Source organism: Lucilia sericata, unplaced genomic scaffold (genome assembly GCF_015586225.1).
Source record: "Lucilia sericata isolate MDLA Ls3-8-SP2 unplaced genomic scaffold, ASM1558622v1 Contig000069F_arrow, whole genome shotgun sequence".
In the NCBI taxonomy this organism is placed as follows: domain Eukaryota; kingdom Metazoa; phylum Arthropoda; class Insecta; order Diptera; family Calliphoridae; genus Lucilia; species Lucilia sericata.
Window position 1 is genome coordinate 334,650 of NW_023994103.1, and position 260,491 is coordinate 595,140.

General features: G+C 32.2%; 3 protein-coding genes across 9 annotated transcripts; all 3 read left to right on the top strand.

Moving 5' to 3' along the window:
* The first annotated feature begins 32,921 nt into the window (after positions 1 to 32,921).
* Positions 32,922 to 145,162, top strand: LOC119616373 (band 4.1-like protein 4). Of its 7 annotated transcripts, XM_037972732.1 has the most exons (18): positions 32,922 to 33,271; positions 73,760 to 73,864; positions 76,339 to 76,463; positions 84,091 to 84,188; positions 87,745 to 87,953; positions 94,085 to 94,237; positions 94,498 to 94,673; positions 98,974 to 99,144; positions 104,720 to 105,193; positions 106,499 to 106,897; positions 106,966 to 107,244; positions 107,374 to 107,487; positions 107,617 to 107,763; positions 107,950 to 108,469; positions 110,995 to 111,232; positions 111,341 to 112,086; positions 134,204 to 135,273; positions 144,849 to 145,162. In XM_037972732.1, exons 1-18 carry the CDS (start codon positions 33,188 to 33,190, stop codon positions 144,859 to 144,861), a joined length of 5,121 nt encoding a protein of 1,706 aa, XP_037828660.1. In that variant the 5' UTR covers positions 32,922 to 33,187; the 3' UTR covers positions 144,862 to 145,162. The 7 variants fall into 7 exon arrangements, with proteins under 7 accessions (XP_037828660.1, XP_037828658.1, XP_037828661.1 ...); XM_037972730.1 differs by having other exon boundaries at positions 110,995 to 112,086; XM_037972733.1 differs by having other exon boundaries at positions 107,950 to 108,118; positions 110,995 to 112,086.
* A 16,415-nt stretch (positions 145,163 to 161,577) lies between these two features.
* LOC119616369 lies at positions 161,578 to 163,485 on the top strand. Its single transcript, XM_037972726.1, has one exon. It carries the CDS (start codon positions 161,578 to 161,580, stop codon positions 163,483 to 163,485), a length of 1,908 nt encoding a protein of 635 aa, XP_037828654.1.
* A 3,245-nt stretch (positions 163,486 to 166,730) lies between these two features.
* LOC119616370 lies at positions 166,731 to 168,792 on the top strand. The gene is made up of 5 exons (XM_037972727.1): positions 166,731 to 166,802; positions 167,069 to 167,332; positions 167,699 to 167,792; positions 167,973 to 168,675; positions 168,753 to 168,792. Exons 1-5 carry the CDS (start codon positions 166,731 to 166,733, stop codon positions 168,790 to 168,792), a joined length of 1,173 nt encoding a protein of 390 aa, XP_037828655.1.
* Positions 168,793 to 260,491: the final 91,699 nt, after the last annotated feature.

A 260,491-nucleotide genomic window follows, 5' to 3' on the forward strand; every position in this document is an offset into this window, starting at 1 on the left:
TACTCTCCCCGCGAATTTCGGTTTAAACCACAGCCACTACGTGGATCCCGAAGGAACCTCAACCAACTGACCAGCCAGGACATAGTCCTGCGGGCAACTGGCCACCCGTAGTACCAGATTATGCGGTGCTCTGGTCTGACCTCTGGCAATCTATGCAAGGACTAAGCCAGGCAGTAGACTGTAACCAATTTTTCAGTCCCGGTCAGACTGGAGGTATTGGCCACCTCTTTATACCCCGGGATTGTAATAACACCAAGGCGGAGGTCTCGCCAAGGTAACATGCCCCCGGGGGGTCCTCAGTGCGACAGAAACACATGATATAATCGACCCAGAAAATGATCAGGACTCTGGGTGAAGAACTTTTTCAATTCAGTGCTACAAACCTATGAACGGCCACGTAATACCCTCCCAACTATATTCGTGTAGGTTATTAAATAGTTCTTTATTTACAGTACTATACCTCTGCAATGCTAAAGGCACTTTGTGTCTTATTTTGTTAAATTTTTTTAAAGAAAATTGATTTTAATAATTTATGACAAACGAAAAAGTACAAAGACATCAACAGCGGAATCGAAGACGCCATAAAGAAATCTATATAGAAACTCAACTAAAATCTTTAATATTATTTATAAGAAAAAAAATACACAAAAAAGCATAGATATGTATAAATATGGTAAAAAATAAGCAACAAAAAAAAACTATTATTTCAATGTCATCATAACTATTAATGCATTATGACTTTGTTTTTTATTTTGTTTATATTTTGCGCCGATTTATGTGCAATATCTGCACATGACTAAAAAGCCAACGAATTTTTGTAAATTTATTTGCTAGTATGTCTATATGCAACTTGATACGGTTGCATGATTTGCAAACATTTTGCAATGTCATAATGTGTTTTTTTTTTCGCTGTTGTTTTTGTGTTCAGCAACAGAAAATAATGATTGATTATGACTAATGTGGCCACATAGATTTACCGCATAATGGTCAAATTTGTTTAGAGACCAAACAAAAAATTGCTTCATAGAAAATTATTAAAAGAAAAACTGTTTTCGTAATTACTATTTGTTGTTGCTTTTAAGCAATATATTGTTTAACATGATTTCAACAAATTTGAATGATTTATTAGACATTTATAGAGATAATTGAATTATAATTTTAACATTATATAGAGTTAATGACATGGAATTAACTTACATCGGAAGTGACAGGGAAGAACTTTGCTTAAGAATGACTATGGACTAGACTATAGACTAGACTATAGACTAGACTATAGACTAGACTATAGACTAGACTACAGACTAGACTATAGACTAGACTATAGACTAGACTATAGACCAGACTATAGACTAGACTATAGACTAGACTATAGACTAGACTATAGACAGACTATAGACTAGACTATAGACTAGACTATAGACTAGACTATAGACTAGAGACTAATAGACTAGACTATAGACTAGACTATAGACTAGACTATAGACTAGACTATAGACTAGACTAGACTAGAATAAGACTATAGACTAGACTATAGACTAGACTATAGACTAGACTATAGACTAGACTATAGACTAGACTATAGACTAGACTATAGACTAGACTAGACTATAGACGAGACTATAGACTAGGCTATAGACTAGACTATAGACTAAACTATAGACTAGACTATAGACTACAGACTAGACTATAGACTAGACTATAGACTGACTATAGACTAGACTATAGACTAGACTATAGACTAGACTATAGGCTAGACTATAGACTAGACTATAGACTAGACTATAGGCTAGACTATAGAGCTAGACTATAGACTAGACTATGACTAGACTATAGGCTAGACTATAGACTAGACTATAGACTAGACTATAGGCTAGACTATAGACTAGACTAGACTATAGATAAGACTATAGACTAGACTATAGACTAGACTATAGACTAGACTATGGACTAGACTATAGACTAGACTATAGACTAGACTATAGACTAGACTATAGACTAGACTATAGACTAGACTATAGACTAGACTATAGACCAGACTATAGACTAGACTATAGACTAGACTATAGACTAGACTATAGACTAGACTATAGACTAGACTATAGACTAGACTATAGACTAGACTATAGACTAGACTATAGACCAGACTATAGACTAGACTATAGACTAGACTATAGACTAGACTATAGACTAGACTATAGACTAGACTATAGACTAGACTATAGACTAGACTATAGACTAGACTATAGACTAGACTATAGACTAGACTATAGACTAGACTATAGACTAGACTATAGACTAGACTATAGACTAGACTAGACTATAGACTAGACTATAGACTAGGCTATAGACTAGACTATAGACTAAACTATAGACTAGACTATAGACTACAGACTAGACTATAGACTAGACTATAGACTGACTATAGACTAGACTATAGACTAGACTATAGACTAGACTATAGGCTAGACTATAGACTAGACTATAGACTAGACTATAGGCTAGACTATAGACTAGACTATAGACTAGACTATAGACTAGACTATAGGCTAGACTATAGACTAGACTATAGGCTAGACTATAGACTAGACTATAGACTAGACTATAGGCTAGACTATAGACTAGACTATAGACTAGACTATAGACTAGAGTATAGACTAGACTATAGACTAGACTATAGACTAGACTATAGACTAGAGTATAGACTAGACTATAGACTAGAGTATAGACTAGACTATAGACTAGACTATAGACTAGACTATAGACTAGACTATAGACTAGACTATAGACTAGACTATAGACTACAGTATAGACTAGACTATAGACTAGACTATAGACTAGACTATAGACTAGACTATAGACTAGACTATAGACTAGACTATAGACTAGACTATAGACTAGACTATAGACTAGACTATATACTAGACTATAGACTAGACTATAGACTAGACTATAGACTAGACTATAGACTAGACTATAGACTAGACTATAGACTAGACTATAGACTAGACTATAGACTAGACTATAGACTAGACTATAGACTAGACTATAGACTAGACTATAGACTAGACTATAGACTAGACTATAGACTAGACTATAGACTAGACTATAGACTAGACTATAGACTGGACTATAGACTAGACTATAGACTAGACTATATACTAGACTATAGACTAGACTATAGACTAGACTATAGACTAAACTATAGACTAGACTATAGACTAGACTATAGACTAGACTATGGACTAGACTATGGACTAGACTATAGACTAGACTATAGACTAGACTATAGACTAGACTATAGACTGGACTATAGACTAGACTATAGACTAGACTATAGACTAGACTATAGACTAGACTATAGACTAGACTATAGACTAGACTATAGACTAGACTATAGACTAGACTATAGACTAGACTATAGACTAGACTATAGACTAGACTATAGACTAGACTATAGACTAGACTATAGACTAGACTATAGACTAGACTATAGACTAGACTATAGACTAGACTATAGACTAGACTATAGACTAGACTATAGACTAGACTATAGACTAGACTATAGACTAGACTATAGACTAGACTATGGACTAGACTATAGACTAGACTATAGACTAGACTATGGACTAGACTATAGACTAGACTATGGACTAGACTATAGACTAGACTATAGACTAGACTATAGACTAGACTATAGACTAGACTATAGACTAGACTATAGACTAGACTATAGACTAGACTATAGACTAGACTATAGACTAGACTATAGACTAGACTATAGACTAGACTATAGACTAGACTATAGACTAGACTATAGACTAGACTATAGACTAGACTATAGACTAGACTATAGACTGGACTATAGACTAGACTATAGACTAGACTATATACTAGACTATAGACTAGACTATAGACTAGACTAGACTATAGACTAGACTATAGACTAGACTATAGACTAGACTATAGACTAGACTATGGACTAGACTATGGACTAGACTATAGACTAGACTATAGACTAGACTATAGACTAGACTATAGACTGGACTATAGACTAGACTATAGACTAGACTATAGACTAGACTATATACTAGACTATAGACTAGACTATAGGCTAGACTATAGACTAGACTAGATTATAGACTAGATTATAGACTAGACTATAGACTAGATTATAGACTAGACTATAGACTAGACTATGGACTAGACTATAGACTAGACTATACACTAGACTATAGACTAGACTATAGACTAGACTATAGACTAGACTATGGACTAGACTATAGACTAGACTATAGACCCGACTATAAACTAGACTATACTATAGACCAGACTTAAGACTAGACTAAAGACTGGACTATAGACAAGACACACTAGACAGACTAGACTGTAGACTGGAACTTCGCCCTCTAATATAAAATAGACACCGAAGAATTCTACAAGTTTTTGAAAAATTCAGTTAAATGAGACAGCTGGCAGAAGATATGTTTATCCATAATTTGTTTTAAATCTAAAATCTATTTCGACAGAATTTACCTTTAATTGAAAATTTTTTTGTAAAAGTTTTTACTAATAATTATGCATTAGACATTCCGTTTATGTATGTGTGTGCATATATTTCTCAAACTTCTCAATAAATTTTCCAAAAAAAAAAAACATAATAATTTCAGGAAAAACTAACAAAATTTCTTGTGTAATTTTAAATTCCAATATTTTTTCAATTTTTTGTAAATTCTATTGTATTAAACTATGTCTGGCCGCCATTCAAGTCAGCGTATGTTTAATGTTTGTGTAAGTATTTATTTGTTGTGTTGTGTTACATCTTTACAACGACTTTTGTTTACATTTCATTTCAGTCATTAAAATCAACCAGCCCCATACCACCCATCAGCAGTCGCAGCATCATCATCATCATCTTCTGTAACATCAACAATTTTTGTGTTTTTATTTTCTTTCTCCTTGTTTTTAGTTGATTTGTTTTCTTTTCATTTGTTGGGTTTGGTTTGCATCTTGTTTCCATTGTTTTATTTTCATATTTCTATAGAAAAAAACAACATAATAACAACAACAGCATTAAAATAAACAAAAGAAAAACCTTTACAAATGTAGGAATAAAAAACAATATTCCGAAAAACCTCTTGAGACTTTTTTCTTTCAACTTCATCGTCATTAAGTATTTTTGTTGTAGTAGTCGAGAGAAAAGTGTGAAATGCAACATTTAAACTTTTGTTGTTATTGCAGTTATCGTTTGCTTTTTATATGCAGCTCAATTCGTTCAATCATTGATTAAAAGAGAGGAAAAAAATTGGTTCATTTTGGTACTTTTTTTCGGGCACATGGAATACAGTTAGTACTTATTTGCTACCAGCAATGTTATTCGACTTATTGTTCTGATCAGAACAGTGAGATACCTATGTATGAGACATTTCTGGAGGGATGGTAAATCCCTAAGTTTGGTTGAACTATATTTTGATCAGGCCTGAATAGTAAAAGTGCCACTTTAGCCTAAAAAGGAACTTTTTTTTTAAAATATTTCTCAAAACTGATACAATATCTGTTTGGTGCTCATACTAAATGCTCAACCGGGCAACATTGTTTACAGTTAACTTTAGTTCTGTTGCAGTGGCTCCTGCTACAACTTTGACTTCGAAGCATGATGTCGAGGATGCTTTGACTATTGCTACTGCTGTAGTTGCTGTTTGAAATTCATTGTATTGATTACACTTTGTTCAATTGTAAATACAAACAGAAACAACTACAACAACAATAATACACATGATGATGATGATGGTGATACTGTTGCAATTCAATTCAAAACGCTGAAAAAGGAACAGCAACATTCAACAAACAACAGTTAAAGTAAGCAACGAAATAAAAAAAATAATAAATAAAAAAATTGTTACTGTTGATTTAAAAGAGAAATATATAAAAAGGAAACAAATAAATAAAATACTTGCTGCACAAAAAAAAGTGTCAATGAAATACTACTTGAAATGTTGTTGCTATTTTTGTTTTTCATTCTTCTCCAGTCCTTTCATACCTCCTTCGATGTGGCATCTTACAATAAAGTTGTGTAGAAAGAAGTGTTAAGTTGTTATTTTTATTTTATTTGAAGGTTCTTTTCTTTTTTCAATCTTGCCTCATTGTTGCCGGCATTGTTGGTTGGTTATTTGCAACTACTATTGTGGCATTGTTTGATTTATTTTTGTATGCGATATTGTTGAGCCTGGGTAATTGATACATTTAAGGAAAAAAATGTAGAAAAAAAATATACAAGAATATAATGTCCAAGTACCGTTGGCTGATGTATGACTATAATAAAGTTTTTTGTAGCTTTTTATTTGTTAAAGAAATTTAAAGAACATAAGAAAGAAAGGAAAAAGGCGGGCAACAAGAGGGAAGAGAGGGAGGGGGGGCGGGGGGGGAAGGACGGGGCAAGGGGAAAGGGAGACGGCGGGGAAAGAAAGGAAGGGGAGGGAGGGCGGAGGCGGGAAGGACCACAGAGGGCACGAAGGGGAGGGGACCGGAAAGGCGCCGGGGCAACGAACGAACGAAACGAACGAACGAAACGAAACGAACGAACGAACGAACGAAACGAACGAACAACGAACGAACGAAAAAAGAACGAACGAACGAACGAACGAACGAACGACGAACGAACGAACGAACGAACGAACGAACGAACGAACGAACAAACGAACGAACGAAACGAACGAACGAACGAACTAACGAACGAACGAACGAACGAACGAACGAACGAACGAAACGAACGAAAGAACGAACGAACGAACGAACGAACGAACGAACGAACGAAGAACGAACGAACGAAAACGAACGAACGAACGAACGAAAACGAACGAACGAACGAACGAACGAACGACGAACGAACGAACGAACGAACGAACAACGAACGAACGAACGAAACGAACGAACGAACGAACGAACGAACGAACGAACGAACGAAAGAACGAACGAACGAACGAACGAACTAACGAACGAACGAACGAACGAAACTAACGAACGAACGAACGAAAACGAAAACGAACGAACGAACGAACGAACGAACGAACGAAAGAACGAAACGAACGAACGAACGAACGAACGAACGAACGAACGAACGAACGACGAAACGAACGAACGAACGAACGAAACGAACGAACGAACGAACGAACGAACGAACGAACTAACGAACGAACGAAGAACGAACGAACGAACGAACGAACGAAAAAACGAAAAAACGAAAAAAAAACGAACGAAAAAAAGAACGAACGAACGAACGAAACGAACAACGAACGAACGAACGAACGAACGAACGAACGAACGAACGAAAGAACGAACGAACGAACGAACGAAAACGAACGAAAACGAACGAACTAACTAACGAACTAACTAACTAACTAACTAACTAACCTAACTAACTAACTAACGAACTAACTAACTAACTAACTAACTAACGAACTAACTAACTAACTAACTAACTAACTAACTAACTAACTAACTAACTAACTAACTAAACTAACTAACTAACTAACTAACTAACTAACTAACTAACTACTAACTTACTAACCTAACTAACTAAGTAACTAACTAACTCACTATCTATCTAACACACAAATAAGTAATAAGTATTGCATACTACATACAGTTGCAATACAAGTATAAAGTATTGCATACTTTTAGTCTTTTAAATAAACTAAAAACTATAGCATAACTTTAAGCTTTCTTTTGAGTTGCTGTTATTCACAGCCTTTCGTAATTTATTAAGCATTATTTAAATTAGTTTTATTCTTTAAGCATTAAGAACACAAGTAAATAAAATACAATAAAAAGAAGAACAAAGAAGAAAATAAAACCTCAACTGGGTCATGTTTTTCTTTTCATTTGTTGTCTTCTCTAAACAATAAATGGAACATTTACACTAAACTAAACACAAGAAAAATCAATATTTAATGAATAGACCACAATAGCTTAGTAGCAACTTTAAGATTTTGCTAGATTTGGAAAAAAAAGTTTTTTTTTTAATTTTTCCCTTTAAGCGAAAACTTAAGCAGCAGTTCTAGCGAAACATTCCAGTACCACGCATTTCGTTGCTTTTATTTTCGAAACATAACAGTCTTTTCATTAGATGTTGAGTAACACAATACATTTTTCATTACTTTATGACTTTTAGTCTTGATAAAATTTTCCAAAGAATTTTTTTTTCTATTCAATATTTAAAGTTTGCCAAAGCAATAAAAAATGTAAAAAGAAAAACTTCTTCTTGTGTTAGCAGCATAAAACTGTCAGTGACAACATCAGTAACACTGCTATATAATGACACGTACATTAATAAATAAGTCTTTGCAAAAAATACTAACAGAATCGCACAAATCACATAATCTTTAGATACAACATGTAGGGAATCATCAGGTCATAAAGATGCCAAATCATGTTTATCTATATTCTTTAGGTTCGAGTAGAAATGCTGCATTGCACTTTTTAGTATTAGTTAATGGTGTTCTTAAGTTTATTTTTGTTTTCATTGATTACTTTAATAGACTTTTACCACCATTTGACTTTTATAGTGTTTAGGTAATAGATTAATAGATTTGTGTGGTTAAAATTGAGCATTCTTTTAATGATTGCATACCCAGCAAAACAAAATAGAATTGTTACTTTTGAAGGGAAGTGCCACACCCACTATATGTTCCTCCTACTTTTATTCCAATTACTGAAAAAGAAGCTGGAGATGTTGAATATTATTGAAATCGTCTTTATTCAACATTCTAACATTATAAAATATTCGATAATAACTATTTATTTTTGTAGAAGGTACCACGCCCACTATTTTAGTTCAGCCCATTTTTAGATAAATTACGCCAAATTAAAATGAACTTATGTACTAGTGCACAGTTTTGGGACACAATTTATTCTAGATATTATTTTAAAATATTAATTTTATTAAATGTCACACCCACTATTAGCATTTCGCCCATTTTTATTACTACTTAATGAGGTATTAATAAATTAATTTATGCAATGTTTTTGTAGTGTCAGTTAATTATGTATCAAAGTATTCGATAATGACAAGCAACGCCCACTTTTTATACCGCCCATTTTAATTCCAACTGCGCATAACGGTAATAGAATAATAAACGCAACATATTTAGTATTTTCATCATTTATTTCAATTACTGAAAAAGTAGCTGGAAGTGTGGAATATTATTGAAATCGTCTTTATTCAACACTTAAACATTTTTAAGTATTTGATAATAACTATTTATTTTTGTAGAAGGTACCACGGCCACTATTTTAGTTCAGCCCATATTGATATAAATTACGCCAAATTAAAATAGACTTATGTACTAGTAGTGCACAGTTTTGGGACACAATTTATTCTAGATATTATTTTAAAATATAAATTTTAATAAATGCCACACCCACTATTAGGATTTAGCCCACATAATAATTCATGCAATGTTTTTATAGTGTCAGTTAATTATGTATCAAAGTATTCGATAATGGCAAGCAACGACCACTTTTTATCCCGCCCATTTTAATTCCAACTATGCATAATGGTAATAGAATAATAAACGCAACATATTTGGTATTTTCATCATTATGGAAGATCATGTGACAATTTTAAGACAATCTTTTCGGATTTGTATGACAGAGACAAAAGCAAAAAAAGCATAAAGAATATCGATCTCTAAATATTATAACAACTTATTTAAGTTTTCTCCCACACCGCCCTTTTGTCCTAATTGCATGAAATTTTACCCTAATCCTTAACATACTACAAAAAAAAACTATTTTCGTTCACAGTCAGTAATTTGCGAAAATGAAATCCCTTCATTATTAACCACTCTATTTATTGCCATACACATTTCACATTTCTAAACACACTTAAGAGACTTATACCATTTGCGCAACCAGGATAAATTGTATTTAAAGCCATAATTCTTACGTTTCTGCTTGAGTTGAGTAAAGGTCGTAAAAATCTTTATTTGCTTTATTAGCAACAAAATGAAGCAACATTAAATTAATATTTTAGACAGTCTGTTCATTTTAAGTTTAAGTTATTTTTTTTTTTTTTCCTTAAAATTTAAGTAGGTTTATTGTACCTTCAAAAACTCAGCAAAATGAGGTAAAATAATAAAACATTTGTTCTAGCAAATGTCTCTACTAGAGTCTTGTATGTGGAAAAAATAGTTGTAACAAGAACAAACATTCAATTTCAAGCCTTGTAAAATGTGAAAATTTATGTGTTTCTGTTGTATTTCGACTTCTTCATTTCTTAATGTTCATCATTTGAAATAGAGGCAGGCAGCAGGAGCAACTAACATCTAGCATCTAGTAGTAGTAGTAATAGAAATACAAACGCAACCAGTGAAGAAGATTAATGAGGCTTTTTAAAAGGCTTGAGGTAGTTTATCATTTTCTCGCTTAAGCACTTTTTCTACACAAATCTTGGAAAATGACAACCAAGAACAAAAAAACATATAGTCAGCCACCACCAGCAACCACATCCTTATAACGACAACAACTATGAACATTTTGCCACAAGGTCTGACTGACTGAATGTATGTCTGACAAGGGGCTGTGGTTTTTATGCCACAACTACTAAAACTACTACTATACTTACTAAAGCCTTGTACGATAACTACTGTCAGTCTTTGGTAAATGGCTAAAATACTTACATACATTTTATACATAAATACATATATAAGTATTTTTGTGTTTTACACGTAGTTTTTACACTTGTATGTAGTACATCACGGTCGTAGATGTAGACAAACGACCACAAAAAAAAGATCGTATTTAATCTATAAAGATGTTGATGAGTTCTAGGAAGTTTAATAAAGACAACAGCAACAACATAATATGTATTTATATATGTAAGTTGTAGGTATTTATGACGATTATATTGTATCTAGTATGTAGTTGTCTTATCTCTTTAATGTAGTTTTTTTTTTCTTCATTTATTTAATGTGTGAGGATAAATTTTGTTGAATTTTGTGGGTTGTAATTAGGGTTTTCAATTAACCAATACGTGTTCTGTTTAATCGATTTGGAAATTTCTTTGAAAAGTTTTGAAAGAAATTGATTTTACCTCATTATATTGAGTGTAAAATAGAGATAACCAGGAGCATAAAATTAAAGGTTTACCAAACAAATCGGTACAATTAAGGGCAAAGCATCCTTAATCTGTGGAGTAATTTAGGAATTAGCACAAGTTAATACGCTAGACACAATTTTCCAGGACTCGAGCACACAAATCCGAAAACCAGGAATTTAACTTTCGATTTTTGTTAGTTTAAAGGGGTTAAATGGATTGTCTTTTCGTCAATCCGTCGTGTTAGGGGGTTTCGACGAATATTGCCGTAAGCACATGCAACGTAGATCGTAACATTGGATTACATAGTTATAAATTTCATACGTATCAGTACTTAGGCACACTTGCGACCACAGCTGTCGGTACGAACAGCAAGCCAATGTGACCCTGAACACTTTAGGTGGAAACTTGTTTAAGCGTAAAGGAATTTGGATAACAAAATTATCAATTTCAAATGTTCATACAGTCTTATCGATACGAACCGAACAACGATAGTATTGGAGCGCTTGAGGTAAGAGCATTATTTCGGCACACCACTGCAGACACGTACCTGTCAGTACGAACAGTACGTCGACGGGACCCTGAACACTCAAGATGGGAACTTCTTTAAGCGTAAAGCGATTCCAATTGGACAATAAACTGATTTATTAACAATAAACTCATTCTCTACAAGAGTGGTTATATGAGGGTTAGGGACAATTATGGATCGATTCGAATGAAATTTAGTAGATTCTAAATTCTTATTAAATTTTAAGACGATGTAGCCATATCCGACCGTCTGTCTGTTGAAATCACGATAGGGATCACACAGGAGGAGCTAGACAATTGAAATTTTGCATAAATATTCTCCATTGCTAAGGTTTGTTTGCTATTGAAAATGGGCAATATTGATCCACTTTTTTGTTTAGCCCCTATACAAATGAACCTCGAAAAAACAGCATTAACGGGCATAACTGCTTTAGAAGTACGAGTATGGCAATTAAATTCGCCATAAACAAGTTTCATATGAGCCAAAGTCATTCTACCAAATTTTTTGAGGATCGGTCTATAATTGACCCTACACACCACCCCCCATATAAGGTCCCCTTCTGAAAATGGCTTTAACACTCATTAGTGGCCCAAAAAAGCGAGTACGAACCAAAACCTCTCTACCAATTTTTTTAGGATCGGCCCATAACAGACCCTACCCCCCATATAAGGTGCTCTTCAGAAAATGACACTCATTACTGGCCTAAAAATTCGAGTATAGCGATGAAATTTGGTATAAGTATGTAAGTTTCTTACGAACCAAAACCTCGTTATTAATTTTTTTTAGGATCGGCCCATAAATGACCCTACCCCCCATATAAGGTCCTCTTCTGAAAATGACACTCATTACTGCCTAAAAAATACGAATATAACAATAAAATTTTACACAATTAAGTCCCTCACGAGCCACAATCTCTTTACCAACTTTTATTTGGATAGGTCCATAATTGACCCTACCCCCTATTGGGTCCCCTCCAGGAAATGGTTCTAACGCTCATTACTTTTTTTCTCTATCAACCACAATATATTTACGTTTAAGGGTTAATTTCAATTTTTTCGATGTCATCATAAATACGTGTCTTCATTATACATTTTTCCTAAGTTTCATTTAAATCGGTTGCAAATAAAATACTATTTCACTATGGTTTCAAGAGAATTTCCTATTATCTTGAAATATATATTCTTTAAAAGTTTATAATTTTTAAAAATTTTTGGTATTATTTTCAATAATTTGTATACACAGTTTTATGCTACAATAAATTATAAGCTAATATCAAATTTTCCATTTTAAAACATACATATGTACATATAATGAGATGTTTTAATTATGTTTGACCATAATTACTCTTATTACATTTTTGTTGGATACAAAAATATACTTTAATATTAGGGTAATACATAAAAGTTTTAAAATTTACAAAGTATTATTACCATATTATTTATTTGCCTTAAAAAAGCCATAAAAATCAATTGTAACATTTTTTGAAACAAAAAATGTTTTTGTAATACTTCAGCACCGCCCTAATCTTTAATTTTGTGCAATGCAAATCGTATTAACACTATAAAACAAAATCCTCTATATACTCAATTTGTTTAAATGAAATTTTGTGGTCCAAAATATTTTTCAGGGTAAATATTTTTTTTTTTTTTGTAAATATTTAGCAAATAATTATGGATGGTGGTATACATATTTTTCACTATTTTAATATATTTAGCATATACAGGCTTTTAAATAAATTATGATATATTTGCGTAATTAAAACGCAACTCCTAGTTGTATGCTAAAAATATATTGAAATATGTAGATGTGAAATTATTTTGCATTTTAATCCCTAAAGTAAATTATATAGTTAATATATGTTGGCAGAGATGTCAGTAATATTAACATAAACAATATTTTAATGGGCAATTAGATGATAGACGTACGGACTATATGCCAATGGAAATAGCTTATAATTTTATAAAATTAAAATACAGTAGTTTTCCGATTTAACGACCATTCAATTCTACGAACATCGCATTTAACGAACAAGCTAATTTTTCCTATTGACTACCTTAAATAACGAACAAAACTTGTTTTTTGTACTCTGTTTAACGAACTAATAAAAATATTATTATTTAAATGAAGATAAAATGACATTTATCAAAAATAACAAATAACCTAAGTTGTAGCAAAAAACTATACAGTTGTTTTAAGCGGTGCTTTTATACCCAAAACTGTAACACATTCTGGGTTCTTATTAAATTTTAGTTCGATGTAGCTATGTCCGTCCGTCCTTCAGATAATGACTTTAACGCTCAATACTCGCTTAACAATACGAGTACGCCGATGAAATTCTATATAAACATGTTCTATACTAACCGAAATCTCTAACAAATTTTATGGGAATCGGTCCATAATTGACCTTACCCCCCATATCAGGCCCCCTTAAGAAAATTACGTCAACGCTCATTACTCGCTTAAAAATACGAGTATAGCGATGAACTTCGAGAAATAACTTTAAAGCTCATGACTGAATTAAAAATACAGCGATTAAATTCGACACAAATATGGTTTGAAGGTGGGTATATAAGATTCGGAATTTTGTGTTTTGTGCTATTTTTATAAAAAAAAAAGAATTTTTATAAAATACATTTAAAAAATATTTTATGTACCTATTTTTAATTATTTTCCTACCAAAAACCCACATTTTAGTTAGTACTGCATATAACGAACTTTTCAATTTTACGAACAGGCCTGACAACATATGGGTTCGTTAAATCGGAAAACTACTGTACATCATACTAATTTCTAATTCATTTATGAAGTCTAGACGGTTTACAATATATTAGAAATTCATAATTGATTTTTATTTAAATGTAAATAGTTTAGAGCTAACAAAGCATTTATAGGCATTATGGATGGAGAATATGGTTCTTCGGTTTATTCATTTCAAAGTTAACTCAACTGTTAATGCTTGTTCAATCAAAACTTACAGATCAATGTGTCGCTACCTTTATACCCAAATAGCGCCAACTTTTAAAAGTTTTTATTCCCTGATCGCATACATAGACACAGAATATGTCGGAAACTTTGAAACGCTGATCCCTGATAGAATGTCTTGGTCAAAACTAGAGCAAATACCAGTATGAATCCGTTGTTATACGGATGGCTCTAAATTGGGGGATAAAGTGGGCCTGGGGTTCTATATTGAAGACCCAGAAACAGAAATATACCACCGTTTACCTAATCATAACACAAGCTTCCAGGCCGAAGTCTGATTAATAACGGAATGTGTAAATTGGATTAGAATAAATATGGCGCCCACGACAGCCAGAAGGCAATTAGGGCGATATCAGGTGATAGAATTAAATCTAAGACCGTATTGGATTGTAAAAAAGCTTTAATTGAATACTCTCCCAGAGGTAAGGTTTACATCATATGGTTACCAGGACACTCGGGAGTAGTCGGCAGCGAAAGGGCGAATGTAATAGCTTTAGAGGGAAGGGAGCTCGAGGTAGTTAACCTGACGAATGCAAAACCTTTCGGCGCAACAAAAGCTGAATTAAAAATATGGGTGAAAGAATCCCATAAGGCCCCTTGGAATATTGAAACGGTGGGTAGAACCACAAAGATCCTATGGCGTGACCCTGATGAGAACTGAAGTTAGTATGATGGTACGTATTCTGAGTGGACACACAAGATTACGAGCACAACTATACAAAATTGGACGTGCGGATTCAGACGAATGTAGAGCATGTAGAGTGGAGAGTGAAACTCTGGAGCACTGTCAAGCGACAGTGGCAAGGAAGTTAGATCCAAGTATCTTGGAAGTGATGTTATTTCGGAAACATTCCTGACTAACACTGATTGGAAAATTCTTAGGAATTAAGTCCAGGGAACTTAGTTTCTGAAATTGATTCTTTAACTCAATATATTCAGTGATTTTTTTTTTTTTCATTAAAAGGAGCGCACAACAGGCCCGATAGTGGCCCAAGTGTATTTCTTCGGATTTGATGTATAGAATCATCCTTCTATCAACCTAACCTATTCCCACAAACTTTTAATACTTTGTATAAAATAATTTAATTTAAGATTGAAATATTAATAACTTTTAATCTGAAAATATTTAGAAAACTTGTAGTAATGATAAAGGTTTAAATTGTTAAATTTTATTTCATTATATTTTTACAAGTTTTTTTGCCTAAATAATTTTGAATATTTTACAATATTTCCATAATTTCTTTATTAATTTAAATAAATCCATCAAAAAACTGCCAACTCATTTTTGCTCATTTTTTTTTACATCAAATTTCTTAAAATAATAATTTTTATTGTTTTCATTTCCTTTCTTTTATTTTAAAAATTTGTATAGAATAATGCTTAAGAATAAAAATCAATATATCTTATACGTAAGCAAATATTCTTTATCTCAACTCTTTCATAATACAATTTTTTTTATATTATTTATTATTTAAAATTTAATTTATTCCAACGTAAGTATTTAAAATTTAAATTCGTACTATTGTTGTTTACAGTTCAGTGACTTTGAAATTTTGGTGAATTTTTGAATGTGGGTTCTTTTTTTATGCAATAATTCTGTGTTTAGTGTTATGTCACCTGCTTTAGTTCTCAGGCTTTTATTTTTTATTTATTTCATAAAATAAATATAAATTTGCATAAATTATTTGAATATGTTTAATTTAAAACGGTAGATTGTTGAAATAAAATTTCTTTAAAAAATAGGGGCTATCAATAAACCGGAATTTATTTATAAGTGGGTCAAACATTTAAGCCTATAATAAATAAGTTATAAAAGCTTATTGTTTGATTAATTGAAAAGTTTATTTGTTATTAAAAAGAATAAAGTTTAAGCTCTGTGGGTGTGTTACAAAACTCTGAGATTTTGGGAAAAACACACAAATTTGTTTAAAATTGATGAATAGTCCATTTTATTTTATTACTGCTTAGTTTCAATAGAATTAAGTTTGTGTATTCAATCCAGAATGAATAAAAGCTTAATCGGACAACCTTAATCTAGCTTTGACCTTTTGACATGTTTTTAAACCACCAATGAAGGGAGCTATATGGTTGAGACCTTCATCCTGTATTGAACTCTAGTCTCAAGAGTCAAAGGTTTAAATTTTACGAATGATAAAGGTATTTTTTGCGGCTTCCGTTACTATCCAAGAACATAACCCTCAAAAAATCTCTTTCAATATCGTCGTTCTATAACAGATATGCCATAACAATTTGCATAAAAGGAATATCACACTGGCATACAACTTGCATACTTGTGGCAAAAGTCTAAAGATCTCGAGGCTTCTGTTTGTAGTGCGATCACAAGAACTCCAATTCCCCGAGTCTTCCGATTACAGTTCGATCGCAAGAAATCCAGTTTTTGTAGCCTATGAGATTTGAACAAAGGTCGACGTTGACATTCTGTCGTTCTATAACTAATATAAAAACTAGATCGGTATCCATATTCCATACTCCAGAAAGTTCATAGTTGATCAAACAAAGGTATGTTGTCGTTCTATAACTGATATAAAAACCAGATCGGCATTCATCTTCCATACTATCAGCGAATGTCTATAATATATTTCGAGGCTTACGATTATAGTTCAATCGCAAAAGATTCAATTTATTGCTACCAGCGAAAATCAACACAATATCCGATTACAGTTCGATTGCAATAACTTAAATTTTGGCAACCTATTATAAGAAAAAGCATACGTTAAAAGTTTGCTAAATCAGTTAACAACTTCGAACAGGGACTCTTTTTCGTAAATTTTAACTTTATGATTATTAAGTCGAGATTTGAACCTGCATTCGCTCAAAGTCCAATTGGCACACGTTAGGTCTAAAATGTATTAGTTCTATATTAATCGAGAGAAAGATGATGATGTTTAAAAGCCAAATGGTGCAGATTTTCAGTAAGGAAAGTTTGCGAGTCCTTTGTCATCAATAGAGGACTGTACCCTATCACTCTCAGAAAATATCTGAAGGGTCATTATTTATATATAATTGGCAACTACACTGCAAAAATTATAGGAGTACATAATCCATTTTGGTAATCCAAAAACTACTCCCCTGTAAATATTGTTGGAGTACGTAATCCGTTTTTTAGTCCTATGTAATGCAGGCATAGATCAAGACTAGACTAGACTATAGACTAGACTATAGACTAGACTATAGACTAGACTATAGACTAGACTATAGACTAGACTATAGACTAGACTAGACTAGACTAGACTAGACTATAGACTAGACTATAGACTAGACTATAGACTAGACTATAGACTAGACTATAGACTAGACTAGACTAGACTAGACTATAGACTAGACTATAGACTAGACTACAGACTAGACTATAGACTAGACTATAGACTAGACTATAGACTAGACTATAGATTAGACTATAGATTAGACTATAGACTAGACTATAGACTAGACTATAGACTAGACTATAGACTAGACTATAGACTAGACTATAGACTAGACTATAGACTAGACTATAGACTAGACTATAGACTAGACTATAGACTAGACTATAGACTAGACTATAGACTAGACTATAGACTAGACTATAGACTAGACTATAGACTAGACTATAGACTAGACTATAGACTAGACTATAGACTAGACTATAGACTAGACTATAGACTAGACTATAGACTAGACTATAGACTAGACTGGACTATAGACTAGACTATAGACTGGACTATAGACTAGACTATAGACTGGACTATAGTTTATAGACTAGACTACAGACTAGTCTATACTAGACTATAGACTAGTCTATAGTCTAGACTATAGTCTATAAATTAGACTACAGACTAGTCCATAGACTAGATTGCAGACTAGTCTATAGACTAGATTATAGACTAGTCTATACTAGACTATAGTCTATTTTATAGTCTACACGCAAAAGCGTGTAGTCCTCTTTACACGCCTTTGCGGGGTAGTCTCATTTTTGACAGGATAAGATTATGATACTCTTTTCTGTTTAACTGATTGTAAAATTTTACAACATTTGTGATATGTTGTAACTTACAACTTTAATAGATCGGTATTGACTGATGTTTTGATGTGTTATGAACAGAATGACAAAATTTCTGGTTGGGTGAAATAAAAGCCAGGAAAGCATAAGTCCCATGACTATTGGATCCATACCAAAATACATATATGTATATCGATGAATGATCGTGTTTTCTCAGAAAATAACTATGTATCTAATTATGTTTTTCATTATAGCATAACTCTAGATATTTACGTACCATTACGCAGTTCTTTAGATTATATTAAAGTATTAAAAAATCTCTCTTCACTCAGACCTCTTAAAACTGTATGCTGCGTGCCTGGGCTTTTTAAAATAACATATTTATATGATCATTGTTATTATTTTCCCGCACAAAAACATAAGAGAAAAAAATATTGACTGAATTCAGCACGTGAACAACCTAAAAACAAAAGTCGTTCGTAGTATTAATTCACATGCATACTTCAGCTATTGTGGCAATAGAAATAAACTTTATGGTTTAGGGAGTAAGAAGTGAGATGCTTTTGACGACAACAATTAAACAGCCAACAGCAGCCACCAAAACAAATGCAGCAACTTCAACATCAGCAACAAACAACATGAAGAAAAGCACGTAATTCCGGTACTTAAAAGCGAATAGCTGTAGATGATGCCAAACAACACACACACATACATATCAAAATTGTGTTAGAAATATTCTGCCCTATTCGGGATATGCTGCCTTGTCAACCTATACACAATGGAACTCCTAATAAAAGTTTCACGATATCGATATCTGTATAAAAAGTTAAATTTTTAAAAATTTCTTCTTTCTCATATAAATTTCCAAATCCCTAATATTTAACACAATGTAAGAATATTATAACTGTTAACATAGGAATAACCCATTTTATGTTCTTGCTGCAGAATACTTAAAGTAGTGGATTTCATATGGCGATTGTTGCAGGAACGAGTAGATTTTATAGCCATCTAAATATTGCTCAGATGGAAGAAAATATTTTTTTAAAGGTTTTTCATTTCAAAACAAACGAGTATGTTTTTAATATAGCAAAACACCTATTTGTAAATTACAAAAAAAAGTATACTAACAGGCAACAAAATATAAAACATTTTGTTTAGAAAACTACTTCAGAATATATTTTTTTTATATTCATAAAAACGCAGCTTGCAAGTGCAACAGCACTCACACGCAGCAATGATTTACAAACTGTTTCAAAGAGTCAATAAACTATAAGGTGGCAGAAAAAAAAAAGAGAAAAAATTTGCTTTAAATAGTGAAACGGAAAATTAAATTGTAAAAAAATCCTTTTTTCGAAAAAAGTCCATGTGTATAAATAAGCAGAGAAATACTATAGCACACAGAAAAAATCTCTTATCGTTATTATCATTTCACCTGAAAACCAAAATCTTTATAATTTATGGACATTTACTCTAGATTTACATGTTCAGCGTGAGCTATAGTTTTGGCTCATTATAGTGGAGGCTTTATGATATGTAACCCATTATGAAGGCGGCGTTTGAAATAATACTAAGGGACAATATCTCAACCTCCGGTTATTTTTGTATGAAAACTGTCAATTTATCGTTAGGATTAAAAATAATCACACATTGAGAAAATGAGGGTAAGTCTTTTTTTGTGGTTACAATAAGGGACCAAGAAAACGAACTCACTCTGAAGCTTTGAAACCCGCATAGTAGAACTAAAAAGATTTCCCTTTTATTTTCCACCAAAACGTTTTGTGAAAAATTGAAGGTTCATTTTCTGGTGAAACTAGAAACTTGTTTGGATAAAAATCTGTGATCACTTTTATTTAGAGGAAGAAGGAATTCGTTAGTTATTTATTTAGTTAGTTAGTTAGTTAGTTAGTTTTAGTTAGTTAGTTTAGTTAGTTAGTTAGTTAGTTTAGTTAGTTAGTTAGTTAGTTAGTTTAGTTAGTTAGTTAGTTAGTTAGTTAGTTAGTTAGTTAGTTCTTAGTTCGTTAGTTAGTTCGTTAGTTATTAGTTAGTTAGTTAGTTAGTTCGTAGTTCGTTAGTTTAGTTAGTTAGTTTTTAGTTAGTTAGTTTTTTCGTTCGTTCGTTCGTTCGTTAGTTCTTTCGTTCGTTCGTTCGTTGTTCGTTCGTTCGTTGTAGTCGTTCGTTCGTTCGTTCGTTCGTTTGTTCGTTCGTTCGTTCGTTAGTTAGTTCGTTCGTTCGTTCGTTTCGTTCGTTCGTTCGTTCGTTCGTTCGTTCGTTCGTTCGTTCGTTCGTTCGTTCGTTCGTTCGTTTCGTTCGTTCGTTCGTTCGTTCGTTTCGTTCGTTCGTTCGTTCGTTTTCGTTTCGTTCGTTCGTTTTCGTTCGTTCGTTCGTTTCGTTCGTTCGTTCGTTCGTTCGTTGTTTGTTCGTTCTTTCGTTCGTTCGTTCGTTCGTTCGTTCGTTCGTTCGTTAGTTCGTTCGTTTCTTCGTTCGTTCGTTCGTTCGTTCGTTTCGTTCGTTCGTTCGTTCGTTCGTTTCGTTCGTTTCGTTTGTTCGTTTCGTTCGTTCGTTCGTTCGTTCGTTCGTTCGTTTCGTTCGTTCGTTCGTTCGTTCGTTCGTTTCGTTCGTTCGTTCGTTCGTTCGTTCGTTCGTTCGTTCGTTTTCGTTCGTTCGTTTCGTTTTCGTTCGTTTCGTTCGTTCGTTCGTTCGTTTTTTCGTTCGTTCGTTCGTTCGTTTTCGTTCGTTCGTTTCGTTTTTTCGTTCGTTCGTTCGTTCGTTCGTTCGTTCGTTCGTTGTTCGTTCGTTCGTTCGTTCGGTTAGTTAGTTAGTTAGTTAGTTAGTTAGTTAGTTAGTAGTAGTTAGTTAGTAGTTAGTTAGTTAGTTAGTTAGTTAGTTAGTTAGTTAGTTAGTAGTAGTTAGTTAGTTAGTACAGCATTGCGAGTGAAAATTTCTCTCCGACCCTTTAGCCTAAAACATTTAAAAAAATAATTCTTTAAGTGAATATCTCAACTCAAGTATGCATTTGTAAGATCACTTTGTCCTAATAAGTTTCCAAGTTATTTCTTAGAAAGGTGGTCTAGTTGTTATCGAAACTAGCGTTCAAAGTACAATCACTTGATCACCCAATTAAGTATGTTTAAACTCCAATTCAAAAACCCAATAACCTGCAGTTATGCAAACTACATCCCTTATTATAGTGTAAATTACAGCTAAAATAAGAATTCTTGATAACTCCTCCAAAATGTGTTGAAATCTTTGCCTTTAATTTGATTTAATACCCACCTTAACTAGCACTTTTAGTGATCAGGGTATAACCATAAAGAGAGCCTTAATTATATATTTATACGATTATAACCAACACCTTTGTGGCAAAATGGGTTAAGACGAACGAACTAACGCACAAAAATGAAATATATCTTATCTTGCTAGTGTTGTATGAGTTTTATTTTTATTTTGCCCTCATGTCTCTTTATATGCATGTAATCATCACCATATTTTATGTCGTTTTTATGTTGATGTGTTTCTTTTCTACTAAATAAAGCCCAAAGCCTTTATTTCAACGAAATGAAACGTGTTTTATACAAAAAAAAAAAAAGACAAAAATAAGATATGACTGAATGACTGTCATCAATAAGTCGAGATACATTTGTATGTACATGTGATGACTGGGTGTTGTAGTTGGTATACATATGTAAGAAATAGCAAATGTGTCTATAAATTTCAGGACTTTAAAGGATTTAAGTCAATTGTTCGAAATTTTAATTATGAATCAAACCTTGATATTATTAAACCAGTAATAAGCATTTAGTATAGCATAAATGATATGAATTAGATTAATGAGAACCTTTCACTAAAATTTCCTAGAAATTGATCGTACTTCCCAACAACCTTATATAATCCATTTGTATTCCTGTAAATAGTCTTCGGATTATATTATCATTCATAATAGCTATTTCAATTAACAATTAAAATCATTGTAGTAAACAAAATAAATAGTTCTCTGGAAATAATGCATTGTAAAATGAACACACTTCCATAATTTCATCTGTCTATAGAGGAATCCCATGAGTTTCCAATTACGTCTATCATAATGCAGTTATGTAGGTCATAAGACAATAGGGTTCGTTATCCAATGAGTATTGTCAAGAGGAAGTATCTAGTGACAGGTATTTAATTAACAGTATGGCACATTTTCCCCCAACAAACTGTTATTGTAATTAGTCTTACAATACAACTGAGTCTAGCCACCTAAGCACACATACATTAAAAAAGTATAATAAGATGCTTTTGAAATGCATTTTTAATTCATTATACTTATACAGGATATACAGCTACAATTACTGCATTAATGAGTTATATTAATTAGATTAATTGAAAATTCTATATGTTTATTAAACACTCCTTTAAATCACTGTTGCATAAATTCTATAGAATCAAATAGCGAGCGTGCAAGCAAAACCTCAACAAAAATAAAACAGAACTGTGTCAAAATAATAAATATGGTTTCAGTAATATTTTGTGTCATATTTGCTATATTTTTATTTACTTTTACATGTTGTGACAAGGAAGTCACAAAACTTATAAATAAATTCGTGCTAGTGTTGTGTTAAATCAAATACTATACACGCAGTTGTTAGCCTAGAAACATACAACACTTTTAAATCAAATCGAATGCCTTAAAGTATGCTTTACAAAATGTTTTAAATTCTTAAAGGAAAAAGGAATTTGAAAGTAAAATAAATCAATAATTACGTTAAGATTTGTAGAAAATGCATTTCAATCTACTATTTAATATTTCTTCTAAGTATTTCTATGCTTCTTTACTTCTTTGGAAGTGCTTTTTCCACTATATGTATTTGAATATTTATCTCATTTTCTTTTTTCATTAACCTTTTAAGTTTTCCTTTTCATATCATTAGCCTAGATAAATAAGTGTGTAAAATGTTCATGTAAATTACTTTACTACTCTAATTCAGCAAACACCTTCATGCTATATGGACATAATAACTATGTATATTCCCTTCTTGTATTTGATTAACTAACTCTATAGAGAAGGAAAAATCTTTCAAAGAAGATTCATGTTGATATTTGTATCACAAGCATGTACATATATTTCTTTAAAAGAACAGCCACAGACATACCATGACCACATTCAATTAACGTAACATAATAGTATGCATACACTTGCAGAAATGGGACTTTTAAAATTAAATTTATTTTCTTGTTTGTTTAATTTTTTAGATTTTATTTTAATTTTTAAAGATTTTTAATCCCGCAGATATCTAGGATGTTAAGATAATTAATTCTGAATCGAAATCCTAACGTGCAGTTATCAATCAACTAAGGAAATACCTTGTACTAATACCACAGTCGAAACCATTAGTTGCCGAACGAGAGCCGACTTATTTGTATATCCACCATCAAAAAAGATGGGGGGTATATTGATTTTGTCGAAATATTGATCATAGATCCACAAAAGTATATGTGCTGGGTGCTTATTAAATTCTAAGCCGATCTAGCCATGTCTGTCCGTCTGTATGTCTGTCTGATAAAAGCTCGATAGAGCTATAGATGTGAAAATAGGCAATATCGGTTCACGTTTTCGCATAGCCCCCATGCAAATGGCCCCCGAAAAATAGCTTTTGCAATAACATCCGTTGTCAAAGTATATACATACGTACGACAACACTATGTTATGTTGGCATTGCAACAATTCGTTGTCGAAATCTAAATTTTATACACATCCGTTGTCTAAATGTTAACAAATGTGGTAAGCTCACTATTGACAAACAATCCGTTGCCAATAGTGAGCTTACCACGTTTGTTAATATTTAGACAACGGATGTGTATAAAATTTAGATTTCGACAACGAATTGTTGCAATGTTGACAACGTTGCATTGTGTTCATGTTCTGGTTTCGTGGGGGTTACCACATAGGAGTTTGATGGTCCTACCTACAGTTCCATTATTCAAATTGGCCTTAAGGGATTCTCTTGCTCGAACATTTTTCAGGATACTTCCTCTTGTTACCTACCTTTAATAGCTGAAAATATATCTTTAAGAGTATTTAGTTATGGCTCTCTTACTGTCCACCATGATCTTAGATTTAACCTTATCATCCCTGATATCGCAGTAAATGGGCTCTAAAGGAATTAGAAACCCGCACAATACAGTTTTCACCAATTTATTCAAGTGTATTCTCGAGCATTCTTAGATTCTTGTATCTGTAAACTGTTGAGTGTGCATCATACAAGTAATACTTGAAGATTGAATTTATATGCAATTCACCTACTACCACAGAGACCCCACATAAGTGGGTGAATGAAAAATAATTGCAAAAAAAAAACTAGAAAAAAACAATTACACTCTCATAAAACTATAAATAATATCGCCCCTTACACTTGTTGTTTGGGTTTTCTTTTGAACAATAGCCCAAACCTGTAAGAGAAAAGAAAGTTTTACCACAACACAAATTACACTGGCTGTAGTAGCAACACCAACAATTACAACAACAATTTTAATATAAGAAAATTATGAATTTTTAATGAGAAATATGTGAATAATAGTGTGAACACATTTATTTTCAAACAAAACATTTTTTAAGGCACATTAAGGCAAGTAAATGTGAACAAATACAGTGATAGTTAAAAGTATAACAACAAAATATTTCAAGCTTAAAATAGTTAGTTATACAAAGTCCTTTTAAAAGTTATATTTTATATTTGTATGACCGGTTATAGCCTTAAGTCAAATTTTCTTAATTTCAAAATTTAAGCAAATGTGTTGCAGTTAATGCGTCAACCTATCATATCCCTTACCAAAGTCAATGCCCTCAAAATTATTAAAATGTTTAATTGTTTTCATGCGAATGTTTTAAGGCATTTTATTTTCATCATCTCTAGAATGTGCTAAATATTACAAATAAAAAAAAAACAATTTCTATTGTTTCCCTCTGGAAAATTATTAAAAAATGCCCCTTTAATTTATGTTCAATTTAATTCGAAATTTGTTTCCCGTGCCTTAATCCCCTACTATTTGGAGGAATTATTACTGCTTGAAATATAAAAATCAAAAAGAAAAGTCCCCATCAACAATCATGTGCTTTAAAAAATGCGTGCGATTTTTTTTTTTTTTTTTGCCATATTCACCATTTCCTCCTTTTAGCCATTTAGTAATTATGGCCATTACTGCTAAAGTGAAAATGCAAAAAAAGCTCCAGAGTACTTATTTTTGCGCTTTTGTTTTATTCGTTATAAATATTTAAAAAGATAAATGATGATTGTTATAATGCAATTTTTTTCTTTTATTACTTTCTTTACCATCAACCCAACCAATTTTGTTACTACCTCCACCTCTACTTGTTTCCATTTATGTATTTATTTTTCGGAATTTTTTTATGCATTTTATTATGGGTCAATGCTCTGGGTCTGTGTGTATTTTTATCATTTTTTTTAGTTTTTCTTTAAATTGTAAATTAAATCTTACATTAAATTTTTACACGCTTATTTATTTTCAAGTCTAGACATTTAGAAATTTTAAAGTTATTTTATTTACTCTAAATTAAATTAAGTTAATTAATATGCTAACAATATTATTTAAGAAAAAAAATTGTATTTTTTACACTCCAATGAATTGTAATTGAAAAAGAAAATATTTATCATACCTGTATTTCTCAAATATATCATTATGTCGGAGTTTTACAATCAATAGACGATTTTTATTAGTATCATTACTTCACTTCTACTTTTTTAAGTCTGCGCAAAATACTGCCCACAAAAAAATTGAAGCAACATTGCTGTTAAGAGCTCAGCATTTTCTCATTTTCTCCTAAAATATTTGTATTAATGTACAAAATTTGAGGACTCTAGCTCTCACAGCTTTCAAAATATATACATATATTGTGTGCAAATGCCACGCCCATTTTTTTCTTGTAAAACAATCTGTTCTAAGTTTAGTTTTCAAGATATACACATTTTAGTATTATATGGAACGACCTAAGGCTACAAATGTTTGCAGGTCCGTTTTAAATACAAATGTTAATAAATATATAACACAGAGATTTTTCTAATGCATAGTTTCTACGCCTACTTTTCTGATCAAATAGTTTTACATACATTTGTCAGAACTTCTAGTGCGAAATTTGGGGACTCTTGCTATTCTTTGATATTTTCATCCTTTCTGGTATACAGTGAAAAGGTACAATTAACGCATTCCTTGAGGTCTTTCAATATGGTAATATGAATCAGATGCGTCACCAGTTAGTTTATTCAAGCCTTGAGGAAGTGTAGGGAACTATTTTGTTTAAGAAACAGACTATCGAATATCTTCAGTACTTCGATTATTTCATAAGAGGCTCAAAAGATCACACAGCAGATCAGCAGCTATTAAATGCTACTCTGTTCATAACTTAGGAAGCTAAGAGAAAGCTTCACAGTTGCCGATAAATGATTACTGTACTTAAAAACCTTGCGGCATTTTTTGGGAGATCAATGAATGCTTTTTAGGGGAACAGATTGATTGGTGATCACACCTTATATAAAATTAATTAATTCAGCTCCCAACAAATCGACTTTCCCAATTGACTCCTTATTTTCCAGCAGCTTTCACTTTTTACATTAGCGATAATTAGAACATTTACCAATCAACTTTATTACTTTCTGATACAGTCAAACTTTTAAGAAATAGGCTGAAAGACCTATTCACTGGGTCCTAGTAGATTGAACACCCCACTAGAATCCGTTATTTTCGACAACTTTGGACAATGAAAACCGCAATACAAATATCTGCATATTTAAAGACGATTAGTACAGTCTGAAACTGTGGCTAGAACCAATGATACGGTGGGTAGAACCACTAAAATTCCTATGGAGTGATCCTGATGAGAGCAAAACGAGAAATCTCCTCAAAATGAGCAAGTCTGAGGTTAATATGATGGAAAGTATTCTGAGTGGACACACAGGATTACGAGGACATTTATACAAAATTGTACGTGCGGATTCAGACAAATGTAGAGCATGTGGGGAGGACAGTGAAACTCTGGAGCACTTTCTTTGCCACTGTGAGGCATTCGTCGAAATTAGATCCAAGTATCTCGGAAGTGATATTATTCCGGAAATAACATTCCCGACTAACATTGATTGAAAAATTCTTAGGAATTACGTCCAGGGTACTGAGTTTCTGAAATTGAATTGAAGAATAATACATTCAATGAAATTTTAAATCATTAAAAGGAGTTCATAACAGGCCCGATAGTGGCCTAGGTGTATTTCTTCGGATTTGAAGAGTACAATCTAAAAAACTTTCACATAGTGGAAGTGTTGCCGTGTTTAAGTTTTGATTTTGTACTTCATAGTCCGAACAGGGGAATGATCAGGGGTCCCCAAAGTAGGATACCTCGGTTATATACAATTTTTAAAACGATCTTAGTTTTAGCCTTGTGTACAATCGGTTAGTCGAGTACTACGAGAAATCTCTAGGTATCAATTTTCTCTTATAGTTTAGTAGATATGCGTATAAAATTAAAATTTAAGACAATTTGAATACTTAAGATAGTCAATAACCCCATCCAGTCATGGCATGGTTACTTTAGTTCAAAAAAATCCATTTAAAAGACTTTCAAAACTATCATATAGTTATGTACTTGCTTTACTCATCTTCATCATCTTGTTCCCCGACATACACGGCAACGTCTCATAGGAGACTCAACATTATGTGGAACTGCTACAATACCATGCGCTTTATATCCCTCTATTGGATCATCGGCATACGATTGCTTTGAAAATTGTTAAAATTACTAACGATATAAATGGTGTCACAATGTCCATTGCCAAAATGTCATAATATCCATGGACATTGTGGTACAGCGGTTTTAAATTCTGGGGTATTTAAAATACCTTCTTTTTCTTGATAAATGAACTATTTGTAATCCATTGACTTTATGCCAATTTGCTCATGGACATTATGAAACTTTCGAAAGTATCATAACGTCAATGGACACTGACACTGTTTGATGAGTGGCGTGTCATAATGTCCATGACACACCATAAAGCGACATAATGTCCATGGCCATAGTGACACTTTTTAAACAGAAATGTATTGGAAAATTTGTTTAGAATTTAGTGTGTGTTGCATTTTGGATTCCTTTTAAAAAGTGTCCTGGATAGGTGGCGTGTCATAATGTCCAGTGTCATGTCCATGGACATTATGTCACTTTTTTAAAATGTCATAATGTAAAACAGAAATGTATTGGAAAATTTGTTTAGAATTTAAGAAAGGGACACACTTATCCCGAAAAGATTTGTTCCTAAATTTGGTGTACGTTGCATTTTGGATTCCTTTAAAAAAATGTCCTGGATAGCAGGCCTTCGGCCGGGCGCAGGGATTACAAACTCTGGGGAATTTCGAATACCGGCTTCGCTAGAATAAGCCTTTTTTTGTTAAATGGACTCTTTGAAATCCATGGACTTTCTGTCGCATTGCTCTTGGACATTGTGACACTTTTGAAATTGTCATTATGTCCATGGACATTATGACTCAATTTAGTGTGTCTATGGACATTATGACACACCACCGACCAGAGATACAAGCCGAGACGGCTCAAATCGGCGGCGGCCGGTAATATTTTGCAAACCGCGCCGCCGCCGACTTCTTTCGGCTCAAAAGCTAAGCCGGCTTAAACGTAGCCGCTGATAAATATTAGAATCGCACATGTATTTCAGAAAATAATTTCACCAATTTGAATAGAGTTGCCACTATTTTAAATTCTTATGGCAAATTGAAAAAAGTTGCCACACAAGATTGTGCTAATATTAAAAGAGTGAAAAAAACCTTATATAGAGATAGGTTTCTATATAACAGACTATTATACAGAGATTTTTCAATATAATAAACGCTTATAAGGTCAATTTCTGAAGAAAAACTTAAATTGAGCCGACAATTTAGCCGCCGCCGATATTTTCTATAATAAGCCGCCGACCTAAAATGGTTGCGCCGCCGCCGCCGATCATTTTGCATCGGCTAGTATCTCTGCCACCGACATGCTACAATATAAATTACATTGTCACAGATAAATTATATTGATGAAAATCGGTAATTTCATCGGTAAATGTCAAAGAAAATAATTTTCTTCCATTTTATTAAAAAAAAACTTATTGAATTTTTGTTTCTAATTTTTTTAAAAAATCCCCGCTTCTCTCGTAGTCTACGTCAAGAGTTTAATAATTTGCTGTAATTATTTAGAAATAAAATCAACAAAAATATATAAAATTTTCAACATAAACATTTAAATTCCTCTTGATAGTAGTGATCCAGTTTATTTAGCTTAACGTTTTTTTTCTTAAGATATTTTTTCAATTTTTTTCTCTATAAAAGGTGCGGTGGGAAAATATTTTTTAATTCTCCACTTAATTTTATACAATTGTATCTAGTATCTGCCTGAGCTGTTGCTTTGCTGCTAAACTATTGTTCTAAAGTTCTATGGACTAATCAAGTTTTGTGTTTTAGTTTTGTTTGGGGAATTGTGTTTTTATATTTTTTGCAACTAGTATTTTAGTGCCTGAGTTGTATCATTGTTTTATAATCTTTGTTTTCATTTTATAAAATTTAATTTAACATTTTCGTTTAAAATGAGGTGGGTGTAGTTTTTGATTCGCTGGTTATTTGAGTGTTTCGTTTTTCCTATGATTTAATGTTGGTTTATGATTTTTCATGAGGTTTTTTTCTTTGCTTCTCCTTCTTAGTTATTTGGTGGCTTGGTCAAGCCTGTTGGTTGGGGGGATTTGTTTGCTTGTTTAGAGTTCAAGTGTCATTATGCTGGAATTAATATAAAGTTTATTTTTTCTTGTCTGTTTTATTATGAAAATTGTGGCTGGCGTGTTCACCAGCCATGACAATCATAACATGAAAGAAAATCAAGAGCAAATATTTGTATTTTTAGATTATCTTGTGAGAATACGGTTTTATATATTGTTTATATTGTGGTCTTTGAAGAAAAATATTTAAACAAAATTCTTTATTCAAGTTACTTTGTGAAAAAAATGCTAGAAATAATTTATGGCAATTTAATTGCTATTTTTGTATTTTAATTTTTTTTACTTGATCTGCCACAAAGACATTTTTGTATTCTATTGAAATTGGCTAAAGTTTCAAACATGCAATAGATTTGACAAGCTGCGACTATAAAAAAAATAGTCTCACAGTAATTGTAGTTTTTAAAATTTATGCAATGAATTAGAATTGTCATTGTTTTGAAAATACTGAAAGGGGAACTATAAACAATTGATTTAGTAGGCCACAATAATAGAAATATCCGTTGTATGTCAGCGACTATAGCAGATTTAAAAAGGGTTTTAGAGTCCCCTTATATTTAAAATATTTAGATCTTGGTATTATACGAACTGAATTCTTGATTCTTGATGTTTCTACGCCTTCATGTGCTTATGAAGCAAAAGAGAAAGTGATTATTATCATCTTTGCTTTAAAGATATTACCATGGTTGTTCAAGAGAGAAGAGATGATCTTATCTCTAAACCTCGAGCTTCCTATCGCGACCCAAGATCAGAGATACAAGCCGTCTCGGCTCAGTGGCTGGTCGTCGGCTAAGTTTTGACAAGCCGCGCCGCCCCCTTTTTTTTGAATTATTTAGTTTGGTGGCTGAGCTCTTAAGCAAAACGCCAGGGTATCCCAGTAAAGTTGAAGAGTTTCAATGGTCTCCACCAGGGTATAAACGTTTGAGTATTCTATGGTCTCCACCAATAAAACATAACCTCACTTGAGGTGATACAAAAGCACGAAATTAATGTAGACAACATATAACTATGAACAGTATATAAAGTAATACACTACACCAGTGCAGAGATACAAGCCGAATCAAAATGATCGGCGGCTTATTATAGAAAAGAACAGCGGCGGCTAAATTGTCGGCTCAATTTAACTTTTTCTTCAGAAATTGACCTTATAAACGTTTATTATAATGAAAAATCTCTGTATAATAGTCTGTTATATAGAAACCTGTCTCTATATATTTTTCTGCAGAAAATGGACATTTATTTCACTACATATTTTAATATTAGCACAATATTGTGTGGCAACTCTTTTCAATTTGCCATAAGAATTTAAAATAGTGGCAATGCCGTTCAAATTGGTGAAATTATTTTCTGAAATACATGTGCAATTCCAATTTTTATCAGCGGCTACTTTTAAGTCGGCTTAGCTTTTGAGCCGAAAGAATTCGGCGGCGGCGCGGCTTGAAAAATATTACCGGCGGCCAGCTGCCGCCGTTTTGAGCCGTCTCGGCTTGTATCTTTGCACCAGTGCGACCAAAACTGTCGAAAGCCAGGCAACAAACACAAGCCTGAACTCAGACTAAGCTGCCACTTTTTTCAGACAAATTGAAAAGAGTTGACACATTTTTTTGTCTTCATGTATAAAAAACTGTTAGAGACAATTTTTCATAAAAATAACTGTAATAATGACAATTTTCTATAGAAAATAATTATAAAGAGATACTTTTCTATCTAACAAACCAAAATAAACACATTTTTCTATATAAAAAACGCATATATAGAAAATTTTCTGAAAAGAACAAAATTTTCTGAAAAGAACAGCATAGATTTAGCTGATATTTTAGCCGCCGCCGATATATTTTATAACAAGCCGCCGGCGCCGACCAAAAATGGCCAAGCCGCCGCTGACGATCGTTTTGCATCGGCTTGTATCTCTGCCCAAGATCACATTCGTTCGTCAATTACTGCTGAACTGCGCACTTTAAATTATATAGAAAATTCTTACGTTTAACGATCTTGCTTCCAGCGTCTTTCCAGTGTTATATAATATTCCTCAATTTAAACTGTTATACATATAATTGTAGTTTCTCTGGTATATCCTATAGACGGTTTTTCCTAATCAAAGTTTTATATATAGATTTTTTTAATATTATTAATAAACTAATATATTCTATCCATTACTTAATTAAAATTAATATTTAATACTACTACTTTTTTCCCGTTTCAGATTCATCTCAACTTCAGCAAAACTTTCCACTTCAATCAAATTACCCACAAAAAATTCTAAAATTTGCAACAGTTACCAAATTTTCTAATAAATTATTGAATATTGCACAAAATTTTATAAAACACCAACAAACAATAATAATAAATTAAAAAAAAAAACTATATAAATTAAACAAACAAAAAAATTCCCTTAAAAAAACGAAATTTCTAAATTAAATAATGTAGCAGCAAAATACATAAAATAAAATTATTTGCCAAACTAAATAAATTTGTTATTTCTTTTTAAATAAATAAAAGAGCGGGAAAAATTGCAATATTAATATTTGAAATCACTAGTTTAAACATAAATAAAAAAATTTAATATTTTTCATTTAAACAAATTGTGCAAGTGTGTTTGTACATGCAAGAGTTCAATTAAATTGTTAGTGATTGAAAAATATTTGTAAATAAATTGTGGAAATAGTGCTAATAAAAAATTAATAAATTGTTATTACTTATATGCAAGAAATTGCTTTGAAAATTATTTCGCAAAATTTTTTTTATTATTATTAACAAGAAAGCAAAAATATTTTCAAAATAAAATCATGCATTGCCTGTGTAGACCATCACGGATTATGTCCGTTCGTATAAATCTATTGGATGAAACGGATTTTATACATGAAATCAAGGTAAGTGGAAATTTATTGTTTAAAATTTTTAGATGTAATTGATAGTTAGTTGTTGAAAATAACTAGCGATGAAATGAATCAGAAACATTTAAGATTCTTTAATAATATGCTGATAACTAGTTAATAGTTAGTTTGAATTATTTAAACATTATTAAATCAGAGCAATACATTACTTTGAGAAGGAAGAGAGTAGCCAAAAACTAAATAATCAAGCGATCAAAACCTGACCTGAGTATTGAGCCTCTGAAAATGAACAATTACTAATTATGTATTGTACTATTAAGTATTTAACTTTAAGGACCTTAATCTTTCTAATAAAGTAACATGCATATGCGTGTATGCACCACACGACGACATACCGACCTCGCGATAACTTTCAAATTTGACTACAACGGTCAAAATTTATTTTCAACGGAGAACAAACAGTTCATTGCTTTGACTTTGAAAATTATTTTTTCTAGTGTTAGTAAGACGTTCCCCTGGAGGCATGTTACTTTGATTATAGACCCCATCTTGGTGAGATTGCAATCCCGGGAAAAAGGGAGCTACCAGTACCTCTAGTCTGCCGGGACTACTGGCGATGATCAAATGTATCATCGGCCTTTCCTTGATATGATTTGACATGGGGTCGAACCTAGAGAACCACATAATTTGCTATTACGGTAACTGGTTGCTCGCAGGGCAGAGTATCGGATTTAGTTTTGTCCCGGTTATTGGTCCCTTCGGGGTGCACGTTTTTTAAACCCAAATTCCCGGGAAGAGAATGTCGGTTAAAAGACTGATGCACGGTTATAAGTATGGAAATGTTGCCGAGGCAAAAGAAACCTCACAGAGGAGTGACAGTGATACTAAGGGGTAGGGGTATTCGGAATTTACCCCGCCCGTATGTGTGAGTGTGTCGGATGTTTTTCCCTATGAGTGTGTTGAATAAGAAGTTGAATGGTAATGAATGAAAGGTATCTTATGCAAACATTGAATTTTCCTTCCTTGTCCAGGTATGTTTCGGGTTTATTCTGTTCATACCAGATTTACCACAGTGTGTTCTATGTGAGTAAAAACAAAGTCCTCGGCTTACTTGATAGATTCGCGTTTCGGTCTATCGAATACGCCTCTAGGTACTGTGGCCGACTCAACAGAGGGCGCCATCCCATATGCGTGGTTGTAAACGGAAGTGATATTTTTGCACCTCGGAAGTCAAGCAACGGGACAGCAATGGTCAGAGATTAGATAGCTCGAGAACTTGAGCGAAGTGCTTGTACATGGACCGGCAGAACCATGTCACCGGTGTGTAAGAAGCACAAAGGACGGAGGTGTGTTGTCGAATCAGCCTGTGGTTGAAAAAGTACCTTAATCTGTCTGAAAAACCGTTACAGGTACTGGATCTTGAAACTTTGGGGATAAGCATGGTCTCATGGTCTCCATTAGATTACCAAATACCTGCACCATTCTTAACGCTGAAATTTACGTCATGAGAAACATCCGAGACATCAATGTAGACAATCTGGTATTCTCAGTTGCATATAAATGAAACTCTGTCGAACTGACTCGGGTTACAGGACATTGTATTTCCAGGGAAATACCTTGACACTCTTGGCCTTTGAAAGCATATTACGGAGGAATGTTATATTTTTAGGATAACACAAAGAGCCAAATAGCCTCCGAGTAATCGCTCTAAATTTAGAGCTACATATGTATGTCGAACAGGTCTGTATAATTTTGTAGTTAAGAAGGCTCAAATATCTGATGATTGAAAGTTCAGGAAGTAATATCCTGTTCAGATAATAGAATTATGTGAAATATTTGACAAATATTATTGGCCGATATTTAAAAAAAAATCTTCTACTAGGTTGTATATTTGTACAACTGTTCCGTTTCCCACCTCGAAAATCTTTTTGTCTACAAGTGTAAATGTGAACTACTGTAATACACATTTATTCAAGTATTTAACAAACTAGCAACTGAAGTGTCATATTGTTGGTGTCAAAGAAGCGTTCTAAATGTAACATGAGCCTGTGGCACCAATAATAACAATTGAGTACGTTCTTTCTAGTATTAAATATTTTCGCAAACGTATGCAACTTAGAATGTCACACACAAATAAAATACTCTATTCATTGTTACTGTTCACATATTACAACGCAATACGTGTTGCACAGATGTTGTTGCAGCAGTTAGAATGTTGAAACTATTATTCTATTTTAAATAGTTAAAACTACAACACTTTAACACTTCTTTCTATTTACTGGCTGTCTGTCCATCCTTATGTCTGTCTGTCTGTTTGTCATAGTTGTAGTTTAACATGTTTTAAATGTTCTAAATATTTTAGTAAACATGTGTTTTGTGGGTGTATAGGCGAACTGTGAGGGGGAGGAATGAAAGAATAACAAACTAACAACACATTTACTATTTGTTAGTATCATTGTTGTTGTTATTGTTTTTATTGTGATGCTAATGTGTGATGATGATGACGATGATGATGCTGCTACTAACATTATATCACTTGAACATGTATCTAGTGTACAAGTTTAGGTATTACGTGTTTTAACTGGGTTTGTATGTATATGAAGTGTTTGTTGTGTGAATGATGACACTTTCTCACCAATATTTGTCATTTTATTGTGTATTTAGGACTGATTGTTGTTGTTGTTGTATGTACAAATGTGGTAGAATTGTTGATAAATATTTTTGTTTTTTTTTTGTATTTAAAACTTGTTAGTTCACCTTATTTTACTAAATACAAAAAAATTACTTTTTTTCGATGAACTAACTAAATTTGATGACTCAAGATTAAATTAAAACAATAAATTACCCGGAGTTAAATGAGTTTTTAAAATTGGCTAAGTATAATAAAACTGCAGTAACAACGATATGTTTATATGGATTTTTTTTCTTAATTTCCGTTGGTGTTCTATATGGAATGACCAATTTACACTCCCGACAAGACTAGAGGTATTGGTAGCGCATCAATACCCCCGGAGAGCAATAACACCAATTTGAGGTGTTACAAGGTTACATGCCCCGGGGAAGGAAAATGGGGTTTTTGAAATATTAAAATTTCTTTAATTGCATGGACTGCAGTAATAAAATGAAAGGAAAAATACTTTCGATTTGTCAAAAGACTCTCCACAAGAAAACTTGGGACATGCTACAAGTTCTGTATCAAATATACTTGGGAATTTCCAGGACTAATTCATAATCTACTCAATAAACGTATGAGCTAAGTGCAAAAATACTCGATAAGACTGTTTGGGGCTCTATCACTTATCTGATACCTAGGGCGATCCGTTTATTTTGTATTCTCTGGAAATTTTCCTAACGAATTGAAACCCATTGAGAGAATTTCGATCTTATTAATTACGATTTGAGAGACTCATAGTTCACTTCTAAGATTTTTCTCACGACAGAATCGATGATGTAAATTTTGGCCCCGAAATCTGTTCAGTCATTAGGAAATGTAATATAGCATGGGATCATATCGTGAAGTACAATAGGTATTTGATGCGCAGTATTCTCTTGTTAGCATTCTGATTCGATAGGTAGTTTGGTACCTTTAAAATGTAACCCTATACTTATTTCGGTTTAGACAATATTAAGAGTACTTCATACATTTAGATTGAATCTGTCTGCAAAATTGTGAAAGTCCAGTTTGTTTCCGATAAGTTCGAATATTGTTTTATTCGGTCGAATATTTGGTTTGATTTCTGCCAAACTCCTAAGATTGGAATTGTTTTCTCTATATAATGTTATTGTTATATTATTTGACGTTTAAATAGCGGAGATTTGAAAAAAATTGATGTCATAAAGATCATTCTGTTTCCCAACTCCCAATCCCCCTCCAAAAAAAAAAAAACATTATTTTATGTTTTCTAACGAACAATAAATCAATAAATATTTATGTTATTTATGTTCAATATAAATTCGTAAATTACAAATTACATCTGTCATTTGGGGTCATAAACGTTTAAGTAAAAATATTTCAACTACAAAACATACATACAATTTGTTCAGTCATTGGTTCATTCATACAAACGAACAAAGAGTCATTTTACTTCCCAACAGTGTGCGAAGGTGGCCCTAGACTCGGTAATTTAAGCTCTTACTTAGGGTTACTCCTGGTTACAGATTTGGCAAGGTTATTGGCTATGTAAACATACTTATACGTATCATTGGATGAACTCAATAGACTGTACTCAGCTTATTATCAAATTATATGTATTAGAAATGATCATTTGATTCCACAGTAAATTACTTCTAGTAACTACTTTTAAAAATACTTTTCACTAGATTATTTTAGTCAGTAAATTAAAGACTAGCTACCCGCTAAATTACTTAAGGTCACTAAAGTGACACATGACTTACACTCCGTATTAAAAAGATTAAATGAACCAAAAGTATGCCAACCAAATAGTTAGAAATATTACCTAAATGGGGATATATGGACTCCATATAAAAATACTGGGCTATTTGTATGTACAATCAAATTTTGAACAATGAACAATAACAAAACAACAACACAGCAACAACACACAAGTCTAAATGAATGAACGAATGAATAAATGAAATTGAACACATTATTTTTGCCAACTGTCACTTTACTCCATTTATTGATGAGACTTTTGCCATTTTAGTACTTTTTTTTTTTTGTTTGTTGTTGATATTTTTTCACATTTTTTATATTTTTTTGCTAAATCAGCAATAAGTCCATTATTATATTATTAAGGGTGAAAAAATGAAATGAAACAAATGTAATGAATAAAAATAGGAAGCTTAATTTATTTTCTAGGAGGTTGAGTGCTGAACAATTGAAATGTTAAAATAAAGGAAAGCACTTTTTTCTTAGTAGGGTAATGAAATATTGTGTATAAATATTGATAAATATTTAATAAAATGAAATTATTTAAGAGAAACAAACAACAAATGGGACTTAAAAAGGAATATTTAATGGATTGCAAAAAATCAGTAGAGTTTTTAAGAGTACAAGGTAGGTTAGGCTGATAGGAGGATGTATACTATATCAAATCCGAAGAAATACAACTAGGCCACTATCGGGCCTGTTTTGTGCTCCTTATCATGAAAAAAAATTAACTGCATGTATTATTTTTTAGTGTTCAGAAACTCAGTTTCCTGAAGGTAATTCCTAAGAATCTTCCAATCAGTGTTAGTCAGGAATGTTATTTCCGGAATAACATCACTTCCAAGATATTTGGATCTAACTTCGACGAATGTCTGGCAGTGGCAAAGAAAGTGCTCCAGAGTTTCACTGTCCTCTCCACATGCTCTACATTCGTCTGAATCCGCACGTCCAATTTTGCATAGATCTGCTCGTAATCCGTACGTACCATCATACTAACTTCAGACTTGCTCATTTTGAGGAGATTTTTCGTCTTGCTCTCATCAGGGTCACCCCATAATATCTTCGTGGTTCTACCCACTGTTTCATTATTCCAAGAGTCCTTATGGGATTCTCTCACCCATATTTTTAGTTCAGCTTTTGTTGCGTCGAATGTTTTTGTCAGGTTAACTGCCTCGAGCTCCCTTCCCCTTAAAGCTATTACATTCGCCTTTTCGTTGTCGATTACTCCCGAGTGGCCTGGTACCCATATGATGTAAACCTTACCTCTGGGAGAGTATTCAGTTAAAGCTTTCTTACAGTCCAATATGGTCTTAGATTTAGTTCTATCACCTGATATCGTCCTAATTGCCTTCTGGCTGTCGGTAAATATATTAAGCGCTGTGGGCGCCATATTTATTCTAATCCAATTTACGCATTCCGTTATTGCTCATACTTCTGCCTGGAAGCTTGTGTTATGATTTGGTAAACGGTGCTATATTTCTGTTTCTGGGTCTTCAATATAGAATTCCAGCCCCATCCGTGTAACAACGGGTTCCTACTGGTATTTGCTCCAATGTTCCGCTTGACCAAGATATTCTATCTGGGATCAGCGTTTCAAAGTTTCCGACATATTCTGTGTCTGGTATACGATCCGGCACGTCCAATGATTGTGTATAACGTTCCAATGTGTCTAGTATACATTGATGACGTGTCCTATAACCGCTTTTGGCCAGTTCGCCTAAAGTAAAGAGCCGTTCGGCTGTAAGCGCCGCTTCATATCTTAAATATGTTTCAATGGGTGGAATATCTAGCAACGTTTCCAGACCTTTGGTTGAAGTAGTACACATGGCACCACTTATACCCAAGCAGCATGTACGCTGAACTCCCTGTAGTAGTTTGATATTGCACTTTTTGTCTAAAGCAGTCCACCAGATTATTGAAGCATAAGCTAGAATTGGTCTAATTACACTTTTATAAAGCCCAGCACCGATGTCAGTACAAGGTAAGGTTCAAAAAAAACTTTTTTTAATACTGTTTAATAATAAGATCACCCTTTTAACATTTAACTAGTCTAGTTATGAAATCAAGTTTTCACTAGTTAGTTATTAGCCAGAAAATGCTAACGAGCAAATCAACATTTGATTTGTATTAAATGAATATGTAATTCTTTAAGATTTCATAACACACTACCTCCGTTTAAATTACAACAGCAGCCGCAGCAATTAATAATACATACTTGTATTTTCAATAAAAAAGAAACAAGTACAAAAATGAAAATTTACCCGATACTTAATCAAATTGACTTATCAAGTGTTATATAAAGTTGAAACATGTTTGACAAGTTCAAATACCTGTCTTTAAGTACAAGTACAACAATGATAGCAGCAACAATAACAACAACGCACCAATGACAACATTACAATAAAGTATATTTAAATTGCGTACATATGTATGTAAGTACCAAAGTACGAGTACATACTCGTACATATAATAAGTACAATATAAATGTATTAGAATTCGATTCAATCCCTACCACATTGTGGTAATAACTAGCAAAAGGGAAATTAAAGGAGCGAAATCATTAATAAATGCATGATGATTAATATAATGTTGTTGTCATAATGGACTTATCGGCTATATTCTTTGGATATCACTGATCTGCTTAAGGATTTTATAATTTGAATATCCGTATACATATATACATATGTATATGTATACTAGCAATAGCCCTTTACGATTTTTGAATATTCTAGCTCAAACAGTTTCCCACATATAGGCATTTTTTTATTTAATTCATATGGTAGTTGCCACGCCCCCAAAACTAGCCCGCCCATTTTAAACATTCCTGTCGATACTAAAGTGGCTTCGAAAAAATTTGAGGACTCTAGCTGTTATATTTTCTCTGATATACAAGGTTGGTTAACGTAGTAGTTCACTGCGCGCGAACAGTCAAGTTGAGTCGAAGAGTCTCCGTTTTGAAGTGACCACTCCAATCGTCAGATGTATTATTGTATAGTGTTAGATCAAGCCTGTAGCCGTGAAAAATCTCAGTATTTCATTAAGCTTAAATCCAGATATCTCTCCAAGTTTAGATATTAAGTACCTACCATGAAAGCGTTTTCTCTTAACAGCTATAGCAGGACATTCGCAGAGAAGATGGGAGACCGTTTCTTCCTTTTCCATGTCTTTACAACTGCGTCAGTGTTCATTGAAGGGGTGCCCAAGCCGACTTGCATACTGCTCTTGATAAAACCTAACGGTGTTGCTACTGAAACGGCTTTGGAGCAGGATCATCTGCCTGTTCATTACCATAATAGTCCCTATGAGCAGGGACCCAAGCATGGTCAGACAGGCGACCCAGCCTTGACAGATCCTTCTTGCATTGTCTGACTAATAGGGAAGTGGTAGTATAAAAATTTAGTGAGAGAAGTGCAGCTTGGCTATCGACAAAAATTCCTATGTTGCCGCAAATATTGAGCCTGAAAGACACTATAGTTGTAGTGATATATTCGCTCGGTGGGTTACCCCTACACTACTCGCTACTGGAAGGAACTATGATTTTGAAAACTCTATCAAAGTCCGTGTGTGGGGTAATATAGTCGGATGGTTGGTTCAAGATTGGAGGTAATAGGCTTAAAAACTTAGCGTGTCCATATGTTCTTGATCTCCGATAAGGGGATTTCGCAGTTCTTTAACCGCAGCAAGTTGAAGCTTGGTATCTTGGTCTTTGTTGTGAATAGTACCAGTTATATCTTGGTTGGGTTTACGTCTAATTACTTCCCAGACGTGATGCCAGTATCACAACATCATCCGCATAAGCAGCGACTTTTATTTCTTTGTTGTCCATTTCAATAATAATCGAGTTAACAACGATGAGCCAAAGTAGTGGAGAGATTACGCCACCTGTGGTGTGCCTCGTTCCACTTCCTTGGACTTAACTCTGTACCCAAGACTTTCAATAACTATTCTAAATTTTTACATAGTTACTAACCAGTTACAGATATACTCTTCAACATCTAGATTAGCAAGAGTTTGTTGAATTGCAGAAGTATCTACGTTATTGAAGGTACCTTCTATGTATAAGAAGGCTCCCATTTAAATTCGAGGGATCTTTCTATAACTCTGACAACCTCATGTAGAGCTGTCTCTGTAGATCGTCGTTCAACATGTTGACTGGTTGAAAGCCGCGGTGAGCTACACATCTAGGCGTTGCCTAATATGTGATTCAATGAGTCTTTCCAGCGTTCTAAATTGAAAAGATGAAAGACTAATTGGACTAAAGTCTTTCGCATTCTCATGACTTCTTTTCCAGCTTTGGGAATAAAAACGACCTTAAACTTTCTCCAATTTACCGGATCATGGTTGAGAGAGAGGCTGAACGTAAATATTCTATAAAGCCTGGGGATGTATATTCTTTTGCACTTTGTAACATCATTGGCTAAATACCATCTGGCCCGGGTGATTTGAATGGGGAAAAACTATCAATCGCCAATGAGATTCTGTCGTAGGAGATGATATTAATATTGATTCCCGATATAGTCTTACTTCCAATGGCGATTTCATTGACGGCATCTTTACAACCGGGGAATTGAGTAGGTTATCGAGAGATTCTGCTGATGATTTCGACCAAGTGTCGACCTCCCTTTTAATATAGGTTAGATTTGATTGGCCTAGGTATAGAAGGAATTTTGCTGACTCTAGCAGAGTCCTTTGTGTTGTCAATAGAATCGTAGAAGCTCCTCCATGAGGATCTTTTAGTGACCCTTATAGCTTCCTAATACGCTCTTAATTTGTCACTGTATGGCTGCCATAATTTATTATTGAAGCATGTATTAAAGGCTCTACATGTTTCTTTACATAGTTTAGATAGCTCCGAGTTCCACCAGGGATGGATGCTTTTCTTTGGCTTAGAAAGCTATACTTACCACTTTGTTAAACTTTTCCCCTAATCTTTCAAGACCAGCGATTGAATCTTCAACACCTGCCACATCCACTGTAGCTAAACTGCCCGCTTTATCCCCATCGATAAAGATGGTAGCGGCTTGAAAGCTCGATCAACATTTTTTTATGAGATGTGAAATATTTCCTCCTTAATTTTACATAAGAAAAGGACAAGATCCGATGAAACAATCGAAAACTAGTTTCCAACTTTAGCTGGATGTTTGGAGACAAGTATTCTACCCCTTTCAATAAAAATTCCCAATTATTGTAAAATCTTTCTTATATTTTGAAGAAGAGATAAATTGAACATTTAAACTAGTGCGGTCATGAATAAATCAAAATTGAATGCAAATATTCGTTTAAAACTCTGTTCCGCAGATTCTCCAAATCTGAGTGAATTATGTAAATTTTGTATGTGTATTCATTTAAGTATATGTGAGAATATTTACACGCTTATTTCCCAACAGTTTTGCAAAGGAATGAAGGTAGTATTTTTTATACAAATATCTAAATAATTCATACCCGAGAAGCAGTTATAAAATTCACTAGAAATAATCAATTTTATAGATTTCATTGTCCACTTGTAATCGAAGTTAATTAACAAATATCTAAATAATTCATACCCGGGAAGTAGTTATAAAATTCACTAGAAATAAACTATTTTATAGATTTCATTGTCCACTTGTAATCGAAGTTAATTGACAAATATTTAAATAATTCATACCTGGGAAGTAGTTATAAAATTCACTAGAAATAATCTATTTTATAGATTTCATTGTCCACTTGTAATCCAAGTTAACTGATCTAATTCTAGAACAGGCGTAAAAACATTAGATCAAGACAGGCATCCCGAACTGCAGGGTTTTATATAAATATAAATTTAACGCGAATGAGTTAGTACATTCAATGTGTTCGTATAAAAAGATGACGTGATTTGAATAATGTTACTGAAGAACATGTTTAGAATTCACATACACTTACAATTTGACAAATACTTCAAAATATTCATACACGTACGTATATGTAAAATTATAGAAAACGAAAGACTGGGTACACGCATAATTGTTTATTAAGAAGATCCCTGATAGATTTGACAAATATGTACAAAATCATCATCCAAACAATTCCCAATAGAAAATCAGAATACATTTAAATTTACCCACATACTCTGTCAATATTTAACAAATACTTAAAAAAGGGTTTTATAAACATAAAATAAATAATTTAAAAAAAAAAAAAACAATATAAAAAAACAATATATTTAAAATTATTTCAGTGAACTTTAAGTGTAATACTTTAAGCAAAATTTTTTTCTAAGTGTGATAAAAAAAATTCTCAAAAATATTTTTGTAAAAATCTATAGAAAATAAATCTTTATAGAAATAGGCATTTTAATGACTGCAGCATAATTTGGAAAAGATTTTGAAAAAAAAAAATATATATATATATTCAAAAAATATCTATCTTTAAGTTTACTTTTCAAGAGTTTCAAGTAGCTGACAAGTACTTTGCTGATACACTAGCAGTTTTTAATAAATATGAAATCGTAAAAAATCCTATTCAAGAGGCTCAGCAGTTTCAATGTCAATTCCATGTACTGGTTCTTTTATAAGTACATGAATATTTATTTCTTAATATTTTTCTAGCTTTAGATAATAATTTCAAAATAAATTTATTTTTATATTTTTATTTCCTAAATCTCAAGTTTAATAGAGAAATTCAACTTTATTATTATTTTATTTTCTAAGTTTAAAAATGACGCTATAGGTATGTTAGTTTGATATAATGAATAAATTGTCGTAGGCGTTTGTTATGTTAGATTTAAATAATTAATTTTTAGTAGAAAATTTTCAAGGTAAACTTACTTTTGTTTTCGTTAATGAACATTGGCGGCATATAGATCTGTAAAGAAATAAAGCAAATAAATTTAAACTAATTAATGTATGTAATGTTTTTTTGAAAGCTTAATAAATTGTTAAGGCTAAATTTGGTTAATGAGTGCTAATGGACTTTTTAATTGTTATTTGAAAACAAACAATATATATAACATATATTAAACAAAAATTGTATTGTATACAGCTATGCTGAAACGTATTCCTAAATTTAAAGTATATTTTGGAAGGTGGTCCTATATATGAAGTGAGTTCTAGTTGTCAATCTCCTCAATTAAGGGTTTTCTATGCCTTACGAGATATAATATTCTTCTGCTCTCTTCACTCCTGACACCTTATTAGATGAAGACATATGTATCTGTCTTTTTTGAGAAGATACTACTCATCTGTCAGAGATTTCCGGTGCCAATGTTGGTCCTTTCTTATTTCGTTATTTAAAGGATGGGTAATTGTAGAGACCTACGATCTTTTTTATTGGTTTCTCTTGGCCTCATAATAAGGAGGGAATGAATGTCGAAGTGCTTAACGTGAACACCTGCCGCATTGGCCTATTCCACAGTGGTCTTTTTCATCTACTGGGTGAGCTTCTTTGACGACTCACCACTGCCCCTTTGTGTATCTTATACGCAGGTGGCAATTTGGTTCTGTCGGTCCATGTACAAGTACTTCAGCTATCTAATCTCTTGCCATAGTAGTCCCGTTGAGGAATGAGAGGTATCATAAATCAAGATAGATCTTACCTCGACAAGGAAAAAGCTATTATTAGTTTAGAGTCAATAGAGAACATTAATGTCGAAGTGCTTAACGTGAACACCTGCCGTGTTGGCCTATTTCACGGTGATCTTTTTCAAGTACTGGGCGAGCTTCTGTGACGACTCACTTCCGCCCTTAATGTGCTTCTTACAAGCATGTGGCAATTTACGTATATGAAATTTCCGGTCCAGTATACGTGCACTTTGCTCAAGTACTTGAGCTATATAATCTCTGACCATTGCTGCCCCGTTGCTGAACTTTCGAGATGCAAAAACCTCACTTCCGTTTAAAACCACACAGATGGGATGGCCTCTGTTGAGTCGGCAACAGCACCTAAAGACGTAACCGGTTGACCGAAGTACGAATCCATCAAATAAGCTGAGTGTTTTTTCTTACTCACAGTGACACACTGTGGTAATTCTGGTATGAACAGAGTCACTATTCAACCAGCACACTTTTCATTTATCCGAAACACTCATAAGAGAACAACATACGACAAACTCACTCTAGGTATATGGGCGGGTAAGTTCCTACATTCATCCTGTATCGTATACAATTAACACCAGCTCATCTCCAACGCTTAGTCCCACAGTCACTCCTCTGTGGGGTATCTGTTGTCAATCGGCAACATCACCGACTTATCCCGAAATATAGATTTCACCATGTATCAGTCTTCTATTCCCGCGAATTTCGGTTTAAATCACAGACACTATGTGGATCCCGAAGGAACCTCAAACTGTCATGCGGGCAACTGGCCATCCGTAGTACCAGATTATGTGGTTCTCTGGTTAGACTCCATGTCAAATCATTCCAAGGACTAGCCGAGGAGAGAAGTGACATCACCAGTTTGTAGTCCCGGCAGACTAGAGGTACTAGTAGCACCTGTTTACCGCGGGATTTCAATACACCAGGATGAGGATCTTTCATCAAGGAAACATGCCCCGGGAGAGTCAATAGAGAACGTAACATCAAACCCGATTGATTTTATGACGAATACTCACATCCCTAGAGCATTCTCATCATCTGAAGACTCATGCCAACATGCATACACTAGGGACGTAATTGGTGGTTCGAAAACACAGATATACATTTAATTAATCAGACTTATTTCAGTGGCCACAAGGACCCACTGTGATAAGTTGAACATATTTTAGAGTAAATTCCAACACACTCAACCATGAAGGAAAATTGGAAACAAAATTAAGATGAAGGTATTAACAACTTTGCCAACGTCTCAACCAACTCTTCCGCCACTTCAACCGTCACTCCATCAGTCATTCCGACATTTCTACAGATACAACTCAGAATCCCTCTCATCCAACAGATACAAGTATCAGATGGTACATCGCACACCAACGTATACCCAATCTTTGAATTATCAGCTCAAATCCAACATTTTATTAATCCACAGCACCCATTCCTGCGAATTTGGGTTTAAACCACAGCCATTACGTGGATCCCAAAGGAACCTCGACCAACTGACCAGCAAGCTCAAACTACTGTGGGCAACTGGCCATCCATAGTACCAGATTATGTGGTCACCAGTTTATAATCCCAGTATTGGTAGCAGGACTTGCTTAGCGAAAAGATTGTTCAATTATGCAAGGTTTTGTCCTTTGATGAGCGCTTAGGTCAGTAATAGAGCGGAAGAATTAATCAATGTCTTAAAATTTTTTTTTCATATTTTATCCATTTTTAAACAATGTATTTACAATAAAGTGATGTACTGGGTAAGACTTCCTTAATAACCTGACGAATAAGATTGGAGTTCTAAACGCCTTGTGGGCGACTTTCTTCCAATATGATGTACATTCTGACTGTCATTCAGATGTCAGAGAGAAGTGCCATCTCTTCGAATTCGGAGCAACTTGGGACTGACTTGTAACTATGTATGTATGTGCATTTGGCCGAATAACCTTTAAATGCACTCTTTCAAAATCAAGACCCCTTCTGTACTTAAGTTCTCTCATAGCGACAAGTTTGTTAACCGGATTTAGATTTATGCTGAATTGTATTAACATACATCAACATTATAATAATCATTAGAGGCTTTTTCGGATTACAGTGTTTTCATCAGACTGACTGATGGGACAACTTCGAAATTGTGTAAAGATTGCATATTTTGGGATTTAGAGCAGATATACATACATACTTGGAATCTGTTTATACATCACACTTATATCTTTATTTCTTCAAATTACAAATCTTTAAAATTTCTACACATATTTAAAAATATTTCCTAATATAAATCAATGTCATTTATAAGATAATTTATATTTTTTCTAAGAATTATAAAATAATACAAATTTGTTAAAAACCAAACATCATGTACCCAATTGCTTAAATGAAACCACAAGATAAAACTCTTAAAATGTCGGTTGCTCTAACAGTGTTAAGTTGTGAAATCATAAAACGTGACCCAAGTGTTTCAGAAAAATTTTCAAAAAATGTGAGTTTGAATAAAAATAAAAGCAAATAGAAACCCCTTAAATAAATTGTTTTAAGCTTATACAAATAAAAGCATATAAAATTGTCATACAGAACAAAACTCTAAAAAAATCCAAAAAAATGAATCTAGTTAAAGGAAGTTTTGAATCAACACAAGAATTTCTACAGCAACAATATGGCATGATGTCAACAAACAGAAAACGGCATCTACAAACAACATTTAGAGTGCGACAAATAAAAACCTTATGGAAAAAAGACCTTAAAGGCAAAAATAAAGTTCCTTTTATTTTTTGTTTTAAACAATTTGTATTTCATGGTTTATTTTGTATAATTTTAACCATGTTCTGCTGTTAAAAAAAAAAGTTTAAAAACACAGTCGTCATAACATACTAGAAAACACTTTTAGCAACAGAAAAGGCTTTTTGTATTGGTTTTTTGTTTTATTTTGTTTTTTTACAATTTGTTGTTTTTATTTACCAAGTTATTGTGCTGTAGTTGCTGTTATTAAGCCACACAAGTTATTAAAATATAAAGTTAAAAGAGATTTTTTTATATAATTTTTTTTGCAGAAAAAAATTTATATAAATGAAAAAACAAATGCCGGTGTAGATAAAAATAAACACAAGCAACACAATGATTATTTGCACGTTTGTCTACCAGCATGTCTGGACGACAATATCAACAAAAGCAACAATAACAGCAAACATTCATACCTACTCGTTTGTAGTCAACAACTAAAAATGTTGACAACATTACAAAAAGTTTTTGTGTTTTTAATTCATCTAGATACAACATATTTTTTTCTTAATTTTTAGAGTAAATTTTTGGCTGCATGTACTCTAGAGTACATCTACAACATTTGATTTTGTTATACCATTTGTAACACATCGCACACTCTTTAAGTAGAAGTATTTAAAATATTTTTTGAAAAATGTACTTTTTCAAAAATTCAAGTCCTTTAAAAAGGACGCAGGATCACGAAATGAAAAACTGAAAACGCAGTTTTTCTCCATTAAATTTATAGTTTCAGAAGTATATCATCCGGTTCGTGTCTAACGAAATTTTTCTGTTTATGTCGTACGGTGTTATGGGCTATTAGACCTATTAGACTCTAAACTATTATAAGTTTATCCGTCTGTCTGACTATCACCTTTGGGAGGTTCATATTCAAAACTTAAACTCGAATACTCCTCGGCAACGCTCACATCAAATTTAATCCCGATTTATTTAGATTTATTTTGAGGGTAATATTATTGTTAGATGCAGGCATGGAAAATTAAAACTTTGAAATAGTACTAACATAGACAAGACTATAGACCAGACTATAGACTAGACTATAGACTAGACTATAGGCTAGATTATAGACTAGCCTATAGACTAGATAATAGATTAGACTATAGACTAGACTATAGACTAGACTATAGACTAGACTATAGACTAGGCTATAGACTAGACTATAGACTAGACTATAGACTAGACTATAGACTAGACTATAGACTAGACTATAGACTAGACTATAGACTAGACTATAGACTAGACTATAGACTAGACTATAGACTAGACTATAGACTAGACTATAGACTAGAGTATAGACTAGACTATAGACTAGACTATAGACTAGACTATAGACTAGACTATAGACTAGACTATAGACTAGACTATAGACTAGACTATAGACTAGACTATAGACTAGACTATAGACTAGACTATAGACTAGACTATAGACTAGACTATAGACTAGACTATAGACTAGACTATAGACTAGACTATAGACTAGACTATAGACTAGACTATAGACTAGACTATAGACTAGACTATAGACTAGACTATAGACTAGACTATAAACTAGACTATAGACTAGACTATAGACTAGACTATAGACTAGACTATAGACTAGACTATAGACTAGACTATAAACTAGACTATAGACTAGACTATAGACTAGACTATAGACTAGACTATAGACTAGACTATAGACTAGACTATAGACTAGACTATAGACTAGACTATAGACTAGACTATAGACTAGACTATAGACTAGACTATAGACTAGACTATAGACTAGACTATAGACTAGACTATAGACTAGACTATAGACTGGACTATAGACTAGACTATAGACTAGACTATAGACTAGACTATAGACTAGACTATAGACTAGACTATAGACTAGACTATAGACTAGACTATAGACTAGACTATAGACTAGACTATACTAGACTATAGACTAGACTATAGACTAGACTATAGACTAGACTATAGACTAGACTATAGACTAGACTATAGACTAGACTATAGACTAGACTATAGACTAGACTATAGACTAGACTATAGACTAGACTATAGACTAGACTATAGACTAGACTATAGACTAGACTATAGACTAGACTATAGACTAGACTATAGACTAGACTATAGACTAGACTATAGACTAGACTATAGACTAGACTATAGACTAGACTATAGACTAGACTATAGACTAGACTATAGACTAGACTATAGACTAGACTATAGACTAGACTATAGACTAGACTAGAGACTAGACTATAGACTAGACTATAGACTAGACTATAGACTAGACTATAGACTAGACTATAGACTAGACTATAGACTAGACTATAGACTAGACTATAGACTAGACTATAGACTAGACTATAGACTAAACTATAGACTAGACTATAGACTAGACATAGACTAGACTATAGACTGACTATAGACTAGACTATAGACTAGACTAGACTATAGACTAGACTATAGACTAGACTATAGACTAGACTATAGACCTAGACTATAGACTAGACTATAGACTAGACTATAGACTAGACTATAGACTAGACTATAGACTAGACTATAGACTAGACTATAGACTAGACTATAGACTAGACTATAGACTAGACTATAGACTAGACTATAGACTAGACTATAGACTAGACTATAGACTAGACTATAGACTAGACTATAGACTAGACTATAGACTAGACTATAGACTAGACTATAGACTAGACTATAGACTAGACTATAGACTAGACTATAGACTAGACTATAGACTAGACTATAGACTGACTATAGACTAGACTATAGACTAGACTATAGACTAGACTATAGACTAGACTATAGCTAGACTATAGACTAGACTATAGACTAGACTATAGACTAGACTATAGACTAGACTATAGACTAGACTAGACTAGATACTAGACTAGACTATAGACAGACTAGACTTACCTAGACTAGACCTATAGACTAGACTATAGGACTAGACTATAGACTAGACTATAGACTAGACTATAGACAGACTATAGACTAGACTATAGACTAGACTATAGACTAGACTATAGACTAGACTATAGACTAGACTATAGACTAGACTATAGACTAGACTATAGACTAGACTATAGACTAGACTATAGACTAGACTATAGACTAGACTATAGACTAGACTATAGACTAGACTATAGACTAGACTATAGACTAGACTATAGACTAGACTATAGACTAGACTATAGACTAGACTATAGACTAGACTATAGACTAGACTATAGACTAGACTATAGACTAGACTATAGACTAGACTATAGACTAGACTATAGACTAGACTATAGACTAGACTATAGACTAGACTATAGACTAGACTATAGACTAGACTATAGACTAGACTATAGACTAGACTATAGACTAGACTATAGACTAGACTATAGACTAGACTATAGACTAGACTAGACTAGACTAGACTATACTAGAGACTAGATTATAGACTAGACTAGACTATACTAGACTAGACTATAACTAGACTATAGACTAGACTATAGACTAGACTATAGACTAGACTAGACTAGACTAGACTATAGACTATACTATAGACTAGACTATAGACTAGACTATAGACTAGACTATAGACTAGACTATAGACTAGACTATAGACTAGACTATAGACTAGACTATAGACTAGACTATAGACTAGACTATAGACTAGACTATAGACTAGACTATAGACTAGACTATAGACTAGACTATAGACTAGACTATAGACTAGACTATAGACTAGACTATAGACTAGACTATAGACTAGACTATAGACTAGACTATAGACTAGACTATAGACTAGACTATAGACTAGACTATAGACTAGACTATAGACTAGACTATAGACTAGACTATAGACTAGACTATAGACTAGACTATAGACTAGACTATAGACTAGACTATAGACTAGACTATAGACTAGACTATAGACTAGACTATAGACTAGACTATAGACTAGACTATAGACTAGACTATAGACTAGACTATAGACTAGACTATAGACTAGACTATAGACTAGACTATAGACTAGACTATAGACTAGACTATAGACTAGACTATAGACTAGACTATAGACTAGACTATAGACTAGACTATAGACTAGACTATAGACTAGACTATAGACTAGACTATAGACTAGACTATAGACTAGACTATAGACTAGACTATAGACTAGACTATGACTAGACTATAGACTAGACTATAGGACTAGGATATAGACTAGACTATAGACTAGACTATAGACTATACTATAGACTAGACTATAAGACTAGACTATAGACTAGACTATAGACTAGACTATAGACTATAGACTAGACTATAGGACTAGACTATAGGACTAGACTATAGACCTAGACTTATAGACTAGACATAGACTAGACTACTAGACTAGGACTATAGACTAGACTATAGACTAGACTATAGACGAGACTAGTCACTATAGACAGACTATAGACTAGACTATAGACTAGACTATAGACTAGACTATAGACTAGACTATAGACTAGACTATAGACTAGACTATAGACTAGACTATAGACTAGACTATAGACTAGACTATAGACTAGACTATAGACTAGACTATAGACTAGACTATAGACTAGACTATAGACTAGACTATAGACTAGACTATAGACTAGACTATAGACTAGACTATAGACTAGACTATAGACTAGACTATAGACTAGACTATAGACTAGACTATAGACTAGACTATAGACTAGACTATAGACTAGACTATAGACTAGACTATAGACTAGACTATAGACTAGACTATAGACTAGACTATAGACTAGACTATAGACTAGACTATAGACTAGACTATAGACTAGACTATAGACTAGACTATAGACTAGACTATAGACTAGACTATAGACAGACTATAGACTAGACTATAGACTAGACTATAGACTAGACTATAGACTAGACTATAGACTAGACTATAGACTAGACTATAGACTAGACTATAGACTAGACTATAGACTAGACTATAGACTAGACTATAGACTAGACTATAGACTAGACTATAGACTAGACTATAGACTAGACTATAGACTAGACTATAGACTAGACTATAGACTAGACTATAGACTAGACTATAGACTAGACTATAGACTAGACTATAGACTAGACTATAGACTAGACTATAGACTAGACTATAGACTAGACTATAGACTAGACTATAGACTAGACTATAGACTAGACTATAGACTAGACTATAGACTAGACTATAGACTAGACTATAGACTAGACTATAGACTAGACTATAGACTAGACTATAGACTAGACTATAGACTAGACTATAGACTAGACTATAGACTAGACTATAGACTAGACTCTTATCAACATAACAACAAAATCGAACAAATCTTCGAATTTGATAAGAAACGGGGTTATAAGTATATATATACGCCTGTCGGTCCATATATTTGAATATAATGGCAAAATCAAAACACGCTCAGATATCCTTGCAAAAACTTAACGCGTAGTTTTGTAACAAGTCCTTTGAACAACTAACATTGCTCAAAATTTTTCTAACAAACATTTTTTTCAAACTTCTATTTTTGTCTCACAGCTGCTGTTAAGTATTTTTGGGAAACTTTTCTTTATTTTTGTGTTTTTTTTTTTTTTTTTTTTTTTTGTTGCAAATTTTTCATATTTAAACTTTATATTTTTATTTGTTTTAATCTAGTTTTTTATTTGAGTTTCATTTAAATATTTTTTATTTTTGTCTTGGTCCTCTACCGACCAAATCAACAACCCCCAAAAAAGTGCAAACACAGAAGGCATTTAAAACTGCCTTCCAGGCATTTAGTTAGTTAAATTGTGCTGTTTTGTTTTTTTTTTGTCTTCTGGTTCGTGTTAAAAATGTTTCTCTCAAGGCTTAAAAACTTAAGCAATCAGTTGGCAGCTTTTAATGTTTTTTTTGCGGCTGTTTCCTTGGATACCAGTAACACCTTCGCAAAAGTTTATTTATGTCTTTTAAATTGTAATAAAAATGTTTATTTAGTTTTTAGTTAGTATTTAAATATTATAGTTTAGTATTTTGGTTTTATGGTATTTTTGTCTACTATTTAAATGAACATATAGTTTTTATAATTTTTTAGTCATAAAATTAAATTTATATAAAAGAATTTTTGATATTTTGAAAATTTATAAGAATTTCGAAACATTTGCCCACTTCTAAATGGGCGTGTTAGATTAAACGTCTTGTTGGAGCCTATAGTTTTGTTATTGTATGTTCTTTTAAAATTGCAAATCTATTTAAAAATTCTTTATCACTTCTTTACTCCTTTTACCAACTTAATTACATTAAAAAAACAGGAAGGTACGAGAAAAAAAATCCAAATATTTTCACACTATTCTTTAACGTAATTAACATTCAACACAAATATGTATTCACCGTTGCCACAAGATAAATATTTACATGAATTTACATAGATTTCTTCTTATTTAACACAATGTGGACAGAAAAACTATTAAAAAGAAATATACAAGAAATTTCTAACAAATTGTATAACGTTAAAATAGAAGACATATTTTCAAGCTAGACCTGACCAGGCAGGCAGGCAGTGAGGCCGGCTAGAAATTTCCCTGTAACCAAACCAAATACGACCAACAATACAACAAACTCATAGACTCATAAACCAGGCAACGGTCATCTTGACCGCAAATGCAAATTTAATTATCTTCCGCATTGTTGAAGCAAAAAAAAGCAGAATGAATAAAATTTCTCAACAAGAAGAGTTGTATGGGAGACTTGTAACTGGTAACTGGATGTAGGAATAAACAGGAGTAAGAAGAAGGGAAAAAGGAATATTAAGTAAATTTAAACGTGGGCGCAATATAAAAATAAGAATATAAATTTTATTTAAAAGGTAATCGAGGTGGCAGTAAAGAATCTCTAAGAGCCCCTTTAAATGGAATGCTTTTTATTCTTTTTATAAAGCTTTATTATGATAACAACTTCTGCTTGAATTCTCTTCAAATATAATAACGGACATCCATAAAATTTCTGACAGACAATTAAAGGAAATGACAATTTGTCTTAGAAGTAACCCACTACAAAATACCTATCTGAATGGCCGGTATATATAACGTGTATTCGTGGTGCGAAACAACGAAACATTCGTACAATGTATGAAATTTTTCGTATATATTAGACATGAATTATATTCAGTGTAGACTCATTGTGATTGTGAAATTTCCCTTTAATAAGAAGCAAAGACTTCATTGAACTCATCATGACCTCAGTTAAGAAAAAAAGTTTTACCAATTTGAATTAAATTATCACTGAGAGTTTTTCCCGTATGTTGTCAGAGTAGTAATCTCTATAGCAAACCCAGTTTACCGCCCCTTTTCAGTAGCTCCCACCTAAAAACGCCACACTATTAAAAAACAGGAAAATTGTATATTTTTACTTATTTAACATGAAAAACCAAACGGTAGAAGTAGTACATCCTACTAAAATCCATTAAAAAATTTTAGTTTCTGTCAGAATAAACTATAGAAAATTCATAAGATAAAAATTTATAGTGACATTTTCTTTTATTGTCTCCTCCTTTTAGCTTTCTTATAAAACGCACGAAAATATCAGAGAATTATAGAAAAAAAAGGAACACCATAAGATGATTAAATTTAATTTAACCTAATAAGGAATTTCAACAGCAGTTGTTGCTAAATAAAAGGATTTTCCATTTTATTTATTAGACTTTATGTAAAATAAAATGAGTTGCTATAAAAAAAAATACTAAATCTGCATAAAAAAGTTCATCAATTTTAAGCTAAAGTTTAGTATGGTTTGAAAATAGTGGAAATAATAATAAAATAGAAAGTAGTAAAGTAAATTTTAGTTTTTAATAAAATTTTTATTGCAAATAGTTTTTTCTATAGTTTTCGTTGCTTTAAATCAAAGTGGCTCATAAAAAGGGAGCCATTTGATATTTATGACTTTACATAGTCTTTATTAAGTTTGAATATAGAGTTTTGTTTAGTAAGTAGAAGATAAACTTTAGGTAAATATTCAGATATTAATAAAGTTATTATTAAGTTTTTAATTTAATATTTAAATAATTTTCATTAAAGTAAATACTTTTAGTAGCAGGTAAACTTTTTTGAAACTGTGAATAGGAAAGAGTTTATTTGAAATCACTACTTCACATCAGTTTAGCTTTGTGATGTTTTGTTTTGTAATTATTTAGTATATGAGAGATCATGCAGAAGGCATGTATCGACAACAGTACCTATGGGCGTTTTTGGTGGACCGAAATACTAACTTCATTAATAAGCCAAGAAATCGCTTTCTTACACATAATTTGTCAAGTTCAGTTCTAGTTCAGTTCAGTTCTAGTTCAAGTTCAGTTCTAGTTCAGTTCTAGTTCAGTTCTAGTTCAGTTCTAGTTCAGTTCTAGTTCAGTTCTAGTTCAGTTCTAGTTCAGTTCTAGTTCAGTTCTAGTTCAGTTCTAGTTCAGTTCTAGGTCAGTTCTAGTTCAGTTCTAGTTCAGTTCTAGTCAGTTCTAGTTCAGTTCTAGTTCAGTTCTAGTTCAGTTCTAGTTCAGTTCTAGTTCAGTTCTAGTTCAGTTCTAGTTCAGTTCTAGTTCAGTTCTAGTTCAGTTCTAGTTCAGTTCTAGTTCAGTTCTAGTTCAGTTCTAGTTCAGTTCTAGTTCAGTTCTAGTTCAGTTCTAGTTCAGTTCTAGTTCAGTTCTAGTTCAGTTCTAGTTCAGTTCTAGTTCAGTTCTAGTTCAGTTCTAGTTCAGTTCTAGTTCAGTTCTAGTTCAGTTCTAGTTCAGTTCTAGTTCAGTTCTAGTTCAGTTCTAGTTCAGTTCTAGTTCAGTTCTAGTTCAGTTCTAGTTCAGTTCTAGTTCAGTTCTAGTTCAGTTCTAGTTCAGTTCTAGTTCAGTTCTAGTTCAGTTCTAGTTCAGTTCTAGTTCAGTTCTAGTTCAGTTCTAGTTCAGTTCTAGTTCAGTTCTAGTTCAGTTCTAGTTCAGTTCTAGTTCTAGTTCAGTTCTAGTTCAGTTCTAGTTCAGTTCTAGTTCAGTTCTAGTTCAGTTCTAGTTCTAGTTCAGTTCTAGTTCAGTTCTAGTTCAGTTCTAGTTCAGTTCTAGTTCAGTTCTAGTTCAGTTCTAGTTCAGTTCTAGTTCAGTTCTAGTTCAGTTCTAGTTCAGTTCAGTTCTAGTTCTAGTTCTAGTTCAGTTCTAGTTCAGTTCAGTTCTAGTTCAGTTCTAGTTCAGTTCCAGTTCAGTTCTAGTTCAGTTCTAGTTCAGTTCTAGTTCAGTTTTAGTTCAGTTCTAGTTCAGTTCTAGTTCAGTTCTAGTTCAGTTCTAGTCAGTTCTAGTTCAGTTCTAGTTCAGTTCTAGTTCAGTTCTAGTTCAGTTCTAGTTCAGTTCTAGTTCAGTTCTAGTTCAGTTCTAGTTCAGTTCTAGTTCAGTTCTAGTTCAGTTCTAGTTCAGTTCTAGTTCAGTTCTAGTTCAGTTCTAGTTCAGTTCTAGTTCAGTTCTAGTTCAGTTCTAGTTCAGTTCTAGTTCAGTTCTAGTTCAGTTCTAGTTCAGTTCTAGTTCAGTTCTAGAGTTCTAGTTCAGTTCTAGTTCAGTTCCAGTTCAGTTCTAGTTCAGTTCTAGTTCAGTTCTAGTTTATAGTTCAGTTCTAGTTCAGTTCTAGTTCAGTTCTAGTTAATTTTTAGTTCATAAAATGTTCCAAACTACATACTTCTTATTTAAATGTTTTAAAACCCAAATGTTTAAATTATGTCATTTTCACTTTTAATAAATATCTAAACCAACACTTTCATTTATTTCACACTTTACCTTATATTTTACGAAAAAAATAAAATTCCCAAAACCAACAACTTTACTTTCGTCATCCATTAGATAATATTAAGTGAACTTGGACAAGGTGACATAATATTTTCCATTTTATATTTTTTGAACAAAACAGCCGGAAACTTTAATGACTACAGTAAATGACACTTTTGTTGCAATGGCCACCAACTAAGTTAAGAAGGTCTATTTCTAAAGAATTTTCAAATTAAACAACATATATGTATCCATGAGAAATGCCGGTGCACTCGACTCTATGGTAGTTGATTACAAATATGTATTTGCATGCCAGTTATGTTAAGATTTTTCTTTCTTTAGGTCCATTCAACTACAATACAATAACAACATGTTGGATCACTCTATTTTAGTCATTCAGATCATTGTTAACCCCCTGGGGTCACTCATTAATATCTTTCTATAAATTGTTTTAGTTGTTGGTTCTACGAATATTTACTCTTCTTAGCATATATGTATACTTGTTTTTGGTGATTATGGCAAAGGTGATAATTAAAAGAATGAATTCTTTAAAATATGTTCACATTTTGAAGTTTCTAAGAAGCTTGTAGAGACACTTATAGGTTCTCCGTTGTGTTGGTTTAGATTCAAGAACTTTACAGTTCTGTCTTTCACAAAACGTATACTTTGATTAGAGTTCTAGTCACAGGCACACATCAACCAACCAGCATATTGTGCTCAAAAGTGTGTGTGTTCCTTGTCTTATGAACAGAAGCATTTTATAAAACATCAACGCAAAAAAAGAAAGAATTAAAAATTCAAAGAAGCCCATGACTGGAAGGCTTATTGCCATTACAATTATCGCATCGTCGTAGTCTCTATTTTGTTTAGCTTAATGTTCTGTGTCTTGTGTCTTGAGGTACTTAAGACAAACCGCTTATTAAAATTAACGACAATAACAATAAAAACAACTACCACCAAAGCACCAACAGTATCAACAATAACAACCGCAAAGATCACCCTGTAGTTCGGCGTAATTGTATCGAGCTCTGATAGCTCGAGTACTTGAATATGGACCGCTGTTATGATGGAGTTATCCATGTACTTATTAAATTTATCACTGATGTGTTCTTTATAAAGCCAGAAGGCCGATCGTGAGGTAAGACCAACACGTAGAAACTCCGACACTGCAATATTGTATTCTTCCTCACTGCAAAATAAATATGACAAAACTATATACATTCGAATTAATCAATTAATTATGTATTTGAGAAAAACTATTTATAAAAGTGGTACAGTGACTACTTAAAAAACTGTCGGGTCAACACTAAGCATCATTATGAACTGAAGAATAGAAAAACAAAAACCGAATGAAGGAATAAAATCAAAACAACTTGTTAAAAGTTACGCATGCGCTCATGCGTATGAGTATCTCTATTTTTTATCGGTTTTGTACGTTTATTAAATAAATAACATTTGCATTTTCTTGCTAATGACCAATAAAAGATAGAAAGTAATAAAAAGACTGAAGACGCTTGTTAAATTATTAATAAATTTATATAGAATAAGGAAATATATATATTATGTTTGCGGTTGGATATAAATTGAGTTCTTCAACCGATTATTTGGGAACTAATTGAAATTAATGTTAATTGAATAGTTGCCCTATAGTACGAAAAGTGATAATTTGCACTTTACTGTCTAGTGTATAGTCTAGTATATAGTCTAATGTATAGTCTGGTGTATAGTCTGGTGTATAGTCTAGTCTAGTCTAGTCTATAGTCTAGTCTATAGTCTAGTCTATAGTCTAGTCTATAGTCTAGTCTATAGTCTAGTCTATAGTCTAGTCTATAGTCTAGTCTATAGTCTAGTCTATAGTCTAGTCTATAGTCTAGTCTATAGTCTAGTCTATAGTCTAGTCTATAGTCTAGTCTATAGTCTAGTCTATAGTCTAGTCTATAGTCTAGTCTATAGTCTAGTCTATAGTCTAGTCTATAGTCTAGTCTATAGTCTAGTCTATAGTCTAGTCTATAGTCTAGTCTATAGTCTAGTCTATAGTCTAGTCTATAGTCTAGTCTATAGTCTAGTCTATAGTCTAGTCTATAGTCTAGTCTATAGTCTAGTCTATAGTCTAGTCTATAGTCTAGTCTATAGTCTAGTCTATAGTCTAGTCTATAGTCTAGTCTATAGTCTAGTCTATAGTCTAGTCTATAGTCTAGTCTATAGTCTAGTCTATAGTCTAGTCTATAGTCTAGTCTATAGTCTAGTCTATAGTCTAGTCTATAGTCTAGTCTATAGTCTAGTCTATAGTCTAGGTCGTATAGTCTAGTCTATAGTCTAGTCTATAGTCTAGTCTATAGTCTAGTGTATAGTCTAGTGTATAGTCTGGTGTATAGTCTAGTCTATAGTCTAGTCTATAGTCTAGTGTATAGTCTAGTGTATAGTCTAGTATATAGTCTAGTCTATAGTCTAGTCTATAGTCTAGTCTATAGTCTAGTCTATAGTCTAGTCTATAGTCTAGTCTATAGTCTAGTCTATAGTCTAATCTATAGTCTAGTCTAGTCTATAGTCTAGTCTATAGTCTAGTCTATAGTCTAGTCTATAGTCTAGTCTATAGTCTAGTCTATAGTCTAGTCTATAGTCTAGTCTATAGTCTAGTCTATAGTCTAGTCTATAGTCTAGTCTATAGTCTAGTCTATAGTCTAGTCTATAGTCTAGTCTATAGTCTAGTCTATGTCTAGTCTATAGTCTAGTCTATAGTCTAGTCTAGTCTAGTCTATAGTCTAGTCTATAGTCTAGTCTATAGTCTAGTCTATAGTCTAGTCTAGTCTATAGTCTAGTCTATAGTCTAGTCTATAGTCTAGTCTATAGTCTAGTCTATAGTCTAGTCTATAGTCTAGTCTATAGTCTAGTCTATAGTCTAGTCTATAGTCTAGTCTATAGTCTAGTCTATAGTCTAGTCTATAGTCTAGTCTATAGTCTAGTCTATAGTCTAGTCTATAGTCTAGTCTATAGTCTAGTCTATAGTCTAGTCTATAGTCTAGTCTATAGTCTAGTCTATAGTCTAGTCTATAGTCTAGTCTATAGTCTAGTCTATAGTCTAGTCTAGTCTATAGTCTAGTCTAGTCTAGTCTATAGTCTAGTCTAGTCTATAGTCTAGTCTATAGTCTAGTCTATAGTCTAGTCTATAGTGTAGTCTATAGTCTAGTCTATAGTCTAGTCTATAGTCTAGTCTATAGTCTAGTCTATAGTCTAGTCTATAGTCTAGTCTATAGTCTAGTCTATAGTCTAGTCTATAGTCTAGTCTATAGTTAGTTTATAGTCTAGTCTATAGTCTAGTCTATAGTCTAGTCTATAGTCTAGTCTATAGTCTAGTCTATTGTCTAGTCTAGTCTATAGTCTAGTCTATAGTCTAGTCTATAGTCTAGTCTATAGTCTAGTCTATAGTCTAGTCTATAGTCTAGTCCATAGTCTAGTCCATAGTCTAGTCTATAGTCTAGTCCATAGTCTAGTCTATAGTCTAGTCTATAGTCTTGTCTATAGTCTAGTCTATAGTCTTGTCTATAGTCTAGTCTATAGTCTTGTCTATAGTCTAGTCTATAGTCTAGTCTATAGTCTAGTCTATAGTCTAGTCTATAGTCTAGTCTATAGTCTAGTCTATAGTCTAGTCTATAGTCTAGTCTATAGTCTAGTCTATAGTCTAGTCTATAGTCTAGTCTATAGTCTAGTCTATAGTCTAGTCTATAGTCTAGTCTATAGTCTAGTCTATAGTCTAGTCCATAGTCTAGTCCATAGTCTAGTCTATAGTCTAGTCTATAGTCTTGTCTATAGTCTAGTCTATAGTCTTGTCTATAGTCTAGTCTATAGTCTTGTCTTTAGTCTAGTCTATAGTCTAGTCTATAGTCTAGTCTATAGTCTAGTCTATAGTCTAGTCTATAGTCTAGTCTATAGTCTAGTCTATAGTCTAGTCTATAGTCTAGTCTATAGTCTAGTCTATAGTCTAGTCTATAGTCTAGTCTATAGTCTAGTCTATAGTCTAGTCTATAGTCTAGTCTATAGTCTAGTTTATAGTCTAGTCTATAGTCTAGTCTTTAGTCTAGTCTATAGTCTAGTCTATAGTCTAGTCTATAGTCTAGTCTATAGTCTAGTCTATAGTCTAGTCTATAGTCTAGTCTATAGTCTAGTCTATAGTCTAGTCTATAGTTTAGTCTATAGTCTAGTCTATAGTCTAGTCTATAGTCTAGTCTACAGTCTAGTCTATAGTCTATTCCAGCCCATGCTTAGTGACAATTAGTCACCTAACTTTTAACTAGTCAGGTGACTATTTCCGGATTACCACCCAACACTGTGGGGTTTCTGGTCATTGGCTTTTATGCCAAATGCTTATGGGCACAATAAGATTTGGCATAAAAGATTCTATTATTAGATTGTTAGCTGTTTTAACTATAACACTTTCATTTTGACAATGACAATTTAGAATTTTTCTTTACATACAAGTTCGCTTTAGTAACTACTCGTACCTCATTATTTGGACTCAAACCAATTTTTAATTTTTCACTTCAAAAATTACTTCCTTGAACATTACTCTTGTTTTACAATTTTTATTAATTAGAAACTCCACTATTGGTAGTTCTTTATTATATGTTTGTTTTAGCTGCCCCGACCAATAATACAAATTATAATGAAATATTTCTGGAGCTGGGTTTGGCTGTAGGTATTGAAAATTCAATATTTATAACTGCAGGGCCAACAACTAATAATTGCTGTTATTTTTCAATTGTTTTATTTACAAGGAAAATTGTAGAGGATTTTTTTACTAAACTTGTAAATTAAATTGTAGATGTATTCATGTAAGTTAAAAGTAAATTACACAGTAGAAAAGTAAATACACGATATAGTGGTGGTGATACGGTTAAATTAACAAACAATATTGTAGCCTTAAGGTCATATTTCTAAAAAAAATATATTGAAAAAGAGTAATAATTATGTTGTAACTTCTATATACAGCATACAACTAACTGACCATTATCACGACGCTGTAACTTATTATTCCCCTACACATACTCTTACTACTGTCTCGTTATATTTACGGGTATTATAAATAAACCGGAAAATATTATAATTGTAATAAATGAGAGAAAAAAAATTAATCCTTTGTCAAGATAGTTAAGAATAATTGTAAAATTCTATTGTAAAATTATGCTTTTGCTCTTGTTAATTATGGACAAATTAAGTTCAAAATGAATGTTGATGAAATAATTTTTGTTGGCAGTATATTTATTTTTTTTTTTTTTTTGTATTTATTTACACATTCGCATCGTTTTTCAAGTTTATGTGCCCAGTATTAAGGTTCTTTGAACTTTGACATCTACCACAGTCATTCAGACGTGTACATGGGCTCTTTTGTTTGTTAACTGTATTTATTTATAACGACTTTTTTTTGATTTTTTGCTTCATTTTATATTTTTTATATTACACTGAGAAAGATGCAATGAACAGAGGGTAATTATAATTATTAAACGATCAGCTTGCAAATTGCGGTTTCAGTTCCAAAATTTTGTCCAGGATTGGCGTCTGGATCATCTTTCGTCAGATCACATTTCCGTTGGGAATTTAGGTTGAATGACTCCAAATCGAATGACTTTCGCAGCATCTCTGTATGATGGTTGAGAGTGCAATTGTGGCTTATTTGCGATTATATTCGTAGGTTTGGCTTAGTGTGTGCCAGCTGCGTTGTAATTTGCTGCCCGTTTCGGAGGGATGGGCTGACCTGCCTATCTTTCTGTGGATTTTCAAGTCACGCTGTACATTGCAAACCTCCTTCACCGATTTTTGGTATACTTTACTTTCCTCCTCAATGTCCATACCGCGCTCGATGTAGACTTTTATGTAGACATCTACGTGCTGCGCCACTTTGGTTCTATGACGTCCGATTTGCCGGAAGTAGAGGATTCCGTATTAGGAACAGATTACAGGTACGATTCTTCTTCATTCGTTGGGATAGGTACCTCGATAGAATTAGGACCTGAGTCAATCAACGTCAAGGTATCAGCCAATGTAGCATGAGCATTTAGATCTGTAGATCCGAGCTAGGTCATTGGGGAGCTGTCCTGACTCATTCTAATTTTTTATTAAATGAGAGAATATTATTGGGCAACACAGAGCCTTGCTGCAGACGGGCGAAAGAGACAACCGGACAGTACCCTGGCCGGAGGCCTCCGTATTAAAACACACGAATGTAGTACCATTCATCTCATGGTCACGGTACGAATAACAACCGGTATTTGCATGTTTTCTCCGTCATGTTTTACTTTGAGTCGGCAGAGATAGCTCGCTACACCTGATTAGCTATATTTCATACCCCTGTAGTACTCGCTACTTCATCTCCAAATTCCTCGAAGAACGATTTTGCATGTCCGAAATGCTGCTTGAACGCTTAAAAATTAAGTCATGTTTGCTCCGAATCATTACTGAATTCAGACGATAATCCGAAGCGTTAGAGATTGTATATGAAGTCAGCCGAATTAACACCAAAGACAAATATCTTTTTGGTGGGATTAACATTATTAGCTGCTAAAATCTGGCCAGATCATTACAGGGAACCTCTACCGAATATAACCGATTCGTTTGAAGCGAACATGTTAATAACATGCTACCAGATATGAGAACGAAATATTTCATAATGACAACGCTCGGCCATATGTTACAATACCCGCTAAAACTATTTAGAAAGAAATGGTTGGGAAATTTTGCCAACCAGTCGAATCGACACCAAAGCCAAATATTTGGTAAGAACAACAACCCAACCCTTTCACAGGGAACAACTGATTTGATTGAGGTGAGCCTTGTCCGACCAATGTTTAGAACATGCGTTAGGTGTTAGGAAAGCTAGATCAGAAACATAAGGGGTTTAAAAATATTCCTGATTTCGAATGTACAGGGATCACTTGAGTCTGGAATTGCAATGTTATGTTTCTGTCAAAAGTATGGTTCCTGGGTTTAATAAGGGTTTGTTTTGCTTTGGGCAGCCACATCAGAATTTAGACAGTTTTGTGCAATTTTATATGGAGATTAAGTACCCAACATGTGGGGGATGCTTCTATATCATCTTAACTTTTGTCACAGTAATTTTCTCCCTGTATACTTGCAGTAATACAGCTATACTTATATAGACATTTAAACTGCACTTTTTTCTGCTAGTATTTAGATTGGTTTGCATTTTATTTTTATTTTGTAAAACATATTTTCGTAATAGCATCAGAATCATCACCATCATAGCAATAGCAGCAGCGGCATAATCCTCATACTATTATGACTATAATGCTAGTCTATGACTGAGTAGTGTCTCTGTGTAGTGGCTGTAGTAACAGCAACAGAGGACAGAATAAAAAGCAAATACAAAATATGTAAAAGAAAAAAATGCAAATAAAAACGACATTTGTAAGGCCATCATGCGACACAAATGCTTTTTCTACTGCCTTTATTTACCCAGTAATGTTCTTTTCATTTTTTTTGTTTTCCCCAGTTTTTTCTTTCTTTTTTTCCTAGATTCTAGTAGAGAATTTGCATCAAGGTTTAGTTTAGCTTTAAACAAGATTCCCATCATGCCACCACTCGTTGTGGCAGTTAAACATACTCATGCCCGCATCTATGTAGGAGATGTAGGAATCATGGCAAAAACGGAACACTAGAAGCTTGGGCTATTACTAGAATATATATTTATAACGGATTTTTGTTTTTCGTTTTGCATATACTAAGTAGTATATTTTATTTAGCATAAAAATCTTGTCAACAATGTATGCATCACATTCTATTTATATTCATTTTATTTTTTTTTTTTCGTTTGGAGCAACAGTGGTCCGTTGTGCGCTGGTGGTGAGAGTTAGATAAATTCCTTTTATGGAAGTAATTAAAATATAAATTGATATTTATATTAGACTAGAATAACCTTATTGCAAAAGTGTTAAATTAGCTAGCTGCTTGGTATCAAACGACGAGTTGCAGAAAATGTTAAAAAGACTGTAAAAGGATAATATGAGGAAATAGTTATATCAACGCAATTTGACTTTGTGGTTCTTAGGTGTAATTTTATCGAAAATTTTTATTTTTATGAATTATTATTTACTATAGGTTTTTCTTTAAAGAGAAATGTTTACGAAAAAATCGTGCGTACAGTTTGTATATAAAATTTATATACTGCTTCTTCATTAATTTGCCGTTTTGATTAAAATAAATTTGCAAATTTAAACCTTAAAACCAAAACGTTTCTCTCTTTTCTCTCTCTCAATGTTACCTGAACTAAGAAACTTCCTAAATTTATTGACTATATGATTTATATCAAATCTAATAGTTTAAGGTTTGGTCCTTCGAACCTAAGGTTTAATAACTTTATATATGCAAATTTCTTTTAATCAAAACAGCAAATTAATAAAGAAGCAGTATATAAATTTATATACAAACTGTACGCACGATTTTTTCGAAAACATTTCCCTCTTTTCTCTCTCTCCAATGTAACCTGTACTAAGAAACTTCATGCATTTATCGACAACATGCTTTAGTTAGTTAGTTAGTTAGGTAGTTAGTTAGTTAATTAGTTAGTTAGTTAGTTAGTTAGTTAGTTAGTTCGTTCGTTCGTTAGGTAGTTAGTTAGTTAGTTAGTTAGTTAGTTAGTTAGTTAGTTAGTTAGTTAGTTAGTTAGTTAGTTAGTTAGTTAGTAGTTAGTTAGTTAGTTAGTTAGTTAGTTAGTTAGTTAGTTAGTTAGTTAGTTAGTTAGTTAGTTAGTTAGTTAGTTAGTTAGTTAGTTAGTTAGTTAGTTAGTTAGTTAGTTAGTTAGTTAGTTAGTTAGTTAGTTAGTTAGTTAGTTAGTTAGTTAGTTAGTTAGTTAGTTAGTTAGTTAGTTAGTTAGTTAGTTAGTTAGTTAGTTAGTTAGTTAGTTAGTTAGTTAGTTAGTTAGTAGTTAGTTAGTTAGTTAGTTAGTTAGTTAGTTAGTTAGTTAGTTAGTTAGTAGTTAGTTAGTTAGTTAGTTAGTTAGTTAGTTAGTTAGTTAGTTAGTTAGTTAGTTAGTTAGTTAGTTAGTTAGTTAGTTAGTTAGTTAGTTAGTTAGTTAGTTAGTTAGTTAGTTAGTTAGTTAGTTAGTTAGTTAGTTTGTTAGTTAGTTAGTTAGTTAGTTAGTTAGTTAGTAGTTAGTTAGTTAGTTAGTTAGTTAGTTAGTTAGTTAGTTAGTTAGTTAGTTAGTTAGTTAGTTAGTTAGTTAGTTAGTTAGTTAGTTAGTTAGTTAGTTAGTTAGTTAGTAGTTAGTTAGTTAGTTAGTTAGTTAGTTAGTTAGTTAGTTAGTTAGTTAGTTAGTTAGTTAGTTAGTTAGTTAGTTAGTTAGTTAGTTAGTTAGTTAGTTAGTTAGTTAGTTAGTTAGTTAGTTAGTAGTTAGTTAGTTAGTTAGTTAGTTAGTTAGTTAGTTAGTTAGTTAGTTAGTTAGTTAGTTAGTTAGTTAGTAGTTAGTTAGTAGTTAGTTAGTTAGTTAGTTAGTTAGTTAGTTAGTTAGTTAGTTAGTTAGTTAGTTAGTTAGTTAGTTAGTTAGTAGTTAGTTAGTTAGTTAGTTAGTTAGTTAGTTAGTTAGTAGTTAGTTAGTTAGTTAGTTAGTTAGTTAGTTAGTAGTTAGTTAGTTAGTTAGTTAGTTAGTTAGTTAGTTAGTTAGTTAGTTAGTTAGTTAGTTAGTAGTTAGTTAGTTAGTTAGTAGTTAGTTAGTTAGTTAGTTAGTTAGTTAGTTAGTTAGTTAGTTAGTTAGTTAGTTAGTTAGTTAGTTAGTTAGTTAGTTAGTTAGTAGTTAGGTTAGTTAGTAGTTAGTTAGTTAGTTAGTTAGTTAGTAGTTAGTTAGTTAGTTAGTTAGTTAGTTAGTTAGTTAGTTAGTTAGTTAGTTAGTTAGTTAGTTAGTTAGTTAGTTAGTTAGTTAGTTAGTTAGTTAGTTAGTTAGTTAGTTAGTTAGTTAGTTAGTTAGTTAGTTAGTTAGTTGAAAGGAGGATGTATATATATCAAATCCGAAGAAATATACCTAGACCTTTATCGGGCCTGTTGTGCGCTCCTTCGCCAGTACCTCAGATTAGTATCGAACCCACTACCTCCGGTCTACCAGACTAGAACTCTAACTACTAACCTAATGGAGGTCACAAGTAAGTGATTAATTATCCATAACTGAAATGACTTTTGTAACAAATACTATGTATTCCGATATATACTATTCATTCCGGTTTTTACCCATTTTTAATTACTTCTTGCCTTCTAGATTCTTTGTTTGAAAAAATTAATATGTGTCTCTTTTATTACCCACTGTCTATTTCATACATCATCATATGTATGTATGCACTTCTATAAAAAAAAAATATTCCGTATTTAAAAGACGAAAACTCATTCAGAATTATTGCCTTATTGTTACACAAGATCTCAAACAACAATGTCTTATTCAAATTTGAAGTTATGAATTCGTCGTTCACAGTCTCAATGTCACTTTAATGGGCTTTTGTTTCTGTGTGTGTGTGTGTGTAAGCATTCCATTTCAACCAATTTTGTGACATGTTATCATATGAATGTTTTCTTTAAATCAACAACTCAGATTCATATTCGTTCATTCATTCATACATTCGTTCAGTCAGTTAGTCAACTCATTCATACGAATGTGATGTGTATGATTTTAGAGGAGCAGCAGCAGCAGCAAAAAAAAGTTTTAAATAAATAAATCTAAATGAATTCTAGTGCATTTGCAAAATAGACTAAAGTAAATGACTTTTAGAGAGGAGTTGGTATACAAAACGCGTTTATTGTTTGTTATACATATATTTTTTTTTAACAAAATATAAGAAAATAAAAACATATTGTTGAAGTTGTAAAGAATTTAATAAATATGACATTAAGTATACGTTTGTAGATTTTTTTAGTAGACTCTATTATTTGGAAGTGTCTTTAAGAGTTTTAAGGAAATTTTAAATAAAAACCAGGATTTAATATTAAAAATATGGTAAAAATTTTTATTATGTAATAAGAGAATTTATCTTTATTAGAGAAAACAAATAATAATTCTTTATTTATGTAAAGTGGAGTGTTATAATGTCCATAAACTTTATGACACACTTAAAAGTGTCACATGTCACATAAAAGATGTGACTGTATATGGTGTCGTATCCATCACAGTCTTAAAATTAAAATTTATTGATAGTAACCGGGAAAAGTGACGTGTCATAACGTCCATGAACTTTACAACAAATCAAAGGCATCATGATGTCAAGAAAAGCTAAATTTCGTGATTTCTGAGTTTAAAAACTTTGCGTCTGGCTGAAGGCCTTCTGTACATGAAAAATTCATCATACATTATAATTAGAATAAATCATAAAGTCTTTACGAAATATTTGAGTGCAGTTCCGTATTAAATGCCGCACAGTATCCATGTATTATAATGTCCACCGGCCCGCTATATATATATAAGACAATTCTATTGGGAAAAAAGTACCTCTTTCTGAAATCCTAATCAAATTTTGCAATACGTTTCTGTATTGAAAGTGTATGACATGCCATCTATGATACTTTTATGTAGACAGTGGACTTTAAGAGTACCGAAAGCTCGCTCTTCTTTGCCAGTCCCAGCTTAGAGCCGTCCCAAGGAGAAGGAATACTTTACACTAAGTTTTTTAGGGTGCTAACACATTGGTGAGATGCCAACCTCATCAACATCACGCCCATGCTGAACTCGCAGCTTACGATCTCTATTGGTTGTTTGCCCTTTGAAGCGATTGCGTGGTCCACTATCTTATTGTTGACCAGGTCTTCTATTTTACTCTGTTGGTCTATTGGAATTTTGTCTGTCGGATTACCGGCATCGTAAACTGCATAGCAGAGATCGTCCTGGTGTCTTCTTCTGGCAACTTTGGCGTAAGATGGCGGCTCTTTTCCTTTTCAACTGTCTAGCCTCCCCTTCCTCGCTTTTTAGGGTTTTTTTGAGATACCCTTACCTTCGAGGTTGATTTCGCCGACGTGGTCGTCTTCGGAATATCTATCTTGGCGTTGTCTGACTTGAGGTTTCTTTGAGTGAAGTATGGCTTGGCTTCGACTGTGTATTATAAGACGGGGAGCTCTTTTTCATCTTAGGTTTATTCTCAGTTGTCAACTCCTCGGGAGACCTGATCCTCTTTGCTTTAGATCTTGTGAGAGAGTACCATTTTTCCTTTTGAGTATCGTTGGATTGACTAACTACGATTTCCTGAAGCATCTTTTTCAACTTCCTTCTCTGTGCTAAAGATAGTCTTTTCTTAGTAATAGGTAGTTTAACTATGCTATCAATCACCTGTTTCACCATTTGCTCTACTTCATACTTTTTGGGATTTGCTATAATAGTGTTGTTATTATCATCTTAGGATTCAGAGTCGGAGTCCTCACCTATATTTAAAGATCAACACTCGCCGCCGGTACTGGGTTATTTAGGCCCTGCACCGTAACTTTTGTCTTTTTATTTTACAGTTTTTTGGTCCGTGAGGAATATAATATTACCAGGTGGTGGACAATCTGCCCTCCCTCAGCTTAAGTGACTCTAAAGCTGGGAAAGGACAAATAGTCCATAACCACCCCCGACAACCGGGGACGCGCTCGGTATACAAAACTGGAATGTTTTATAAAAATTTAAAACATTTTAGCTCCAAATCTATTCACAATATTTACTGTTGCTGAAGTTTCTTACATTTAGCCTTCCAAACTTGGTATCTTTTTATTCATTATTTACACACAACAAACTTGCAATAACTCTATCAAAACTTCCAAAATTTTGTAATTTATAACACTGAAAGCTCATAAAACTGTTCTCCTTAACATTTCACAAAAAGAAAATCCTTTTTTTTCACTACTTCTTAAAACAATAAGAAAATCAAAATTGCTGTCTAATAAACAAGTTTGCAACAATTCAATCAAAACTATAAATACATCAAATTCTTTAGTATTTTCTTTTTTTTATTATTATGTTTTGCTCTTTCCTAACAGATGTCAGGATTTATATTTATTTAACCAACAAACATTCTAGCGCTCTTTCAAAGTGCAAAACCACACTTCTTTTTAAAGGGAATATAAAATAAAAATGCTAGAACCAAGTTTTAAACGATAGACAGACGGACGGACAGACAGACAAACAGAAAACAAATTCAAACAAAACCAACTGACAACAAGACAAACCAGCCACACACAAATAAACCCAGAATAGACGTCGACAAGATAAAATGTGGATTTTTTCATATATATTTTCCTTTTTCCAAATAAAATATAAAAACTGAAAAGTAATACAATCAGTATAAACTCTGGCAGGCAGGCTGGCTGTTTGGCAGACAGCTTAAGAATTTATATTTAAAGTGGAAACAAAAAACTTCTTTCTCCTTTCTGCGCCATACAAACATGAAGTTTTAAAGTTTATTTTCTGCGTGTCGAGGATGTTTGTATGATGGTCATGTTTGTTTAGTCAAATGGAAAGTTGAGAATTTATGTAAAAGGATTTTGAAAAAGTTTTTTTCTTCTTTTAAATACAACTTAAAGTATATTCAAGGTAAAATAAATACTTTTGTTATTTTCCTTATTACGATTACATATGTTTGTAAATATTTCATTTTGTTTGTATGAGAATGTTTATATGATAAAAGAAAATAATATATTTTTTAATAGAAAAAAGGAATTTATGATTTCCACAGTTTAATGGAAAAGAAAACATTAAAATGTTTATGTTTAAAAAATATATATTTACAAATGAACAGAAAAACTTTATAAAGTTTATGTTTTGTTTGGAATTAAAGTTTCTTTTAAATGGTTGTTGTTTGAAATAAAGCTGAACCTGAGTTGAGATTGTAGTTTAGGATAAACTTTATTCTGAGATATTAAAATTAAACTTATACTAAGATTTGCAGAGTTAATTTACAGAGTTTAACTTAAATACTATGTAGTCTTATGGGTTCGAAATCTTAGTTTCGCGAAGCCTGTATTTGAAATAACCTAGAGTGCAAAGTTATATATATATCCGAAATACATCCAAGTTAAGAGCAATTTCATCGGAAAACTAAATCTGTGAATCTACAGGGTTACTCTAATCAATAGAATCAATAGAGTTGGATATCCAATAAACGTTGACTCCATCTTCTGTACGCGGTTGGGTGGCTCCAAAATAGACTTTGATGATAGATAGGGCGACTATTTAACGTGACTCGAGGATGGCATGTCAGCAGGAACTGTTTAGTCAACGACAGGTTATATTGTCCTGATCTCTCTATTCGATTTCCTAACGCATTCGGTTGTGATTCGGATTGCATTATTTTAGGCCGTTTGTAGATCTCACCTAGTGGGTTCGCTGAGGAAAGAGGTCCATACAAATCGTCAACTTTGCTACAATTGTCTCTTTGTTCATGTCCTTACAGGTGCAAGCTAGAGCTTTAGGAATCTTGTACCTTTTACGTAGGTTATGAAGTGTGAAGGCTGTCGAAGATTACAGTTAAAAAATGTTGAATCGTTGGAATAATACGACCTGTCGTCTATATTCCCTTGATCCAAGTGGTGAAAATAGACACAAAGGATTTCAAAGCAGATAACGTTCCTCGAAAAAGTCCGTTATGAAAATGTACACAGAAGATTTCAAAGCAGCTGACGTTCCTAGAAAAAGTCTGTTATGGTAGCCTGATGACATAACGGTGCAATCAGCCACATACCACACCATAGAAACATCTGGGGCAGCTTTTAAGGAGACTACCAATATATAGATTGAAAAGTATTAGTGAGAGTACTCCTCCTATGATACGACTATTTTAGTCTTGCGAAATACGGATGCTTGACTTCTGTACTCCACAAACTCTTGTCTGTCACACATATCTGCCGCATGTCTAACACATAAACGCATGGCAGATAGTGTTGTTCCATCTATATTCATGGGTGGTGTAAATATTTATAAATCGGAAACTCTTGATATTTTGGGCATGAAAATACAGTCCAATGTCTGCTGGACTAAACACATTTTTTAAGTCTCGGTTTTTTAAATTGGTGTACATCACCTAAATTCGTCCGAAAATGGAATACAACTCTCATATATAGTTCGGAACTTCGAAGCCTATTTTGGAGCTACTCGACCGCGTACAGGAGAACATCCATTTCAAGAACACATCCATTTGTGGTAAATTGGCCAGTGGACCGCACGACACATTACATGGAAAATTTATTAATTAGCCGCACAGTTCGTATGTGGAACAAACTTCCTGCAGAAGTATTCCCTGCCACTTTCGATGTAAAAAGATTTAAATCAAATGCCCACAAACACTTCTCCCTCTTTACTCCCTCCTACAGCCTATTTCCTACACAGAGGGAAAAGGAAATATACACGCCTGGTAGCAAGTTTACACCAAAGAGTTTATAATTTTTCAATAACATCCGTTGTCAAAGTATATACATACGTACGACAACACTATGTAACTATTCGTTGTCGAAATCTAAATTTTATACAGATCCGTTGTCTAAATGTTAACAAACGTGGTAAGCTAAATATTGGCAACCGATTGTTTGTCAATAGTGAGCTTACCACGTTTGTTAACATTTCGACAACGGATGTGTATAAAATTCAGATTTCGACAATGAATTGTTGCAATGTTGTCAACATTACATAGTGTTGTCGTACGTAGGTATATACTTTGACAACGGATGGTATTGAAAAATTATAAACCGTTTGGTGTCAATTTGGTAACAGGCGTGAACTTTATTAATTAATTGCGACTCCCTAGATCTATAACATACTTACAAAACTATTAGATTTTTTAAATAAAATTTCCATGTCATATGTTACATAAACCCTTATTAAAGCATTTCATATTAATTCTCATCAAATATATTTTATCTTTCATTGAGTTCACTTTATTATGTCAAGTTTATATCTTGTAACTACAACTATTTCTCTATTAATTCCAAAAATTAAGTCAATCAATATTGATCTAGTTTCTTATACAAACTATATTCAATTTTAATTAAAAATTCTTTTTAAAATTAATTTTATATCTATTTTCAGGATGATTTACCTGGTCAAGCATTGCTAGATGTTGTTTTTGCCAGACTGAATTTAATTGAAACATCATACTTTGGTATACGTTATATCGATGAGGAAAATCAAACGGTAAGTTTATATAATACACAGAAATAAAATGTAATCATTTATAGCAAAAATTACAAGGATTGTGTGCCAAAGGGTATTGCCATATTCCAAACTTTAATTTATAAATTAAAGCTTACCACACATACATTTATCTATATACCAATTCAACCATAGAAAGGTAACCAAGGACATAAACTTCTAAAACTACAACGTATAACATTTTTATACCCTACACCACTCTAGTGGGGAGGGTATATTGGATTTGTGCTGATGTTTGTAACGCACAATAATATTGGTCCTATACCCACCTTAAAGTATACCAATCGGCTTAGAATCATTTTCTGAGTCGATTTAGCTATGTCCGTCCGTCTGTCCGTCCATGTAAACCTTGTAATCAAACTACTGGTCGCAATTTTGAAGATAATTCAATGAAATTTGGCACATGATCTTCTATTGTCCCAGGGACGAAGCCTATTGAAAATTGTTAACATCGGTCCATTATTTCACCTAGCCCCCATACAACTGAACCCCCGAATAGGGCTTGTAAACCTTGTAATCAAACTACAGGTCGCAATTTTGAAGATAATTCAATGAAATTTGGCACATGATCTTCTATTGTCCCAGGGACGAAGCCTATAGAAAATTGTTAATATCGGTCCATTATTTCACCTAGCCCCCATATAACTGAACCCCCGAATAGGGCTTGTAAACTTTGTAATCAAACAACAGGTCGCAATTTTGAAAATAATTCAATAAAATTTGGCAGATGATCTTCTATGGTACCGGAGACGAAGCCTACTGAAAATGGTTAACATCGGTCCATTTTCTCACCTAGCCCCCATACAACTGAACCCCCGAATGGGGCTTGTAAACCTTTTAATCAAACTACAGATCGCAATTTTGAAGATAATTCAATGAAATTTGGCAGATGATCTTCTATGGTACCGGAGACGAAGCCTACTGAAAATGGTTAACATCGGTACATTATTTCACCTAGACCCCATACAACTGAACCCGACAAATAGAGATTTTAAGTTTATAATTATGTTTAATGTACTCGCATCTCGACAAAAAGCTGCAAAACCAAGTTCTTTACTAGCCTTGATGACTCTCATGAATTTTATAATTGTAGGGTCTCATTTGACCTTAGCCCCTATACAAATCCCCCTTCAAAATTTGACTTAAATTTTATTCAACAATAAATGGCTTAAATTCAAGACAAGGTGCAATTCAACTTAAGTGCTTTATTATGAACACTAAATCACATTTTATTTTTGTAACAGGTGTAGGGTATTATATGGTCGGCCTCGCCCGACTATAATTTCTTACTTGTTTTTTATTTTGCTTTATTTGAACTTCATCGAAACATTAAAAGATTTTCTTTCTATGATTTCGAATACATTTACAACCAATACTCTTTAAATAAATACATAGAAATGAAACCAGAAACTGTTTACCACCAGACATTCATCCATCCATCCATTCATCATCCTTCAGTTTATTTATTTTATTTTTAAATAATTCCAATATCAAGTAAATCCTTTGATGACTGGGCTAATTGGGAATGTGATCAGGCGTAATTAATGAAAATGAAAAGTAAACGAAAAGTTTTTCTTGTTTTTTAGACCAACATTATCAAAAGTTTTTGTATTGATAACGAGGTTTTAAGGACACAGAAGAGTAGTAGAAGTTCTGGTAATGAAAATATTTGTTTTCCAAACATATTAAAGAACATTTAACAAGACAAGCAGACATGCCAGAAGTAATACTACCTTCATAAACTTTCCCTTTTTTTGTTCCCAGCTTAACTGTGTTGATGGTGCTGCTGTGAAATTTAAACCTAAAATCACTTTAGCAGCCACCAAAGCAATTTTTGTAGGAAAACAAAGTTTTTCCACTAGAAGGAAAAGGAAAATGTTTAAATTGTCTTTCTACAACTGTGGTTGTTTATACGGTTTAGTAGTTGTTGTTGCTGCTGCCGGCACCATTAGAGCCTTAAATACTTTTGTTTTAAAATGTCCTAAACACGTTGTTGAAGGTCATAACGCAAATAACCATTTTAACCCGCACCGCTCTTTGTATACACTCCTCTAGCCTTGAGTCAAAGGACTCTCGAGGAAATGTCTGGGTGTGTTGCCTTTATTTTTATTGTATTTTAGTTTCAATTTATTTGGCTGTTGTTTATACTTTTTAAATTTTCGGATGTTGGCAATTTATTGCTGTGTTTTTTATTTTTTGCACCACAACTTTTGGAATTTTAAACAGTCCTTGGCTGTAACGACGACGACGACTGTTATCTAAGATAAAAATAAAATCCTACAATAAATAAGTATTTGAAATTTATTCAATTTATATTCAATTTTCTGTGTTGTTTTTCTTTTTATTATTATTTTTTTCTTTTACTTTAAACCATTTTATGTCTGTGTTTTTTTGTAGATTTTCTTATCGATGGTTTATTGTTGTATTTAATTTGTTTGTTTTTTTTTTTTTTTCAGCATTGGTTGGATCCAGCCTCACGCATTTCCCGCCAATTAAAACCCAAAGCAGATCCTTATGATTTATATTTTGGTGTTAAATTTTATGCTGCTGATCCCTGTAAGCTGGTAGAGGAAATTACTAGGTAAGTGTAAAGGCTGTAAAATAAGAGTTTTCTAAAAGTAGGCTTCAATGGTTTTTATTGATATTTGAAAGCTCTTGCCCTTCAAGAAATCTTTAGGAAGCATAAAACCTTTGTGTCAATGGAAATTCCATCTTTAGTTGTGTCAGAATTCCACTGTTATTTGCTATATCTATTATGGGTTCCTGCTTAAATATCTCAGGAGGCATTCTAACGTTCCGAAGTTGGGATAAATACTCCAATGAAATCCTATGAAGTTAGCATTAGGTTTAATTTTATGACAGGAAGTATCTTAAATTCTTAATAATAGGAAAGATTCCCATGTAATGAGTCAGTGACTGTCCTAAACAACCTTCGACTTAAATACACCGAATTTGTAAAGAAAATCGCCGATGAGCGATAAATAAACTCGATTGTTTATAGTACAAGACTTCGAAAACCTTAAAGCCATAATAACCTACTGAAATATAAAATGAATATTAATGGACATAGACCGATTGTCCACTTATGGGGCTTTAAAGAACCCTAATTTGAACATGTTTATCGCCTATAACACTTTTTGAAAACGATTTTGAACTGGCCAATGAGATCGCTGATTTATTTTACGATGGAGAACATATGATAGTTTCAGCCAGACTCGGACTGCAATCAGACAAGATCAAACTGACTTAAAAGATTACAGTAAATGTCCATAACCAAATCCGTTTATTCGTTTACTGTATTCCTAGACTTTTGGAAAAGGATTCCATATATGTATGTATATAAACTGTATTTGTGATGAACTTTAGCTTTACTATCGAGAAGCTATTGTGATCGGTCTTGATCTTGTCCTAAAAATAATGATTTTTTGCATGAAATCATTAATGGCTTTAAAGATGGATCTATTTTATATAGTTTCAGTTGAAATACAAGATTTAACGGATCTAAAAGATCAAAGTTAATATCCAAAGTCAAAGCTGTTTATTCGATGAACCTTTTGCCGAGAAGCTCGGTCACGATCTCAACAGTGATTTTTCAATTAAATCATTACTGACAGTGAGAATGGATCCATTCCGAACGGATCCAAACTCAATACTCACAAAATCTTATGTGAAACCTGTACATCCAACAGATTCAATTCAAAAGTCGAATACCCATTGCGCTAATAGGACCAAAAAGATTCCAACGATTGTGAACTGCTAATATCACTAGACGATCATAGAGGACCTAACACAATTGATTCGTTTGAAGCGGGAATTGGATGAATTGACCTTCACGTCAGAAATTGGCTTGATTCCTTTTTAGTCTCAAATAATGGGCTGACCGTTAGATGCGGCATCCAGAGATGTATATGTTACCAGAAAAATAAGAAAAGTTCATAACAAAAGATGACCAATACTACAGTTAAACAATGTTTCACTATAAACGACCAACAATTGCATTTAAACGTATCCAACAGGCTCTAAACACGCAGAGAATGAACATGGCTCGTCATGGTTACTACAACTAATATGTAACAACGAACTAATATGTGAAAACCAGTCCATCCAGCAGATTCAATTCCAAAGCCGAATATCCATGGTGCTAATACAACCAGAAATATTCCATATACATATTTTGAATTGCAAAAAGCATTAGACGATCACAGAGGACCTCTACCGAATATAATTGATTCGTGACGTCAGAACGGGTTATTCCTATTTAGTCTCAAATAATGAGTAGAACTTTTGAGAAACATGAAAGAAAAGTTCATAAACAATGTCTCACTATAAACGGCCAATATTTGTAGGGTCGTATCCCACCAGAGCGTCTGGTAAAGGACATAAAACAGGCTCGATACATGCAGAGGAAAAACATGGTTCGACGTGGTTACTACAACTATACTATGTTCACTGTAACAACGAATTCATATGTGAAACCTGTCCATCCAGCATCCATCCATTCCAAAACCGAATATCTATAGCGCTAATAGAACCAGAAAGGTTTTTAACTGCGGAAAATGCTGGACGATCACAAGGACCTCTACCGAACATAATTGATTCGTTAAAAGCAGGAATTGACTTCACGTCAGAACAGGGTATTCGAAATTGGCTTGATTCATTTTAAGTCTTAAATAATGAGCAGAACTTTTGAGAAACTTGGGAGAAAAGGCACTCGTAAAAGAGCATACTCAATAGAGGATTTTGTTAATTTCTTTGCATCTGATGTTACATACATCCTTCTCTCAAACACTTTGATGAATTTATATATATATTTAGCTCTGATATTGTTCTAATATGTAAATAAGCACTCACATTATATTCACTATTTTTAACACTTCCTAATTGTGTGGACGGACTAACACCATTCATTTGCTTAATTAAATTTCAAAAATTCTTGATTATTTAATCATTCACTCGGCGCATTCTTCTCCCCTGTTTTGTATAGACGACATGTGAAAAATTTTCCACTCCATAAAGCAATTATAAAAGTACAAACAAACATTTATCAATAATAAATATTTACCAGCGACAGATGTTTAATAAAATATAATGTTGAAAAAGAAAAAGAGAAATAAATCGCAATGAAATGCAATCGCATAAATGCAGCCAAATATTAGAACACAAAAATGAATAAATGAAAGTTTTGAAAATAAATCAACCAAAACAAATAAAAACTTAAAACAACCAGACTAAAATTGCATTTGACACGTATTTATAGTTAAAAACTAAAACAACCAAAATCGAGAGCGAAACAAAAAAAAAAAAGAAAAGAAATCAAATTAAATACCATAAAATGTTCCATTCATTTCATATAGATAAATGTATGGTTTTTATGCCATGCAATCAATGGATAAGGCACAAAAAAAAAAATATACAATATGTAAGCGATTTGGGAATGCTCATCATCATCATCAGCAGCGTCGGCATCAACAGTGATAACATGGTCATCACACACTATTAAATATTTGTATCATTTCTCTCTTCTATACTACATATACATAGAGTTTTGTTTCATTTTTTTAGAAAACTTTTATTATTTTTACTTGTTCAAAGTCTGCGGCCATTGACAACACCAACCAGTCTGTATGTGAATCAACCAACAAGAACTCTATCTATATTTTAGTACAATTCGGTTTGTTGGATTTGTTAAATGTAAAAAAAAAAAACTATTTTGAAAATGGCATTAAAGCCTATAAGTGAATCAATAATGGCTAAAATGTTTTTGTTGCTTCTGTTACTGCTGCTGCAGACGAACATTAACATTTCATTTAGTTTGTGTATAAAAGCGTTATTAGAGTTTATCAGTGGTTGGACACCCAAACACCCACAAGAAATGTTTACCATATAAACTCGGTTTAAAAGAGTCATTAACGTTGCTGTTGTTGTAATTTTTGTATATCTCTGTTATCTAAATATTGACAGAAATAAAAACCTATATTTACAGATTTTATATGTGAACGATTTGGATATTCTCTATATGCAGCGCCATTTTGCGGGATTTAGTCCAAGATCACAAAAAGTCCATAAGTATGGGTGAATGGTTAAAATGCTTCGAAAAGTAATTTATCTTCACGACCGTAGACATCCTGCTTAATATCGACATCAGTTGTGAACTGATCTTGTTAACGAAATATGTTAAGGGTCTCTGCTTCCAACTTTGCGAAGTTGTGACAAATACAATTAAATTCTAAGAACAACATTTGCAAGGTCGTAGGTTCGTATCCCATCTGAGGCTCTGCTAAAAGAGCATACAACAGTCTCGATACACACAGAGAAAAAACATGGTTCAACATGGTTATACTGTCTTCACTGTAATAACGAATTCATATGTGAAACCTGTCCATCCAGCATTCATACAATCCAAAGCAGAATATCCATGTCACTAAAAGATTTCATCTATTTCAAACTTCGGAAAAGCTCGCTTCGTTTGAAGCCTTAATTGACTTCACGTCAGAACAGGGTATTCGAAATTGTCTTCATTCCTTTTAGGTCTCAACTAATGAGCAGAACTTTTGAGAAACTTGAGAGTATACAACAAAAAGTCCATAAGTATGGGTGAATGGTTAAAATGATAGAATACTTTATCTTCGTGACCGTAGACATTAATCCGCTTAATATCGACATCAGTTGTGAAGGAACTGATCTTGTTTTCTAAATATATTAAGGGTCTCTGCTTCCAACTTTGCGAAGTTGTGATAAATACAATGAAATTTCAAGAAAGAAACCTTGATGTTGTAGTCCTTGTGCGGGGGGATTTCAGTGTGCATTTCATGATTAAGTAGCATTTGGCAATTTGTAATATTTCTTCACTGCATATAGTCCATCTGAATTATAAAATCAACACTAATGCCCATAGACTACACCGATTGTTCAGCTATTGAGATTAAGAAGTTCTATATGCAGTAACTTCCTGCTGGAAGCAAAGAATTTCAATTTTATATCTTCCATTTCTGGTACAGAATAAACATTTATTGGAAGTAAATCTGCCGCGTCCAAACGAGATTAAAATTCATTAACATGGGCGTAGCCAAGAAGTATTCGAGTTTATGTTTTAAATTAAAGTTTTATACTCTGAAACTGATCGTCTAACTTTCGAACACGTTTCATATGATTTGGACCCTAAGGCCATTTTTTTGGTATTTTTGTTTAAAATTTTAAGAATTACAGGATTCATCTTGACATTTTTTCACATCCGTTTTCAAAAATTGATTTCCATAAATCTATAATATATACGCTCAACGGTGAGCATTTTCAAAATCCACACCAAACTATCGCTCTCTATGAATATATGGATTCTCGACAATGTAAATCATTGTCGGTTTTTTCGATTCACAAACGGGAATATATTGTTTTTTATATAGTCGAAAATCAAAAAGCTTGTTTTTCAGAAAAGATGATATAATACCACTTTCGATGTCCATTCCTAAAATTGTTCAAGTGGATATAGACTACCTATTAGTAGCAATTGACAGATGTGTAAAATGTTAAAATGATATCTTTAAATCCTGAAGAGTTATCATGAAATATGTTAGGACTTTCCTCTATTTTTATTTCCATTACAATTTCTTTTTTTACCTGCTATACTTCCTGCATAAATATATGTCGAATAAAACAAAATTTTACTTATAAAATGCCTAAAGTTAGTATCTGCCTTTGACATCTCTTAAATTAAGTTCTTTTAAAGATCTACCAAATAAACTTATACTTTCAAATATAACACAAATAGTAAAAGTATAATTCTTATCTACAAAAATATTTTTACTTAGTTTTACGACCTGTCATACGCAATTAAAGGGTGTTACCATTAACACACACAACAACACACATTATAGACTACTTCTCCATTATATTTGTGTGTTGATAACAAAAATAATGATTACATTGCTACAAATTTTATATATGAAACCAAAAAAAAATTATATAACCAGGATATAATAAAATAAACAATATTCTTTATATAATACTTCCATTAGATTATATTGTACTCGTATGAAAATATGTTGTATGTATTTCAGAAAAGGAATGAAAACAAACAACAACACCAACAAAAACAGTGACAATATTGGACATAAAAAAGGAGTAGTTACTCGTAGTTGATGGTGCGTGTTTTGAATATCATACCAACACATACGTGATGATAAACCATTTGTCATCATCACCATTATCAAGAACATCATCATTATTATCCACAACGTTCTCGTCATACTCATCATAATCCTCATGCCCAACATATTTCATACGAGTACAAGTACATCATTGAATATATCAAGTACTCAAGATATACAATTTGTTTGAAAATATATAAATACTTGTAGTGGGTTGGTAAAAAAGTAAAATCAATATTAATATAAATTTTGCTAAAGTTAAAGGTTGCAATTTCAAAGAACTAAACTAGAACAGCAATATAACAGAACTTAAATTGAACTAGAACTGAACTAGAACTAGAACTGAACTAGAACTGAACTAGAACTGAACTAGAACTGAACTAGAACTGAACTAGAACTGAACTAGAACTGAACTAGAACTGAACTAGAACTGAACTAGAACTGAACTAGAACTGAACTAGAACTGAACTAGGACTGAACTAGAACTAAACTAGAACTGAACTAGAACTGAACTTGAACTGAACTAGAACTGAACTAGAACTGAACTGAACTAGAACTAGAACTAGAACTGAACTAGAACTGAACTAGAACTGAACTAGAACTGAACTAGAACTGAACTAGAACTGAACTAGAACTGAACTAGAACTGAACTAGAACTGAACTAGAACTGAACTAGAACTGAACTAGAACTGAACTAGAACTGAACTAGAACTGAACTAGAACTAGAACTGAACTAGGACTGAACTAGGACTGAACTAGAACTGAACTAGAACTGAACTAGAACTGAACTAGAACTGAACTAGAACTGAACTAGAACTGAGCTAGAACTGAACTAGAACTGAACTAGAACTGAACTAGAACTGAACTAGAACTGAACTAGAACTGAACTAGAACTGAACTAGAACTGAACTAGAACTGAACTAGAACTGAACTAGAACTGAACTAGAACTGAACTAGAAACTGAACTAGAACTGAACTAGAACTGAACTAGAACTGAACTAGAACTGAACTCTAGAACTGAACTAGAACTGAACTAGAACTGAACTAGAACTGAACTAGAACTGAACTAGAATTGAACTAGAACTAAATAAGAACTAACCCATTGTAAGTTCTGAAGTGGCTTCATCTAAAAAAACAACAGTTTGAATCCAGGATTCCAGTTCAGCTGAAATAAGCTGTGATCAAATATTCCGGTTCCTCCCATATGAAACATTTGGAAAAGACTCCATTAATATTAGTCTTCTCATTAAAAAAATATTTAGAGATGTTCGATAGAATTTACTGAAACAAGACCTGAATATCGAAACAGCTTCTGCTCTCATCCAAGTTTTATGGCAGATTTGTGGCACTTTTTGTTGTTGTTCGTTTTGTGAATCTGTCTGTATCTGTCACTGTTTATGATTTGTTATATTTGTCAAGTGTACTGTTCTGTAACGTAGTCCTCACAGAACATACATACATATCGTATGTATTTACAATTCACTAGTATTTATGCATGTGCAAAATCAAGTAAGAGTTTGGGTACGAGTACAAATCTAAAGTAATAATATTCGTAAATATTAACTTTTTATCATAAAACTAAACAAATAACTCTTATTTGTCAGTCTATTCATATAGAAAAGGACATTATTTGGATATTTTACACACAAACAGTCTAACACACAAACATACAATGACAATCAGATAGTCAGACAAACTTTTACCAACAATAATTATAAATTTGAAGCTTTTAGGAAAATAAATGGACAGTATATGGAAAATACATGAATGCATACAATATGTATATTAAATGTGTTTCCTTAAATACTTGTTACACTGTTTGTATATTTAAACTTGCAAAAGGAGTACTTGTCACTTATTCAGCTTTTAATTGTAGTTTTAAGTATGTTTGTTTTTGGTTAAAGGGTTATGAATATGTATTTATTTATTATGTTATTTTTGTTGTATTTCCATATGAAGATTTAACAATATTTGTTTTTGCTATTTAAGTATTTGTTTGTTAAATTTGTATCTTTGTTTGTCTGTTCAAAATTGACAAATATTTACGAAATGTCTCAATTGCAGGTATCAATTGTTTCTACAAGTTAAACAGGATGTTTTGCAAGGAAGACTGCCGGTTGCATTTGAACTTGCTGCTGAATTGGGTGCTTTCGTTGTGCAATGTAAGTAAAATTTGTAATTATACATTAATGCAATTTTTGTATGTATATTGAAATATTTATGCAAATTATATACATATCTACGTATTTAGTTAAAAACATCGGATACATTTTGGGATATAACTTTGAGGAAATGCTTTCTAATTAAAGAGATAAATTAAGCTAAAATCTACCTTTACTTCACTAGTGTCATCTTATTCACACACGTTCAGAGTTTTTATTGAATATTAAATACTAGCTATACCCAGTGTGCTTTGCTACTCTAAAAGGAATATGTATAAATAAATACCAGATTTATTATATGTAACATATGAAAGATGTCAAGCAAATTATTGCAAGTTCGCCAGTTTCTATCTATCGCCAATTTCTATCTATCTATAAAAAATTTGAATAATATAAGAGTTTCCAATATGCACGAAATTTTGTATTTAATTCATATATGTTGTGCCAAGCCACCCATTGAAAGTCCGCCCGTTATGCTCTAAATGTTCACATGAATTTCAAAGTTCTCCATGTAAAATTTGAAGATTCTAGCTCTAATAGTTTCTCAGATATACGAATTTTTCTATTTGATTCATGTGGGGGCTTCAAGACCCCCCAGATGAAAGACCGCTTTTTTCCTCCAAAATGTTCAAATGAATATTTAAGTTCTTCGTGCAAAATTTGAAGAATTTAGTTCCATTAGTTTTCCAGATAAACGAATTTTTGTCTTTAATTAATATAGGAGGTGCCGCTCCCCTCATGGGTAGTCCGCCAATTTATTACCCAAATTGTTTAGATGGAGGTTAAAGTTTTTCGTGCAAAATTTGAAGATTCTAACTGTAATAGTTTCCAAGATAAACGTATTTTTGTATTTAATTTATATGGGAGGTGCCACGTGCAAAGTTTTAAGAATTTAGTTCTATTAGTTTCCCAGATCAACGAATTTTTCTTTTTAATTAATACGGGAGGTGCCGCTCCCCTCATGGGTAGTCCGCCAATTTATTACCCAAAATGTTTACATGGATGTTAAAGTTCTTCGTGCAAAGTTTTAAGAATTTAGTTCTATTAGTTTCCCAGATCAACGAATTTTTGTTTTTAATTAATATGGGAGGTGCCGCTCCCCTCATGGGTAGTCCGCCAATTTATTACCCAAAATGTTTACATGGATGTTAAAGTTTTTCGTGCTAAATTTTAAGAATTTAGTTCTATTAGTTTCCCAGATAAACGAATTTTTGTGTCTAATTTATATGGGAGGTGCCACGCCCCCTAATGCTAGTCCGCCTACTTTTTGTCCTAAATGATCATATTGACACTAAAGTGGCTCCGAAAAAATTTGAGGACTCTAACTGTTATATTATCTCAAATATACGGATTTTATATTTTCTTAATGTGGGCGTGGCTCATCGCCCACTTCAATTTTCGAAATAAAAAGTAGCCTATTACCTATTCCAGACATGCCGGAATACGCTGTGAGAATTTCAAGAAAATCTGTTCAGCCGTTTAGTAGTCTATAACGTTCAAACATACAAACATACAAACAAACACACATTCATTTTTATATATATAGATATAATTTTTAAGAGCCAATTGCGTAGGAAATTAGATATAAATACATTCCAGAAAATATAAAGTAGTTTATAAAATCCGATCAGAAATATGCATTGCTCTGTGCACAACATAAATTTAATCAAAGTTTTTATCTGGCCAAAATCAAGAATCTAGAGAATCAAATCCTTTTCCTTAATTGAAGGGTCAGATCATTTCCGATATTATGCCATTGACAGTAGAGCACCACCCGAATTTGTTGTCGCAAGAAGAGAGTGAATGTAATTGAGAATACATGTAATTGAGAATACAAACACTTTCGACGTTAGAGTCTATATAAAAGTTGTTGAGTCGGCAGTGTAGATCGGCGTGTGGTTGTACTCCTTGAATACTTCTTCAGTTCTAGTTCAGTTTAGTTCTTCTTTAGTTCTAGTTCTAGTTCAGTTCTAGTTAAGTTCTAGTTCAGTTCTAGTTCAGTTCTAGTTCAGTTCTAGTTCAGTTCTAGTTCAGTTTCTAGTTCAGTTCTAGTTCAGTTCTAGTTCAGTTCTAGTTCAGTTCTAGTTCAGTTCTAGTTCAGTTCTAGTTCAGTTCTAGTTCAGTTCTAGTTCAGTTCTAGTTCAGTTCTAGTTCAGTTCTAGTTCAGTTCTAGTTCTAGTTCAGTTCTAGTTCTAGTTCAGTTCTAGTTCAGTTCTAGTTCAGTTCTAGTTCAGTTCTAGTTCAGTTCTAGTTCAGTTCTAGTTCAGTTCTAGTTCAGTTCTAGTTCAGTTCTAGTTCAGTTCTAGTTCAGTTCTAGTTCAGTTCTAGTTCAGTTCTAGTTCAGTTCTAGTTCAGTTCTAGTTCAGTTCTAGTTCAGTTCTAGTTCAGTTCTAGTTCAGTTCTAGTTCAGTTCTAGTTCAGTTCTAGTTCAGTTCTAGTTCTAGTTCAGTCTAGTTCTAGTCAGTTCTAGTTCAGTTCTAGTTCAGTTCTAGTTCAGTTCTAGTTCAGTTCTAGTTCAAGTTCTAGTTCAGTTCTAGTTCAGTTCTAGTTCAGTTCTAGTTCAGTTCTAGTTCAGTTCTAGTTCAGTTCTAGTTCAGTTCTAGTTCAGTTCTAGTTTCAGTTCTAGTTCAGTTCTAGTTCAGTTCTAGTTCAGTTCTAGTTCAGTTCTAGTTCAGTTCTAGTTCAGTCTAGTTCAGTTCTAGTTCAGTTCTAGTTCAGTTCTAGTTCAGTTCTAGTTCAGTTCTAGTTCAGTTCTAGTTCAGTTCTAGTTCAGTTCTAGTTCAGTTCTAGTTCAGTTCTAGTTCAGTTCTAGTTCAGTTCTAGTTCAGTCTAGTTCAGTTCTAGTTCATTTTCTAGTTCAGTTCTAGTTCAGTTCTAGTTCAGTTCTAGTTCAGTTCTAGTTCAGTTCTAGTTCAGTTCTAGTTCAGTTCTAGTTCAGTTCTAGTTCAGTTCTAGTAAGTTCTAGTTCAGTTCTAGTCAGTTCTAGTTCAGTTTGTCTAGTTCAGTTCTAGTTCAGTCTAGTTCAAGTTCTAGTTAGTCTAGTTCATTAGATTCAGTTCTAGTTCAAGTTCTAGTTCAGTTCTAGTTCTAGTTCTAGTGCAGTTAAGTTTCCTAGTTCAGTTCTAGTTCAGTTCTAGTTCAGTCTTGTTCAGTTCTAGTTCAGTTCTTGTTCAGTTCTAGTTCAGATTCTAGTTCAGTTCTAGTTCAGTTCTGAGTTCATTTCTAGTTCAGTTCTAGTTCAGTTCAAGTTCAGTTCTAGTTCAGTTCTAGTTCACTTCATAGTTCAGTTCTAGTTCAGTTCCAGTTCAGTTCTGTTCAGTCTAGTTCAGTTCTACTTCAGTTCTAGTTCAGTTCTAGTTTAGAGTTCTAGTTCAGTTCTAGTTCAATTCTAGTTCAGGTTCCAGTTCAGTTCAGTTCTAGTTTCACATTGTAACATCTGACAGCCGCGTATCATGCATTAATGGTTATTTAAAATACTTAGTTATACCGACTTGCAATTTTACATATACGTTTATTAAATTTTCACAATTCTTTTCTCTTCATTTCCCCTTTCCAGCTGAACTGGGTGATTATGACCAAAGACGCCACTCCAAAGGTTATGTATCTGAATTTCGTTTGCTACCAAATCAGAGTAGTGAACTAGAAACACGGGTCGCTGAATTACATCAGCAATTAAAAGGAATGTCACCGGCAGCAGCTGAATTAAATTACTTGGATAAAGTGAAATGGCATGATATGTACGGTGTGGATTTACATCCAGTGCTGGTAAGTTTAGCTTGTGTTTTTTCCACTCTCATTAAACTGTTAAGTACAAAAAGGCAGTAGAATAGCCAAAACAACCCTAATTTAATTTTATAATGCAAAACCATGCTCGTGTCTCATGGAGGCAAAAGGTTTGGTTCCAACGAATAATTTTATTACCCAAAAAAAAAAAAAAACACAAGGCCAGCCATACACACTCTCAGTCATATAAAATGTTATGATGTGAGTTTAATGGCAGAAATTTTGTAACTAATGTTTGGTTTAGAATGTGATGATAAAAAGCACACACGCTTGTCCCATTCCAACTCCTGTGTATTTCACTAGACATTTTGGTATTTAACACTTTTTGCCAAGAGGACTCGTTGCTATTTAAAAGTATGTATTTTAAAAGATTTTCTTTGTTGTTGTACAATAATTTGTAAAGAAAAGTAAATGAATGAATTGATATATTTGGTTTGGTTTCATTTTGTTCGTTTGGTTCATTTACATTTTTATGGCAGTCTTGATAGAGCATTAGACCATGTCGCATAAATCACCTTGTTTTAAAGGTTTGTTGGTCTTTACCCCATTGGCCCCTTCTACTTTTACCCCCTTTTGACTAACATTTGTATAATGTGTATTTGATGGTTGTTGTTTGTTTATGTTTTGTTGCCATTTTAGTGGTTCCCAGTTCCATTTTATTTATTTTTTTTTGAAAAATTCTTGATAAGAATTTTGTTTCTGGTGTTGTTACACATAATAAAAAGTAAATAAACTAATACACATAAATAAACCCTTACATACATACACCCACATATTTAAATTCACATTCCGGCAGTATAGGGAGGCTGTCCTCGCAAAACACGGAAGCAATGTAACTAGCATTTGAAGTAAGTGTTAACTGATCCAGATAATTATAAAGCATCACTTTAGCTATATGTGCTTCCTATAAGCAGATGCGAAATATCAGATTAATCCTTTAATACCACTCCGGTTCTTAAAGATTAAGTACGATAACAAATATCATCTCGGCACTAATATCAACACCAAAAAGTATTGATCAAGTTATTGTTTCCGATATTTTCAACTAGAATCTTAGACATTTGGAACAAACACTACCTGAAAGGGATACATTAGCCACTTAACAAACTTCTGGGCTGCAATCACATAATCATATTTTATCATGGTGTTGTCGCTGTTGCCATCAAAATTTATTAGTTTTAGAATTTTCATAAATTAGTATCATGAGTGCGAACAAAATGAACCAACAACATTTTTTTTTTTTAAATCATACCCAACTAAAATGTTTAAAAGGACATTGTTGGAATTTATGTTAATTTTTCTCTTTTATTATTCTTTCCGACTTCTTTTATTCAGTAACCAACAGAGTGCTATGGTATGAGGTTGTGCGATTTAAGTCCACATATTTTTATGCGATTAAGTTCATGTAATAAAATATAAATTATGTTTTACATAAATACATCCATCCATCCAACCATTCGCATACACATAAACTAGCAAATTGTAATAAAACATGAATTAAATTCTAGTTTTATTGATATTAAATAAGAATTGTAGACTTTTAGATCTTAACAGCAAAATGTTAATGAATTACGAATCTGTGTAGAAAAATTTATTGCCACCATTAAGAAAAACAATTATAGTTGGGGGTGGGTCAAGTTGGGTCATGCAGTTATAGTGGGGGAATTAAGTTTTAAGGTTTTTTTTTGGAACAAATATCTTTGTGAGTGTGAAAAAGTTGTATATGGGAGTTTAATAGCAATAGAATGAAAGAATATGTATGTCTAAAGTTGTTAAGATTTTGTTTGATTTTGGAATAGATTTTATGGCTGGTATTTGGCCCATTTTGATAACCTGAACTACCCAATTTGGGAATTATTGTGAATCATGTGCTTTCCGAGAACTAAATTTTAAATTTTGACTAGTTTACATGTCATTAAGGTAGTCTAGATCACGAAAAAGCTACGATCTGTAAAACTGGCAATCATATAGAAGGTTTTATAACTATGTTTCTTCTTCGTCTAAACAACTTTTGCTGTAACATCTAAATTGCATCCATGATCCAATTCATATAAAGGGCTAAGGCGTCAAGATCATTTTCTATGAACGATAGGACCACCTGAATTCCATTTTTCTGTCAGATAGTTCTGTCTAAGGAAGATCCATTTATTGCGGAGCCTCTCGCATTTCATCAACTTCCCTGCAGTTCGACAAAGAGTCAATGCATCCGAAAAAGGCAGTGACTCTAATTCGCCTTTCGTCACAGATGTACTCTTTGTAAACGAGGCTGAAGTTAATGGTCACTTTAGTGTTCCCTTTGTAAGCGAGAGAGGGGACACTTAAAACACAAATTTAAGCCTTATGTCTTCGTAATCTATAGGGTGACGATTGGCTTTCTTTTGTTGGATTATTTGAATTGTTGGCTTATAAACAAAACGCCGAATTATCCCACGTTGTTTTAAAGGAAATCCTTCAAATCGATCTATATCTTCATATATGAAGCTGGAAACCTTTAAACACTTTAGTAAAATTTGAGTTTTTAATGGTACACCACCAGTAAAGTTAAAGAGTTTTAATGGTCTCTACCAGGGTTTGAACAGTTGAGGTTTAATGGTCTCCACCAGGTTATAGACGTTTGAGTATTCTATGGTCTCCACCAATAAAACATAACCTCACTTAAGGTGATACTAAAAAACGAGGATAATGTAGACAATATATAACTTTGAGCAGTTATATGAAGTAATACACTACACCAGTGCGAGCGAGACGCAAAACTGTCGAAAGCCAGGCAACAAACACAAGCCTGAACGCGTTTAAAAAATAATCGCGATGACGCAAGAGTTGTTCCCCAACTCAGACTTGAATTACGACTGGATTGACTTCCTTGTAGGACAAGCACATGTTAAAATAGCTAGTCACCTGGACAGTCGGTGGCTAGAGGTAACCTTAAGTGGTATGATAAATAGGTAGTTCGGGACTGTCCGACCTATGTAACTATTACATAGGAACTTATAAGATGTTAAAAAGATTTTCTATAAATGACAGTGCTATTCTGTAGCCTATTCTTCGATTATGTTCGATACTTCGACCAGGGGAATATGAACTAGAACTGCTTTTGTGAAACAGTTTTGTCAAAAGAAGATCCGTTAATTTCGTGACCGTTGACAATTCATAGATATCGAAATTGTTACAGGCAGGATAGAAAGTGAATTCATTTGTTTAGATATCTCTATCTCGAATTCGTTCGATATTGTGATAAGAAAATTCAGGTTGAAACAGATTGCATCACAGCCTTTGGAAAATCATATCATGCCTTGGAACCCATATTATCACGATAAAATATCGTCTAAAATTTGATAGGGATTGAATGTGCATTGTGGAGGAGATATTTTGTCTTTATTTAAATTGAGACTTTTAATGAATGCAAGATATGTCCGCGTAGATATTAGTGGTCGACGTCTGGAGTTTTAAATAACTTATTCTTTTGAGGGAGTTTTAAGATTTATAACTTTGATTCCCGGACCAGTGCTGCTAAAATGTTAGAGTGGATTGATAATGATAAAAATGGTTCTGAAAATATTTTAATAAACTAGTGATACCAATAGTTTTGATCATTTTGGGATTTTGTTATTGTCACGCTAACACAACCTTAAAATAGCCGAGTATAACAGCTCAAATTTAGCTAGAGAAAACTGACTTGGAGATCGTATCGTTCCAAAGTACAGAGTCTCTAGCCTAGTCTTCATTTGTTTATATTCTGCTAAGAAGTTCAAGAGTCAGAGCTTTTTGGAAAGATTTCCCGGTCCAGTGTTGCTAAAATGTTAGAGTAGATTGTGACCATATCGTCCTAAAGGAGCGTGTTTGTAGTCCAGTTTTTCAGATACGAAAGATTCAGTAAATAGCATATGGACTTTTAAAATGGTACCAAACCGATAATAAACTAATGATACCAATGTTTCTGAAAACATTTTAATAAACAAGTGATACCAATAGTTCTGATCATTTTGGGATTTTGTTATTGTCACACTAACATAACCTTAAAACAGCCGAGTATTACAGATCAAATTCAGCTGGAGAAAACTGACTTGGAGATCGCATCTGACCGAAAATAGTGTATCTAGTCCAATCATTTCATTTGTTGATATTCTGCTAAGAAAAGTCCTCTTGGTAGTTGAGGGAATTTGCATAAATGATAATAAACAAATGATACGAATGGTTCTGATTATTTTGCTATCTTTCCGTTGCCATAGATCAAAATGAGTTTCACACAAACTCACGCCTTTGTTTCACAGCCCAAAGTCAGTTCCATAATAAGAGCTATAATACTGGTGGTAGACAACTGACTTGTTTACTTCCCATTGTAGTACTTATTATTATAATTTTATTAACCTACCTTGATCTTCAGAATCAAAACAAACACCATTTTTCTTCTAGTTGTTCTTCATAACACGCATCATAGACGAAATTTAGATAATTGTGTAGAATTCAGATTCAGAATTAATGAACAATAAAAAATTTTCTAATTTTATGGTTTCAATGGGTATAATTTTTATATGCCAAAGGTTAATGAGACTATAATAGCAAACAGGACATAACAGGACATTCGGTAACCAAAAATTGTGAATTAATATAGGCCTAAGCTATGTACATCTTTCGAATGCAAAGATCTGCATAGTCTACTCTAATCAAAACAAGTAAGAAATTATAGTCGGGCGTGGCCGACCATATGATACCCTACACCAGTTATGAATATTAAATGTGATTTATTTTTCATAATAAAGCATTTATCTTCAATATTCCCTTATTCCGATACATTTAAGCAATTTATGGATGAAAAACTAATTTTCTGAAAGAGGCTTTATATGGGGGCTAGAGGCAAATATGGACCAAGCCCGATAAAATTTTGTGAATATATTTATATTGACATAATATTTTATTGTGCTGAATTTCATCGCGATATTTGTGTTTATAAGTTAATTTGGGACATTCATGTAATTTTCTGAAGGGGACTTTGTATGGGAGCTAGGGTCAAATGTGGCCCGATCTTTATGAAATTTGGTAGGGTCATCAAGACTTCTATAAAACTTAGTTGTGCCGTATTTTATCGATATATCTGTATATTTAACATAATTATGAGCTCAGAAGCCCTTTTCGGGGGGTTCTGTTGTATGGGGGCTAGGTGAAATAATGGACCGATTTTAACCATTTTCAATAGGCTTCGTCCTTGCGTGCCAAATTTCATCCAATTATCTTGAAAATTGCGACCTGTACCTTGCGCACAAGGTTTACATGGACAGCCAGCCAGCCAGCCAGACGGACGGACGGACGGACGGACATAGCTTAATCGACTCAGAAAACGATTCTAAGCCGATTGGTATACTTAGGACGAATATTTTTGTATGTTACAAACATCAGCACAAATCCAATATACCCTCCCCACTAAAGTGGTGTAGGGTATAAAAATTATCGAAGATCAAAAAAGGTAGACTTTTCTCTCTCTCTCTCTCTCTCTCTCTCTCTCTCTCTCATCCGATAAAGTGTAATGTTCAAAATATTTTTAATTAAATGAGTTTAAATAATCCTTGAAAAGTCCTTGAAACAAAACGATAAACCCTTTTTACAAAAATTAAATATTAAATTACCATTAAATACTATAGGGTAACGTACATACCACTTTCAACGTTCAAATATATATAAAAAAAAGTTCAAAAGAATTTCCCTTTAACAACGCTTTTTAAAGACAATTAACTGTTATTTATTTCACACTTTCAACAGAAGCAGTAACAGCAACAAAAACTTAACAAACACCACTATTTTATAAGGATAACTAACAAAGTCCTTAGAAAATTCTTTAGAGCTCTTTTACTGGGAAAACTTATACAAATTTATCAACTTTTCATTAACTTAATTACAAACACTATTTAAACAAAAAAGAAACATAATAAAAAAAAAATTCTTTGGAAAAATAACCAAACAACTACTAAACTTGGTAACAGTTTGACAATCACTTTTTTTTCTCTAATAAAGAAAAATTTCTTAGAATATATTTTTGTAATATAAGAATAAAGAGTTTTTTTACATAAATTGTAAATTACAAAAAAATTATAATGCATTTTTTTCTGTTCATTTTCCAGGGTGAAGATAGTGTCGAATATTTTCTTGGTCTAACGCCAAGTGGTATCGTGGTGCTGCGTAACAAGACAACAGTAGCTCATTATTATTGGCCTCGTATAGCCAAAGTTTATTATAAAGGACGTTATTTTATGCTAAGGATAAGTGATAAAAATGTAAGTATGTAAATTACTGTTAACGCATTTATTGCAAAGAAAATATATTGTAGTTTATTATCAAAGGCGTTAAGTTGTAAGTTGTAGCATAACTAACTAGTTGCAAGACATTTTTATCATAATTTGTTGGCAAAAGTTTGTCAAGTTGAAAGAGAAAAAAACGCTGTTGTTAACATACAATAGATAAATGGTTTATTTTAGTTTTTCTTTAACACTTTTGTTGCTTATATTTTCTTTTCATTCTTTTTTTTTTACTTTAGAACGAGTTAAGTACTTATGGCTTTGAAACACCTCGCAAATCAGCCTGTAAACATTTATGGCGCTGCTGTGTGGAGCATCATGCATTTTTTCGTTTAATGCGTGTGCCACCAACGTTACCAAATTCTCCCACAAATACTTCAGATATTTTTCAATTGGGTAGCAGACTGAAATGCAGGTAAGTTCTATATTTTTTTTTTTTCGCCAAAAATTTGTCAACTTTTTAAACATTCCTTTTTCTTGTCATTGTCATATACGTTGAAGATGATGGCAACGATGAAGATGATGTTTTTTTTAAAGGATTTGCAAAGTGATAAATTATGGGAATAATTTAAGTGAATAACTTAAAAGAAAATGGAAACGCATGTAAATTGTTTGTTGGAATTTTGCTTAAATGAGCATAAGGAAAGCAGGCAGCAAATATGTATATGAAAGTTTTTTTTAGTTCGAAAAGTTGAAAAATATTTATGTTGGTTAAAAGTTGTTATTTGTTGAATATTTTTTAACTTCGTTTAACAAGTTGCATAAGGGTTTCCAAATGGGGGTCTGCGGATACTCCTAGATTCCCATAGGAACATAATGCATGTTATCTTGGTGGTGAACCACATCTAGGTGTTATTGCAAATCCAATGTATAGATTTGTTCCAGTACCGTGATCTGCAGTAGTCGTCGGCTTACTATCCGATGAGTAAACCTAATGGTACCACCGAAACTAGCATGCCAGCAGGATTTGTTCTGTACTGGTTATTGGTGAGATGCCTTCTTGGTGTACCTTCATACGTGGTTTCTTGGTTGAAACCCAAATCTTGAGTTGATAATGTTCATTAAAGGTGCTGTTACCGTCGCAACAGATATCATAGCTTCACGATCACGTGAGTGATATACATTGCAACAGTCTTCTGAGATCGGGAATTTGTGTGGTTAATACTTAATTATTGCCTGCGTGATCTCTAGAAATATGGAACTCATACTTCCTTGTTATGGTTTCGGAAAATTCTCTTTGATGACCGACAAGCTTGGGTATGTCGAGGAAGTTCTCGGTGCTGTTTCCATTTCAACAATTGTCATATTTGTGATGTGTTGCGCGACTGTGTGTTGAGGTAATCTTCCGGTCGGACATTATTGGTTGCGATTATCAAAAAGATGTTTTAATGTCATGGCGTTATACGTTGTGTATTTCGGGAAAGTCTTTGACACTTATTTTTGATGTTCTGCACGACTGGGTTTAGAGGTAATCTTCACAGATATTAGATGGCTCTAGCTCATCCAGTGTTTGAACTGGAGGTCAATTATCAAAGCGGAAAGAAAATACTAAAAAGAAATAGTAGAGGGACAGGGTAAATACCTTTTAGACTTTCATAGTTTGTGTTGTCATCAAGTAATAAAACTTGTTAATAGTATCTCCAAGATAGCTGCCTATTTACAGTGGGCGGGGCAAATTCAGGTAATAAAAGTCATAGCATTTTGAAGGGTACAATATCTGTCATTTATTCTCATTAAGTTATGGAACATTATGAAAGTTTTTCTTTACTCAACTTTACCGTTGAAGCAGACCGATTGCTCATCGAAGATTGAGCGAAGCATTTGAGATGTTCCTCCTTAAAGATTGTCATCAAACTCAACAAGAGATTGCAAAATTATTCGAGTACAAATCTAACCAGACCAGATATGAGAAAACCTGAATGCCACTCAACTTTACCGTTGAAGCAGATCGTTTACTCATCGAAGCTTGTAGTGAATATGTTCCACTGAGTGAAGCATTTGAGATATTGTCATCAAAGTCAACAAGAGATTGCAAAATTATTCGAGTAAAAATCTAACCAGACCAGATATCAGAGAAGCAGACCGATTGCTCATCGAAGCTGCTAGTGAATATGTTCCATTGAGCGAAGCATTTGAGATAATCCTCCTTGAAGATTGTTATCAAACTCAACAAAAGATTGCAAAATTATTCGAGTACAAATCTAACGAGACCAGATATCAGAGAACTTGAATGCTACTCATTTGTTCTAAATGACCATTGGCCGGAAATATCCCAGAATATGCGGCCAGACATAAAAACATAATATTTCATTATGACAACGGTCGACCCTTCCTCATAGTCTAGACCTTTCCCCAACAGACTACTATTTAGTTTGATCGATACCGAACGCACTTTTTGGGATTAGCATCACTTTAAAACAGGGTGTTCCAAATTGGCTTGACTAATTCTTTGCTTCTAAAGATAGGCAATTCCATGTTGCCAGAAAGATGGGAAGAGGTCACATCTAATGGCCAATGATCAGTCAGAAGTATTGTAATGACTTAGTAGGATTAATACCTTTCACCAAATTTGTGATGAGTGAAAAAAAAACATCAAGAAATTCTGTTTAAATTATAAAACTATTCTAACTAACTACCAACTTTAAACAATTATTTTTTAATAGCTAATTATCTTAATGGTTTATTAAGAGAGAGAAATGCTATGAAATTATTTTTCCATTACAACCGATCACAAACACACTTAAACGTACAACTAAATACCAAAGGCAAAGTCAAAACAAAAGTTTTCACATTTAATTTGTTTAAGAAAACTTTTAGTTCTAGCAACAAATTCCTTTTTAGAGAAAAACTAACTTAACATTTTGCCAGACGTAACGTATAATAAGAACATGAAACATGTTAATCTACAAAAAAGTCAAATGAAAAACACATTTCCTAATTAAATTACTTAAAAAACAAACTTTTGCAAAAAAGAAGAAAAAAGAAAAAAATTATTTCTATATTGCACTTTTTTCCTACAAGATGCATGTGCTGGCAGTGTCTATGAAAGTTTTCACAACATTTTCATGGTCATTACCATGTAAGGTTATGATTTACGTTTTGGTGACAGACACATTATTAAATTGAAAAATAGAGTTTTTTTGTCGCTTCAACTATATTATTAAATAAATTTAAAACATGATGAAGTAATGAGTTTTTTTTTTGGGTAATAAGAAAATAACATTATCTACACTGAAAATAAAATTTATTTAATTATAATGTAATTAACATTATTATGTTTAATTTGGCTTAAATTTACGAAAAAGATAATATAAAAGATCTTAGTACTTTTGTAAAAATAGAAAAGGTTTTGATTAAGTAATATTTCATATTATTCACGAAATTTTCGTAATTGTTACGAAATTTTGTTTCGTTAAGTTAAGCATGGATTATCTTCAGTGTATATACTTTTAATCATCAGAAAATCCAGAAAAACTGTCTTTAATGCATCTCAATTGTTTGCAGTTAAATTATAAAAACTTTAAACCTGAAGTTAAATTTTTTAACAAATATCATATAAAATAGGTTAATTATCCCATCAGTTTAAAAAAAAACACAAATCTCAAACCCCACAATAAAAACAAATAAGAGTGCTATATTCGGCTATGCCGAATCTATTATACCCACCATCAAACCGTATGCCGTAAAAGGAATGCTCTCCTATAAATATCAGGGTGACATTACTCATCAATTTTACTGAAGAGGACCTTATATGAGAGGTAGGGTGAATTGTTGACTATTTTTATAAAATTTTGCATAATTTTTTAGCCCGGGACTTACTTATGTCAAATTTCATTGCTATACTCGTATCATTAAGCCAATAATGAGCGTTAAAGTCATTTTTCGAAGTGAACCTAATATGGGGGGTAGGGTCAATTATGGACCGATCCATATACAATTTGATAGGCAGATTTCGGCTCGGATGGAACTCATGTGTGTCGAATTTAATCGCGATACTCGTATTTTTAAGCCAGTAATAATAATTAGTCATTTTTTGAAGGGAACCTTATATGGGGGGTAGGGTCAATTATGGACCGATCCATATAAAATTTGGTAGAGAGATTTTGACTCACATGGAAATTATGTGTGTCGAATTTCATCGCTATATTCTTCTTTTAAAGCCAGTAATGAGCGTTATAGTGATTTTTCGAAGGGAGCCTTATATGGGGGGTAGGGTCAATTATGGACCGATACTCATAAAATTTGGTAGGAAGATTTCAGCTCATATGAAACTTATTTCTGTCGAATTTCATCGCTATACTCGTACTTTTAAAATAGATATGCCCGTAAAAGCTGTTTTTCGGGGGTCCACTTGTATGGGGGCTATCCCAAAATGTGAACCGATATTGTTCATTTTCTTCTGCTTTCAACAGACATACAGTCAGACGGACGGACATGGCTAGATCGTCTTAGAATTTAATAAGGACCCAGAATATATATAATTTTGTGACTAATATTTCGATGTGTTACAAACGGAATAACAAAATCAATATACCCCCCATCTTTTTTGAAGGTGGGTATAAAAAGGTCGATAACGTTTAAACATTTCTTCGAAAACATAAAAAATAAACCACAGCAATTATTCCGCATATTTATGTAAATAAATTATCTACAAAAACTTATTTTTTTACATAAAAAACCTCAACTTTTCTTTTATTTTCTATTTCTTCTTATAGCAAAGAAAAATCATCAAAAGATTCTTTATTTATTAATCGTTCACCTCCTGCCTTTGTGCGTGTTCCCTCGAAACGTCAGCCACGACGTATAATGGATGATTTTTTAAATGGCTGTAAAAAATCAGAGCAATTTGGTGGCAGTTCAGCATTTTTAAATGCCAAAAATGCGAGGTGAGTTAAATGATTTAGAAAGTATAAGAAAAAACTCAAAAGCAATTGTGTAACAGTGATGATGTTGACAAAATTTTAAATTATAAATTTGTTTATTATTTTTTATAGCTTTAAGTCAGGCCTTTGAGTTTATTTTTGTTTAAATCAAAAGGATTTTTTTATTATAATTTTCTTTTATTTCCACTAAATTCATGCCACAAAGTGATTTTGTCGAATTGAATTGTTTTGTTTGTCTTTACTGCAACTTGTGTGCTGTAGATTTAAGTTAACGTAATCGCAACATACAAAACAATTGTTTTCTATGTTTTTTTTGTAATTTTTTTGTGTCTAGACTTTACAAGAATCAATTTTATGCCTCAAAGTAAAAAAAAAAGAATATCTTTCCAAGAAATTAAGTAATAAAATAAATTGTTAAATTCTTGTTCAAAGTTGCCAGCCAGCCAACCATGTTTTCATACGTGGGTTGTTTGTTAGATTACGGGAGACAATCATATTATTATTTATTTTTACATTTTCTTTTTGATTTTGTGCAGAAAGTTGGTGCGGAAATTTTAGTAGTAAATAGTTATTGATGGCAAACAAAATGTGTTGTGTCATTTTTTTATACTTTAACTGCTAAAGAAAAATTTCATGAAAATCGATTTAAGGAACTGTTAATTCCAATGAAAAATCAATTTTAAAGTTTACTTTAGATATCAAAGGATTTTATATGAATCAGTTATAAAATAAGTAAGTGGGATATAATCTATCCGGGGACTTAATACATTTTGTTGGAGATTTTTCAATTTACGGACATTTCGTCCCCCAAAAGTAAACTCGAACCATTTTGTGGGATGCCTTGAGGTAATTTTCAATTTCCTAGAATGATTCATGGAATTAAAAAAATGATTGATTTGGATTATTGTCTTCTTTTTACACCCACCATCAAAAAAGATGGTCCTTATTAAATTCTAAGACGATCTAGCCATGTCTGTCTGTCTGTTGAAAACACGAGAGAGTCCGGAACGAGCCAGAGGATTGAAATTTTCCACAAACATTCTCTATAGGTAAGGTTTGTTTGGGATTGAAAATGGGCAATATCGGTCCGCGTTTTTGGATAGCCGTCATACAAGTGGACCCTAGAAGAGCAGCTCTACCGGGATATATGTGTTTCATAAGTACGAGTATAGCGATGAAATACGACATAAATAAGTTTCATATGATCCAAAATCTTCCTACCAAATTTAATGAGGATCGGTTCATAATTGACCCTACCCACCATATAAGGTCCCTTTCAGAAAATGACTTTAACGCTCATTACTGACTTAAATATACGAAATTCGACATACACATAAGTTTCAATGAAGCCCAAATCTCTCTATCAAGCTTTATGTGGATCGGTCCATAGTTGATAAGGTCCCCTTCAGAAAATGAGTTTAACGCTCATTACTGGCTTAAAAATACTAGTATAACAATGAAATTTGACATAAGTAAGTCTGTTATGATCCAAAACCTCGCTAACAAATTTTATGTTGATCGGTCCATAACTGACCCCATCCCCCATATAAGGTCCCCTTCAGAAAATTACTTTAACGCTAATTACTGGCTTAAAAATACCAGAAAAGCGATGAAATTCGATACACATATTTTTTATACAAGTTAAAATCTCTCTACCAAATGTATTGAGGATAGGTCCATAAGAAAATTACTTTAACGATCTTTGCTGACTTAAAAATACGTAAACAGTTATGAAATTTTATATAAGAAACATTTATAGGAACGTAAATCTTCCTACCGAATTTCACGCGGAAAGCGTCGAAAAGTGATATTCGATGTAAAGATGTTTTATACGAACCAAAATTAGTCTAAAAAAAATTTATGAAAAACTGTCAATAATTAACCCTATCTCTCATATAAGGTCCTCTTCAGTTAATTTGATGAGTAATATCACCCTGATGTTTATAGGAAAGCATTCGTTTTAAGGCATGTATGCCTTATCCGAAAATTTCAATTTTCTGTCCGTTTTGACATGGATTCTCCCATACGGTTTGATGGTGGGTATATGAGATTGGGCACAGCCGAATATAACACTCTCACTTGTTAAACCTGACCTACATACATCAAAAATTATTTTTTTTAATGTTCATCAGCCGGATCATACTGAAAGGAGATTCTTAAGGACACCGTTTTAATGAGACCATATCAATCGTTTGATGTATCGTTATATATTAATGTTGTATTAGATGCAGCCGCTTCCAAATTTTGATCTAGATAGTTCATCAAGGTTGGGTAAATTCTTCCTAGAGCAGGATATTATAAGAGAAAGTAGAAAACTGTTTTCTCTTTATGCCTGCCCAGCAAGCATTGTCCATAGTGTGTTTCTCATTGAAAGAAGGCCACATAATCATGGCTCATTTAGATGTGTATGGATAAATCCATATATTTTTTAGAACCTTTTGAAGAAACTGACAAAAAACTACTTTTGATAAATCCCAGCGCAGTTGCTACTGAAACGGCATATGATATATAAAGAGCAGATTCCATTCTGGTTAGCACATCTGCCAGTTCATTTCCATAGTAGTGTCTAGGCGTAGGGACACAAACTGGGGTTATATCAAACAGGCGACCCAGCCTTAACAGATATTTTTTTTAATTGTCAGACCAAAAGGAAAGTGGTAGTGTAAGAATATAATAAATGAAATGCCGCTTGGCTGTCGGCCAAAAATCCCTATATTGATACGAAAACTGAGATGAGGCTACCACTGCCGTAAATATTTCAGGCTTAATAACACAACAGCTGTTGGCAAGAAGGTGAGCCAGAACCAAAGCTGCAGTTCATTTCTGTGTAAATCCATTCATACCTGGAGACAACTCTGATTTGAAAACTATGTTAAATTTTATGTGTGGGGTAAAAAAAAGTCGGATATCACAGCACGGATGTGATGATCAAACTAGGATAATAAGTTATGGGAGGGAGGATAAAAGAAATAGTGTTTGTAAACATTCGATTTGCTCACTTCACAAGTTAATGGAAATATCACTGTTGTGAGTTTAATCCATATACGGACAGTACAGATAAAGAACAAGATCAATCGAAAACAAATTGCTTTGTTCCAGAAGAAATACAAGTAGGGACAAGATCGCTAATTCCAAAAGAAACAAATTCCAGTAAAAGACATTCCACATTACAACGTTGCTCTAGAAAATGCAAGAATTTGGATACCTTACTATCATAAGTATATGCACGCGATAATTTGAGGTACCGGTGAATACATGAGAGTTGTATATTATGTTTGGGCTGATATAAATGGTGTAGAAGATCAGATGAAGTGAGCATTTCTAAAAACAATTTGAAAACCCGAGGCACTTGAAAAATATGATTAATACTGCGGTCCACCCACTATATCTATGTCCAGAGCATTATGAACTTTCGGAATGCTGTGTTAAAGTCGAGTCTATTGACACGCCCCCATTCAGAGACTGATTATTCCCTGATTAAGCAAATCTCTCATGGTTCGCCTCACAGCCCTAATCACAGGAAGTTTTGACCTATTATAGTATGAATAGTTGTCATCTGTAAAAGAGTAGATAAGCTTGGAAGATATAGAATAGGTGATCGGAGAACGGAGCCTTGCGGTACCCCTGAATTAATATTAAACTCATTTAATGAGATCGATTGATGTTAATAACGAGCAATCTCTGAGAAAGTTCGATATAAATTAAAGGAGTTACTGATATCAAAGATTTGATAAAAGAGAATGATATGACTATAGATATAAACGGTTCTTAAACATCATAGAACTATTTAAAGACTAACGGTTTCTATGTTGGACCTTTAATATTGCCTCCAGATAAAATATGATTCACAGAAAGATTTTAAGATGTTTTCAGATATCAGTTTATTGGTATTTAATGACACTTGTGAAGAATGCTAGTCAAATGAGGATAAGCGGTCAAATTTAGTTAGTCGGCCTCAGACAGGTTAATGAAAGTTTCTTCTATAGTATCGAACAAGTACATATTTGTGATTTGAATTATAAATTTGCACGACTAACTAACGTCACCGCTTAAGCTAGAGGCTGGCTCCTAAAGCTTGCTTCCGTATTCCGTATTTGTTTATAACGAACTTTAAAGAACAGTTAAAACTCTTCCTATTAAGAACTTTCCCCTAACGATTTCCTTAAATCGTCAACTTCTTTCACTGCAATACATACATATATTCCAATTAATCACGTATTCTTCAATGCAAAATTAACTTTTATTCACTAAGATAGCGCAACAAAAAACACAACACTCGTTAATCACATCCGATAATTTCCAGACACAATCAAACCATTTGTATAGCGCTCCTTTAACAACATTTATCTCGGAACACATCTTAGATTGTGTACAGGAATTTGTTATTAAATTCAAATTATTATCTCTTTTCCGCAATCTTTATTTAAAATCTACAACATTGATACTCGTACAAAACAATCTGATGTTAGTTGTAAGAGTATGTATGTATGTATTCCCTTTGGAAATACAGCAATTTCATGTTTTAGTACGTGGTACATGCTACATTGGAACGTACATATGTCCATACATAACTCTCCTTTCAACAAAATTATTTACACAGAATATACAACAACTACATGACTGACTGACTGACTGCCCACATTCCAATGTAACAACTATAATGATGCAAAAAATTTAAATTGTCCATAACTTAAAAACCAATAACATTAAATCACACGAAGAAGACGAAATGAGATGAAGAGAAAAAAAAACACACATTCACCTAATGGAACATTAACTTTTTTTCTCTAGCAGAACTAACTTCCTCATACCCGTAACTGGCATGGTCTGCTGCTAGGTTTGAAAGGCTTTTTAGTCTGTTACCAGCAAACATATTTTTCTATATAAAAAAAAGAATAGTCGTAAAAAATAAAACTGGTAAACAAATTTACTTTAAATGGCAATACATAAATCATATAAAAGAATGGAATATAGTCTGTCCGTCTATCTCTATGTTTGGCTGTGTGTAATAAGTACAAACGTCCACTACACTTTTCAACAACATGCCAAACAGTGAAAAATAACAAATATTTAACATCAGCCACAGCTACAAATAAATCCCAGGACAAAGCACACTTTAGTACCCAGGAAAGATGTTTGGTCACCACACATCCATTATGAATAAGTGCCGTAGAAGCCAAACAAATAATTCACTTGCTAGTCCAAGTAACAGAAACAAATGTTTCGTTTGGTAACATGGTTACAACTAGGCAAATCGCGCCTATAATTACTCAATTACAAATACACATCTTGCTCTCTAGTTCTATTTTAAATGTCCATGTAAGGAGTTAAAGATGTTAGTTGGCTCATCAAGTTGGAGTTTAAGTTTAGCTTAAAGCAGTTCAGTACAATGTAAGAAAGGGAATATACAGAAATAAATAGCTACATAACTGCCTTTAATTTAGATTTATGATTAAACAATTTATATTTAAGACTTTATAATTGGTCAATTTTTATTTATTTTATAGATTTAGTACCAACAAAACTCACTAAAACTTTTACAATTATTTTTCATTGAAATTGTTTTTCCTTTATATAGCAACTATGAGAGTCCCTATCGTTCAACGTATAGTATACCCACTAGTCTTGGCATTAATCCCTATCATCAGCAGTCACAACATACAATGCCGCATAGTCAAAGTAATTACAATAATAGCAATGGTGTTGGTGGCAGTCATATACAGACACCTGATTCCCCCCGTAGTACACGTAGCGCTCCATGGCCTAGGTCACAGCAACGTTCCCTCTTTGGCAATAAACCGTCCAGTCCACGATCTGTACGTTCAGCTAGCACAACAGGTGGCGGTGGTGGTGGTGCTAACGGTGTTGATGGCAGAGGCGGCAGCAGTAATAATCATCATCACCATCATCATTCGCAGCACAATACGCATTCGCGTTCTTCACAGCGTGATCACGTAACATCAGCCAATGGCACCACGAACAGTCAACAGCAACGTTATCGATCTAGTTCGGTGGAGAGTCATTCCTCAAATGATTCACGTTCCACACGCAGGTAATTGAATTTGTCAGTATGATGATCATCAACATTGAAAACTTTAAAATGTGTTGTAGTTTTTCTTTTTTGAAGGTTACGAAAATTATTTATGTATATTTTGCAGAGTTGTATAGGTTTGGGCACAGGCATTTTGTGATTCCTTTCCAAATAATGTTGAGCAGCTTAGCATTGTATTGATCACTTTGCGTTATCTGCGAGGAGAAACTGGATTTTAACGACCTCAACATTCAAAAGCTTCAAAATGTTTAATATATGTTTCGCATATTGGGTCAGATGAGCTAGTGACGATAGATATCAAATAGGAATACTTCTACATAAATCTTTATACATAGTCTTCTAAAGACCTATTTTCTTTGGTTTTAGGCATTAGGATTTTGTAGGATTTCCAGCAGTGCAAAAGAACATTGCTCCAGAGTTTCACTGTCCTCTTCACATGCTCTGTATTCGTCTGAATCCGCACGTCCAATTTTGTATAGATGTGCTCGTAATCCTGTCTGTCCACTCAGAATACATTCCATTATACTTCAGACTTGCTTATTTTTCTCATCTTGCTCTCATCAGGGTCACCCCATAGGATCTTTGTGGTATTACCAACCGTTTTATTATTCCAAAAGGCCTTATGGGATCCTCTCACCCTCATTTTTTAATTCAGTTTTTGTTGCGTCGAATGATTTTGCGTTTGTCAGGTTAACTACCTCGAGCTCCCTTTCCTTTAAAGCTATTATATTCGCCCTTTTGTTGTCGAATACTCCCGAATGGCGTGGTACCTATATGGTGTAAACCTTACTTCTGGGAGAGAATTCAGTTAAAGCTTTCTTACAATCCAATACGGTCTTAAATTTAGATTAGATATCAATCTTAAATTTAACATAGAGATTGGATGAAATACTGTGTATTCGTTTTTCTAATCCAAATAAATTTTAAACAAATCTTTTCATAGCAAGGAATATTTATGTTCCTTCGAAGTGTACCAAACTTTGGACAACTCCTCATAAAAAAACAAGTCAACCAGCCAACTTGTTTCTCAATTGAAAACACAGTTTTCAACATCTTGTCTACAGAAACCAAATAGTTATTGAGTTAAAAGATTTATTACACATTGTTAAATATAAAACAGAAATCAAAACCAAACTGCATGATTACCTCTAGAAGTAGCAATTTTTCAATCAATAAAACATCTCAGACAAGCATACTTGATAGGTAGTAATTTTTCAACAGCAAAGAAAAAAATATTATTGATTTCCTAGCATTTCAAATTAATAAGCATCATTATAATGTTGCTATTCTTTTTTACGCATTCAGGCATAAACATCGTCATCGTCGTACTTCAGATAATGAGAGTGAATTATCACGTGGCTCTGGACGATCAGCACGTTCGCATCATCGCAAACATAGACGTTCACGTCATCGACGTGATTCCGGCGGTTCGGAACATGAGAGTACACGTGGTCGCAGCTATTCTGGACATCGTTCATCGACGGCACGTAGTGCCAGTGCGGTGGGTTCACATTCGGAATTAATTGATTCCAGTTCGCAGTGGCGTGAAGCTCAACGAAGGCAACAAGAAGCTAGTTTGGGTCAGAGTTCAGTACAGCAGGCATCTGTTTCCAAAAGCAGTATGGTGGCACGTAGTTTGCATAGCAACGATTCGCACTCTGATACTCACTCGCATCACAAATCAAGAAGGCACAAAAAGAATAAGCAAGTTTATTTATATTATTTTTTATGTGAAAAAAAAAAACTTTATTGAGTTGATTTTTACCTCACAGATCCCCCTCCGATCGCAATCGTTTATGGAATAGTGAACTGGCTAAACATTTACAATTTGGTTTGGTAGACACGGCTGGCATGACGGAAGATCAATTACGTGAAATCCCTTATACCGTCGTGGAAACCAATTCAAAGCGTTCCAATTCAAATATACGCATACACAAGAGCAATAGCAAAAATAGTGTTGGCGGCAAAAGTACCGGCTCTGGTAATACCCTGACCAATGGTAGTGGCTCTATCAGTGGTCATGGTAAAAATCGTGTCGATCGCATAAGAGGGTAAGTATTTTGCGATGATAGCCGCTCTTAAAGCATTAAACACTAAACGCAAAAGAACAACAAAAACAAGCAATTGCTATTGTTACTTATATATATTATATATCTATAAATATATTTGCCACTCACTAGCTTATGTTACCAAAATTCTAATCCCAATGATAGTAATGGTGCCAAAAATGGTTCAATACGCTCGGCTAGTACAGTTTCGTCGAGGGAATGTGATCGTAATAGTGGTTTGGTGCGGTAAGTTCTTTTCGATTACTAAGAGTAACATGGTTGTGGTTTATTTTACTAAAAACAATTTTTGGTCTTATGTAATAATGTATCTTTTTGATTTTTGTAATAAAAACTTTAAACACTTTTAATCTATAGTATGATGTCTAGTATGAGTATGGGAGATTTTATATCCCCTACTGGATCAAATTTAAGTCCTATGGAAAATTCTGCTTTAAGAGTCTCACATGAACACACCGATTCTGGTTTGGGTGCCGATCAAGATTATGCTTACTCCTCTGAAAGGTAAGTAGTAAAATTTACATTAAATTAAACGATAGTATTGCTAAAGTCATAAAAACACCTCTCGAAACCATTAACTAATACTAATAAACACTTTCCTGCTTGACTTTCTTTTTTTTCAAACAATGTTACTCCTACACACCCGCAAAACCTACAACATTTACAAATAAAACTTCTCCCTTAATGTAGATCCAGTGACAGTACACGTTATGGTACTAACAAATCTTCAGGTGCTTCTAGTGGTAGTCATCGTAAATCCTCAATTACCCATAGTAACATTATGAATGGGGTAGGTGGCGGCGGCAATGGAGGTGGAGTTGGTAATACCTCGGCTTACAATAGCCTAATGCAACAGACTGTGAGTAATCAAAATAAACAACACCAAATACATCATCATAATCAACAACAACAACAGCATCATCATCAAAATAATCTTCATCATCCTCAACAGCATTCATTTCATGGCCAACGACGTCATGATAGTACTAATAGCAACTCCTCCTCACAACCAAAGCATAATTATAAATACTCTACTAACCTGCTACAGCAACAACATTCCCATCTAAACAATATACACAATCAACATCATTACCATCACAATAATAACAATAATAATCATCATCATCATCAGCTACAGCAACAAACATCATCGTCATCATCATCCCAGCCTTCCTCATGTGCTGCAGCAGTTAACAATCACACAATTACGGTATTGAATCTCATTTTATAGTCTTTTCTTTATTTTACAACAATAATCGAAATAATATCACTAAACACAAAAATAATTATAAGTACACTGTAGTTTATTTGGAAATGGAAGTGTGGAGGAATTTCATGTTTAAAATAAATTTTCAGAAGAGAATTATAAATGTTTGAGTTGTTGGTATTTTCAAAATATTGAAAATGTTGAAAACTTGATTGGGTTAGGTTAAGAGGATGATCCATTATACACAGATCCGTAGAAATATACATAGGGCATGTTGTGCCCTCATGGAAATTATTGTTGGGAATAACCTTACATATTGCATTATGAATGCTGTTATCATACGATGTTCAGAAATTCAGTTTCCGGGACGTAGATGCTAAAAATTTTCCAATTAGTGTTCGAGAATTAGTGATCCAAGATTCCGTATGGGACTCTCAGCCCTCGTTGCGTTAAACGGTTTTGCATTCGAAGGGATAACTTACTCGACATCCCTTTCCTTTACAGCAAGTATATTCGTTCCTTAATTTCTATTATTCCCGAGTGGCCAGTTACCCATATGTTGAAATAACCTTACATATTGCATTATGAATGCTGTTATCATACGATGTTCAGAAATTCAGTTTCCTGGACGTAGATGCTTAAAATTTTCCAATTAGTGTTCGAGAAGGATGTTATATCTAGAATAGTATCGCTCCCTAGATATTTGGGGGTAATTTCGACTAAATCCTGACAATGACAAAGAAAATGTTCAGGGGTTTCATTGTCATCTCCGTATGTTCTGAAACCACTTAAATTACGTACACTAACTTAATTTTGAGGAAGCTTTTTGTCCTCTTCTTATTCGAATTTTTGTGGTTCAACCAACTGTTTTATTATTCCAAGTTTCCGTATGGGATTCTCAGTCCTCATTGCGTAAAACGGTTTTGCATTCGATGGGATAACTTACTCGACATCCCTTTCCTTTACAGTAAGTATATTCGTTCCTTAATTTCTATTATTCCCGAGTGGCCAGTTACCCATATGATTTAAAGCTTTACACTGGAAGTGTATTCGGTTAAGACTGTTTCTGGCTTTTAAATATAGAATTTTAGAACTCAAATGCTCCTCTTGACCAAGATTTTATATCTGATGTTAATGGCTCAAAGTTTCCGACAAATAGCTTTGTAAAGCTTTGCAAAGTATCCAGAATATGTATATTGATGATGTGTTCTATAACCTCATTTGTTTTTGCCTAAAGTTCGGCTGCATATACTCATGAATACCCATATTGGTTTTAAGTATATTGTACTTTTGGTTCAAAGAATTGCAAAATATTATTTATACATAAGTTAGGTTTGGTTAACCTCACTTTCATAAAGGCGGTATGTGAGAGTGGAATCCATTTCACTAGCATTCTAGTCAGTCAATACGCAGGGTTCGATTTATATCAGAAACATTGGTAAAGGTGTATTTCTTCTAATGTGAGAAAACATACTTCTTCTACGGGGTTCTATGTGCTCAGGAAATTTCGTATATCTACACAAGCAATTTGGATCATTTCCTCTTGGAAGTATTACAACATCGTAGGCATACCTTCTCGGTAAGGGACTTAGAATTCTATTAGTCCTGGTTTCCTGATCCTGCAGCTTTGAAAACTTTATTCAAATGATAGTTTTTTGATGCAAAGGATCATATACATATAAGAATTATACAACTATTTGCGTAACTTCCAGACTTCGTTTGTGTCTCGATGCTCTTCACAACATGAGGAACGTCAACTAATAGATAAATTGAAACGTTCGGATAACTTCGACATTACCAATTAGTAAACTGTTAAGCGTTTACAACTGTCGTGAAAACATTTCTTTCCAAAATCAAGTAAAACTTAAGATTAATTAAATTAATGATAAGTTTTGAATCAAACGAAATTTGAAAATTGTTCAAACTTACTTCGTTTGGTTATATTGTTAAAGCACAACCTACTCAGATCTTTCTCCAAAAACTCAAGTTTTTACATAACAGAATAAATTAAAACTAAATATAAATTCAATTAAAATAAATATTTATACAAATTTTAATCTAATTCAAAACAGCAACAATATTCATAGGATTGTTTAATAATTAACATTCATTCAAAATAAGTACCATTATAAATAAGTACTCTTGAGTAAAAATTTCAGCTTTTAATTTACAACAACTTCAGAGAATATATTACATTTCAAACGCCCTTGGGAAAAAATATCACTTTGAAATACTACACAACAGGTAAATAATAAAATATAATTAAAATTCCATCTCTAAGGATAATACAAAATGAAAAATTATTATGTCACATGAAATTCCTCCTTGTGTAAATTGAAAATACTCACGCAGCCATATCAATTAGCATAGCTTGAAAATAGCACACGTAGTATTTACTCATTTTTATAACAACTTTAAATTTAAACACCATAAATTAACAATATTTTCTAATCCAATGTTTAAACATTGTTAAGTATTTACTAACAACAATAATAATCATCCATAAATAAACACATCCTCCACTACAGCCCATGCAACAACAGCAGCAGCATCATCAGCAACAGCCACAACAATCAGCACAAACTCAACAGCAACAACAGCTTTTGGATAAGGGTGCTGCAGATAAATCAAAACCTAGTCATCGTTTATTAAATTACACAACATTTGAAAATAATCAATATAAGTTTAGTCTAAATAATGTTTTCGGTACGAAAAGCGGAAATGCTACGCAAACACGTCCTTTGGCAGCTGGTGGGGGCAGCAATGGTAGTACAATTAATATAAGTAATAATAGTACTATTGGTGGTGGTAACGGTATTGGTAGTTTAAATGGTAGTGGTAGTTTTACTAATAATCAAATGGATCATTTTCCAGAATGGCCAAATACCCCAGCTGCCCCTTACTATTATCAAGGACCCTCTACAGTAGCCATGCAGGCCAAAAAACGGGATGCTAAATCGGATTTAGGTTTTCCCACTAGACGTCTATCGGGTCAGTGTATAACAAAGACCCAGTTGTTAACGGGTGGCGGCCATTTGGCGCCTCTCAGCGGCATGGGTTATTCTATGTCGGGTTCGCAATATCCGGGCTACGGGTCACGTTTACATCCAGCCAAATCAGATTTATTTTTAGCCTATCCCACAACTAATGAATATGAGCCACCCTTTATATATAACTATAAAATGCCACAAATGCCCGAATTTTTAAGATCCACTCAACAGCCGACGCAACAGCAGCAACAACAACAGCCTACAGCTTATCATATTTCTGGTTCACAGACAGCTGATCCCTCCTTACCGCCAAATGTTTATAAAACTACTAATAGCAGTACTCCAGCTGCCTATGGTGGTGCCACCCCTGCCACCGATGTCATGTATTATCAATTCGATAATACAGCTTGTTCAACCAAAGCCCCACAACCTATTGTTCAACAACCCAAATCTTTATACAATGCTAAAACAACATCGCAAACAGGACCCACAACGACGGCCTCACCTTCACATAACATGGGCCCTCTGGTCTTTTTACAGCATCAACAGAACGTTAATGGTTCTACGGCAACAAATGCAAATATTTCGTCAAACGTTGCCACAACATCAAATAATTCCATGCAACAGACTGTGAGTACAAGTTGAAAAAGTTTCATAAGCACCGATTATTAGAAAAACTGTTCACGAATGTTGCAGTGCATATGTATAACATCAGTAAATGTGTGTGTTTTTTGTTTACAGTCTGCTTGCAACTAAATGTTTCCGTTTTATTTATGTTTTTCTCTGTTGTTTTTATGTTTGACTTACATGTGTTTGTGGTAAATTATGATCGTTTTTAATACACTTGTTTTAAATGTTGTATGTTAATTTTTTTTTGTTGTTGTTTGTTGCATTACAAAATACTCTACATACATAAGTTGGCATGTCTTTATTGTGTTGTTGTTATTTTTTTTTTTTAAATTAGTGTTTGATTTTGTGTTTTTTTATTTAAGTTATTTAGGAAATTTAATTTTAAATTTGTGTAACTATATATTTCCGTTTTAATACTTGTGTACTAAATATTTAATGAAAATAACTGTGTATTTTTAAATTTTTTTAGATGATTGCATTCGTTATAATACATTATAACAAACTTGTTTAAATTAAATTTTAATTAAAATTATTTGCATGATTTTGTTTTTTTTATAATTTGCGGTATACATTTGAAGTACCTACTTACTTATATCATAGATTATGTTACTGTTTTAAACAAATGTATTCATACATATATACATACCTACTTCATGAATATCATCAAATTGAACGATTTTTAGAATTAACATGATCTTATAACAACTAGTAATATCTAAACTCCTTATGGAAGTCCGAAAGTGCTCACAAAATCGTGATGTTACTTCCTACAAAGAGCATGCATAGATTTATATAAAGATTTATAGCAGATGTTGCCAAAGCTGCGCTGAATCAGTCTATGATCGTAGAATTTTCAAATAACATTAGTAACTTCGCGCTGTTATAAGGTCTCAAATATGACTAAAAACTTTGGATTAATATATTTTGAAAACCGATAGAGAAATTCAGATGCGGATTCAGCGCAGCAGAAAAATATACTCCAGTTTCGATTTCACATTCCAAATATTGGATTCTATACACGATCTTATCTTGTTATTCCCTTAGGTTAGGTTAATAGGAGGCTGTATCTACATCAAATGCGAAGAAATACACCTCGGCTACTATCGGTCCTGTTGTGCGCTCCTTTTCGTGAAAAATGTTTGTTGGTAAAACAAAAGCCTTATATAGTATTCACTAAATGTATTATCGTCCGATGTTCAGAGACTCAGTTTCCTGGACGTAATTTCTAAGAATTTTCCAATCAGTGTTCTTGAGGGATATTATATCCGAAATAATATCACTTCCAAGATATTTGGATCTATTTTCGGCGAAAGCCTGACAATAGCAAAGAAAGTGTTCCAGTGTTTCACTGTCCTCTCTACATGCTTAGACTTAGACTTGTTCATTTTGATGAGGCTTCTCGTCCTGCTCTCGTTAGGGTCACCCTATAGGATATTTGTGGTTCTACCCACGGTTTCATTATTCCGAAAGGCCTTATGGGTTTCTCTCATCCATTATTTTAATTCTGCCCTCGTTGCGTCAAATGGTTTTGCGTTCGTCAGGTTAACTACTTTTAGTTCCCTTCCCTTTAAAGCTATTACATTCGCTCTTTCATTGCCGACTACTCCCGAGTGGCCTGATACCCATATGATGCGAACCTTACCTCTGGGTGCTTTTTTACAATCCAATACGGTTTTAGATTTAACTTTATCACATGATATCGCCCTAATTGCCTTCTGTCGATAAATTTGTGGAAATTTGTGTAAATTCTAATCAAATTTACGCAATCCGTTATTGCTCGGACTTCTGGAATATCTCGCATTTCTTTCAGAGTCTTGGTTGACGTAGTGCTCATGGCTCCACTTATACTCAATCAGCATGTACGCTGAACTACCTGTAGTAGTTTGATATTACACTCTTTTTTCAAAGAAATCCACCAGATTATTTAAGCATAACTTAGGATTGATCTAATTACACTTTTATAGAGCATATGTGTCATAGTAGGACTAAGGCCCCATTTCATGTCTATGGTTCTTCTACATAGCGCCCAGCACCGATGTTAATATTAATCCTTTCCTCAATGTGGTACCTCCATCTTAATTTCCGGTCAAGTATTACACCTAAGTACACTTACTCCCTTAAAACTTCAGTAAATCTCGTTTTCCATTAATCGCTTTGAAAGTCCATAGAAATTTATTCGTACTTGGATGTCACTTACCACATGCCACAATAAATCACAATAATAAACAGACTCTGAATAAACGTCGGATTATTTATGTAATGTGCTAAAGCTCCAATGCAATGATCATTATCGCTCATTGATCTATATGGCCTACTCCTCAGATAAGAGTGAGTAAAAGAAGAGAGTATTCAGTCTCAACCAGTCAGAAACCGCAACGAATCACAATAATAAACAAAGTCGGAATATAAAGAACCTCGTAATCGCTCATTAACTAAAAACTTAATTTGAAACTATCTAGGATTCCTTGCCTGCTCCCGTTCCGATCAGTTTCTCTGACCTCCACAACAGTATTACTCAGTGTATTCTCACACTTCCGAATGTTAAAAGTATGTTTGCGCCTTAAGCAGTTACCACTCGTTGTCGTGGACGCTAAATAACTTATGATTGATGATCCAATACACTGAAGATAGAGTTTTATATTCGCTCTCGTTCGCTACACATGAGATATTCTTTCTCAAAAGTCTCGTAAAGGATTTATCCATTAATAGCGAATATAACAGCTAGAGTCATCTAGGTTACTATAATAGCTAAAGTCACGAATGAATAAAAATATTTAGTACATGGAGGTATCAAAAATGTTGGGAGTGGCATATCCCATATAAATCAGATACTTAAATTTGTTTATCTGTGAATTTCTAACATCTATAGTTACCACATCTATAATATCAATAGCATCCACTGTGCGTCACTCCATGCACAAGCACTTTCTTCAATAACGTGCTTCCTGTTCAGCAATCTTCAGTCCATACTGATAGATTAGGCAATAGCACCAAGAGACGTCTTTGGTACACCAAAATCTTCAATAAGCCAAGGCTTCGTTTTCACTTTCCGTAAGAAATCTATTCCCTGACCATTACTGTTCAGTTGCTTACTGTCCGGCCATCTCAGATTATATTTGAAGCATTTCTCGATAACATTCCACACTGATAGAATAGGCAACAGAATCAAAGACGTATTTGGTAGACAGAAATAAGATCCTCATCAATAAGCCAATACTTCGTTCTCACTCACAGTGAGAATAGAAATACTGTACATCAATTTATCCATTAATAGCGGGGAGTTAGTAGGAGTGATCGTGCCAATACAAGAGGTCTTCTATAGCCCATGTGCCTACTCCAGCGATAACCTAGGGTATCCATTTGATTAGACGTAGTATACTTCCAGTGGCACTCATATACCATCCGGCTGGGTGACATTATTATCCTTAGGGATTTCAGGACCAAGAACATAGGACTTGTTTTACATTTTCCATAAAAGAAGGGAGTTTTTTCAGTGTATACTTCTGCATTAGGTAAGAAACAATACCACCGGCGCGACCCTCAATCAGACGCAGTCCAATAAATTAGAAATAACAATCCAGCTGCTTTTAACTTTTAGGAAGAGACACTGGGGTTTATGTTTATAGAGGCAGAGTAACTCTTGTAGATGAGATCTAAATTGTGGAAATAATCCCCACATGGCAAGTTTAAAAATTTCAACATATGAATGAAGGAAAGTTATAATATAAGCATTTTCCATCACTGTCTAAAACTACAGTTAACTAGCAATTTCTAAAAATTTTATGAGTCAAATAAAATAAATTCTAATTATCTTAAATGTTTATTAGAATAAAACCCATAAACATGTAACCATTAAACACAAGAAAGTGTTCAATGATTGTCTTAATTTGCTAGTGCTTTAAAAACCCCATTAAGATTTCCTTTGCGGTCAAGCACTGCTAGCATTAAAGCAGTTAAAAACAAAGAGTCTTTGGAGCAAAGTAAAGTGTTCCACAAAAAACAAAACAAAACTAAGCTGCTCTTGTTAAGATAATTTGTTTTGTCTGACTTTTGGTCTCATACATATTTTTCTTTTGGACTTTAATGCATGTTTATTGACTTGTCTTGTTTTTTTCTTTGGTTGTTATATGGTTTTTGTTGTATTTAATATTTGTAACAATAAGATTGACCAAAGTATCTAAAAACTTAAGATTTCTTTTGTGTGTGTTTTTTTTTTTTGTTGGTTTCCTTTAAATATGATATTTTCTTGAACTGAATTCTAAATCTTTATTTCTGTGATTTGCACGTTTTATTGTGTGGAAATAAATAAATTTATTTTTAGTTGTTTGGTTTATTTTATTTTTTCTCTGTCTTATTTTCATTTGTTAATGATTATTTATGTTTATTACTATTATTATGCCAATTTTTTTTTTTGGTACAATTTGTACAACTGATAAAATTTTTGCAAAATTTTACGTTGCTGTTTTGTATTTATTACAAGAGTAATTTGTTTGAAATATGAAGACCTAAGTTTATTATGCGCTACACCATTATAGTGGGGAGGGTTTTGTGTGTTTGTGCTGGTACTTGTAACACAAACATATTGGACCAAAATCAATAATCTCCAAATCATCGATTTAGTATCTCCAGCTATAGTATTAGCAGTAATTTTGATACACATTCCTTTTCAGCCATCCAATCCTCTAACGGGTTCTTGTTAACCTTTTTTATTTGTTAGTGTCGCACCTCAGATAATGTGGATAATGTGGCTCTTGTAAATCGAAACAAGAAGTTCGAGTGCTTTACATGAGTACCTGGCGTGTATTTTCAACTTTGACACCATATAAACATTTGAAAAAAATAGGCAGACTAGCATTAGTGGGCGTGGCTTCTCCCATATTAATAAAATACTAAAATTCCTATATCTGGAAAACTAAAGTAACCAAATTTTTTACAAGTAACTCAAGTTTCAATATAAATTCTTAGAAAAAAATGGGCACAAAAATCAGTGGGCGTGGCATCTCTTATTATATTAAAATACTAAAATGTGTATATCTGGAAAATTAGAACAACTATTGTCCACAAATTTGACATGGTCAACTTTGACATAGATATGAACAGTCAGAAAATAAATGTCCGAATTATCAATAGTGGGCGTGGCATTACTCATATAAATTAAATAGCAAAATTCATATATCTAGAATACTATAACAGCTAGATTAACCAAATTTTGTGAGGAAATACGTATGAATAAAAATATTTAGGACATGAAAGTATCAAACATGGTAGGCGTGGCATATTCCATATGAATGAAATACTTAAATTCGTTTATCTGGGAAATTATATCATCTACAGTTACCAAATTTTATACAAGTAACTATAATATCAATAGCTTCCACTGTGATGTATTTGGTAGACCGAAATACAATTTACAATAAGCCAAGGCTTCGTTTTCACTTACCGTGAGCTATATATTCCCTGACCATCACTGTTCAACTGCTTCCTGTCCAGCCATCTCAGATTATATTTGAAGCATTCCTCGATAACAATCCACACTGATAGGCAACAGAATCAAAAGACGTAGACCGAAAATACGATCCTCATGAATAAGCCAAGACATTGTTCCCACTTGCAGTGACAATAGAAATACCGTACATCCCTCGGCATGCAACACATCATACAAAAATTCCGAAACCATTAGGGTTCTCTGGTCAGACTTCGAGTCAAAAGACTCCAAGGAATAACCGGGGAGTCTAATGGCTTTCCTGTTTGTAATTCAAACAAAACTAGAGGATTTGATAGCACTTCTCTTCCCCAGGATTGCAATAAAACATCGAGTTTAGGGCAGGTCACCAAGGTAAAATATACCGGGGAATGTAAAGCGGGTCAGAAACATAAACGTATCTTCTATATATATAAAAATGAATGTGTGTTTGTTTGTATGTTTATATGTTTGTATGTTTGAACGTTATAGACTACTAAACGGCTGAACCGATTTTATTCAAATTTTCACAGCGTATTCCTGTATGTCTGGAATAGGTAATAGGCTACTTTTTATTTTGAAATTCCAGTGGGCGAGGAGCCACGCCTATATTAAGAAAATATTAAATCCGTATATTTATTTTAGATAATATAACAAATTTTATCGGAGCAACTTTAGTGTCAATATAATTATTAAGGACAAAAAGTAGGCGGACTATCATTAGGGGGCGTGGCACCATATAAATTAAATACAAAAATACGTTTATCTTGGAAACTATTACAGTTAGAATCTTAAACTTTAACATCCATCTAAACATAATAAATAAATTGGCGGACTTCCCATGAGGGGAGCGGCACCTCCCATATTAATTAAAGACAAAAATTCGTTTATCTGAAAAAGTAATAGAACTAAATTCTTCAAATTTCGAACGTAGAACTTTAATATTCATCTGAACATTTTGGAGGAAAAAAAGCGGACTTTCATCTGGGGGGTCTTGAAGCCCCCACATTAATCAAATGGAAAAATTCGTATACCTGAGAAACTATTAGATCTATAATCTTCAAATTTTACATGGAGAACTTTGAAATTCATGTGAACATTTAAAGCATAACGGGCGGACTTTCAATGGGTGGCTTGGCACAACATACATGAATTAAATATAAAATTTCGTGCATTTTGGAAACTCTTATATCATTCAAATTTTTTATAGATAGATAGAAATTGGCGAATTAGTCTCAGTTGTAGCTCTACCTCCATCCCCATGATAAGCTTCATATGTAGGGTATTATTTGATCGGTTATGTTGGTCCACAATTCCGTACTTTTTTTATTCGAATGTGTTTTAAGCATAATAATATAATGAATGATATATGGCACAATAATGAGGATATTTCATTTTGGTCTTTATTAATATTATTTCGAATTTTTTTTTGTTTTTTGTTTCATTTGTAATTTATTGTCATGTGTATTAATAAAAGAAAATTTGCTGGTAATTGACCTACATTTTGAAGCAAAATGTTAACGATTGTGACTTGAAATGTGGCATACCCTACACTCACATGTGAACTTTGAACTTATAAGAGTATGAAAATTTTGTTATACCATAAATTTTGTGTTTTTTTTAAAGAAAGCCTAAACATTAGTACCCAGGAATAAAGACAAATGTTTGTAGAAATTTCGTATATATGTACATATTTGCAAATAAATTTATTAAAGCTCTTCCTTTCATTGCTTTTTTTTGTGCTGTTGTTTTTGTCATAATTTGTTTACTTTCAGCCATTAACAATCTAATTTAGTAGTTTGAATTCTTTATTTCCTTGATATTTTTATTCTGTTTCCTCATTTTGTTTTTTGGCTTGACTCAATGAACCTTCATTTATGCTGTTTCTATTTGCGTCAATTGATATTCCAAATGCTCTCTCTAGTTACTGGGTTACCCAATGAAAGTATCGGCAAAAGTTTAGTGAAGGAGAAGGAGGAGGCGTAAAGCAAAAAATACCAAAAAGAACATTAAATAATATTTTGTTACAATTTATTTTTATGGCAATATTATGCCAATGATTTGTAAGCACTTTAGATATGAAAACCATAAAGAAGATATTAAATATTCTATTTTCAAACAATGTACTACTACGTTTGTTAGTCAGACGACATTGGGTGTTGCGTTTCCGAATTAAAGAGAAAAATAAACTAGGAAAAATTAAAATGAAATGAAGGAAGTAAAAACTTTAGTTATTAAGAATTTGCTATATTTTGTTACAGATTTTAAAAAACAATTATTTTATAAAAAGTTATTGAAGAAAACTTTATGTACTTAATATAATAAAATGTTTGATATCGGAGAATCAAGTTTCGTAATGTAAATTTTGATAGATTTCTTAACAAGTCTGAATGGATTGGTATATCTGACCATGAAGGCCACTACTGAATAATCAGCCTTACTTGTCAAATGAGAACCTTTGTTTCACACCTACCATGCACGTACTTGAGTCTGAGATTGTTCACAACTCGGTAGTAATATTTATCAAAGCAAACATTTCAAAAGCTGTTTGTCGCTTAAGGAACACATTTCGATAGGTTGTAATAGGAAAGGGGTATAAATAAACTATTTTCCCAATTCTAAGTAATACTCATCTCTTTATAAAATTAGCAATTGTCGAAGCAGTTTGTGTACTCATGTTCGATGTATAAACATTCATTCATTCCAGTCATGCAAAATGGATTCGAAAGAATCCAGTTTGAAACTTCTTTGATTGTCGGAATCTGAAACGTTTATCATCGCAGAGGTGAACTTCCTAAAACCGCTCAGCAACACAACTGAGATGGCTTCCCTGCAACAGACCTATTTAGTACCCTTCATATAAAAAGGGTTATATGGAGGGTAGAGTCAATTATGGACCTATCCTCATCGATTTAGACAACAATTATTTGTTTCGAATTTCATCGCGATACTCGTATCTTAAATTTAGTTATGAGGTTTAAAGTAATTTTCTGAAGCAAACCTATATTGGGGGGTTGGATTAGTTATCGACCGATCCACATCAAATTCAGTTGAAAAATTTCAGTTCCTATAAAACTACCGCAATTTGTACGAACATTTGAGCGTTAAACTCATTTTCTGAAGTGGACCTTATTAGATCGATCTTCATAAACTTTTTGTGTTTCGTAAAGAAATAGTTTATTTCAAATTGCATCGCCTAAGTCGTATTTTTAAGTAACTTATGAGAGGTTAAAGTCATTTTCTTAAGTAATCCTCAAATGGAGGTCAGAATCAGTTATCGATACATCTTCATCAGAGTTGGTAGGAAATTTTCAGTCCCCACAAAACTTGTTTATGTCGAATTTCATAGATCTACTGGTATTTTTATGACAGTTAATGTCGAATCTTACCGCTGTACTCGCATTTTTAAGCCAGTAATGAGCGTTAAAGTCATTTTCTAAAGAGGCCTTATATGGGGGGTAGGGTCAATTATGGGACGATTCTCATAAAAGTCTGTAGAGAGTTGTTGGCTTGTAAGAAACTTCCTTGTGTCAAATTTAATCGATGTAATCGTATTGAGCGTTAAAATCATTTTCTGGAGGAGCCCTTATATGGGGGTAGGGTTGTTAATTTATGGGTCGATCCTCAAAAAAATTGGTAGAGAGATTTTGTCTCGCACGAAATTTATGCGTTTCGAATTTTAGCGCTATATTCGTATTTAAAAGCCAGTAATGATCGTTATAGTGATTTTCTGAACGGGACCTTGGGAGGGTAGGGTCAATTATGAACCGATCCTCATAATATTTGGTAGAGAGATTTTGGCTTATATGAAACTTATTTATGTCGAATTTCATCGTTAATTTTTAAAACAGTAATGCCAGTTAAAGCTGTTTTTTCGAGGGTCCACTTGTATCAGGGCTATCCGAAAACGTGAACCAATATTGAATGCCTAATAATCCGTTCGCTTCTATCGTGCTTTCAACGGACAAACAGACGGATGGACAGACAGACGGAATGGCATGGATAGATCGTCTTAGAATTTAATAAGGATCCAGAATATATATGACCAATGTGTTACAGACGACAAAACTCAATATACCCCCATCTTTTTTGCTGGTGGGTATTAAAGGTTGCATATATCACACCTTTACGTAACATTCTGTTTCCGTGAAAATTTCGGAAACCACCAAAATTTACTTGAAATATGCCATAGAATAGATTTGAAATAAATTGTCAATCAAACTGTTAAATTAAATAATATTTATTTACTACTTTGTTTTCAACAAAACTGCCTCCCAATGAACAATATAAAACTTTAATGAAAACAATTGAACAAATTCATTCTGTTCATTTTTTACACTTTCAAATAAATTATTTAGGCAGACATTTACAATAAAATCAACAACTATATAAATAACATATAATTTTGAATATATTTAAGGGTTTTATAGTAATTTTTAACAATTTATTTTACTGCAACAAAAACCACTTTAAGTTCAATAATCTCAATATACGGTTATCGTTTAACCGGAGAATATTCTACCGGTTTAAACAATTTTTATGTGAAAGCGGTCAATATATTGTTGTGATAAAAAAAATAACAAGATATTACAAAATGGAGGTAATTTTATTATTTACATCCGATTTTATATCCGTTGTGTGATTGTCATGTTAACTTTGTCATGCATTACTTTGCACACGTACTCTTTACTCTCTGCATTACCTGCCATTAAAGCTAATATGAAACTCTTGTAATTTTTATAGTAATAAAGCTTTAAGGGAGTTCTGTTAACAAATATGAAGATTTTACTCTATATTAAAAATAAATAATTATATAAACAAATGTACATAAATTTAAATATTCGTACATATTTAAATTTTATATAAAAATTCTATAAAAAAAATCTTCCTTTTTTTCATTAAAAAATTTCAAATCAATTTACTAAGGTCTTCTTTATTTTTAATTGAATAAAAATAATAATAAATTTATTTATGTATTCATGTTTTAAATTTTGTATAAAACTAGTAAAATGAAATATTATATAAATAGATTTTTAATTTAAATAAATTAAATTCTTCAATGGTTTTTGGCAGTCTATTGAATGTGCTTTTTCAGCACAAAAAAACACAATAAAATGTGGTAAAGAATTTTGCATGAAACCCTAAACCATTTGTACAACAATTTAATGAAATAAAATAAAATTTGCTCAAAAAAATAACTTTGTATACAATACTGCAATAATAATGATAATAAATTTTAGATTATTGAAAAATTTGTTTTAAAACAATACAAAATAAAGGTAAATGTTTAGTTTTCTGATTTTAACTAAAATATAAATATATTTTAATACATTTAGGAATATTAGTGATGGTCTTAGGGGGAAAATTGTACAATGTATATTTTATAATATGTGTAACTTCAATTAAAAATTTTATATAGAAAAAAAATATTATAATCATTGAAAGATATTTTTGAGGGAAAAATAATTTCCTTAAAACATTTTCCAACTAAATTTGTCTAAAGAAATATTTTTCTTATAAAATTACAAAACTCAAATTAATTTGTTAAAAATGTTATGTGTTTACATAGTTTTGTTGCTATATACATTTTTTTTAATAATTTGATTCTTTAATTTATTAAGTAAATATATTTTTTAAGTAAATATTTTTTGTACAGAAACATGTACATATTTTATGAAAGTTAAGGTTGCATTAAAATAAGAATATACATTATATTATTCTTCAGGATTTTTCATTTCCCCCTACCCCCTGATATATTTGATAAAGTATTTTCAGAGCAGGTACTGGTAGTGCATGGATTTGAGTAAAAATTGAGAAATTTATTCTAATTTTACAGGCAACAGATGACTCCAGAAATGGATGTAGAAATGCGAAATCATGATTTGTATATTCTACCAATTGAAAATATGACTTCTTCTGGTTTATATACTAGCTCATCATACAAGCGACCCATAGCTAAGGGTCCACTAAGTATTGCCTGGGTATTGTGTAGATTTAAGTTCATATCCGAAACTTGTACTTTGATATCTCTCCATTTTTTAAATCACAAAAGGTATTATTTAATAAAAGTGGTACTTTTCATAAAAAACTAGATGTACCTAGTCCACATTACTGGACCTAAATTTGTACTATAGACTTTTCCACTATATCAGATCCTAAAAAATAAATCTTGGCTGATATAGGGGCTATTGTGCGCTTCTTTTTACGAAAAACATTGGTGGAAAAAAACTTATATTGAGCTCAATGATAATCCCAAGTTCACGAACTTACTTTTCTTGACGAAATTATTTCGAGTTTTTCAATCAGTCTTCCTGAGTTATGTAATATCTGGAATAACATTTCTCCCAAGTTATTTGAATCTTATTTCGACGAAAGTCTAGCAATAACAAATGAAATGTTACAAACTTTTACAGTTTTCTCCACATCTCCACTCTCCGAACAATCTTGTATACTATACAAGATTGATCGGAGAGTACAATGTATAGTTTTGCCAGGCTATTCAGAATATATACTAACATACTAATCTAGGGCATACTCATTCTGAGAAGACTTCTTGTCCCCCTTTTGTTAGGGTTACATCATTAAAATCTTTATGGTTCTACCCCTCTTTTCATTATTCCATAAAACCATAAAGTAGTCTCACGCTAAAGTTTTTACTTCAGCCATCGGCATGCTAACATCCTCAAGTTCTAATCCCTTTGTCGTTGGTGATTATTCTCGAGTGACTCGAGTACCCATATGATGCACAGCTTGCAACTGAAAGAGTATGCTGTTGGGGCTCTCTTACAGACCAAATGGACTTTGATCTTTTCACTTTGTTAATCTCTATTGAAGCCATATTTATTCCAATCCAGTTTACGGATTCAGTCTTAAATTGTGCCTGTCAGTTGATGTCGTGGTTTTGTAGACAATTTCTCGGTTTTAGGATAATTTTCATTCCAGTGTAATTTCTACAGTTATTTGCTCTAATGTTCCGCTTGATCTGGGAACAATGCATCAAACTTCTCGATGAATTCTATCTCTGGTATGCGATCGGTCGTCCTATGTTTATGTATAGTATTACTATTTGCCCTGATGACGTATTCTCTAGCCACATTTGATCGATTCGTTTAAGGATAAGAGTAGTTCGGATGTAAGTAATATAACGTTTTCAGAGCTTTTATTAACATAGTGCTCCTAGTTCCAATTATACTCAAGCTGATATACGCAGTGGCTTTATATTAAACTTTATTTACAAAGAAGTCCACCAGGTTATTGAAGCATCCAAGCAAAAACTAGGTAATGGCTTTCAATTGTAATTACTTACCTAACAACATACTTTTCAATGATTACTACATATCATCTGGATTACAAAGAAGTAGCCTAATAAGGTCTAAGGTCATTTTAAATAATAATGAAAGTTTTTGCCGGGATAATTTAGAATTAATCTAATCACGCTTTTATAAAGCCTTTCAGTCATAGTGGGATTAAGGTCCCAGTTCATATCTATGTTTTTCCTACATAGCGCTCAGAGTTCTTGTGTTTCGACAAATTGATTTTTTAATATTTTGCTTCCTTAACCACAAAATGTTGCTTTTTAAGCTTTCATAAAATATCAAAACAAATATTTTACTAGGACATAATTGCAAATAATTGTAATTATACAAATACCCATTTTGACTATATGTTTCTATCATACCCACTTACTTATTCAATGCTAGAAAAGAAATATTTATATACACAAAGGCCAAATAAAACCGCAAATGTAAATTTTCATCAAAACCACCAAATTTTATATTTTCATTTGCCATATACCACTTCCCCTCATTACTACTCCCCCTATGCTTTTGTTATTTGTTTGCCAAAGTTGTAAATATTTTGCAAGAATTTCGTATGGCCCAGCCACATTAGTATAAAAAGCTTAAAAACCTGCAAAAAAAAAAAAGATAGAAATCCATAGGATCTAAACTGTAATACAAATAATATTCACACAACCATCCAGCCAATCATTTGTTCGTATATTGGTTTTTGTAACGCACATAACGAAGGAAATGAACATTATACACCAGCTTTTATGCTGATTTAGTAATTTTAGATTTAAACACATTACTCACACTTTTACACAGATATTTAGACTTATACACTTAACAGACACATGTAGATGTAAATACACGTACATACGTACTTACTTAAGTATTCAGTCATTCAGACACATAGACTTAGCTTTCTATTTTTTTGCTTGTGAGGACTAAGATCAGTTAGATCAAACTTGAAGAGAGTTTAAATGAATTGTTTTTGTTTTATAAACTTCAAGTTTATATAAATTTATTTAAATTTAGTCATTACAATCTTTATTACCTAAAGATGTTAATGCGGTTTATGATTACCTGATAGATTACCAGGGTCATGGGAAGTAATCAGTTCACTTATGATTTTGTATTTACAGTAAAACTGCTAGAATATATTAAAATGAAAGAAATTTTTTGGAAGTTGTAGTAAATAACTTATTTAATATGATTAAGCTCCACTTTCCCTGTTATCAGTCCTTATAATTCACAATTTATTTTCCCAAATATGCGATTACAAATAAGTGCACATGTAAGCGCTTATGTATGTGGTAAAAATAGACTTTGTAGTCTATTATCTGTATACTCTAGTTCAAAGTGAAATTTCTCATAGAATCGAGTGTAAAAGTGTTTGCATGAGTGTGTTGGTTTCCATGGGTATCTATGGCCCTTTGAAATGTTACTTTAGTTAAATGTATGTTTATTGCCTTTTTTATAAATATTTACTTATAACTCATACTCCAGAAAATACATATTTACATATATTCCTATAAGTAGTGATACACACACACACTCTCACTCACTTGAGAATTACACTGTAAGTACAACAGCTACTTTGGTAAATTTTTATTTATACTCTCAGACATACTCTCGTACATCATCTGAAAAATACATACACATATAAGTAAAGGGGTTTCCAAAAGAAGGACTCGTTGGTGTTGACAGCAACTCTAAAGACCTGACCGGTTTACTTAAAACAAAGTAGCTTTCAGACTAGATGCTTAATTGATCGTACTTTAACGGAGACATAAAGCGATTACTAGTAATCTGTTTTACATTATCTTTTAATAAGCAGCAAATTCCAAATCTTTTAAAAGTGACGATTGACTTCCGTCCAGTTTACCTGGGATATATAAGGTAACTAATAGACATTGCATTGTATTACAAACAATAAATATGCGTCAATGGGCACCCATATTTTTCCTATAATAAGCAATCGATCGATTTCCGCATGAACAACATAACTCATAACAATCATCTCGCTCTTTTTGGCAAACCCTTTAAACTAAATAACAGACTCCTTGCGCTAGTATAGACAAGAATTTAATTAACTTTAATTTATTTTCCTTTTTTTAACAAACAAACATTAATTTTTCTCGTTGTTGTTGCTGTTGTTTTCAGTTTATATACATTATATTTCTTTTTGGATAACAAACAATGTTTATGTTAAAAATGAAAGATAGAAAAACAACAACAAACAATTTAAATGAAAACATTAATAAACAAATGCGAGTATGTAGAGTCGTAGTTGATATACACGACTTTATGTCTGCAAATATTCTCCTTTTTTGCTTCTCGATTTTTATTTTTTGTTGGCAAAGTTTTCGGGTTAAAAAAAGGGAAATTTTGGTTAAGAAAAAACAAAAATAAAACAACAAAATTGTTAGACAATAAAAATAAATACAATATATTGGCACAATACAATTTTAAAAGTTTGCTGTTAGAAGAATTTCTCTGGAATGGTGATTTCGTTGGACTAGAATTTAAATATTAAAGTAGTTTATTACCCAGTCTGGCAATGTGGTTATAAAGAAAAATTTTAATTTGTGAAAAATTTAAGGAGAAACTAAAAATGTTTCTACTTTTGAAGGTTACAATGTAAAAGAAATTTTTTTAGAACAGATTCTATGGATGATTGCTCATTGCTATTATTCAATTAAAACTCCTAATTCTACTATTTGGGGAGACCACACACTTCTGATGATTTCCGAGCGATATTGAACAATATCCTTGTGTTTTCTCTTCCATCATAAATTCTATTGCATTGTTGGTTCAAAGAGATATATAAATATCTTTCCATCTATACTACATTATAGAAAATACTTACAGAAATACTTGCTCAGAAATTGAAAAGGTTGCACTGGAAATAATCCATACTAAACTTTACGGAAAAAAATCGTAATTACATGTTTCGTAATATTTACGAAAATTTCGTGTATATTACGAAATATTATAATATATTAAATATTATATTATTTACACAATCACTGGACGTGTCTGATCGCATACCAGACACAGAATATGTCGGAAATTTTGAAACGCTGATCCAAGATAGAATGTCTTGGCCAAGCGGAACACTAGAACAAATACCAGTAGGAATTCGTTGTTACACGGATGGCTCTAAATTGGGGTACAAAGTGGGCCTGGGGTTCTAAGTATATTGAAGACCCAGAAACAGAAATATAGCATCGTTTACCTAATCATAACACAAGCTTCCAGACAGAAGTCCGAGCTATAACGGAATGTGTAAATTGGATTAGAATAAATATGGCACACACAGGGCTTAATATATTTACCGACAGCCAGAAGACAATTCAGGCGATATCAAGTGATAAAATTGAATCTAAGACCGTATTGGATCGTAAGAAAGCTTAAACTTAATATACTCTCCTAGAAGTAACGTTTACATCATATGGGTAACAGGCCACTCGGGAGTAGTCGACAACGAAAGGGCGAATGCAATAGCTTTAAAGGAAAGAGAGCTCAAGATAGCTAACCTGACAAACGCAAAACCATTCTGAATTTAAAATATGGGTGAGAGAGTCCCATAAGGCCTCTTGGAATAATGAAACGGTGGGTGGAATAACAAAGATCCTATGGGGTAACCCTGATAAAAACTAGATGAGAAATCTGCTCAAAATGAACAAGTCTAAAGTTAGTATGATGGTACGTATTCTGATTGGACATACAGGATTACGAGCACATCTACATATACAACATTGGACGTGGGGATTCAGACGAATGTAGAGCATATGGAGAGAACAGTGAAACTCTGGAGCACTTTCTTTGACAATGTCAGGCTTTCATCGAAGTTAGATCGAAGTATCTTGGAATTGGTTTTATTCCAGAAATAACATTCCCGACTAACACTGATTGGAAAATTCTTAGGAATTACGTCCAAGAAACTGAGTTTCTGAACATTGAAAAATAATACACTCAGTCAACAAATTTGTTTTCATGAAAAGGAGCGCACAACTGACCCTATAGTATCCTAGATGTATTTCTTCGGATTTCATGTAGTATACATCCTTCTATCAACCTAACCTCAGTCTGTGAAATAGTCTACAAATAGACTGAATTGCGAATCCGTAGACTAGTTTATAAACTAGTCTGTAAAGTAGCCTATAGACTAGTATGTGAAATAGTCTGTGGACTAGTGTAGGATCTAGGCCATAAACTAGTCGAATGTCTTTATGAAGTAGTGTATTGACCATGGTATAGTGTATGAACGATTGTGCTATTGTCTGTGACTATTCTTTGAGCTAGTCTGTGGATTAACTTTGTGCTTTGTCTGTTTATGTGCTTATGCAGTAGTTTATAGACTAGTCTGTGGATTATTCTATAGTTCAGTCTGAGGACTAATCTATAGTCTAGTCTAAGAATTAGTCTTTGACTTGTACGTGTGCTTGTCTGTGGACTTACTAAGTACAGGTTTATGAACTTCTTAGTCCGTGGATTAGTCTAATGACAAGTCTGGGGTCTATCGAGTATATGGACTAGTCCGTGTACAGTTAATAGACTAGTTCCTTAGATCCCTTTTCAGTTTCTTTTAAGATTGGCCCAACTGTGTGAATATGATATCAAGGACATTTTTGTCAATGTTTACACAATTTTTACACTATTTTACTTAGGTTATATAGAATCTCCGAATTGAATAGGAAAAAAACAACAAAAAATAAACTAAGTCAAGATAGCCTTTATATAAATTTATTTGTATAAATATTAAACATACGTGTTCAACATGAATGCAGTTTTAATTAAAAGAAAAATCAAAGTCAAATTACTTAACAAAATACTGAAAAGAACTTTATTATTTTATATATATTATTTTAAGCGTAATACTTTTCAATTCTATCTAACTATATAGATACGGTTTATCCTTATATGCAGTTGAAAGTGAAACATACAAGTGCTGATGTTTCTACTTAGTTCAATTTATTTGATGAAAGTAATGAAATGATTGAAAGAATGAAGCCTTAACAATGAACATCATTATCTTTATCATGTGTATGAAATACATGAGTATTCATAAGATGTTTTTAGTTTTAATTTGATATTCATGCTATGATCTCTTTACTTCAATATATGTGTATGTATGAAGATATTAACTTAATTTTCAAAAAGGCAGGTTCTTACAAATGTTTGTTAAGAGAGGTAAGGGAAAAGCTAATTTCGTAAATACTTGAAAGATTTAGAACTAGGGGATTAAGACATTATTTTCCAAGTATTTTAGACATTTGATAAAATATTTTTTTGTTTGGTTCTTTGTAGTAAAAACCTGAAGAAAACTAAATATATAGAAATTTTGGCTACAAAAACGATTTGCAAATTTGGCATGTTTTATAACAAATCAGAAAGCTACATTTTCCCCTACTCATCACAATTTCATAACATGCTCATGTATGTTTACATACACATTCTAACATATTTCCAAACGTATCTTATTTTAACATTATATTAGTTTTATCATATTCATGTTCATTTATACTTAAGTAAACTACAAACACTACTACTAAATAGAAACAACAACAACAACAATTTAGTTTGAATGGAACTATTACTTCCATTAACTCTTTGCAATGTATTCGAAACGTATAAAGAACTACTATTAGTTTGAGAAACAAACAAAAGAAAAGTTAAAGAAAAAAAAATACAATTCAACTCAATCGATTTTCATTCATTTCAAATCATTTATTCAACAAAAGTACGTGACATTGTTTGTTTGTTCTGCTTTCAGTGTAGTTTTCGTTTGTTTTTTCATTAATTTAACTAAAAACAAAATCAAATTGTTTACAGTGATACAAACTTATAAGTATGTTAAAGGGGATTCTTTCAAAAGTTTTGTAATTATATACATAGTATACGTTTGATTAGATTAATTAATATATATGTATTTTTTTGGCTGAAGATGTACTTACATTGATTACATTGAATTGATTAAAATCAGCATAACTGAAAAAGAAAAATAAATGTTAGTTTTTATTAATATAATGAATAAATTTCAATATTGAATAAAAATAGAGTATGAGTAATATTAATTAATTTATTTTATTAAATATTACGTATACGTATACGTATTAGTTTAAGAAAGTGCAATTGATATCCATGAAACAACAAAAAAGTAATAGAGTTTATTTTAATATTTAAAGCTAATATAAGTTTTTGTTGGTAAGCGTATGAGTAATGTTAATTACATTGTATTATTCCATATTACTCATACGTATTACTATAGAAAAGTGCAATTGTGATTAATAATATAGCTAAAAGAGTGATAGTGTTTATTTTAATATTCAAATCTAATAGTATTATATGTTGATGGGCGTATGAGTAATATTATTTAAATGGTTTTATTAAATATTACTCATACGTATTAGTTTCAAAAAGGTGAAATTGAAATCAATAAAATGAAAGCAAAACAAGGTCATTGTTTATGCTTATTATGTTAATTTTATGGAAAATTAAGTTTTATTGAAGAAGTTAATTAAATCTTTTTACAAGGACACTGGGTTTTGTATCTTATCCATCATTATTAACTATTTTCGATTAAAACTTTTAGGCCCATTATTACAACTTGACAATAACTAAATGTAGACTTTTATAATGCATATAACTCGCTTTAAGTTACTTTAATTGCACGGCATCTTTACTTTAGGCGAACTGACTAAAAGCGGTTATAGGACATATCATCAATGTATACTGGACATATTAGAAGGTTATACACAATCATCGGACGTACCTGATCGCATACCAGACACAGAATATGTCGAATAGAATGTCTTGGTCAAGCGGAAAACTAGAGCATCCGTTATTACACGGATGGCTCTAAATTGGGGAACAAAGTGGGCCTGAGGTTCTATATTGAAGACCCAGAAACAGAAATATGCCATCCTTTTACCTAATCATAACACAAGCTTACAGGCAGAAGTCCGAGCAATAACGGAATGTGTAAATTAGATTGGAATAAGTATGGCGCTCACAGCCCTTAATATATTTACCGACACCCAGAAGGCAATTATGGCGATATCAGGCGATAGAATTAAGTCAAACAGCGTATTGGATTGTAAGAAAGCTTTAACTGAATATTCTCCCAGAGGTAAGGTTTACATCATTTGGGTACCAGGCCACTCGGGAGTAGTCGACAACGAAAGGGCGTATGTAATAGCTTTAAAGGGAAGGGGGCTCGAGGTAGTTAACCTGACAAACGCAAAACCATTCGACGCAACAAAAACTGAATTTAAATATATGGATGAGAGAATCCCATAAGTCCTCTTGGAATAATGAAACGGTGCGTAGTACCACAAAGATCTTATGAGAAAGTCTGAAGTTAGTATGATGGTATTCTGAGTGGACACATAGGATTACGAGCACATCTATACAAAATTGGCCTTGTGGATTCAGACGAATGTAGAGCATTTGGAGAGGACAGTGAAACTCTGGAGCACTTTCTTTGCCACTGTCAGGCATTCGAAGTTAGATCCAAGTATCATCCTGACTAACATTGATTGGAAAATTCTCAGGAATTACGTCCAGGAAACTGAGTTTCTGAACATTGAAAAATTATATACTCAGTGTACAATTTTTTTCATGAAAAGGAGCGCACAACAGTAAACTAGATGTAATTCTTCGGATTTGATGTGGTATACATCCTCTTATCAACCTAACCTAACCTAATTGTACTTTAGTTAAAGGATATCGATAAAGCATAAGGAGATCTTTCCCCCAGTTTATCTTCCCGTATACATATAATAACGAAAAGCAAACTATCGGCTTTATAAAACACTACCTTTACTAATTGTGAAGTTGTAATAATGAGCCTTAGTGCAATAACTTATCAGATACCATTACAATCTTCAGTAGAATTTAGTGAACTCCATCTTATGATGACAAATGTGAACCTTTAATGGTTTCACAGTCATACTCAAGAGAGGTTGAAAAACATGTCTTACATTTTCATACATGATTGTAAAAAACGGAGTTGCTATAAATGTGCAGTGTAAATAAATGTAAAAGAATTAAGTATTTATTTTTACTTCAAGAGACATTTTTAAATATTTTATCAATCCATTTGTCAGACAAAAAAACCAACCTAATTATTTACCTTTCAAATGAATATGAAAAAATTGCTATAAAAAACATATCATTAAAAATTTGTAACTAAAATACAGTTTTACGTTTGTAAAAAAACAAGGATTTCAGTTATAAATAAAAATACAAATATTGTAAATTTTATTATTATTACAAAAACAAATTTTAATGCATGGTAAAGGAGATTTTTCTCATAAAAAATTTTTTTAAGTGTTTTTGTAATTGATATTGAATGTTTTCTTTTTGCTCGTATTTACTATTTTATATTTATTTCATTTGTATACTTTATTTATTTGTGTATGTTTTATTTAAATAATACTATATTATAGTTGTTTTTGTATTATTATGATTGTTTGATTTAACAATAAATAACAACAATAATAATAAATATAATATAGACATCATTAAAATTGCATGGCATGGATGTGGAAAAAAAAATTCACAAAGCTTAAAGTTGTAATTGAAAAAATATATTATAAAATATTTACAGCACAGGAAACGAACAATAGAAAAGGAAGTTTGTAAATATTGTTATAATAAATTAAAAATAAATGTTAAAAAAAAGAAAACTCGGGTAATAAATTGGAGTAAAATGCTGCAGGCAGCTTTAATATTTTATTTGATAAGTCGGCATAAAAGCTTTAGAAATTGGTCCCCTAATAGAAATGCGATTTATAATATTTAAAAAAGGGAATTTTTAAAGCATTGTTAATATTCTAATATATTTGTATTTTTTGAAAGTTTTATTTTAGGGGATAAGATAACAAGAAATGTAATTGTTATAGGTTGTTAATTTGTATAGAATGAATAAATTTTTGTGGCGGAAACAAATTAAACTAGGTCAATTAAGTTAAAGATTCGAAAAGAACTATTGAACTAGTTCTTCGTATAGAACTGATCGAAAGTTTAATTGATACAATTTTTAGCAGTTTCTAGGGCATGTATTTCTGTAAAATATTTGTTTAAACTTTTACACTCTCTTTTTACATATTAATACAAAACTAAGCATGATTTTTTGTTCTATTTATAAGTGTGCCTCTAAACGAAAGCATGTTTATTATGTGTCCTTTAAAAAAAAAAAAAAAAAAAAACACAAATATTTGGAATGCATCTGTATGTAAATCGAAATTAAATGAACCCCCTTTTTAAGTATTTACAATATTTTTCTTGTTTTTTTTTTCTCCTGCCCATAAATACTTTATGTGAAACAATATATTTTGGCCACCACAACTTCCCACCCCTGTAGTCTAGCAATATAAGCAACAATACAATTGGCAATGATAGGCATACACCGACTACAACAATAACTACTACCACCACGAACACTTCTAGCTCTCAGTCACGCTCGACCACCTGCAGCGAAGATGATTTGGAGGAAATCGATGAGGAACCCAGTCACAATTTAGACAATGAAGACGAAGAGGACTTGTATGATGGTGAAGTATCCTATGATGAGTACGATGATGGTTGTCACGTCAGCAATGTAAATAATAATGAACAATTGTCACTAACAAAGGATACGAATAGAATAGATGCCTCAAGGACTTCCTCATTAAACTCACCAACAATTAGACATCTATCGTCATTGGCTCATCATATTAATTTAGATAATTCGAATGTCAATAATAACAATAATCAACAGCAACAGGAACAAGACCAACAACAGCAACAAAATTTATTATCCCCTAATGCTAATACGAATTTGAAATCAATAACAAATTCCTCCACCAGCAACAACCATTCATTGCATACAAATAAACCAGTTGTAACAACACAACCCACAAGCCCCACTTTGGTTAAAACCTCAAATTGTAATAATACTTGCAGTAGTAGTGGTAGTAGTATTGCTAGCCATAACATGCAACAAAATTCTCATCATAATCAACTGCAACAGCAACAACAACAGCAACTAAATCATAATAATTCTTCCCTACAGCAAATTGAAAATTTACCTCCCAATACGAATACGAATACAAATTCAAATTTCAATTTAAATTCTACCCAAACCCCAGCACCTTACAACAATCCCCCCCTAACGTATCCTTCTTCTTTTAACATAAATAATACCAGTATCACTAATACCCAAACACAAGCAAATATTGCTGCAACTGCAGCAACAGCATCACAACAATTATCATCAACAACAACAATATCATGCACTGCAATAGCAACAACTGCAACAACATTATCGCCACCACCACCACCATCACTACATTCAACTACTCGTAGTATTCAAAATCAGTTACAAAATCAAAATCAAAATATTTCCTCCAGTTTAGAGATAATCCTTTCACCAATTATCCAAAGTAGTAGACGGTAAGTTTTTATTTCAATTCCAATTTTTTTCTGTTTTTGGATTTCAAATTCCATTTTCAGTTTGGTTTTTGTTTCTTTTGTAAACAATTTTGGTTTGTATTGTATTCATTCAATGTACAAATATGTTGCTGTTGCATTTATTTTACTTTTTTTGTCTTTTGTTGCATCAATTTGTTTTGATATACAAGAAACCACACAAAATGTTCTGTTTTAAAGTTTAAAATATAGTTTAACCAATAAATACTTTAATATATTGTTATTAAATATTTTTTTTGGAAATGTTAAGATAATCCCCCTTCAATTTGTTGTTTTAGAATAATTAAATATTATTTACATAATGTTTAGAATTAAAAAAAGCAAAAATGTTCCTTCATTTACATTGAAAGAAAAACACGAATAATAAGATTTCTTATTACACTTCTATTAACATATCTGAAAGCCTTGTAGGAAGTAGAATAGAGGACAAATATGCCTCTTATTTAAGATAGTGTAAAGAAACTATGAGGCATATCTGCCCGTCTGTCTGTTGTTGGCGTGATATCATCCAGATAGTACAAATGGTAGAAAGATTGGTCCACGATTTCACCATTAGACTCCGAATAACAAACATCTACTCTTATTATTCATGCCAGAATCCTGAACTTCTTATAATAAAAAGTTACATTAAGCTACAAGGAAGGGTATCCCAGAGCAGTGTCCCAAAAAGATTAAAATATGCAAAAATTCAATCGCGAATGCAATTTCATTCTATTCGTTCGTTATAAAGTGTATATCCGTGAATTTTAGTTATTTTACAAAGAAGAATATTTCACAGCCATGTCCCATAAAGATCAACATATAAAAATTCATTCGCGAATGCAATTTTATTCAATTCGTTTGTTATAGAATTTATATTCGCGATTTTTTTTAATGAAAGATGTACAACAGCCACGCCAATAAAGATCAAAATATAAAAATTTATTCAATTTATATCCGTTCGCTATAAAGTTTATATTCGCGAATTTTATTTATTTTACAAAGAAGAATGTTCCACAGCCATGCTCATAAAGATCAAATTCAATCGCGAATGCAATTTTACTGAATTCGTTTCTTATAAATGTTATATTTGCGAATTTAATTTTTTTTCACATCGCGAACGAATTCAATTGGAATGCTATCTGTAGTCTGAAAAAGATGGAATAGGTTCTTGTCTAATCTTCACCATCTTAAAACTGTTTCAATAGATTCAGTGAACTATTTTCATTGACACGCCTCACAGACTTCTTTGTCACAGATCACATAAACATTACAGTTATGAAAATGAGAAATATATGTTCCGATAAACTTCCTCAACCCGGAGCATGTTTCCTTGATGAAAGACCCTTATCCTGGTGTATTGTAATCCCGGGGTAAAAAGGTGCTAGCAGTACCTCTAGTCTGCCTGGACTATAAACTGGTAATGTCACTTCACTCCTTGGCTAGTCCTTGATATGATTTGACATGGGGTCTAACCAGAGAACCATATAAACTGGTACTACGGGTGACCAGTTGTCCGCAGAACTTGTCCTGGCTGCTCAGATGGTTGAGGTTCTTTTGGGATCCACGTAGTGTCTGTTGTTTAAACCTAAATTCGTGGGAAGAGCAAATTAAGGTTAAAAGACTGATGCACGGTAAAATCTATATTTCGGGATAAGTTCGGTGCTGTTGCCGATTGACAACAGTTACCCCACATAGAAGTCACTGTGGAACTAAACGTTGGAAATGAGTTGGAGTTAATTGTATAGGAAACAGGATGAATGTATGATTATACGGGCCTTGCCAACCCGTATACCTAGAATGAGTATGTCGTATGTTGTTCTCTTATGAGTGTATCGGATAAACGTGAAGGGTACTGGGTTGAATGGTGTTGGATGAAAGGTATCTTATATAAGTGATACCATTGAATTTTCCTTGTACAGGTATGTTCAGGTTTTACTCTCTTCATAGCAGATTTCCCACAGTGTGTCCCTGTGAGTATGAACAAAGTCTCGGCATATTTGATGGATTCGTTAACGTCTCTAGGTGCTATTGCCGACTCAACAGAGGCCATCTCATCTACGTGGTTGTAAACTAAAGTGATGTTTTGCATCTCAGAAGCTCGAGCACTCGAGAAAAGTGCACGTATACTGAACCGGAAATTCATTGCATTGTACAACGGCATTGATCGCAATCGATTTGATTACAATTAACCCAACTAGATTGATTCCAATCCCAAGTACAGACCCTTTTACCCATACTAAACAAAACACTATGATCTTAACAAGACGATATTTGGGTTCCGATATATTTAATTAATACGAAAACAGACAGCACTACTTTCAGCTGTATAGCTCTTGAGTTTTTTTTTATAACCCAAAGGGTTTGATCCCAATCATAAGAACAGATGTTTATGCCACAGACCAAGTAGATCACTATAAAGCGATATTTGAGTTTCGATAATCCAGTTACATTTGTCCTTAGAGCATTTTGCTGATCTCAATATTGCATTGAAATGGCGTGAGAAAATTGCCACCTAGAACAAGTCTATCGCTGTGAAATAAACAAGATGAGGATCTATAATATGTATATATGGAACTGCAAACGGCTTATAACTAATGATGAGTTATTATAAAGGCGAGCCGTTCAATTTTGATCTTTAATTCTCTGTTACTATTCTTGACACAACTCTCAACTGGGATAAGAATTATAACATTATCTATATTATGCGAACTCTTGACATAACCTTCAACCAAAAAAGAACTTTAAGAACATATGAGGATTTTGAACAGCTTAGCTTCTGTGTTCAATACTCAACTATAATCAGATGAGGACTTTGAACGGCTTAGCTTCTGAACTAGGCCCAGTCTGACTCGTTGTCAGGCTTCCAACGCTTTGATGATCTTTTAATCACTTATTTAAACAATTTGTCAAAGAATGTCTAAAAAGGATCGTCACCATATAAGGTTAAGATATATAAAGTTGTATTTGAATATTCATCACCGAGTATTGCATTCCTATGAAAAATATCACTCAATCTCCCAGAAAGAACTTGAAATCATTGTATTTGAAAGATTGCTTATGAAAAGAGTTCTAAAGATTTCGTATAGTGAGATACCACTTACGTCCTTAATAACGTATTAGCGCCAGTACAGAGAATGAATTTTGGGAGTGGCATTGGACTACATTCATACAGGGATAATGAACATGCTGACTGTCAATAACTTTTTAGGTGGCAACAGCTAACTTTATTTCGGAACCACCCCAATATATTTAAATAAGCTCCCTTTTAAACTACTTGTATTCTAACAGATTAAAATATAAAAATATTATTGAAAATATCAAATTGAAATAAACTTTAGATTTTACAACCAAGACAGACACAGTCACATTTGCAAATAACCAATTTTAAACATCATTAAATTTTAAAATTTGTTATTTCTTTTTTACCATTTTAAATAATATTTAAATGGCAAAATTTTAATATGTAAAGCACTCAAATCCTATTAAGAAAAAACTGAATATATTTGATATTTTGCTTATTTAAGCAGTTTATATTTTATCTTAGAAAATAGTATTTTATTTAGTTTTTTTTTATATTAAAACAAAATAATAAGACCTTTTTTCCATTATGTAGAAAAAAAAAGGTCAATGTGTTTGGTTTTAGCATAAGTACAGAAAAAAAATAAAAATGTTGTCTTTATTTCTAAAACGTTATTAAGTCTATATAATATTTTCTTTATATTTTGCCATTTTCACATGAATATTAATATGTAAATTTTATACTAAAAGATTTTTTTTCAGATTTTATTCTGCAAATATTATCTAGTTTATGTGTCAATTTTGCTGATAGTTTTTTTTTTTTTGATTTCTTAGAATCTTATTATTTGAAAATTTTACTTAGAATTTCGTTTTGGACAGATTGTCATCTTTAATATTGGGTACTTTTGTTATTGTCAATGTGGCAAATAGATTCGTAATTGAAGATAGTTTGATAATGTGTATTTTTATATAAATAATAAAAAAAAAAAAGATTTTTTCTCATTTATTAAATTGTTGTATAATTTAGACAAAAATTATGAATATTTATATAGTTGTACCAGGCGTATGAGTAATAGAAAATACTTTTATGTTTATCATACGCTTAGAGGAATATGGTTATTGAGGATTATTTGCTGTGTAATCATGTTTTAGATTTTCTTATTATACCCTACTACTCCACTTTAGTGGGGAGGCTTAGAATAATTTTCTGGGTCGATTTAACTATGTCCGTCCGTCTGTCCGTCCGTCTGTTTGTCCGTCTGTTCGTCCGTATGTCCGTCCGTCCATGTAAACCTTGTAATCAAACTACAGGTCGCACTAAAGATAATTCAATGAAATTTGGTACATGATCTTCTACTGTCCCAGTGATGAAGCCTATTGAAAATGGTTAAGATCGGTCCATTATTTCACCTAGCCCCCATACAACTGAACCCCCGACTAGGGCTTGTTAAACCTTGTAAACAAACAACAGGTCGCAATTTTTAAGATAATTCAATGAAATTTGCCAAATGATCTTCTATTATACCAGAGACGAAGCCTATAGAAAATGGTTCACATCGGTCCATTATTTTACCTAGCCCCCATATAACTGAAACCCCCGAATAGGGCTTTTAAGTTCATAATTATGTTTAATATAATCGTATCTCGAACTACATTTTCTTCAGGTTTATAAATTGAAATGAAATCTTTTATAAAATATATTAATAAATTCATAATACGAAAACTCTTACAGTTCAGACCAGGTATATCTGGCAAAAAAAAAAAAAAATCAAACACAATTTACAAAATAAAACCTAACAACACATGAACAGTTCTAAGTATAAATTTCAAATATAAAATCCAGCTATAAAATGATCTACTTCATACTCCTATAACAGAATTTCCAGAAATTTAAAATTTACCGAAAATAATAATCATAAGAAACGAAAAATAAAACATCAAAATAAATAATGTATGAATTGTTATTGTTAATGGCTCAAAAAAAAAAATTGAAAATGATGATGGAAAAAGAAAACACACACACACAGACACTAAATTTCTACCATAAATGACTTGTTAAAGAAAAGATTCAATGACTGCTTGACTGTTGGCTGACAAACACTGAAGAGTTGTTTCTGTTTCCACCCTCCATTTCAACAAAAAAAACTCCATATATTTCTTTCCAACAGGAAATTATTATGAACAGAGTCTTATAAAAATGAGAAATAAATATTCTTTTTTTTCTCATACAAACTTCAACACGTGTGTTTCTTTTTGCCAAAAAAAAAAAAAAAAAAAATATTTATGAGTTGAAAACATTTACTTTTCTTTAAAATACAAATATTCCCCAAAAAAAGAATATTGTATCTGCTTACACTTGCTGGCTCACACTCCTACTTTTATTCTGTTCCAGACTATTACTTTCATTTTACGTTTAAACAATTTGTGTTTCCTTTTTTTTTGGAATTCAAATACTGAATTTTTATTTATTTCGTGCATCATTATTTCATACTTTTTGCTGTCTGTTTTGTCAAACAGCAGCTACATAACTTCTGTTAAATGTCGAAAGAAGCAAATCATTATACTCGTCAAATAACTTTTGATTTAGCCATACTCTTCCCATGTGTATGCTCCTTTGTATGTGCTACATTAAGAGGGAATATTAGATTTTTTCCTTTTTTTTTTTTTTTTGGTAATTTTTAAAATTTTATAAAGGGGAATTTTTGATTTTTTTTTTTTGCCAAATATTACCATTTATTTCGTTTGTTTCCTCAATTTGTTGAAATGTTGTCAAATTTGGAATGTTAGCAGCCGGTGAAGATGTTTAGCAGGAATAGGAAGAAGTATACGTTATGAATTCATTATTTTAATATACTCATAGAATTAATGTCTGTATTCGGTTACGTTTTGTGGAAACTAATGGGAGGGGAGGGGGTTTGAATCAGCATTGCATTTTATGGAAATACATAAATATTTATAAAATAAAAATTTAAAATTTTTCGTTTAATCATAAAATAAAAACTTAGATGAAGTTTATTTAGGGTAACACTGTTCCTCTTTAAACAAGTTATAGTATTTGGCCATTTTATTCTTATGCCTTTCATTCATATAATATAACTTGAGATGAATTAAACAAGACCTTTAAAAAATTCGACCAGTGAAAGGAAAGTGTAATATCAGTTTAGAATATCTAAACGGTGAATATTCAGCCTTGAAAAGAAAGTCAAGAAAACAATTTTAATCTCGGATTGAAGCAACCAGTGAGAACTTCATAACATGAAAGTCGTACAAAGTTGTAGACTGGGCTATGGACTAGTCCATAGACAAATCAGTAGACTAGTTCACCATCTAATGAGTAGACCACCCACCAACTATATATTAGTCTTAGACCAGTCCATAGTCTGTGCACTAGTCCACCAACTAATCAAGTAGACTGGTCTATAGATTAGTCTGCAGACTAGTCCATAGATAAGTCTGTGGACTAGTCAATAGACAAGTACATAGGCTAAACAGTAGACTAGTGCTTAGACTTGTCAGTAGACTAGTTCATAGACTATTCCATAATTCACACACTATTCCAAAGTCCATAGACTAGTCAGTAGACTAGTCCATAAATTAGTTGGTAGAATAGTCCAAAGAGTAGTCCACCAACTAATCAGTAGACTATTCCATAGAATAGTCAGTAGTCCATGGACTAGTCATAGATTAGTCTATAGACTAGTCAGTAGACTACTATTTAGAGTCCAAAGATTAATCCAAACGACTAGTCAATAGACTACTCAGTAGACTATTCCATTGATCAGTCATTAGACTAGTACATAGATTAGTCTGTAGACTAGTATCTAGACTAATCAGTATAATAGTCCATGCACTAATCCAAACGACTAATCCATAGACTACTCAGTAGACTATTCCATCAACTAATCAATAGACTAGTCAGTAGACTAATCCATAGATAAATCTCTAGACTAATCAATAGATAAGTCTGTAGACTAGTATATACATAGACTTATCAGTAGACTAGTCCAAAGATTAATCCAGAGACTGATTCATAGATCACGCCGTAGACTATTTCATAGTCTAGTCAGTAGACTAATCCATAGGCTAGTCAGTAGACTAGTTCATAGACTCATCAGTATACTAGTCCACCAACTAATCAATAGACTATTCCATCAAATAGCCTATTACATAGACTAGTCAATATACTAGTCCCTAGACTAGTTTATAGATTAGTCTACAGACTAGTCCATAGATCAGTCTGTAGACTTGTCCATAGACTAATCAGTCAGTCAGTTATCTAGTTCATAGACAAGGCCGTATACAAGTCCATATTCTAGTCAGATTAGTTCACCAACTATTTAATAGACTATTCTATCAACTAATCAATGACTAGTATATAGACTAGGCAGTAGACTTGTCTATAGACCAATCAATAGCCATAATAGATAACACTAATCAATAGATAAGTCTGTAGCAGAGATACTATAGAAAATATCGGCGGCGGCTAAATTGTCGGCTCAATTTAACTTTTTCTTCAGGTAAATTGACCTTATAAGCGTTTATTATATTGAAAAATCTCTGTATAATAGTCTGTTATATAGAAACCTGTCTCTATATAACTTTTTTCTGCAGAAAATTTATATTTATAGTAGTTTCCACTATTTTAATATTAGCACAATATTGAGTGGCCACTCTTTTGAATTTGCCATAAGAATTTAAAATAGTGGCAACTCCGTTTAAATTGGTGAAATTATTTTCTGAAATACATGTGCGATTCCAATCTTTATCAGCGGCTACGTTTAATCCGGCGTAGCTTTTGAACCGAAATAAGTCGGCGGCGGCGTGGCTTGCTAAATATTACCGGCGGCCAGCCGCCGTCGATTTGAGCCATCTCGTCTTGTATATGTGGTCTGTGGACTAGTATATAGACTAATCAGTAGACTCGTCCAAAGACTAATCCAGAGTCAGTAGACTAATACATAGGCTAGTAGAAACGATTAGTCCATAGACTCTTCAGTATACTAGTCCACCAAATAATCAGTAGACTATTCCGTCAACTAATCAATAGACTATTTCATAGACTAGTCTTTAGACTAGACCATAGATTAATTGGTAGACTAGTCCATAGATTAGTCTGCAGACTTGTCCACAGACTAATCAGTCAGTCAGTTGATTAGTTCATAGTCTAGGACCTAGACTAGTCCACAGACTAGGCCCTAGAATAGTCCACAGACTAGGCCCTAGAATAGTCCATGGACTAGTCCCTAGAATAGACCATGGACTAGGCCGTAAACAAGTTAATTTTCTAGTTAATAGACTACTTCACCAACTATTTAACTACTATTCTATAAACTAATCAATGACTACTATATAGACTAGTCAATAGGCTAATCAGTAGATAAGTCTGATTTGTCAACAGACTAGTAGAATAGTCCTTAGAGTAATCAGTAGACCATTTCAATATCTCGAATAAGTGAAAATTTGTCTCATAGATAGTTTGATAGCTTTCTGTGTTTTTTTTACCTCGAACTACTTTTAAATCCAAAAAGATATATATTTACCTCTAGTTTATAAACAACAACAGTTTAATATTTTATATTTACTATTTCCTTTTCTCTGTTACCATTATCACGACATTTGCATTGAATTTTACTTGATCTGTAATCGAACCAACCACAGATTATCTGATGGCATTTTAAGCGTTAAGACAAACATTTTTAAATTGAGAAATTATCGATAACTATTGTGCAATTTTTCGAGTTCTAAAAAAACTTCAAACTGCTAACAGTATGGTCCCAATGAGAAAAATATACATAATTTGTTGTATCATATTTTGGAATCCAAAGCCGCTTCATCTATACTTCGATCAACAATATAGAGAAAAAATTTACTTAATTCTACGAATTTTTATTTTTTCTTTACAGGTTTACGCTTTTAAATATTAATAATATTACCATTGTTAATAAATAATTGATTTGACAATACAATGTATTGAAATTTCCATAATAAATTTAAAACATTTAAAGCTTTTATAATATTTAGTTACTTTGACTTTACAATAATTATGAATAAAATAAACTGCTTATTTTTTTTTTATTACATTTAAATTTTGTAATTATACACTTATTTGCTTTTATTATATCAAAAATCATATTTAATTTATATTCATCATACGCTTAGTAGAACCATACACGCACATATGTAACACACACTCTCCAGTTAAACAATGATATAAAATTCACAGAAATATATTAATAGTAATAATCAGGTTAACCAGAATAATGTTATAGAAAATAACATGAGTATAAAATGCTAAAATTTGTCTTTTGGTTGCCCTGATAAAAAAAATATAATAATTTTTCCAAAAAAAACTGCTTTATTATTAAACAAAGTAAAATAATTACATAAATACATTTAACTAATAACATTACTGATTATTTTTTTCATTTCTTTTTTTTTTAATGGATTGAATTTAAAATTTAATAGAAATTCATTTAAATTATTTATTAAAATAAAAAACTTTTTTCTTTCTTTTCCATTGATATATATTACTTGTGTAGAGCACAATCGTAGGTGAAATGAGTACGGAATTGTGAGAATTAATGAAATTTAATTTGCAACAGCAGCAACAAATACCGGCACAACAATTAGTGTTGCCACCACCTAAACCGCCACCTCTACTACACTACAACGCCAGCCAAATGCCCCTACAGGTGGCTACCATCAGTATACCCTTGATGGAACACCATCACCACCACCAGCAGCAGCAACAACAACAACAGCATCATAATGATATAATGCCAACATCAACAGCAGCTGGTTTTATAGTAACTGCCTCAGCAATACCAGCAACAGCAACAACAACACCAGTTACCTCCTCCTCCTCAGACGCAGCAGCTTCAGTTGTACCACCACCAACAGTATTTTGTAAAAGATGGCTGCAACAACATCAAAAGCAGTAAATTTGAGACTAAAGCAGAGCATGAAAAACAAAATTTAATTCAAATAAATATTAAATACTTACTTGTACCCTGGACAAACAGTCAGACAAACGGAAATACATTTCATGTACAAAAAAAATGAGAAAAAAAATAAAATAAATATTTATTTAGGATTTTTTCTTCTAAAGGCAACAGAAACTGGAAAAAAACACCAAAATTAAGAAAAAAAAAATAAAAATGTTTTTCAAGGCACTTTTCTCCGGAAACATATTAGCAATCAACAAACAAAAAATTCTAGAAATAAAACCAACAACTGTGTGAAGAAAACATTTTAATTTAAAAACAAAATAAACCTGGTTTCGAAATGTTACAGGTTTGTTGTGTCTGTCTTTTCTCTTCCATTTTTAGTTTTTCTATTAAAATAAATGTTTAAACTAAATGAAATCATACATTTTACTTAATAAAACTTGCTAAAATATTATGTTTTCTAAAAACTTGGAATTTATGGTAAAAAAGCAAACATTTCAATGCTGTGCAAAATGTAAGAAATATAACAAAAAAAAAAACGGTTTAAAACAAAGGTTGTATTTAAATAATTAATTTATAAGCTTGTTGCTGCCAATTAACAAAAAAAAAAAACTTTAATGTGTTTTATGTAAAAAGCTAAGAATTTAAGAAAACGAAAAGCTAAAGATTCAATTAGTTGAAATTGTATAAAAAGTAAAAGTGAAATAAATTCAAACAGAGTAGATATGTATACAAATGTACTTATTTCAGAACAAAATTTTATCGATAATTAAAATTGTTAAAAAAATTATCTTAATGTAAAGTTTAATCGAAACTGTAATGATGCCGGTACTAAATCATAAATTGTCTCTTAAACCAGCACCTAAAACCCAGATAGTAGATGACAGCTCATTCGAAAATTTTATCTCCATCTGCTCAGGTTAAGTCCAACAAAAAATAATAAAATACTTTCATTCCAGAACTACTACATTACCACTACGAAAGTTGCCCTGTAATCATTTCGAAATAGCCCAGGAAAAGTTTACATTGAAAAGCAATAAGTAATGAGAAAACTAATAGAACCAGTTTTCACTACATACTCATTGGTATTTTGACTCATTATTTTAAGACAGTCATGTTATTGGAGGCAATTACTTACCATGCTTGCTTACAAAGAGTTAGTTGAGTAAGTAGTTCTGTTTTAAATTGTGTCTGTCAGCTAGAATACAACTTACTTCCACTTTTTGGAGATTGTAAGTCAAATTTGACTAAGAATCTCGTTCTTAATTGAAACTCATATGATAATATTTCTAAGAATATAAGTATGAGATGGATATTTAAAATATAAAATATATTATCTTTCCGATCTAACATTTCTTAATAACCTTTTGCGGAAATCATTGCTGCATGACAATTTTCATAACATGACGGAAACTCCTGAAATTATACTAAGCGGATCAATATATCCACATGGAATTGTAACTCGATACTTATCCTAGGATATATAAATCTGAAAATGTTTTGCGGCTTAACATTATCCGAATGATTATTTTGAATCGGTTTATTTCCCTTTTCCGCTTAAAGAGCTCAAAACAGATCCATTTTTCATTATAAAGAGGTGATCATCTCTTGTTGTTGAAACCACATGTCGCCTGGATCAATGCCACTGTTTACTTTATGACTTGATGGTCGAAATTCACTTAGAAACACTAATATCACTATGATATTCCGAATAAATAACTGATGTAGACGTAAATAATTTCGTACTTGTTTCTATAATGTGATGGTTATCTTCACTCAAACTCTGACATTCCAACAGCGAGGCCTCATAAAGCCCAATTTGATCAAAGTTGTACAATCAAAATTTCGTAGGAACTTCGCTTGGACAAAACTTCAATGAACGAATATTTCTTTAACAAATTCATAAATTTATCAAAAGTCTCTTACCCTACGACAGTAAATTTAGTTCCAGTTTCATTTCCTTCCCTCAAACTCTAAGATTCCAACAGCGAGGCGTCATAAAGCGACATTTGCTCAAAGTTGTACAACCAAAAGAGGACTGTGTTGTAGATCATTATATATGTAACCTTAACTCTGATTTAGGCAAAATGATAGGTAAAAATATGGTTTAGGTTATTATGCCACAGTTCAATTTGAACGTTTTCATGTACTCGGGATAAGTTGCCTAGCTTTGCGAGATCATCGGTAATCTTAATCTTGTTTTTCTTGACACACGCTTCCAAAAGGAGTCCTTAGAATATTGTAGAAATAATTTACTAAAAGCTAAACTCATATCGTTCCATGTATATCTACGATAAGATTGGACGGTGATTCAGTTCTAGAGCCTAGGGATATCTTTAACATATTATCTAAGCCTTATATTTGAACTCAAATGCTTATGATAAACAAAAAGGGCTGATCCGAAGGTCCATTTTTGATCCTATTGCTTAATCAAATTCAACATTATACTTTCCAATAAACTGCAATGTTATCCATTGTTTTCTAATAAGTTACATAGTATAACGAGATCATCGGAGATCACTGCTTTAAGACAAATCTCTCAACTGGTTATGGTAAATAAAAGGGCTGAACCAAAGGTCCATTTTTGATATTATTGCTTTATCAAAATCAACATTTTCCTTTCCAAAAAACTGCAATATTATCCATTGTTTTCTAATAAGTTAGATAGTATAATGAGATCATCGGAGATCGATGCCTCAAGACAAATGTACCATTTATCACTCCGAAAAAACAGGTTCATTGGGGCTACAACGTTTTTATACCCTCCACCACCATTAGTGGTGATAGAGGGTATATATAAGTTTGTCGTTCCGTGTGTAACATCAAGAAATATTCATCTAAGACCCAACATATATTCTGGGTTCTTATGAAATTCTGAGTCGATTTAGCTATGTCCGTCTGTCTGTCTGTCTGTCTGTCTGTGTAAAACACTAACTAAAGGAAATCTACCAAATTCACCCAAAATATTTATTATTATTCTAAGCAGTTTGGTATTGAAAATAAGCAAAATCGGTTCACAACGTAAAAAGTTATGAGTAAAAATTTCAGACTACCTCGAAAAAAATTACGTTTTTTTCCTAATTCTTTTGAAGTTTTCTCAGAAACTACCAAAGATATTGCGATGAATTTTGTCACACTTTATTTTTTTGGAGCAGTGATCAATTATGTTCAAAATCTTTACAATCGATCCAATATTTCCCATAGTCCCCATACAAGGGTATATATTCCCGGAAATTAGTTTATCGTTAATAACTCAATCAAATATATCGGTATCAACACCAAATTTTGTACATACAAATATAATATGAACAGAAATCATACTACTAACGTAGATCTCAGTCGGTCCACAATTGGTCATAGCTCCCATATAAGGTCCACTTCCGAAAATCACCTAAACGCACATATTTCATTGATGAATAAAGCTATTATGATAAAAATCGAAATGGATATGTTTTGTGTACATACAAATCATTCTACCAAATTTTTTACGGATCGGTCCATTATTGGTCATAGCTCCCATATAAGGCCCACTTCCGAAAATCATTTAAAAGCTCATATTTCATTGTCAAAGAAAGCTATTTTGATGAAATTCGACACAAATATGTTTAGTCTAAATATAAATCACTCTAGGAAATTTTTTCCGGATAGACCCATAATTGGTCATAGCTCCCATATAAGGTCGACTTCCGAAAATCACGTAAACGCATATATTTCATTTAATTGTAAAGCTATTTTGATAAAATTCGACACAAATCTGTTTTGTATACATACAAATCTCTCTACAAAATTTTTTACGGATCGGCCCATAATTGGTCATAGATCCCATATAAGGCCCACTTCCGAAAATCACTTAAAAGCACATATTTCAATGTCAAGTAAAGCTATCATGATAAAATTCGACACAAATATGTTTTGCCTAAACATGAATCACTCTACGAATTTTCTGGATAGGCCCATAATTGGTCATAGCTCCCATATAAGGTCCACTTCCGAAAATCACTTAAACGCATATATTTAAGGTTAACTTTTGAAAATCACTTAATACCACCTAATTTGTTATTAAATTATTTTATCCGGATAAAATTCGACATAAGTATGTTCTGTGTATAAATAAATCATTCTAAATTTTTCTGGACCTAATCAAAATTAGTTCGACAAAAATTTTGGCGAGTTATCTAAAAATTAGATAGTTAGATGGGTTTCAATAAAAAGTAGCTTGCTGGTGGAGGGTATTTAAAATTCGGCATAGCCGAATATAGCACTCTAACTTGTTTGTTAATACAATTATACAAATTAATCATTACGATCACAATTGTAATTCTCTTAATCAAAACCGTGTTCAATTTAATGAATCTTATATTAGTATGAGACTCATTTGTATTCAATCATTTCATTTAAAAGAGTATTTCCTAGGGAATATTCAAAAGTATGGATATTGGAAATATAGTATTATAACGACATCACTTATTTACAGATTCGATAGCATAATAATCTCTAATCTGTCAAAAATCTTTAATTTGGAATAGAAATATATTTCTTGGCAATTTTAAATCAAATTAATATGTAATCATTACAAATGAGTATATATTGTAGTTGCTCCATAAAACTATCACAAACTAAACTAATTTTGTAAATATATAAATATTCTAATTAAGCCTACAATTAAAAAAAAAAAAAAAGTATGCCAATGCCACCTAGTTTCACAAGTTTCCTTTGCAAAAGAATAAAAAAGATATATAAAAACCTAACTTCCTTTTCTACAAGACAAACTAAAACAAATATTTTAAGCATTTAATGAGGATTCCAAACACACATTAACACACACAAAGTTTTATTTTTCCGAGGGCTTGTGTTGTGTCACAGTTTCCAAAGGAAACGCACATTAACAAATAGAAATTTATACGGGCTAAAGGAAAATTATATTAGAAATATACAAAATATCTAAAGAAATACAAAAATAATCTAGTAAGAAAAAAAAGAAACTAATTGTAATTGTTGTAACAATTCGACAAACAATAATAATAAAAATAAAATTTTATGATTATTACAAAACAAAAGATAAACTACAATGATAAAGAATCCAAATCATTTCAATTTTCACAGAAGGAAAACGAACAAGACGAACTAATTTAATTTGAAAATAATATTACAACAAAAAGGATACAAAACAATTTCTATTGCCAATACAGTGGAATAAACGAACAAAGAATTTATTAATTAAAATTTAAGGTTTTTTTGTTTAGTTTATAAAAAATAAATAAAAAATAAACATGTAAATAATATTAAATGTAATAAAACCAAGCAAATCAAAAAAAAATTATTGAAAACCGACAAAAAAACACTCGTCCAAAGTATTAATATTTAAGCAGATTTAATCAATTAAATAAAACTCTATGAATTAAAATCAATAATTAATAGTCACAGTATTTTAAAAATATTTATACTATTTATAAAAATTAAATTTTAATTAAAACTTTAATAATTTAAATGACTTTTTATACTTGATTCCTAATAAAAAACGAACATGATTATTGTACATAATTAATTATTAAGTATTAATTTATAAACTATTAACAAACAAAAAAAGTTATAATTTAATATTTACTATAAAAACTGCAACATTTTTTCTCTAAAACTGTTTTTATAATTTGCTAAAAAAAATTAACTGCCATTTTACGATCTAAAAAAAAACACAGAAATAAATTTAAATTTGTTTTTTGTAACTTTATTTAAATACAAAATCCTATTTTTGTTAATAATTATGCATAAAATTATCGATATTAATAAATTACATTGAAAACCAAACAAACGAAAAATGATATAAAGAGAAAAAAAAAAAACTTTTTAAAAATCTAATCGTATTAAATAAGATTTTATAATGTTTCAGTGTCATTTTTAATCAAATATTTTAAACGAAAAAAAAACATAAACAACAGAAAAGGATACAATTTCAAAATATAAATTATAATAAAAAAAATAAAATTTTTATACGAAAGAAATAATTGGAAATGAGTTTTGTTTTGTATAGATGAATTAATAGGACCCTGTAGGGTAAGTATCGTGTTTAAATTTGTTATAGTTTAGAAGATTTAAATAAGTAAGCATCCACAGCACTCTGTTTCGAATTAAATAAGGAACTATGGCAAGATGCCACGCCCACCTTAATAAAAAAGTATTGATAGTCGTATATTTGCGAAACTACATCATCTAGAGTCTTGAAATTTTGCACAGAAAAATTTGACATTTACATAAAGATTAAAGAGTAAAAAATGGCTGAACTAGCAGTAGTAGGCCTAGCATATTCCCCGTCTACTATTGACAGCCAATACCAAAATGAATACATCTCGAAAGCTCCAAAAGCGAGAGTTCCCAAATTATGTATAAGTTATTTTAGTTGAAATATGAATATTTTGGAATAAAATGGGCGGAACTGCAAAAGTGGGTGGGGCACCTAACATATAAAGTAAATACTAAAATCCTGGGTTCTCAAATTTTCTCAGGATCCCACTATAGGCTAATTTTAATTTCAAAATTTAAAGTTTCCGAGGTGCCACACCTACATAAGTAATACGTAAGTATTAAAAGTCACATATCTCAGAAACGACAACTTTGACATTCATATAAACTCACGGAGTTATGGGCGTTACACCTACTGCAAAAAGAAAATAGTAAATTTGTATATCTGAGAAAATATAAACGTTTGAGAATCAACATGAAAATTTAAGACATGAACTGAAGGGAATTTCATTAGGAGGACTGGGAAGCTCCCATATGAATTAAATACAAAAATTTGTATATCTGGGATATTATTAGAGCCAAAATCCTCAGGAACAACGTTGACTTCCATGTGAACTCTTGGGGACTACTAGTCGTGGTACCTTCCACATTAATTAAGCAAAAAAAAAACGTGTAGCTAGAAAATTTTAATATGGGATTTGGCACCTACCATATTAATTAAATACAAATATCTGTGTATCTGAGATACTTTTATAGTTAGAATTAGATTTAGTTAATTCTTCAAACAATGTCAAAACCTGACATAATGAAACCCAAATTATGAAATGATAAATTTTCCGAAATCTATGTATGTATCTTTGAGAATGAAGAGAAAATGAAAAATTTTCATTTACATGAACATATAATTATTATTGTTATCTTTCAAATGAATATAGAAAGACATTTGCTAAAAATGAATAAAAAAGATATAACTTTAATATAGATAGATATTCATTCGTATACATTTTAAGTTTAGGCAATATACTCAAAACAATTGACAACATTTAACCCTTTTTTCTCTTTGTAGTCGTGCAATAATAAGCATATTGTTTTCTAAGTCGATAAATTTTCATTTCATAATTTTTCACAGAAGGGAGTAGCAAATTTTTGTAATCGACCTATAAGATTTTAGAGTTAGCGCATTATGTTAACAGGGCGATGCCGTTGGATGTAATAACTTACTACGCTTATAGGTGAAGTTAAATAAGTAACTACTAACTAACTAACTAACTAACTAACTAACTAACTAACTAACTAACTAACTAACTAACTAACTAACTAACTAACTAACTAACTAACTAACTAACTAACTAACTACTAACTAACTAACTAACTAACTAACTAACTAACTAACTAACTAACTAACTAACTAACTAACTAACTAACTAACTAACTAACTAACTAACTAACTAACTAACTAACTAACTAACTAACTAACTAACTAACTAACTAACTAACTAACTAACTAACTAACTAACTAACTAACTAACTACTAACTAACTAACTAACTAACTAACTAACTAACTAACTAACTAACTAACTAACTAACTAACTAACTAACTAACTAACTAACTAACTAACTAACTAACTAACTAACTAACTAACTAACTAACTAACTAACTAACTAACTAACTAACTAACTAACTAACTAACTAACTAACTAACTAACTAACTAACTAACTACTAACTAACTAACTAACTAACTAACTAACTAACTAACTAACTAACTAACTAACTAACTAACTAACTAACTAACTAACTAACTAACTAACTAACTATCTAACTACCAAACTAACTATTTTGAAATTCATATTACCGTTCGCGGACAAAATGGACGGACTGGCTATAGTGACACCTCCCATAAAGAAACTATTAACGCAATATATTTCGGAAAATGGAGGACGTGGCAGCTCCCTCATGAAAAAAATATAAAAATTTTATTTCTAGGAAACCATCAGAGCAACATTCAAATCCATATGAAAAATTTTGGGGCATATGGCCGGACTATAGCAGTAGGGCGTGGCACTTCCTATATGAATTAAAGACAAAAAATCGTATTTTTCCATTAATATTTTTGACAACCATGTAAAATTTTGGCTAATAAATTAGCGGTTTACCAATAGCGGGTGTTGCACCTCTCATATGAATTTAAAACTAAAGTAAATACATATGAAATTGTAAATGTTTTTTTTTTTAATTACATTACTTTAAGGGTAGCGAAGCACACTAGCCATAGCCAGTCAAGTTCCTCTTCTTCCTTAAATAAACAAAACATATTACGACCTTCGTATAACTCAAGTTAAACGATTTGATTAGAAATGATTTCATTGTTTCAAATAAATCCTGATTACAATTAATGTTAATGAAATTTCATTGCCAATGAAACAGTCCCATGTATGCAAGGATATTCAAAAATTTATAACAATTGTATTGTTTTTTGTTGTTGGGTTTTTATATAAAATTTTCTTTATTGTTACACAAGATTGTTGACAGTTTGTTTTTTATTCTTTGTTCCTTTTTTCATAGTTGTTGCTGTGTTATTTACGCTCTTATGATCCTTGGGGACATTTTAACTTTGAGGGTCAAACACAGTGCGTAAGAGTGTGTGAGTCACAATGAGTGTAAGTGTGTATTTGTGTTACTATAAGTAAACAACAACATATAAACAAACAAGGAAAAGTAAAAGCCATTCATAACAACAAAACACAAATATTTTTGTTAAACCATTATTGTTTTGTTGAAGAGTGTGTGTTGCCAAAAAAATATGAAGAAATAAAATACTCACACACACACACATGCGTATGCACATATTTACTCACTCAAAGGCTAACAACAATAATATTCAACCAACATTGTTTAGAAAGCTTTGTCTTAAAAGTTTTATTGCTGTGTTTCATACGTTTTTGTTCTTCTCTCAACTGAGATTCTTTTACATCGAAAGAAATTGTCAAATCATGACAACACTAATACATACATATACTCAATTTACAGCTAAAAGTAAAACTGCATGAAAACTCTTCCTCAGGGGGCTCGCATTTCTTTTTTGTCGTTTTTGTCGTTTTTGTTGCCTTTCTTGCCATTCCTTTTCATACATTTAGAATGTACTATGTATGTAGAACGACAAATATGTTGACTTTTTTCTACCGCTTTTCTTTTTTCCCTTTTTTTAGTTCTCTTCATATACTTGATGGTAAATTGCGTTTTAAAAAACATGCTGTTTGTTTTTACAGAAAATTTTACAAATATGTATTATACAAGAAAAAATAAAAATTAAATATTATAGAGATATAGAAAGCAAGAAAGTCTAAACAACAATAAGAACTTTTGGAATGTAGAATACAAAAAAAACATTCCTTTTTAGTACAGTATGGCCTTGTTCTCATTCCTTAGCGAATATTATAGTGTAATAGAGAATACTTCAAACAAATGATGATTGTCTGAAAGACTGATTGATTCCTGAAATCTCAGGAGTTACAATAGCTTTATAGACGAAATAAATCGCGGGAAATTAATGTAATATTGTTGTAACTGTTCAGAATCTGAGCAACTTTTTCTATAGAAAATTGTTCAAAATCTTAGCAACTTTTTCTATAGAAAATTGTTCAAAATCTGAGCAACTTTTTCTATAGAAAATTGTTCAGAATCTGAGCAACTTTTTGAATAGAAAATTGTTCAGGATCTGAGCAACTTTTTCTATAGAAAATTGTCCAGAATCTGAGCAACTTTTTCTATAAAGAATTATTCAGAATCTGAGCAATTTTTTCTATAGAAAATTGTCCAGAATCTGAGCAACTTTTTCTATAGAAAATTGTCCAGAATCTGAGCAATTTTTTAAATAGAAAAGGGTTCAGAATCTGAGAAACTTTTTCAATAGAAAATTGTTCAGAATCTGAGCAACTTTTTCAACAGAAAATTGTTCAGAATCTGAGTAACTTTTGTTATAGAAAATATTTCAGAATCTAAGCAATTTTTTCTATAAAAAAAATTTGAGCAACTTTTTCCCAAAGAAAATTGTTCAGAATCTGAATAACTTTTTCGAAAGAATATTGTTCAGTATCTGAGCAACCTTTTTGGTAGAAACTTTTTCAGAATCTGTGCTACTTTTTCTATAGAAAATTATTCAGAGTCTGAGCAATTTTTTCTATAGAAGATTGTTAAAATTTGTTCCTATAGAAAATTGTTTAATAGAAAATTGTTCAGAACCTATGCAACTTTTTTTTAGGAAATTGTACAGAATATAAGCCACTTTTTCTGTAGAATATTGTCCAGAATCTAAGCAACGTTTGCTATCGAAAATAGTTCACAATGCAACTTTTCTAAGCAACTTTTTTATAGAAAATTTTTAAAAACTTAAACAACTTGAGAATTTTTTCGAATCTGAACAACTTTTTCTATGGAAAACTGTTCACAATCTGAGATATTTTTTCCATAGAAAATTGTTCAGAATCTGAGAAACATTTTCTATAGAAAATTTGTTAGAGTCTGAGCAACTTTTTCTATAGAAAATTGTTCAGAATCTGAGCAACTTTTTCAATAGAAAATTGTTCAGGATCTGAGCAACTTTGTCAATAGAAAACTGTTCAGGATCTGAGCAACTCTTTCTATAGAAAATTGTCCAGAATCTGAGCAACATTTTCAATAGAAAATTATTCCGAATCTGAGCAACTTTTTCAATAGAAAATTGTTAAGAATCTGAGCGCTGATGGCGATAAGAAGAACAAGTGCTTCTTCTAGTCGCGGAATTCATTGAGGTTAACTTTGATGCTTTTTTCATTTCGATTCACATCTTTCATTTGCTGAAGAGTCTTGTTATATGTATGTATGATCTACAAAATACGTCTCATGGTGCGGTTTCTGAACTCAGAGACTTGGCAGCGCGACTGTGGTCGAGATCTTGCACTTGACATCGTTGGAGTAGAGTTTGCTGCGTAGTCCACCCAGTTGTTAAAAAAGACCTCAACGGTACTAACGTTATCTACATGAAGGTAGTTTTACGATAATGTTTGCCTTATTATAAAGTGATCGAGATGAACTAAAATGATGCACAGTAGATTGTAGAGTCTCAAATATAATCACAAAGAATTGTTCATGAAGTCTGATAACCATGTACATAAAACACATAAAAAATATTTTGTAGAAGTTATTTTTGTCACTCTTTAAATTGAAATACATTTACATATAACTATTTAAAAGTTGGTGACATTACTACACACACACGCATACATGCATATGCTTTGAACGTAGTATGTTGGTGACTAGTTTTTTTATAAAATGTTTATCATGGTTAACATTTCTTTTCCGTTTGGAATTTATTTATATTTTTTTATTTTGGCTTTATGGACAAATATGTAATTTTAAGGAATTTAAATAATTTCATTCAAGTGATTCCATTTTAAAAATATAAAAAAATTAAATCAACACAATTTAAATTTTAAGACGAAAAAAAATAAATTTAAATAAATAACAATCATACGTACTGGAGGCAGGATTTTTGCTATAAATAAAAAATACACATACGCAGCGAAAAAAAAAGTACAAACAGTTTTAAATATTTCGCTTTATTTCTTTAAAAACTTTTAAATTTATTTCCCCTCCTCTGTAGATTACTTTTAATATTTCCATAATTTCCTCTTAAATTTGCCCTTTATTTCTTTTCGTTTTTTTGCGACGGTTTATTAAAACCTTATCACTCTTATCTAGACTTTTTAATTCTTATAAATTTTGTTGTTGTTGCTAAATTATCACTGCTGCTGCTGTTGCTTGTTGTAAGTATATTTTATTTCTTTGTATCTTTGTCATAGCCTGATAAAGTACTTACAATAGTAAATTTTATTTGTCCTTTTTTGTTTGTGTTCATTTGGGTTTTTCTTTAGAAATTAAAAAGGATATCCTGATTAAGATAAGTTCAAATTATTACACCTGCGTCAACAACATTTTTTTTTCTTGTAGTGTTAAAGCGCAAAGAATTAAAAATAAAATCTTTATCTTGATAATTTTATGCTATTTATATGAAAGAAGTGAAGGAAAGTTAATTTATTTTATAGAACTTGAATAAAATGTGTATCAGAGTTTATTTACCTGGAAAATATATGCTTTAATAGACATAGAGAAAACAATCTGACTTCTAATTTTTAATGGTTTTTGCATCAAAGATGATATGATTTTTTTTTAATAAAATTTCAGTTTCTTCATTTGCATATGTGAAGTTTAAATATCTGAATTTGAACGATCATAGGACATCAAAGCCACTTCACATGACATGCTTCTATTAGCTAAGAGTGTCAGATTATCATGGAGTCGGTATAGAAATCACCAATTTAGTATTAAGAGATTCAGAAGATATCCCATGAAACCGTAAGGAAAAGAGGTAAGACAGATTGGAAAAACAAGACTTTAGAATATAATTAGAAATACATCATCAAATGATGAAGACTGACACTAATCAGAATTCACATATGAAACATTAAACTGAAGGAGTTTGGACTGGGGGCTGACCTTATTAGTTCATATCGGGCAAGACATGAACCTCTCTCAACCACAGGGCTTGTCATAAACAGGTTATAGCTGCAGTTCCTTCGGGGAGCTGTGACATTTCAATCGTGAAAAAAGAATTTTCGATAAAGCCTTATATAATATTTCGGATAATCTTAAGGAGCTTTGGCATCTCAACAGATTCCATATATTTGATGTGGCTACACGATCACTTGTCGAGGAATGCATTAAAATGATGGAACCTCATCCCCTCTACAGACAATTTCTGATTAGGAAGTTTTTATACCCTCCACCACCATCAGTGGTGATAGAGGGTATATATAACTTTGTCATTCCGTGTGTAACACCAAGAAATATTCATCTGAGACCCAACAAAGTATATATATTCTGGGTCCTTATCAAATCCTGAGTCGATTTAGCTATGTCCGTCTGTCCGTCTGTCTGTGTAAAACACGCTCACGATAAAACGAAGCAATAGAATTTAACCAAATTCACCCGAAATGTTCTTCATTTCCCTAAGTTGTTTGGTATTGAAAATGGGCAAAATCGGTTCACACCGGGAAAAGTTATGAATCAAAATTTAAAACAACCTCGGAAAAAAATAAGCATTTTTTACACATTCTGATGTAATTTTCTCGAAAACTATGCAAGATAATTCCATGGAAATCACCATACATTCGTTTCTATATAAGATCTTGATCCCTGCTGAAAATTACTAGAATCGGTCCACAATTTCATTTACCTCCCATACAAAAGTACATATTCCCAGAAAATGGGTTTTTTGTTAATAACTTCCGCCATAATGTTGATATCTTCACAAAATTTTGCAAATTATAGTCTTATATCAATAGAATTCATTTAGAGAAAAAATTTTTTGCATCGGTCCATAATTCGACATAGCTCCCATACAAGGTCCCCTCCCGAAAATCACTTAAACGCGCATAACTCATTACTAAATTAAGATATCCATATGAAATTTGGTGCAAGTATTGCTTATATGCACGAAAATATTACTGAGAAATATGCACAGAAATATTACTATAAAATGAATTTACGATCGGTCCATAACTGGTCATAGCTCACATACAAGTTTCTCTCCCGAAAATCACTAACTTCAACTTTATATACATAATTGGTCATAGCTCCCATACAAGTTTCTTATACAAAAATCTCTTAAACGCACATTACTCATTACCAAATAAAGCTATTGATACAAAATTTGGCACAAATATTAGTTTTGTATACAAAAATTCTATTTCAAGATTTTTTCACGATCGGTTCATAACATGTGCTCGGTCCCATACAAGGTTCCCTTCAGAAAATCACTTAAACACACTATACTTATTACTAAATTACGATATAGGTACAAAATTTTACTGAAATATAGCTTTTATGTACAGAAATTTTACTTAAAGAATTTTTTTCGATCGGTCTATAATTGGTCATATCTCCCATACTAGGTCCTGCCCCTAAAAGCGCTTTAACCGTATTTAACTAGTTGCATTATCAATTTGTGTAGAACAAAATTATATATATATGTATTTTGAAAATCCTTTCATACACATGCATACATCCAAATTACTAAATATTGCTAAGCGCTATAAAAATATAAAAGAAAATGGGGTTTGTAATGTTCAATAAATCTTGGAATTGTAATAGATTTAGGTTGTTTAAGTTTAAGTTATTTCTATAAATATTTGATAAATTAGAAAAGTATTAATGTAAAAGTAGCTGGTGGAGGGTATTTAAGATTCGGCTCAGCCGAATATAGCACTCTAACTTGGTTGTTTAAAATTTTCTCCGGGGAATGTTACAATTATGAACCGCTCTTACCTCAATGTGAGAAGAATAGATATGCTACCGGGACTAGAAAGGGGAGGAGTCAAATGAGTCGCCGCTGTTTTTTACGAGCGATTTGGTCTAATCTCTGCTTATCTGCGACTACGGGAATCAGTAGTCCGCAGAATTTTTATGTACCTGATAGTTTGGTGAGGTCCGAATGGGGTACAGGTAGTGGTTGTGATTGAATCCCAAATTACGGGAGGAGAATGTACGGTACAGTCTCAACAGAACCCGACACAGGTGATATCACTAGAACATCATATAGATTAAGTCAGGGGTGTGCAGGACTTCACTCACACACCCGTGTAAATGTGTATTATTGATGTAGATCGTACTTCGGTCTACCGAATACGTCTCCAGCTGCTGTTGCCGAACAGAGAAAATCAGAACATAGTGGTTGAGAATATTGTCGAGGATGGCTTTCGATATGGTCTGAAGATTACAGGACATTCCGCAACGGGACTGCAATTGGTATAGATTAGATAGACCGAGTACTTGAGCAATATTCTTGTAAATAGAGCGACGTCAGCCATATACAAAAATTTAAGTTCATATACAGAGATTGTACATATGATTATATGAAAGTAATTATAAAACTACTTAAAAGTAACGCAGGCGGAATGAGGTAGTCATTAAAATGTAAGTTGTTGAGTAAGTACAAGTCATTGCGTAAGTACAAGAATTTTGTTAAAGTTTATACTCTACACCACTATAGTGGAGAGAACATTATACCTCTTATAATAATAGTGTAGAGTACTACATATTCACTATTACTAGCTTTAAATTTCTTAACATTTTGTTTATTAAAAAAATATTTCAATTATCTAAACTCTATTGTATATATTTAAACGTTTGCATAGTATATCTTTTGTATTTGACCTTTTATTAGTACAATTAGCAGATAAAAATCGTTTAAAGTATAAAACTATGTAGCTAACAATAGAAAAACTATTAAAATTTTTTGGGGTAGGTCAGAGCTCGTAAAGATTTTCCACCGATAAACTAGTGAACCCAACGAAGCCTTCTTCAGTGTTGTTAACCATTAAACATTAACGGATGATCTGTTATGATGAATACTAAACGAATTCAAAGAGGTCGTCGAAGTGGGAAAAATATTTTTATTTCGAAAAAAATGCAAATGAAATTGGAACAAGGAAACCGAACAGAAATTCTGTTTATTGTCAAAACATCATTCAAAAAGTCGTAATAATAAAAAATTCTTCAAAAATTCTTAGAAATTAATCACTCTTTCAAATTCTGTAAAGCCAGGTCCATAATTGACCAAGTCCCCAATAAAGGCCCTATTGCCCTATAGATTCAGCCCTATGTATTCAGCATAAATATAATTAATCATTAAAACGTGGTAATGGATTGGATTCATAAAGTCATAAGTCCATATGCAGGGCTGCACATCAGAATATATGTTCTTATGTTGGGTATATAAGATTCGGCATAGTCGGATATAAATGGGGTAATTGCCCTCCCAGACAGATTCACAAACACAAACATGTGAAAGAAAGCTAAACTAAATAGAAACACGTTAATATAGTCTATTGTCAGCCAAAGCTTGTAGGGTGTTTATGGACAATAGAGCACAGAAAAAAATCGTTTAATTATATTTAAATAATTATCAGCAAACATGCATATAAAATTCATGCACAAGTTGTAAAATATATTCAAACAGTTTAAAAAAATCTATAAGAATTAAACCATGTACAAACGACTACAACGGAAAACTTCCAGCCTTTTATTAATTTTTATACTAAAACTAACGGTGTCATTGGTTATCGAAGAATATTCACCTATTGCAATAAGCCGCCAAGAAAACCAAAAACAGCTGTGGTCATCGGTATTGAGACAAATCGATATGGAAGCTTATTTTGATTATGCTCTTATAGTTGGTGAAATCCAACAGGAATTTCTATTGGACTTACTTGAAGTGGAACTGAAGAAATGTGTTTTACTAAATGGAAATTTTACAGTTAATTATGATCTAGATATATTTGTTAATAATTTCATAAGTATAGTGTTTATACCAAAAAATTTATTAAAAGAGAAAGAAAATATAGAACCTTTTATAAGGGATTTGGGTGATAAATTGGATTTAAAACGTTTTACACGTTTAATATTTGTGGAACAGCAGGTGACAGTAAAGGAAAGTGAAAACGCAACGAAGATATTATTGCAAATGTGTAAATTGTATAAATTTCTTAATGTCATAGTGGTGTTTAAGGACTTTCCCAACAGCCAGATGTATTATTCATACAATGCATTTCCTTATTTTGAAGTGGTAAAAAATAACTATAATAATCAGTCCTTTAGTGGGGAACTGTATCCCAGTAAAATGAATAATGTATACGGCGAGATAGTAAGAACTATACCTGACCAAATAATGCCCAGATCTGTGGTATATACTGATGCCAAGGGTCAGTTACGTGTCACCGGCTATATAGCACAATTTATACGCATGTATGGTAAATACATAAATTGTACCATTAAATATCCCGATAATTTGGTAGCAGGAGAAGTTTTATTTTATCGCGATTTTTTTAATTGGACTAAAATGGATTTATTAGATATACCTTGCAGTATAACACCCATGGCAGGTGATAATACCAGCAAATTAATGTCGTATATGTATGAGGTATTAAACTGGTGCCTAATGATGCCTGTAGAGCAGCCTCTCACCTATCAGGATTTTTTGAAGGACAATATAAATATCTATACTATAGTGGGTATTTTAATAATGAATACCATTTTCACTTCTCTACTAATGACTTCCAAACGCTTACTCTGTTTAAGTAGAAAACAAAAGTTTTCTTGGAATTTAGCCGATATCTTGGCCAATCCCCAGGTTATATTAGGCCACTTGGGTTCATCTTTTTCACTACATCCTCATCCAATTTTATCGTTACGCATTATTTATGTGTCTTTATTTTTATCGGGACTTCTATATACCACCACATTTTCAGTACAACTCAATGCTTTTCTTACTCATCCCTCAGTCCAGCAAATAAATTCCCTGGATGATATGCTCAAATACAAACGTAAAATTTTAGCTGCCCAAAATGAATATAAAACCCTACTTAAATTATCGGGTTCTACTTTTCTACCCTACCTATCTCTCTTTCACATAATAGATTCTTATAAAGAATTTTCGGAAATTCGTGGTTCCTTTAATACTGCCTATTCCTATCCCGTTACCTCTTCTGTCTGGCATGTCTATCAGACACAACAGCAGCTGTTCTCTAAACCTCTATTTCGTCGCACAGATCTTTGTTTCGTTAATTTAGATATAATGGGTTTTATTTTACCTCCAAATTCTTTGCATAAACTAAAACTTGATACTCTTATAACACGAGTGCGTGATATGGGTTTTGTGCATCACTGGCTGCAAAATAATTTCTATGATTTAGTTAAAATTGGCAAAATGAGTTTGTCCGATATATCAGTAAATGCTGAACATATTTCGTATATACAAGCTAAAGATTTCTATTATGTTTTATTTACAATGCTCAAAGCGTTTGGTGTTAGTTTGGCGATATTTTTAATAGAAATTTTTTGGTTTTATCGTTATTCTATTTTAAGATTATTGTATTTGAAACCTATTATTATATGAAATAAAAAGTGAAATTGTAATAAAAATAATCTAATTGTGGTGCTATTTACAAAAGGTATTAAAATATGTATTGAGATTGGTAGGTACATATGTATTTAAATAAGCGATTTTTATCGCTCTTTAAAATGATCAACGAAAAAAACACTTTGGATTTACAGTAGGAATTTCTTGATTTACAATTTTATACCTCTGATTTTCAACTTATTCAAGTTCTTTGTATTAAACTAAACAATTTTCTTTCGATAGTTATTTTAAATTAAAGATTTATTTTAATCTATATTTTAAATCAGTGTTATAAATTTAATATTGTACCTTCATTATGAATAACATTATTGTTTTTGTATTTTTTTAAAATCCATTTCAATTTGAACATTTATTTTTATTGCGAAAAAAATAACAGAAAAAAATCTAATTAAAATTTAATGAAATCTAATAAATAAAATAATGTATAAACGGAATGTGAAAAATAAAAAGTGTTTGATTAAACAAATAAACTATAGATTGGTAAAAGTCGAATTTAAAAGTCCTAAAGCTAATATGTTAAAAATTTGTAAACACAACTGTTAAAAATACTCGGTACTTGATTTGAGAAAAACAATATTATTATCAATAACATGCACGATCACGATTTGACTATTTACTTTGGATTTGAGAACTTATATCTTTAATACATAACAAAAGACATTATTAATTTGTTTTAATATTCAATATCCTGCATTATTGGATGTTGTTTCAGGTTTGATCAGGTTTTTTGCAACTTTCAAATCCAATTCCGACAGTTATTGGATTGTATGACATCCCTAAATATTTGAATTATTTAATATCAGGATAACATAAAAAGTTAGTCAGTTAGTTAGTTAGCTAATTAGCTAGTTAGTTAGTTAGTTAGTTAGTTAGTTAGTTAGTTAGTTAGTTAGTTAGTTAGTTAGTTAGTTAGTTAGTTAGTTAGTTAGTTAGTTAGTTAGTTAGTTAGTAGTTAGTTAGTTAGTTAGTTAGTTAGTTAGTTAGTTAGTAGTTAGTTAGTTAGTTAGTTAGTTAGTTAGTTAGTTAGTTAGTTAGTTAGTTAGTTAGTTAGTTAGTAGTAGTTAGTTAGTTAGTTAGTTAGTTAGTTAGTTAGTTAGTTAGTTAGTTAGTTAGTTAGTTAGTTAGTTAGTTAGTTAGTTAGTTAGTTAGTTAGTTAGTTAGTTAGTTAGTTAGTTAGTTAGTTAGTTAGTTAGTTAGTTAGTTAGTTAGTTAGTTAGTTAGTTAGTTAGTTAGTTAGTTAGTTAGTTAGTTAGTTAGTAGTTAGTTAGTTAGTTAGTTAGTTAGTTAGTAGTTAGTTAGTTAGTTAGTTAGTTAGTTAGTTAGTTAGTTAGTTAGTTAGTTAGTTAGTTAGTTAGTTAGTTAGTTAGTTAGTTAGTTAGTTAGTTAGTTAGTTAGTTAGTTAGTTAGTTAGTTAGTTAGTTAGTTAGTTAGTTAGTTAGTTAGTTAGTTAGTTAGTTAGTTAGTTAGTTAGTTAGTTAGTTAGTAGTTAGTTAGTTAGTTAGTTAGTTAGTTAGTTAGTTAGTTAGTTAGTTAGTTAGTTAGTTAGTTAGTAGTTAGTTAGTTAGTTAGTTAGTTAGTTAGTTAGTTAGTTAGTTAGTTAGTTAGTTAGTTAGTTAGTTAGTTAGTTAGTTAGTTAGTTAGTTAGTTAGTTAGTTAGTTAGTTAGTTAGTTAGTTAGTTAGTTAGTTAGTTAGTTAGTTAGTTAGTTAGTTAGTTAGTTAGTTAGTTAGTTAGTTAGTTAGTTAGTTAGTTAGTTAGTTAGTTAGTAGTTAGTTAGTTAGTTAGTTAGTTAGTTAGTTAGTTAGTTAGTTAGTTAGTTAGTTAGTTAGTTTAGTTAGTTAGTTAGTTAGTTAGTAGTTAGTTAGTTAGTTAGTTAGTTAGTTAGTTAGTTAGTTAGTTAGTAGTAGTTAGTTAGTTAGTTAGTTAGTTAGTTAGTTAGTTAGTTAGATTGTTTGTTTGTTTGTTTGTTAGTTAGTTAATTACTAATACCAAGGAATACGCCTAGGCAGTAGAGGGCCTGCTGTTTCGTCCTCAATAAGTGCCTAAGGTAGGAATCGAACCCACCACCGCCGGTCTACCAGACTAGAACGCTAACCACTAACCCAGCAAAAAATAACTTCAAAAGAAGCGAAAAGAAGTAGAATTGGAAGTACTGAAAAACACTTTCTCAAGAAGTAATTTTAATGATCTATTTTTGGAAGTTATTCGGAAGTGAAATTGTAGTATTATAGAATACAACTAATTCGACTTAAATAATATTAGCATTAATTTGGGCAATAGACATTGTTTATCTCATAAAAATGTACGAACAAAAAATATACCTTCAACATTGATAATAAAATTCAATTAGTGCTGCTTTTTAAGATAAATGTTATTATTTTCAAAGTACTTCGTTTTATTTTTGCTGGAAACCTACCGGGGAAATTAGAATCCCTATTCACTTCGATTTTACAGAACCAATATTACTGGCCCAAGACCATTTTGAAACCATTTAAATGATTCCCATTGCGTTAAAATGAAATGATCGTCCAAAGTATCAACTCGAACTTTTAAAAAATTTTACATACTTGAGATAGTCTATCATGATTGCGAATAATGCTTCTACCAAAATATATTAGCCTGCGTTTTTCTGGAACGGGACAGTGTTTTGTCGATTATTATTCATCTTTAATTCGGATATTCTCTGTCGAAATCTACGCAATGGATCCAAGTCGCTAAAGGGTATGGATGGTGGCTTTTCTATGCTTCATCAAGTCTTGTTTATGAATGGCGATAAGACAAATCTTTAGAACCTGAAGCTACTCTGAGTGCCTGATCTTTATGACATATATATCTAGGAATAGCACAGCATATTAACTGGCTTAAACGGGATATCTTCAACACAAAACTGAAATCAAATCGTCGTAATACGTTAGTCGTTGAGGTTTTTGCGAGTGAGACAGCTATATTTACAAAGCGTAGTATATTAGAAGATTGAATCTTTAATTAATGAGTACTGTAGAAGCTGTCATAAAGAGAGCAAAGAGAATACGATTGAACAAATTCTATACATTTGTCCTGCTTTCTCAGTAATCAAATCTGATAAATTTTGACAGTATAGAATTGCACGATTATGCGGATCCGTCGTATAATAGTATTCATATTATCGACATCTTTGATTGCATCATGGGTTTGTTTGATTATATATGTGCATACATATGTATACATTTTACGGGTAAAATAATGGGACCAGCTTATGCTAGTGAGTCAGCACAAAAATCAAACTACTTTTTAGAACATCAAAGTAATAATCCAGTTTTACAAAACAAATGCCCAAATGACTATACTTTCTATCAAAAGAAGGGTACAGAAAAAATCGCATATTTATGGAAATGCTTCAGGCGTTGCACAAACAGTTTGTTATTAGAACTTAATCAACCATGTTTTCGATAAAATTCAATATTTTTAAATTATTTGCCGCAACGACTTTAATGTGGCAATTATGTTTTGCAAATAAATTATATGAAAATCTACAACAACCTCTAAAACAAGATGGATATAGAAAAATTATATACAAAAAGTTTCTGCAACAAATTGAGAACGAGGAATTCTTCAAAACTAGTATTATATTTGGCAAGCCAATTAAGGATTATCCTCTGGAAGAAATCTTGCAAAAGGATTTGAAGAAAGTTTTGGTACTGAAAAAAGATTTGACCAATGAAAAGAAATGCTGTGGTTATCATACGAAATTTCTATCAATAACATATTGGCATGAGGAATATGCCAAAGATTTATTGAAAATCTTGGCGGATATCTTAAGATTTAAGAGATATAATAAAATGGTGGTAATTAAAAATGCATTGGAAAATAATGTTAATATAAGTGTGGTTAAGGAATTTTTTTATTACTGTAAATTTTATAAATTTCCTAATTTAGTATTAATATTTAAAGATTTTCATAAAAAACAAAATCTATATCAATATCAAATATTTCCTAAATTAATCACAGAAAAGCAGAATTTAAATGACAATCCTTTAGTAATATTCCCCAACAAATTTAAAAATTTGTATGGTGCTGCAGTGAGAACAATGCCTGATCAAGTATTACCTAGAACTGCCGCATTTATAGATAAGTCGGCTGGCTTACAGGTCAAAGGTTATATTATGAAATTTTTATATTTATTTACAAAATACATAAATGGCACTTTACAGTTTCCCCTAAACATAACTGTGGGTGAATCTTTATTTTATGAAGATATTTATAAATTAACTCAACAGGAACTCATTGATATACCAGCCAGTTTGAGTAATTATGTCTTACTCAATAATACCTTTATTATATCCAAAATATACGAAATTAACAAATGGTGTATAATTGTACCCATAGAGCCACCTTTAACGTACCAAGATTATTTAGAAAAGTATTCTGATAATAATTTCATTACATATTTTATTACAATACAATATGTTTTTTCTATCCTTCTAGTACTTAGCACTAAATTGTGGAGTTTACACAAAAAACTTAGATCCTATACTATACGATTTAATGACATCTTGATGAATTTAAATATTGTGTCTGGCATGTTTGGTGGCTCCTTTAAACTACTGCCAAATCCTTCAAAAAGTTTACGTTTATTATATATCAGCACATTCCTTTCCGGTTTAACTTATACAATTATATTATCCACAAGAATGCAAGTCTTTCTTACATATCCTTATACCTATCGCATAAAAAGTTTAAAAGATTTATCTTTCTATAATTTACGTGTCTTAATTCCTAAAAACGATTACCTATATATGATGCAATATTATAATTTTTCATCTGAACGTATGTCCATAATCTTCAAAGTTGCTCAAAACTATAAGGAATTTTCTCAAGCTCAATCTTCTCTCAATACTTCATATGCCTATCCCATTTCTTCGTCTCTTTGGTTTATGTATAATGCTCTCCAAACTTATAGGAATAAACCGATATTTCGTTTAACTCGGATGTGCTTTCCTAACACGTCTCTCATGACCTTCGTTTTACCTCCTGATTCATTGTTTATGGATTCGTTAAATCGTTTGATTACACGTGCACGTGATATGGGCCTATTGGAATTTTGGCTTAAGACCAGCTATATTGATTTAGTGAAAATGAAAATGATATATTTGCAGAAAGATCGTATAGTTGTAAAAAAGTCTGTAATGTTGGAACTTACGGATTTTTCTTACCTTTGGCTAACAATGTTGAGATATTTTATAATGGCGTTTTTTGTATTTCTAGGGGAAATATTATGGTATCGATTTTGGAACAAAAGAAATAAATAAAATGTTATAATTGCTGTAAAAGAATTAATGAAAATTGTGGTTTTATTTATAACAGCAGACGGTAACAAATGACCTCAGGCAGTTAATGAATTTAAAAATTAAGGAGTCAGATGAGAATGATTACAAAGTTAACTTGTCCCTACAAAAGTAGCAACATCTAAAAAGAGACTTAAACCGCTAGAAACCGTAGAATAAAGGCTCTGCAAAAGTCGCTATAAAAATCAAAATGTTATCAATTCCTATAGTCTATAGACTAGACTATAGACTAGACTACAGACTAGACTAAAAACTAGACTCTAGACTAAACTCTAGACTAGACTATAGACTAGACTATACTATAGACTAGTCTTTAGACTAGACTATAGATTAGACTATAGACTAGATTATAGACTAGACTATAGACTAGACTATAGACTAGACTATAGACTAGACTAGACTATAGACTAGACTATAGACTAGACTATAGACTAGACTATAGACTAGACTATAGACTAGACTATAGACTAGACTATAGACTAGACTATAGCCTAGACTATAGACTAGACTATAGACTAGACTATAGACTAGACTATAGACTAGACTATAGACTAGACTATAGACTAGACTATAGACTAGACTATAGACTAGACTATAGACTAGACTATAGACTAGACTATAGACTAGACTATAGACTAGACTATAGACTAGACTATAGACTAGACTATAGACTAGACTATAGACTAGACTATAGACTAGACTATAGACTAGACTATAGACTAGACTATAGACTAGACTATAGACTATAGACTAGACTATAGACTAGACTATAGACTAGACTATAGACTAGACTATAGACTAGACTATAGACTAGACTATAGACTAGACTATAGACTAGACTATAGACTAGACTATAGACTAGACTATAGACTAGACTATAGACTAGACTATAGACTAGACTATAGACTAGACTATAGACTAGACTATAGACTAGACTATAGACTAGACTATAGACTAGACTATAGACTAGACTATAGACTAGACTATAGACTAGACTATAGACTAGACTATAGGCTAGACTATAGACTAGACTATAGGCTAGACTATAGGCTAGACTATAGACTAGACTATAGGCTAGACTAGACTATAGACTAGACTATAGACTAGACTATAGACTAGACTATAGACTAGACTACAGACTAGACTATAGGCTAGACTATAGGCTAGACTATAGACTAGACTATAGACTAGACTATAGACTAGACTATAGACTAGACTATAGACTAGACTACAGACTAGACTATAGACTAAACTACAGACAAGACTAAACTATAGACTAGACTAAACTATAGACTAGACTATACTATAGACTAGTCTTTAGACTAGACTATAGATAAGACTATAGACTAGACTATAGACTAGACTATAGACTAAACTATAGGCTAGACTATAGGCTAGACTATAGACTAGACTATAGACTATAGACTAATCTACAGACTAGACTAAAAACTAGACTCTAGACTAAACTCTAGACTATACTATAGACTAAACTATAGACTAGACTAAACTATAGACTAGACTATACTATAGACTAGTCTTTAAACTAGACTATAGATTAGACTATAGACTAGACTATAGACTAGACTATAGACTAGACTATAGACTAGACTATAGACTAGACTATAGACTAGACTATAGACTAGACTATAGACTAGACTATAGACTAGACTATAGACTAGACTATAGACTAGACTATAGACTAGACTATAGACTAGACTATAGACTAGACTATAGACTAGACTATAGACTAGACTATAGACTAGACTATAGACTAGACTATAGACTAGACTATAGACTAGACTATAGACTAGACTATAGACTAGACTATAGACTTGACTATAGACTAGACTATAGACTAGACTATAGACTAGACTATAGACTAGACTATAGACTAGACTATAGACTAGACTATAGACTAGACTATAGACTAGACTATAGACTAGACTATAGACTAGACTATAGACTAGACTATAGACTAGACTATAGACTAGACTATAGACTAGACTATAGACTAGACTATAGACTAGACTATAGACTAGACTATAGACTAGACTATAGACTAGACTATAGACTAGACTATAGACTAGACTATAGACTAGACTATGGACTAGACTATAGACTAGACTATAGACTAGACTATAGACTAGACTATAGACTAGACTATAGACTAGACTATAGACTAGACTATAGACTAGACTATAGACTAGACTAGACTATAGACTAGACTATAGACTAGACTATAGACTAGACTATAGACTAGACTATAGACTAGACTATAGACTAGACTATAGACTAGACTATAGACTAGACTATAGACTAGACTATAGACTAGACTATAGACTAGACTATAGACTAGACTATAGACTAGACTATAGACTAGACTATAGACTAGACTATAGACTAGACTATAGACTACACTATAGATTAGACTATAGACTAGACTATAGACTAGACTATAGACTAGACTATAGACTAGACTATAGACTAGACTATAGACTAGACTATAGACTAGACTATAGACTAGACTATAGACTAGACTATAGACTAGACTATAGACTAGACTATAGACTAGACTATAGACTAGACTATAGACTAGACTATAGACTAGACTATAGACTAGACTATAGACTAGACTATAGACTAGACTATAGACTAGACTATAGACTAGACTATAGACTAGACTATAGACTAGACTATAGACTAGACTATAGACTAGACTATAGACTAGACTATAGACTAGACTATAGACTAGACTATAGACTAGACTATAGACTAGACTATAGACTAGACTATAGACTAGACTATAGACTAGACTATAGACTAGACTATAGACTAGACTATAGACTAGACTATAGACTAGACTATAGACTAGACTATAGACTAGACTATAGACTAGACTATAGACTAGACTATAGACTAGACTATAGACTAGACTATAGACTAGACTATAGACTAGACTATAGACTAGACTATAGACTAGACTATAGACTAGACTATAGACTAGACTATAGACTAGACTATAGACTAGACTATAGACTAGACTATAGACTAGACTATAGACTAGACTATAGACTAGACTATAGACTAGACTATAGACTAGACTATAGACTAGACCATAGACTAGACTATAGACTAGACTATAGATACGCAAAATATACATACATAGTTTCTGCCAGTTTCACTCAAACATAAGTACAGCACTCGAAACTGTAATAAAAACTAAAAACTATGTTATCTCCCACCTTAGACCTGCACCTCACAATAGCTCTTGGCCATTTTACCAGAATATTTTCAATAATGATTTACGTCAGTAAATAGTACTATAGTCGGACTCTAGAGAAAAATAAAAAGAAAATTTGCACAAGTGTTGGACTTTTTTACAACAGTAACAAGGACATAGTCAAACGAAATACTTTCGCTCACATACATATTTACACATTATTAAGAGTTAAAGTAGTGTAATAAAAAATATTAATTTATTTTTATTTAATAAAACAAAAAGCTTGTTTGCTCTAAATTATATTAGTTATGATATACCACTAGGAGAAAACATTCTGCTACTATATCGGGAACCACAATACAAATGAAATTTGGTAGTAATGATCCACTACAAATTACACTAAGAGAAAGTAAAGAAAATTATATAATACTTTGAAATCGTGAAGACAGCAATAAATATTTGGTTCCTAAGGTTTAGAAATTTCGCTATTTCGGCACATTTCATAGAATTTTTGGAGAAGTCTTAGGAGAGATTTTAACTAAATAATTTTGAAATAAGTTGATGATACTTCACGAGGAACTGAATTTTTGATGTAGAGTACCTATGAGCATCTAAAAAGCCAAACAATTAATAAAACAAATCACCATAAATACACATACTTCAACATATACAAATGTAAATATATACCACAAAAGCTTAAAGGAAAGAGGATAAAAAGGACAATAACAATATTATACATGAAATTAAAAACAAAACTCACAAATAAGATTTTTATCTACGAACGAAAAGCTACAAAAAAGTAACAACGAGAATAGATGACAACATTTACAAAAAGATTATTTATAATGGGTCATATACGTTAATCAAAATACACAAAAACAAGTTACAAACAAAACAACAATAAACAAAAGCCAAAAGTAAAATAAACTTAACCAAACCAAAAAAAAAAATAATGTAATAAAGAAGGAAAAAAAACAGGGACATTAACTCTTAAAAGTGGAAACAAAACTAAAAAAAACATTGACAACAATAACCAAATAGAAACAACTAAGAATAGCACACCAGTAAAGGGATATTTAGACGCCTTTGATGTTATGAAAGTTAAAAAATAACAAGTATTGTTAGGTTAGGTTAAAAGTAGAGGTATATTTAAAACAAGTGAGAGTGTTATATTTGGCTGTGCCGAATCTCATATACCCACCATCAAACCATATGCCATAAAAGGAATGCTCTAGACCGATTTTGGTTCATATAAACATGTTTACATAGAATAGAATCGCTGTACTCTCATTTGTATTCGGTAGGAAGATTTAAGTTTCTGTAAAAGTTTCTTATATCAATATATATTTTTAAGCCAAAAATGATCTAAAGGGGACCTTATATGGGGGGTAGGGTAAATTTTGGACCGATCCGCACTAAATTTGGTAGAGAGATTTTAACTCGTATAAAATTGTGTATAAAAATGTGTATAAATTTTATCACTTTACTCGTATTTTTAGGCCAGTAATAAACTTTAAAGTCATTTTCTCAAGGGAAGGTTGCATGGGGATCAATCAACTTTATGAGCGAGGGGGTAGGGTCAATTATAGACCAATCCACATAAAATTTGGTTAAAAGATTTTGGCTCGCAAGGAACTTACTTCAGTCAAATTTCATCGCTATACTTGCATTTTGAATACAGTAATGAGCGTTAAAGACATTTTCTGAAGGGGATCTTATATGGCGGTTAGGGTCAATTATGAATCGATCCACATAAAATTTGGTAGAGAGATTTTGGCTCGTAAAAGACTTACTTATGTCAAATTTCATCGCAATACTTGTATTTTGAATTCTGTAATGAGCGTTAAAGTATTTTTCTGAAGGGGACCTTTATGGGGGCTATGGTCAATTATGGACCGATCCACATAAAATTCGGTGGACAGATTTTGGTTCATAAGAGATTTGCTTATATGAAATTTCATCGCTGTACTCGTTTTTTTAAGCCAGTAATGAGCGTTAAAGTAATTTTCTGAAGGGGACCTTATGTGGGGGGTATGGTCAATTATGGACCGATGCACATAAATTTTGGTAGGGTGGTTTTGGCTTGAAAGTAACTTACTTATGTCAAATTTCATCGCTATACTCGTATTTTTCAGCCAGTAATGAGCGTTAAGGTCATTTTCTGAAGGGAACCTTATATGGGGGGTAGGGTAGGGTATGGACCGATCCACATAAAATTTGGCAGGGAGTTTTTGGCTCATATGACTTATTTATGTTGAATTTCATGGCTATAGTTAAACCTTTTATGCCCGTTAAGGCTCTTTTTCGCGGGTCCACTTGTATTGGGGCTATACGAAAACGTAGACCGATATGGCTCATTTTCAATACCAAACAAACCTTAACCATAGAGAATATTTCTGGAAAATCGTGTTTTCAATAGACAGACGGACATGGCTAGATCGTCTTAGAATTTATTAAGGACCTACAATATATATGCTTTTGTGGGTCTATGACCAACATTTCGATGGTGGATATATAAATATCCACGAAAAAAAGAAAAACATTCTTTCCTATACTCAATTCCGCTTCTTGGAAAGAACAACATCTGAATTCCTATCGGTAACTAATATGGATACAATATAATAACAACATATCAAAGATACGGGAGTTATAAACGATAAATTCAATTCCCGGAATATGTACCTATGTATAGGGACTAGGGGAATTTTTGGATCGATTATGATTATCAATTGTGTCTACAATTGATCCTAGGGCAAACAAATATGTGTAAAAATTCTTCGCATTATCTTTGATAGTTTCTGAGAAAATTACTTAAGAATCAGTCTGAAATTTTTCCTCATAAATTCTTAAGATGTGAACCGATTTTGCTGATTTTTAATACCAGACTGCTTAGGAACAATGAATACTATCAATAAATTTGGTTAATGTTCTTTGCTTAGTTTTAACGTGAGTGTGTTTTAAGCAGTGAGACAGACTCAGAATTTCATCAGGGCTCGTGTCTCAGATTAATATTTCTTTGGTGCGCTACAAAAGGAATGACCAATCTATATTTACCCACCTCTGATGGTGGTGGAGGAAAATGATTCGTGTTTCACAAAATATATTCGAGTACAATTTTATCCCGATAACATTATTTATTCATGAGTTATTAACGTTTAAATGATTTTCGGAAATGGACATTATATGGAAAAATTTTCACATAATGATTTTTTTATGCACAAAATATAATCGAGTCGAATTTTAGGCAGATATCATTATGGGTCGGTCCGAAAAATTCCGCTGAATAATTAGGATTTGTACAAAAGCTATCCGTGTTAAATTTAGTCCAGATATGGCTATTGGTGCAGGATATGGGAACTATGTTCAAATATAAACCGATCCAAAAAAAGGACGACTCCGCAATGTATATAGATGCAGATATAGGATCGGAAAATTATTATGCATATAATACAAACTGAATGACAAAGTTATACATACCTTAATGACGAAGGTGAAGGATATAAAGAATATTAAAATTGTTAAACTTACCTAAAAACAAAAAGAAAATAATATATAAGAATTTGCATCAATAAAACAGATATTGTTTTAGTTTACTACGAGCAAAAATCTTAATCTAAGGAATTTTTTAACAATTAATTTTAATAAAATTTAAAATGATATATACATATATTTTTCATTCTAAACAATAAGAATTATATTTTCTAACAAATTTTCAAAACTGATGAAATAATCTAAAACAACTGAATCATTACTGTACAATAGGACGTTTTGATCCCCCCTTACAGTATTCATTTTCACATGTCACTGCTTATATTAGATACCCTTTCCTTTCAAAATTTGTTACATTTTTGCATTAGAATTTGCGTGTAAATATATATGTATATGAATGAATGTATATGAATGTTTGTAATTATGATTATGTTACTGCCGTTATATTTTAATCAGATCACAAAATAGACAAAAGTATAATACCAGTTAATGTTTATAATAAATAGTATTACCACTTACTCCAACTACTTACTAACAAACACTTAGCCAAACACACAACAATATATAACTGACAAAGCTATCCCTTTTTTGGGAAGTTTAATTCACATTTGTTTAATGTTAGTAACATGAATTAACAGAGGCAAAAGTAAACTAAAATATTAAGGATTTGTTGGTAAGTACATGATTCATATGAATATCTAATGTTCAAGTATGTACATACATATATAGTTAGTTATCCGTGCTGAAGTATGCTTGTATGCTAAATATCCTTTTTCGTCTGTCTTTCTATTTGTATTACATTCTATCTGTGTTTATTTGTTAATGTGGTTGAAATGAAATTTTCAGTTTCATTAGTTAAATTGAATAATGAAATTTTGCTGTCTGCAAATTTTGTTTATTTCCTTTCAGAAACATACCAAAAAAAAAAGTTGTTCACTTTTCGGTTGCCTGTTTTTGTGAGTCTGTTTTTTGTGTTAAAACTTTTACTTGTGAATTTCATTTATTTTTTTCTTTTGGAAATTCTAAACCCACATGTAAACACTTACACACTTTTTTACTGTGCATGTTTTTATAAACCTAAATTTATACAAAGCTACAATTTATTGTTGATGGTTATAATATCTAGGGGAAACACAAAATGATAAAAATTGCTAGAAAAATAGACAGTGAAACAGAGTGAAATTTTAAAGCTATAAAGCAAATTTATGCAAACGATAAATTCCTGAAAATTCACGAAATCTGCTACATGGTTGAAATGTAAATGATGTGTAAACTAAAAACAATTTTGAAGAAAATGATTGAAAGAAAAATATTAATAGGAAAGGAATCTCTGCATGTGTCATTTAGTTTTAACCAGCACCCTTTGAATTAAATCAAATTATAATACAGAATGTCAACCACAATATAGGCAAGACTTAGACCAGACTATAGTGTATAAACTATAGTCCAGATTGAAGACCAGACTATAGACTGTAGAATGGATCCGACAGTACACTTAAATATACTTCTGACTACAGACTAGACTATAGTTCTGACTATAGACTACACTATAGTACAGACAATATACACTATATAGACTAGACTATAGTCCATACTATCAACTAGACTATTTCCTAGACTACAGGCAGGAATAGAGTCCTGCCTACAGACTATAATATAGGCCAGTCTACAGACAAGAATATAAATGTATATTCCAGACTATAAGCTAGACTATAATCCAGACTATGTACTAAATTATAGTCCAGACTATATGCTAGACTATAGTCCAGACTATATGCTAGTCTATAGTCCAGACTATATGCTAGACTATAGTCCAGACTATATGCTAGACTATAGTCCAGAATATATGCTAGACTATAGTCCAGACTATATGCTAGACTATAGTCCAGACTAACTATAGACTCAACTATACTATAGGGCACACTATAGACTAGACTGCAGTCCAGACTAGATTATAGCCCACACTATAGGCTAGACTATAATTCAGACTATGGAGTCCAGTCCAGACTATAGGCTAGACTATAGTCCCGACTAACTATAGACTAGACTATAGTCCAGACTATAGACTAGACTATAGTCCAGACTATAGACTAGACTATAGTTCAGACTAGAGACGAGACTATAGTCCAGACTATAGACTAGACTATAGTCAAGACTATAGACTAGACTATAGTCCAGACTATAGACTTCATTATAGTCCAGACTTTAGACTAGCCTATAGTACAGACTATAGATTAGACTATAGTCCACACTATAGACTAGATTATAGTCCAGACTGTAGACTAGACTATAGTCCAGACTATAGACTAAACTATAGTCCAGACTATAGACTAGACTATAGTCCAGACTATAGACTAGACTATAGTCCAGACTATATACTAGACTATAGTCCAGACTATAGACTAGACTATAGTCCAGACTATAGACTAGACTATAGTCCAGACTATAGACTAGACTATAGTCCAGACTATAAACTAGACTGTAGTGCAGACTATAGACTATACTATAGTCCAGACTATAGACTAGACTATAGTACAGACTATAGACTAGACTATAGTCCAGATTATAGTCCAGACTATAGTCCAGATTATAGTCCAGACTATATGCTAGACTACTAGGCTACACTATAGTCCAGACTATAGACTCGACAATAGTCCAGACTATAGACTAGACAATAGTGCAGACTTTAGACTAGACTATAGTGCAGACTATAGACTAGAATCTAGTCCATAATATAGACTAGACTATAGTGCAGACTATAGACTAGACTCTAGTCTATACGAACTATAGGCTATACTATAATCCAGACAATAGACTAGACTACATTACAGACTATAGACTAGACTATAGTCCTATATTAGACTATATTCCAGATTATAAACTAGACTATAGTCCAGACTATAGAATATACTATGGTCCAGACTATAGTCCATAATATAGACTAGACTATATTCCAAACTATAAACTGATCAAAAGTCCAGACTATAAACTAGACAATAGTCCGGACTATAGACTAGATAATTGTCCAGACTATACTATTGACTAGACTATATTCCAGACTATAGACTAGAGACTAGAATATATTTTAGACTATAGACTAGACTATAATCTGAAATATTATTATAGATTATTAACTTGACTATATATGTAGTCTATATTCCTGACTATAGACTACACTATAATCCAAACTATAGACAAATTTTTTTAACATTAGACTAAACGATATTCTAGACTATCGACTAAACTTTAGTTCAAAATATAGACTAGATTATAGTCCATAATATATACCTGTCCAGACTATATATAAGATAGTTCAGAACGTAATGAATCAATGTCTTCAAAACCAATCATCACTAAGGCCGGTGCTAACCATTTGTAAAGAAAATATTTTAAATTTGCCCCAATATTTTTATCACTTATGACTATTTCATATAAATACTGTTATTTTTTCTTCTCGTTTACTTTCAAAAATATTAAATAAAATCCCACTCAAAACTCTGGCATAATTACAATATATTATCCTCTAGCAAACACTCGACTTTAACAACAATAAACCCAAAACGAGAAAAGCACAATAGAAATAATGTTCAGCAGTAAGGCAAGTAAATCCTAGAGAACAGCAACACTCTATCCACTAACTGCTAAATATTACCACATACGCAGATAGATACAAGTTGTATATGTTCGTACATTAACGCGATATAGTGGTGTATTACTATTACATACAATTGATGTTTATCATTATAAGGCCTTTTCGCTCATACAACCAGCCACCCAAACACTGTCGTACTTCCTCGCTCCCACTGCTCGGCAAGATAAACAGCATGAGTGTTAGATAAACTACAGACTTGTGCGAATAATATTTAAGGATTTCAACATTTTATACATATGAATATCGTTGTAGTATCTAGGAAAAATATTTTTCATTGTACAACTGTTGAAGTAAAGGAACAGAGGAGAGATAAACAACTTAAACTTTATGAAACACTTAAATTCAAAAATAGACTACTACTGCTGCTGACTTAAATAAACCCCTCAAGGTTAATGGTTAAAGTATAGTTCTTTACTTTTTACTAAGAGTATATACATATATATATATTTTTTGGTGCAAATATATATTATGTATACGCCTAGATGTTGGTTAAAGCTTACGGCTTTAATGCCACTATTTATAAAAGTTTCATTTTAACCACAATTCAAATTTACACGTTCAGTCTGTAAATGTTAAGCGCAGCAGCTGATTATTGTCATTGTGTAATTTCGGTTTTAGTTTTTCTTTATTGCTCCCTGAAAGCTGTATTCCTGGTTTGTTATAATCATTTTGAAACATCGTTATTTTTCGTGATTCATTGTAATTGTTGACAAAGACACTGTAGTTTAGCAACATTTTTCATTTCACTTCCGTTTCCTTGTGTAAAAAAAAACATACGAAATTATTTACAAATTAATACGAGGGTTTGTTACCTTAGAAAAATGATATTTGAATTTTTAATTTGTTTTAACACAATTTAGGAAATAAAATATATACACCACGCTGTAGTGCAAAGGGATTATGCGTTTGTGCTGATGTTTGTAACACCCAAAAATGTTGGTCCTATACCCACCTTAAAGTATACCAATCGGCTCAGGTTCTGAATTTATTTAGATATGTCCTTCTCTCCGTCCGTCTGTGTATCCATGTAAAGGTGTCCACTCTACGTGTAGCAATTTTCAAGATGGTTAAAATCGGTCCATTATTTCATATAGCCCCCATACAATCGTATCCCCCAAATAGGGCTTATGGTTAAAGTCGGTTCATTATTTCATATAGCCCCCATACAACCGTATCCCCCAGATAGGGCTTTTAGTTAAAATCGGTCCATTATTTTGTATAGACCCCATACACTGAGGAAAGAAATATACACGCCTGGTACCAAATTGACGCCAAATTTTTCAATAACACGTAATGTGGACAATTCGTTGCCGCAATCTAAACTTTATGCACATCCGTTGTCTAAAAGTTAACAAACGTGGTAAGCTCAAAATGCGTTGTAAATAGTGAGCTTACCACGTTTGTTAACAGGCGTGTATATTTTTTTCCCCCTGTGTACAACCGTACCCCACGAATAAAGCCTTTTAGCTCATAAATGTTAAATGTTCTTGTATCACTTCAAAAATAAGCAAATCTTAGTTTTATATAAATCTTAATGATACTGCTGATTTTCGTAATGATTGGGCCTCATTTGACCCTATCCCCCATACAAAGTCCCCTTCAGAAATTCACTTATAAGCACTAATATCACGATGATATACTGCTTAAATAACTGATGTAGACGTCAATCCCTCTACCAAAATTTATAAGGATAGGCCCATATAACCGCTTTTTTAGACCCATATAACCCCACTTTTTTTAATTGCTACTACATATCCTGATTACAAAGAAGTAGTCTAATAACGTCTTATAAATAACGTGATAATAGTACTTGCTTCCCTTGACATAATCGTGTTAAAATAATGACTTATTGTGTAAGTATATGTTAGCATATGAACCCCTTACATGGTAATCAAAGTTTTTACTGAGACTTTCTTTATATTCTGAAGTCCGACTTAATGGTTTGAATTAAAGCTTGAGCTAATGGTTTTAGATTCTATATAATATAGAAGAATAAAGAGTTTCACTTACAGGATGTTAAAGAATCCTCGTACATACTTGATCTCATTTTAAAATGTTGCCGAAAGTTGCTGTTGCCACCAACCTGTTTGTTCATTCACCAACGGCTGGAGGCAAGCTATTTGTGATACAAAAGTGGGTTGGTTGTTGTAAAGTGTAAATAAATAAATTTTCGGTGCTTAATGTAAATTTAATGGTTTGTTCCCGTCAAGCTAACAAAACATCCTTCCTTTTTGCAACAAATACATAAATGCTATGTATGTACAATGTTTATAAATAAACACATGCAGGAGGCATACTTAAATATAAGTAATGTAATATTTACTAGTAAAGTAAATCCTTATGGAGAATGTTATGTATACAAAGTGTGAACCTGTCAGCCACGCTGCAGGAGTTCCACAAACATACATAGTAGTTGTATAATTAATTTTTTTTGTTTGTTTATTTTCTAATAGTGAAAATTGTTTAAATATTTCAATGTCATGTTGAGCGAGGAATTTTTATTTAAAGGGGTGTTACTGTAGGTTTCGCAATTTTTAAAATTTTAAATTTAATATAAATACATGAAAGTGGAATATATTGTTGTTAAGTAAATAAAAATAAATTTACTTCGAAATTTTTATTGATATTTTGCTTTGTATTTAAGAAGATTGACAGACTAGAACACTAACCACTAACCCACCGAAAGCACCTTCTAAATAATTGGAATTATTTTTCAAGATTTACTTTATCTAACATTAAAGTCATATGACCTTCTTAAGCTTTAACTAAATATTAAAGTCTTATTACCAACCTCTTAGCTTTACTTAACTTTCAACAAAATCTTAATTGTTTACTCAGCAGGTATTCTTATTTATCCGTTTACTAAACACATACAAGAATACACGTATAACCATATCCTTGCACACAATCCTACGCATGGCCAAAAACATGTGTGTTCATTCATAAATCATTCGTAGTGAGTCCTTTTTTCTGTGTTGTCGTATGTAAGTGTGCATGTTTTTCAAACTTGTTAGTTGTTATACTATTTAGGCCGTTAAATGTTTAAGTTTAGGCCAGTCAGGTCATATGTTAAGTTTCAGGCTTTTTTCTATACATCTTTCTTGTTCATTTTTCTACAAGGGTTTTCTTCTGTATTTATATGATAAATAGTTTTTAATTATGTTCAATTTAGCACATCATTTTTAAGAGTGTTTACTTGAGAAATGGTCCTTAAAGATATTTATGGTTCAACGACTTTGGGCGCTTAAATATACAACATGTTTGTAGAGACCAAAAATGTATGGATTCATTTAGATTAAACACACATTACTGTTGTTTAAATTAGCTTTTAGGTTTTAATATGTTATTATACAAAAAAACATGAAGTGTTCTATATTCAGCTCATAAAATTTCATCGCTTTAATCGTACTTTTAAAACAGATATGTCCGTTAAAGCTGTTTTTCGGGGGTCCACTTGTTTAGGGGCTATTGGAAAACGTGGACCGATATTGCCCATTTTCAATACCAAACAAACCTTACCTATAGAGAATATTTGTGGAAAATTTCAATCCTCTAGCTCGTCCCATTCGGACTATATCGTGCTTTCAACAGACAGACAGACATGGCTAGATCGTCTTAGAATTTAATAAGGACCCAGAATATCTACTTTTGTGGGTCTATGACCAATATTTCGATGTGTTACAAACGGAATGACAAAATCAATATACACCCCATCTTTTTTGATGATGAGTATAAAAATAAAATGTGATTTAGTTTTCATAATAAAGCATTTAAGTGGAATTGTACTTTGCCTCATATTAAGCCATTTATTGTTGAATAAAATTATGGACATTTAAGTCATATTTTTAAAGGTCAAATGAGGCCCTATTAATATAAAACTCATTAGAATCATCAAGGCTAATATAGAACTTGGTTTTGCAGCTCTTTGTCGAGATACGAGTATATTATACATAATTATGAACTTAAAAGGCCTATTCGGCATGTTCATGGACAGACCATCTTCAATAGGCTTCGTCTCTGGTATAATAGAAGATCATTTGACAAATTTAATTGAATTATCTTCAAAATTGCCACCTGTAGTTTGATTAAATGGTTTACAAACCCTATTCGGGGGTTCAGTTGTATGGGGCTAAATGAAATAATAGACCGATCTTAACCATTTTCAATAGTCTTCGTCCCTGGGACAATAGAAGATCATGTACCAATTTTCATTGAATTATCTTCAAAATTACAATTAGATTACAAGGTTTTCATGGACGAATGGACATAGTTAAATCGACTCAGAAAATTAGTCAGTATGACTGGAAGGAACTATAGGCTGCCTTTTGTTTTGGAATTTCAAGTAGGCAAGATGTCACGCCCACATACAAAATAAGTATTAAAAGTCGCATTACTGAGAAACTACAACAGTTAGATTTCTCAAATTTTAAATAAACAACTTTGATATCCATAGTAAAACATGTTGATAAAATAAGCAGCCTAGCTACAGTGGGCGTGGCACTATAGGCTGCCTTTTGTTTTGGAATTTCAAGTAGGCGAGATGTCACGCCCACATACAAAATAAGTGTTAAAAGTCGCATTACTGAGAAACTACAACAGTTAGATTTCTCAAATTTTAAATGAACAACTTTGATATCCATAGTAAAACATGTTGATAAAATAAGCAGCCTAGCTACAGTGGGCGTGGCACCTTCCATATAAGGGAAATCTTAAATGTCTGAGAAAATATACATAACTTATAGAGTCCTCAATATTCGGAACCACATGAGGACAATCAAATGAAACTGATATTTATGATTACAAGTCTCCTTATCCATAGATGATGTTTACATTCATAATCACTAGAGATTGCTGTTCAAACCCTATAGCGGGGGCAAAAAATGCATTGCAATTTGCTATTTGAGTTGAATGTTAAGTTCTTAATGTTATTCTCTAGAGAATTGCAAAATACTAACGAACTCAAATCTGACTAATTAAAAAAAATTATTAATTTAGATTCTTCATAAACATTGAAAGATTAATAAACCACTACATATTTATATAAACATGCATATAATGCATTGCATAATTATATACCCTAAGGATTTTATTCTACGAATAATGCAATTTAAGCTTATAGATTTATTGCACAACAGTCATAACTAGAGGATCTGCTATATGTCACACAGCACTATCATATAATTACAATAAGTAGTAGAGCGAATATAATCGGTTATGTATATTAATAATCTATTTATTTGAAAATGTAACAAATGTTGCCTCAGAAGTGTCATACATATCAAGGTAGATTAAGAAGGTATACTCATCAGCACAGCTGATTATCAGCTGCTTAAGGCCAATTTGTCAAAATGTTTGTTTACGTTACCATGGAAAATTTTAAAATTATTTGAATTTGAAAAATCTTTCAAAATAATTGTGAAATATTGTAGAAAAATAAATTTAAGTTTTATATTTTTTATTAATTCAATTAAATTAATTTAAAATAATTAAGATTGGAGAATAATAATATTGTGTGTGACTTCAATGTGGCACTCATTGCTTTTATGTACCCGGAGTTAAGACTTAACGTGACCTATGTTTGTGTGACACACAAACATAGCACGCATGCAATTTACCTACTTTTATCTGTTCTAGTTTGGCGATGATAATTTTAAATTAAAGAGCATCCCAGGAACTGGTTCTGTAAAAGCTATATAGAAGCGACCTTTGTATAAACCACCAATTTAATCAACGAAGTTCGATACCTCTGTAAAAGTTTTAGGGACGCTTGATAACAGATGCACTCACATTCTTACCTACAGTTTTAGAATTAGTTTAATTTTCACCTATTTTTGTTTAGACTTGTTATGCAGATGAAGCTAATTCAGAGAAATTATGGAAAAATTATCATTCTGTTATGCTTTATCTGAAATTGTTACTTACATTTATCTAAAAAATCATGACTTGATGTTAAAATGCATTAACAACCACAAAAGCTGAACGCTAAAATTTACGATATTCAATATTCCGGACACTTATTTACGTAAACATGGATGCAAATAAAGACATTTCTTATTCTTTCAGTTCTTATTTTAAATTTTTAAAACAAAAATCGCAAATTTCTGTTGTGTTTATTTATTGTTTTTCTATTACACACACACATTTTTTTTGACAGTTTGGCCTATTTTACAATAACAAAATGCCTGTTGTTTTTGTATTATTGTATTTGTTGTAGCGACTACCTTGTTAAATATACCATGATACATATGTTTAAATAAATAATTTTAAACAAACTTCAACCACATAAACAGTTTCAACATTATATCATGACATTTATGACATATCGATATATTGATCAAATAATCCCATCGTGTAGCCTGAGTAATAAAAACAAGTACACTGAGCGAAAAAGAAATATACACGCCTGGTACCAAATTGACATCAAAGAGTTTATAATTTTTCAATAACATCCGTTGTCAAAGTATATACATACGTACGACAACACTACGTAACGTTGTCAACATTGCAACAATTCGTTATCGAAATCTAAACAGTAAGCTTACCACGATGTGTATAAAATTTAGATTTCGACAACGAATATTTGCAATGTTGTCAACGTTACATAGTGTTATCGTACGTTTGTATATACTTTGACAACGGATGGTATTGAAAAATTATAAATAGTTTGGTATCAATTTGGTACCAAATTCTATTTCCCTCTGTGTAGTTGAAAATTAACATCGAAACTTCTATCACTATTTAAAGCTATTCATCCAAATTATTACTATTTTATAATCTCTTTTTTCAATTAATTACTTCGTGTTTCTTAAATTTTCACAGAATAAGAAGTCCACTTTGTATAAAAAAGTGTTCACAATAAAAACATGGTTTCATTAACTCTTTATAATCTGAAGTACACGTTGAGTGTGCTTCTTTGTAACCGAAAAAGATAAAGAAGATGATACAATTTATAAAGTAATAAGACACTATTATTTATTATTTAGTGTTTTTGTCCTTCTATGTATCTATGTAGGTAGATAGATGTTTGTAAGTATAAGTAATGTTAAATAAACCAACAGAGAAGAACACACAGACACCTACAAATGCAACTAAATTAAATGTAATACAGTGGGTTTAATTGAAATTAGGGGACTTTTAATCATCAAGTGTATTAGAATATAAAATTAGTCTTAAAGAAATAGTAAATTTTTTTCTTGGATGAAATTACTTCTTACTCCATTCCCATGACGGTCAGTTCTTCGTACCGGAATGACCCGAACTATTCGGCCAAGGGTTGTCAACTCCAGCAACAACAATACAATTTTCTTCGGCAGAGCAACATCTTCCGGAATTGCTGCCCCGCATCCTCTTGATCCGTGCCGGAATTGAACTAAATCCCGGACCATGGTTCTACACAGTTTGCCAGAACCGACTACACCATACGTCCATCCAATTAAGGTGCAACTCTTGTTATGCTGGTGTCACCTCAGGAACTGCTCCGTTCTAAATCATCAAAGAGAGTGGTCGAAAAGTTTTATCGCCCCATGCTGCCGACAACAACCGCGATTTTCAACTGCGTTATCGACAACAACATCGTCGTCATCATCGTACACTACTTCTCCGCCCTCTCCCCACAATACAACAACAGCAGTAAACACAGCATCAGCAGCAACAACAATTACCGTCGCCGCAGTTTAACTGCACTGGCCTCATAAATGAAATTTCAGAGATAACTCGATATATGCAGCACAACAACATCGCTGCGTCCCAGCAGACGAAACTGACGAACGTTTCCAGCCAGCAAAGTTGTAGCGGATACAACATTCTCCGAAAAGGCCGCATCAGAAGTAAAGGTGGGGCATTGCCTTCTTTATCCACAACACTCGATCCTAACTCCAGAGACCAATATCTTAAAGTTCAACGTATAGCAGTTAGATTAGGAGTGACTGATTTTGAGGCTTAAGTTAGCAGAGTCCCTGTCAGTCATGCCATACCCTTCGAAGATAGCCTGCAATCTACATGCCCAACAACACAAAGAGATGGATCGTAAATAATATTAGTGGCCGTCAGTCGTTCGTAGAGTTTAGAGTCAGCCGCTATTGTTTGACTTCTATCTCTCTAAATACCCTGCACCTCCAGAAGACGTGAACGGGATTTCGTATGCGGACTGTACAATTATGGCGACTGGAAACAATGTTCAAATTTTAACGAAATACATCAGTTCTTCAGTGCGCGTAACCTGCAACTATCACCAGCGAAGTCGTCAGCAACACTCTTTACCACCTGGACAAAGGAAGTAAATTTAATTCTTGGCGTCGTGGTCGGTGGTGCTCAAATTCCGACCATGCACCACCCAAAAATCTATGGGATCACATTTGACAGCCTATTTACTTCCACGGCACATACCACTGTAATCACGCACAACATTCAACATTCAAGGCTGCCAAAACACTGCCCAAAGGACTGTATCGGGCTGCTTACAAATTACCTCGGAACATCGTTTGCACGAGGAAACGAAGGTCCTGCCAGTCAAGGAACACAAAATCATGTTTACCAAGCAATTCCTCCTGGAATGTCACCTCCGTGGCATTTCAGAAAGGACCTTCGAATATACAAGGAGAACATACATAGTAGTTATCTGCATGATCCAATAGATCAGTTCTCGTACACGGCAGCTTTGAAAGACATTCATAGAGATGCCATCAATTCCGCGATCGCAGGAGTAGTTCTGGCACAACCAAGATCGGGATGGAGCAACAGGCTTAATGCCTATTGGACACGCATATACCCTGCCGCCCCCAATGAATGTTCTTCATATGGTCAAGGTCCCCACGATACCCACTACATATTCAACTGCTCAGCCAACCCTACTACTCTTTGTCCAATGAATTTATGAACACATCCAATTGGAGTAGCAAAATTTTTAGGCTTGGACATTGTTGTGGAACTAAATTATTGTATAGTTTTAGCTGTTACAACAACAACTCCTTACTCTGGTGAATGTGCTATTTTGGATTCCTTAATAGGCGGTCTTTTGACTTTTAAACTCTATAGTATTTCCAACACTAGAGTATAAAAATCAAATTTTGTTCTGGCACAACCAAGATCGGGATGGAGCAACAGGCTTAATGCCTATTGGCCACGCATATACCCTGCCGCCCCCAATGAATGTTCTTCATATGGTCAAGGTCCCCACGATACCCACCACATATTCAACTGCTCAGCCAACCCTACTACTCTTTGTCCCATGAATTTATGAACGCATCCAATTGAAGGAGCAAAATTTTTAGGCTTGGACATTGTTGTGGAACTAGATTATTGTATTTTTAGCTGTTACAACAACAACTCCTTACTCTGGTGTATGTGCTATTTTGGATTCCTTAATAGGCGGTCTTTTGACTTTTAAACTCTATAGTATTTCCAATACTAGATTATGAAATCAAATTTTGTTTGAAAAAAAAATATTTAAATATATCTTTTTTAAATTTGGTCCAGTTCACGAACGTTGAAAAAATCAAGGTTCATTTTGAGAGGGGTAACGAAAACACGATTTGAAATTCCACACAGAAATGTCTATTACTGTTTCTGCAATATGTAACTTTCAATTTTGTACATGGGCGTGACCTTTCGCCTACATGAAATTTCGATATAAAATGTAGACATACACGAAGACACTGTGAAAATTTCAAGATGCAGAAAAACTCAGATTATTTCATTGAAAGGTAAGGTCATACTACCATTATAGTATTGTTTAGTAATATGGCCCACAGTGCGTATCGTATCTGACTGTGCTTGTGTTTTAGTATTATTTATGAATAGTTTATTTATTACTTGTTCACTTGTACACATATATATACACCTACAAAGGTATATGTTTCTTGATCCGGCAGATTTGTTTCCGAAGTAGTGATTTTACCCAGATTTAGTTAAACACATGATCTTGTCTACGAGTTAATGAATTGACTAATCGTAACCTATAAAAAAAACTTTACTACGACCACAAATGTTCAATTGTTATGTTAAGACGTTTAACTTCCCAGGAAGTAAAGAGAGTGTCTCTGAAATAAACTCCTTCCATAAGTTGTCTTACCTATTAATATATCACGCGGTCCTTGAGTCCTTGAATAAGATTCGTTAGAATCTAGTTAACTCTTTGGAGGTCATTAAAGTGATGATTAACTTCAATGCTTCCAATCGGAAAATATAGAGTTAATTCAAGCTAGAAGTTAGACATTTGGGATACACTGATTCCTTGTAAAACTATTGGGCATGGTTTTGTATACAAACAATGTCAAAAATATACTTACATACTTGTAAATGTGTGTGTATATACATACATATGTATATTTGATCTTATTTCATATTATCCTGATACTACGTAAGTACTTTATGATTTTATAAAGTTTTAATATAAAAACTTGTCTACATACATATAAATACATTTATAGTATGTTTGTATGTTTATATATATTTGATAGTTTGTGTAACATCCTCTTTATATTGTTTGTTTATATTTATTTGTAGGTGACTGAGGATGTGTGTGTGTATGCGCCTTGAAATACTTTGTAACTACACAGAAATCATATTAATTACTTAAGGTTTATATATGTATACATGTATGTATATTTTCTATCTTTTTTGAATTAGTTGGATTTTTAATAATAATAAGATCATATTTCTACTTTTTCTTCTGCACAAACGAATTGTATGTGAATGTGTGTATGTTTTTCATAAGCGCAACAACATGTGTATTTAAACGTGCATTTTGCTTTATGAAATTCCTTTGTAATAGTTACTTTTGATGTTTTATTAAATTTGTGCATTAAGAAAATTAAAATTTTTGCTACTTTACTACTTATATAATTGTAATTTTTATTACGTAAAACCTTTTTTGTTATTAGATATTTATAAAGGGATTAAATAAGTTATAATTATCTATGCAATTTCATATTATTAAATGTGTAAAGTATTAAATGCAAATAAATTGAAATTAAATCAACGTAATTAATGAAATTAATATTCTGATATGTATTTAAATCATAAGTTAAAGGAAGTAATTTAAAGTAATGTACTTATGTAAATCAAAGAAGTGGAAAGTGACAAAGTATCTTAGAATTAATGGCAATGTCCAATGTGTATTAATTTTGTCATACCGTTTAAATTATATGCAACCAACCAACTAACTAACTAACTAACTAACTAACTACTAACTAACTAACTAACTAACTAACTAACTAACTAACTAACTAACTAACTAACTAACTAACTAACTAACTAACTAACTAACTAACTAACTAACTAACTAACTAACTAACTAACTAACTAACTAACTAACTAACTAACTAACTAACTAACTAACTAACTAACTAACTAACTAACTAACTAACTAACTAACTAACTAACTAACTAACTAACTAACTAACTAACTACTAACTAACTACTAACTAACTAACTAACTAACTAACTAACTAACTAACTACTAACTAACTAACTAACTAACTAACTAACTAACTAACTAACTAACTAACTAACTAACTAACTAACTAACTAACTAACTAACTAACTAACTAACTAACTAACTAACTAACTAACTAACTAACTAACTAACTAACTAACTAACTAACTAACTAACTAACTAACTACTAACTAACTAACTACTAACTAACTAACTAACTAACTAACTAACTAACTAACTAACTAACTAACTAACTACTAACTAACTAACTAACTAACTAACTAACTAACTAACTAACTAACTAACTAACTAACTAACTAACTAACTAACTAACTACTAACTAACTAACTAACTAACTAACTAACTAACTAACTAACTAACTACTAACTAACTAACTACTAACTAACTACTAACTAACTAACTAACTAACTAACTAACTAACTAACTAACTAACTAACTAACTAACTAACTAACTAACTAACTACTAACTAACTAACTAACTAACTAACTAACTAACTAACTAACTAACTAACTAACTAACTAACTAACTAACTACTAACTAACTAACTAACTAACTAACTAACTAACTAACTAACTAACTAACTAACTAACTAACTAACTAACTAACTAACTAACTAACTAACTAACTAACTAACTAACTAACTAACTAACTAACTAACTACTAACTAACTAACTAACTAACTAACTAACTAACTAACTAACTAACTAACTAACTAACTAACTAACTAACTAACTAACTAACTAACTAACTAACTAACTAACTAACTAACTAACTAACTAACTAACTAACTAACTAACTAACTAACTAACTAACTAACTAACTAACTAACTAACTAACTAACTAACTAACTAACTAACTAACTAACTAACTAACTAACTAACTACTAACTAACTAACTAACTAACTAACTAACTAACTAACTAACTAACTAACTAACTAACTAACTAACTAACTAACTAACTAACTAACTAACTAACTAACTAACTAACTAACTAACTAACTAACTAACTAACTAACTAACTAACTAACTAACTAACTAACTAACTAACTAACTAACTAACTAACTAACTAACTAACTAACTAACTAACTAACTAACTAACTAACTAACTAACTAACTAACTAACTAACTAACTAACTAACTAACTAACTAACTAACTAACTAACTAACTAACTAACTAACTAACTAACTAACTAACTAACTAACTAACTAACTAACTAACTAACTAACTAACTAACTAACTACTAACTAACTAACTAACTAACTAACTAACTAACTAACTAACTAACTAACTAACTAACTAACTAACTACTAACTAACTAACTAACTAACTAACTAACTAACTAACTAACTAACTAACTAACTAACTAACTAACTAACTAACTAACTAACTACTAACTAACTAACTAACTAACTAACTAACTAACTAACTAACTAACTAACTAACTAACTAACTAACTAACTAACTAACTAACTAACTAACTAACTAACTAACTAACTAACTAACTAACTAACTAACTAACTAACTAACTACTAACTAACTAACTAACTAACTAACTAACTAACTAACTAACTAACTAACTAACTAACTAACTAACTAACTAACTAACTAACTAACTAACTAACTAACTAACTAACTAACTAACTAACTACTAACTAACTAACTACTAACTAACTAACTAACTAACTAACTAACTAACTAACTAACTAACTAACTAACTAACTACTAACTAACTAACTAACTACTAACTAACTAACTAACTACTAACTAACTAACTAACTAACTAACTAACTAACTACTAACTAACTAACTAACTAACTAACTAACTAACTAACTAACTAACTAACTAACTAACTAACTAACTAACTAACTAACTAACTAACTAACTAACTAACTAACTAACTAACTAACTAACTAACTAACTAACTAACTAACTAACTAACTAACTAACTACTAACTAACTAACTACTAACTAACTAACTAACTAACTAACTAAATACTAACTAACTACTAACTAACTACTAATACTAAATAACTAATAACTAACTAACTAACTAACTAACTAACTAACTAACTACTAACTAACTAACTAACGAACTAACTAACTACTAACTACTAACTAACTAACTACTAACTAACTATACTAACTAACCTAACTAACTAACTAACTAACTAACTAACTACTAACTAACTAACTACACTAACTAACTAACTAACTAACTAACTAACCTAACTACTACTAACTAACTACTAACTAACTAACTAACAACTAACTAACTAACTAAAATAACTAATAACTAACTAACTAAATAACTAACTAACTACTAACTAACTAACTAACTACTAATAACCATAAGGCAATTTGGGCGACATTCAGTCTTTCACCGTGAATTCTAAAAAAGCTCTAAACGACTACCCCCTCATCTGGAAGCAATGAAAGAGCGAATGTTATAGCTTTAAAAGGAACAGCGGTCGAGGTAGTTAACCTGACGAACGCTATCTAAATAACTACTTTAAATTAGTTTTCACTTCCTTTTTAGTACAACAACACAAATCAATCGAATTCTAGGAAAAAATACTCATAACCATGAATTTTAACTTTTGTAATCCATTCCCTTTCCCATTCAGTTTATTTCTTTCAACTTCGTTTAGTACAAAATTAATCCTTAAACATCTTTTTCAATTAATTGTTGTTCATGAACACACCATGTGGTAGTCAGTGCTTATTGATTTCGCTGATTTTCCCTTTACTTTGCTGCAAGGAAGTACAAAAACTAAAGAACTCCCAGTATGTCTGATATCAAATTTGCTCCTCGCGTAACGTTAACAACACAGTCTTCGACAAATTGAAAATCGTTGATAAAAGTGAAAGATGTTGTAAAACAATCCGAGTAAAACTTATAGCAATGGAAAAGACGATGGTTACTTATTTTACTGTAAGTTTTATATTTCCTTTTACGTCCTTGATTTTAATACTAGGGTATGCGGAGTTGAACGTTGTAAGCATAAATACACATCTGAGACTTTGCGCCATTATTATTGTAGTATCGATGTGCATCAGTGCGAATGAGCGAGTGTAAGTGTGATGCAACTACACTTTCATACATAGATACATACATCCGTAAGAAATATATAAGAGTTAAATAAGTTTGTATAACATTTCGCTTGACTTGTGCAATGATGTGTAAATGCATTTATTGTTTTATATATTTTTGAAATAATCTATATGCATGTAGTATGTGCTACTCAAAGAATCTTTAAAGGAAAGTTTTATTAAAATATCTAAAACCCTTGGTTACCTTTATAAATGAAGATAAATTAATAATTGTTGGTTTCGAATGAAAGCATCAGTAATTCTTGATCAGATCAGTTCTATTAATTAACAATTGGCAATGAAAATTTCTCATAATTTTTATTTCCCACCAAAGTTTTAGCTGTTTCACTTAAATAATCTACAGCTGTTCCTTATTCATCCAAAATCAAGAAAGAACGGCACCATACAAAATGATTTTGACCACCGAAATGCTGTTCGAACGCTATAAAAGAAAATCATTATTACTTGCGATGAAAAATGTTTCCATAACCCGAAAACCGAAACATAAGAGATCGCATGTGAAGCAAAGCCAACTAGCCGAATCGACATAAAAGCCAAATATACATGACGGTAAGATCTTGCTCAGTATTTGATGGTACCAAAAGGGTGTGTGGGGCCCCACTCACCAGCCAAATCGACCCCAAAGCCAAATATCCATCGCGTTAAGTTATACTTTGGCCAACAATATAAAACCAGGCAATTATGTTGCAGTTATATTATTATTATTATTATTATTTTATTATAAAAGTTTCCAGTTTTTTCTGTTACGTGTCAGTTGTCTTAGTTCGCTAAACGATTTGCCTCTCTCGGTGAAAACAGTTCGACGTCATGTTGTTAGCGGTCTACCCCGTCGCCGCACACCTTGCGGGTTCCATGCCAGGGCAGCACGTGAAGGATCATCTTAGCATATTCGCAGAGTGTGTCCAATCCAGCCATATTTTTTATGCTCTGTTGATGGGTAATTGACCATAGTTTTTCGTTCGATATTCTTCTGGGCCACTATATGCCTAGAATACTTCTGAGTCAGCGGTTTATAAAACTCTGAAGTTTTGCCCTCATTTCTTGTGTAGTTAGCCATGTCTCTGAGCCGTAGAGAAGCACTGATTTCACGCATGCGTTGAAAATTCGGCATTTAGTTGTAGTGCTGATATTATTTGCGCTACACTTCGAAGTTTGGCAAAATCCGTGCGGGCTTTCTGTATGCGACTTAATATGTCCTGTTAAGCTCTCCCGTTGGTTGAAAGGACACAACCTAAAGATGATAAGCTGCAGACGCCTGCTATGTTTTGGCCGTTAATAGTAAAGGCTGTATAGTTGGATGATTTTATTCGCAGTCATTAAGTTTTGCCAATGTTTATTTTCAGACCAACCTTTAACGACTCTTGCTGTAAGTCGTCTAGTTTAGACTGTCGATGTGAGTGTGAGAGCAGAACTATGTCTTAGGGGTATTCAATATCCTCGAGGCATTAATTCAGGCAAAGGCCTTCTCGTAATCAATAAAAACTGCATATAGGGTATTGTTGTACTCTATCCATTGCTCCAACGTCTATCCAATTGTCAACGCACGATTGATTGGCCCTGAAAAACTGTTGTTTTTTTTTTCAAAAGTCAGTTAAGTGGATCGACTATGCGGTTCAAAATTATTTTATTGAACACTTTGCGCTATTCCTCCCCAGTTGTTGCAGTTGGAGAAGTCTCCCTTTTTTGTGATTTTCTTCCATTCTGTGGAAACCGTTTCTGTAATTCATATTGCACTGAACAATGGATGCAGAATGTCCACCATGCTGGCGCTGTCTGCCTTCAGTAGCTCGGCTGGAATATCAACATGGTGCAATACCTGTTGAAAACTATTTAAAAAGAAGTGATTGGGAAGTTTTTGAATAAACATTTTGTGCAATTTGGACAACAAATTTATTCTCAATTAAATGCTCTCAAACATTAAAATAAAAATTTGTTTAATATTTTTTTATTTTAATAACCAACTGTCCACTACCTATAATTATATATATGTACGTACGCTATGATTATTTGCTTTGTGAATATTGTAACATTTTTATTTTAATAATATTTATCTCATACATTTTTAATTTCTCTAAATTGTGCAATTTTCAACACCCTTTGTTCTTCGTTTTCTATTAATTTTATCCCCAATGGTTTTTACTTACTAAAAGTATTTCATGGTAAATTCCATTACTTTATGAATAAAAATCCGACCAAAAAAAATATATTTTAATGAAAGAATTCATTTGTGTTATATTTACATGCATTTATACACACACACACACATGTGCAAAATATTATAAACTCCTATAAAGCTTTTGAATCCAAACGATTAAAAATAAATTTACACTAAAATTGTTTTAACTTACCTACGCAGCAGGAGCGGAAGTAACAAAACATTTTCGTCCTTTTTGCGATGTCTCTAAGTATGTGTGTGTGTGTGTGAATGACATGTATGTAGAAACTGACAGATTCATATGTACATATATGCATACAGAAATAGAAGGCTCTATATGTATGTATGTACGCTCACAACATCTCTTGAAATGGGATAAAATAAATGAATTAACGACTTATACGCCCACAAAATGAATAATTCAATTTTTGTAGATTAAACAAATATTCTACACAGAGTCTTAAAAGAATGACAGTTACTATAATCTGCATGGATGCATGGTTATAAGTCTATCGGCCGGTCTGTATAAATCTTCAACTTGCAATGCATATATGTTATCCGTGTATGGATATTGGATATCTAGAACATAAGAACTTGCGAGGATTCTAAAACTTCAGCCCTCTGTCTTGAACCCACCATCTATCTGACTTTATTACGTTACATAAAGATTTGGTTGGAATGTTTAGAGCTTCTTCCAGTAGCGAGTAAATACTGTCGCAGTTGCAATGACAGGATAAAAGAATAAACTGTATTCGTCCTTCTCTGCAAATGTCCTACCCTAGCCACGAAGAAAAATAGATTCCTTGACAATTATACTATATACAAATTTGGTGAATTATTAGGATCTGGGACCTATTGAGTTGGATCAAATTCAACAGATCTGAAGAAACCCCTTCGATAACTAACCAAACAATCATGTAAACCATTTAAACAATCATGTAAAAATTATATCGAATACTAAGAAAAATCATTCCCCAGGTTTCCATTACGAACCTTTGCAGAAAAAGTACTTTAAGTATATCTGTTTATCTTCTGAAAGTTGAGGAAAGAGAATAAGACATTAATATATTCGGGCGTACTAAGTAACTATATATTTAGCCTCGCCTAGCCGGATACCCCACAGAATAAAATTTGAAAATCGGGATCCTTAAATATGGAAAATTTCAGTCTCTGGCTTTGGATAGTTTTAGTAAGTGAGTAGAACCTACATTCTGGTGTCTTTACGACATCTTGGTTAATTAAATAATGCCGGGAATCTATAATTAAATTGTTCAGTTTGGATTATTAGGAAAAGTTGAACCCAGATAGTCTAATGAGATCACCTGTCACACATCGAGGTCTATTTAGCCTCTTTGTCATACCCCTCGGTCAAATTTAGTGTCAAATTTTCGTAGGGAGCAGATAAGTATACTGAGACACTATGTAATTAGAAATCACGCCAGAAGATTTATGTTTCTCTATAATGATTACTTTAGGAGAAACGATGTCTCTTCTATTCTGCTACTAACCGACATTTACTAGGATTAGGGAACGTTACTTTAGTACTGCCTTTTTTTATGTATGTAGGAGCTATCAGCGTTCATATGGACATGGAAAATCAAATGAAATTCCATCCGTATTTTACAAAAATTTAATAAAAAAGTCGAATGATTTATATTTTTTACGTTTACACAGAGGGAAAAACCAGTAGAAAAGTACAAAAATCCGTTGTCAAAAGTGAGCTAATACGTTTGTTATCATTGAGACAACGGATGTGTATAAAATTTGAATAGATCCAATCTGCGTTTATGATTTGACAACATCATGTATTATTTATTTGTTGATTTGATAACGTCGTGTATTTTTGTTGTTAATTTGACAACTATCCGTTCATACTTTGACAACGAATGTTATTGAAAAGTTTGGTGTCAATTTGGTACCAATCATGTTTAATTTTAAAACGTCTTTTTTCCTTCTATCTACACTATTGGTATAACACAATATCAAAGTAAGAAGGAAACAGCTGTTTAATTTGTTGTATGTGTTTACATAAAAACACATCCCTGATCTAATGAAATTTTCTTGTTTTTTTAATCATTTCAAAAAATGAATGACTATGCGATTAAGCTATCACATCCGTTGTATAATGTAAAAGTGGCTCAAATCTGAAGCATTCTTATTAAATCCGGAATGTCTAATTTAGCAGCAACGAGTATTCATGTTCCGTGACCATTAGGGTATGACCGTTGGATCAGAAATTTAATGAACCCAAGTGAGCTGCTCATAGAGTGGTTGCACTTTGAACCCAACCCAACTTTCGAACATACTAAGAAATTATATATTAAGTAGATCCTCTTTGAGACTAAAATCTAGATCAATTTAGCCATAACACGAATATATAACCGATGTTTTCATACATCGGTATATATTACTAGTGATCATCAGATCACGATCGATCGAGAAATCATTCTTTAACAATTCTCATTGCAATTGCTACACATACAACCCTGCTTAAGTTTACTCATACATGTGAAGATGCTAGACACTATGACTCTGCCGATGATGATGTTTAGGATTGTATGTAAATATAAAATTCATATGCACAGAATGTTAGGAGTCTAACTAAAACTACCCAACAAAAACATGGTTATGACTTATACTTACTCTACAACTTACTTTTCAATGGCTACTACATACTGCCTGTATTACTTAGAAGGAGTATAATAATGACTTAACAATAATATATTATGTAAGTACTTACTTTTAAAAAAAAATAAAAAAAATATTTTTTTTGAAAACTAATTATAGATGAAGTGGATGTATCCTCGCAGACAATTTATTTTTCTATGAAACAAAACTACTTATTTAACTCCTTATTTGTAGGCGAGCGTGGTAAGCATGTATTTGCCTCCAATGTCATCTCTGTGTTCAAATAAGTATTAAATGCTATTGAGTAAGTAAATTTTTGCATTTTTCAATGTTAGTTTTTGCTGGGTATGAGTGTGTCCTTGTCAGTGTTGCGAAGTGTTAAGGCTCATGGTATTCATATATGTTTTATATTCTATATGCAACATTTATTCTACATACTTTTTCTCCATTATTCTATGTTTTACTAAAAAACAGCTGAATAAACATTAGACTAGGATACATAACTACAATTCCACACATACTATAGTATTATCTAGAAAGTGAGGCAAAAACTCTACTTTAGTCATATTCTACACAAAATCTAACAACATAAACAACCAAAAGTGGCAAGAAAGTACAAAACGATGCCTCAGACATAATGTTAACAACAAAGTTTTTGGCACTTTTTTTTAAATTTGTGAGTACAAAAAATAAGCAAATAATATAATATTTGTTCGTTTCGTTTCAACCACAAAAGAACACCATGGGAAATTTATTTCGTTATAAAATTGTTTTTTACTTGCAAAGGATATGAAAGACAAAGGTAGTATGTGTGGAGAAAAAAGCAATTTTTTCTATGTTAAAAACCAATGAACTGTTTGGGTGTAAGTAAAATTTTCCAGAACTCAGACATACATACATAAATGTGTAGAAAAACTTTCGATTTAAAACCCCAACAGCAGTGACGTTATTTAAGCGTTGTGGGAAGATGTTTTGCAGATTAAATTGAATCAATTAGGAATGCATATTTATCTTAAATTTAGGGGGAGACATTGCAAAGCATTTTAAGTTCTTCTAAGACTTACAATCTTAGGCCATTTATCAAATTTTCCTTAATAGAAATAAGAGAGATAACATATTTAATTTGCCATTATAATACATATAGTCATCGGATTTAGAAACGAAGATGGAGACACCCTTGTCCTTATTGCAATTCGTATAATGAGTTCTTGAAATACATATTCTATCCTATACCGTATTCATAAAGATATTAATAGTTTAGTTTTTAAGTTTATTATACACATTTTCCATACAAAATTCCTACAACTTCATTGAGCGCTTATAAATATAGGGGTTACACTGTGCCAAAATCTTCTGCGACTAATTATTTAGAAAACAACCATATTTACATACAATTTTCCATAACAATAGGTCTAAATATAAACTATAGTACACCTTGATTGAATGTCTCTTATACGACCACTTTTACTGTAAAGTGTAACCTTGATAAAATCGTATTATATTCATAACCTTCATCCTCGAGAGTTTGTCATTGTTGCTACAATATAATTTTCCGACCCTATACAATGTATATAAGTACATATATTCTGGATTCTTATTAATATCGGAGTCTATTAAGATATCTCCCTCTATCTCTTTGTATATTATAATCAATTTTCTGACGGCCCCTGATTTCTGCGTGACAGCTTTCGAGAAGTTCTCTATTTAAAATCACCAACAAATCGTATTATTATTTAACATTTTGATCGATCATGACTCTAGTTCCCAGATAAGATCCACATTCGAAAATAAACGAACATAATTCATTAGCAAATACATAACCATATTCGCCCAAAATTTAATATGACTATGTATTATATTCAGTGAAATTAGTCTAGACTATAGAGTAGACTTTAGACTAGACTATAGACTAGACTATAGACTAGATTATGACTAGACTATAGACTAGACTGTAGACTAGACTATAGACTAGACTATAGACTAGACTATAGACTAGACTATAGACTAGACTATAGACTAGACTATAGACTAGACTATAGACTAGACTATAGACTAGACTATAGACTAGACTATAGACTAGACTATAGACTAGACTATAGACTAGACTATAGACTAGACTATAGACTAGACTATAGACTAGACTATAGACTAGACTATAGACTAGACTATAGACTAGACTATAGACTAGACTATAGACTAGACTATAGACTAGACTATAGACTAGACTATAGACTAGACTATAGACTAGACTATAGACTAGACTATAGACTAGACTATAGACTAGACTATAGACTAGACTATAGACTAGACTATAGACTAGACTATAGACTAACTTTTGCTTAACTACAAAAAACTTTTTCAATGGCTTTATAACACAAAAAGGTTGCAAATAAATTAACTATTTAGCGAAAACGAATATTAAATACCTTAAAAAATGCTGTATAAGAATAAAAATAAAAATTTATTGCCAAAAAATCACACATATTCTGAAATCAATACTTTTCAACAATTCAATAAATTCAAAAAGTTTACTGCAAATATGTGTACCAATCGCTTTAATAAACTTAATCCTTTAAAAAACAATTAGAAATTTTTCCACACACATTGAAAAAAGACATCACCACCAACAACATAATCATTATTACCATGACAGAATGAACAACGGATGAAGAAAACTTTTCCAGTAGAGCATGTGACGTAGCGAGGATAAAAGTTCAAGTTTTAATTGGTTTTTCAATTTAATTAAGAGATTTGTCAGCATGTAACAGGTTTCTATTCATACCAGCACATTTTATTTAAATTTTTCATAAAACCGTTAAATATTCGCTGAAACCTTTGAAAAGTTAGAAAAAATTAAAACACTGAATCATACAAAATGCACAGTTATTTATGTTTAAATGTGTGGGTAATGTATATAAAATATACCTTATTACATAAGTATTTAATTTTTATGCTAAATTGATTTAACATTATTTTATTTGATGAAAAAAACTTATAAATACTTATAGGTATGTATGTATAAATTGGTTTTTTTCAGAATTTAACATTTTAGATTCTTTATCTACCTCTCTATATCCTATTTATATAGTTTTGGTATTTACTTTGAATCTAATTTTTATATTCAATTGAAGCTTCTATTTCGATTATTGAAACTGCATTAAAGAATTTATTAAAACAGTTGATAAAACCTAAAGAAGAATGGAATAATATTGCTGCTTTTAATTAATGCTACAGAAAGCCAAATGCACAGTAATTATATCGGTCATGGCAGCATTCTGCAAAAAGATAGACCGAATATGAAACAGTAGATGGATTTAAACTACCAGCACCAAGCGGACGAGATAAGACTGGGGTTCAAAGTTCTTCGAGTAACGCGATCTTAGCTTCAGTTATAAACTGTTACGGGTGCTAATTCGGTTATTTTCTCTGATGAGTTTAGCTTCTTGATTCGTTGACCATTAACATCTACACTCTCTTATTACTCTCAAGACCCTCTTCACGAACTATATTCTCAATTACATTCACACTCTGCCACTACATAAATAGCATTTCGATTTGTTATATGTTCAAGATTCAGTTGCAGAATATCTAAAATACTCCGTCCCTTGCCGATCCACACACCTGGGGGCATGTTACCTTGGTGAAATTTCCATCTTGGTGTTATTGCAATAACCCGGGAAAAGAGGTACTACCAACACCTCTAGTCTGCCGGGACTACAAACTGGTGATGATCAAATGTATTCTCGGCCTTTCCTTGGAATGATTTGACATGGGGTCTAACCAGAGCACCATGTAATATGGCACTACGGGTGGCCAGTTGCCCGCAGGACTTGTCCTGGCTGGTCAGTCGGTTGAGGTTCCTTCGGGATCCACGTAGTGGCTGTGGTTTATACCCAAATTCGCGAAGAGAGAATGTTGGTTCAAGGACTGATATATCCAAATGCCATATATGTCTGGATTCTCTCTCTGGTGCTGTTGCCATCTCAACAGATGTCACTGGGTGATGTGACAGAACCCGTTGAGTATCTCTTACTCTTCGCGCAGAAGGGCGCCAGTATATGTTGGGGAATTTTCAGGTTGACACTTTGTAAATGCCTGTCCTTCCGTATATCGTTCTTTATGGTCTGTGAATGGAATTGATGTAACTGATAAACGATCGGGAAAGGCTCCTCTGCCCGACAGGAGACTAGTACTAATTTAGTAAGACTTTTACTTCAGGTAAGTTTTCGGTGCTGTTGCCATCTCAACAGGATTCATATTGTTTCATGCTACGCGACTTATGGTTGAGGTATGTTCCCTCAACTTGTCGGGGCAATTATTGGGTTTGAATTGACTTTGAATATTCCTACATCCTTTGTCATATTAACTGACATACAGAGGGATCTTGATTTATTGGCTGGTTATTTCGGACTACCAAATATGTCTCTAGGTGCTGTTGCCGAAACAACAGAGCCATCTCAGTAGTGTGGTTGCGCGATCTTTATGAGGTTAAGAAATGCACTGGAATGGGTCATTAGTTGATGGGGATTGCATTGTAAATAATGCAATCTTTCATGGCATCATAAGGGTGGTCACCTTCCGATATACCGGAAAGATTGATTTCACCTGATGTTGGGGTAGTCTCCCCTTCTATTGAGTTTAGAACAGTGATTGCTTTTTCCTTGCCGGAGTTTGCATTGGGATTGATCCAATGCTGCCTATTATTCCGCAACGGGGCTACTATGGCAAGAAATTAGATAGCTCGAGTACTTCAGCAAAGTGCTTGTACATGGACTGGCTCAGCCATTTACAAAAATTGCCACCTGAGTTATTCATAGAAGGATTCAGGGGCGTGTGGTAGACCGTCTCAAGTCAACCTAGTGGATGAAAAAGACCAACGTGAAATAAGCCGCCAAGGCAGATGTTCACGTTAAAAACTTAAACATCTTGCCCGACTCCACAAGAATCAAGTAACCCAACTCAAAAAATCAATTTGGAAGAAATCTGCACCAAGGTTAGTACTATTCGATAGTAGGCATAACACAAATTTGCAGCTCTACCGATCAAGAACTACCGGAATTAGAGGGGGTCAAAGTTGGACATTTTGGTCATACAGGGTTTTTTGAAATGAGTGTAACTTTTTACATATTAATCCTAGCTAAAACTGTCAAAAGGAGTTTACATAGCTAGTTATTAACCTTTTCCAAATTTGTGCCTAGCCTACTATCCAATAGTACTAACCATGGTGAAAATTTCACCCAAATCTGAAAGTTGGGTCACTTGACACGAAATTGCTCATATGTACAATTTTCTGAAAGAACTATTGCACCATCAATATATAAATTATAACTAAATAAATATATATCATATTCCAGTCTTTTAGGTTATTAAACTATAAAGACCTTAGCGGTTTCGCATAGAAACCACATACTACCGTTGTCCATGGTGATTTGTAAAATTGAACTACTGACATCCAATTCGATAGATATATCTTCAACTATATGACCTCTATCAACATCAATACCCGTAAGTTCTTATGGGAAATCCTTTGCTATGATTAGAATATCAGGCGAGGAGAAGTACGAAGCAACAAGGTATTGTTTTTATGTGTACAAATATACAGAGTTTAGTCAACAGATTGAATCTTTGTGTGCAATAAGCAATTTACTTTTCTGCAGAAGTTTTTAAAAAAAAAGTGACCAGAAATATCGAAAAACCAGATACCTAGATTACTTTCTTAGAAAACTCTGTCATCTTATAGTGAAATTTATTTTAAAACTTTCTTAAATTGAGTACAATTTAATCACTTCAAATTTAAATGCTCCCTATTTATTTTGTTTCTGATGCCATTCATTAAAACCATCCATTTAAATAACATTTACTCCCTTCATAGGAGTATTATTTACTTTTTCTATCACATGAATTATTCATAAATTTATACATTTTAATTTTTGTTTTTTTTTTTTCTTCATTTTGCATGGCAAATAATTCACAACAGAAATTCTTGAACCTGAATCGATGAAATGAAATATTTTCGGACACTTGTTCTTTCCAACCCTTTAGGCACTGAAGAGTTATATAGAAATAGTCATTGAAATTGTATGTTCGTATGTGTACAGAGTTGAATATACTAGGAGTAAAATGAATTTTGTGGTCGTTGTTGTAGCAGTTGATGATATTTGTTTGCTGTACTTATCATTTACACAAATATTCGAACAAACATTCTTATTCGCATTTATTTCAGTACTTTTCACATGCTTAAAAACCAAGTGCAGTACTTATGCAAAGTGCAGTTTATTACCCGACCTTTTTTTTTTTTGGAAAGAAAAACAGAAAATATTGAAGCGTATGCAAATAATACGCTCGAAAAAATAACAGAAAACATTTATTTTGAATTTTGTGTAGAGATGTTGAACTGAAGTTGTAGGTATGAGTTTGATTTTAATTATTAAAATCTCAACAAACACTTTTTTGTGGGTGTAAAATTTGTAAGTAGGATATTTTTCGGCATTGTGTGTTATAGTTACTAGTATTAATTACTGAACACACTTCGAGTTTATTAATAAAAATCTATTTAAACTTTTGCACTACTCTAATGGAATTGTATATTAACAGTTTAAGTTTTCTGATAAAAAGTTGGCAAGAATATTGTTCCTAGTCCTCGCAGAGCGAAAGATAATAAGTGTTAAATATCACTTTCAGAATCACATATCCGCTGATTCCCAAATAGTAGTCCGTGAACCTGAAGGGATGAGGAAACACAGCACTGATCTTAATATCTTTTAACTCCCAATTATGTTAGATTGGTTTTAAGAATTCAAAGATAAAGTGAAATTGTTGTTGCTGGTGTTTTCAGTGTTCACAATATGTTGTGTTATTCGCCTCGCTCAACTAAATTACGGAAATATTAAATAACCCAACACACATTCTATGTGCCGAAGGTATCCAAACTTTCCTCTTTTCCTCTATGAAGTAGATGATCTTGCACCTCTGGGTACTTCTTTCAAGTAGTTATAGATCGGATCTTTTCAATATAGTTCAAGATAAATTCAGTAATATAATAGGGTTCTCTTCTTTCTCCTCCTATTCCATTTGACGTCAAACTTTCAACCCTATCAGCTCAATTGTAAGTGACAGCAACTTTTGCCAAGCCTTTTGGTGATTTAAGGCAATGTATCAACACCTAAATGATTCGCTAAACCAAGAATCACAACCTTGAATGGAGTCATGCAAACAGAGACGACGTCTAACTAAACCCATCTTTCAAGTGGCGAAAGAAGCAATCAGGTGTCTCGGTTTTTCAAACGGTGGAAGCAGTACTTTACTCCATTATATATTTTTACAATACAATCATAAAATTATTATTTTTTTTTTTTTGACAACTGCATTGCATACAGGAGAGGTCGAAGGTACTAATCATTGATCCAGATCCACGTATCCAACTCTGCTGATTGTCAGAACATATTATTATTTCTCTCAAATTTCTACACCTCCGTTTCTCCAAGAACATATGTACCTCGATCGGCCCGTGCGAAAACTCGATCTGTGCAGTCCTGTTTTCGATCATAAATTATCATTTTGTGGTCGATTGGCGGTGTTGCCAATATTTTTCCACCATTTCCCGTTAAACCATGTCAAAAAAAAAAAGCCAGAAACTGTCAGAATTGCCGTTAGAAAACGTCAAATTTAAACTGGATGTTTTATCAAAAAAATACAAAATTTAAATAATTAAAATTAAGAATGTTAAGGGGTGTTATTTAAAAGTTCAAAAGCCTCGCAAACTGTGCAATTTGTGCCTTTTGGATTCTGCATTGAATTTGTGACAAATTGTATGGGATTTTACTTCCACAACACTGATACATTTGATCGCTATAGACTAGATTATAGACTAGACTATAGACTAGAGACTATAGACTAGACTATAGACTAGACTATAGACTAGACTATAGACTAGACTATAGACTAGACTATAGACTAGACTATAGACTAGACTATAGACTAGACTATAGACTAGACTAGACTATAGACTAGACTATAGACTAGACTATAGACTAGACTATAGACTAGACTATAGACTAGACTATAGACTAGACTATAGACTAGACTATAGACTAGACTATAGACTAGACTATAGACTAGACTATAGACTAGACTATAGACTAGACTATAGACTAGACTATAGACTAGACTATAGACTAGACTATAGACTAGACTATAGACTAGACTATAGACTAGACTATAGACTAGACTATAGACTAGACTATAGACTAGACTATAGACTAGACTATAGACTAGACTATAGACTAGACTATAGACTAGACTATAGACTAGACTATAGACTAGACTATAGACTAGACTATAGACTAGACTATAGACTAGACTATAGACTAGACTATAGACTAGACTATAGACTAGACTATAGACTAGACTATAGACTAGACTATAGACTAGACTATAGACTAGACTATAGACTAGACTATAGACTAGACTATAGACTAGACTATAGACTAGACTATAGACTAGACTATAGACTAGACTATAGACTAGACTATAGACTAGACTATAGACTAGACTATAGACTAGACTAGACTAGACTATAGACTAGACTATAGACTAGACTATAGACTAGACTATAGACTAGACTATAGACTAGACTATAGACTAGACTATAGACTAGACTATAGACTAGACTATAGACTAGACTATAGACTAGACTATAGACTAGACTATAGACTAGACTATAGACTAGACTATAGACTAGACTATAGACTAGACTATAGACTAGACTATAGACTAGACTATAGACTAGACTATAGACTAGACTATAGACTAGACTATAGACTAGACTATAGACTAGACTATAGACTAGACTATAGACTAGACTATAGACTAGACTATAGACTAGACTATAGACTAGACTATAGACTAGACTATAGACTAGACTATAGACTAGACTATAGACTAGACTATAGACTAGACTATAGACTAGACTATAGACTAGACTATAGACTAGACTATAGACTAGACTATAGACTAGACTATAGACTAGACTATAGACTAGACCAACGGTTCCCAAATGGGGGTCCGCGGACCCCTAGTGGTCCGTAGTAAAATCCTAGGGGGTCCGCGAAGACGAACGAAAAAAACATGAATAAACAATATTCTTTTATATGTATGTACAAATATCTCCAATTTTTGTACAATAATCCTAAATTTTTTGGTGACTTTTTGAATTTTATTTTTTCGGTTGTTTATCAGAAAGAAGCTAGGCCCTACAAATTTATTGTATAACTTTTATAAAGTAAAGTATTGCGTGATTTGTAATTTTTATTTCCTGTATATGTACTGAAATAATGGTTTTTATTTTAGACAAATAATACTCTGCCTTACAATTAAATTAATTCCGGAGTATGAAGTTCAATTCAAAGACAAGCTTATTATAGATTTAAGTTTATCAAATTGTATGCAAAAGTGTTCTTGTTTGAAAGGACTAAAATTATATATTTTCAAAACAGAGGTGACTCTTTATGCATCTCTTTATAAATATTCCAATCCGACGTGATACACAGATTTTAACTTGATTTTGTCGACCAATACATATTATTAAATTAACATCAGAAAATCCATAGCGTTTCGCGTAAATATGTAGCCAAAAACCATGAAGTAAAATAATTCGTTGGTATTTTAAAATTCAAATTTAAGTTCCAAATTCACAGTACTTTAACAAAGAGTTCATATATTATGCGGATAACGCATTCCGCAACAACATAGAAGAAGTCCAACTTTCTTATATTATTTTCCCGAAAACTTAGCTTACTTACTCAGTTCACCCTTTGCAATCGCAACAAATTTTTGAAACGTGACTCCTTGAGCACATGTGACAATATTTGATATTGATATTTTCGCTACCTTGAAGAAAAATGAACATGAAAGATCTCACGATCATAAAATGAAACATCATGTTAACATATCAACAAAGAAGTCATTCTATCTTCAAAACATGCAATTGAAAACCTATCTGAAATATTATATATTCTCAATGTACGGGAATATTTTATAGATATGACATCTCTACATTTATTAGACCTAGGGATTAATGGACTAGGTCAATTTTCGGATGGACAATTATTTAGAACAATAGAATATCAAAATATGTTGGTGGTCCGCGAAATTAAATAAGTTCTTCAAGGGGTCCGCGAAGTAAAAATCGGTGGGAACCGCTGGACTAGACTATATACTAGAATATGCACTATACTACACACTAGAATTAAGAATAGACTATATGTATATAATTATTCCATTTTATGCAACCGTTATGCAAATGATATCAATCTATACAGACGTAATGGAAAACGGTGGTAATATCAAACCTATCCTATTATTTGGAAACACAAAAATATATTTCATAACCTACAGGATTGTTCAGTAAAAACTCGTAAACTAAACACTACAGCCTTACTTAAACGTCGTATAGTGTTTCCTAACCAAATAGTGAATAGTATTAAATGCATGAAAAAAATCCCCTTTTCTAAATGTATACAGAATTACATTACAAAGTTTATTCTAGTGCAAATAAGCACAAATTAAATTTTTGTAGCAAATATACATTTTCACTTTCTTAAAGTATATACAGCAGTGAAAAATTAAATTAAGTATTTACTCGTTTTTAATTTATGCAATTAAATTTTGGGAGCAAGAACAATGGAAAAATTTTAATTTTATACACAAATTTTGTAATTCTCTTAACATTGAATCTTTTTAGCGTTTTTTGATTTAAAATGTCATAAGAAACTTTTGTAATTATAAGTTGCCAAAAAATCTGCTTAACATAATCATTTTGTATATATAAACTCAAGAAGTAGAAAAAAATCCAGAAAAAAATTTGCGAAAATTTTACGTTCAGAAGTAGAATTGCACAAGTTTCATTTGTTAAGTTTTGTCTGTTTTTATTATTATCACTACTACTACTACTACTTTGGCTGCAGGAAACAAAAAATGTGTACAGAAATTAAACAGAGTGAGAAATTAAGTTGGATTTTCAATTACAACATACCAACAACAACCCAAAAAAATAATAACAATCCAACAATTATAACAAAAAAGCTGCAGGATGTCTTTGCCATTATCCACAGACAAACTCATGCCGCAATAAGCTAAAGAAATGAAGAGAAAGGCAAAATTGAAATTCGTTAAAGAAACAAAGGCAGCTACATATAGTCTGTCATGAATGCACTTGAAATACAATATTGGCAAAAAAAGAAAGATTAAATAAAGAAAATATTGAAGTAACAAAAATATTTATAAACAAACAAACAGACAGATACAGAACTCTGCTGAGCTGAACTGTGTAGTGGTTGTGTGGTAGCAGTTTATATGTACTTGAGTTTAAAAAGGTGTGTTTTTACTAAGAAGTAGAGTTTTTAAGTAGTTATTAATTGAAAATTTCAAGGATTCAGGTTTCTTAAGCATTTTTGTTTGTTTTGCAGAAATAAGAAACACTCATTATAAGAATTTAAATCTTCATTTTATGAGTACTCTAAACTGAAAATTAAAATTCAAAAATTACTTGTTTATTTGTAAAAAGAGTATGCAAATTACGCATTAACAGGGTACTATTTTTATTGTAAAGGAATTCAAGGATAATTTGATGTAAATTTAAAACTTTTTATACAATGAACTGCAAAAAAGTAGCTAATTAACAGTCTTGAATTTTGGTCAGAGTCCATATGACACATGATATGCATTAAGCTTCTCACTTGATCGACAATAAGGACATTACAGGGTAATCAAATGTAAAGGAATTCCTTAGGAAATGCATTGCTTAGATCAGTTACGCCGTAAACTGGTCTCAACGGTGGAAATTCCGATGAGACAGACTGCATTTATCTTGTTACCTACACATGGATAACTGGTCAATCTCCAGACGGAGAACAAGTCTTTTCCTCACCATCTAGAAAACATGCTGCATTCAGATTGAGAAATCGGGCTATTCTTCAAGATTAGGGATGCAAAAGGTGATAGTATCTGGCAAACTAAACAAACATGGGAGAGTTGATAACTAAAACTACTACAAAGTTTTCAAGAGACCAAAAAGGAAAGACATCCTTGAAGACATACATACCAAAGTATATTCCTCATGAACGCGATGAGGAAGATCTTGCTACAAATCAAGCTGTGGTAGTTGAGTACCAAAAATCTTTGGAATCCGATCATCAATATGAGAATGTGATGTCATCGATTCAAATTTGGCGGTGCTTTTTTTGTAACACTTGGTCGACAATAAGGACATTACAGGGTAATCAAATGTAAAGGAATTCCTCAGGAAATGCATTGCTTAGATCAGCTACGCCGTAAACTGGTCTCGCCGTTGGAAATTCCGATGAGACAGACTGCATTTATCTTGTTACCTACACATGCATAACTGGTCAATCTCCAAACGGAGAACAAGTCTTGTCCTCGCCATCTAGAAAACATGCTGCATCCAGATTGAGAAATCGGGCTATTCTTCAAGATTAGGGATGCAAAAGGTGATAGTATCTGGCAAACTAAACAAACACGGGAGATTTGATGGCTAAAACTACTACAAAGTTTTCAAGAGACCAAAAAGGAAAGACATCCTTGAAGACATACATACCAAAGTATATTCCTCATGAACGCGATGGGGAAGATCTTGCTACAAATCAAGCTGTGGTAGTTGAGTACCAAAAATTTTTGGAATCCGATCATCAATATGAGAATGTGATGTCATCGATTCAAATTTGGCGGTGCTTTTTTTGTAACACTTGGTCGACAATAAGGACATTACAGGGTAATCAAATGTAAAGAAATTTCTTAGGAAATGCATTGCTTAGATCAGTTACGCCGTAAACTGGTCTCAACGGTGGAAATTCCGATGAGACAGACTGCATTTATCTTGTTACCTACACATGGATAACTGGTCAATCTCCAGACGGAGAACAAGTCTTTTCCTCACCATCTAGAAAACATGCTGCATTCAGATTGAGAAATCGGGCTATTCTTCAAGATTAGGGATGCAAAAGGTGATAGTATCTGGCAAACTAAACAAACATGGAAGAGTTGATGACTAAAACTACCACAAAGTTTTCAAAAGATGTTCTTCTTTTAAGGAAGTAGTGTTACTAAATTACAAAAATAATTTAGTTATTTTTCCAAATAACGATTTGGTATAACTGCACACAGAAAAAAGAAGAGTTGGAAATTGGTTACTAATACAGTAAATTAGTAATATGTTCCGAATTTACATTGCGATTATTAAAAAATTATAAATATAAATGAATTTCTATATTTACAATTAAAAATTCATATCTATAAAAGAATTACAGTTCCAGTAATAATCAAGAAAGTGTTCTCAATCAATATGTGCTGCTGTTATACTACTTGGATAAATCAGTAGAGACAATCAACTTGATTTTAAAAAGATATGTTTTAATAACTAACATTTCGATTACTACAATCAAAATATCTGTTATGAGTATATTTCAGTTACTGTAACCATCAATGTTTTGTAGACAATTGTAATATGCGGATACAGCAACACTAAATACTTTTGTCTCAATCGAATCAAATATTTAATAATAATTTGACATTTTCAAAATAAAAATAACAAAAATAAAATTTAAACAATTTATATAAAATATTTGTACAATAAGGGTAAGTTTCTATCTAAATATTCAAAATGCATTTGAATGTAACATATTTGCTGATTTCTCCTTTAGCTACATTTCATCAGCCACATAAAAGGTTAGTTTGCAATTGGAGACCATTGGAAATACATTCATATATTCCATCCATTAAACATGAAGTATGGATACATTTTAATTTCAAGAAAAGTTTGAAGCTGGAAAAGATTGGAGACGTTCACAAGCACATAATATTTTCCTGGGTAAAATTCTTGTTAAATGTTATCTAAAAATGTTATTTAAAAATACGAAAATAAAAAATTTTTAAATACCATGATTCCATTACTATAATCGAATTTTTCAATACCATTTGGAGTTATGTTAACCAATACTTTCGGTTAGTCTATTTAAATTATACGGTACTTTGTATTGAAATATTTGGCTATTTCAATCGATTGATGTGATAATTGTCGTAACCGACCAAATTCGATTGGCAACAAATTCGGTTGCCACAACGAAACTGTTTTCTCTGTGTGTGAATTCTAAAAAAACTTCTTAGCACCTCCTAAGAAACTGACGCTTAGTTTCTAATTGCATGATTACTACGTTAAATGGTACATTCAGTTCAACATTAACAGTTGATAAGGTTATGTTTTAATCAGTATTTGTCTGTAAGAGAGCAATAACCGGTTATTGGTTCCGTTATAAAGACTGGGAGATAATCGGCAATGAAATAATATATGATGCTACAAAGCAACTTAATTTGACAAAAAAACCGCTTGAAGGATGGGCGAGAGAATCCCAACCGCACACCTGGTATAATATAATGTTGGGTAGGACCACAAAGGTCTTAGCAAGTAACGGGAGGATTACGAAAAGCGTTCACCGAAATTATATTCAAATATTTTGTGAGCGAAGCTATACCATACAACGAATACCGGTAGGAATCCGTTGCTACACGGATGGCTCTAAATTGGGAGACAAAGTGGGCCTGGGTTTTTATATTGAAGTCGCATAACTGAAACATACCATCGTTTACCTAATCACAACACTAGCTTTCAGGCAGAAGTCCGAGCAATAACGGAATGCGTAAATTGGATTAAAATAAATATGGCGCCCACAGGGCTTAACAGATTTACCGACGGCCAGAAGGTAATTAGGGCGATATCAGATGATAAAGTTAAATCTAAAACCGTATTGGATTGTAAAAAAAAGCTCTAACCAAATAAGCCTCCTCAAAATGAACAAGTCTGATGTTAGTGTGATAGTACGTATTCCGAGTGGACACAGAGGCACACAAAATACAAAATTGGACGTACGGATTCAGACGAATGTAGAGCATGTAGAGAGGACAGTGAAACTCTGGTGCACTCTGTCAGGCTTTCGCCGAAATCCGGTTATAATATCCCTCACGAACACTGATTGGAAAATTCTTAGAAATTACGTCCAGGAAACTGAGTTTCTGAACATCGGACGATAATACATTTATAAGCTTTTTGTATTTATCAACAAACATTTTCCATGAAAAGGAGCGCACAACAGGCCCGATAGTGGCCTAAGTGTATTTCTTCGGATTTGGTGTATATAAATGCTCCTATCAACCTAAATTAACCTATACAAATAAGAATTTCGTCGGCATCCTAAGCACACAAGGTGAATTGATATCTACGATCTTGACCACTCTTCTTAGGTATTTTGCTGCTATTTCAATCCTAATAGTCCATCAATAGAAGTGGTAATTTTCATTTGATTTAAATTCAGTAATTTGATGGTATTATTTCTTTATCTATCACACAAAACATTTAAAATACGAAATAACCTTTTTTTTCTCCCCAAAAACTCTATAATAAAAACAACACCTTTGCGTCTTCAATTTCCATTTTTGATCTTGTTGTCCTTATTTCTTCTCATATTCTTAGTTCATAATTGGCTTAATTGATTTTGTTAAAAACAACTCCTTTAAGTATTTTATTATTTTTTTGTAATTTTAACCTGCAAACACGACAGTAGTATAGAAGATTTTCTCAAGTATATGAGCACATTTTACTTAAATACTTCTTCTATCAAACATTTTCTCTTGTGTGTTTACCCTCTTCAAATAGCTTTTAATGAAAATCTCTTAATTTTCATTAAACTTAAAATAACACTTAATATTCTTTCTTTTCTCATGTTTTGGTACTTTAAAAGTTTTTGTTCGTTTTCTTTTAATTCATTTAAATTTGAAGTTTAGTAAAATGAGAATGATTTCATCACAATATGCACCTCTTGTGTTTAGAAAAGAAAATGGCATTGTTTTTGTTGTTGGTAGGAAAAATAAAAACATTAGCTGCATTCCTCTTTTGGCTTAATTTCTCTTCTTTTCTTCGTAACATAATAGTTTTTCTTCTGCTGCTTATATGATACTTTTCTTTCTTCTTTTGTTTGTTCTTCATTTATTCTTTAGAGTTTTGTAGATATTTTAATTTTTGTCTTAAACTGTTTTGTTTATTGTCTCTGTTGAAAGACCAACACTGCACTGATATTCATGTACCTTCCTGAAGGCCTTTTAATAACTTTAAAGGGCCCACCAAGACCATGTTAGAGAGACCCGCGTAGAGAATGGAGTGTGGAAGTCCTTGTTCTGCAATGACATTGCATGTAAAAAAATCCATATAAAATAGCCTTTTGATAGGCCCTATTATCCCTTTTTAGGGCTTGTTTGTTGGTATGTTAGTCCTGTCTTGTCTAGCTGTTATCTATAACTGGGTAATTTGCTGTGTCCTGTCTCCTTTCTTTACTAAGCATATGATGTCCTGTTTGTTTATTTGATATCGTTGTACATTGTTGATGATTCTACTGGTAATGCAAGATGGTTTTTTTCATGCAACAAGATTTATTTGCGAAATGGTGGATTTTTTTTCTATTTTTGTAGTTAATGTTGTTTTTTTTCTGTTGTTTGTGCAATGTGTGTGTTTTTTATGTGGTACCCAGAAGTTCGGGAGGACCCCTAGTCACCTGACACTCAGATGACTAACTTGTTCTAAGAGGAAGTCAATCGTCACTCCATAGATTACGAAGAGACCGTCAGAAAGCTATCCCAAGGGAGTCAATACATGGCAATGAACCTTTTCGCTTTAATTTGTTTATGTGTCTACTCTCTAGATTACATGGAGACAGTAAAGTGACAACTAACTCCTTCCGTCAACTTTCTTCACTCTCGTTTACACGTTTATTGAGAGCCAGAGAGGTGGTTGGACGTTAGTAATAACCGTAATTTTCGGATACATTAACTCTTTGCCAAACTGCTGGATGCTTTTATGTTTTTTCTTCATGTGTATTTATGAATATTAATTATTGTTTTAACATGAATGAGTGTTTGGAATGTTGTAAATGTCCTGATTAACTTCAAAGGACTTATGTTGCTATATTTTTAATGCATTCTTGTGTTCAAAATACAAAAATTTCCAATTTAAATTATTCATGGTGAAGAATAAAATTTGGCGAACATTTACAGAGTTAATGATTTATCTACATGGCATCTGAATTCGAATCTATAGTCTAGTCTATAGTCTTGTCTATAGTCTAGTCTATAGTCTAGTCTATAGTCTAGTCTATAGTCTAGTCTATAGTCTAGTCTATAGTCTAGTCTATAGTCTAGTCCTATAGTCTAGTCTATAGTCTAGTCTATAGTCTAGTCTATAGTCTAGTCTATAGTCTAGTCTATAGTCTAGTCTATAGTAGTCTAAGTCCTAGTTATAGTCTAGTCTATAGTCTAGTCTATAGTCCTAGTCTATAGTCTAGTCTATAGTCTAGTCTATAGTCTAGTCTATAGTCTAGTCTATAGTCTAGTCTATAGTCTAGTCTATAGTCTAGTCTATAGTCTAGTCTATAGTCTAGTCTATAGTCTAGTCTATAGTCTAGTCTATAGTCTAGTCTATAGTCTAGTCTATAGTCTAGTCTATAGTCTAGTCTATAGTCTAGTCTATAGTCTAGTCTAGCTATACTAGTCTATATCTAGTCTAGTCAGCTATAGTCTAGTCTAGTCTATAGCTAGTCTATAGTCTAGTCTATAGTCTAGTCTATAGTCTAGTCTATAGTCTAGTCTATAGTCTAGTCTATAGTCTAGTCTATAGTCTAGTCTAGTCTATAGTCTAGTCTATAGTCTAGTCTAGTCTATAGTCTAGTCTAGTCTATAGTCTAGTCTATAGTCTAGTCTATAGTCTAGTCTATAGTCTAGTCTAGTCTATAGTCTAGTCTATAGTCTAGTCTATAGTCTAGTCTATAGTCTAGTCTATAGTCTAGTCTATAGTCTAGTCTATAGTCTAGTCTATAGTCTAGTCTATAGTCTAGTCTATAGTCTAGTCTATAGTCTAGTCTATAGTCTAGTCTATAGTCTAGTCTATAGTCTAGTCTATAGTCTAGTCTATAGTCTAGTCTATAGTCTAGTCTATAGTCTAGTCTATAGTCTAGTCTATAGTCTAGTCTATAGTCTAGTCTATAGTCTAGTCTATAGTCTAGTCTATAGTCTAGTCTATAGTCTAGTCTATAGTCTAGTCTATAGTCTAGTCTATAGTCTAGTCTATAGTCTAGTCTATAGTCTAGTCTATAGTCTAGTCTATAGTCTAGTCTATAGTCTAGTCTATAGTCTAGTCTATAGTCTAGTCTATAGTCTAGTCTATAGTCTATAGTCTAGTCTATAGTCTAGTCTATAGTCTAGTCTATAGTCTAGTCTATAGTCTAGTCTATAGTCTAGTCTATAGTCTAGTCTATAGTCTAGTCTATAGTCTAGTCTATAGTCTAGTCTATAGTCTAGTCTATAGTCTAGTCTATAGTCTAGTCTATAGTCTAGTCTATAGTCTAGTCTATAGTCTAGTCTATAGTCTAGTCTATAGTCTAGTCTATAGTCTAGTCTATAGTCTAGTCTATAGTCTAGTCTATAGTCTAGTCTATAGTCTAGTCTATAGTCTAGTCTATAGTCTAGTCTATAGTCTAGTCTATAGTCTAGTCTATAGTCTAGTCTATAGTCTAGTCTATAGTCTATAGTCTAGTCTATAGTCTAGTCTATAGTCTAGTAGATAGTCTAGTCTATAGTCTAGTCTATAGTCTAGTCTATAGTCTAGTCTATTCTAGTCTATTCTAGTCTATAGTCTAGTCTATAGTCTAGTCTATAGTCTAGTCTATAGTCTAGTCTATAGTCTAGTCTATAGTCTAGTCTATAGTCTAGTCTATAGTCTAGTCTATAGTCTAGTCTATAGTCTAGTCTATAGTCTAGTCTATAGTCTAGTCTATAGTCTAGTCTATAGTCTAGTCTATAGTCTAGTCTATAGTCTAGTCTATAGTCTAGTCTATAGTCTAGTCTATAGTCTAGTCTATAGTCTAGTCTATAGTCTAGTCTATAGTCTAGTCTATAGTCTAGTCTATAGTCTAGTCTATAGTCTAGTCTATAGTCTAGTCTATAGTCTAGTCTATAGTCTAGTCTATAGTCTAGTCTATAGTCTAGTCTATAGTCTAGTCTATAGTCTAGTCTATAGTCTAGTCTATAGTCTAGTCTATAGTCTAGTCTATAGTCTAGTCTATAGTCTAGTCTATAGTCTAGTCTTAGTCTAGTCTATATATAGTCTAGTTCTAGTCTATAGTCTAGTCTATAGTCTAGTCTATAGTCTAGTCTATAGTCTAGTCTATAGTCTAGTCTATAGTCTAGTCTATAGTCTAGTCTATAGTCTAGTCTATAGTCTATCATAGTCTAGTCTATAGTCTAGTCTATAGTCTAGTCTATAGTCTAGTCTATAGTCTAGTCTATAGTCTAGTCTATAGTCTAGTCTATAGTCTAGTCTATAGTCTAGTCTATAGTCTAGTCTATAGTCTAGTCTATAGTCTAGTCTATAGTCTAGTCTATAGTCTAGTCCTATAGTCTAGTCTATAGTCTAGTCTATAGTCTAGTCTATAGTCTAGTCTATAGTCTAGTCTATAGTCCTAGTCTATAGTCCTAGTCTATAGTCTAGTCTATAGTCTAGTCTATAGTCTAGTCTATAGTCTAGTCTATAGTCTAGTCTATAGTCTAGTCCTATAGTCTAGTCTATAGTCTAGTCTATAGTCTAGTCTATAGTCTAGTCTATAGTCTAGTCTATAGTCTAGTCTATAGTTCTAGTCTATAGTCTAGTCTATAGTCTAGTCTATAGTCTAGTCTATAGTCTAGTCTATAGTCTAGTCTATAGTCTAGTCTATAGTCTAGTCTATAGTCTAGTCTATAGTCTAGTCTATAGTCTAGTCTATAGTCTAGTCTATAGTCTAGTCTATAGTCTAGTCTATAGTCTAGTCTATAGTCTAGTCTATAGTCTAGTCTATAGTCTAGTCTATAGTCTAGTCTATAGTCTAGTCTATAGTCTAGTCTATAGTCTAGTCTATAGTCTAGTCTATAGTCTAGTCTATAGTCTAGTCTAGTCTATAGTCTAGTCTATAGTCTAGTCTATAGTCTAGTCTATAGTCTAGTCTATAGTCCTAGTCTATAGTCTAGTCTATAGTCTAGTCTATAGTCTAGTCTATAGTCTAGTCTATAGTCTAGTCTATAGTCTAGTCTATAGTCTAGTCTATAGTCTAGTCTATAGTCTAGTCTATAGTCTAGTCTATAGTCTAGTCTATAGTCTAGTCTATAGTCTAGTCTATAGTCTAGTCTATAGTCTAGTCTATAGTCTAGTCTATAGTCTAGTCTATAGTCTAGTCTATAGTCTAGTCTATAGTCTAGTCTATAGTCTAGTCTATAGTCTAGTCTATAGTCTAGTCTATAGTCTAGTCTATAGTCTAGTCTATAGTCTAGTCTATAGTCTAGTCTATAGTCTAGTCTATAGTCTAGTCTATAGTCTAGTCTAGTCTATAGTCTAGTCTATAGTCTAGTCTATAGTCTAGTCTATAGTCTAGTCTATAGTCTAGTCTATAGTCTAGTCTATAGTCTAGTCTATAGTCTAGTCTATAGTCTAGTCTATAGTCTAGTCTATAGTCTAGTCTATAGTCTAGTCTATAGCCTAGTCTATAGTCTAGTCTATAGTCTAGTCTATAGTCTAGTCTATACTCTAGTCTATAGTCTAGTCTAGTCTATAGTCTAGTTTATAGTCTAGTCTATAGTCTAGTCTATAGTCTAGTCTATAGTCTAGTCTATAGTCTAGTCTATAGTCTAGTCTATAGTCTAGTCTATAGTCTAGTCTATAGTCTAGTCTATAGTCTAGTCTATAGTCTAGTCTATAGTCTAGTCTATAGTCTAGTCTATAGTCTAGTCTATAGTCTAGTCTATAGTCTAGTCTATAGTCTAGTCTATAGTCTAGTCTATAGTCTAGTCTATAGTCTAGTCTATAGTCTAGTCTATAGTCTAGTCTATAGTCTAGTCTATAGTCTAGTCTATACTCTAGTCTATAGTCTAGTCTAGTCTATAGTCTAGTCTAGTCTATAGTCTAGTTTATAGTCTAGTCTATTGTCTAGTCTATAGTCTAGTCTATAGTCTAGTCTATAGTCTAGTCTATAGTCTAGTCTAGTCTATAGTCTAGTCTATAGTCTAGTCTATAGTCTAGTCTATAGTCTAGTCTATAGTCTAGTCTATCAGTCTATAGTCTAGTCTATAGTCTAGTCTATAGTCTAGTCTATAGTCTAGTCTATAGTCTAGTCTATAGTCTAGTCTATAGTCTAGTCTATAGTCTAGTCTATAGTCTAGTCTATAGTCTAGTCTATAGTCTAGTCTATAGTCTAGTCTATAGTCTAGTCTATAGTCTAGTCTATAGTCTAGTCTATAGTCTAGTCTATAGTCTAGTCTATAGTCTAGTCTATAGTCTAGTCTATAGTCTAGTCTATAGTCTAGTCTATAGTCTAGTCTATAGTCTAGTCTATAGTCTAGTCTATAGTCTAGTCTATAGTCTAGTCTATAGTCTAGTCTATAGTCTAGTCTATAGTCTAGTCTATAGTCTAGTCTATAGTCTAGTCTATAGTCTAGTCTATAGTCTAGTCTATAGTCTAGTCTATAGTCTAGTCTATAGTCTAGTCTATAGTCTAGTCTATAGTCTAGTCTATAGTCTAGTCTATAGTCTAGTCTATAGTCTAGTCTATAGTCTAGTCTATAGTCTAGTCTATAGTCTAGTCTATAGTCTAGTCTATAGTCTAGTCTATAGTCTAGTCTATAGTCTAGTCTATAGTCTAGTCTATAGTCTAGTCTATAGTCTAGTCTATAGTCTAGTCTATAGTCTAGTCTATAGTCTAGTCTATAGTCTAGTCTATAGTCTAGTCTATAGTCTAGTCTATAGTCTAGTCTATAGTCTAGTCTATAGTCTAGTCTATAGTCTAGTCTATAGTCTAGTCTATAGTCTAGTCTATAGTCTAGTCTATAGTCTAGTCTATAGTCTAGTCTATAGTCTAGTCTATAGTCTAGTCTATAGTCTAGTCTATAGTCTAGTCTATAGTCTAGTCTATAGTCTAGTCTATAGTCTAGTCTATAGTCTAGTCTATAGTCCAGTCTATAGTCTAGTCTATAGTCTAGTCTATAGTCTAGTCTATAGTCTAGTCTATAGTCTAGTCTATAGTCTAGTCTATAGTCTAGTCTATAGTCTAGTCTATAGTCTAGTCTATAGTCTAGTCTATAGTCTAGTCTATAGTCTAGTCTATAGTCTAGTCTATAGTCTAGTCTATAGTCTAGTCTATAGTCTAGTCTATAGTCTAGTCTATAGTCTAGTCTATAGTCTAGTCTATCTAGTCTATAGTCTAGTCTATAGTCTAGTCTATAGTCTAGTCTATAGTCTAGTCTATAGTCTAGTCTATAGTCTAGTCTATAGTCTAGTCTATAGTCTAGTCTATAGTCTAGTCATAGTCTAGTCTATAGTCTAGTCTATAGTCTAGTCTATAGTCTAGTCTATAGTCTAGTCTATAGTCTAGTCTATAGTCTTCTATAGTCTAGTCTATAGTCTAGTCTATAGTCTAGTCTATAGTCTAGTCTATAGTCTAGTCTATAGTCTAGTCTATAGTCTAGTCTATAGTCTAGTCTATAGTCTAGTCTATAGTCTAGTCTATAGTCTAGTCTAGTCTAGTCTATAGTCTAGTCTATAGTCTAGTCTATAGTCTAGTCTATAGTCTAGTCTATAGTCTAGTCTATAGTCTAGTCTATAGTCTAGTCTATAGTCTAGTCTATAGTCTAGTCTATAGTCTAGTCTATAGTCTAGTCTATAGTCTAGTCTATAGTCTAGTCTATAGTCTAGTCTATAGTCTAGTCTATAGTCTAGTCTATAGTCTAGTCTATAGTCTAGTCTATAGTAGTAGTCTATAGTCTAGTCTATAGTCTAGTCTATAGTCTAGTCTATAGTCTAGTCTATAGTCTAGTCTATAGTCTAGTCTATAGTCTAGTCTATAGTCTAGTCTATAGTCTAGTGTATAGTCTAGTCTATAGTCTAGTCTATAGTATAGTCTATAGTCTATAGTCTAGTCTATAGTCTAGTCTATAGTCTAGTCTATAGTATAGTCTATAGTCTATAGTCTAGTCTATAGTCTAGTCTATAGTCTAGTCTATAGTCTAGTCTATAGTCTAGTCTAGTCTATAGTCTAGTCTATAGTCTAGTCTATAGTCTAGTCTATAGTCTAGTCTATAGTCTAGTCTATAGTCTAGTCTATAGTCTAGTCTATAGTCTAGTCTATAGTCTAGTCTAGTCTATAGTCTAGTCTATAGTCTAGTCTATAGTCTAGTCTATAGTCTAGTCTATAGTCTAGTCTATAGTCTAGTCTATAGTCTAGTCTATAGTCTAGTCTATAGTCTAGTCTTAGTCTAGTCTATAGTCTAGTCTAGTCAGTCTTAGTCTAGTCTATGTCTAGTCTATAGTCTAGTAGTATAGTCTAGTCTATAGTCTAGTCTTATAGTCTAGTTCTATAGTCTAGTCTATAGTCTAGTCTATAGTCTAGTCTATAGTATAGTCTATAGTCTAGTCTATAGCTAGTCTATAGTCTAGTCTATAGTCTAGTCTATAGTCTAGTCATAGTCTAGTCTAGTCTATAGTCTAGTCTATAGTCTAGTCTATAGTCTAGTCTATAGTCTAGTCTATAGTCTAGTCTATAGTCTAGTCTATAGTCTAGTCTATAGTCTAGTCTATAGTCTAGTCTATAGTCTAGTCTATAGTCTAGTCTATAGTCTAGTCTATAGTCTAGTCTATAGTCTAGTCTATAGTCTAGTCTATAGTCTAGTCTATAGTCTAGTCTATAGTCTAGTCTATAGTCTAGTCTATAGTCTAGTCTATAGTCTAGTCTATAGTCTAGTCTATAGTCTAGTCTATAGTCTAGTCTATAGTCTAGTCTAGTCTAGTCTAGTCTATAGTCTAGTCTATAGTCTAGTCTATAGTCTAGTCTATAGTCTAGTCTATAGTCTAGTCTATAGTCTAGTCTATAGTCTAGTCTATTGTCTAGTCTATAGTCTAGTCTATAGTCTAGTCTATAGTCTAGTCTATAGTCTAGTCTATAGTCTAGTCTATAGTCTAGTCTATAGTCTAGTCTATAGTCTAGTCTATAGTCTAGTCTATAGTCTAGTCTATAGTCTAGTCTATAGTCTAGTCTATAGTCTAGTCTATAGTCTAGTCTATAGTCTAGTCTATAGTCTAGTCTATAGTCTAGTCTATAGTCTAGTCTATAGTCTAGTCTATAGTCTAGTCTATAGTCTAGTCTATAGTCTAGTCTATAGACTAGTCTATAGTCTAGTCTATAGTATAAGAAAATTAGTACTTTAATACCTAAGAAAGTATTATTTTTGTTATAAGTCAGTACTACGTACATATTTCAAAATTTCAATTGTCCATGCCAGATCTGAATATTAACAATCCGATATTTACTTCGGACAGTAAATATTTAAATACATTATTTGACTACAGGGAGATCCAAATAGGAGTTCATTTTAAATAAAGTGAGCACAACTTAAATTATTATAGCCCATTATTTATGGGATATGTTTGCTCTAGATGATTTCCCAATCCTATTTTACAAGATTTTGTTGACGATTTATACTTGTATATCTCGAATCGCTTAAGTGATATTAGATATTAGGTTGTGTAACATTTCGGTCTTTAACCGTAAAAATGGGTAAGCCATTCTAATGAAACCAAAGATTGCGAAAGTTTACAGCTTTCATTTCAATCCATAAAAAGTCCGTAGTCATGGTTCTGTAGCTCTCGCCGACGGCTGAAATGGTGTTTACAGTAGTTACACACTGTCTTTCAAGCAGTCACATTCTCATCCGTAGACACAGTATGACAAAGGGGACCACTTGAAGCACTAGCGGAAAATCGGAAAAATATTTCCTAGCCATGTTAATGTTCCGTGGAGGTAAATACTCAAAATACTGATAGATAGTCAAAGAAACTACTTCTTGACCCACCCTTTACACATGTTCATATCCTTTTCCTCATATTCTTTTCTGATAATTTCTTTTTCCATAGATTCCATTCATGACAATAGATACATCATCATGGAGATGGAACTTGTGCAAGTGTACGGGCATTTAGCGCCTTAATATAGATGACACAACATGTCAAAGCAATATTCACCTGATGTTGATGTTGCCAGTCACATGTGTTGCTGCTGACCATTTGTTTTATAATAATTTTCCTTTTTTTCTATAACACAATGGGAATTTTTAAAAAATTATTTAGTTCCTTTTTGGGTTTGCTTGACATTTGATTTAAAGGTGACATAACACGTTCATATGCTACCACATTCCAAATGCTAATGGATGGTTGAACAGTAGGTGAAAACATTTTGCATCATTCCGCCGTATCTATTTAGTTGCGAGTACATGCTGCAGTTTCAACAATCCGTTTGCTGCTAATGCTGGGACATCAGAGTAAAGCGCCAACGTCGTCATCATCATAATGCTATTATCGTCGTCCGTGTCACAGTGGCACTAATTAATTTAATAGATGGATACGTTTTTATATGTTGCGCAATAAGCTCAACTTATAAACCGATATGTAACCTTGTTGAAAGACCTTTTTGAATTTACATTTTCTATATCTTTTAATGTTTGATTCTTAGTATATTATACTCAAATCAGCAGCACCCAGTTGAGCAAGTTAGTTGATAGGTATCTCTTCCTTAATTATATAAAGTTGGATCTATTGATGCTAAAACATCACTTTCTTAACTTAGGAAAGATTAACTGATACTCGATAAACATTAATAAACATTTAACAAATTATTGTCAATTAAACTGCAATCTTCGAGCCATAGTGTCACACTGTAGTAACCATTTTATATTTGCCCTTCTATTGCATGCGATTCGTTATATTTTTTTTTTCTTGACACTGGTGCAGTCGTTTGCTTATTGTCTGGTGTCCTTTGATCCTAACGTGACTGCGACAATTGTTATGAAACAACATCATGTTAACACCTGGCCTGATATTACAGTAGACAGACGCAGACACTCACTGCCGCCGAACAAACATCTATTTGACAAGCATCATGTTGACGATTAGACAGAGAGGTGTTATCGCCAACAACATCCATCACCAAGAAACAAACATCAGTTGGTTGGATAAATCAAATATCAGTAAGCATGGCGACATTTCTTATGCATTCCTCATACCGTTCACACACATACATATATTTACATACATACTATATTATCGTCTACACAACAAAGTTTGGCATTGCTTAAAAGATGTTGACCGTTGAGTCTCTGTTTGTTGACACTCCTAATGCTGTTTATATACCAAAGGACTACATGACATTTCAGCAACATTGTTAAACACCTTTCTCATACATCATATAGTAGGTAGTTGGTAGTTTTACAAACAATTATAGCCTATTTTGTGCCACGTTACTGTACATATTGCAATGGCGTTGGGCGTCTATGTGTACATTCTCTCTCCCATACCATGTTTATTTTTCAATTAAGCGGATTCTAACGTTTGAATGCGCTGCATTTGTTACAAAAGTCTCACAAAGCCTTTACCCGTTAAAGCATACAAATGTCCATTTCATCCTTTGGCGCTTATATTAGGAAAACAATATCAAACCTTCTCTCACTGACTGTTGCTTCCTTCGTATTATGGAGCAAAACAACAAGAAGAACAATAAAAGGAAATAAATAGACTGCTGCGTGAAACAATATTGGAATTTGTTTAGATTTGGTGGGGTTTATTTTGATTGAAAAAAACATCTTGTCTTACAGGGTAAATGAAAAGTATTTCGACAAATGGCATCGAACTAAATATGGATTCGAAATTGAAATTGTTATGAAATATTTCAAAATTGGTAAAATATTCTTTAATAGAGGGAACACTACTTGATCACATAAATTTCCAAGCCAATTGTGTAGCCGATTAACTGTGCAGAATCGTCCAATCACTGTGCAAATCACTTGTCCAAAATCCCCTATATTCGAGGCTCTGAGAAACTTAAAAGTTAAAGATAAAATAACAAGCTAGACGGTAAATATGCTGAAACATTAGTTGAAGTGTGGATAGAACAAGGAATGGTTTAACTAAGGACAAACTACTAGTGGGTGTCTTATGTAACATTGTTGTAAATATAGTAGTTTTTTACTTCAGTATCATGGGTAGGTAAGGTATCTCATTGATCCAACTATTCTCGATCCAACTATTAAAGTCCAAGATAACAAGTCTAGCGGTCAATCCGAAAATGATGGAATTGGTACTTATTAGTAAAATTTCGTCCGTCTTGATTACAGTTTTAGAGTTTTGAAATGCAAACATAGTTAATTTCAGAATCTAAACTCTCGTAGCAACTTTATGACTTCTATTCTAAGAAGAAGACCTTCTGAAAGATAATGGGTTCTATGTGAGCTAAACGCCTACATTGTATGTATTTCGGCTAAATAGTTTAGTTCTTAGACACAGTTAATGTTATGAATTTAAGGAAGAAGACGGTTTGAAAACTCATTAAAGCCATGAGATCTCAATCTGTACTGTTACGGGTACTAACTTAAATTTTCTTCGATGAGCTTGGTTACCAACAGATTGACCTGTTTTTAGGCTAAAATTTATCTATAAATACGGCCACAACATAAACCTAAGACCTAGTTATCGACGCGTCAATCATTAACACCAACGTAAACTGTCTAGCTTCCCTCAAAGCTCGAAATGTATTCTTCATTGCACTTTTTCGAATTGATATGTGTTCAAGGGCATAAAGGTATCGGGGAAATTAAATTACGAACAAATTAACTGTGTGCTTCCACGTTATGTTAGTAGTTAGTTAGTGTGCGAACTGACCAAAAGCGTTTATAAAACACGTCATAAATGTATACTGGACACATTGTTAGGTTATACACAATCATCGGAAGTGCCTGCTCGCATACCAGACACAGAATATTTCGGAAATTTTGAAACGCTGATTCCAGATAGAATGTCTTGGTCAAGCGGAACATTAAAGCAAATACCAGTAGGAATCCGTTGCTACACGGATGATTCTAAATTGGGGGACAAAGTGGAGCAGGGGTTCTATATTGAAGACCTAGAAACAGAAATATACCACCGTTTACCTAATCATAACACAAGCTTCTAGGCAGAAGTCCGAGCAATAACGGAATGTGTAAATTGGATTAGAATAAATATGGCGCCCACAGGGTTTAATATATTTACCGATAGCCAGAAGGCAATTAGGGTAAATCTAAGAACGTATTGGATTGTAAGAAAGCTTTAACTGAATACTCTCCCAGAGGTAAGGTTTACATCATATGGCTACCAGGCCACTCGGAAGTAGTCGGCAACGAAAGGGCGAATGTAATAGCCACAAAAAGCTGAATTAAAAATATGGGTGAGAGAATTCCACAAGGCCTCTTGCAATAATGAAACGGTGGGTAGAATCACAAAGATCCTATAGGGTTACCCTGATGAGAGCAAGACGAGAAATCTGCTCAAAATGAGCAAGTCTGAGGTTAGTACTTATTCTGAGTGGACACACAGGATTACGAGTACATCTATACAAAATTAGACATGTGATTCAGACGAATGTAGGGCTTGTGGAGAGGACAGTGAAACTCTGGAGCATTTTCTTTGTCACTGTCAAGCATTCGTCGAAGATATCCAAGTATCTTGAAAATGATGTTATTCCGAAAATTACATTTCTAACTAACACAGATTTAAAAATTCTTGGGAATTACGTCCAGGAATCTTAGTTTCTGAACATTGAAAAATAGTACACTCAGTGAACAATTTTGTTCATGAAAAGGTGCGCACAACAGACCCGATAGTGGCCTAGGTATATTTCTTCGGATTTGATGTAGTATACATCCTTCTATCAACCTAACCTAGTGCTCTAGTCTGTCAGCCTGGAGGTCGTGTGTTCGATTTCCATCAGAGACACTGGTAAAGAAGCGCACAACAGGACCGATGGAGACCCAAATGTATTTCTTCAGATTTGATGTAACAGACTAACTAATTAAATAACTACCTCTGGTTGCTATATCGAAATCGAAAATAATTGTGTGGACTGCCTCCCTAATAGTTATGGACGAAGAAGTAACGGTACAAAAAATTTTATTAGAGCGCTCTACAAAAGCACTCTTTTATGATCTACGCAATCTCATAGTTGAGTAACAAGTCTAGTCAAATTCTTAAAAGTACAGATAGCTTCTAATAACATAACCCAACTAAAAGCAGATTTATTTCAAAAGTATAATAATGGGTCAAATGCCATCTAAGTCTTCTTTCTTGCATCCCATATAACCTAATCTAACATTCCCTCATTGTCTACAATCCACACCCACACACTGTTATACTCATGTAATATGTATTTATAAAATTCGTTTGTTTTAGTTTTACCTTTTCTCATTGCATAAACCTTCATTTAAAACACAGTTTGATAGAAGGAGTTGTAAACTCTATTATATAACACCAAACTCTAAAAAATAAAAGCATCGTAGTTTTTTTAGAGGATTATTGCAAAGCTTTTAAAAAGTAACATTTGGGACAAAAAAGAGGAATATTTGTTTACAGAGTTTTCGAGTAATAAAAAAAGAGTATTAAAACAGATATTGAATTTTTAACAAAACCTTTTTTAGTAAAAACAAAAAAAATATAATCCTGTTATGCAGACCTACTGAAATCTAGAGGAAAATGTTTTAATTGGTGAGGCCATGAATGAACATAACAAATGGTTATTAGAAAGACAATTTGCAGTTTTAGAATATCATTCCTATTAAATTAGGATTAAGATGATGGAAAATAGTATTTTTTGTTATGTAATATTGAACTTTTAGATATTGAAAGAATAAGAAAAGCAAGATTTATAGTAATTGATTAAATTAGGAAAAATGATTATTGCAAACAATTTACTAAATATCTACCATATCTTTTACTAAATTTTTAAAATCTATATTAAAGCCTAAATTTACAAAAAAAAATTATGTTGATATTAATAAAAAAAACCTTTCAAAAGTAAAAATATACTTTCAATGACTTTTTTTATAAGTTTTCACAAAATATGAAAACTTGTCTCAAAAATCTCTTAAAACTTACTAAAGTGTTTCTTCCATTGATTGAAAGAAAGTTACAAATTCATACCAAATAATATTTGCAATTTGAATTAATCAAAAAAACTTTACTACTTTTAAATAATAACTGCTTGACAATATCGAATATTACTTACAAAACAGTACTCAATAAATTTTATACAATATGATTTTTATATGTTGATTTCCTTGATGCTGCAGAAAATCAACAAATTTTAGACATTTATATTTACAATGTATATGTAATGTACATACATAAATGTATGTAAATACATATATAGTATTTCTACGGAAACTATTCTATAGATAAAAATTTATTTTTCTAAATCAAAAAAAAAAAAAATCACCGATAACATAAGCAGCCATCTAACAAAAATTTATAAAATTCAAATAAAATAGATTTTATAGAGACAGCATCGAGGCAAACAAAAGAAATCAAATGAAATCAAATCGTACTCGTACTTGCATAGAAAGAGTTTAACTAAAAAGAAACTGATTAGACATGAACGAAGTAGATGTTTGTGTACTAATAAAAGAGTACTTTTAGTAGGTTAGTTGATATGTCCAGTCTGTAATTCCGGAGGTGGGTCCGATTGCCACCGGAGAATAACAATAAAATAATAAAGACTAACACACAGTAACGAAGAAACAACGAACGAACAAGAAACGAACAACGAAGAACGAAAGAACGAAAGAAAGAACAAAAAACGAAAAAAAGAAAAGAACGAAAACGAAAGAACGAACGAACAAAAAGAAAAGAAAGAGAACGAAAAAGAACGAACGAACGAACGAACGAAAGAACAAAAAGAAAGAAACAACGAAAACTAACTAACGAAGAAAGAGAACAAAACGAACTAATAACTAAAAGACGAACGAAAGGAACGACGAACGAACAAACTAACGAAACGAACAACGAACTACGAAAGAAACGAACGAGAAACTACTAACTAACTACTAACTACTAACTAACTAACTAACTAACTACTAACTAACTAACTAACTAACTAACTAACTACTAACTAACTAACTAACTAACTAACTAACTAACTAACTACTAACTAACTAACTAACTAACTAACTAACTACTAACTAACTACTAACTAACTAACTAACTAACTAACTAACTAACTAACTAACTAACTACTAACTACTAACTAACTAACTAACTAAACTAACTAACTAACTAACTAACTAACTAACTAACACTACTAACTAAACTACTACCTAACTAACTAACTAACTAACTAACTAACTAACTAACTAACTAACTAACTAACTAACTACTAACTACTAACTAACTAACTAACTAACTAACTAACTACTAACTAACGAACTAACTAACTACTAACTAACTACTAACTAACTAACTAACTAACTAACTAACTACTACTAACTAACTAACTAACTAACTACTACTAACTAACTAACTAACTAACTAAACTAACTAACTAACTAACTAACTAACTAACTAACTAACTATCTAACTAACTAACTAACTAACTAACTACATGATCGATGTAGAGAAACAAAGAGAAAAGTTCGATCGTTAAGTGGGCTACAGAGAAATCTGATCTCAAATTGCCCAAAATGCTCTGGCCCTATCTTTCACAAGGAAAGGACCTTGAATTCATTTTACTGATCCGCTCTACAAGAACTCCGACTTAGATAACTTGTTAAATAATTCTTTCATGATCTGAACTGACTCAAGAATATGCCACTAACGAATCTAATCAAATTTTAGTAGAGGTACAGGATATCTTTAAAAATTTCCGATTAACAAGGCATCTCAAATTAATTAAACCTTTGATAGTTCTCGCAAAATTGCGAGCTTCCGATATAACCTTACTTAACTTACCCTTTAATGGCATTACAGTAGCGAAGGTTTTCTATTTATCCATTAAATATATATACATATATAATAAAATATATAAATGTATAAGTAGGGTATTTATATAAGCTGTATATGAATGAAATCAAATGCATAATAGTGCAATAAAAAAACTTACTACTCCTAACAATACATATGTATGTAGGTAATACAAACTATTAAAAAACAAAAAACTGAAATATTATTGTAAGCCTTTGATGTCCTTACAAACATAATGGACAAAACACGAAACAAATTCAACCAAGCATGCAAACACACAGGATGACAACAACTACCCAAATTGCTTTCACTCACATATACAGTTACGACTATTAGATCTGCTACAATGAGTATATAAATGATTTTAAATATCTATGTACATTAGGGGTATACATAACATTCCAACACTTTCCAATGACATCAAATCAAAAATATTAATTCTGTTAGCCCGAATTTGCTGAAATTTGGCGGTTTTGGGTACAGCTAATGACAATACAATATTATGTTCAAATATTCGAAATTATATTCGAAAATTCGAAGTTATGTTCGGAAAATTTTTTATTTCCTTAAAATAATTTCTGGGTCATAAAACCTAAAAATAAATTTTTGAAAATTCGAACTTAAGTTCGAAAAAATTTTAAAGTCATTAAAACCAGTTCTCGTAGCCCGAATTGTCTGAAATTTGCCAGTCTGGAGTACACTTGATGACACTACAATGCTATGTTGGAATATTTAAAATTAAATTCGAAAATTCAAAGTAATGTTCGAAAATAGTTATATCCTTAATAATATACTGCATATAGTTTTTAACACAAATACACATTCATATTTATATGTTTACTTAAAGAAGTGTGAGATATTGGGTTTGGCAATACACATGTTTTCCAAAACGACGTTAACATTCAGACACACATTGCATAAACATTATGTTTCTACCTGAGGCATTATTGTATGAATGAATGGAGAGTAGAAAAGCTTTTGAACAATATAAAATGTTTGCTAGGGAATCACCACATGTGACATCATCTCATTCATTCATTTTATTACAGGATTCTCACATTACGCTTTACATACGAGTTTGTACGGATAGCATTTAAAAAGTTGTTGCTGCGAGAAATTTATATTTGAGACCAATATTTAGATTATATTATACAGGAAACTCAGCATTTAATAAGAATACTGGGAGGTTATTTGGCTCATTTTTAATACCATCAAAATTATTCCTCTATAATTTGGTCGATCTTTCTATTTATGTGGTCTCCGTGAGAACATATCAGTACTTCTATTTTGTTAGAATATATTAGGACAAGTATTTGTCACCCAATAGATGATAAAGGAAACAGGTTCATACATGAAACTTAGTAGATTATAAACAGGACCGATTATGAAATCGTGTCGCCTCGAAGGACAATGGTTACAGACTAGTCAACTCTTTTTGATATTTATTATCGAAGATTGGTACAGGTATTATGTATAACATGTACTGACTCAAATTTGGCGAACCTACTTCTTGTAGGAAGGTGTTTTACCTTTATCAATGGGATCATATTTTAGCCAGACTTATAGGTCTAATAGGTCCAATTTCTTCGACCATGTAATACTAACGAGCCCATTAATTCCCGAAGGTTTTATTACAATTTTACTTTTCTAAAAAGGGTACTACATCATCAGAAAATGCAACTATCGCGGTTCCCATTTTACGGATCTTAAAAGGGATTTTATTTTCAAGAAAATTCCATACTAAAGCAAATATAATTCCCACTTGATTTACCCAAACTAGAGAATCTTCGTTAAAAATTTCATTATTAATTCCTTCCAGTCAAAAGTTTTCTGGCATTATACAGAATGTACCAAATACTAAACCTAAATATATAACAATGAAAAAAAGATTTTTGGAAAAAGTAAACTTTTATGAATACCCTCCTACATACAAACAATTACATGCATATGTTCGAATGATTACACACACATACGTAGAAAACTAAAAAAAATATATACAAATTCATTTTGTATCGCTTCATTTTAAAATAAATTGCTCAAGTAAAAAATCCATTGCAAAGTCCTTTTTGGTGAAGTCTTATTACATCCTTACTGCTGTTGCTACTAATTTTTGATTTCAGCTGGATTTTTGTTGAAACATACACATTTCACATCTCTGAAAATGTGCGGTAAAAAGTTATTTGAAAATGTTTCAAAGTAAATATGTTTGCATATATGTATATGTGAGAGTATCTTTGCATGTACGAGTACTTACCACAATGATGATTTTATTATTCAGTCGTTTTTTTATCTATCTACGGTTTACTAAAGAAGTTTAAAAAATTGAAATTTTAGTCTAATAACATTAAATATAGTCTATTGTCTAGGCCTCTTCTCTAGTATATAGACTAGTCTTTTCTCTTGTCTAGGGACAAATATTTTCTCTATAAATTCTAGTCTATAGACTATCTTTTTTCCAGTAGATGGACTAACATTTTCTCTAGTCTATAGAGTAGAATTTCCTCTAGTCCTTTTTCTTCCCAACTGGCTCAGAATCATTTTCTGAGTTATTTAAGCCATTTCAGTCCATCCTCCGCCCTTCGTCGTCCATGGTAATTGAATGAAGTACTTCCCAGCAGTTCGACAAAAGGTCAATGCATCCGAAAAAAACAGTCCTTTCCTCTTAACTACCCGGTTGGCTTTAATTCGTTAGTCTTTTGCCATAAATATACGCTTTGTTCCCAAGTAATTTATAGAGTAGACACTTTACAACAAAAACTTAAGCGAAAAGGTTCATTGACATGTATTGACTTCTTTGCACTAGTTTTTCTTGTAATCAAGGGACGGACGTTTGACTTCCCCCTAGGATAAATATCCAGTCACCTGGGTAGTCGAGTAACCCTATGTAAGTGCTACTTCGGGACTATCTCCCGGATAGATTATTATGATTACACTCAACATATTAAATTAAAATATACCACAAATAACATCCCACTTTGTTTAGTAAATTTTTAATAAAAACTCGGGAATTTCGTTTAAATGACTTGAATATGTTTTAGTGAAATACAGGAGTTATAATTTTGCGACGTTTAAACTATTTATCAGGTTTTCTAGTGATTAAGCCCTTATACATAACAAAGAGCTCAAATCGGAAGGTCCGATTGTATGGGGACTAGCTGAAATAATGTTCCGATTTTAACTAAAATCAATAGGGTTCGACCTTGGGCCAAACGTATTAAGCGTACCTAAATTCATTCAAATTGCGACCTGAGAAAATTATTCTAAGCCGATTGGTATACTTCAAGGTGGTTGTAAAACCAATATTTTTGTGCGTTACAAACATTAGCACAAACGTATAACACTCTCCCAACTATAGTTCTAATTTTTACCTTTATTTTGATGTATTTAGACAATTGATTGATGAAAAACTAAAAGAGGCTTTATATGTGGAAGTTAGGGGCAAAACTAGGTCTATCGTCATAAAATTTGGAGAAAGGATTTATTTTTATATAAAAGTTATATGTGCTGTATTTCATCGCGATACTATAGGTTAAAAGTTTATTATAAAGGGGAGTTTGTATCATAGTTATCATAGTATATTTGACGAAGTCAAAGTTAAAGCAAAAGAAGAAAGTTTTTTCAAACACCAATTTCGCTAAGTTGTGGGTTTTTTCGATATTATAACATATTTAAAATACATGTATAGAACTACATTTCCAAGTGCTTTATAATCAATTAAGCTTATACATCGTTTAATATTACATACTTTCAATAATTTTAAGAGTATTAATTACAAATTCATTCTTTCCAAGCTTTGCTCTTATATGTATAAGATCCACTTCCTTAAGTCGTCCCTTATACATACATATTTCTTTAATATATAAGGATATATGTTTTGTGTATCGATAAATCTTTCTGCGAAATTTTATTTGTATTAGTCAATAATTGGTCATATCTTCCATAAAGGTCCATAAATTTTTTATGGGCTTGATCAAACCCTCATCACGGAAGACAAATATAAATATCTTACAGTTGGAGAGCATTTATGATTCGGCATAGCCGATTATAGCACTCCGCAAGCCGCGCCGCCGCCGACTTCTTTCGGCTCAAAAGCTAAGCCGGCTTAAACGTAGCAGTTGATAAAGATTGGAATCACACATGAATTTCAGAAAATAATTTCACCAATTTGAACGGAGTTGCCACTATTTTAAATTCTTATGGCAAATTGAAAAGAGTTGCCACACAAAATTGTGCTAATATTAAAATATTGAAAACTACTATAATAATATCCATTTTCTGCCGATAAAAATTTATATAGAGACAGGTTTCTATATAACAGACTATTATACAGAGATTTTTCAATATAATAATCGCTTATAAGGTCAATTTCTGAAGAAAAGTTAAATTGAGCAGACAAATTAGCCGCCGCCGATATTTTCTATAATAAGCCGCCGGCGATATTTTCTATAATAAGCCGCCGCCGACCTAAAATGGTTGCGTCGCCGCCGCCGATCATTTTGCATTAGGGTTCTATAAACCGACTTTCGAATAATCGAACAAAGTCGAAGTCGACTATTTTGTTCCAAAAAAGTCGATAACTCGACTATCGTCTGTGAAAAAAGTCGAAAAGTCGACTTTGTGAATAAAAGTCGAAACGTCTGAAAGTCGATAAGTCGAAAAAAGTCGATAAGTCGAAAAAAGTCGATAAGTCGAAAAAAGTCGAATAAAGTCGAAAAAAGTCGAAAAGTCGTAAAAAGTCGAAAAAAGTCGAAAAGTCGGAAAAAGTCGAAAATTGCAGAAACAAGTCAAAAATAGTCAAAAGTTTTAAAAAAGTGGAAAAAAAGTCAAAAACTCTAAAATAGTCGGAAAACTTGAAAAAAGTCAAAAAATAGTCGGAAAAAAGTAGAAAGAAGTCGAAAATAGTCAAAAAGTCGAAAAAAGTGGGAAAAAGTCGAAAAGTCGACTATTTATAAAATACTTATAGTCGAAAAGTCTAAAAGTCGACTTTTATTTAAATGAAAAAAGTCGAAAAATCGACTTTTCATAAAATGCAAAAAGTCGAAAAGTCGACTTTTAACTAAATGAAAAAAGTCGAAAAGTCGACTTTTCGTTTCAACTATAGAACTCTAGTTTGTATCTCTGATGACTTGAATTCCATTATTATTTATGTATATTACAACATTTAGCAACTATAGCGCACTCTACATTTCGAAATTATCACTATATACATTATTTTTCTTCTTTTAGCAAAGATTATAACCACAGTTCAATTTTGTGATAAGGCAGTGTCTAACAAGATAACGCAGTGTATTTAATGCCGATTTACTTGCAAATTTTTCGTGTAAACGTTTAGGGTGGTGAATAAATTTTGTTTGTGGTGAATAATTGAACTTTCATCAAACTTTAAATTGAAAGATATTTTTCACCACCTTAAGTTTTTCAAAAAAAATATTTTAGAAAAAAACTTTTTGAGAAAAAAATTTCCAAATTTACGACTAGTTTACCTTGAAATATAGATCTTGCATCTAATATTTTGTATACAAAACCAAATGGAAAAGGAATTCTTAGTTGAATGGCATCAAAATCTCATCACAATTCGAAAATTTTAATGAAACACAATCGAAAGGGTGCTATATGAGAGTTGGTTCCACTAAGAGCGTGGACCAAGTGGGTGGGCTCCCAAAATTGAAATTTTTCCTTAGTTTATAAATTATTTTAATATCAAAATATTTTTTCGTATATAAAAACAAGCTGCCATCTATCTCATACCTACTCAATATATTACATACTTAATAACTCCAATGCGTGTTTAAAATAATTCATTCAATTTATTTTGTTTATCATTCTGTCAACACTCAATTATTTTTGTAAAATACTCGTACTAAATTAGAAAATCATGCTTTAAAACACATTTTATGCAGACATTTGTTCATTAATTTATTTATTTTTTTTTATTTCAGTAACCTGATTGCAAATGCAACGTAAAGGGGTAAACAAGAAGAAAATGGCAGATTTTAAAAGTTTAAGTTCATTTGCTTGTCATACGCACCACGAAATGACAGATGTCGAAGACAGTCTAAACAGCCCAAGGAGGTGTGTCGATTGTGTGCTGGACATACAACTGAAATGTCTTGTTTTATGCGTTTTTTTATCAATTCGAGATCAAGTTTAAAATAAATATGTATGTATGTGTGTTCATAAATAATTTTATGGAACATAAAATAAATTAAAAACAAAGTGTGCCTCTTGTAAAAATAAACATTAAGACGTACTAAAAAGCAACACTTATGTTGTGCGATTAAAACTGAAAAATTCTTTTGAATGTTATTAATGTAAATGATTTAAATAAAGTTTGTTTTTAATTGGTGTGATAAGAAAAACGAAAAAAGAAGTTAAACTTTTTTAAAAACAAGTTATTAATTATTTTGTAGAAACTTAAATTTAAGTTCTAAGTTCAGCTTAGACGACATGTTTATAAGCTTCGTATAAATATTATTGAATAATCGATTATTTCATATAAATTTTCAATCGCATTTTGACAAAATCTTGTAATTACTGGTTCTTACTCTAGAACTTACTTTTCAATAACTTCTACATAACGCCTGTATTACTTAGAAGGAGTCTTATAATTCCTTACAAATAACTATACACGTAAGTGTACTGACTTTTTGGCCTTGAAATTTTGTTTTCGAATGCCTTTTTATCAAAACTAATACTTAGTAGACGTATCATCGTAGGTTATTATTTCAAGAATACTTAACTCTTTATTTGCAGGCGATCGTAGTAAGTGCTTATCTAACTTCCTACTTGTAAGCGAGCGCGGTAAGTACTTGCTTTTAATCTCATTACCGTGTTAAAATAATGATCCAATGGCCAATTGGACATGATCTTAAAGAGAGAGACAAGTGTTGCGTAGCAATAAATCTGCGAGTTTCGAGAACAAGTTCTCTACTTTCAGAGGAACATATTTCATTATAATATCGATAGAATAGTGGAACATATCTCACATGGCGATTTTGGGATGTGTTTCTTGGGATATTTTCAGATTTCAAAGAAATTTCACATGAGTAATTCAGAAGTGCTGTCGAGCTTATGTCTTGATTTGGACCTCATCTAACCATCGAAGATCCCAAATTGAAATACCTTGGGTATGTAATCTCATATCAGTGATATCCATATTATAAATAATAGTACAAAATGTAATTGTTCAAATCTGTCGTAAACGTGATTTACTTACCGTATCCACATTTCCTACTGAATTAAAATCTTCTTTAACAGTCCGGTTACGATATTTCCTCTTGAGCCATTCAAGTTAATTTTGTTTTGTAAATATACGATTTAAATCATCTGCTTATTTTGCAAATGAAAGGAAAGTCCTCTGATGGGAAATAATTCCACATACGAACATTACGGTTAAAAAACGAGTTTCCCCTTTTACAGCATTATCCGATCCAATGGTCAACCGATTACAATTCTATATTTTAATTATAATATTGATAGAACAGTGAAACACATCCCACATCGCGATTGTGGCACGTGTTTCTTGTGATATTTTCAGATTTCATAGAAATTTCACATGAGTAAATCAGAACCATCGGGGCGGTGGCCAGAAGACCCCAAATTGGGACACCTTGGATATGTCAACTCTGTACATGTCAGTGATATCCATATTATCAATAATAGTCCAAAATGTATTTCTTCAAATCTGTCGACAACGTGAAATATTTACCGTAACCACATTTCCCACAGAATTAGAATTTTCTTTAACAATGCGGTTACGATATTATCTCTTGAACGACCTGGTAGCAAACCAGTCGTGTCAATTTTGTCAATAAAAATGTTATAGTGGTTTCGGAAGAACGATTATGTTGATATCAAGAATCATACGAAATCCAGGATTTGAAGATCTACAACCTTTAATATTTTAATGATATATAAACAGATACGTTTTTGTTTATTACATGGCGATTATGATCTACTATGATGAAAGACACATGATCTAAGTTTCTTGAGCACTATTACAAAATCTGTACAGATATGAAAAACCGAAGCTGTAAATTCAACCAAAACTATAGCAGATAAGTTGTTGTTCATTACTTGGTGATTATGATCTGGAATCAAGTAGACATTAAAGTTAACTGTTAGTTTCTATACACTCGCATCCGGGACACCGATAAAGGTATTAAGAAATGAGCGGTGGGAATATTCGACATCTAAAGAGAGAGAGAGAGAGAAAATTATAACTTTATGGGACTGTTGAGACCAGATGATCTAGGTAAGGTTAATTCATCAAAGATTTGGGATCACAAATTCAACATCTGTATCAATGGAATGAAGTCTACATCCAAGTTAAATGTTGGTTTCTGTACACTCGCCTCCGGCACACCGGTAAAGGTATTAAAAAATGAGCGGTAAGAATATCCGACATCTACAGAGAGAGACAGACAGAGATAACGGGACTGCCGAGATCAGATGATCTACTCGTGGCTGGTAGATTTAAGATTCGTAAATTGGATATTTAATAACAATAAGTCTCTCTGGCATAGATGTCGTATAACATTTATACAGCGAGAACTTTCTGAGTATATTTGACCAGATGTTCTACCTGAGCCAGTCTTGTGCCCTTTTTTGCAAATATCGAGGTAATCGATGCAAACAATTTATGATAATGTTCATTCTCTTTACTTAAAAGTAGGGTATATGCCAAAACTAAATTTAGTATGTATTTATAAAAAAATAATTTAAATAATAACCAGTTAAAATATACTTTCAAGTTCTATTTGAGCTAATTTTCAATTTGTGTATATTTTTGTAAGCTGCTAGTATAGTTTTTTTTATTTAGAACTTTAAATTATACTGCCACATAAGTAATATACATATCTATTTGAATTTAACAAAATATTTAAAGATAAATCGAAATTTTCTGCAATGAAAAATTATGCCTTTAGGTCAAAATTTTCATTCTACATCTGAAAATTTTTAATTTTTTAACGGGCAAATCAAGAGTGATCAACATTGAAAATATTTTGTTAAACATCATATATAGTCCTTCTATTTTTATACCCACCATCAAAAAAGATGGGGGTATATTGATTTTGTCATTCCGTTTGTAACACATCGAAATATTGGTCATAGACCCACAAAAGTATATATATTCTGGGTCCTCATTAAATTCTAAGACGATCTAGCCATGTCTGTCCGTCTGTCTGTCTGTCTGTTGAAAGCACGATAGAGTCCGAATGGAAAGAGCTAGAAATTTCACATAAATATTTCTTATAGGTAAGGTTTGTTTGGTATTGAAAATGGGCACTATCGGTCCACGTCTTCAGGTAGCCCTTTAACAGCCATAACTTGTTAAAAATAAAAAAATTCGACATAAGTAAATTTCTTGTGATCCAAAATCACTATGCAAAATTTTATGAGGATCGGTCCATAATTGACCCTACCACCCATATAAGGTCCCCTTCAGAAAATGACTTTAACGCTCATTACTGGCTTAAAAATACTAGTATATAGATGAAATTCGACATAAGTAAGTTTCATACGGTGGCCTCCGGTAGGTTAGTGGTTAGGGTTCTAGTCTGGCAGACCGGAGGTGATGTGTTCGATTCCCACCTGAGGCACTGGTTAAGGAGCGCACAACAGGCCCGATAGAGGCCTAGGTGTATTTCTTCGGATTTGATGTATATACATCCTCCTTTTAAACTAACTAACTAACTAAGTTTCATACGAGTCAAAATCTATCTAAAAATTTTTATGTTGATCGGTCCATGATTGACACTACCCCCCATATAAGGTCCCCTTCAGAAAATGACTGCATCGCTCATTAATGACTTAAAAATACGAGTAGCGATGAAATTCGACACAAATAAATTTTATACGAACCAAATTCTGTCTACCAAATTTTATGAGGATCGACCCATAATTGACCGTTCCCCTATATAAGGTCCCTTTCAGAAAATTACTTTAACGCTTATAACTGGCCTAAAAATACGAGTATATAGATGAAATTCGACATAAGTAAGTTTCATTCGAGTCAATACGAGGTTTGATGGTGGGTATATAAGATTCGGCATAGCCGAATATAACACTCTTACTTGTTTATACAAAAAACTATATATTTAAGCCTTATTACTTAAAAACAATTCAATAATTCGAATTGTTTACATAATTTCTCTTTCCAATACTATAATATTCTTATGCTGCGAGTAAAGTTTTGTTTAAACATTCTTTCAATGTTGAAGCCTGCGCTTTAAAGACCTTAAAGAGATCCACGGAAAAAAAGCAGTATGTACTTATTTTCTTATAACTAAAAACGTACATAAAAGTACCTTTATGTTGTATATACCACCTAACCATTGAGCTGACCTTGTTCACATTAATATCACGAAATTCTAACAGAAATCAACAACATCTTTATATTGAGCAATAACAGCGTCAACTAAAGAACATTAAAAAATAAAAAACCAGAAAAACTAAATTTTTTTTTGGGGTTTTAACTGTTTCCTACTTAAAAACAAAACTGGAAATTTAATATTACAAGTACCAGTGTCCATTAAAAAACTACAACTTCTTAAAAATCTCAGTAATGGAAAAGAAAACCTTTTCTTGAATTGTTCCTTTTTTTGTTTATATTTTTTGTGATTTGTTTTCTTTTCAAATTTCATCATCATTTTTGCAACTGATGATTTGAGGTCTTAATATAACATACAATTTGGATGTTGCTTAAAAAAAACAAAAAAAAAATGTATAAAAAAGCAAAAATAACACACAACATATAATTTTAAGCAAAACATTGAAAGTTCATAGATGTACATAATGCCTCTTGTATGTGTTTGAAAGCATACCCGGCAGTTTGGGATAGATTTTCGAAATTAGTTACTTTATCACACAAGTTTATCACTGGTTACAGAATTCGCTAGACATCAAATCAGGCCATTATCGGGTTTGTTATGTGCTCCTTTAAATGTAAAATATAAAGCTTTATGAAGAATCAATCAATATTCTGGACGTAGTTTCTTAAAATGTTTCAATCAGTGCTTTACATTCGTTTAAGTCATTTCGTCCAATTTTGTATAGTTGTGACCTTAGTACAGGAGTATGTCTCTACGTTTCCTCATATTAACCTTTACTATTCTCAGAAAACTTCTCATTCCCTCGCCCATGTTTTTAATTTAGTCCTCGTTGCGTCGAACAGTTTCACATTCGTTAGGTTAACTTCCTCGAGTTCTATTCCCTTTTGCTCTAACGTAGTTGCCTGATACCTATATGATGCTGTAAGAAGTAGCTATAGGTTCCTGATAGATCACTCCTATAAAAAGTTCAGTCCAAACCAAAAAACGTTAAAGAGTACTCCCGCTAGATTATTTGTGCTGAATAAAGTAATGATTGATACTCTCTCCGACTACAGCTACACACTTCACTTCGATGACAAGTGGACAATATTCTAATAATCTATAGATCATTGTGTTAAATAACTACTAAATAACTACAGTGTAGATAAAATGTTCTGGTGGTTTCGCATCAGATTACTTAGGAAAAATGAGGTAATAATTTATACTTCTTCCTTTGCAATATATTAACATAATTCAACCAATAAGTGTAGGGATACAGAGACTCCTTCTAAAACTGCTGGGATGTGTATCTATCTATCAGCTAAAAAAGACAGATCATTATTTGTTGAATACTAAAGGAAAGAGAAAAATTATTTTTAAAGAAAAGAGCACAAAATAAGCAGTTTTTAAAGCCGACAAAGGAATGTTGACTTCGAAAATACTTTATATCAAGGGAACCCATATCGGGATCAGTTGCCGCATCCTAAGGGCTCATCAAAGACGTGGGCGTCAAAATCAATATTGAAATTATCTCAAAATTTTTAAATTTTCGAATCAATCGACATTATCAGATTGATTACAGGAAATCAGATAGACTGCAGGTCAAAACTAATGTGAGGTTTCCGATATTCATGTTAAAATTATAAACTCGCAGTATTTTCACAATAAGTACAAGTTATAACTATAAACAACTTACGTCACAACAGCTTCGAAGAAGTCTAAATATCTATATATCAATTTTCCAAAAAACTTTTGATGTCACATCTTTACGAAAGAACTCGCGGCCAAGAAATTGGGTATTATGATCACTGGAATTTTATCAGAGAGTTCATTTTAACATGAAAATTGTCCGAAAGCTTGTTTGGAAAGTCTTTTAAATATACGAGAACATTTAGATAGATAGTAACTTATTTTCAACCTGTCTTCATTTAAAATCAGCGAATATCAAAATATTGTATATCAGGGTCCGTAATATGATTCCTCCATGTGATATAAAAATGAACTTTTAAATAAGTACATATCTTCCTCCAACTTTCTGATATCTTATAGGTTTCGCTCATAAAGTAATTGCTTGTTTTTTAAGGCCAAAAAACGAAGCAATGCTGTAATGAAAAGAGCATTCCAGTGAGAGCGTTTCGTAATGATCAAAAAAAATAGTAGTATTCGTAAGGATCATTGTCTCAATTATAAGGCAGGTGCTGAAAAACTTCCCAGTCTCTATTATATATTATCTGGTTATTATCTTGATTTCTTAAAACCATGTCCAACCATATGCTTTCCCTGTTTTAACCAACATTTAACATCGATAGGTATGACCTTTTCCCAACTTTCTGTTAATAACTGCGCGTTTCAAATGGCTAAGTACGAATTAATCTTCTTGCAGATGCTCTATTCTGAAGTGAACAATATTCCAAAGTAGAGCGTCTCACATGGTAGATGATGTAAAACTTCCCAAACTCTATTATAGTAATAGTTTTTACATGTAACCACACGTTACCTTTAGGATATATTACAGCTTCTTGTTTGGCCACATATTCCAATACAAGTCCTCAATCCTGTGAAAGTGTTGCACGTAAATCGAAACAAATAGTTTTCGTACGGATCAGAATCTCGACTATAAGGCGTGTACTGAAAAACTTCCCAAATACTGTTATCTTCATAGTTTTTAACAGTTCTTCTTACAAGTATTTTCATTAAGGAAAGTTGGGGCTTTAAACGAATCATTTGTATTCGGAACAAGTATCCCTTGATCGTCTGGCTCAATTTTAGCAAGTCATAATTGACAGTACCCTTAACTTAATGGATATTCGGCACTGACGTTTATTTTGAGGTTGGCCATGCTTCACATACGATTTCTAGCACTTCGGGTTTCTGTATAGGATCCGTTTTTATAGCCAGATCGTTTTCGGCAGATTTTCGCAAATGATTATTTGTTGGCACAAAGTATTAAGCAGATTTTCGAAGCCTTTCCGAAACACATTTTCCTTAAATAACTAAATGAGAATAAAATCTAAAATGACATATAAGTTAGTAAGGACACAAACCACGTGAATCTCGCATTTATAAGTTATACAGCTAAGATAATGGACTTATATGTTTTCTCTCAAAAATCGATTATCAATAGGAAATTAAAGTCATCACAGACTTAATCCTTTTTGCCCTAAGGCCTCTGGTTTAGCCGAAAAATGGACTTTTATGTTTTCATCCAAAAAACGAATTTCGGTGGGAAGTAAAAATGACTTTGGCATGATCCGTTGTGGAAATTTTTCTAACATTTCCGGGTCTACCGTCGTGATGAACTCTCCTTTGGAATCCTAACTAGTGTACTAATATAAGAGAAAACCACATTTATTTTTTTGCCCTTCGGTGTATAAACCACAACCAAATTCATGCTTTCAAACACAGCGACGTCATTTAATGTCGGTTTCGGTAGGTTGCAATGAAACGGTATGGGAAGGTCTACAGTAACGAAAAATACATAAACACACATTTGAACCCGTAAAATACCAATATGTTTCAGCTTGTCTATACTGTACGGACTGACTAACATTTATTACTGACACATTCCTACTACTGTTTGAGAGGTAAAGAGAACAGGATGTTAAATAAAAAAGAGAGAGAGAGAGGATACAGATGGATTCTGTGTACAACACAGAAATCCTTATCAAAAAAAAGTATTGTTCCAAGTTAAACACAATATTGAGAATGATGGTGCTTTTTATGTATTTTGGACTTTTTGAATTAGTTTTTCGGCGGCATACATAAAGATAAGGTGTGTTAAAAATAAGAAAAAATATTTAACTTAATAAAAAGAGAAGAATAGAAAAATATCTACGCTTTAGGTATATAAAAAAGAAAAAACAAAGTTAAGAAAGAAATCTTTAAAAAGTTTTAAAACAAAAACTTTTAAAAATGTCAAAAACTATATAAACTATATATATATAAATATAAATAAATTATTAAAATCACAAAAAGGATTATATAATTGATTGTTACTAGTAATAGCATTAAAATAAACTTTATGATAAAATCTTAAATTGCCAAAGAATTGTGTAAGTATACTAAAGAAAATCAGACAAAAACACGTGTATTTTATGTAAATTTAATTTAAACTATTTTATATATCTCTTGAATATTTTATCTATTAGAACAAAAGAATTGTTTAATGCATTTCTATTATATTTATTTTATTTTATAATTTGTCCTTTTTTGAAGGTTCTTTCAATTAAATCGCATTTTGTCTGCAAAAATTGAACTTTAGATTTGTCAGCCCTTTCATACCACCCACTTTTAACAGAAAAGCAGAAAAAAAATGAAGAGGATGTTGTATACAGAAAATACGTCACTATTATTCGATTTCTATTAATGTGTATGTACAATAGGGCGGTACTTTTGTAATTTTTTAGAAAAAAATTTAATTATCTTCAAAATTGCGACCTGTAGTTTGAGTACAGAAGGACGGACATAGTTAAATCGATTCAGAAAATATATACTATATATGGTATATACTTTAAGGTGGGTATAGGACCAATATTATTGTACGTTACAAACAACAGAAACAAACCTAATATACCCTCCCCACTAAAGTGTTGTAGGGTATAAAAAGTACCAAAAATAGGTGCGATTTTTACCCCTTAAACGTTCAAATTTCCCAAAAGTACCAAACTTTAATTCGTCATTTTTCAATAAGTTACGAATGTGATATAAATTATATTTCTATGTTCCTTGGTTCAGTTTTTACCCGAAAAAGTACCAGAAACCTATTAAACTTTTGTTGTATTTTATTTAGTTACCGAATTTACCCTCTAAAATTAGCGTTTTCCAAAATCTCTTTTAGTGGATCCACATCAGGCTGTGCGATAATGACAATTTAACATAATAGTTTGAAAATTTACCTCCAATTTGGTTGTAGATATTATAACGAACTGTCTGATTTATGGAATAGGTTCTTTAATGAGGGCTTAAATCAATTATAGATCGACATCTACAGAATATGAAAGAGTGATTAATATCTTAGAACAAGTAATTTTTCGGTAACTCTTTGGCGATTTTTTGACACCAAAATCGGAAATAATGTTAATTATAGAACCTATAGTTGTGGAAAGTGTCAGCCTTTCAAGCTTCTCCCGTTTGGACCCTAGATTATCACATAATAAGGAATATACTTATATATATTGATCGATGTTCTCATAATTTTTAAAATGATGTAAACAGTTTATAACGAATTTATTATAAATTTTGAATGATTTAACAAATATGGTGAATAGGTCCTACGGTTTTATACAACTGTCACAATAGCGACAACAGTTTTATATATATAAGAGTCAAAGTTCATTGGTAAAGAGCCAGAGTGAGCCTTCTTCGATCAAATGAAGGTAATTCGAAAGTTCTGCTGATGTCAGCCTTTAAACAGGTACCTTCTTAATAAATTCTACCCACATTTTAAATACACAGAATTGTTTGTTCATACAGAAAAAAACTTATACGTCATCATGTAACAAATATGTAATATAAAAAATGTTAAACAATTAATCTTGTTTTTTTTCTGCAAAGACATCGAGTGAAAAAAACGAAACAGTAAGAGTCTATTGTAATAGTTTTTTATAAAAGGGGTTTGAAATGTAACAAAAACAAAATTAAATGAAAATGTCAAGCTCAAAATAGAATAAAAAAACACACATTGAATAAAGTGTCAAAATTCATGAACGATTAGTTGGTCGAAACAAAAATCTATTGATTTTTAATTGAACACATTCAATGTAATGAAATGAAAATTTAAACCCTAAAATAGACAATTAGATAATTTGTTTAAGACAGCCTTAAAGAATTCAATATTTAAATAATTTTTAAAGATAGCCTAAAAGTATGCAAAATTAATGTTAACGGAAAACTCAAAGATTACAAAATCAATTTTAATATTTGTATTTTTTCATTACTGTGACTGTTTACCACATCTGCAGTTGTTTACTTTGAATAAATAGTCCTTTGAGAAATATTTTATGTTGTCATCAAATCATTACTTCTCATTTTTAATCAAAAAATCACCGGAAGAAAGGTGTTTTTGACAAAACATCTCCAGCGCATCATTTGGCTGTGTATGAGATACTATATTATTAAATATGGCTGCTGTCAGCAAATAATAAATATGTTTGTTTTCCTTTTTTTTAATGATAAATCATTTTGTATCGTCAATCAAAGTTTTGCGAAAGTTATTATTAAGATAAAAAGAAGTTAAAAAGTTGTCGTGTTGAGCTGACTGAAATGAATGGGTTTTTTTGCTTTGGTTGCGTGTTAAAAAAGCTATTTTACTATAACGTTTAATGGTCAATTATAATAGTGGTGTCTGATTGTTCCACTGATATGTTTAACATGATTTTTATGTTAACAAATTTGATTTATTTTTAAATTTGCTGATCAGATCTTTATAGACTTTAGGTCAAAATAATCTCAAAATGTACTTGATTTTAGAAGTTACTTTATTGATGCTTGAATACATACTTCCTATGAAATGAGAGTAATACGGATTTAGGTAAGTTTATATGGGGCGCTATCAATTTTGCCAGAACTCTTGGACGGTCTTTTTATTCCTATGGTCTATAGTCTAGTCTATAATCTAGTCTATAGTCTAGTCTAGTCTAGTCTAGTCTAGTCTATAGTCTAGTCTATAGTCTAGTCTATAGTCTAGTCTATAGTCTAGTCTATAGTCTAGTCTATAGTCTAGTCTATAGTCTAGTCTATAGTCTAGTCTATAGTCTAGTCTATAGTCTAGTCTATAGTCTAGTCTATAGTAGTCTAGTCTATAGTCTAGTCTATAGTCTAGTCTATAGTCTAGTCTATAGTCTAGTCTATAGTCTAGTCTATAGTCTAGTCTATAGTCTAGTCTATAGTCTAGTCTATAGTCTAGTCTATAGTCTAGTCTATAGCATAGTCTATAGTCTAGTCTATAGTCTAGTCTATAGTCTAGTATATAGTCTAGTCTATAGTATAGTCTATAGCATAGTCTATAGTCTAGTATATAGTCTAGTCTATAGTCTAGTCTATAGTCTAGTCTATAGTCTAGTCTATAGTCTATTCTGTAGTCTAGTCTATAGTCTAGTCTATAGTCTAGTCTATAGTCTAGTCTATAGTCTAGTCTATAGTCTAGTCTATAGTCTAGTCTATAGTCTAGTCTATAGTCTAGTCTATAGTCTAGTCTATAGTCTAGTCTATAGTCTAGTCTATAGTCTAGTCTATAGTCTAGTCTATAGTCTAGTCTATAGTCTAGTCTATAGTCTAGTCTATAGTCTAGTCTATAGTCTAGTCTATAGTCTAGTCTATAGTCTAGTCTATAGTCTAGTCTATAGTCTAGTCTATAGTCTAGTCTATAGTCTAGTCTATAGTCTAGTCTATAGTCTAGTCTATAGTCTAGTCTATAGTCTAGTCTATAGTCTAGTCTATAGTCTAGTCTATAGTCTAGTCTATAGTCTAGTCTATAGTCTAGTCTATAGTCTAGTCTATAGTCTAGTCTATAGTCTAGTCTATAGTCTAGTCTATAGTCTAGTCTATAGTCTAGTCTATAGTCTAGTCTATAGTCTAGTCTATAGTCTAGTCTATAGTCTAGTCTATAGTCTAGTCTATAGTCTAGTCTATAGTCTAGTCTATAGTCTAGTCTATAGTCTAGTCTATAGTCTAGTCTATAGTCTAGTCTATAGTCTAGTCTATAGTCTAGTCTATAGTCTAGTCTATAGTCTAGTCTATAGTCTAGTCTATAGTCTAGTCTATAGTCTAGTCATAGCCTAGTCTATAGTCTAGTCTATAGTCTAGTCTATAGTCTAGTCTATAGTCTAGTCTATAGTCTAGTCTATAGTCTAGTCTATAGTCTAGTCTATAGTCTAGTCTATAGTCTAGTCTATAGTCTAGTCTATAGTCTAGTCTATAGTCTAGTCTATAGTCTAGTCTATAGTCTAGTCTATAGTCTAGTCTATAGTCTAGTCTATAGTCTAGTCTATAGTCTAGTCTATAGTCTAGTCTATAGTCTAGTCTATAGTCTAGTCTATAGTCTAGTCTATAGTCTAGTCTATAGTCTAGTCTATAGTCTAGTCTATTGTCTAGTATATAGTCTAGTATATAGTCTAGTCTATAGTCTAGTCTATAGTCTAGTCTATAGTCTAGTCTATAGTCTAGTCTATAGTCTAGTCTATAGTCTAGTCTATAGTCTAGTCTATAGTCTAGTCTATAGTCTAGTCTATAGCCTAGTCTATCCAACAGTTTTTAAGGATTTTCTTCTAATTAAAGTTTGGTTTCATGAAATCTTTGTCTTTGCTGTTAAAAGCAATTTTTCGTTGTTATTAATACTCATAACTTATATCTTGCATAAATATGAATAAAAACTAAGAAAAGAAAGCTTTAAAATTGGGTGTGTACATTCCAAATTACTCGATATTTATACTAATTCTCTGCGACTTGAGTTGACCCTTCTCCTTGATCATAAAATTTGTCATTTAAAAGTTCAAGTTCTGCTTTCGTTCCTTTTTAAACGTTCAAGATAACATGCATACATTTTGGATTTATAACACTCAAATGAAATTATATTAAAAATGCATGTTAAATGTTTTTTTAAAGAATTTAATACCCATTAACAATTTAACAAACAAAAGTATAACTTTCATTGCAAATAAAAAAATTAAATGTTTTTCATTTGTTTTTAGTTCATTAAACTTTGTGGTAAGAAACCTGACCTTGAAGTTGAAAATTTTCGAAATAAATAATATGAAATAACGAAAACTTGAAAATAAAGTTTTTTATTTGAATTTCAGTTTAAATCGTGCAATTTGTTTTGTAATAAATTAAAATAAAACATTTTAATTTAGCAAAAAAAAAAAATGCGAATTTTGTAGTAGATTTAACAAAAATATTTCAATTAAAATTAATTATAACGTAATAATTTAGTTTTTCTTCTACTGTAAAACAACTCACGTGTTTCACACTTTAATTGTCACTTAAAGCATATTATTATAGTTATTATATTTTACAAAGTTTTTATCTAAAATTGTATGTAGCAAGTGAGTGCACTATTTTAAGCGCCAAATCTTCTTTTATACTAAACAGCTTTAATAAGCACTTTTAATTACTCAATTGTTTATACATTATATTTACGTCGTGGATTATTTTTTTGCAAATTCAGTAAATTTACTTAATAAATGTTTAGTTTTTTGTAAAAGTTGTTAAAATGTGTTTATTGTTTATGATGACAATTAAACCACAGACAGCCACTTCATTACAAAGGGGAAGTACTTGTAAGGAGAAATGTTAAAATAAATTAATAATTTTATTTAATGATGTAAACATTTTGAATATTCGAATCTTTCAACACGGTGCGGATTTGCTTTAGATTTGTTATAATTAAAGTAAAATATTAACAAGCCTTCCACGTCATTGATCAAAGATCACATTTATTAAGAATTTCAAAGGGAAAGTTAAAAATCTGAACTACTAATCTGACAATTTCATATTCTTCCAATTTGCCATTAAATACTTGGAAAACCTTATATTTATAGCGATTTATGAAAGGAATTATCGTCTAATGATCTGAAACTCAGTTTCCTGGAAGTAGTTCCTTAGAATTTTAAGATCAGTGTTCCAAAGGGATATAATATATAGTATAACATCGCTCCCAAGAAACTTTTATCTAAATTCTTTAAAAATTTAAGTATTGCGGGGTTTCAATGGCCCTCCAATTTTAAATTGTTGTACCCGGTAGTATATTTCGTTTTCTCCCCCCGATCACGTTCCTCGATCTTGGCGTTATTGTAATCCGGTAAAAAAAAGAGATGCTACCAGTACCTCTTGTCTGCCGGGACTAGTGGTATCAAATGTATCCTCCGTCTTTTGTTAGAATGATTTGACCTTGAGTCTAACCAGGGACTCAACCACTCGTTTACCTAGAATGAATGTGTCAGATGTTTTTCTCAATAAATGTGTTGGATAAATCAAGAATCACGATCACGTTCCTCGATCTTGGCGTTATTGTAATCCGGTAAAAAAAGAGATGCTACCAGTACCTCTTGTCTGCCGGGACTAGTGGTGTCAAATGTATCCTCCGTCTTTTGTTAGAATGATTTGACCTTGAGTCTAACCAGGGACTCAACCACTCGTTTACCTAGAATGAATGTGTCAGATGTTTTTCTCAATAAATGTGTTGGATAAATGAAGAAAGTGATGGGTTGAATGGTGATGGGCTGTAAGGTATCTTAGGAGTTCTCTATAAGTACTTGCCTTTGACTTATTTGATAAAATCGTATTTCGGGTCTACCGATTACGTCACTAAGTGCTATTGCCGTATCAACAGAGACCATCACATCTGTGTGGTTATATACGGAATTGATATTTTTGCATATCAGAAGTCAAAAATTTTATGGCTCGTCGTATAACAGCTCACCCTGTGGTTTTAAAAGTACATTCGAGAAAGAGCGAATGAATAGCTTTAGGGAAGGAAGCTCGAGGTAGTTAACATGACGAACGCAAAACCATTTAACGCAACGAGGGTAGATTTAAAAATATTGGTGAGAAAACCATAAGTCCTTTTGGAATATTGAAACGGGATGGGATGAACCTATGGGGTGACCCTAACGAGAGCAGGATGAGAAGTCTCCTCAAAATGAGCAAGTCTGAGGTTAGTATGATGATACGTATTCTGAGAGAACACACAGGATTACAGGCACAGCTTCACAAAATTGGACTTGCGGATTCAGACGAATGTATAGCATGTAGAGAGAATAATGAAACTCTGGAGCATTTTCTTTGCCATTGCGAGGCTTTCGCTGAAATTATATCAAAATATCATGGGAGTGATATTACTCTGGATAAAACATTCCTCACGACCACTGATTGGAAAATTCTTAGAAATTACGTTTAGGAAACCGAGTTTCTGAACAGCGGACGATAATTCATTCAGTGAATACTATATAAGTTTTTTGTTGTTACCAATAATCATTTTCCATGAGCACAACAGGCGCGATAGTGGCCTTGGTGTATTTCTTTTTAATATACATAGACTCCCATGACCGTATTATCTCTAATGTTCCATTTGACTATGATAATAGATAATTATATATCTGGCATCAATGACTAATAGCTCCCGACAATTTCTGTTTCCGGTATGTAGTCGGGCTCGTCCGTTATTATTATATAACGTGCCAATCTGTCCAATTCGCCTATAGATATGAGCACTCATGAAATGAGGAATATCCAAAAATGATTCTATAGTTTAGAAGCATAAGTTAGAAAGATTGTAATTACGCTTATGTAAAGCCAGACTATGTCACGGTTGGACTAAGCTACAGTTTCGAACCTATTATTCTCATCCATAGCGCTCAACATCGATATGTTTTGCTGGTTATATAATCTACGGGTATTTCTATTTTTGTGTCCGATCGAGAGCTACGAATAGATATTTAACCCTGTAGGTTACTAGTATCGTCCACAGGGCTTCAGAGATACAAGCCGATGCGAAATGATCGGCGGCGGCGGCGCAACCATTTTGGGTCGGCGGCGGCGGCTTATTACAGAAAATATCGGCGGCGGCTAAATTGTCGGCTCAATTTAACTTTTTCTTTAGAAATTAACCTTATAAGGTTTATTATATTGAAAAAACTTTGTATAATAGTCTGTTACATAGAAACCTGTCTCTATATAAGTTTTTTTCTGCAGAAAATGGACACTTATAGTAGTTTTCACTATTTTAATATTAGCACAATATTGTGTGGCAACTCTTTTCAATTTGCCATAAGAATTTAAAATAGTGGCAACTCCGTTCAAATTGGTGAAATTATGTTCTGAAATACATGTGCGATTCTAATCTTTATCAGCGGCTACGTTTAAGCCGGCTTAGCTTTTGAGCCGAAAGAAGTCGGCGGCGGCGCGGCTTGAAAATATTACCGGCGGCCAGCCGCCGCCGATTTGAGCCGTCTCGGCTTGTATCTCTGCAGGGCTTCTGTATGGGTAGTAATGTTCGCCTTTCTTTATCTGGGTTGATCCACGCTTAAGGTTCCTACATGAATTTTAATTGTAGTTAGCCAATGTGTTGACAACAAAATATCCTTTTCGTGATCGTTATATCGTACATTCCCCGGAGTAAGGTGCATTCAGTTAGTGATAAGCTCTAGATCAAAAACGTATGGTAGCAACATATTTGTTGCTTTTCGTGATCGTTATATCGTTATATATCGTTATATCGTACATTCCCCGAAGTAAGGTGCATTCAGTTAGTGATAAGTTCTAGATCAAAAACGTACGGTAGCAACATATTTGTTGCTATCACCGGAAATCTATAAATTAGGTATCCAAATCAAAATTGTTGGTTTATATTTGTACCATTTCTGCAGAAGTAGTCAGGATAAAGCATTCCATCATCTTATTCGCCATTGTCTTAATTTTGGGCATATACACACCGGATTTATTTTTGGAAACACTACCAAGGCAGAGTACAATACAACTAAGTCAGAGTACGAACGATAGGCTACAGGAATAAGTGATATGTTCTACTTCACTCGTTTACCTCAACCCATAAAAACAAATTTTCCAAAAGTACTGCTTACTATTAGCACATTATTAACATGTCCATTACTTTACATTTCCTTACACATCATGGTAATTTTTCTTTCCTTGTCATAAATCCAGTTCCAACATGAAAAAATGTCTTTAGAATCTTTGCTCTACAAATATCCGCAATAATTTACAAAATTTGCCAAATGATTCAATTGCAATTACTTTTAAACTTATTTATACTATTTATGAATAGTTCTGTTAAAACCTTCCTCTATTTGTAACTATCTACTTTAAAGGTCACAAATACTCATAGTTAAATGTTTGTAACAAAATGGCTGATGCAATAGTAACTCAAATTTCTGTAATCCCAACAAAATTACAAATTTACAACTAATTACTTAAAAATAACTTAAATAGAAAATGAAAACAAGCAAAAAAAAACGTTAAAATGTATGTAATACTTAATAATTAACCACACAAAATTCCACAGACAAATTTAATTTATAATGAAATATTTAATATTAAATTTGTGTTAAGACATATTATAATTTAAGTTTAGTGCAATATTTTATAGTTCAAACAAATCAATCATTATTGCTTAAACATTTGTTTGTTTTGAAAACCTATTGGCATAGCGTAGGGTGTCTTATTTACTAATAATTTCAACAGTTCAACAATAGTAATTAACATGCCAATTGTATTATTATTAACACATTGATAATACCGCATAGTTTCTTTCATTTTATTTATCATTTTTTTTTTTCAAATATTTTCTTACATTTCTCATGTCGTAAATATCGCCCTAATTGAATTATAACAATTTGTTAATCATGAGATTTAAATCACAGACACTTCAACATATTTTATAATCATTTAAATTATAATATTCATTCATACTACATATAACTTTATAATAAATGTATCTGGTGGCATACAGATACAGTATGTAAGAAAAGTAAATCTCTAAGAGGAATCAAATCTGTTTTCTGTTTTTTGTTATTCTTACATATATTTTCCACAATATTTCAAGAACTTCTAATTGCATTATTTCGAAGAATCCTTTACGAAATGTAGGAATCGTTCTCTATGATCCAGACAACTTTATTATCAACTATGCGATCGCAGGGGACCTGGACCAAACACTATTGATTCATATGAAGCAAATATTCGACGAAATTCATAATGTCAACTCTTCGGTCACGCGTGGCTACGTTCCGCAAGATCAGTTAAAAACTATTTAGAATATAGTGGTAGCATTTCCTCACCGGCTTATAGTCCAATGTCAGTCCAGTTCCGATTAATACTTATTTGAATCGATGCAGAACTCTTTCACCGTAATACTGTTTACTTTAGAATAGAATAACTGAAATTTTATTGTTTCGTTCTTAGCCTAAACAATGAGCATAACTTCCCAGTATCCTTTTCGTCCTCTATAATCCGGACAACTTTATGAATCTTGTTATCATACGATCGAAGGGACCTGCAAAGTGGTTGTCAGATGTTAAAATGTTGTCAGAGAAATGTTCAGAAAGTGTCTAACAACCGTGTGATAAAATATTGTCAATACATTGTAAAGTATGTATTATCAGACATATGACATTCTTGAAAACACATTACAAGATTTTGCCAAATCATTGTGAGATAATTTTTCGACAGTTTTTATTGTCAGATGTGCGAATTTTATGCATCTGACCATTGCATTATTTCTATTGCTAAAATAGAATCTGACAACTTTTGGCATACAACAATCTGACAACAATGTGGACTGATAATTTTTGTTAGTAGATACATTTATTGTCTGACATTTATCTGGCAATGAAATTGTAAGGTTTTCTTATATTCCTCTGAACTTACAATTTACATGCTGCTAACAATTCGGTACATTGTCAGATCTGACAACATTGTAAGATCTATCAAGCATGTATACATAGTTTAATGAACACAATTATATATGTATATAATAAAGTTGATTAGGAATCTTTTCCTTATCCAACTTAAGGTTCAGTACCAGTTCATGTGCGATTAATTTGTGTTTGAAACGATGGAAAATGTTTTAGATTCACTTTAGAATAGGATAACCGAAATTAGGTTCTTTCGCTCTTAGTCTCAAAAAAATGAGTCGTACTTTTGTGCCTAGATCCATTAGAGTCACCGATAAGGTCTTCTTGTGGTCCTAATAAATTTCATTAAATGCTCAATCATGCTTTTGCAAGAAATAAGAGATTCCTGGTGTAAGCCGGGTTTTGAAATTTGAAAGATCAACTACGTCGGGGGATAGCCGAAAGCCAGTGCTCGTTTCCGTATTGAACCATAAGCCTATACTGAGATTGAGTTATGCTAAAGGAAAGAATCATATATTCTTGGAATTCATTTCTTAGAGGTTAAAGTAGACTCAGCTATCCGAAGGATAGACTAAATGGTTAGCCTCTTGATATTGAAAATATCATGTCAAACTTTAAGATTTTCAAAATATATTACATATTTAGGAAATATAGTAGTTCTTTATTGTTCACAGTTTTTTTATATTAGGAACATATTTTTCTTCCAGACTGTAGTATCTGCAAACAAATTAAATAATATGTAGTATATCTACAATGAATACCATGTACTTACTATATCATTCATAGGAATAGGCTCTGTAATAAAACAGCACAGCAGAAAAAAAATATAAATTCATTGAGTTTGTTCACTCTAAGAAAAGAAAAATTTAAATTTTTGCAACATGTCTGTTTTAGACAACAATAGATTGATTAATAAAGTGTAGTTTAGTTAAAAAAATTAAAATCTAAAGAAAGATCATACAGCATTTGAGTGATATCACAACAATAATAAGTATAATGTTATGAAAAGCAGCAATGAGGATATTATCAATTAAAGTGTTTAAATATATAAAATATTATTTGAAAACTGTAAATAAATTAATAAATGCACAAAAAACTAATGAACATAATTTAATCTAAATAGAATAAATTAAAAATGTTTAGTTTGTAAATAAATAGGAACACAGAGGAAAAACCGTTAACACTGAACTAGCCTCTTAGCTGAACTAGTCCATAGATGAGTCAAATAGTCAATAGACCTATAGACTAATCCATAGACAAGTCAATAGACTGTCCATAGACTAGTCAGTTAATAGATCTGCCAATACAATTATATAGACCATAGACTAATCCATAGACAAGTCAATAGACTGACCATAGACTAGTAAGTCCATAGATCTGCTAATACAATTATATAGACCATAGACTAATCCATAGACAAGTCAATAGACTGACCATAGACTAGTCAGTCCATAGATCTGCCAATACACTAGTATACAGAAAGATATAACTTTTATTCATTGGACCAGACAAAATACTAGCCTATTAACTGAAAAAATATTTTAGTTCGCGGACTAGTCCATAGACTACCTACTTCACTAACTAGACTAGATTACCATTCCCAAATATTGAAAGAATGGATTCCCTCCCTAATTTCGTTAAGTACTTGGTTCGTTTGGTCTCTGTGTAAAGCAGCCGGTGCTATTAATAAAATCGATCATGTTTATTAGTTTATGTTTATTATTTCTGAGACAGTCTAGATCATGGAAAAGAGCTCTACCACGATGAAGTAGCCTGTGCTCTTGTAAGGCTGGACAGTCACATAGAAGGTGTTGTACCGATTCCACTTCATCTTCGTCCAAGCAACTCCTACAGTAACTATAATTTGGGTAGCCCATACGTTCCGACATATGTCCAATCATATAGTCCCCAGTAATTATACCAGTTAGAAGCCTAATCTTGTTCGTACTAAGAGACAAGAGAGTCCTAGTCCTATCTGTTGTCAGAGTGGTCCAGAGCAGTCTCGATATTCTACAAGTGGTGATATTTGACCACTCAAAGCCCATTCATCTATCAATTTTGATTGGGTCGTAAAGGGAGTGTGAATATCCTTTTGCGCATGGGTTAAGTCTAGGGACGACCCTTTTTTGCACATTCATCAGATATTTCATTTCCCCAACATGATGTTGTGTCAGTTGTGCCAATGTTGTGTCAGTTGTGCCAATGATTGAATACAATTGAGAAGACATTTCGACTTAATAACATTGGAATTAAGAGCCTTGATTGATGCAAGGCTGTCGAATTTTGGAGATTTAGTTCCCGGATTCTTCTCGCGGCTGTATAGATGGCATATATCTCTGCCTGAAGGACCGTGTAGGTGTCAGGTAGTCGAAGAGACAGTAGAAGATTTAGTTTTTCGGAAAAGATTTCCGATCCCGTGCCCCTTTCTGTCTTTGAGCCATCACCCTTTCTGTAATGGACTAATAAATAAATAAATCCTTTAAATTTATATGATCGAATAATTACGAGTATTTTAGGTAATTTAGATAATGTTAATATATGATTTTAATGGAATTTTTCTCGAATTAACTTTGGTTTGTTTTTCCTAGAAAGTACTGGATATGGTTAGTACTATTTTAAAATTTCATAAACGTACATTATAAAAGGAAATTTTATCTAAATTTTATTTTATCTAAATAAAAGAAAAACTACAATTCATTCATAAAATGTTTCATTGCTGTCTATTCAAGAAACACCTCTAAAAAATACAACAAATTTTGAATTAAATATTTCCATATTACGTGGCAAATGATAAAAGTGTTACAACGTAAATAATTTGTTGTTTTATTATTTAAATGTGTTTGTAACGATGTGTTCTTTTGAAATACTAAATAACAGAGATGGAAAACTTGTTACAATAATACTTTTTTGGTGCAATACAATTCTAACAAGTACAAATATTTGGCAAATCTTTGCTCTTCAATTTATAACATCGATTATACAAATTATGTTTTAGAACTAGACTCAGGCATTATTCTAGTGTTAGTACCATTACTGGGTATTAGTTTTTCTTTCTAAGTTGCCTGCCTTATGTTTCAGTTATTAGTCTTGATAATATCGTTAGCTTTAAGACTTTACCCAAATGAAATCCTAGAAATAGTTCCTAGTCATGGTAATGGTTGTATCATGGTTCCTAGTATTAAAACAGTTTTAGAATATTTGGGTTTTTTAGTACTTAAAAATCAATGACAAAAAGTACCTATACTTTTAATTTTAATTTACCAGCTCTGCTAAATAAACACCCTCGCATTACTAAAGAGAGTGTGTGAGCGAAGAAAACATTAGAAAATACTTTCGAATGAAATACACGATAAATTATATAAAAAAGAATATTGTTTTAACATTTACTAAAAAATAAAAAAAATATTTCTTATTGGTATAAAAACAATGAAATCTATTCAATATCAGGGTCTAAACGAAATGTGTTACCAACACAAACAAACATTTACACGTTGTCACACTTTTATAAACATACATATTTTTGTGTGAAATACACATATTTTAACCACGTGCTAGATGAAAAAGTGTTCTTCAACATGTTTATTGTCGCATTGATTCCAGTTTTTGTTTAGATCTTATTTTTGTATTTACGCTTCTTCAATAATTTGACAAACAGTTAAAATAGATAGAATAGGAATAGATAACAAACAGGTATCAACATCTTCATCTTCTTGTCATTGTCGTTAACTAGAAACGAGTTTAAATCATTTTTTTATAGTTTGTGTTTTTTTATTTAGTTGATTTGGTAACTTATTCAGTTAAAAAGTGCGGTATATGGGTGATCGCATAATATTGAATGATTTTTTCCCTATAGCCAATATATCGGGCATATCCCAAAGATATGAAATTAATACTAATATGAAGGAGAGAATATGAGGATTGTATTGTCGTTAAACTTTGTTAAGGAGTATTCAATGTTTCTAAAGAGTTTTCCCTTCTTCTTGTAAACGATTTATTATAAACGTTTGGTATAATATTGCCCAGAACAGATGTCCTAATGTATCAACTACTTGACCTAGACTGGATTCGGTGTGTAATTAAATCAAATCCATAAGACTTAGCCATATAACACATGTTTGTTCGATCAATAAACCCAATGTTCATGTCAAGTACAGGTCCCTGATAACTAGATGATGCACAACAAAGAATATTAAAAAACAGAGGAAAAGAAAATAACTCAAAGCTTTAGAAAAATTGACAGACATGACCCTGATTGAAACGCTTGTTAGAGACGAGACGGCACTGACAGCCTAGTGACTCGTATCTAAGTTTAAGAGAATTAAACACATCGGGTTACAAGACACCTCTTCAATGTATTGGACCGCTGTATACAAACACGAGACGTGACAGGAAATTAGTCCCAGGTAGAAGATCATGTTCATCTTCCTAATCAGAACACTTGCTTTCAAGATCATATTAGACTGTAAGAAAATTATAAGCAAGCTTTACATCAGATGGGGTGTCCGGGTCCTCTCGTGGATGATAATGAAATAAATTAGATTGCTATAAAAGGAATGGAGCTTGTGGAAGTTATCCTGACGAACGCAAAACCATTTGAAAAATATGGACGAGAGAATTCAGTAGGTCCACTAAATCATATGAGATGACCTCAAAAAGAGCAGTTCGGCTCAGAATGAGAGTAAACTGGTTTACGTGCACAACTGAACAAAATTCCCCGAACGGACTCAGACGAATATATATAATAGCATGCAGAATGGACAATGAAACACTTTTCCTGGTAACGATATACACGTTTTTTCGCCAACAATTGCTATGAAAAGGAGCGCACAACAGGCACGAGATCATTCTAACCTAACATTACCTAAAGTAAATGAGAAGATTGTTTACAAAGTTTGGACGGTTGTTGAAAGAAGTTGAGTTGGTTGTTGGTTGGATCAAAAGGTTATGTTAGGTTAATAGGAGGATGTATACTACATCAAATCCGAAGAAATACACCTAGGCCAATATCGGGCCTGTTGTGCGCTCTTTATCATGAAAAAAAAAGTTCACTGAATGAATTATTTTTCAGTGTTCAGAAGCTCAGTTTCCTAAACGTAGTTCCAAAGAATATTCCAATCAGTGTTAGTCAGGAATGTTTTTTCCGGAATAGCATCACTTCCAAGATACTTGGATCTAACTTCGACGAATGCCTGGCAGTGGCAAAGAAAGTGCTTCAGAGTTTTACTATCCTCCCCACATGCTCTACATTCGTCTGAATCCGCACGTCCAATTTTGCATATATGTGCTCTTAATCCTGTGTGTCCACTCAGAATACGTACTATCAT

Excerpts from the sequence above, each read along its gene's own strand:
- LOC119616369 (XM_037972726.1), top strand. The coding sequence starts at position 161,578 with ATGTACAAACGACTACAACGGAAAACTTCCAGCCTTTTATTAATTTTT.
- LOC119616373 (XM_037972730.1), top strand. The coding sequence starts at position 33,188 with ATGCATTGCCTGTGTAGACCATCACGGATTATGTCCGTTCGTATAAAT. Across the intron at positions 94,674-98,973 it reads GGTAGCAGACTGAAATGCAG|CAAAGAAAAATCATCAAAAG; the intron begins GTAAGTTCTATA and ends TTCTTCTTATAG. Across the intron at positions 99,145-104,719 it reads TTAAATGCCAAAAATGCGAG|CAACTATGAGAGTCCCTATC; the intron begins GTGAGTTAAATG and ends TCCTTTATATAG.
- LOC119616370 (XM_037972727.1), top strand. The coding sequence starts at position 166,731 with ATGGGACCAGCTTATGCTAGTGAGTCAGCACAAAAATCAAACTACTTT. Across the intron at positions 167,333-167,698 it reads AGAGATATAATAAAATGGTG|TTTCCCCTAAACATAACTGT; the intron begins GTAATTAAAAAT and ends GGCACTTTACAG. Across the intron at positions 167,793-167,972 it reads TGATATACCAGCCAGTTTGA|TACTTAGCACTAAATTGTGG; the intron begins GTAATTATGTCT and ends CTATCCTTCTAG.